Source organism: Manis pentadactyla, chromosome 19 (assembly GCF_030020395.1).
Source record: "Manis pentadactyla isolate mManPen7 chromosome 19, mManPen7.hap1, whole genome shotgun sequence".
Classification (NCBI taxonomy): domain Eukaryota; kingdom Metazoa; phylum Chordata; class Mammalia; order Pholidota; family Manidae; genus Manis; species Manis pentadactyla.
Genome location: NC_080037.1, coordinates 3624449 through 3850402, shown reverse-complemented (window position 1 = coordinate 3850402; position 225954 = coordinate 3624449). Strand labels below are relative to the sequence as shown.

At 49.5% G+C, this 225954-nt stretch overlaps 4 protein-coding genes, 3 long non-coding RNA genes and 1 pseudogene across 11 annotated transcripts; 3 read left to right on the top strand and 5 right to left on the bottom strand.

Moving 5' to 3' along the window:
* Positions 1-1231: 1231 nt before the first annotated feature.
* Positions 1232-104997, bottom strand: RXRG (retinoid X receptor gamma). 3 transcript variants are annotated; one of them, XM_036922878.2, is made up of 11 exons: positions 104888-104997; positions 51761-51891; positions 23479-23726; positions 14902-15046; positions 12002-12181; positions 9857-10017; positions 9611-9740; positions 8441-8573; positions 7167-7258; positions 5877-5978; positions 1232-1688 (listed from the first exon to the last, which is right to left on the bottom strand). In XM_036922878.2, exons 3-11 carry the CDS (start codon positions 23695-23697, stop codon positions 1387-1389), a joined length of 1464 nt encoding a protein of 487 aa, XP_036778773.2. In that variant the 5' UTR covers positions 23698-23726; positions 51761-51891; positions 104888-104997; the 3' UTR covers positions 1232-1386. The 3 variants fall into 3 exon arrangements, with proteins under 3 accessions (XP_036778773.2, XP_036778772.2, XP_036778775.2); XM_036922877.2 differs by lacking the exons at positions 51761-51891; positions 104888-104997 and adding an exon at positions 39053-39363; XM_036922880.2 differs by lacking the exons at positions 51761-51891; positions 104888-104997 and adding an exon at positions 39053-39363 and having other exon boundaries at positions 1401-1688; positions 5873-5978.
* On the top strand, positions 39381-41565 carry LOC118930859 (uncharacterized). Its single transcript, XR_005032194.2, has 3 exons — positions 39381-39501; positions 40424-40503; positions 41256-41565. It is a non-coding gene; the product is annotated as an uncharacterized LOC118930859 (long non-coding RNA).
* Positions 104998-109471: 4474 nt separating the features above from the next.
* LRRC52 (leucine rich repeat containing 52) lies at positions 109472-122839 on the top strand. Its single transcript, XM_036922882.2, has 2 exons — positions 109472-110293; positions 122514-122839. The coding sequence occupies exons 1-2, from the start codon at positions 109672-109674 to the stop codon at positions 122837-122839; spliced, it is 948 nt and encodes a 315-aa protein (XP_036778777.2). The 5' UTR covers positions 109472-109671.
* Positions 122840-149728: 26889 nt separating this feature from the next.
* Positions 149729-167207, bottom strand: LOC118930860 (uncharacterized). The gene is made up of 3 exons (XR_008994875.1): positions 167108-167207; positions 150890-150991; positions 149729-150256 (listed from the first exon to the last, which is right to left on the bottom strand). It is a non-coding gene; the product is annotated as an uncharacterized LOC118930860 (long non-coding RNA).
* LOC130678879 (cytochrome c oxidase subunit 7C, mitochondrial-like) lies at positions 162033-167101 on the bottom strand (annotated as a pseudogene).
* A 261-nt stretch (positions 167208-167468) lies between the features above and the next one.
* On the top strand, positions 167469-188012 carry MGST3 (microsomal glutathione S-transferase 3). 2 transcript variants are annotated; one of them, XM_036922885.2, is made up of 6 exons: positions 167469-167622; positions 181823-181946; positions 184190-184263; positions 184815-184872; positions 187006-187078; positions 187764-188012. In XM_036922885.2, the coding sequence occupies exons 2-6, from the start codon at positions 181830-181832 to the stop codon at positions 187898-187900; spliced, it is 459 nt and encodes a 152-aa protein (XP_036778780.1). In that variant the 5' UTR covers positions 167469-167622; positions 181823-181829; the 3' UTR covers positions 187901-188012. The 2 variants fall into 2 exon arrangements, with proteins under 2 accessions (XP_036778780.1, XP_036778779.1); XM_036922884.2 differs by having other exon boundaries at positions 167518-167631.
* Positions 188013-193270: 5258 nt separating this feature from the next.
* ALDH9A1 (aldehyde dehydrogenase 9 family member A1) lies at positions 193271-213367 on the bottom strand. 2 transcript variants are annotated; one of them, XM_036922886.2, is made up of 11 exons: positions 213167-213367; positions 211451-211596; positions 205091-205220; positions 204186-204320; positions 202772-202968; positions 202003-202143; positions 200928-201116; positions 200628-200715; positions 197854-197995; positions 195862-195974; positions 193271-193987 (listed from the first exon to the last, which is right to left on the bottom strand). In XM_036922886.2, exons 1-11 carry the CDS (start codon positions 213345-213347, stop codon positions 193893-193895), a joined length of 1557 nt encoding a protein of 518 aa, XP_036778781.2. In that variant the 5' UTR covers positions 213348-213367; the 3' UTR covers positions 193271-193892. The 2 variants fall into 2 exon arrangements, with proteins under 2 accessions (XP_036778781.2, XP_036778782.2); XM_036922887.2 differs by lacking the exon at positions 213167-213367 and adding an exon at positions 212846-213045.
* Positions 213368-213553: 186 nt separating this feature from the next.
* LOC118930863 (uncharacterized) lies at positions 213554-218817 on the bottom strand. Its single transcript, XR_005032195.2, has 4 exons — positions 218704-218817; positions 218511-218570; positions 217059-217204; positions 213554-215868 (listed from the first exon to the last, which is right to left on the bottom strand). It is a non-coding gene; the product is annotated as an uncharacterized LOC118930863 (long non-coding RNA).
* Positions 218818-225954: the final 7137 nt, after the last annotated feature.

Sequence of the window (225954 nt, the reverse complement as noted above, 5' to 3'; positions counted from 1 at the left end):
GCTTCTCTGAGGCAGGGATCAAAGGCTGCGGTGGCACTTGGTTACCACGAATGGGAATCTGCAAGCTACATGTCACCTGCAGGGCAGTTGAATATGTCCAGTGAGTTATGTTAGTGGAGGGAAAAGATCAGTGGGGGAGAGGCACAATTAAATTTTAGTCTCTTCCTGCACCAATCATTTTCATCATAGTCCGCAATAAATGCAGATTAAAGGGAAAAAATCAAACTTAAGGTTTTAATTCCATTGTTTCATGTTCAAAGCTAAGGGCTCCCTTAACTTTTCCCAGGAATAAAATCATTTTAATTTCTCCAAAACTGTATGATCACTGGCGGATATATTTGGACTGGAGAGTTAGACCTGGGATTTTCTGAAAGGATAAGCTGTTGATGAGGGATGAGGCAACTGCCATCCACAATGCACTTTAGGGGATTATTTCCAGTTATGTAGAACCCAATTCAACACACACATTTACTGTGTGCCTACTGCATGCCAGACCCTGCCTGGGTCAGTTCTGGTGGCAGAGAAGGTAAGCTGGACTGCCACGTGCGGTTGTTCAGGTTGTACACTCTACAACCCTAGCAGGCACCTCGTAAGTCATAGCACAGATTTGTGTATCTGCCGATGGCAGGAAGGTGACTTGAAGAAGAGGGGCTGTACGGGCTGGCTGTGTCATCAGTTAGACACAGTTCCTACCCTCGAGGAGCTCTCTGTTCCAGCAGACAGCAGGGTTCCCAGACCACTAGGTCATCGGCTAGAAGCTGGGGGAGGCGTTCTCTCTTTCCCTTTTAAGAACAGGCTCCGTAGGGTTAGGTAATGATGAAAAACAAATTTGGTGTCCTCTGGTCTTTTTGCTGTTGTCGCTGCTCAATGAAAGAAAAATCCATTTCTTTGTTACTACCTCCCACCAATTCCCAGGATCCAAGAATCTTCCCCCATCAAGAGAACATCTTCCCTTGGTCTTACACTGAAATTCTTCCAGTCCGGACAAGGTGATCTGTACTCATTATTCTTAGGAAGAAACACAAAACGAGGAGCCCAGGCTGACTGCGTGTCTGTCCCCAGTCTCTCCAGGGGCTGCTCTGGGGCAAAGCCGGCTGTGCCCCACTTGGACTCGGGTATCTAACTGTAGGACTCATTGTTTCAGGGCACCAGCCCCCACCTCTGGGGTAACTCCCCTGCAGCACAAAACACACCCCATGCTCCAAGCAGTGCCAGCATCATATATATTTATTATTCATTCCTTTGCTTTCCATGGCAAGTGAAAAAATAATTTAAACCAATTATATGTACAGAGGCTTGGTTAGTTTTCCCAAGAACTCCCAGAAAGATCCCTGGCCCCTTAAATAGCAAAGAAAGGTTACCTTAAATGTCTATACAAAACTCCACCTATAAAATTCTCATGTGTAGAAAGGTTTCTTTATTGTAAGCATGACATTTGGGGAACAGGAAGGGGTCGGGGTGGGGGGTGGAGGAACGTGTGCGGGGCGGGGGTCCACCCGCACCGGCCCAGGGCTCCTCCTGGCGGAGGCCGGCTGCGGGCTCAGGTGATCTGCAGCGGGGTCTCCAGCATCTCCATGAGGAAGGTGTCGATGGGCGTGTCCCCGATGAGCTTGAAGAAGAACAGGTGCTCCAGGCACTTGAGGCCGATGGAGCGCAGGGCCGGGAGGCGCAGCAGCAGCTTGGCGAACCTGCGGGAAGCCGAGGGCCGTTGGCAGCGGGGCTGGCAGCTCGTTTGCTCTCCAGCGCCCCGCGATGGAAGGGAGGCCCCGGGAGGGAGGCGGGGGCAGCGGGAGAGACCGAGCCGCGCGCTCCGCAGCGGGTGGAGGGCAGGTTGGGCTTCTCGCGGGCGCAGGCCGGCCCTGCGACTGGAGGATCTTCACCCCGGGACCACGTGCAGGCAGTCCCCGCAGCGCCGCCTCCAGCCGGGCTCCTTCCACCCTCCGCGCCCGGCTTCCGCGGACCCCGACGGGGCGCCTGGACGGTGGGCCGCGCCGTCTGAGCCCCCTTGGCGCCGGATGCGTGCGCTCCGCAGCTGCTGAGCCTGTGCTTGGGGCTGGCAAGGAGTAGCTGCACACAGCAGCCTCCGCCCCGCGAGGCCCCGCTGCGTGGGAGACGGTGCACGCGAGCGCGCTCGCACGCACACAGCCTCACGTGTGTGCGCATGCCCTCGGCACGGTCACTCACCTGCACAGTCTCACCCATGTATGCACACGCATACACGTGCTTCACACATATGCACACACCCTCACCCGGTCACACACAGCCTCATGTGTATGTGCACACTGACTACTGTCATGTGCCCTCGCACGTGTGTGTGCACACACCACGATCACTCATGCATACACACTCAGCCTCACACGTATGCACAGTCCTCACCACGGCCACACACACATGCCTCACACATGTGCATACATCCTCACCATAGCACATGCCCCACACATGCACATGCATACCCACTGCTCTTACAGTACACACTGTATGCACACGCATGCTCATGCACACCCTCACACACAGCCTCATGCACACACACACGGTGCCTATACACTCACACATTCTCCTGAGCTCTCAGATGCACTCACACACATGCATGTGCCCACACACCCTCACACACACATATACACACACACATTCTTCTATAACTAAGGACCTTGATTGTAAGGTTCACCAAGGAAGAGGCCAGCGCATGAAGACTCACCTCACATCAGCACAGCCTTCCCAGGCCCCACAATCTGCCGCATTTCCCTGCCTGCTTTCTGGCCCCTCTCCGACCCTCAAAAATCTTTTTGCCAATGTAAATTTCATACATAATGTTATTCTAGGTAACTGGAAATCAAGTAACCCCACTCACCACTCCCAATAAGAAGTTCAGGAACCCAAACTGCATCAGACACTATGGCCTTAAATCAGAGACGCCTGGTCAGGCTGGACCTTCAGTAGGAGTCACAGCATAATTTTACACGAGGGTTTCAAATTGTAATTGTAATACTCCTTGAAAATGCATGTTATTCTATATTTATGCCACAGGAAGTTTTAAGGAAATGGGATAATGTCAGAAAATAAAGTGGCACCATCTAAAAAGGTAGGAGTTACTTCTCTCTGTGGAAAAATTAAAGACCTACACATAGACCAACACAAATCTTCGAAAACCCTTTGGTTGTAAGGCCTGGGTGCCCCTGAATGGTGTCGCCAAACAGGAAGAGGCGGTTACTAAAGAGTGAGGAGGCTGAGCCTCTAGCCGTGGCTCTGCCATGAAAGAGAAGCATGGACATTAGGCAAAAGAAATGGCTTCTCTAGAAAGTGCAAAGTTGGGCTGAGATTCACTCTGAACATGTATTCTGTTCACTCCCAAAACGCCCAAGTTTTACAATATGTGAAATGCTACACACGCCATAATTCCGCTTTCTTTAAGGAACTGAGATGGGGACCACAGAAACAGACACGCTGCTCTCCTCGCCGGGGGTGTGGCGGCCCCAGGCTGGGAAGGCACCTGCTGTGTGTGTTAGAGGGAGAGAAGTGCCCCAAGCGCTTCCCCTCCTGCCTTCTCTGCTTTCGGGCTGCAGCCCGCGCCACTGGCCCCGAGGTGTACTTCTAAGAGTCTCCACAGGGTGGCAGCGCCCACCGCCAAGAAAACGGCCCTGGCCTGGCCCTGCCAGGGTCCCTTCCAACCAGTTCCTGCAAACCAGGGGGAACCGGCTCTCAGCACGCTTACCTACCTGGGTGGGCCACGTGGCATCCCTGATGGAGTGCTCAGCCTCAGGGTGGTCACCCTCCGTCCAGGCTGCGCTGGACACACCCAAGGGACACACAGGCGGCAGCCTCCACCCCGTCCCTGACCTCCCAGGCTCTGCGTCATCCAGGCCACAAGCTTGGCATGGCTCCCCAGTGCCTGGAGGCAGCCCCCTCCCCAGGACACTGGGAAAGTCCTAAAGATTTTCAAGTGACAGACAGCAGAAGCAGCCTGAATGTCAGTGACGGGGCAGCCACCACATGAGGATATTCCCACCCTGTGAGGTATCGTGCCATCACGCAAACTGATCAGTTTTACTTTTCGGTATCTGGTAAAGTGCCTAAGTGGCTAAGGGAGGAAACTAATATGCCGATCTGTACGACTTCATACCTGTAGCACACCTTGCTGTGATACATACGCCGATACACATGGTACTGGAAAGAAATGTATTCCCCCAGAATGTACAACTTTCATTACCTGCTTTATTTTTTTTTAAATATTTTCCTACCAAAGCATGCTCTGCTTTTATAATGAGGAAGGAAGAGTTTTTGTGTTTGTTTTTAGACAGATGAACCGTACAACCTGGAGCCAATTCCAGGAAGAGGATGGGTGTGAGCCTCCTTAGGCCTGAGGCCCTGCACACTGTATGCTCCCAAGGAGCACGTGTCTAACACCGTCTTGGAGCTGGCAGGTTTGGTAGGAATGGCCCAAAGTGGGGTTCTCAGTTAGCTGCCGTGGGCCAGAGGTGAGCTGAGGCCGGTGGCCAGGCCTCCCCCCGGGTGGGTAGGGCTCTTTCCACCTCATCTGCGCAGGAGTGGAGGAGACGGCCCGGCGTGGAGGCCACAGCCCGTTCTCCCTTCTCCCTCGGCGCCCAGCTCTCACGGTCCCATCTCCCTGTGCCAGTGGGCCACACGACTGAGCTTAGCCAAGAGGAGCCGGTGACAGGCTGAGGGACCTTTCCTGTCCAGGCCTGGCCCACAGAGCCCCAGCCCAGGGCCCCTCCACCACCTCCCCTTCCACTACCGGGATGCAAGAGACCCTGTGACTCTGGGACACGTGGGGCCCCAGGAAGGAGGGAGGCTGGGCCCCTGAGGGTGTGGAAGAGAGCCCCTCTCTGAACTGACTGTCCACCTATGGTTGATCGGTGAGCAAGACATGAATTTCTACTGTGTGCACCTTCCACGCTTTGGGAGGCCCGTTACCCCAGCCTGCTCTCCCCAATACACAAGGCCCGCACGTTTACTGCACCCAAGGGCGAAACCCTCCCCTTGGAGTTATTCACAGCCTCCGCTAAATACAAAGCTCAGCCTCTTCTGGGCAATTGCTAGATGCCGGCTTATTACCCAGAAAAGGCAGCCTCACGGAGGACTAGAAGTCATTAGGGAGAATGGGGAGCATGAAAAATTAATCATAAAAACAAAACCAATGTCTTGAAGGCAGCTTTTTCAAGTTTCATTTTCCATTTTCTGTGAGACCTGAGGATTATATCCTCCCTTTTTAACCAGAGTTAGCAAAGAGGATTTGGGGGGACACCTGAGGAAAGTATCTTCTTAAGACTCAGGAATATCCGCCCTGGCAGATGGCCTCAGAGACCTTCTCACCAGCATCTTCCCCTTCAGGTGAGGAGCCCACAGCCAGACCCACAACCTTGCCAGGGGCCACGGGGTGGGCATCCTGGGGCCCAGGGGCTGCCTCTCGTGGCCACACAGCCTGTGGCTCCTACAGCACGATTTCCTCGGGGGCAGAGCGGAAAGCGCCATCGCACAGGAAAGCACGAGCTCTCTGAAATCAGACAGACCTGGGCTCACGCCCCAGCCCCACCACGCGGCAGCCCGGAGACCTTCCCCTTTCTGAACCCCGCTGCCTCGTTAGAAGGTGGACAGGTAACGAGACCCACGTTCGTTTGGTCATCTGCTCATTCGTTCGGCATTTAGAGCTGTATCCTACTTGTCAGGCGCCACTCTGGGCCTCGGTGCTCGAGTGGTGAACGGCGAACAAGATGGACAAGACCTCTGGCTTCGTGGTGCCAGCATTTCAGTGGCTTTCCGCTTGTTGTGGAGATTAACTAACACTTGAAAAATTCTAGACAGTGCGCAGTGGTGAGAAAACGGCGGCCCTTCACTGCCGTTCTCCGCACCCCCTCACCTGCCTGGCTGCTCCGGATACTTCTGCTTGGTGTAGGCCTCCAGGGTGGCGTAGACCTTCTCTCGCAGCGTCTCCACCTCAGCGGGGTTGGATAGACCCTTGGCATCTGAGAAAGGAGCCTGGTTTAGTGTCTGGTGACAAACCTCAGGTGGACACCTTAAACAGAGTCTGTCCCCACTCACTGCCCCAAAAGTCACCAGACACACGTCAGAAGGGGAACACTGTGAAACACACGAAGCCAGTCCTTTGTGCTTCCCTGTCTGTGCCCAGTCCTCCCAGTAAACTGTAGGAGCAAATGCTCAAAGCTCCAGTAAAGACCAAGGGGACCTGGGTCAGCACTACTGACTCGGGAAGAGAGTCTTGTGTTATACGGGCTGTTCTAGAAGTAATACATCCACACATCACTGCGCGCCTACCATGGGCTAGACGTGGTCTGGATGGCAAGATGGATATGAAAAACGGATTGACCCATGACCCGCAGCCACTAACTAACCACCTGATTCTGGAGAGGAAGCGCACGCACACATGTGACTCTGACTGCCCGTCTTCCCAGGCCTCCGGGGCACCCCTTCTGGGTCTCTGCCTGCTGCCCACTGCCCTTCCTCAGGCCCCTTTCCTGGCTCTTCCTTTTCTTTCCCACTGCTCCGTGTTGGCATGGCCCCCTGCTCAGCCCTCTGCCCTCCTCTCCACCTCCCTGTGCACCTCCCAGGTGAGCTCACACCTGCCTTAGAGCCGTGCATGCCAGGGATAGGCGGGCAGCGCTCAGATGTACATCTCTGGCCCTGACTCTGAACTCCAGACTCACATAAACAATTGCTTCCTAGGCAGCTACTCGTGAATGTCTAATTATCCAGCTCAGATTTTAATGTCTAAAGACAAAGTCCTGATTTCTATCCCCCCACCCTTAGAACCCCCATCTCAGTTAAGTGAAAATTCCATTTTTCCAATTGTTCAGGAAAACAGAACAAAACCCCCTGAGAATTATATTTAACACCTCTCTTTCTTTTACACCCTATATATATCCACCAGCAAATCCCACTAGCTTTACCTAAAAATACATGCAGAATCTGACCCTCCTTTGCCACCTCCTTCACCACCACCCTAGGTGATTGGCATCTGCACCACCTGCCCCCAGCAAGTACCCTCTACACCCACAAGACTTCTCAAGATGGCCCGAGGAGCAGGGGCTGAGGAATGACTCCGCCTCCCACCTCCTCTGCCTCCGCAGGCGAGAGCACCTGAGATCACTGGCACCCTGGAGGCCACCATGGAAGCGGCCTCACTGTGTGGTCACCTGGGTTAAACAGCACGATGGCCCGCAGGCAGCCCAGCTCCGACTTGTCCATCTGCATGTCTTTCATTTTGGAGACCAGCTCAGTCAGGACTCTGTCCAAGTAAACAGGGGCAGGTGATGGGAACATCGTGAGCAGCAGGCCAAGGGCTGATGAAATGAATACAACCGATACTGATCACGTACCCACCCCATTTCCCAGATGATGCACCAGGTACTAGGGACACAGAGACGAACAGGATGCAGGCCCTCATCTCAAGGAGCTTACAGTTTAATTGAAGGAATGGATATGGAAACAGCACAGGCAACACAAAGCCAGTAAGCGCCGTGAGCCCAGGGCACAGCAATGCCGAGCGGGGAGCAGGGAGCTCTAAGTGGAGGGGTCTGGAAGGGCCACCTAGGGGATCTGGAAATTAGCAGAAATGCAACAGCAAAGCAAGGTGTGTTGCACATCTAGCAGGACACAGCAGGGCCAGCGTTCAGTGACAGGGAGAAATCTCCAGGCACCATGGGAAGGGCTGAGCCCACAGAAGCCGTGTCTGCATGGAAAACACGGGGAAGGGCAGGGAAGGAGTGGAGACGTCCTGGGTGCATGTGCACATGGCCTGGAGGCCCATCTGTGACGGGGCTGGGAAGGGGTTGTGGGTCCCTGGCCTGGGACAGAGACACCATTTCAACTTTGGGCTCCTCTTTAGCGGTTCTCCATCCTCCCCAAGTCACGCGTTCTATTCGCTTCTTGCGTCTCTGCACATCGCAGAGCTCACCCTCCCTTGGGCATCACTTCAGGGGCAGAATCCCAGGCTGAGGCTGTCGCTGCCTGACCGAGGTGGCCCTGCTCCTGCTGCAAACCTCCCCCAGAGATCCTGCTGCAAAGTCCAGCTGGACCTGGACTCCTCGAGTCAGACCCTGACCCCCTGTCCCCACCCCGGCCCTGGAGGACAAGCAGGTCAACCTCCCCAGCTGCTCTTACTGGGTAATATCACTGATCCAGGATTTTCTCTGGAAACCCTAAGGACACCAGGCTCTCCGTCTGCCCAGCAACTGCGCTGGGTCTCTGACTGGCTCCAGCTCACGGTATCAATCTTTCTTTTAATCCCTCTCTCATTTCCCAGGTTCATGTCCTCTTATGCTGAATGGTCTCTGCTTCCCGCCGCGTGCAGCTGTTTGGGCCACCCAGCCTGCGTCCCAGCACCCCCCAGGTGCACACGCATACGTGCACGCATGCGCACACACATGTCCACACATGCGCACACGCGCTGGGAGCAGATGAAAGCCACCTGTCAAAGATGGAGCCGACCCCAGCACTGTGGGCACTGCTCCGGTGGACGTGCAAACCCGTGGCCAGGAGGATGCCGTCCTGCACGGAAACCGAGCGGTGGGAGAAGGAGGCAATCAGCAGTTCGTTCCACCCTGCGAGGGCAAGAAGGCGGCTTTGAGGGAAGACTGGCCACATTCCAGCTTCACTGATAATCGTCCGAAGCAGGTCTGATAATTCCCAGGCAAAAAAACAGAATCAGAAATCCAGAGAGGGTGAAGCTGATTTCCAGGCAGCACAGCTCCTTCGTGAAGAGACAAAGGACAAGACTGGGACCCCCTTACAGCAGCTCTGCACCCCCAGACTCCTCTGTGCAGCCGGCAGGGCAGCTTGAGCATAGGATGCTTTCCCCCCACCCATCAATCAACAAATATGCCGGCGTCACGGTCACCACGTGAGCCGCGCGGGGGCCAAGGTGAGCACAGCCCGTCTGCCCCCAGGGCCTGAGACCTAGTCTGGTTCCACTGGCGCCGCCCAGCAGCCCAGCGCGGAGCCTTCCTCCGCTCACTGCTCGTTCATCGGCTGACAAGGAGGAAGGGAGGGGACCGGCTCCCGGTCTCAGCCCGTCTTCCCCACCTTTTCCTGCTGGCTCAGGACAGAGAACACGGGGCCCGAGTCCGCCGCACGTGTTCCAGAAATGGGAGGCAGGAGCGCGCACAGCACATACGCTCTCAAAACGCAAGGGACCCTGGCGTCCATCTAGGGTGAGCCTGAGCAAAAGTCTCCGGCTTCTCTTGTCTCCCCTGTGAAATGGGAAGATCTGTTTTCCCAATTTCCTAACAATAATGAAACACAGCTTCAGACTGGCCTAGGTAAAGATGATTTAGCGTCTTTGGGATGTGCACACAGATGACCAAGCCATGGTAAAATGTCACGGAGAAAGAGTCTCCCTCCTCCGTTAACAAACGGTGTTTCATTCGGGAATGAGAGGTTTGTGGACGGCCACCCAAACTCAAGAACCTACAAATATTAGAAAAAAGAGCAAGTTTGAAAGGGTTATCCTGTCACCGAAATGGTTCACAGCCTGGGTGGCTGACGGCCCCATCAGGTTACCCATTGAGGATCCCAAGAGTACTTCCAGATGGCAGCCCGCATGGTTGTGCCAAGAAGAAGGAAACCCTGATACCCTTACCTGCCCGGAGCAGAATGACCTGGTCCTCCAGGGTGAGGTCAGAGAAGTGGGGGATGCGCTTGGCCCATTCAACAAGAGTGAAAAGCTGCTTATCAGCTGCGTGGCATATGTTGGTGACAGGGTCGTTTGTCTAAAAAAGGAACAAGGTAACGTGAGGGGCAGGTTCTGGGACTCTGATTCACCCCCCATCCCCAGCCTCAGCCCATCCAGGAAGTGGGGGGCGGATGGAGATCCAAGATCACATACCGAGTTGTCCATGTTCATGTCACCGTAGGATTCCGTCTTCGGTTCAACAGCAAGTTCCGCTTCCAGAATCCTCTCCACAGGCATGTCTTCGTGGCCACTGATGGCACATTCCACCTCACTCTCGGCGCGCTCCCGGCTCCTCTGCCTTTCTTCTTGCACAGCTGGTATGCGGAAGGACATGCAGATGTTATCTTACACCAGGGACAACTGTGGGGAAGTTAGTTACCCACCTAAGCCTCATTTTCCTCATCTGTAAAATGGGCATCCCTGGGCACTGAACAGAGACGTTGTGACGTTGACAGATGAAGCTTAACCCTCTGCAGAACTGTGGGTCCCCCAGTCCGCATCCGCCCCCATTTATGACGGTGACCTCTCTGAGGAGTCTGCACGTTAAGGGTCAGTGACCTCTGCCCTCTCCTTTAATGAGCCTCGCTCTCTGGGCAGTTTCCCATGCCCTTCCTCCACCTGCCAGCTCTAACCAACTGTGAGCGTGGAGGAGTTAAATAGCAAGGACATCCCGTAAGAACCCCTCTGTCAGATCCTGCGCATCATCCTTGACATTCACGTCCCATTAGGTCTGCCCCTAGTGCGCCAGGCTGAACACATCACCTGATCGGACCCGTCAGGGAAGAGCTTCAGGAAGCCATGTGGGCACTTAGTAAGCGAAGGGGTGGAGGAATGTCACCTAGATGACACTGCAGAGTCAGCAGCTGACTTTGGGGCTGGGGAAGGGTGCACAGGCAGAGGTGTAGGCTGGGATTATCTCAGCCTGCCAAACTGAGGTTTCTTCAGAGTTCATTCCAACCCTCAGAGCCTTCTGTACATTAGGGTATCAGGCAGACCCTCTCCCCACTTCCACCGTCTTCACTGAGAGAACAGTCTCTGTTGGGTTAGTTTCCATGATCTAGAAAGTGATGGTTTCCATCTTATTCTCAGTAGCAATAAGTGCAATTCAATATTAGCACACATTTTTTTTTCAATCCTGAGAATCAAGAAAATTATACTCTACGCAGGTGGCTGAGCTGGGTCTCGGGACAGCTGCTCCACCCGCACCTTCCCTGCCAGCGTCTCGCCCTCGTCCCCACAGTCTGCTCCCCAAAGCTCTACTCTCCGAGGGGCTGATGAGCCGCGAGGCTGCAGAGGCACGGGACCTGCGTGCTGGCCACCTCGTCTGTCGCCCCAGAGGCATCGGGGACCTCTCGGGGCAGGACGGGGGACGGTGTGACTGCCAAGACACGAACCACACTCCGCAGTCTCAGGTAGAGGTACACGGGGAGGCCTCCAGACCACAGTGGTATTCAGGGGTTGGGGGTCGGGGGGAAGAGGGTAAAGCAGGCAGAGAGAAATAGAGGGGACAGAGGGGAAGGGCACAGAGGGGGGGAAGCACAAGAGAAGCAGAAGTCCTGTGCCCTGGAGTCAGGAAATCTTTTCCAAAACGGATTCTACCGCTTCCTGCCTACATGACACCAGACACGTGACTCAGCCTGCTAAGCCTCCATTCCCTATATGTGAGGCGGGCATTACAGTGCTTGACTGAGGTGGTTCTGTCACAGTTATATGAAATAATGATTAAAAGTTCAGAAAAGCGTGGCTGTTTCCCCTTCCTGTTTCTCTCCATGCTCCTGAGCATCTTCCTCTCTCAGCCCTTCTTTCTGTCCTTCTGTTAGTCTTTGTTCACTGACCGCATACTGAAACTGCCACACGTATTTTTATTATCAGCTGGATTTACGGCTAAAGTTGGATGCGTCTTGTATTAAATTTTTAAAGGTAGGTTAATCGGCTCCTATTTGTCTTGATTTTAAAAGATGGGGAAAAGCAAACTAAGTTAAGCCCCTTTTGAGGCCCTCAATTGATTTCTCCCACAGACTTGTAACACTCGAGAAAAATACCCTTCAACTTGAAGAAAATAATCTTGACTTCAGGGAATTCGATTCTAATTCCAACTTTGTCATAATTAAATGATCCTGTGCTATTCACTTCTCTTTTTGCCATAAATCTGACTGTCATAAATGAAGAGTTGTGCACCTGTGGTTGGAGGAAGTCTAGGTGGCAGACATTCTGAGCTACGACACGCCCCAGGGCACATCCAGGGGACGCCGCTGCCCATGAGCAAGCGCCCTCCGGGGTGCGGGGTGGGGGCCTCACCTTCGCGCTTCATGCCCACCACCAGGCACTTCTGGTAGCGGCAGTGCTGGCAGCGGTTGCGCTGGCGCTTGTCGATGCGGCAGTCCTTGTTGTCCCGGCACGTGTACACAAGGTCCTTCCGGATGGTCCTCTTGAAGAAGCCCTTGCAGCCTTCACAGCTGTACACGCCGTAGTGCTTGCCTGGCCACAGGAAGGAGCACCCCATGGCGGTCTCTGTGTTAGGGGGCTCTTCCCTTCCCAACTACCCCATGCTCTCCCCGGGCAGGTGGGCACATGCTGGGCCCTGGGACAGAGAGTGGAGCACGGCCCACAGAGAACGCAGGCTTGAGCGCCAAGCCCGCCCAGGCAGAGTAGATCCGCCTTCCTGTCTCCCCTTGGAGGCGACCCCTGGAATTGCCAATTCTAGACCCCAGTATTAGGAAAGTCCTGGCCTAAGGTCGTGTTTATGTTGACTTTATCAAAGCAACCCGTGTGTTTAGTTAAGCAAAATGTTCTGCCTCCATTCAAGGCACTAGTGTACATAAGAAATTATAAAAATGTTTATGCATGTTTTCTGTCATCTAGCATGGAAAAAAATCCCACCTTCACTATTTCCCCATAACTGAGACCCAAAGACTTAGGAAACCCCACTTAAAAGTATTATCCTTCATCCCAAACTATGAATAAGAACCTGAATTAGGAATTTTTTTACTGCTATTGCCTGGGGAAATTAATTGGCACATGACCTTTATAGCATAATATGACAGGCCATCTTGAGCTATGACAAGGATCTGATAGAAAGTGGTTTTGCTTGATCCAGTAACCTGTTACTTATTTCATAACCCTTATTACCTGTGACACAAATTCAGCTTTCAGTGACCCTCTCTATGGAGGTTCGTTTGTGTCAGGAGAGCCACCACACCCATTCCCAAACAGACATCAAGAATCAATACCATGTGACCCAGAAATTCCACTTCTGGGAATTTACCTGAAGAAAACAAAACCTCTGACTTGAAGAGATATGGGCACCCTATGTTTACTGCAGCATTATTTACAATAGCCAAAATATGGAAACACCCAAGTGTCCATCAACAGATGAATGAATGGGTAAAGAAGATGTGGTGCATATATACAGTGGAATATTACTCAGCCATAAAAAAGGAGGAAACCTTGCCATTTGTGACAACATGGATGGACCTAGAGGGTAGTATGCTAAGTGAAATTAGTCAGACAGATAAATAGCATATGATTTCACTGATACGTGGAATCTAAAAACAAAACAAATGAACAAACAAATAAGCAAAACAGACTCACAGCCACAGAGAACAGACTGCTGGTTGCCATAAGGGAGTGGGTGGTGGAGGGGATGGGTAAAATAGGTGAAGGGGAAAAAAATTAGTGGGAATGTTTGATATCTTGATGGGGGTGATGCTTACATGAGTGTATACACATGTCAAAATTCATTGAGGTGTACACTAAGATTGAGCAGTTTATTGTATGTACCTTAATTGAAAAAAGAATCACAATATTCACTCTAAGTAGAAGTCTTTTCAATACTAAATGCCAGGCACCTATGATTAATTGGTTGGCGTTATGGGACTTGAGAATAGATAAGGAAATAGATCATTCAAAACATATATATGTGTCTGACTCTTGAGTGTTAATATGTGGTGTTTAGCTATAGAGCTGACATGATTTTCCAGTTCAGTTGTATTTAGGTTGATAGTAAAGTGAATCTGAAGTCCCTGAGAATTAGCAAATGTAAATATCTGCCTCCCAGGGGCTTATATTTCAGAAGAAGCCACCCTAAGATGAACTAGTGGCTGGAGGTCGTTGCCAGATGAAAAGTCAGTTGGGGCCTAATCAGCCAACTATACTAATTTACTGAACTCACGGCAATAATAAATACAGGATTTTGTCTTGGGCCAAGGAGCCTAATGCTCTCAGCTCTGGAGTATTTGTCTTTGAGAAACATGGGACTAATCTGTCATTCCCCTGGCTCTTCAGCTCATGAGTGAATCTTCCAGACTTTCAACTAAACCACAGGCAGAGAAAATGCTCCATGGGGGTACGGCTGGCATTCTGTTGCTATGGCAATGGCTAAGTCTGCATAATTCGGCAACACTTTTTGAGAGCAAGCCAGCATCAGTCACGTAGCTAAGTCAGGTTCAGGCACTGGGGAATTTCAATGGGGTGACATTTTGTGGCACTTTGGTGACAGTGAGAAGACGAGGAACTATGTAGTTGGCCATTGTGCACAGCTGCAGAAAAGAACTGTCCCCATCTTCTCACTCATCAAATGAGAGATTCAAATGTCATCAAAACTGAAGGGATGGGGTGTGGGGGCGGGAATGATGGGAAGGAAGAGAAGGAAGTGGGAAAATGAGAATGCAGATAAACGGGGCAGAAGGTCAGAGAAGATGAGATCGGTGAAAACATTGATTTCCATCCAGGAAGACATGTTAAAAACCTAGACTGTTGTAGAAAGGAATGCACTGAATTATCTGTTGGGGACATTATAGATACGATGTGTAGTTTTCTTTTGCACTTTTCTCGTTCTTCACATTTCCTAACAGGGGACATTATTTTTAGAGTTACAAAAAATAATTTTTTAAAAATTAAAGAGACTTCAGCTTGAGATACTTGTTGATTACAACCATGTATCTATGTCAGATGTACACACAACACAGTAACTCCAGGAGGGCTTTGCAAAAATGTCCTAAAAAATGAAATCGTACTTTAAATTCACCAAGAATGCAGTCTGTGCACCCAGTGACAGAGGTGGGCCCCAAGCTGGACATCCCAAAGGGCCTTTCTCTTTCACTGGGCACAAAGTAGCCGGCAGGGCAGCAGAGCAGCCACCTTCCCTGGGAACCCTGTTGCATGGGGCACTTAGGAAGGGCATCGGCTTCTGCACGTACCTGAGGATCGGTCCCCACAGATGGCACAGATGTGCTTAACCAGCGATCCAGGACTGGCGGATGGGTAGTTCATGTTTCCAATCCCAGGAAGCCCTGGTAAGGGCTTGATGTCCTCTGAAATGCTGACGCTGTTGACCACATTTAGCTGCAAGAGAAAAAAATACAAAGAAGCACAGAACAGGGGTAAACCAATCCCTGAGCCCGGCAGGAGCAAGGGCGTGTTCGAGGAAAAGCAAACGGTATTTCAAGCAGTTTCCAAGTACAGAGTATCTGAAACTACCCAGGGGCATATGAATTTCAGAGGGAAAAAAAAAGTGGCACAGAGAAATTCATTTCTAGACCCCAAAACCTAAACTGAAAATCATGACACGTCTCCATCAGAGCGCTCTGCTTTTTCTCATTTTGCTCATGTGTTCTCTCTGAGCTGGAAGTCCACACTGGACACACTTAGGACACACAGGAGACAAGTCAGCTGTGTGCTTTACATTTGCTATTAACTGCTGACTGCCTATTGAGCAGTGCCTCAGGCAGAAGACTCAGACTACAAGGGTACCAAGCAAAAACATGCAAAACCATTCATTTAGCCAATCAACAGACATTCACCAAGTACTCCCCATGGAGGCAGCATGGCCAGCCCTGCAGTGCAAGATAAATAAGAACACCTCGCCTTAAAACGAGTTCAGGGTGAAGTGGAAAAGGAAATAGGTGTAACGATCACCTCAATGAGCCCACCAGAGATGCTAAACCAAATGCCCAAATTCTTGCACCATAAAGTGGGTTGGAAGCCCCAGATTATGTTTTTGAACTTGACTGTCGGAACAAGTCACCTTCCCGGGAAACTGCGTAGAGCCAGAGCCTGCCCACTTCGCCTTCCCTGCGCGCTGCGGTCCCAGCGTGCGGTGGGGGCCGGCGGTGTGCGCCGTGCGTGCATCCCCTCCTCAGCCCTCGTCACCAGGTAACGGCAGCTCCCCGCCACCGCCACCCCCGTGTCACCCACTGCTCTAGGGAAGGTCGCTGGAAGCTGCTGCTAAGTGTTTCATATTCATCAAAGGAAAGGTAAATAAGTATGAGCCAGTCTTCCAATCAGCAGCATTTTGGAGCGTCCATGGGTACAAGTCAACATTCTAGGGACTGTGAAGGGAGCTATAAAATCGAGATCTGCCTCTCATTCCCCAAAAGTGCACAGTCTCACTGAGGAGTCACAACATGCACAGGGATCAAGAACACTTATAAGGAAATTCGAACAAAGGTGGTGTAGAGTCTGCATGTGTTTAAGTGTCCAGTAGAGGCACCTAGTGCGTACCTGGGAGTTGACGAGACGGTCCACTGACTGCTGATCATCTATGTGAATTCTGAATCATACTGCCTAACCCAAGTGACCGTGATTCGCAAACCAAAAAAAAGGTAAGATTTTTTTTTTTTTCTCTGCTCAAGACCTTTGGGACAGAAAGGCTGATCAATAAAACATAAAATACAACAGAGCCTGAGTTTTTAAATTTAAATTCTAAATTTACTAGCTTTTCAATTCACTGAGCAAATATTTCTTGAGCCCAAGAGGTGGGGCAGAGGCTCTGTGTTAAATGCTGTGAGGGCTGCAAAAAAGAAAAGCCTCGGCCTTCAGCTCCTGGCTTTGAAATCAAAGTCACCAGGAAATTTTACGACTTATTTTGTATTGAGGGATGAAAGCGCGTGTGTGATGAGAGGATTCTCTCCACCCCCTCCTTTTCATACAAGGCTGAGACAAGGCCTCTAGAGCTTGCATCTAACATTTGGTGCCGCGTTGGGGTAATACAGTGGTTCTCAACCCTGGATATACAACTGGAAGCTTTGAAAAACACTGATGCTGGGGCTATGGCCACAGGAATTCTAATTCCGTGGGTCTGAGGGCCACGGGCACTAGCATTTCGCAAAGTTTACCAGGAAATGCTGATGTGCAGCCAAAACTAACGATCACTGGCAGAGTGAAGAAGAGTCCCTCGGGAATCACACAGAGCTGGACGGACTCCTCGTCCGCCCTTGGCTGCAAGACGTCAAAGAAGCTACTTTCCTTCTTTGAGCTTCACTTCCCTTGTCTGTCAAAAGAGCATAGTAACACCTAATTTGTGAGTCACTGGGAGGATGGGATGAGATAATGCAGTAAAATCCCATCGCAGTGCCTGGCACACAGTAGGAACTCCATAAATTGGAACTATTATCATTCCAATAAAATGTGGTTAATTCAAACAATAGTTGTGTTTCTTTTAAGTTTTGAGTGCTACATACTCTGCTGTGTGCTGAGAATTCACAGTAAATGAGGCCAAATTCACCAAGAGGGGAAGAGATTGCATTTCTTGGTGGAGGGTGTCAGAAAATTATTTGATGTTGCCATAATACTAGGTCATTATCACTTCAAGATATGTGACATATTTAGATGCACATCTTTTATTGATATTTATGAAACAGGTTAAGGGAGTTTCTGTCAGTGGGAACCCCATCCAAGAACTTCTCCTGAGTGCCTCAAGGAAACAGACGCTAGCTCTCTGATCCACCCATGAAACGCAGCACGGCCCCGGGGCAGGAGGCCTCCAGCTGACTGCGGCACTGTCCCCATATCCTCAGACGGACAAGAAGGGTGAGGGGAGTCTGGAGGCCACCATCCCTGGCCCACGAGGCCCCCTCCCTCCCGGCCCCTGCACGTGCATCCCCTGCAGGTCCAGCCCCATGGCCACCCCTGCGCTAATCATGGAAAGGCAGCCGGCCAGCTACTGCGGGCATCACCATCCAGAGCTTGCTCTGTGCTAAATGCCCTTCCAAACCTTGTAACAACCCTAGGAGGGCTTCCTAGGGCTCAGATGAGGAAACTGAGCCTAAAGTGGTTTATTCATTTGTTCATTCAGAAATAGCATGGGGCACAAAAAGGGAAGAGTACAGGCACCGCCTCAGGGAACCAGCCCTTAATGGGATTAAAAATCGGGTGGGATAGTTTAGGAAGGAAAGACACAAGCAACTGAGATTAGGGAAGACTTCCTGGAGGAGGCAGCATTTGGGCTGGGACTTGACAGCCTTCAAATGTGGGTACAATTAGGAGAGGCTGGTAATGAGCAAAAGGCTATGAGAGAAAAGGCCGGAGGGGAGCCCTGGGGTCTGTGTCCCTCAGTCCATCAGGGGGACAGACAGGAGACGAGGCCTGGGCAGAGCTGAGGCCCCACTGCCTGTGGGGAGGCCTTTCCTCCAAGAGGAGATGAGGAGGGATGCTGCCCTCCACGAGGGTGATGGGACGGCAGCTGGAGGGGGCCTGGAGGAGAGACACCCAGGCTGCTGCCCCCGCCCCGCCGCCAGGTGAGTACTTCCCGTGGCTAACGGGTGGGAGGCGGCACCCGGCTCCGGGACCCCACAGCTAACAGGTGGGAGGTGGCACCCGGCTTCAGGACCCCACAGCTAACAGGTGGGAGCTGGCACCCCGCTCCGGGACCCTGCGGCTAACAGGTGGCAGGTGGCACCCAGCTCTGCAACCCCACAGCTAACAGGTGGGAGGTGGCACCTGGCTCTGGGACCCCAGGTCCTCTTTCCACCTGGGCCACCCTGTCTGTCTTGGGGGAGCAGGAGACCCCAGACCACCCCTGCCCAAGCAGCTTCCTGCCCCACCAACCTGGTGAGGAGCCCCTGCAGGAGCTGCTGCCTGGGGGCCTCTCCCAGGTCTGAGCCCGCAGCCCCCTTCATCTCTCTCCTCTTCCTGAGGCTGGAAGACAGTGGGAGGGAGCAGGCCAGGTGGGCCTCGGCTGCCTTGGGCTCCTGTGGGCTCCAGGCAAGGGCAGATGCCACCTCAGGCAGCCCTGGGAGCTGCCTGGCCCCCGAGGCCCCCGGCCCTGGCTGTCTGGCTGCATTAGAAGCATCTCTGCTGAAGTGAGCACGTCAGGCGGGGGCTCTTGGGCGGCTAGCTGCTCCCTGAGAACACACAGAAACACGCTCGCTGGCCTGCCTTCCACCCATGGACTCTCAGCCTGGACGGGATGCGCCCTGGGGGCCCTTGAGCCACCACGGAACATCAGGTCCCACATTTCTGAGCTCTCAACCCCAATCATTCCACTGAAGGCAGCTCCGTGCGTGGTCGGCCAGGCCTCCTTCCCAGGGGCGGGCTCCTTAGACTGGCACTCCCTTCACCCCATGAGGGTCTTGGCCATGAGGAGTAAGGCGCCTGGCCCTCCACGGGCAGGAGAAGAGCGCTGGCCTCCTGTCTGGGCCTGACACCTCCCCGCCGAGGGGTCTGTCTGGGTTACTTCAGTGAGACTCCCTCTCCTCGTCCACAGACCAGCCCAGTGGTTTTCAGACTCTGAGAGTGTCGGGGGCAGGGCAGTGGGGGGCTTGAATAAAGCCTTACATCTCTCGCCCCTACTTCAACCAGACCTGTTGTCATCGACCAGTATATTAGGCTCCCAAACACACTTTCGCTCAAAGTAAAGACTTTATGGATTAATTTTTTTTAATTATTAATCAAGATGATCTTTAAAGTATGTTCTAGCTGTAACATTTGCAACTTTTATAATCTAAGTAGTCTCTATAAAAGTGCAAACACCTAACAGGATAATAACTCGGTTACCCGTCACGACCTGGGCAGGAATTATCAGGGACAGAGCCCAGTCGGCAGCAGTGTTCAGGAGGGAGAGAGAGGTGGGGAACCAAAGGCATTAGGGCCTGCGGCGGAGTCCAGCAGCGGTCACCATTCTTACAGCGTGCAGCTTTACAACACACATGCACACACAGATACACACATGCTCACACGCACGCACACACATACACACAAACACACATGTGCACAGGAAAATGTCACCTACATCATTTTGTTTGAATGACAAATACCTTCCCAATTATGTATTTGCTGTTTTTGGAAATTGCCCATTCTGCTTAGATATTCCCCAGAGCAAGAACTGAGTCTTACACATTTCTTTTTATCTCCTGTGCCTAGTTCAATGAATGCTTATTGAAATGAACTTTTCTAGAATCTTTCAGCGGCGCAGCATAGCTGAATCATATACCTGATCGTGTAGGTGTGTAATATATTTCACCTAGGTGTGTCATCTAGCATCTAGGTATAATAATTAATAATAATAATATCACCTACCGCCAGAAAGCATTGCAAACACTGAATAAGTGCTTTTTCATGCCCATGTCTCCTTTGATATTTGTAAAAACCTCATAAGGCAATTGGGACAAAATTTGTTACCCCAGAATATACAAAGGAACTGAGCTGGACATAGTTAAAGCGGTCTGGGAAAGGTTGCACGTGCTCCATGTACCAGTTCAGTTCTTTTTATTCCCCAAGACTGGAATTCCAACAGGAGCCAAAAGGGAAGCCCAAACACTGGAATGACTGCACCTGGGACAGGAGCCCCGCTGCCCTCACGCCAGAGCACCACTCTCCCCCCTCACCCCCCAACTGTACTTACCCTAGACCAGGTCACTGAAGGAGCATGTTTCCCATACCAGCACCCCCCAGACATGATCCTGGGCAACGCCTAAGAATAGTCAGGCAGGATGCATAGGAATAGCCCGTCCAGGTTGGGCAGAGCCCATCTCCCCGCGGCTCGCACCAAGGGCACTAGACGTCCCGTGGCATCTGGTTAACTGGGTGAAATGCTGCTACGAGGTGTTCCAGAGCCCAAGCCAACAGGCTGCTCTGTGTCTGGGCTGCTGAGCTTCCCTGGCGCTTGGCAAGCTTAATATAGCTCCCACGGCCAGGCTTGGCGTGGCCTCTGCATGCAGCCCAGCTGGCCAGGACCAAAGCTTTCAGCTGACCTTTCAACCTCAATCCCTCTGTGCAGACATGCGGTCCAGGGACAGCGGCCCTGCCACTCACACAGCTACGAGGCTGAATGACTGGCCGGTTTGGCCCAGATTGGAGGATGGCTGCTGAAAGGCTTGGAGGGACGGTGCACCGCCTGCTCCCACCCAGGAGCCCTGGCACTGTCTAGCACCTCACCTCCTTTTATTTCTTCAGAGGTAGAGTGATTGCCTTTGAAACTATCTTGTTCATTCGTATGGTTTTGTCCGTTTTGCCTGCTACACTGTAATTACCATCCAAGTAAAGACTTCACCCACCATTTCCAGTGCTTATGCCCAGAACCTAGGACAAGTGTCAGAAACTGCCAGGTACATAGTAGGTCCTCATCAATAGGTATTTGAGTGAATGTGAATGCCCTTGCAAAATTTTACTTTCATCCCAGAACTTCAACATATCTTTTTTCTCCCTAAACTACTGGCTTTGGCCTGCCTTTCTAGAATTGGTTCACCTGAAAGCAATGGGTGGGCAAACCTCTTCCCCACGTTCCAAATGGCGGGGCACCACCGCTTTGCTGATTTGGGTGGGTGGCAGTGGTGTACACACCTGTCCCTGCCCACCGCCGTCTGGCCCCTGCTCCTCTGAGTGCTCACACACCCTCCTGGAACACGTGACTGAACAGGTCGCCTCTCTGCGTTCCCTTCGGTCCTGCCTAACCTGTGACAGCATGTAAAGCACAGAATTGTGGTTTATCTGCTTGATGTGCCTCGTCCCCCACAAGGCTCCTTAGGACACTGATTATTCATCTTTTAGTCCTGGGCAGCCCTGGGGAGATCCCACGGGCCCTGATTATGTCAGCAGGCACCACAGTAGCAGATGAGTGCAGGCTTTGAGCACAGGGGGTGGTCAGGAGACCCAGGGTCTCAGCCCAGCTCTGCTGACTGGCTGGGTGAGGCTGCGCACACCAACCGGCCTACTGGGCCAAGCTACTGCATTTGTGGGGCACAGGTCTTGGACGGAATGCTTGGTTCTCAGCTGGGCAGGGGTGGAGCAAGTAGAACTGGGGGCTTTTACAACCTGCATGGGGGCCAAACTATGGGCTAGGGGAGAAATGTATACTTGGAAAAAGGTCCTACAGGTGAGAACCAGCATGTTACAAACTTGTGCTAAAGGGCAGGCCGAACGTGACCTACAGAAGTACTTTGCTTGGCCTGTGAGGTGCTGAAAGTGTTTGAATTTGAATGGCTCCAAGGGAAGCAGCAGCCCCCAAGAGCCCCGTAACCCTACTGGCCTGTAAGCACCCTCATTCCGTATGACTTCCCTTGGCTCCTAGAGCCCATAAGCCCTGCATGGCATGCTCTCTACAGCCTCCCCTGCTCCTCTAGTCCTGGACGGATACTTGCTGAAGTCCCTACTGACTCTGAAATTCCATGACCCCACACGGCTTTGCTTCCAGACCCTGAGCACATGAGTCATCTCGGGAGGGTCTCTAGGGATGTTCTCTGAAGTTCTCCGTAGTAGCCAGAAATATGGACACGATGGGAGTCGTGCCTCTTCTCCAAAATGGTAAATTCAAAGGAGGCTTCAGGACCTACGAATTCTGCCTCTAGGTATGCTGGTGGTTGGGGCAGGAGGGGGCCGTGCCCAGTACTGAGACACCCGTACGGCAACAGAGGAGAGTGTGGTAGGTGGTGGGGATTACTGTTCCTCGTTCTAACGCTCCATATCCCCTGCACCGTGTCTTTGCATCCCTCCCACTAGAACAGGCACTGCCTATTTCCCCACCCCAGCAATGTCAGGGTTGGCCATCTGGTTTTCTTGTGCCAATGGGATATCAGTGGGCATGATGTGAGCAGAGGCTTCACTGTACTTTCCCGATCTGGTTTAGACTGTTGCACGCCTTATCAGATGCCCTGTGAAAAGCATGCCCCAAGCAGCTGCCACTCCTTTAGTCTGGGACACGAGGAGTAGACTTGCACCCAGCCTGTAACAACCTTGCCCAGCTCAGCCACCATCTGAAGCACAGCCATCCTAGCCAACACTTAAATGTGTGTGTGTTTTTGTAAGCCATGACAATTTGGGGTTGTTTGTTACACAGCATCATTACAGCAATAGCTGATCACTACAAGAGGGAAGGTGGAGGCTCCGTGTGTGACATTGCTGGGAGGAAGTAAAAGGCAGCTGGCCATCCTGTAAAGTCCCTGGAGTAGCAATGCAGTGTTCACCACGCACACGCTTCCTCTCCTCTTCTGTGCCGAAAGGCACTAGGATTACAGTGAGGTTTTCTTCCTGAGTTTTCCCAGGCTTCGCCTCTACCTCAGAGACACCATATATACGACACAGTCGACCCTGTTCTAGATTTGCCTACATGCCATACCTGTCTATTTCCCCTTCTCAACTTTAAGCCCCTGGAGAGCAAAGCCCATGTTCTGATCATATCAGTGTTCCCTGGAGCGTGCAGCACAGCACCAAGCACTTCACTGACTTGACACACACTCTTTATGGACTTGAAAACAAAGGGTGTGTGCTCCATGGACAGAAACCAGCCCTCAGACATGAGATCCCTGCCAGGACTAAACCATTACAGCCACAGAGGTTTTTGGCCACAGTCTCTTGGACCACGAGGTGTCGTCCCTTCTCTGGGGCATCCCTGCCTGAGGACACCCTGCAGGAAGGCTCTGTAGGAGGGAAGACTGCAGAGACAGCCCACACCCTGCAGCAGGCACCCAGCAAGCACCTGCTATGAGCTGGCTCAGCCCCAGGTGCAGCCTGGGAGACTGTTCCGATGGCTGGAGAGTCCTGGGAGAGGACGGGGCACCCACCTGAGAGCTGGGCGGGGCGACCAAGTTGATTCCTGGGGGGGCCGCCAGCGCTCCCGAGGGTGGGCCCACGGCAGGAGTGATGACTCGGTACGTGGAGCCCAGGGTACTGAGGGGTGTCCCCACCGCACTCAGAGTCCGCGGGGCGCTCACTGGGCTGTCCGTGTAGCCGGGGCGGCTGTCCGTAGGCTTCCCCGTGGACAGGGCTGCCGACGGGCTCATGGACGTGGAGCTGGAGTGGCCGGGAGAGCCTGTGAGGACAAGGAGAGTGTAGGTGATGGGAAGCCGGGGGCCACAGAGGTGGCATCCGTCTCCTGTCCCCTCCCCTCCTTCCAGCCCACTGCATGCCTGTGAACCCACGGTGCTTACATGGCACTGAGCTGTGGAATAAAGGCAGGCAGAGGGCAGGGAGGAGGGAAGGCCTGCTCTAGGATGGAAACACTCACTGACGTAATTCTCTGGTGCCCGACCTCGCATCCACCTCAGACTGCATCTGGTCAGCAGGCAGGGCCGCAGGGGCACGGCCGACAAGGCCCTGGCCTGTGTGAATGCAGCCTGCGCCAGCCAGGGAGGGAAGGTAAATCAATGCCAAACCCCCATTTGGGGGTGAAGTGAGGAGGTGTCGAGGCTGCTTCAGAATCCCCGGCCTCAACCCCACATTGCTCCCAGAAATGGGGCAGGGCTGAGCCTGCAGGTCAGGAGAAACGCACTCACCCAACACGACGAGCATTCATTGAGGCACAGGCGCTATGCCAGTGCCGGGGGTTCAGAGCCCAAGAAAACGTGGTCCCTGCCGTCAGGGGTCACGCTCCGCAATGACACTGCAGGAGGCAGAGGCTGCTCTTGTGCCCTGTGCTGTCTGTCTCTTGCAGCCTTGTGCCCACAGGGTCCTTGTCCTGCCTGCCTCTGCAGCACAGAGTTTATCGGCGCTCAGGGAAGAAGAGTCAGGACAGCTGGGCATGGCCACAGAGGCCGAGGAAGGCAGGTGCATGCAGGCCTGCCAACACCACACCTACCCCCAGGGAGAGGGTGTGGTGGCCACATGTGGCACAGAATGGGCTCGGGGGGTCGTCCTTTGCTACCATTTTTCCAGGTACGTTGAGCCAATTTCCCTTATTGTCAGTCTCTACTCAAGATGAAACAGAAGGTGCCGCCTGCCCCCTCAGGAGCCCGGCGTGGGACAGTCTCCAGAAGAGAGGAGCTGGAAGCTCAGGGTCAGCAGCAGCAAAGCAGAGGCTAGGCACACAAGAGGGCAGCCCACCCTGTACCACAGCCTCGGCTCCGCAGCGACCTGCTGCTCATTTAGGACTTCCCGAGTACCTGCCACATGCAGGGGGCTGCCCGAAGCCTTTGGAAGATACCAGTGAGCACTAACTGTAGTGTTAGGACTAGGGCACGGGGAGGAGACGCTCCCTTCAGTTCTGGAGGGGAGCAGGGAACACTGGACGTGTCACTGTGGAACTGTGCTTTTATTCTCATCAGGATATGATTGGCATCGAGCATTATACCAGTTTCAGTGTAAAACATGATTTGGTATGTGTACATATTGCAAAACGACGACCAAGATACCAGTTAACAACCATCGCCAAACATAGTCACACGTTTTCTTTTCTTGTGATGGGAGCTTCTAAGATCTACTCTTCTAGCAACGATCAAAATGCAACACAGGATTACGAATTATAGTCGCCATGCTTCCCATCACAGCCCCAGGACTCGGTTTGTTTTATAACTAGAAGTTTGTACCTTTTGACCCCCTTACCCTGTTTCTCCCATGCCCAGCCCCTGCCTCTGGCAACCACCAATCTTTTCTCTGTATGAGACCAATTTCGGGGTTGGTTGCTTGCTTGTTTTTCAGATTTCACATGTATGTGAGATCATAAGGTATTTGTCTTTCTCTGTTGGACTTATTTTACTAAGCTTGAACCCCTCAGGTCCCTCCGGGTTGTCATGAAGGTCAAGCTTTCCTCCCTTTTTGTGACTGAATAGGATTCTGTCATGTACACTCACTGCATCTTTTTTATGCCTTTGTCAATGGACACGTAGGTTGCTCCCCTATCCTGGCTGCTGTAAACAATGCTACGGGGAACATGGAGGTGCACATATCTTATTGAATTAGTGTTTTCACTGTGGAACTACTCATACACATAAATATCCCACTGGAAAAGTGCCCACCTGGAGTTTCTCTTGAGATTCTGCTAGCTTCGTGGACATCTTCCTCTGGAGAGAAAGTCGCTCCCACACCTGAGGAAGCCGTGAGCCCCGACTCATCCCCCCTAGGGAGCGTCAGCTACCCAGGCCGACTGTCGCACACACAGATAAACCCCAATCTCCATGTTCTAAGAAGCGCGACTGAGGCTGAAGCACAGACTGGGTCCACAGAGGAGCGGCACAGGGGTTCAAAGGAACAGGCCCAACACTTATATGCATCCTGAACAGCATCAGGCAATTTCTGTACGTTAACTCACTTTATCCCGACAACAAGCCTGTGAGGATCATTTCGGCCTTTTACAAAAGAGAATACCTAGGCTCACTCTCATCCCCATGCGGCTCCCGGTTCCAGGATAACTCGCTCCCTCCTCATTGTCTAGCAAGTTCTTATTCATCCTTCAAGGTCTAACTCAAGCGTCGCCTCCTGCAGGAAGCCTGCCCTGATACTCCTGGTCTCACTTGATGCCCTTTTCTGTCTTCTATTAACAGCTTGAGATTACTCTTATCTCAGCACTTACTAAGTGTTACCGTATGTGTTCATTTCCCGCTTCCACCAAACTGAGAAGGGCAGACAGTGTCCGTTTTGGTTTCCACACCCCTAGCACAGTACCTGGCTCTCCCTGGTAAGTGGCACGGCCTAGATTCACCCTGTCGGTCTGAAGCCCACACCGCCTCCTGCGTGTGCTGCCATGGACAACGAATGTGACCAGGGAGCCGTCACCCTGCCAAGGACCAGACGACTCGATCGTGAAGTGACCTCAAGCTGAAAGTTCATCCGAAGGAGAGAGAAAAGAGTGGCTTCTCAGAACTCGAGCCAGAAAAATTAGACATCTTCCCAGACAGCCACTGACGGGAAAGAACAATCTTACTCTTCCGAGGCCCTGGAAAGCTGTGACACTTAAAGTGCCTACGTATACCTTGAGCCTGTTACTAAGACGCCATGTGGCAGGGGAGTCAGGGGCCGGCCCGATCTGATGGGCCAGGAGCCTGGGCCCCACTGGGCAGCATCCCCCCAACGAACACACCGGCGGGGGGGAACCACCTCGCCCTTCAGGCTTCAGGTCCCAAACACAAGCCGCAAGGCCCTGCCACCCTCCTTTTCATTCTGCTTTACATGGACCTCAGAGAGACTCTGCCTTTCATTTCTGTACCCCAGGGTCAAGCCCAGTGCCTGACACCTGGCCCAGAGCTACGGGACAGACAGACACCAGATGCTGCCTCACATGTTCAGCGACCCAAGAGTCCCAAGGTGTAGACCCTGTAACGTGATGATAACGGACATTTGGGACAGCATTTTAAGTGGTATATAGGCAAACTTGAAAAATATTAATAGTTTTATATTTATTTTTACTGTTTCTTCTGTCCTGTGACTGGGCTGCCATTTTTATATGAAATTATTCTCTTAAAAATAGCTATTTAATGGCTAAAACTTTAAAAAGAATGATGAGAATGCTGCTTCTAGAAGAACGGAGCTGTCACAAATTTTATTTCAGCCATTATGATAGGTGTGTACTAATATCTCATTGTGGTTTTAATCTGCATTTCTCTAATAGCTAATGATGTTGAATATTTAAAAAATAGCTATTTAGGTTTTCAAAAAGTGAGCAAATTGACATAGGAAAACATTCAAGTCCAAGGACATTTGATATGTAGAATATCATGAAAATCGTATGCAAAAGAATGATGTTTAAGAGAAACACTGACCTGCACAAAAATATGTATATATGGACTTTGGAGAATTCACAGATTGTCTCAAGAATAAAATGAGATGATGTGAGAGAGATCTGAGATTAAAAGTACACTGCTTTTATTAATAATAATAAGTATTATTAATAATTATTTGTAATACATAATTCTATTGATAAATAATTATTAATAATAATAAAAACTAAGACAATCAAAATACACCCTGACTATTCAGTGATGAGAATGGTACATAGCTGAGACAGAATAAATCAGCAAGTTAAAGTTCAGTTTGCGGTGGCCTTAAAAATGTGGCTTCATTCTGCTGAGCCAGTGACCCAGCAGAGGTGGGCTGCTTTATAACCACATTTTTAAAAAGTAAAATTCAAAAAGCCAAGTACATCTTACATGAAGGCATTTTGCTTCTTTGCCTCCCACAACAACCCAGTGGTTCTTAGAAATCAATAACTTTGCTTTTAGAAAAAGTGGAAACAATGCCTTTAATGACAAAAGTGCTTCTCAGTGGCCCATGAACCCGTCCTTGTGGACAGGAAAGCGAACCTGTCGGCAGCATTTTTACCAGCCATTTGCCTTCTTGCTCCTGTTTTTCAGAGCCACACGGGAACCACAGCCAGTATCAGAAGGCACCCCAAGTTTTCCAGAGACCTGGTTTCTAGTCCAAATCCAGGGCCAGGTTTTCCCCTAATGCTCCCCTCTGGCCCCTTCTGCCCAGTGTCCCTTGGCCCCCGCGTCTGGTCAGCCTTGCTAGTCCCTGACCCTCCCACCTCTCCCTCCTCTTTAGCTGCACACACTGTGCCCACTGCCAAGCACCAGGGAAATGCACAAATTCTGTCCTCACAGAGTCTATGCTCTCTGCTCAGACAACGATCTATATAAAAACCAATTTTTCTGGTTGGAAAGAGCCAGTGGAGCTCTCTTGTCTCAGGCACATCTCTTCTGTCCATGCCTAAGAAAAGCCTTTCATGTTGCTGGGCCTCTCCCAGCAAGGAGCCGCTGCTGGGGGGCCTCTCAGATCTCTCCCATGCTGTTCTATGAGCACGGAGGAAGGATATGGGCCACTGGCGTCACAGGGAAGGAAGTGCAGGGGGCAGTGGTCTGGAATGGTCTGAGTCTGGACCACTTGCCTAGCGGCCCCTGCATCACCACCTGGACCATGCTCGACCTGCAGACTGCTTGGGATTCCAGACTGCAGTTGGTGTGGCTGCAGCCAAAGCTGTTAGGGAATGTGCAGGGTACGTGCACTGTGATGAAAGAGTCCCTGTGTGCATTTGGCATGACCATGTCAGGGGTGCAACCTGTGTGGCACAGAACACTCTGAAGCCAAAAAAGTACGTTGGATTTGAGGCTCCACCACTTACCCGGCATGTAAACCTGAGCAAGAACCCTGACCTCTGAGCCCAGGTCCTGGAGATACACATGCCTACCTCGGGGGGCCTGCTGAGAGTGCCTGAGAACACCCACCCCAGGTAGCAGCGGCAATTATTCACTATATTGTAATAGTCATGAGGGAGGGGCTGTGTCTGGCTTGAAGGCCACCGTAGAAGATTATGTGCGTAAAAGATTTAGCCCAAGTGAGGCCACCATAAATGCTCTGTGAAGGACAGCCATTGTCATACACTGGTAAGGACATACCAGTTGTTTATAACTAAATTTTCTGAATTGGTTAAATAGCCAGTGCTTTGAGCCCAGGGTACCCCTCTATCGTCCCAGCCACCCCCCCTTCATCCAGGATCCCCCAGGTCTCCCCGTACTCCAGCCTGGCACAAGGATGTCCTCTGGCTGACTTCCACCCTGAGACCCCGGTGCCTTCCTGGTTGCCACATGCTTTTAATTTCACTCCCTTGCTGTTAACAGCGATCATTGGGGTGCCCAGCACTGGGCCTGGAACATGGTAGATGTTAAAAAAAATTTGTTGACTAATCAATGAATGAGATAATTAATGTATATGACTATATAAAGAGTTCATCAACAGAAATCATTTTCATAAGAATCTATATATCCCTGATGTTCACCAAAACCAAAATCTGAAAACTGAATAACAAGTTGCATGTGTGTGTTGAGGAGGCCTTTCTGAGAAAAAGAAGCCTGGGTACCTAGAGCTGCAGAATTCTTACCAAGGTGAGGAAGTTGCTTGGCAACCTCAGCCTCAGCCAATAGAAGGCATATGTCAAGCGTGAGTCCGTGACGCGAGACAAGAGAGCAAATACTGTGGTGATTCCCCCTCTGGGCTGCTCTGCAGAGTAGTTCGCTGTCCCATCAGCAGCCTGCTTCAGGATGGAATGGAAACTTGTGAATAAACCACTGATCGTGGCTAATACCCACCCGCAGGGAAGGCAGGGACCTGCGATTTCTAAGATCAGGACTCTGTCAGAATCAAGGAGTGTCACAGGGCCCAAGCCCACTTACCCCCTTCCACGCTGGGCACGGTCACACACCTGCCTGCCCCCCCCTCTCCGGGGGAGAGATGTGGTGCCAAAGAACCAGACTGTTCAGACACCTGGCTTGCTCCCCCTCGTCTAAGGGACACTCACAGGTGCTCCCTCTCGGCTCCGAGGGGCAGAGAGCTGCCAGGCCAGGGAGGCAGGGGCCTGCCGCGTGAAGGCACGTGAGTCCACACTTCGGTGTCGTGTCCTCTGCTGAGTGACAACAGAAACAGATCATCTCTATTGAGCAATGGCCGTGAGCCAGACATGGTTCTAAACACTTCACATACATGGTCCATTTCATCTCCACAGACCTCTTTGAGGCTGGTACCCTTCCTCCTCTTGTAGGAATGCAAAAGCTGGAAGACGGAGAAATGGAAGAATGTGCCCAGGGGAGCAGGGCTCGGAGGCCAGAGCAGGGCCCGAGAACCCAGCGGAAAGCGGCAGGGTGGGGCATCTCCTCCCAGCCCTCCTGCGACTGCGCATCCTTCCGCCTCCCAGCCCAGGTACTGTCCCCACCCCCGCCCTTCCCAGCCCAGTTCGTGGCCTCTCAGGACTTGGGCCTCTGCACTTCCTGCCCAGGACACCGGTCATCCAGCCACAGCGCCAAGCCCAGCCCTGGCTCCCTCAGTGGGCGCCCTGCCGGCCAGGTGGCCTCCCTCTGTCTCCCGTTGAAGGGCACTCGGATGCAGGGGGTTGCTGATGGCACTGCTTATGTTTGCACTCGGCATTTCCAAAAGCACTTTCATACAGAGCCCTGAGCTGCACAGCCACCCAGAGACTGGGCAGGGAGGCACCTCACAGACACAGGCTCTGCATGTTCACTCGCGTAGACACCGCGGTACCAGGCGCAGAGTTCCCAGGCAGCCAGGAGCAGTAGGGGACGCGTCTCTTAATGGGAAGCCTGATGGGCTAGCAAAGCCCTCGCTGGCCTTCTCAGTGGGGAGGAGTAAGGAACCGGTGGAGGTGGGGGGCAGCGCATGGAGAGACCCCTGCGCCCCCTGGGCCTCCCGCAGGTATATGGGGACATGGAGACGACGGGCTGAGGCTGCCCCCCGGACTGTGCCCCTCCTGACTACTGTGCCCTGGAAGGAGGGCTGGCTGGCAGATCAGGGGGGTGCGGGCTGCTTTTCCTAGTGCTCTGGCAGTGGGGAGGGAGGGAGTGGCACCCCTTCCGCACCCCCTCCTGCATTCCCGCTCCATCCCATCCCCTTCCACCCGGCTCCCTCCCCTAAAATCTGTAATGATGGAGATAGTGAAAGGCAGGCAAAGATTGATAATAAGCCTCATTATCACCAGCATTATATATAATTATAGCAAAACCTCACTCATTTGGATCAATTGAGAGAAAAATCGGTTTAAATTCCTGACAAGTTGGCAGATTACTTTTAAATTACAGTTTTATTACTTCTAAGTAACACACGTGGAGAGCGTGTGTTTCAAGTACCACAGCTAATGGTTATTAAGTGGGGATTTTATAAAATCTGCTTTCAAAGATTCCTTTGTAATTAACGCCCCGTTAATATGCTAACGATGCTCCCGCTATGCTTTTTAAATTGCTTGAAAACAGATGAAACTTAAAATAGGCTCAACATTTCCACAATCTTATTTGCCTCACAAACCTGTTTTTTTTTGGTTGTTTTTTGGTGAGTGAGCAAATTCAAACTAGTTTTGACCAATTTAATCACCATTCCAAACTAATTATGTCATAAACTCCTAAGGCCATCTTGTTTTCGGTTAGAAAGCAGACTTTCAGGACTTAAAGAAACACCTCATTTTTACAGCAGAGAAAAACTGAGAGGCTTCCTGACTTACTCTAGGCCACACAGAACAGAAGCACGGGGTCTTCTGGCCCCAGGTCCAAGCTTATTTCACCCACCACTTCCTGCCTTACATTCACAGAACTGTTTATGATTACATGCTCTTTTTTTTCCATTGACTGAGCCATTGATATCACTGACTCAGACAAAAAAATATGTTGAGCGCCTGCTATGTGCCAGGCCCCATGTTGGGCACTTAGATACAGTGGTCCCTCCCGGAGGCCACCGTCCAGTTATTCAAGCTTCAAACTGACTCCGAAGAGCCGGCAGGGCAGGAATTTTCCCCATTGGACAGGTTAGGAAACTGATAAACTATAAGATAACTTTCCCAAGGGCTTACTGGGAATGATTATAGACCTGGAATCTGAGTTTAGCACAATTTCTGTCAACCTTTCTGCATGTAATTAATGGCATTTTGCTTGCAAACCTTTCCCACCCAGGACCAGATTATGAACCTTGCTGGGAAACACAAGAGGCGGCAGAAGGTCCTGAAGCAGGAGCCCCACTGACAAGGAATGGCTCATCTGTCCCCTGAGTCAGTTTCACATGCCAGTAGGTACACCATGTGCCAGCTGGTCCGTGGAGACTAATGCCAATGAGGGTTTCAAGCATCTGCTGAGGGTGCCCCCACCTCGCCATTTGTTCCAAAGTCCTTGAATGCCAATTCTGCCCCCACCCAGCTCTTGAACCCATGACCTCAATCCCTCTTTCTGTCTCTCTGGACTTCTTGTTCACGTAAGCTCTCCCTAGCCTCTAAATACGGACTGGCTTCTAAAGATCACGGTCACCTTAAATACAGTGAACTATACACTCGGTGCCATGTTACCACTCGGTGTGCACATAGCATTCGTGTTCTCATCCTAAACACCTAAGTTCCTTGGGTCCATTTACTTAACCTCAGCCCAAGAAACATTTCCAGAAATAATTCATCTCCAAATGCTCTGCAGACTTCAGAGGCTTATACATCCTTTCAGGGCAGGGGACGGCTCTGGTTCTTAGTGTCCCACACACCCCTTGCACAAACCAGATGCTTAGCCAATGTGTGCTCTGAATGACTGACAGGCATTCCTGGAGCAGTCTAGAATATTCTTTCCTCACTGGTGATCTCCAACCTTTGCTCTGCTTCCCATGTAGCAGGGCCTGAGAAAATATAGATTCCATGAACCCCAAACACTTCAAGAGACTGTTTCCCCACGACACTAGAGAACCCCAAAAGGGGGTGCAGAGGAGATGCTGACTCACAGAAATGAAACCCACATGACCAGCCTAGGAGGCATGTCTGACACATTTATTAAGCACTTGCTTTGCTGCTCCTCTGACTTATTGTAAATGCTTTTTGAATTAAAGATCACAAGCCTTTCCATTTTTTAAGTTCAGACTTTGAATTCTGAAATCCCATCAGAATTCTGAGATCAGTCCTGAACCTAGAAGCTCTCCTGCTCTCCTCCCCCTTTCTCAGTCACCGTACCTAAGGGAGCAAAGTGCCCCAGGTTGTCCAACTTGCAGCTGGGGATGCTCAGGAGGTCATGACTCGGGGAGGTCACTGGGCCAGAGCCAGGCCCTCCTGAAGACTACGGGGGCTGCAGGCCCAAGGTCTCAGCACTCCTTCCACCGGATGTCATGAACACCTGCTCCAGAATATTCGTTAAAACATCGTCTTCTGTAACTTGAGCAGAATCCGTCTTATTTATCTCTCTTTGTCAGCATCTCCTAGTGCACCATCCTACCTCTTCTAAGAAAAATCTACATACAAAATTCTAGCTGAATTTAGTACCAGTTTCCTAATTATCTGAAATGGGAAAGGAAAACCAATTTTCACTATGTGTTTACAATCTTCCAGGCTTTATTTCACTGAATCCACAGTAGAAGGTTAACTCTGACCCTATGTGGTTGGCAGTATTGGGTCACATTACCAAAGGGTGGGGAGGCCTCCTTGTGGCTTAACCTCCCTCTCCTCTCCCTGTCACCCCAGGTGGCTCCCGAGGGGGCCAGGGGAACCCAGTTTGGAGACCACAAACAGCTAGAGGTCCAGTTGAGCCACACCTGCTTTCCCAGGCATCCTTATTTGTGACTCAGGTCAGACCAGATGACCCACAGCCCCTCGGTCCAGCTTTGAAGATTCGCCTCTGCGACAAGGAAGCCAGGAAGCACTGTTTAGAGCTGGTGCTGGGAATCATTGCTAACTGGGTAGGAATCGGAAACGGCAATCCTGTGTCTCCAGAACATTGTCCTGGGGCCAGCACACCCCCTGAGACCAGCGGGTCCCCACACATCGCCCCAGGGCCAGCACACCCCCTGAGACCAGCAGTCCCATGCATCGCCCCAGGGCCAGCATGCCCCCTGAGACCAAAGGATCCCTGTGCATCACCCCAGGGCCAGTATGGCCCCTGAGACCAGAGGGTCCCCACACATTGCCCCAGAGCCAGCACACCCCCTGAGACCAGCGGTCCCGGGCATCGCCCCAGGGCCAGCACACCCCCTGAGACCAGCGGGTCTCTGTGGGGTAGGCTGTACATTGACTCTGGCTGCTTTCACATTACAACAGAAGGTCTGAGCCGGCGGACAGAGGGACCCTGTAACCAGCAAAGACTAAAACGTTTACTATCTGGCTCTTTAGAGGAAAAGTTTGCCAATCCCTGGCCCACAGGTAAAACTGGGTTCCATGTATTATGATCAAGTGGGACCCGCCTGAGGAATTTCTGACTTCTGTTTCATTAGCGCCCTCAAGTGCCCAGTCCCCCGCTCCCACCTCAGACTTTTTATTTCAGTGCTGCGATTACACACATTTAAAAGGAAACAATGTGGTATGGCTCTAAAGTAAGTCCCAAAGAGTTCAGAGTAGGGGCTGAATATGTCAACTGTCGTTCTTACACATAACCGCTCAGGTGGGGCAGGTCTGGGACTGAACCTGCTCAGCCCCAACTGCCCTCCACCCTGTGCCCCAGTGGGCAAGCGCAGGGTGAGCAGAGCAGCCCTGGCATCTGCCTGGAGTCGGATCCCCTCCAGCTGGCTGATCTTGGGCAGATCACTAAACCTCTCTGTGGCTCTGTTCCTGTCAGTAAAATGGGGGGGTGGCAATGGTAGTACCTTGCCTCTCAGGGTCGCTGAGAACACTGAATGCGACGGTGCATGCCCCTTCCTTGCAAGAGGCACATAGTAGGTTCCTAAAAAACATTTGCTATTATTTTCACTGAACTAGAACCTGAGTCCATCTCATGAGAGCCACCGAAACCCAGACATTCTAGAAAATAAATCTGTTACATCCTGAGCCTCTGTGCCCTCTACTTTCAAATAAGAAGAGATGAGAGCAGTTCCCCCTGGTAGCCCTTGGCATCTGAGCCACCCAGTTCTGGAGGCTGAGCTCCCTGTAGATGCAAAAGCCACATAATGAGGGGAAGGAAGAGGTGGAGAATTTAGATCACTCTTTGCACAATTCCTTCCCCCGGTTGCTATTCAGCTCTCTATCTCTTGGTAAGATTGTAAATGTTTCAGAAAATAGTTTATATTAAATATGTTCCTTCCTAAATCTCATAAACAGTTTCTCCTTCCCACATAAACCCCAACCACTTATGCCCTCACTGGGTCCCAATTAGCCACCCACACATTTGTGGAAGGGAAAAATATGTTCTGGTGCACACACACACACACAACCTTCCCCTCATATCCACAGTCATCCTTATCTTGCCCCCCGTACATGAACACATGCCCAAGCGCGCATGTGCACACACATGCACACACGTGTATGCACACGAGCATCTCCAGTCCAACCTTCCCTCCACGGCTGTCCCCAGGGGAAAGCTGCATATTCTACACAGATGGCCAGGGGCAGCTGGGCAGGACTTGCAGATTAGTGGCCCCCAAAAGAAGCCACTAATTAATTCTCCAGCAGTCCCATGGCTCCTGACAGCTAAGCTATCCTGTGATTTATTCCCCAATGGTCAGACCATTTTGTTTGCAACCACTGGGCAGTGCTGAGGCTGGGTCAGGGCTCTGCACCCCTCAGAGGGTGTGCCACTCCCCACAGCTTCCTGGCGCAGTCTGTAGCCCACAAAAGCATGAGAGGCAGCACCACAGAGCATGGCCTCTGCATCCAGACTGCCTGCATCAAATCGTTGGCGGTGCCATTTTCTAGCTATGGGAGCTGAACCGAGTTGCTTCACCTCAGTGCCTCAGTTTTCTCGTCCATAAAAGGACTATGATAATGAAGGTACCAGTATGCACTTGGGGTAGCCGTGAGGACTACACAGGTTGTTCCTGGGAAAGGGCTTACACCGGCAGCTAGCAGGCGTGCTTGTTAAATGAAACGGAGACCCCTCTCCTGATGCCTTCTCGCCCGGAGGATCGCTGTGCAACCGGATGGGGGAATCACAGGCTTCGCTTTCCTGTGTTCTGAGAGGCAGCAACTGTCTCATCCACGCAAACGAATCTCTTACTGAGCAGCCGGCCAAGCCAGGACACAGCGATGAAGGAGAGAAGGCTTCTCTCCTCGGTGCCCGGCAGGGCTCTGAGCTGAGACAGTGGGCACCTTGGTGGGACCACCACAGCCCAGGTAGTCCTCCCTGCAGCCACCAGGACCTGCCTCTGGTGCACTGATAGGATGGTGGTCTGACATCTGGTAGGCAGAGCCCCAGACGCAAATCCCAGGGTTATTTCCCAAGGGTGTCGTGGCTTCCCCAGTGGGCCTCACACAAATCCCAGGAGCTCCTGCAGTGCCATTTGCTAATATATGAAGAGCAGGGCGCATGCACCTGATCATCTAATCTGTGCAGAGCAGCTCAGAGTGGCGCCGGGACACAGGCGGTTGCAGGCGGCAGCTGACATCCATGCCAATCCTCAGGTTTCCCCTGTCCCTGACGACGTGGCCTCTTGCCCCTCCACAGCCGCCCCTGCAAGGTCTCAGGCAGCCCTGCCACAGAGGGGGCTGCAGCCTCGGGCTCTGTGCCTCAGGCAGCCTCTCAAGGGGCGTGTGCAAACGCAACAGAGAACATCAACAGAACGAAACAAAATAATGATTCTCTTCCCTCAGGAATGACAAGGAAAAGTGGCATTAGAGGGGGACATTTAAACAACCTAAATGACCCGCCCCCCACTGCTGCTCCCTGTGCCATATCAACCTATTTTCTTCCATGGCTGCACCATTTCCTTTTATCTGAAACCTAATCACACTAAATACGAGAGCTCCCACAATTATGAAAATTTAAAGTAGCAAAGTATGTGGGTCTTTGTGGATTTAATTTTATTTCCCCAGGTTCCTGATTCATTATTCTACAGTAATGTTTAGTTTTTTAATTAATTTGCATGTTAGTACTTGAGCAAAATGGAGGGGATGAAAATACTGACTTTTATTAAGTATGGAATAAACGGGCAACACTATAGCTGCTTCTGTGGGCACCAGGGCATTTAATTCTCACCGCAGTACCCTGAGGGTGGGATGATCAAGTCCATCTGAGAGGTGGAGACGCTGAGGCGCAGGTCAGTATCTTGCCTAAGGTCACACAGCTGGCAAATGAGAAACTCGGAACCCAGCGCAGTTCTCTCTCACTCCCTGGCTCGCCCTGTCTGTCCGTCTGTCTGCCTGCCTGCCTTTCATGATCTTTTCGCTGTATCAGAACTGAAGGGATAGGATGTTAAGTTTGAGTTCAGGCCTTTGCTGGAAGACTGTCCCACTAACCGCACATGGCCGCGGGCCAGATGGCCCCTGCCCTCCTGAGCGCTCAGTTGGCACATGCCCAGCGAGAGGTCTAAGGCGCTCTCCGAGGCCCCTCGGCATGCTGGCACGCCAAGGTTCGAGAGGCCGTCCCCACTGAATCTGGGACCAGACCTTCTTTCCCCACCCTCATCATAGCTCTCCCCCCAAATCTTTCCACCTTCAGCCTCCGTATTCTCCCCAGCTGACACAGAGGGAAGACACGAAGTCTCCTTGATACTCATGAAGCCATAACCTCATAGACCTCGGGGGCCCCAAACATCTTGTGGATATGCATGTTCCTCAGACACCCGAGCTCAGAGGGAAAAGTAATAGGACCCATACGAAAGCCGAGAAGGTTTTTCACACCCAGGACCCAACTATAAACTGGAGGTCACATGTCCAGGTCCCAGCCTCGGTCACAGCTCTCGCCGGGCCGGGCCACAAGACTGGCCCCAATAACTACTTATCTCTTCCAGGAGCCCATCCACGGCCCCCACCCCGTGTGTCCAGAACGGTGCACACCACACAGATTGCAGCGTGTCTCTGGGACAGCCCACCTGGGGCGAGCACAGCGCCTCTGTCTCCTTCCCATCTGCATTCCCAGCGCCCAGTACCAGCTGTGGCTCCAAAACTACTCAATGCCCGAGGGATTGAGCAAGCCCTCAGGCCCTCCTCTCCCGGACAGGCACCCACAAGCCCCTTGCTCTGTCCCTCCACTGCTCGCAAAGGGTCCTGCCAGCGAAGTAGGCGAGCCTGACCCCCGAGCCTTGAGATGAGTTGCCTGTCTGTCCACACAGCAGGTCGGGAGAACAGGACAGACTTTCTGTTCTCAAGACCTCACGAGACTTCTGCTTTGTCCTGCCTGCCAGCCTCCACAGAGCAAAAGCTCCTCTTTGGCTCCCAAGAACATGATCTCCGTGCCAGCAGCCAGCCGGTCAGCTGTTGGTACCGTTTATCCGAAGCCGGTGACTGTGCTGCGTCCATCCCTGCGTCGCGGGAGCCCTGGGACAAGCATGCCAGGGCGCTAAGGCAGACCCTGGGATGTGCGGCCGGGCTGCCCCCCTGGCCTCACGACCTGGGTCTTCAGCCTGGCAGTCCTCCTTACAAGAGCCAGGTCCCCCGCCCCAGGTCCAGCTCTCAGACCGAAGTGACAGCAGAGACCCTTGCGGTGGAACCGGGAGCAGCAGCAGGGCAGGGGACCGAGGCTATTAGCAAATCAAAAAGGAAGCAAACAGAGGAAGGAAAGCAGGATGGCAAGTTGAAGTGCTGCGTTTTCTGTTTAAAAACCCAGTTACAGGGAAATCTGTATTTCGAGAAAACGATCACGCCCTTGTTCTGAAGTATCCCAGGGACGCTTACTCTACACGCAAAGCCTTTCTGATCACTTTTTTTCTCATTACAAGTTGGCTAATAGGCACCTCGTAGCGATTCCCCTTCTACTCTTCCGCTTTTCCCACCTCACAAGCACTAGGTCATAACAATGCTCTTCTCTTATCTCTGTCTCAGTCACATTCACAAGCACGCTGCTTGCACGCTCCCTCCACTGTGCCCCTGTGCCCCTGGCTCACCCGTGCTGACACCCACCCGTCCTCACCTGCCGGCCGCTCGGCGCCTCTGTCCGTCTCATGCCTGCACCCCCGCTGGGCACAGAACCACACCGCCTCCCCAGCTTCCACACTGCCCCTCTCCTCTCCAGACAGGTCCGCGCAGGGGAGCCCACGTGAGACTCTTACCGCCAAAGCCTGCGGGAAACTTCATGAAGTGGGAATAATTTCCATACATGTTTCCTGTTCAGTTCATATTCCTCTCCGGGTGTCTGCTGAGGATCCTGGCCTCTCGGGCTCCCAAGCGCAGCCGGGCTGCCTTCAACGTGGGCGATCAGGAGCGGTCATTGCTTCCTAGCAGCCGGGGAGCTGGGGCCGGGCCAGCCCCGGATTAGCCAGGAGCCTGCCCCAGGGTCTGCGAGCCCGGCCGGCGGAGCAGCGCTGGCAGCTGGTGCCTGTCAGTAACCACGCAGAATGCTGCGCGGCGGCTGCCGCGTGCGATCCTGTTGCTGGTTTGATTAACTCAGGGCTGGGCTGCTGCCTGTGACTCTCCCAGCTCCCTGCTCGTCCCCAGAGGTCCCTTCCGGGCACAATCTATTATCTAGGAAGCCGATCGATGTGTGACGGCCCCAGAGCAGGTCAGGAGAAAGGGGGCAGGTGGCAGGGGGTGTAAGGCTCTTTAGGTGCCTCTCCTTGACTTGCACCCACAGAAATCAATGGGGTTTATTAAAATGCATTTTCTCACTCCCGCTTCTCTGTATCCAATGCACTTGGCATTTGGTCTGTGGAAGGAGGTGGGGGTGGGGGCTAAGAGAGAACAGAGCCCTTTCATATGCACAAGACTAGGAAAGTGTGAGGCCGGATCCCCAGCTCCAGAGAACCAAAGCAGAGCAGCCCTGAGATCTGGGGTGGCCCCCCCCACCCCGCCCCAGTGGCCGGAAGCAGATGGCTGTGCTCTCACAGGGAAAGTTTGACAAGTGCAGCCGGAGCCGGGGCTGGCTCACGTGGGGACCATACAGGCTGGGAGGGCATGCTGGCTTGACGCAGTGGCCATCCTCTGCTGTTTGACTGGACGCATGCGGCACCTGAGGACCACTGTCATCGTGCTACCTGTTCACGGGGGCAGCTGAGGCCTCGCTGACACAGAGACTCCCTGGGGTGGGACCAGCCCGCAGATCAGAATCTAAGTGTCTCTTTGAGGCTTGAATCTCTTATATAGCTTTCCTGACAAGGCACTGCCCAGCCTGTACTTGAACACCTCCTATAATGGGGAGCTCACTACTATCTCATTCCAATTCTGGACAGTTCTTTCCAGGACAACGTTTTTTACTGAGGTATTTTTATCTGCCTCCCCTGCGGCTTCTGCCCGTGGGTGCCAGGCTACCTCCGGAGACCACCCAGGAGAAGCCTGTGGCATCTTCTGCAAATGCGGAGATAAATCTCCCGAGCCCTTAGAGCTCCTTCCCTGCACACCGCCACCTCCTTCACTCATTCCACGCATCTCCGGGTGTTCAAGCTTCAAGACCTATCCTCTTCCTGTGCATGTACTTCCCTTTACAGAGACGCCCTGATGGTGGCGAGGGGGGCGGCCAGAACTGGTTACAATGCTCCAGACACGGTCCAGATCTTCCCCTCGTGGGGTAAGTGCTGGGAGGGTAATGGGGGTCCTGCCAGCCAGCACACCCACCGAGGGTCGGTGTCACCGGCTCGGCTCTGAGGGCCTGGAACAGGGGAGAGGTCTGCCCTGACCCGCCATGGCGCCCAGAGAGCCCGGAAGGCAAGTCGCCAGGGGAGAAAAATTAAGATTCAGATGCTAGGAGAACCCAGAACAAAGCCTGAGAATAAAGGACAGAGACGGGATCCAAGTCAGGGTGACAAAGGAGGAGGAGGCTGACATGGGGGCTGGGGCAAAAGCAGGTGAGGAAGGAGGAGGGAAGGTCTCCTGGCACCCCACCCGGAAGTCTGCCCACCAGCGCCATCGACGCTGCTCCGCCACTTAGCGGCTGTAAGACCTGAGGAGGCTGTATGTGCAGGAAAGCGCCGACTCGGAAGCCAGCCTCCCTGGTACAGATCCCAGCCCCACTGTTCACAGCCTCCCTGTAGTGGTGAGTTACGGAGTCTCCCGGGGCCTCAGTTCCCACATCGGTTTGCAGGGCATCCAGTGAGTCAACACTTGGAATGCGCCAGATACACAGTAGATGTTGAGGCTCATAAGCTACCTGGAGGTCGGCGCCAGGACGACCGCACACACGCAAGCCACCTTCCCCTTGTCTCCTTTTTCCCGTTTGTAAAATGGTGGAACAGGGCTAGATGACTTCTCAAATCCCTTCAACTTTAAATTCCATGCAGATCAATCCACTACCCATTCCACAGCTGTCCGTTCTCTCCACAGGGGCATCTGAAGCAAGTGTCTCAATGAAGTACTAACTACAATTTTCCACCTTACGTCCATCCGAGAAGGAAACGAGTTATTCCAGCGCAACTGGTTTTGTGGGGGACCAGTTCTGGCAAGGGTTCTTCCAAGCACTCAGAAACCATCCTCTAAAAAGCCCTCTTTAGAGCCCTGTCCAAGGTCAATGTCAAGATGATCTGTTGGCAGTGTGTACCTTTCTTCCCATTTTACTAAGCTGGGGACACTGTCTACTTCTTTTCCGTACTGAGTAAAGATCGAATTCCTCAGCCTGGCCGAAAGGCCTCGCCTTTGCATTTCAGCCTTCCGTTTAAGCTGTCTGTGGGGAAAGTGCCTGACCACAAGGCCCAGGGGCCTCACAGCACCACCACCCTCCAGCTGGTGACCCTGGGCGAGGTCTGGGGAACACGCCCACGCTACCGGCCTCGCGGAGGTTTCTGCATTTTGTTTATGTTTGTTGGGTCAAATGCAATGAGAGCTGTGCGAGTGTTTCATTGTGGTTTGGTTTTGGATGTGTGTTTGCTGCTTTTACACTGTAAAATCCTATACAAGCACAAGGAAGTACTATTTTCTTGTTTTGCCTTCTTCCCTTTCTCTGTGGTCCCTACTGGTCCAGCTATTTTACTCACTGTGGAACACAAGATGTTCGTTCCAACATCTGGTTCACTGTTCATGCCATCTACCTTCTCCACATAGATCATTTCCCCCCACAAATGCCAGAACACACAGTAGGTACTCAATAAATATTTTTGCATTAAAATATGTTTGATGTGCTCATACCAAAAACATCCCAGTATGCTCTCCTTGTGAGGCTTAACATCCAAAACAAGCCATAAACTTTGCCTAACGTACAAGAAATATGAATGTGGCTTCTCTTTTCAATCCACGTTTTTTGCTTGGCACCATCACGTCATGTCTAAGACCATCACTGACAGAGCAACAGCGCCCTAACCTGAGCCCCTCCCAGACAACCCCCCGGATGTAGTCACTCCAGTGTCTCCAGCTGTTACTAATTCTCATTAGGATATCAAATGAAAGACCGAATGCTCAATGTCTACAGTGGGAATTGACTAATTTATTCCTAAGAATTCTGAGCTTGCTTCTTGTCAAGGCTAATTATCTATTCTGCTTAAGTGATATGCTCTGCTTTTATTAAAGCCATTAGTGCCTTTGAGTAAATGAAAGGGCATATGTTTTCATTAGTCTGTTTGACACAGACTCAGCATAATATCCTATATTCGCCCTGGTAATGAAAGGATATAGCTTTACCACTGGTCTTATTTATTTATTTATGCTTTTGACCAATGGCAATAGAAAATAATATTTTGCAGCCAACACAAATGAAAAACCAAAGCCATTTATTTGACAATGGCCAATAAACATTGGACATAAAATTTATATGCAAATACCTCTACTGTGATGATAGATTAATATTTCTATATTTGCATAGTACTTTACCTATACAATAGTAAATAAAGTTTCCCCAAAGATTAGAGGGAAATAGGGCAGACTGCATCATCCCAGTTTTATAAGCGAGAAATTTGAGACAAGGCCATGAAGTCAGGGGAGGAGAGAGAGCTGCTCTAACAAACTGGGTTTCGGATACTGTCACACAACTAGGAAGTGATGGAAATGGGTATGAAAACCAGGCCCCCAGTTCTGACTCCTAGCCACGTGTCTTTCACTAGACCACAGTCCTTCCCTTATTAATGATGTGTTTCTTTATATGTGTGCATGCATGGTGGTGGTAGTGGGGTTCCTGTGCATTTTTTTCTCAGCTGTCATTTATTCATTCAATTATCATTCAGCCAACACGTATTATAACTTTTTGTCTGTCAGTCACTGGGGATACACTAAGGAACAAAACCTATAAAGTCCCTGACCTCATGGAGCTTATGCAGTCTGACAGAGGAGACAGATACCAAACAGATAGTCACAGACATAAATCTATCATTATAAGCCATGATAAGTGCTATGAAGGAAAAATAATTGGATGAGATGACAGACTATAGTAGGAGAATCTAATTTAAATTGAAAGGTCAGGACTGACTTCTTTGAGGAAATGACAGTTATGCTCAGATCTAAAAGGTGAGTAGGATTCAGCCTGGGAGAAAAAGGAGGAAGCAGGGGTGGGTCTAGCAGGCGGAGGGGCACTAGGTCAGAGAGCCCTGGGCGGGGACTGAGCTGAGACCCCGGCACAGACGTGTGGGGGTCTCCCTTCAGGTGACCAGCCCTCAGGGCTCTCTGGCTCCACCGCCTTACCCATGCTGCTGTGGCTGACATGCCGTGCTGACAGCGTTCCGCTGGAACCCTCCCTTCCTGGCTCTGTCTCCCCTTCACATGCTGGTCAAGTTCAGATGGCGCATCGTTTTCCAGTTACAGGTGCCATCCCAGTAACCCACGGCCACGCGTGTGGTCACGCCACCACTCTGCTCAGAATAGCCTTCCTGCTCTGTGTCCAAGAGCTGCCCGTCCCCCAGGGCCCTTCTTCTGAGATGGCTCTCTGGTTGAACCACTCTGTCTCTTTCCTAGACTCCCATAGTCTGTGGTTGGGACCACTCCTGGGTCACTCACCTCGACGTGACACTCTTGTATGGCTCAGCAGCTTTTCATTACCACGAATGCATCTGAATTTCACTCCTATTAGACCGCAAACCCTGAATAACTGGCAGTGGGGTCTGAATCATTTCTGTAGCTCCAACAGCCTTTACAACAGACTCTAACACATAATAGAAACCCAGCGAATACATAACTGGATTGAATGAGCATTGATTGTGCTGAGCTCTGATGTCAACTCCAGGGCAGTGGACATGAGGAGGTGAGTATTCGTAGGTCCCAACCGTTTCTACAAACCAATTCTCATTCAGTGGGCCCTTCCTGGAGTCACAGGTTCACATGTGAATAGGCTCAATTCTGGCATTAGCACAGTACATCAGTCTTGGTGACTAAGGTGCTCTGAGGACAGAAACGAAGTGCCTAGTTCAGGAGGAATACTGATTAGCTTTAAATTAGAACTGTCTCAGCTGTCACCAAAAACTGGGCCATTTCTGTAAGGCCTGAAATGTGTCCAAAGGCACGTGTCATATCTACCGGGTGTCATCCAGGACTCGGCAACCAGCCAGGTTTGTATCAGCGAATCGCTCCAGTCACTGACAAGACCAGCTGACCTGAGGAGATTTGCCTCAAACTTGTCTGCGCATCAGAATCACCCAGGAAGCTTAAAAAACTAGCCGTCTCCAGGGATTATTCGATTGGTCTGGGTTTGGGCTGTTAAAAGAACCCCAGTTGATTCCAAGGTGTAGATGAGTTTGGGAACTGTTGACTTAAGGAAAGAGAAACTTAAACTTCCTCTAACAAGAAGCTAAGGAGGCCCATCAGTAGGAAATGAGTAACCGCTTCCCAGGATGATTCTAAGGAACCAGGAAGATCCATGTTTGCCCATCTTCCAGACACACACCTGGGGGCTTCTGAACCCAAGCAGCTCTTGCTTAGCAGGAGATGAGGTGGCTGAAGCCATCTGCTGTGTAGACTTGGCAGGCACGTGCTGACTGGAGGTCTGCTGGAGCTCTGCTCTCAGCAGGACGTGCTCATACCCTGCCCCCTCTGCCGTGGAAACCGTCCTCATTAAAGGCACCACCTAAAGGCCGTTTCCTCTGTCAGCCTTCCTTACAGATAGTTAGCACTTGCAACTACTCCCCAAAGCAACTAGCTTAAAAATTTGTTACAGTACTAGTTTAATTTCCCTTTGTATCATAACTAGTTAAACGGAAGTCCTCCTCGAGTGTAGGGACAACCTCTTATTCATCCATCCGTTATCAAGTAATCTCAGCATTTTGCTTTGTACACAGTAAGTGCTCAATAAATGCTTATTGCACAGGTGCTGAGATTACAGCTCTGAATAGGACAGGCCTTTTTCCCTGCTTGCATGGAGCTAAGCTACCAGTTTAAGGGTACCTTGTAACTACCCTTCATGCCAAACGAAACAACGTTGTCATAAAATTTTCCAGGTAGAAGAACAGTTACAGAGATGCCTACCATCTCTTCTTTCCCAGCCAAGCACTGATCATAAAACCCTCCCCATCATAAACAACTCAACCACAGCTGCAAGGCCCAAGGGAGCTCTCAGGATACAGAACAACTGTGATATCACCGAGAGAAGAGGAGGGCTGAAACCAGAGGGAAACATCTGCTCCCTTCCAGAGAGAGGCCAGTGGTGCAAATATGGGACACTGTAATCCAGACTGGGTCCAGATCCAAGGAGTCCCAGCCAAAGAGGTGGGTGTCAGCCTGAGCCCTCAGGACGGCCTGTCCAAGGCCCTTAGAGGGAGGAGGAAACACCAGGCTCCTAGACCGGGCCACTGTCCCTTGGATTCTATTGAACAGACATGTTTTGGGCTGGCTACTGGCTACACGGACTCAGGTAGATTTGGAGGCTGCAGCCCAATCGCACACAGGCCAAGCCATCTATTTTCAGACCCCTCTCCCTCTCAGAGAAGAGACTCTAAATATACCCTCCAGTGACTGCAGGAGGCAGATTATGGTTGCTGGCAGCTGAGCTGGGTGGGGCAGACAGGGCCATGAGGAACCACACCATTCACCTCAGTGCAGCCCGAAGGCCCCACCACTTGTAGAGCTATATTTACATAAGGGCAAGTGTCTGTTATATTTGACTGGGTTTTCAAGAAGAGCTCCTGGGCATGGGCTTCGTAGGGCAGTAAAAGCCACTGTTTCGTCCCCTCCAAAGATGCACTGACTGAAGCGTGTCGATGCCATGGAAGAGGCCCCAGGCTGAACTGACCTTGCTTTGTTCTCAGGCACTTGTGTCAGAGGGAAGTCTTGCCATTCTCTAAGCAACTGTAATGACATTTCCCATGTGTGTAACACCTGATAGTCTACAGCATACTTTTGTAGCTTATTTATAAACAGATGTGAAATATTGTAAAAGCAAAAATCCAAAAGGGCTGCAGGCTGAAGGGACGTTGGATGTTAGGAAATGAGGATTTACCTTGCTGTAATGATTTTCTCCGTAACGGGGAAGGCCTATTGAGTTAGTGTTCAGCCGAGACATAGTTCTCTTACTGCCAAAAGTCAAACGCTGCATGATCGCCTCTATTTCCAGGCAGCTAATCCCAAAAGGCCAAAAGCATTTAGTTTCCAAAGGAATCCAGTTGAAAGCTGAATTAACCGTCGGCATTTAGGCAGCTCTACCCAACAGCAAAAAAGGACTAGAAATAGCTAAAAGTGGAGAAATAGTAATCAAGGGCACGGGACAAGGCAGGGGTGTGGCACAAGGAAGGTCTTTAACTCAGAATGTTTAGCAGTATCAGACAGAGTTGGAGAAGACTGTGTTAGCGTGCTCCAGCCTGAGAAGAGACGCCAGGGCCCGTTCAGCTGGGATCAGTCACTGGGCAGCAAAGAGAGTCAGGAAAGGACCGAGCTCTGAAACGTCCCCCGCAGCAGGCTTGCTCACGGGGTCCAGGCCCCATCTGCACCCCACTCATCTGGAAGGCTTGTTAACATGAGATTCCTGGGCCCCACCTGGACCCTTAGTCAGCATCCCAGGGGCTGGAGAGGGCCTGGACATGTGTATCCTTAACGAGCCCCATGCGTGATTCCTATGAGCTGTGAAATTTGAGTCAAGCCTCACAGAACAGTATCGAAGGCGGCCAGATCTTCACTGGTAAGCATGCCGTGTTACAGTGTCGAGATGACCTGCTGGTGCCTCCTGGTTACTCCGTAAGGCCAGCATTAATGCCTTCTTACAGCCTAACTGCTTTCCCAAAGTCCCAACTATTCAGAGGCGGAGTCAAGCTTAGGAAACAATTCTTTAGACTCTAGTCTGGCTCTGTCCACCATTCTTTCCTTCACCTTGGAGATGCAATCCTTGGACTGTCCAAACCTCTGTTCCTGGCAAGCAGGAGGCCCAGGCTCTGTCAGGGGAAGGTTCTGGAAAAAGGGTTGAGTGGGGGTTGAGGTGAGAGGGAGGTGGGGCCAGCCTGTAGCCACAGGTTCTAGAAAGACCTACTTGGGAGGAAGGAGGCCCAGGAGACAAGAAATAGTTGAAAGCATTTAGTATTCAGAGGACCAGGAGAAGAGACACACTGGCAAAAGCAGTCGCAGAAGAGCCAGTGAGAAACCCCGAGCTGGAGGAGTGGAAGGGCTGGTGGGGGAGAGGGGCCAGCTCTGGAAGCCATTTCCAGACGCAGTGCCTGCCGAGAGGAAGGCCGTCCGCCTGCCTGTGACTTTGCCCAGGAGCAGCTGTTAAGAATGCAATGCTATTTCTGAAATTGCCTGAACACCACTGACTCTTAAGGTGGAATTTCGGACACATGAGCAGGCTGAGTGCGGATATTTAGGGGCTGCAGCCTTTCTGATGCCAAATCAAAGCCTCTGTGTGAGGCTGCCCCGGCCCCCTCTCGCCCTGGCCCAGCACTGATGCACCGCCTGGACTCCTTGCAGACCCCAGCCAGTCAAGATCAGCAGATCTGTGAAATCAGAGATGGAGACAGGCAGGACTTCCCTTTGACCTCCTGGCAGATGAAAATAGCTTCCAAGGCCTTAAGGCCACCAAACGCTAAAGCAAAATGGGAGGAAACTTGATTAATCCAACACGTAGTTTTGGAATATCCATTATTTCCTCGACTGTTTGAGGGACAGAGATAGGCCCTGTCTACACGTGATGAGGGATCAGTCATGCCTGGCAGTTAAGAAAAGGTAACCATGAGGAGCACAAAAGCAGTCACCCAACTTCCACCAGAGGGCGGGCAGAGGACTATGTCACAGCTTCCCTTTACTGACCAGTCGGCCGCTGGCAGCCGCGGAGGACACTGTGCCTGAGGTGGAGGGCAGCTGCCACCCGGCCCCTCCTTAGCCCCCTTTCCTGTGCCCTCCTGGTAGATCGATCCTCCTCATGCAGAGCTCCGGTGTCACTCCTTGGACTGAATACTCCTCCTGCTGCCCCTCTGCCCACAGAGGGACCCACGCTGGGCCCCACTCACTCCTCCCCGCCCATCAGCCCTTCCCCACACCGAGCACATTCTAGTCTCCAGAAAGTGCACAGCCTGCTCCTCCCCCAAATATTCCTGGCCTGGCCCTTTGTCCCTCACTTTTGCCCAAGCTGCTTCACCCCTCTGGACCCCATCTTCCCCACTACCCACACCCTTTGGCGAATCCCAGCTCATGCTTCTCCAGGCATCCTACGTACCACCCCTCCCTGGTGCTCCCCAGCTGGAGGAGTCTCTCTCTATCTCACGCTCCCCCCTTCTCTGTGTGTCTGTATCCCTCTCTCTCTCCCCCTGCTCTGGAGACCCCCACCCCACTGGCCAGCACTGAGTAGCTCTCTGTTCTGGTCCACACCAGCCTGGCCATGTGCCCTTAGAATTTTCTCACCCGGGCGCATAACATACCACTGAACTTGCTGCTCTAAAGCCCGTCCCTCACACCCTTTCTGATTCAAGCTGTCTCCTCCTGTGGCCTTGCTGTGACAGGCTGGGATCTCAGGTTCCTTTCTGGGGGTGGAGCTGAGGAATGGCATCACACCCCTTTGAATCAAAGTCTCTTCCCGAGGAAGCTTCCGCACGGAGCCCCCACCCTTCGCCCCAGCCATGGTCGGAGCCTCCGTTTCTGTGCTCTGATCGCCCACCCTCTCTTCCTCTCCAGCACACACCACAAGCGTGATTAAAAGGCCGCTGGACTACTTAACGCCTGCCTCCCTCCACGGAAGGAAAGCTGCCTAAGGGCAAGCCCATATGGCTTGCTCGGCACTGAATCCTGGGACGCGGCTGACAGGCGTCAAAGAGCCAACGGATGAAGGGCCTTTATTATGCTCTGAGCTGGGTGATGGCTCCACGTGCGTGATACATGCGTCCTCTGCCCCTCACTGTCGGGGAGCACAGCTGGTGTGGGGCACACTTCGCACCCCAGCACTTTCAGAATGGCTTCTGCATGGTAGGGCCTCAAAAGAAAAAGTTGTGGAATCTATTCCTCTACTGGGGAAGTAACACAAAGCCAGTGATGGTTAGTCAGTAACATACATTCAATCCCAAAGCAGACACATTTAGCCCAATAAATCAACACATAATTATGGAGCACCCTCTGCAAAAAGGCTTAGAATTATTTGTCCATCTACCTATGTGTCTAAGATAAGAAGAGAAGTGGGTGTAGGGACAGCAGAGGGTCTGGTTTTGAGTCCTAGCTTTCCCCGAGTGTCTGTATGACCTTGAACTGTCAGGACCCCTCTGAACGTCAGTTTCCGGCTTCCTCAGCCTTTAAAATGAGCACAGAATTCTTAGTTCACAAGGACACTGTGAGGATTGAAGGAAGCGATGAATTTGAAAGCCTTTTGTAAAACGTGAAGCGTGATAACATGTATAATTATCATGGAAGCGTGATGAAAAGAAAAGGCGACAATGAAACACGGCTGTGAGAGTCTCAGGCGCTCTCCAAGCAGGGAGGTGGATCAGCGAGAGGGCGTGATGTCCAAGCTCTCTGGGCCTGTCCGTCCCGACCCCCCAGCAGATCCCTAAGCCTCCTGAGACTCGGGTTCATCATTTTGTCAAATGGGCTCTGAGTCGCCTGGCTTCCGTGGAGGAGCAGCCTTACTAATAAAGAGATTGTCTTGATGATGTGAAGTACCCAGGTGCTATGGTAACGGCATTACTCGATCTGGAGAAGAGCTGCCTTGGATAAGAATAGGGAGTCTGCAGATGGGGAAGGGGGCAGGGAAGCACACAGGATGGGCGTCGGGGAGAAGGCGACACGGACAGACAGGACAGACACCAACGGGGCAGAGGGGCTGCCCAAGAGGGGGAGCAAACAGCACTGGTGTCCCGGCCTCTCTGGGGAGCTGCTCCTGCTAGCGGGACAGTATCACAGGCATCCCAGGATTTTCTGCTGCTAGTGCAATTTGGGACCCCCTGCATATTTAGGCTTGTAGCCCTGATGTTTTTTAAAGATATAAGCATGTGCAAAAATATGAGTAAAACCAGGTTATGCATTTATAAAAATCTTAGAAACGTGAGTCTCTTGGTACTCACCGATGGCTGACTTCAAAGAGTTCTCTTGTAACTCAGTTTGGCACGGCCCCTTACTGATGATATTCTCCGTGAGTCCTGCCGAAGTGGAGAACAAGAACGTTTGTACCCTGTGGATAGAAGGCCAGTGCCAACGCTGATCTCCAGGCCGTCAGCCTTCGTCACCCTACAAAGCATCACCTGTCCCCGAGACACACGGTGTGGCACAGCACAGCCGGCGGCCGGGGCAACGGAGAGCACAGTCTATGCGCAGGAAAGGGGATTCATGCCCAGGGGTCCTTCAAGGCTCCAGACCCTGGACTGGGCACTTTACCCACATTAGCTTCTGCCAGGGCACCTGCTGTCATGGGTTCTGGGCCCAGCTCGCCACCAGTCAGCTGTGAGGTCCCTGGGTTTTCTCAGAAAGAACATGTGCTCACAGGCATTTGTTATGATTCTGTTATTAAAAGACTTTCCTCATCTGTGGCCCCTAAATGCTCCTAGTTTTAATCTCGGTTTTCCTTTCTGCCTCCTTTATCTCCTCGGTGATGGCCGAGCTCCTGAGACGCGGTGATGATGAGGACAGCTCCGCCCTTCTTGGTTCTGTCTTGTTTATTGGCAGAGGCTCCTTCGGGAAAACATAAGGTGCCTCAAAGGCAAATTGAGGGGAGCTATTTTTGTGATTATTGAATACATAGATGTTTCTACTGCTGCCAGGACCAAAGGAGGTGGGCATTAAAAAAAGGGTTTTAGAATCAGAAACTGACAGAGCTCCCCGCTCCCAGGACGTAGGGCCCGCTGGAATGTACCACCATGGACAGCTAAGAACATTCCTTTTCTATGCACTTTTAAGAAAAAATAGACTCTTCCCTTCTTCCATTAGTGTAAGATCAAAGATGCCTGCAGGGAAAAGGAAGACTTGCCTATGACTCCTTTAAATATTTTATGTGAATTTAAAGGAGCTTTGGATTTTTCAAGAACCTTCTTTAGACTAAGAGACTGCAGAATTCGAACGATGATTAACTCCAGGTCACGGGAATTTAAGGTGATTTCTACTTTCTTCCGCAAATCTCTCAATATTTTATACTTTCTCTATTACTTTTTCTTACTATTACACTTAAAATGAGAAAAAGTTAAAAATTCTTTAATTTTTAAACAAAAATATTCTTTAGTCTTCTGAATTATGTGTTCTGGCCATTGGTATAGCAACAAATCACAACCCCCTCCCTCCATGCACTTTTTTTTCATAAGGCAAATAGCTGAGGAACAATAAAACAAACAAAAAACCAGAATCCCCTCCTTCTCTGAAAAGCCATAAGGTTGGAGGTTAAAACCCCCGTTTTATGAGCGTCCCCCCGGCGCAGGCCCTCAGGGGCCCACTCACCTGAATTGCATTAGGCTGTCCCATTCCGTTGATGAATCCCTCCTGACTGCTGCCCCGCCCCCACCTCTTCCCACCCGGGATCATTCAATTACCATCTGCTCTTCATGTCCCTCAAAGTGACTGAAGAGACACGCCATCAAGACTCTCGGACCATTAAAGCCCATCTCATTCCCCTGCTACCCCATAGATCTTCCATATGCCTTTGTAGAGGGGAGCGTGTGTCCTGTGAAAACAGAAGACCTGGGTTCAAATCCAGACTCTGCTGTTTACGACACATGGGACCTTAGAAAATACACTGGCTTCCTCGGAGCGTTCATGCTGTCTGTCATCTAGGAAATGTAAATGACAGTGGTGAATATGAGATATTGTTAAATAATGAGAAAATGTGGGAAACACTTGGTACAGTGATCAACGCATAGTAGGTAGTCAGTCAAAGTAAGACGAGGTCTACAGCTGTTCTTACTCTGAGAGGCCCATTCGACTCTAAAACCAGTACCTGGGGGTACCGAGCAGGCCCACTGGGTCCTTTCAGTCTTCCCCAGGTAGACCCTTCAGCAGCTTAACCCCCAGGAGGCCAGCTGACAAGGACAACTTACACGAGCCATGACCGTCAGCAGCGCAGCCTGTAGTTCCCCGGGCCGGTGACCGACCCCAGCCGAAGGACTGGAGGCTAAACGCCGAGCGGCTCCACCTGCCACGGAACCGTAGGACACCTCTCTTTGCTAAGGTTCTGTACATTCCAACAGATTCAGTAAACACAGTTTGATCAGCCAGCACATTCCAGCTACCGTGCTGGCCCAGAGGACAGAAAGAAGTGTAAGAAATGGTTCCTGCCCTTCCGGAGCTCACAGTCGGCAGAATAATTTTGATGTAGAAACCCGTGTCGCGATACACTTCCCTTTGGCTGCTGCCTTCTCTTCCCCTTCACAGCCGATGCTTCTTGAAGGCGCTAAGCAGCCCCTCCCACCGCACCCCCATGCGGCTGCTCACCCTTCCCTTACCCCTCGGTCTACATGCTCTGGCCTCCACAGACACCCTATGAAAAGACCCCTCCTTCCCAGGTCATCAAAACTCTCTTTGATTCAAATCTGACTCCCGCCATTTCAGCTACTGTTCATTTGTCAGAGGGACAGCATTTGGCACTACTGACTCATCCCTCCCCTTCCTGAAACGTGATCCTTTGGCCTCCTTGGTGCAATTCTTTCCAGACCCAAGTACTCAGGGGCCTACTAGACACCTACATCTGGATGTCCCACAACCACTTCACACCTGACATAACCCAACTGACACAGGGTAGCCACTTCTCTACCCTAAAGCGACGGACACGTGCCCTTGATCACTGGTCGTAGCTACACAGGTCTCCTTTCAGTGCCTGAAATACCCCACACCCTTTCCTGCCACAGTGCCTTTAAACATGCTGTTCCCTCTACTTGAAAGGTCCTTATGCCAACTGTTCCCAGCAACCCCAACCCATATTTCAGGACTCAGTATGAATGTCACCTCCTCAGACATGCCCTTCCGAAAACTCCAGTCTAACTCAGATCTCTCAGCTACACCCACTCATAAAGCCCTATTATTTCTCATCAATGTTATCGAAATTTTCTATTTCTCCCACTATGTATATGATATTTACATCCCTAAGACTAGAGCTAGCATGAGGGCAGGCACTTTGTCTAGGACCTCATTGCCTTCCACTTAGGAAAGAGGCCTGGCACACAAACAGGACTCTGCACCTACAGAGAAATGCATGCTGGCTTCAGAAGTTAATAAACTTTCCCTTTCACTCAGAAAACATGAGTGGACTTCCAAGGGTCACTAGGTATTTGAGAGAAATCAACATGGCAACAAAACCTGGACGAATGAGTGCAGCTCTGAACCCAGAGGAGAACAAACGGAAGAGAACTTTTAAAATCACTACTTTGTGCACTCAGAGACATCCAGGGAGATTCATACCTACCAAACAAAAGCTGTTGCTGTAAACAGAACATACTCCTAGAGCAAGAAAGAATTACTGGAAAGTAAAGACACAGTTGCTGTCAAGAAAAGGTCAGTAGATCCACTGGAAGACAAATTCAAAGAAATCCTCCAGACCATAGATAAAAAAGCCAAAGAGGTAGAAAATTTCAGAGAAAAGTTAGAGACTTAGAGGATCAGTCCCTTGAGTGGACCATCCATTTCATGAGCACTCCAGAAAATGGGTGAAGAGAAAATGGAGGGGAGAAAGTTACAAAAGAAAGAAAAGAGAGAGAGATGTCTGGGGCTTATTACAAAAAATACAAACTAGGTCCACCACCCAAATATATCCCAGTTGAAGTTTAGAAATGCCACAGATGAAATGATCATACATATTTAGGAAAAAATAAAACAGGTTACCTAAAAAGCAATGCATCTCAAATTGTCATCACTAAAACTCTATGCTAGAGGTCAAAGAAGAGAGGGAAAATGATCTTAAACCTATAATTCAAACCAAATCAATCAAAGGGATGAGGTAGAAGAGATTTTGAGACATTCAAACACCCAGAAAGCTGGCCTCCAACGCACCCTTGTGTCACGATAATTTGAAAGCATAAGCCAGCCAAGCAAAACAGAAATCGGAGAGGAGGGCATGGGGCCCAGAAGGAGTGGAAGTGACACAGAAGTAGAATTAATTGAAATACAAGAGTGACAGTCTCTCTGGAGTGACTAGAAAGAAACCAAGTACATTAGGAAAGGGGGACAGGGTTATTTGAGAAGAATATCTTCAAGAGTCAAGGACCCTCCCTCCCTCAAAACTCAAGGCTCTGAAGGTATCAGGACTTAGTAGAATAAAAGGCTCACAGAATCACTGGATGTATTGGGAAAGGGAGTGGAGAAATTCTTTAGTAGAAATAATATAATGTAGCTGAGAAGAATGTGGATTTTGGCGTCTGGCCACTTGGGTTCAATTCTTGGCTCTGCTACTCACCTCCTTGAGCAAATTACCTAGTTTTGTTAAACCTTAGTTGGTTGTGTCTAAAATTGTGATGATGATTGGACCTAGCTCACGGAGTTATTTTGGAGATGGCCCAAAGTAATGTGTGTAAAGTGCTTAGAATGCTGTGTTTAGCATGCAATTGATGCTCAATAAATGGTAACTATCAATGTTTCACGGAGGCCAATGCTGAGGTGCAGAGAAATCAAGCAGTTTCTGCAAATAAGAACCTGAACCCAGATCCAATCCTTTCCCCAGGAGACTACATAGGAAGAACATCTTTGGCTGGCTTCCTGGACGTCCTCATGTGTCACTGGGAATGTTCATAACTTCCATGTTCAGTAATGTTTCAGCTCAGGTTCAGGGCTAAAAAAAAAATTAAATTAAATGTTTTCAAAAAGTCAAGGAAATTTCCTGTAACATGTAATTGAAATTAGAAGCTGGATGGTCTTACTGACAAGGTAAAAGAAGAGCACTGGTTTGTGAACAAGAAGAAAGGAAGGTGGTTAAGAATATCAGGAAAAGTAAATTAACAAAGAGCTTTACAAGAAAGTCACAGTCCAAATAAATGCAAATGAAAACAGGTCATGATTATGAGCATGGATAAATGTATGAAAATAGAATCCATCTGAAGCAAGAATCCCATTGATCTGGGAGCATTTCCCTTTGAATGGAGGAGTTTTAGCAACATAGTGATAAAAAAGATAAACTGAGGCACGTTACATTTTTGAAGAGTACTTGAGCAAGCACTGGTTAGAATCCACCTGCAACAAACCAAAAGTGTTTAGGGTACGGGGTGGACAGGAACTAGGAGGAAGGCTTTTAGAGAGCAGATGTGGACGCAAAGCAAGGAATGATTCAATGGGCTACGTGGTTGCCTTATTTAGGCAAGTCCAGTGGGCTGTTGTGATTGGTTGTTTTTAAATTCTGTTCTCTCCGATGCAAGTGCATATATAGGACTTGACTCCGGCTGAGGTTTCGGATGGCGCAGGCAGGCCGCCAAGCATCAGGCCGTCTCCGTCTAACGGCCTCCCCGTTTAACTACTTCAACAACAGAATTGCATCTTTCTCTGGGTCTAATCCCCCTACTTGCTTCTGAAGAGAATAATAATTACATAATCATGACATAAATACTCACTGATTTTCAATCTATAAAATCAACATATAAAGAAAACACAGAGGACCTAATGGTAGTTATGGAACAGAATGTAAATATTTTAAACGGGCAACATAAACATGATAAAGCAACTGACAAGTGAGAATGCATAGGGAGGTAAATTTCTTATTTCATAGTAAAGAATCAGAAAGTACTGTTTGAAGTTAAGATATCAAGAAAGATAAACTTTTAAAAATATTAATGTAAATATACTATTTAAAATCACACAGGCAAACAACAACAAAAGTGAAATTAGAATGGATAGTTACTGCAAATGAGTTTTATCCTTCGTCTTTTACAGTAAGAAATGAATAAAGACTATTTGAAGCTGAGAAACCAAGAAAAAGACATAAAGGCATTCAGACATTAAAGTCTGGAAATAACCACCAAAAGAACAAGAAACAAAAATAATTAAACACAGGCATAGGTAAGGGGGGAAATATTCCTACTTTTCAATTTCTATTATTCTATATTGCTTAAGTATTTATTGCTGTGTGCATATATTACTTTAATAAATTAGTGAGTGAAGAACATACGAAACTAAACAAACAGAACTTGCGGGCTAAGGGACCCGACCGCAGGGTCTGAGGGGAGGCATGTTTGAACGGAGCAGTCATGAGTACCGACCGCCCCGCGGGTTCTTACAAGCTGAGCACCCCTCCAAGTGCGCCCTTTTCAGATCTGAGACACAAACGTCCTGCAGATCTGAGAAGATGGCTGACACAGCAGGAGGAAGCAATCTAAGGATCCTAGATGCCTGCAGCTAAGGAGGAACCAGTCATTTAGCGGGGCTCTAAGCCAGAGGTTCTGAAGCAATGGTGGGCTGGGTGTCGGCCATGTGACTTAGTGGTCAAAACCAGAGACTCGAACAAATGGCATAACTGGACTGTCACTAGCTGTGTGACTTCATGCAAGTGATTAAAATAATTATACCGTTCCCTAGGGTTTTGCGTGACTTAAATGTGCTCAGTTGTGCTACAATGAGAGTTAGCTGTTAGTGTAAAGAGAAACAGGTCCCAGGTTCAGGGAGAGCTCATGCCCACTGTGAATGGCTGGGAGATTTTCTAGGTGATGGTCCCCTATAGCTTCATCTCTTCCTAACTAACAAGGAGACAACTTTGCCAGCTGGAGGAAAGACAATGCCAGTTTGGGGAACAACAACCTATTCATCCTAATGCTACTAGTCAAAGCTAAGGTTTATTGGGCTGAGAGTTCACCACGTGCCAGGTAAACACGACTTGTACAAAGCATTTCACCTATCACCTTAGTCCATCATGACCACCACCAGGTGAGACAGATCATATTATCACCACCTTTTTAAGTGGTGGTAAAACACACATAACAAAATTTACCACCTTAACCATCAGGTGAGAAATTGAGGATCAACAGAGGTGAGGCTTAGAACCCCACTCCCCCTGTTTTGAGAGAAATCTTCTGCATCCGTGGATGTTTTGTTGCCCTTGTCTAGCTTGGATTAACACTTAGTCTACAGGCACACACCTGATCATCTACATTTGCTCTCTTACAACACTAAACTATGTTTTCTACCTTTGTCTCGCATCTACCTACCACTTCAGCATTTTATTAAAAATAATAATAATAATAATAATAACAATAATAAGGGAGAAATGTGGGATTCACATATAAATCAAGTATAAAAATCAAATGAATATTCATATTTGACCTGATTGTTTATAGTTCATGATGCGTGATCAAAACCGAAAGTTTCTGTGATGACTGCCCTTGTGCTGTTCACCATGTAAGGACTTGTTCACCATGTAAGAACTTGTTCGTTATGCTTCAGAAGATTGGAGACTGTTGAGAATTAGGCTTGGGGTTGATTAATGATTGTGCATTGAGTCCCCTATACAGAATTTTATTGTTGTTAACAACCATTTGATCAATAAATATGAGAGATGCCCTCTAAAAAAAAAAAAATTTACCACCTTAAGCATTCTCAAGTGTACACTTCAGTAGTGTTAACAACTGTTAAAAACAAGACAACAGGCCCAAAATGGAGTCACTCATGCTAAGCCCCACGTCACCAAACCCAGACTTAACTAATCACAGTTGCAGCTCTCCCAGAAATGGAATCGCACGGCGGCCAATCAGGAACCGCCTGATCAGCATTCGGGAGGGCACCTGCCAGATGGACCCCTGCCAATCCCTGAAGGAAAGTAACTTTGCAGCTTTTTGTCCAGTATAACTTCCTTGTTCCTGCCCCCATCTGCCCATAAGTTTGGCATTTTGCACAGCTCCTCCAAGCTCCTCCTATCTGCTAGATTGGGTGCTGCCCAATTCGTGAGCTGCTGAACAAAGCCAGTAAGATCTTTAAAATTTACTGTTGAATTTTTGTTTTACAACAAACAGTACATTCACATTGGGTGCAATCAATCTCCAGAACTCTTGCAAAACTGAGACACTATATCCATTGAACGAAAACTCCTTTATTACCTCCATTTTGCAGAAGAGGAAACTCAGAGGAATCATGACATCAAACCATGTAAAAACACTATTATTCAATCATTTTTGCCTATGAACAAATGGCAAGTTGGAATAATGCCACTGAAGAACCCAGGCCAGTTATTTCAAAAGCCAAGTTTCAAGCCTCACCACAAAGCCCTGATGGCCTGCAGGCCATGAGGACACCCTGCAGGGACACCTGGGGAGGGCACCCAGGACAGCGGATGACGTCATATGGGAGAAGAGCAGATGCCAGAAATGAGGAAAGTGACTTGGACTTTTTCATGCCCCAGAAAAGGGGCATTTAAATCATTCTGAATTATTCTAGGACAGAGCTACAGGGGTGAATCCAGGCTTGTAGGACCTGATGCTGACTCATTGTGGAGGATCATCTTTTTTTTTAATTAAAATGCCCTAATAGAGTATTTCCCATTTCTTCTCTACTTCAGACTCATCTCTTCACGTGACTTTATAGATCCTTGGTCACCAGGGGTGCATTCCTAACACTGCCAGGCTGGGGATTTATGAGGCAGAAGGGAGGCAGAAGAGTGAAGCGACGAGGAGCAGCACCCCTGTCAGAGCTGCGGGGAGCAGGCACGCGTCACCCTGGGCAGAGACAGGTGCCAGCTCCCACACCCGGTGGGCCTGGCCCCCCTGCAGCGGAAGCGCTGGCCCTGCAGGAGCTCTATGGTTTTACAGCCCAGCCCGCGCGCTCCCTGAGGAACGTCCCTTTACGCACCGTGTGCTGGACCAGCGGTTCTGACCTAACCCCTCACCTTACCTGCCTGCCCCCCCATTCCCCATGCCCTCCCTCTTCTCTCAGCACCTCTCAACCCATCTCTGCTCCCTGAACACTGTGATGCACACTCAGGCTTCCTCTCTTATTACTTTCAGAAAATTCTGTAGGTGGAAAGAAATTTAATCGGTAACAAAAAGGCTTTCTATTTTTAGAGCATCTGCCTTCTGAGCAATCCAAAGAATGCCACAGCTATAAGGGAGACAGTTAAAGGGTTGAAAAGGTCTTCTAAAGGTCTTCTAGGGAAGCCCCTGTCATGAGGCAAACCTTTCCTGAAACCTGCCTCAGATGGCCACTGGCCTCCCCTAATCTGACCCTGTAGTCAAAGCCCCCTCCTGCTGGTAGTCTCACCCTCCAGAACCTCTCCCAGCCCCAGCCAGAACTTTCTTTCCATCCCCTGCTCTGGTTCCTTTCTCCCTGGAATGATTGTCACAGACTCCTAAAGTTCTCCCAGCCCTTACGCTCTCATGCAAGCAACGTCCATGCCACCAATGCAGTGGTCTTTCTAGAACACAGCTCTGAGCATGCTTGGAGTGCAGGTTAGATGTGCAAAGAGTACAGAAAGACAGAGGGACTGGGGGTTAGGAGAAGTGTCACAGTGAGGGCTCAGAAGATCACAGGGGGTCACCAAAAAGAGCGGGAGGGAGGAGCCGTGCAGCACACGCAGAGGCCAGGGGCTCTGAGCGCAGGGATGATTGCAGCATGATGGGCGAGCCACGGAGAACAGCCTGACAAGAGGGAAGCAGAGAGGAACTCCCAGAGGCAGAAACGGCACAGGGCCCTGCGGCCCGACTGGGAGCAGGATTTCCTCGATGCAGAAGGGTCACGGGGTGATGGGAGCCACAGTGGGGGCCCTGGGCAGAATTCAGCTGAAAGACAAGGCAAGAAGAAGAGATGTGTACCGAGAGGGTGGTGCTGAAGGAAAGCGCGTGCATGTCACCCTCCCCACCCACATCCAGGCCTTCAGAGCCCTTAAATTGTCGACCCGCCCCTGCCACACACACGTATCTGCACACATCTTCCCTTCTGGAGGGTAAATCACCGGTTACCTGTGCCGGTTTCTAAGCTGTGGGACAGCACAGAGAGTCTCAGACTGGGAGTTCAAGGCCTGGTTTCAGATCTGCCATGTAAGTGTTTGACCTGACCTCTGTCCCTCAGTGTCTTCAGGGCTAAAATGCAACCGAAACACCTCCTTCCTGGAGTGGATGATAATATCAGAGTAAACAATGTATACAGAATACTTAGGACACATAGACGGTGCTCAGCAAAGGCACTTTAAACATAAATTCTGCTGTCTGTAGAATCCTCTCTACATTCCCCCAGAGCACCTATAAGTTGTGTGTTCCCAGACTCTCAGAGAGATGCGTGTAGGCTCCAGCTAACGGTGCTCTGACGCCTCTCCGGAGGGACTCTCCGTGGCTCCTCAAGCCTGAGTCATATGAGGCTGACACCTCCGGGGTGGGTAATGGGGATGGCCAGGGTGTGTGGGGGGCTATGTGCCTGTATGTCAGTTCTGCTGATGGTAAAAAGGGAGAGTGAAAGGGATCAAAAAGGCAAATGAATGCAAGGAAGAAATGGAGCAAAACCCAGCTGTGCACGGAGACAGAAGAGAGAGTTCAGAAGAGAGGCCACAGATCTGAGAGGAGGGGTCAGGGTCCAGCCTGCTCAGCCCTCCCCTGTCTGGCTGGGCACACATGGAGAGCAGAGATGGGGACAGAAGGTCCCCACCCTTCAGGGGACTCTCCCATACAGGCCACTCAGGCACCAGAGTCTGGCCCCCGGCGCGCTACCTTCAAGCTGGAGAGATCCTTCAGGACTAGGGGCTGGGGGTTGGGCGAAAGGGGGGCAACTCCACCAGCTTGCAAGGCTCTGCCAAGTTTCCAGAGCTTCTTCCGAGGACAAGCTCTCTGACCACATGCTTTTCCGTGACATCACTGTCAGTGACCTTTGGGGGCCAGCAGGGTGGAGTCTGGGGGGACAGTACAGGCCCCCAATTCTTTGGTGGTCACAAAGCTTGGGATTGTGGGCTGCCCCGAGCTGGAGAGCAGCCTCATTGGGCCCAGTGTCCCTGTTGGACTGGGAACAGCTCCCCTGCCCTGGGATATTGCAGGACTACAGTGGGCCTGTTGTCTTTGCTCTTTTTCTGTATTAAAAAGCACATTATTGAGCACAGAGGCTGTGTGTGTGTGTGTGTGTGTGTGTGTGTGTGTGTGGACAGAAGTGTAAAAAGACTTGCAGAAAACTGCATTTTGCTTTTAGAACAAATGAGGATGATGTGGAGTGGAAAACTTGCAGCCCAGCCAGCAGAGAGAAGAGGGTTTTGCTTTTCAGAAGGCTTGGAAAGGGGAGCAGTTGGGGGAGAGGACCCGGAGAACACGTCCGCTGAGATTTCAGGAACCCTGAATAGCACCGGAGGAGATCAATACACCCCACGGGTCCAGGGCTGATACCGCAAACCAGCCAACTGCCCTGTGCCCACTCAAAGTGACAGCCTTAAGCACTTGACGAAAATAACTCAATTACCTTATTGATTTGGGGTTCAGCCACCCCCCACTCAATAACACACACATGACCACTACTACAGACCCATAGGCACCATTTTTATTTGTTTGTCTTGCTTTTTTTTTTCAAACTCATATAATTGGCATGGTCTGCTCCGCCAGTTTGGGGAATAAATAAAGTTAGACCTCTTTTCTTTTTTATGTGCATTAATCACTCAGATCCCCACCTGCCCAAACTGAAGGAAGGCCCATAGCATCTCTCGTAGGCCCTCCTTCCACGGAAACCGAAGGGCCCCAGGTGCTCATTCAGCCCAAACTGGTTAGTGTAAAGAAATAGCTGAGATACCTGAGCAGTTCTCCATCCCTGCCCCCACGCCCCACCCCCACCTCCCGCTCTCCTTGCTTCTGGCTCCTGCCGTGGGCGCTGCGGATGGGACCCCGTAGCTTCTCATAGGTGGACGTGTTCCACACGCACGGCGCCTGGCCAGCCCAGACCCCACTTAGGCGGCATGGCTCCCTGAGGGAGGACAAGCCTGAACACAGCCACGTACTCACCCATCTGCCCCTGCACACATACCCACTGTCCCAAAGCCATGCCCTCCACAGGGGCCTTGATGAGAGGCGTCCCGTGACAACTGACAACCAGAAGCAGCCTGGCCTGCAGGCTTTCCCCGGAGCCCCGGACGCCTCCGCCGCCAGCAGACCTCATCCGGGACCGGTAACCATCCCGCGTGCACCGCTGACGCCTAAGGGCTGAGCAGGGGCTGGAAGGACGCTGAGACATCCCCCACCCCGCCGTCCGTGGTTTGCAGCTGAGGGAGGTGAGGCCTGGCGAGACTAGGCCTGCCCGGCCGCACGCTGCTGGCCTGGCGAAGGCGCTCTGCAGGGCTGCAGGGCTGCAGGGCTGCAGGGGAGGGGAGGGCCCTGGCCTCAGCGCCCAGAGAGCCTCGCACGCACCTGACGGTGGCCCTCTAGTCACCTGTCCCCACCCTCCAACAAAGCCATGCTGTGTCCGGGCCTGGCCAGCGCCCACCGTGGCCTGGAGAAGCCCACGTGTGCTCCTCCCACACCCCGGGGAACCCGCAGTCCTGGGCAAACCAGGAAGGTTGGTCACCCTCGACTCTGCGCCAGTTGTTAGCCTTGCTTTATCCTGTGCTCCTGTTTTTCCAAACACGCCCTCTCAGCTGGCTCCTTTCTCCCGTTTCAATCCTTTCTCAGATCAAATCATTCCTCTCCCACCCCCGCCTCCCCTGCATCTCCCCCCCTTCCCTCCCTCTCTGCACCTGCCCTCCCACACTCGCCTTCTCTCTTCACAAACCGTTTTGATGAGCTAAGTGCCCCCCTCACATGCACCTTCCTCTCCTCACCGGGTCAGGGGCAGCCGCAGCCCTCACAGCCCCCTAAGGGGCCCAGGGCGGTGCTGGCCCTGACCGGGACAAACCCAGGTGTGCAGAAGCCTGCGCTCACTGCGTCCCAGGCAGGAGGGGGTCAAGCCCAGGCTGCGTCCCCGAAACGCTCACTGTCCACAGCTCTCCCCGTTGTCGGGAGCTTCTGTAGGGCTCGCACAGAACTTCTATCTTCCTGGCACTGAGACTGGCCACATGCTATTTACCAGGAAGGAAAGAAAGGGAACCAAAGTTTACTACACACAGTAGGTGCCAGGCATTGTTCTAGAGGGCGGGGATACCACAGTGCACAAGACTGACATGTTCCCTGCCCCCAGGGGCCTTCCATCCTAGAAGGGATGTCAGCAGTGCGACACAGGAATAAAATGCTTCTAGATGGTAAGAAGTGTGAGGAAGGGAATGCACAGGGTGCTGTGGCCCGTGACAACACCAGGGACGTCACTGGGGCAGCGGGAGGTCTACGAAGGGGCCGTCTAAGCTGAGACCTGAACGATGGGCCTGAAGATGGAATTCAAGGTGGAATTCCAAGCCACGTTCACAACAACGCTGCAGTGTCTGCGTTTATTGTCATCCTCAGCTTACACTTGAAGACACTGAGGCCCGAGCTGAGGTGACCTGCCGGGGGTGGTGCTTCCTCTGGCCCCTCCCCTTCCTTGGGGTACCCGTGCCTTTGTTCTGAATAATGAAAAGCAGCTGGGGAGCTTTGGGATGGGGCATGAGGACGTTACCTGACCCGCCTTTGACAGGGCGGCCAGTCCTGGGAACGTGTAAGTACTGGCGCCCCATGTGTCCAAAGCTCAAGACGGCCCTCCTTTCTCGTGGCTCTTGGGGACAAGCCAGGACACACAACCCAGCGCCCAGAAACAGTGTTTGAAAGGACTGCAGAGTAGGGAAATGACAGGTCAGAGCCCCTGGATAAGGGACTCTGCTGTGAGCTGGTCCGGCAAGGACAGAGGGGTCTGGCCGGGCAGAAAGGAGGGGACAGAAGTTCAAACCAGACACAGGGTGAGCCCAGGCAGAAGAGAGCTGGGGGCTGCAGGAGCCTGACGGGAAAAGCTGCCAGACCTTCCCGTGGCCATAACATCAGAAAGTAGAGGCATGGGGCCAAACCCTGCTCGCCCATGGGTTGACATTTTCTGAGTGTTTAGCCTGCAGGACCTAAGTGCTGCATGGTGTGCTGTGAGGACGTGATCTCAAGGAGCACAGAGCCACAACCTCAACCTTGCAGGACTCAGAAACCTCCTTGGAGAGAAGTGCCTAAGCATAGGAAACAGCCGAAGAGCACTTGCACCCAGCAGCCAGGCAGCACGTGGCAAGCCATGTGGCACAGCCAGGAGAGGCTGTGATGGAGGGCTTCCTGGAAGAGGTGGACCCTACATGCGTCAGGAGTCACAGGCAGAGAGAGCCATACTGGCAGAGAGGCAGCAGGGGGGATGTTTCAGGTAACGGACACGCCATTTACGAGAACACAGAGAAAGACAAGCTGGAGAGGAGGCCGCGAGAGCACGCGGGAGGGAGCTGGAGAGGCCAGACCCTCCGGAAGAGTGACTCACTGAAGGTTCTTGAGCAAGGGAGTCACAGGGCAAAAGCAATACTCACAATAACAAAACATCACCTGCATGCGGTATTTTGTCATATTCAGATCTCTCCACATACAGTATTTCACTTGATTCTCACAACCACCCAAGGAGGAACAGAGTCATCACTGCCTTTTGTAGCTACAGGAATGGAAGGGGAAAGGTCAAAACGCTTGCTAAGATCACACATCTAAGGGAAGGAGCCCAAACTGGGGCCCCACCCATCACTCTGGAAGGGGGAGCATAGTGACACGGAAAGGGTGTGGCTCCTGAAGCCACACAGATCTGAGTTCCAGCACCAGCTCTGTCCATTTCTAGTGAGCTGTGTGGCCTAGGACAGGTTATGAACCTCTCTGAGCCTCAGTTTTCTCATTTTTAAAATAAGAATACTAGTACTTAGAGAGACGCAGGTGTGTTGTAAGGCATAAAGTAATGATGGTTCCTAGCATTGCAGAGACGTCCCATAAATCGAGTTTCTCTCCTCTCTTCCGTAGCCCCCACTGAAGTCCTGAGCAGATCTAATCATTACCCCAGCTTCTCTCTGCCCTCGGTGGTGCCCATGAAGTTCTGGAGGCACCTGATCTCTCTCTGATGAGCAAGCAGCTTTCCCCAGGCCACAGCCCCTTCCCCGGCCAGTCAGGGGGTCGGTCGTGCCAGCTGGGAGGCGACCCCCACCTGAGAGAAAGCCGCCATGGGAGGGGACGGCGGGGCCACGGCGGGGCCACAGCGGGGCGGTATGTGAAGCTGTGTGGCACACTTCCACTCCTGACAGGGCAGACTGGATTTGTTTTTGTTTTTAAACAAACAGGATTTAAAAACAACAGCCCACAGAAATGACTTCTGAGAAATCTCACTCTTGACTTATTGTTTGGAAAAAAAGCAATTTGCATCCTGGCAAAGCTCTTTCTTCTTCTGGAACATTTTCATATACATTATTCCACTTGATCCCCACAACACTGAAAGGGAGACAGGCAGGCTTTACTGTTCCCTTTAAACAAATGAAAAACCCACGGCTTAGAGGTGGGGGGGAGCCCGGAGCTCCCAAGCCCCGGCCGCTGGGCTCTCGCCTTCCTCTCCGCCTGATTCAGGGTGCAGACCCATCCATGACAAGCTCAGCCACACGGCCTGGAGCCCCCTCCCTGAACCACCAGCCACTGAATCATCAGAGACGCCCACTGAGCTTCACAGGCTGGCGGGCGGGGGCGGGGGTGGGGGTAACAGCTCTGCAGGGACGCAGCTACCCAGAGCTCAGCCTGTGGGCGTGCTGACTTCCCGCTCGCACACACAGGGGCCCCTAAGCCACCACCAGCCCAGGACACCTTCCTTGCTGCTCCAGCCCTCCCTCAACCTGGGCCCCTCAGAAAAGCAGGAGACTCGTCGGGAGTCAGCTCGCCAGAGGTCGGCCCTAGGCTGAGCCTCCAACTTCGGCTGGAGAGTTCAGGTAAGCCGGTGCCCTCCCGGAAGCTGGCGATCCCAGAGGGAAGCTGGGGGGCTAACCCGGGCCACCTGGGTCCTGTGTGCAGCAGATCTGGCCCATCTGGCAGCAGAGAGCAGCTAAGGACAAGAACGGCAGAGGACCATTCAGCAGCGACCGCTGTGTGTTCCGGGCACTCAGGGCGCCTCAGTGAACCTGATGACAAAGTCCCCTGCCTTTGTTTGGTTTACACTCCAGTGAGGGCAGACAGAAAACAAAAATGACCATAGTCCATTACGAGGTAAGCTAAGTGCTAAGCACACGGTGAGAAGAGGTCACTGCAGGGTAGTGGGGGGGCACGGGGGGAGGACAGGCGCGCCCCCGCTATCTTACCTGGGGCTGTCATAAGCTTCCTTGAGAAGCTGACATTTGAGCAGAGATTTGGAGGAATGAGGGAATTAGCGGATGGCTATCTGGAGGAAAAGCTTCCCAAGCGGTGGGGACAGCGGGCACGAGGGACGGGAGCCAGGTCTTGTGGTCACAAAGGTTTTGTAGGAGTCTACCTTTATTCTGAGTGAAATGGGGGCATCTGACGGGTTTTAAGCAGAGGCCTGGGATGATGTGTTAGCAGTGTCCGTCGGCTTCCCTACTGGGGACAGACCGTGTGGGGGTGGGGACAAGGGCCGAGGCTGGGAGACCAGTCAGGAGGCCGCTGCAGTGATCTGGGCGAAGGAGGATGCGTTTCAAGCCGGGGCAGCCGTGGAGACGGTCAGAAGTGGTTGACCCGGCTGCCTGTAAAGGGAGAGCCGGCAGGATTTCCTGAGAGGTTGGCGCACAGTGGGCCAGCAAGGCCAACGCCCAGGATGTAGGCCTGAGCAACCGGAAGGATGGAGATGCCATCGACGGAGAGGTGCAGGCTGAAGGTGGAGCAGGTGGGCGCTGGAGACCAGGAGCTCAGGTCGGGATGTGCTGCGTTAGATCCCCAAGTGGAGAAGATGAGATAGAAGCCACTCACGCCAGCTCGGTACCCCGGCTGGTACCTGCCAGGCCACAGGAGCAGAGCCGACATCCATTGCCCAGTGCCCAGAGGGGATAGCCCGTGAGGGGCTTACACACCGGCCTCATGCTGTGGCCACTGGGGGTCCAGCTGTCCAGGCCCTGATGCACAGGCCACTCCCTATGCACGAGGTGGCTCTGAAGGCTCAAGGCACATGGCACAAAACGCAGCCTCTGGGGAACCTTTTCAGACCAAGGTACTGGTGTCTAGGAAATCAGCTGGGGGTGCTCAGGTTCAGATCCAGTCCCTGCCTAACCTGGTCCGGGCCTTATGACAATGAATACTTGAGACTCAGCCAACACTAGCCGCGCACCTACCATGTGTCAGTCACTCTCTGCAGCACCTGCCCTTATATTTTCCGTCTGACTCTCATCACAACCGTAGACTTTACTATCGCCTTCATGGGGAGGAGGCCACTAAGATTCAGAAAGGCCCAAACTCGCCCATGGTCACAGAACCAGTAAGTGTGGACACTAGTATTTGAATCACTAGTCCTCTAATTCCAAATCCGTGTAACATTTGATAATTACTTGGCTTCAGGGCCCAGAGCTAATCAACCCTCTTCCAGGGAACATCAACCCCCGGGGCGTCTTCCCGTCACTCTGGTGTGTGCCCCCCACGGAACCCCTAACAATGCTGGCCCTGCTGTCTCTGCATGTCGGTCATCCCTATGCAACGGTGTCACCGTGTGGGCCCTGTTTCCCCCCCACCCCACTGCCACCCAGCTGCACAATACCCAGTCAATGCCCATTGCCTAGCTGGGCAGTCAGCACCGGCCTGACGCCCCTTGAGCCCATCCTGCACCTTTGGTGGGGCCCTAGAAGTGTCTCATCTCCTTTGCCTCTTCCTCTGGCTTCTCTCTGTTTATCTCCTCATCGCCATGTTCCTCTTCATCATCGCTGTTTTCACCACGTTGTCCTCTCCCAGCCCAGATCTCCTCACCCTGAATGGAGAGATAAGCTCCCCTGCAGCACAACTGGGACCCAGGGTGACACATTAGCCATCTTGTTTTAATCACATTTTCATTCCTCCTATTTATCACCTCCTGTGGTGCATTCCGACCCCAGGCTATAGGGCTGAGCAGCCGTAACCCCTGACCCCAGACAGATGTGAGAAATAGCTTATGAGTCACATATACTGGTAGTCTGGGTGAGGGGGACACCGCGTGCCACACAGGACCACACAGGGGTGCACTCGGGAACAGCATGAACAGCCAGGGGCTGTGAGAATGCAGATTCGTAGTCCCAGGAGGGGGTGGCGACCCTCGGCTCCTATGGGAGGACTGTTGAATTGGCTCGTTTGAATAATTCCTCAGGCTGACAGGAACTAGAACCTGCTCCTCAGGGACAAGCAGGATTCGTACCTGGTCCTTTTGGTAGGGAGGGCTGTGTGGCTAGGGGACCTGTCTGCAGGAGCAGAGTGCCGAGGGAACTTGCTGTTTGGTCATTTGAGACCCTACCAGTTTCACCCGATGTCAAGGTAGCTCATCAGATGGGGCCTGACAGCACGCATCCCCACCAAGCTATCTTTATTTCTTTTAAATTAATTTTTACTTTGGAATAACTTTAGACTTCCAAAAAATTACAAAGGTAGGACAGAGAATTCCCATATGCCCTTTGCTCAGCTTCCCATATTGTTAACATCTTACATAACCTGGTACATTTATTAAAACCAAGAAATTAGTATGATCCAACACTATTCTCAAAGTAAAGATCTTATTTGGATTTCAACAGTTTTTCTACCTATGTTCTTCTATTCCAGGGTCCAACCCAGGGCACCACACTGCATTTGGCCACAATGTCTCCTTAGTCTCCTTTGGTCTGTGACAGTTTCTCAGTCTTTCCTTGTTGCACATGACCTGGGCACTTTTGAGGAACACTGGCCAGATATTTTATAGAACATCCACCAGTGTGGGTCTGTTTGCCTGATAGATTTTTGTGTTCAGACTGGATTTCTGGAAATAATACCACAAAGGCGTGGCACCTTCCCATCATTGTATCGGGGGCACCTGATGCAAATGTGACATTACTGGTGATGATAAACCCTCATCACTTGGTTAAGGTGGAGGTCTGACAGATTTCTCCATAAAGTTATGTTCAGTCCCTTTCCATACTTTATTCTTGGGAAACGAACCACTAAATCCAGTCCACATTCAAGGGAAAGGGATTTAATCTCCACCCCCTGATAGGGGAAGTGTCTACATATATGATTTAGAATTCTTCTGTAAGGAATATTTGTCCCTTCCCCTCTATTTATTTATTCAATTATTTATTTAGATCAGCATGGACTCATGGACATTAATTTTATCCTTTGGGTTATAACCCAATTCTATTGTTATTTATTTTGTTGCTAAAATGCTTCCAGATCTGGCCATTGGAGCCTCTCTTGGGTGGACTCCTATGTTTTCTTGACATACCCTTCTTTTTTCCTTAACATTTCTTTGGTTTCTAAAACTACAAGAAGCTTGAGGCTTTTCTTGCATTTGTTCCTAACCAATCTAGAATCTATCATTCCCCAAAGGGCCCTAAATTCCTTTTATTGGAGAATGGTAATTAGAGACCAAAATCTGGCTGCCAGTTGTGCTTATTGCTAATAAGGTGTCACTGAATCTGGGCCCTTTCAGTCAACTGAGCTAGGAAGTATATTTATGTATACTAACCCATATATATACAAATCTGTAATTAGTTCTATATCTGCACATACATATACTAAAATTAATTCATACTGATATCTTTAACTAATCTAGTTCCATAGCATTTATTCTAGCTTTCCTTTATTTTTGTAACTTCTTTCCATTTTTTAATCCTTTTTATCATTAATCTTCTCTTAATGTTAATTTTACATGATTTCAACTGTAAAAATATACAGCAGTGAGTCTCAAGTTTCAGAACACATCAGATCACCCAGAAGCCTTGTTAAACACAGATGGCTGGGCCTAGCCCCAGAGCCTCTGATTCAGTAGGTCTAGGCTGATGCCAAGCAGTTTGCATTTCTAACAAGTTCCCAGGTGCTGCTGTTAGTCTAGGGACAACACTTGGAGAACTCCTGATTTACAGAAACCCTGGACTCTCTAGGCAAGAGGTATGTACATTTAGAAGAGAGGTGGCTTGGCTCTCCACTGAGAGTTCTGGGGAAGGGAGGTCAGCCCGTGCTGGCAGGTGACCAGGGTAAAAGCTGTGCCATTATTGTACTCTCCAGAGCTGTAGGTATGGCTATTCTATTGCCCTGAGACCATCTGCGGGAAAGAGCACAAATTCTGGAACTGGGAGACCCAGTTTCCAATTATTACTCTACTGCTATGAACCACGGGGCCTTGGCAGGTCACTTACTGTCTCTGAGTTATCTTCTCATCTATTAAATAGTGAAAGTAACAATATCTGCCTCACAGATTGTGCTTGGAGGATTAAATACACACTTACATTTTCAAACTTCTAAGGGGAAGTTCTTTCTTCCCTTTAACTCAAGCACCTATAAAGCTACGGGTTTCTCATAAGTCACCATCAGCTACTAAGAGAAGGGCTAGAGGTAGGCCACTGTATTGAACTTTCCCAGAATATCCAACAAACTTGCTGCTATCTGTCACCCTTACTGGGAAGGACAAAATCTTTCTTTTTTTTTTTTAATAAAGCTCAATGTTGATGCCTTCTGATTACTAGATTCCCACTGTTCCCTGAGGATGACATGGATTCTCATGTCCTGGACCTCTGGATTATGCTGCTCCCTCTGTCTAAAACATCTCCGACCAACAGAACTTTCTGCAATGATGGCAATGTTCTATGCACTGTCTGCACTGTCCAGTGCCATAGACACTAGCCCTATGTGACTTTTGAACACTTGAAATAAGATCAGAACAACTGAAAAGCTAAATTTTTAATTGTATTCAATTTTAATTATGTTCAAACTAAACAGCCACACATAGACAGAGGCCACCATACTGGGTCCCAAGCTCTAGGTGCCTTATCACACTTCCCCACCCAGCAAAACTGCTCACTCCTCAAGGGTCAGCTCCTGTGTCTCTGACCTTCCTTCTCTCTGCAGGGAGAGAGCCCCTCCTCAGGGCTCGTGGCCTTTATCCATCTTCTATCTCAGTAATAGGAACGATTTGGTTCATTTCTACTCTCCAGCAGACAGTGAGCTTCTTGCAGGCAGGGTCTGTGGCTTGCTCATCTCTGCAGTGCCTGGACCTGGCAAAATGTCTGGCACATGCCTAATAACTAACTGTTGAATGAATGGATGAATGAACAAGTTTCACACTTGCATCCAATCTTTATTTCTTATTTCTGAGTGACAGGAATATAGCAAAGGTCAGAGATGGGAAACCAAGATCCCTCGTCTTCCTCTGATGGTAGACAGAGGGAGAGAAAGGGAGCAAATGAAAGTAAGGTGGCATCGGAGCCCACTGCTCCCATCAGTTTAAGAAAGCTTGGAGGTATTGACCTCAGTGACACTTCAGGGACTTCAATATCAGAGCAAGTAGCTTTCACGGAATTACTAACTTCAAAGCCAAAAGAGGGGAAAACATATATTTCAAACAGATAAATATGACAATCATATTTAGTTAATAAGGCTCTGCATTTTACCTAAGCATTTATGTCTATGAAAATTACTTTATATGATTATCTGCTTTGTATTTTAATGTCAAAGGAGGTCGTATGTGTTTGCTTGTTAAATAAGCTACACCTTTGGCTAAGCACAGTGGTATAAACTGCATCACCAGGTCATACCTCCTGTCCTAGCAGCAGGCCCCAACCCTATGGTCAGGCCACTGTGGCTTACCAAATTTCTTTAAAGCTAACTGCCAAACCTAAACCTCTCAGAGAGCAATATTATTCTTAAAAGTTTCATTGCTTTCTACAAAAAGTGTTTGAGTATCACAATGTGTAAGGCATTGTCCTGAGGGTCATGCAGAGTACAAGATAATCTCCATTCATGAGAAACTAATCATCTAGCTAAGAATTCCAACAAGGAAAATGATGCGCTTAAGGAAGAAACACAGCGTAAGGGCTTTGATAGAAGGTTAGCTTGATAAGTACTAATCTTTTGCTCCATCGGACACTGGCGACAAAGGTGCAGTATCTGCAGATGCCCAAACTAAGCCTTGAAAGAGATAAGGAGGGAAGGGGGGCAGAAAGAGGTGACGTGGGGAATGGAGACAGAGAGAGAGAATATGAGAACGTGAGCCAAAATGCCTCTGGCTGTGCTTGTGTTCCAAACAGCCGTCTGGGGGCGTGGGGCTTTAGATGACTCACCGTGCAGGAGGGATGCTGAGGGCAGAGGGAGAAAGCCACAGAAGATGGGAACCCCCGAGTGCCTTGGGGTGCGCTCCGGCATTCCGTCTCACGGCCTCACACAGGCAGCTGACAGCACAGCCTTCTGGGCTCAGAAGCTATTTTATGTGGTCATTTTAAGGGTCCCCAAATGCCCAGGGCCTCGCTCAAGAACCCTGGGGCTTCAGGGTCCTTGTTTGGAAACCTGAACAACCACACGTGAAGAATCTCTGAGAAGGAGAGGAATTCACTTGTCCAAGTGGAGGTGTGAGCTGGAGTCTTCCTCCCAGAAGAAGGTCGAGGGAAGGGAGGAGGGCGGGCTGACCTGGAGCACGGACTCTCAGCTGGGAGCTGGGCTGCAAAGACCCAGCGGCCGTGTGAGCTTAGCTCCTCTGGCAGGCTCAGTGAGGTCCCGGGCAGCGGGGACCAGACTTGGTCTCTCTCCCCAAAAGTTCCAATGTCGAAGTCCTAACTCCAGAACCCAAGAATGTGACCGTGCTGATAAAGCCTTCAGAGAGATGATTAAAGAGACTGTGAGGGCAGGTCACAATCCAACATGACCAGTTTCCATAAGAAGAGCGTGGGATTCACGAGAGATGCCAGGGGCACCCGTACACAGCGAGAGGACCACACGCAGGGGCAGAGGAGGGCAGCCCTCCGCAAGTGGGCAGAGGCCTCAGGGAGACCAACCTGCTCGCACCCTCCTCTCGGACTTCCAGCCTCCAGAACGGCGGGAAAGCGGCTCTCTGCGGTGAGAGCCCCCCCACCCGTCTGTGGGATCTTGTCACGGCAGCCCTAGCAAACACGGGCGGAGGTGGGGGGGACACTGGTCACGTGATCTGGAGGAGGCGTCCTGAGAGGTTCTCGGGGGCAGAACAGCCCAGACGTCATGACCTTTTGGTCCTGCATCGGTCCTGACCCCAGTCCTGACCCCAGTCGTCACATAAACTGGCCTGGGGGTTTTTCCCATAAGCCGCACTGTGCTAGGTTATGTTCTCAGCTATCAGCTCACTTCATTGGCAATACAGTCCTGAGGTTTAGCGGAGTTCATTGGCTTCCCCAAGGTCACCCAGGCAGGACATGCTGGACTGAAGGAGGAAACCCAGCCCTCTGATTCCAGGTCCAGGGTCCCCTCTGCCACACCCCTAAGGGGCCCCCCTGGAGCTTTTGAGGGCCACAGACATTAGGGACCACATGCCACACTCTCTTTGGAAAGTGAGCTTGGTCTTCCCCAAAACACTCACCCCTAACCCTTCACTAGGGTTTCTAAGTCCTGTGACATAAAGAAGAAAAATATGTATTAAGTGCTAATTCTATTTTTACTGGACTTTCATATCAAATCCTCCTGTGAGTTAGTAGCTAACTAAGAGCCATACACAACCCCAGAGACATTAGTAAGGAATCATAAGTATTACTGCTTTCGGATAACAGGCTACTTTCTTCTCAGCTCAGTTAGCCAAGCCCAGCTCTGTGGCGCTCCTTGTCAATATCTATTTTTATGGGATGTATTTATAATTGGCTGTATTTATAACCTCTTCCTCATGGGCACTTGTGTTTTTTCTGGAATCACAGAGGCATTTTAATAGGTTGGCTAGGACAGCAAAGAAGTGGCTAGCAACAGTCTGGCCTGGCGGTTTGTGGAGCCTGAGAATCCCGACTCCTCCTCTGTGGGGTACCCGCCGCCCTTCCCAAAGGAAGCCACTTCCCTGCACACCTCCAGAAGTGATACATCCCTCCTGGAAGGACAGAGGGCTTCAAGGTGAAGGAGAGGTTTAGCAAATGCTGAGAGAAGCCTTCAGGGGAAATCTCTGTAACTGAATCCTGTTTGACAAATATTTATTATGTATCTGTTATGTGCAAAAGATTCAGTATTCAAGACATGGTGTTTTAACAAAATTGTTGAACACAATCAGAGCTGGAAGAAATCTTAAGAGACCGTGTGGTCTGAGTCCTTCACTTTACAAACAAAGAACACAAGGCCCAGATGGGGAGAGTGACTTGTCCAAGGTCAAACAATGCATTCCGGGCAGACAGGGGCCTAGCAAGCTTCCAGCTCCTAGTTCAATGGTTCCAGCATCCTGTGTGTCAGCCAGACCCTCATGAGAGCATCGTGTCCAAGTTGGTTCACCCCACTGTGAGAACCATTGCACATCTGGAAAGGATCCATTAAAAAAAAAAAAACGAAGTTGACAAGGGATGGAAAATAGATTTTTAAATTAAAGAGCAAAGATGCCAGCAGGACATCAGGAAGCACTTTTTAGCTGCCAGGGTAATAAAATATCAAAATGAGCAAATGAAAGGAAAGCACGCTGAGAAAGTCTCAAGAGGGCAGGAGATGGGCATCTGTCTTTGGCTGCTGGAGGGCCACCTGCCCAAGAACTGGGAGCCGCAGCAGGGAATTGCTCCATGTCAAGCAGCGCCGTGAGAACTGAGCCGTGGGCCGGCCGCCCCTCCCTGACACCCGGCCAAACAGACCACGGTTCCCAAGTCCTCCTAACCGAGGCCATAATCTGTTCCAATTTCTTCTTAAAACCACTACTTTGCCCCTGTTTTTTTTTCAATTTTAAAAAGCCTTCATATTAAATGCCTTTGGAAGGGGCCAGAGCAGAAACTGGAATGTCTGAGTCTCGGGCTTCTTGGATTCCTTTCTCGCCAGCAGCGACATGCTGAGGGATTAGAGTCTTGGCTGTAACCACAGGTCCAGGCAAGCAAAAGGGCCAAGTTAGCTGACAGACACCACAGATCCCGACAAGCAAAGGCCTGGACATCGGAGCGGCATTACTGATCACAGCTGAACTCTGCCCTGAGAGCAGAGGCTGTTCGCTTTCTTTCCTTTTTACATAATCTAAATATCGGTCACCTGAAGTTCAGAACACACATCAGAACCAGAAAGAGGTCAGAGGCTTAACAACAATAGGGTTAGAGAAGCCAGGATGTCCTTGGAGTGGGTGTCACTGCTCATCTCCCCTTGCCTGTGGGGCCACGTTAACACCACAGTGTCAGCCTGGGCCCACTCAGAAAGAAAGGTCTCGGCATGTAAGTGGCAACCTCCCACAATAACATCACACCTTGCGTGTAGAGGAAATGAACACCAGTCCCCTAGGTTATAAAGCAATCTGTCCCGCTCCTTCCCAGCGTCTTTCAAGTATCTCTGCCCAAGGCAGCTCCACAACAACCCTGAATGCCAGGGATGCCTCGGTCTCTCTGCCCTGCTCCTCCCTGTGGGACCCCGCTCAGCTCGGGCTCCCACGAGGTTGGAAGGCACCCCCGTCTGGAGCACTTCCCTGCCATGGCACTGTCCCCCTCATTAAACTAGTGTTGGCCAACCAGCCTGCCCCTCGGAACTCTAACCGTGGCTCTGGGGAGAACGAATCTCCGCAGCTGTCAAGCAGAAGAGTGACAGGCCCTCGCATCTCAGCTTAAGGTCACCTACTGGAAGTCAGGACCAAACATGCACATCAGGACAGAGACAGGAGCACATCAGCCTCTAAGGCGCCTGTATGTTCTTGGACACTTGCCTCCTTCTGGACTTTGGTTTAACTGTTCAAAGATTTCAGCAAAAATCCCGGATGTTAACAACGCAAGGTCAACCCAACAAGAAAGCCAAGATGCTGACCCCACTTGTTTCAAGGCCCCCCAAAGATGCTGGGGGGCTCACGTGGAGACAGGTCCCTGCTGCAAGGAATCATGAGGTATAATCCATTTCCCTGGACCCTAAGACTCGTCCTGAAACTCCACGTCCTGCTGGTGTCCCTCAGTCTTGAGCCAAAAGAGAGCAGAGTTTAGACCGGAATGTTCTTTCCTTCACAGCCTGTGCAGTGTTGGGTTCTGCTTACATTTCCACCAGAAAAACATCAAGAGAAAAAAGCAGTCAGTTCTCCCTCCTTCCTCCCCACCTCATCCCAGGAAAACATTCTTTCTATATGAAGAAGTGTGCAGGCTTGCACGTGTGTGCACACATGAACAAAGCACACACGTCACACATATTCAGGCCAGAATTTGGGGGGCAGTCCAGTCCCTCTTTAAAATAACTGAGCCACCTTCCAGAATTCCAAAAGTCGCTCTTACTCACTCCTCTGGGCTCCCTTGAATCTCCATGAAACGCAGGCTCCTTGAGAACAAGGACTCTGTCACTCTCTGGGGCTCCGGTGACACAGCTCTCTGTCTGCACGAGAGTCCTCCAATAAATGTATTTGTGAATGAATCAAAACCTCCCCCTCGTTCGGGAGACCACCCCTAGCCACGGGGAAAGGCCTCTCTCCTAAGCTTCTTCAGTAACAGCTTCCCACCCAGCCCACCCCCACGTCCAAGTCACCCCTCTACGGCTTGGAAAACGAAAACAGAAATTTCCAAAATAACCTTAGGCTACTACGTGGCCAGAGAGTATGAAAGCCAAACTCTTATCTAGTGCTGTTATTCCACACTAAATTTCTGCTCCTTATGGTAGTTTCACCATGAGTTAAAAGCGTAAGTCCTTTAAGACATACCTTTAAGAAAAGGAGGTAAGGCCAGGACCTCAGCTCATCACCAAGGGGCTGATGCTTTTCTGCGTGACCTTCTGGCAGGTGTTGGTGGTCACCGTGTTTGGGGCCTGCTGAGCCACACACGGATCCTGTGCTGTTTCTCCATTGCTGCTCTAGCTCCTGTTGCAAGGAGCCAACCTCCAAGATCCTAGAACAGTGCCTGGCATCTAGTAGCCATTCAGTATTTCTTGATTTACTACAACTAATAAATGTATACATGAATGGGTGATGTCCTGACATTTGCTAAGCTGCTGCTAGACGCTCCAGTCCAGGTAAGCCTTGTGGGCTGAGTGCCATGAGACAGAGGCAGGAGTCATTACACTATTGAATTACCAGCTTTCCAAGCCAGGGGGGCTCCTCACTGGGCCCTCCTCCATCTGTCCAGTCCCAGGGCACAGGCTGTGTCCTTGTACCCCTCCCCCCACCCTGGCACCAGTTTCTATATTGCTTAGACTGCAGGAGACAGGAACCCAACTAGAATTATCTTTACAGAAAGTGTTCCTCTGAGACTTGCCGCATAGTCTGGAGAAGTTCACTGCTTCTGCCAGGCAGCCCTCCCAGGAAGCCAGTCTGATGGGCCCCTTCAGCCCAGGAATGCTGATGCTCCCACTGGGGCTGCACCTTGCCTTGCTGGTTTCCCTGAGCCCTGCCCACATCAGGAGAAACAGTCCCTTTATTACCTCCTTCCCAGCCAGTTTGAGCTTGCCATCTCTCTCCTGTGGGACGCAGACTCACACATCCACCCAGGACTCCTGTCCAACCCAAGTAAACAAAAAGTCCCCAGATGGTGATTTTACTCATAGTGCCCCTGCATATAGTAGTTGCTCAATAAGAACAGATTAGATTAAATCATAAAATCATATCATTGATAATAAAACTAAGCTCCATCTCTCCCAAATACAGGTAAGTAGATTAATTTCCCTGCATTTCAAAATTTTAGCTTAGAGTATACCAGATTTTCAGAAGTAAGAATCTCATTTTAAGTTGACAAGCCACCCCTTTCTCACTAGATTCATCATTCTCAACCTTGGCTGCACAACAAAAAAGTATTATGCTTGGAGTACTTTTCTAGTAATCCCTGGGCACATCCCCCCAAATTGGGATTTAATTAGTCTGGAATGGATCCCAGGCACCAGAAATGTTTTAAAGCTTCCCAGGTGGTTACAAAGGGCATCTAGGGTTGCAAATCACTGTCGTTGGCAGTAGCCACTGTCTCCTTCCTGGTGGGGGGGGATAAATCTCTGCTTTAGCCACAGCGAGGTTGCAAAGGTGGAGAAAAAAGTGTATGGTCAATTGGAGGAAAAGACGCCCTAGAGAAGTATTTCAAAAATATTTTCCCGCTTAACATAAATTTGTTGAATAAATAAAATGAAGTGAAATTGCTGCATCACTGTCTTGGCAGTGAGTTTCAGCCCCGGGCAAGTTCACTGTGGATTCAATGAGGCTGAAAATGACAACGGAACGTTCTTGGGGTGAAAGGGTTTTATACCAAACTTTATTCCCACGGTGGCAGGTCAGTCACTAGAATCCCATCCACTCAGAGCGAGTCTGCAGGCAGCAGGCCGGGCTCTGCCTCTGGGCCCCTCCGCCCCGCAGCTGTCTCAGTCTCCGTCCTTGGCGCTGCCACCGCTCCAGCCTCTGCTCTCCTGCAGCCCTGCAGCTGTGCAGCCCTGCAGCAGCCATGCCAGGGTGTCGCCCAAAGCACTGGGCGGGGCTCTTCATATAGAGTCTATAACGACGTATCGCCCACACCTGTGTAGTGGTCTAGCAGGCCAGGGCCAGGTGAGAATCCTGGCTACAGGAACCTTCACTTATCCACAAGCACTATGGACACGGAGAAAAATCCAGAGCTCAGAGCCTTGTTTTATAGTCAGGTGCCAAAGCTTTCAAGCCAGGCTGCACAGGAGAAGCAGCTGAGGAGCATTTGAAAATGCTCAGGCCTTGGCCACAGCCCAGACCAACCACATCAGAATCTCTGGGGTGGGGCCCAAGCAACAGTGTTTTCTTTAACCCCCCAGGAGAATCTAATGTTGCCTGAGCTTGACATTTACATCAGAGATTGTTCCGTTTTTTTCAATACAAGAAGAAATTCGAATATTCCATAGTGATCAGAATACCTTGGAATCTTCGTGAATGGTGATTCAATGGTATTGGTGATAAGCCCAGCCATGAATTTTAGTTGCACTGTGGCAAGTATGGGAGGCTGGACAAAAAATAGGAAGTTTCTGTGGCTGGCTGCTGATGTACAAGGCAGTCCCTTCGTCGGTGACCGGATGTCTTGCTGGGGAATGCTGGCATGTCTGGATGTGCCCTTTGCCAAAAGGGACGGCTTTCCCGGACACATGGTCCCCAGATGAAGTGAGTTCTCTGAAAAATGTTTCTCTGGTCAATGTGTATCAACAGCTAGAGGTTTGTGGAGAGTGTTTTCCATCAGCAAAGTGAATCCAAGGAGTGCAAAGGGTTTCCAGAGGAGAAACACTGCCAGCGCCCTGGGCTGGCACCGGGAGGCAGGGGAGGAGGGGATCGACTCGGCAGGCCCTGGACACGGAAACAGTCACACCTGTCAGAAGACCACAGGGAAAAGCCTCAGCATGGTGGCAATTAAATTACTGCTTGCTTTAGAAAGAAACCCATTTCTTAAGGATATTTGGTAAACTTACATTTGAAGTGTGCTTTTAATTTATGGCAAAACCACAATAAAGAGAAGCAACTTCATGTGCCATAAGAGGGCCAAAGAAGAATCTGTTTTGAAGCCAAGTGGCTACAGGATTCATGCACGGTATCCCATCTGGCCTTGCCTCACTTTCTTCATATGTGACATCAGTCTGGCGTGATGCTTCTCAGCCTTAGCTGCGTAGCAGAATCCCGAGAGAGGTGTCAAACATGTCGAGGTCTGAGCAGCTCCCCAAGATGTTCTGATTTAATTGGTCTGGAATGCAGCCCGGGCCTCAGTGGTCCCACGACAGGACCACTGAGAAGCCTGCAGTGGCTGAGCCAGTGTTTCCCGTGGGCCTAGGACGCTTAGCTTCCAAGAGGTCTGCACTATTAGAAGAGCCAGTAACTGATGACCCCACAAGCCCACCCAGAGCTAGTTACCTGGCCCCATAAAAGGGCCACCATTCTTTTTGCAAAAAACTAATATATCTGCCAATCAAGCAAAAAGCCTAAAACAGTTTTGAAAATAGGTTCCTAGACATACTGTCTCTGACATATTTTCTGGCCTCAAGGAGCTATTTGGTGGCCCTCCCAAGTCGGACCTGAGTGCACGTGAAGAACTATCAGGACCGATAAGAGGTGTGTTCAGCAGGTCGCTGCAAGCTTTCTTGATTCCACGTCTACCCTTCCCAGTGTCCTTCTGGCATTTGGGCTGTGGGCCCATGACCTTCTCAAAGTGGGCCTGAAAGGGCTGATTCCTATTTCAGTTTGGATTTATTGCCAGGTGGCCCCACCCAAGTCCCATTACGGCCCCCACCATGTGCCGGCTGACCCACCGGCGTGGAAGGACATGATAAAATCCCAGGCTTGTGTTATGTCAGGAGAACTGAGCCGGTCTCAGCTGCACGGTGTCACTGCCCTCTCAGCCAGGACGCCACCCTGGGAGCCCACGATGGGCGGCTCTGGCATTTCATCCCCGCTCTCCGGTCCCTGATTCCCGCTCTGGAGAACAAACCACCAGGAGAAGAAGAAAATCTAAGGAGGCACTAACCCAAGGCCAGATTCAAAAGGCAAGTCGTTAAATAGAAGTTCTGAACTCAAGCAAACTTCTGGATACTGATAAACTTCAAAATTAAAACCAGGACGAGAGCAGTTATGTCTAGACACTCTGGTCAGTGAGTCTCCAGGTCTGTGACTGAATTACCCAGTTAAATGCTCTGACCTGCATCTCCTTTTGGCTATGGAGACATAGCTTCTCAATGAAAACCTACGAACAAGTGTCTTCCCACCTGAAGGCTGAAATGACAGTGGAAAACCAGATGCGACAAAGAGTCTGATCATGGGCTCAGGGATTAGATGGTTTAGTGGGGTAAACCGTAGCCCTAGGGGATTACTTCCAGTTGCTCCAGCTTGTAACACTGCAGTCTGCATTCAGGCTCTCTCAGTGTGCAAAACAGCAAGGAGGGCCACCCGGGTCTTTCTATGGGATCCGCCCGGGACATGTGCTTGCCCACGAACTCCCCATTTCAAGACAAAAATCCTACTCAATGACAACATTTCTTGTTTTTTGCCATTATTCATGATTAAATTGATCTAGATGCTTCATACAAGCAGCAGAAACAAGGTGAAGACAGAGTGCCTGGAGAGAGGTCAGGGACAGGTTCAAACACGTCCCACTAAGCAGGTCAGTCCTGTCCCTGCTGTCACCCCACTGTGCCAGCTGTCACCTGCTTTATCTTCACCCTGGCCCCTGCCCTCCTGTGCCCAGGGAGAAGATCCAAAGAGATCACCAACACTCCATGACAGTGAGCAAGTGTCACCTCCAGGACAGGCCTACCCCAGAGCCATGGGATGCACTGACCCCTAGAAATACCGAGGCCAAGAACTGGCCCGAAGTTACAGGTGGGGATGGCACACTGGTAATTTCATGGGTAGCATCAGCAGGTCAGGGGCCTGCAGACACTGCCCAGTTGGCACCCTGGGCTCTGTAGTCCCCTGGTGAGGAGAATGGAATCTGATGTAAGACCACCTTGGCTCAGGGCCCAATCCTGTTCTCTCACGAGGAGACCTTGAGCAAGTCAGGCAGTTTTCTGTGTGGGATGGAGAGATGTGCCGCCCTTGTAGGGCCCTGTGAGGGTGAAGGCAGTACCGGTGCTGAGCCCCAAGAGGCTCCCCAGGAATTGCAGCTGTTTTCCGTATCCCTCCTAGCTACCTAGAACAATGCAACTATATGTGAATCTGGCCCTATAATAGAAGTTCTCTCAGAACCTATTTTGTTGATGGGCTTCATTTTTTCCCGCCAAGTGGCTTTCGCACTTCAAATTGTTCACCAAAGCAGGCGGCAGCCCACAGCAGAGGCATCTGCTGAAGCTGACGTGGAGACTGCCTAGGACACAAGCAGGAGACACAGCCTCGAATGGCTCTCCCGCCTGAGTCCTACTAGCTAGGGCAAGGCCGGTGGTGCCCTGCTGAACATCCTAAGGGGGTTTGAGAAGAAGAACAGTTCATTTGATTTCTTTCAGATAGAAACTAAAAGTGACATCAGGCTAAGGAAATGTCACATAATGGTATTTTGGGGGTTGCCTTAGGAGTTATATTGAACTTGTGATTAGCACACAAATTCCTAATACATGAGAGCTTCCGACATATTAGAATGGCCTGAGAAAAGTTGCATTCAAGTATTTTAAAGTCTTTAAACAACATTCTGTTGATGTTATGTCTGAGCCTCTGAAGCTTTTTCTATACAGACAAAACAAAGGTGAACCCCTCATCCTGCCCAAATCAACACTTACCCTCACTGTAAAATGGGGACAGTAATATCACTTCCCTTAAAGGACTGAGATGAGGATGACAGGAGACGAGGCTTGAAAAGCAGCTAGCGGGGCACTCAGCACTGAGCAGACGCTCCCGACCAAGTTAACTGTTGGGGGCGGTAGGCGGTGCAGGGGGTGCAGGGGGCTTGTGGCTTTGTTGCCGCTGTTATTCAGTCATTCAACTGACTGTACGTCACATCTGTGCCAAACACAATGTCCAGTTTTTCAAGATGCTCAAAGATGCCAGAGAGATGGAAGTGTAAACACGTTCTCATGCAAAGAGGCGACTTCTCTAACTAAGGTCTCAACAGAATGTTACTAAGGTCTGGGAGCCCAGGAAGGCTTCACAGAGGAGCAAATCTTTCATATGTGTTTTGGGAAATGAGTAGGAATTTGTCTGAAAAGGGGGAAGGGGATGCAAGGCAGAGAAAATAGCATGTGCAGAAGCCTGAATTAATGAAAAGGTGTTATAGGCCTGAATGCATTCTGTCCCTGCCTCCCCTCCACTGCCACCCAGTTCATATACTGAAGCCCCATCTCGCAAAGTGATGGTACGTGGAGAGAGGGCCTTTGGAGGCAGTTAGGTATGGATGAGAGCATGAGGGTGAAGCCCTCACGGTGGGATGAGTGCCCTATAAAGGAAAGGAAGAGATACCATGTGTCTGTTGCAATCATGTGCGGGCACAGCTTGAGAAGGTGGCTGTCACAAGCCAGGAAGAGAGCCCTCACCCAAAATCAAACTGGCCTTGATCTTGGGCTTGCAGCCTGCAGAGCTCTGAGGAATAAAGGTCTACATGCTTTGTTCCAGCAGCCTGAGCTGACCACGAAAGGCAGGTGGTCTCCGAGGGGCGGCAGTGAGCTCTGCGTTGCCCAGGGAGCAGAGCAGAAGGGTGCACGGGTAGCTGAGGGGGCCTGCAAGGGGAGACTTAGAAGAGCAAGCCAAGGACTTGGAACTGATCCCACGGAGCTCCGGAACCAACAGACTTGGGTGGAGAAACAACGTGAATTGATTTTATTTCTATGAAGATAAATCTGGTGCTACTGGGGTAAGATAGAGACTAGAGTTTAAAAACACAGGAGGAGAGGCCCTGGCAGTAGAGCAGGGAAGAGCCGTCCGTTCCTTGGCAGGGAGTACTAGCCGCATTCACATCACTACAAAAGGGACCTTGGATGCAATGGCTGTGCTCAGGGCTGGTCGGCTGCCACCAGGGCGCCGTGCACTCCTGCAGCCCATCTGGGGAGGAGAAAGCTCAGGGGCTGAGGCCCAGGGAAGAGCAACTTGCTCTTCAGCGCCGAGACAAAGCTGAGGAGCTGCATGTTCAAGAACAGAGCTGGGGCTCAGAAGTCATTCTTTTCACCAGTAAGAAAGAGCCTTGCTTTGTCCCCGAAATCCCCAGGCCATGGCCATTTTGAAGGATGAGAACAGAAGATGGCATATGAAGGCTCCCAAGTTGCACTCCCAAGCTCATATTCAAGTCTGTCGCCCTGACTTCAGCACTGTGTTTTCATCTGTGAAGTGTACCCCGGGAATTCATTTGGAAGCTGTTTCAGAAGAGGAGCTCTCTTCGAGGAAAAGACCAGGCTGGCCAACTGCCTGGTTCAGCCACAACTGTCCTAGTTGTAGCACTAAAAGTCTCCCATCCTGGAAAGACCCTCAGTCCTGAGCAAATAGTACCACTGGTCACCCTAAAGGACTGTTATAAAATGATACAAAAAGACTGTGTTTCAGTATCTATGAATTTCATAGCAGATAGATGATTTGTACTTGGGAAAAATGAGGTGCTCTCCCTCCGTGTAATTTTAGGGTGCCATACAGAGAACTCAAATATTGCACATTTCTCTGAGACAGTCCAACATGCTGATCTACGAAAGGCAGGAGGCAGGGAACTTATAGAGATTATAGTGGTAACAGCTAACACATGGGGCACTTCCTGCATGCTCAGCACTGTTCTGAAAGCTTTACCCAACTTAAATTATTTCATCCTCACAACAGCCTTATTATAATCATCTGCATTTTACAGAATATGGATGGAAAAATGGATACACAGAGGTCATCTACCCAAGAAGTATATATGGTGAAACTGGGATTTGAGCCTCAGTCCAAAGTCCATGCTTCCAAATAATTCCTACATATATAATTCATATTTACTGGGCTCCTACCATGTGTCCATCATGGTGCCATCTCATGCCACCCCCACAATGGTCTGTCTGGGTTTAACTAGGTTATCCATTCATTCATTCTTTAAACTAATATTGGTTGAATTTACACTTACTGATATTGTATTTTTACAGGTAAAGGAGGATTAGGGTTTGGACCAAAGCAGTAGCAGTGAACGTGGAAAATGGAAATGAGAGGCAGGAGTCAAGAAAAATTTCTGAAGCGAAAACATCAGAATGTGTGATTGGTTTAAGACGGAACATGGAAAAAACAGTCAAGGATGAGTCTGAGATATTTTACCCAAGGGGCTATGTGGGTGGTAATCCAAAGTAAGATTACAAGATCTACTTTGAGAGGGAAGATAACAAGTAGATAAGGCCACAGAGTCTGGGAACATTCCTGAAGCTGACTGGCAGCAGGTGGGAGCTGGTGGCCTGGACCTGGAGATCAAGGTCACAGGTGTAAATGAGATTATCCAGAGAGGAGGGAATGACAGATGACAGAGCCCTAAGGAAGGTCCGCATTTCAGGGGAGAGCACAGGAGAGCCTGGCACCTGAGGAGGTGGGCAGAGGACCAGGAGACAGGCGGTTGCCTGGAAACCACGGGAGGGCCAGGTGATGACCAGGAGGGTTGTTGCTACAGAGACAGACAGGAAGGGGACTGAGATGGATCGTTAGGACCGGCGCTCGGTTCGGGACTGAAGGCACAGGATGCGATGTGATCAGAGCGCGTCAAAGGATCCTGGATTCCCAGGCCGCCTGCCCCCGACTGTGGTCTCCTTACGTCCCTCGGCCAGGAATAAAGTCAACCTCAGAGCTTAGGGTGAGGCTAGGTGGGCGCTGGGGCTTCAGGGGCTCCGGGTGCCGGATGCGCAGGTTACCGGACCAGGGAGGGCAGGGGGCAGGCGGATGGGCTGTTGCTGTCGACAGTTCATTTCCGGGGCTCCTTGAGGCCGGAAGTCTAGCTCTAAAGAGCCACAGAAACAAAACACATGGCAAATGCAAACATTTTTTTAAAACATTCTTCCCCAAAAGAAAAAGCAGTTTGGCCCTAATGAAATGCCCTGCGCAGCTTATGGCTGCTGGCCCTCTGACCCCTGACCTCTGACTCTCATTAAACAAAATATGAGTAGGAAAAGGGACAGCTTTCCAAGGGTCTCATTTCATCTCCAAACCCAAATAGCTTGCAATTGACCTTAAAACTAGAGATGATATTTTTCCCTCCAAGATGATGGAGCAAAGACAGGGTCCGCGTACGGCAGCTCTGTTACTAATAGACGCTCAGGAGAAAACACGGAAGCAGTGAGGGGAGCCGAGGGGCGTGCGTGCGGCCTCGCCCTCCGCCGACTCCAGGCGGCCCAGCGCAGAAGGGGAGCACGTGACCGGAAGTCCGCTGCTTGGTCCGTCGCGGAGGTCGCCCGCTGTGTCTCATGCCCCGTCTCTGGTCGTGCCTGGGCACCTCTTAGGCTCTGAAACCAGGCCCCTGCCTAACTGGCCGTCCGCGCCTTGTCGGGTCTCCCTACGAGCCCTCCGCGGCCCGAGGATGGGGCAGAGCATTCCTGGGGGGAGAGGGCCGCCCAGACCCCCCTCACTGCTGCCCCCGTCGGGCTGTGAATCCTGCCGCCACCCAAGGCTTTGACCTGCTGCCCTCGGTGCACTTTCCTCTTGGCGGGACACCAGCCCTGTCCGCGGAGAGAAATCCATTCTTCTCAGGTCCTGAAGGCTCCCAGGGGCAGGTGAAGGAGAGGCGAGCCCCTCCCGCAGGATAAATCACCCGGGCTGCGCCATCCTCCAGCGCATGCGGCCCCGCTGTGCTCCTTTCCGGGCCTCGGCCCCAGCTCTGCCGCCGAGCAACGTGGTACCGTCCAGACCTCTGCATCCCCAGTCCCCCAGCCCCTCTTCTCCAGCTGTTGTCAAAGCAACAGGCTGACTCGCTGGAAGTTCCATGATGGGAGACGGTGAGGTGCGAGGGGTGGGCTGGGACAAAAATGTACGGAGATGAGGAGAGCGCTTGGTCCTCATCCCGGAACGCGGGGCTGCTCTCCAGGCACGTGCTTGTACTCTGGCTCCGGGACCTCGGACGGGCTCTAGAACTCACTCCCCTCGGCCCCACAAGGCTCTCAGGTCTGCAGCCTTGTGGGGCACTACAGCCTCAAGCTGGTGGCTCTGCACATCCACCCACAGATACAAAGGAACACCAAAAACCGTGTCCAGCTAGGTCTGGTGCATCTCCTCCTCTTCAGTCATCCAGCTGAGAATAGGAAGAGAGACTGCCTAAACCCTCGGCTGCTGGGGCATAGCATGGACCTCCGAGCTCCTGAGCTTAATCCCAGCTCTTTCCAATTCCCACCATGTTTCCCATACAAATCACTTTTTCTGGTCATGGCAGCAACTACTTGTACATGATGGAGTGGGTCAGCCATACAGACGGGCCAGCCTGGCTGGCGCGGCTGCCAAAAGAAAAACCCCAATTGAGCTGGTGTTTTTCATCTTAAATGACAACAGTCTATTTCAGTCAAGCTGCAACTCACCTTGGGAAAGTTCCAAACCTTGGAAGAAGGGGAATCACAGTGCTACCCAATCTCAACTGGCAACTGTTGATGTGTGTGTCTGTAGCAACTTTGGGAAAAATAATCCATTTAAAAGTTGCAACAATGCTCCCCAAACTTTGGAGGGGCTTATAACACCCACAAATGCACAATTTTAGAAAACCTAGTGAAGCTAGAATTTCTTTTAAAATATTAAAGTTGATTTTAGATGGTTTTATTCTGAGATTTTTATGTGAATTTCACAATACCTTTGTGTTCCCTTAGACACTAACGGTTTCTCCCAGGAAACCAGTCAAGGAATCAATTCTCTGACCCAAAGCTCAGGGATTAGTCTTACCAATGCTAAGAAGAACTAAGTTTTATGTGATTCAGGGCGATCTCTAGACCAACATATATGACACACATAGGGCTTGAAAGCATCCTCTGTTCTTCCCACCCCAACAACTCCAGCCTGTAGCTGTTCCTTAGAGATGCTGCAGCATTAGAGATTCATAGGGTTCTTAAGCAAAGAGGGGCTAGAGAAAGCCCCGTTCTTCCACACATCTGCCGATGATAATGGCTAACATTCACTGAGCTCTTTGTATGTGCCAGGGACTGCTCTAAGTATGTTCGCAAATTTAATCCTTATAACAACTTGCTGAAGGTGACACTATAATTATCTCCAGATAATTACAGATGGGGAACTAAGAAGAGATCAAGCAATTCACCCAGAGTCACATGATCAAAAAGTGGTAGGACCAGGATTCTGGGAAAGGATGTCTGACTCCAGAGTTGATGTTCTTTGCCTCAGAATCCGAGCAGCTCTTAGACCTGAGCATGAACCATCAACTGGTGAGCTGGTGAAAATACACAGGGAAGGAAGTACAGCATAGGGAATATAACCAACAATATTGTAATTTCTTTGTATGTCAACAGATGGACTTAATGGTGAACATTTAGCAATGTATATAATTGTGGAATCGCTGCTATACATCTGAAACCAATATAATATTATGGATCAACTATACTTCAATTAAAAAATAAAATGAAATATGGATTGCTAGGCCACACACCCAGAGCCTCCGATTCAGTAGCTCTGGGTGGGACTGAGGACTTACATTCCAGCACATTCCCGATGGTGGTGATTGAGACCACACATTGCACATCACTGGGCTGTGTCTTCTGGCCTCTGAAGGACATGTTGATAGAATCCTTTCTTCTTCCCCACACACTCTTCCAATCCAGGAAAGCAGCTCAATGAAAGCATTAGTTATGCTGAGTAAGCTCATGAGGTCAATCAGCTGGGCAGCCTTCTGGGAGTCCTCCACTTCTCAGACAGCACTGTGCTTGGGAAGGTCCGGCGGGCTTCTGGGAGCAAAATCACAGCCACTGCCAGCCTACCTACCCACCTGCCTGCCAGCCTCCAGCACACTGGAGGCATAGTTCCCGGGGGTGAGTGCATTCTCAAACGTGAGCATTTTATGTCCTGTTTTTAGCGACCCTTTTTCCCCTTGCTGAGCTCTGGCCCGTGTTACCCCTGTCACTCCCCCAGTTCTTGCGGCCCCTCCTCCTACCCCCTGGGCTGCTAAGTGTTCAGGCCCCAGGGAAAGGCAGCCAAGTCAGTCTTCCCGGGCCGCCCCGCCCATGAGCGCCCTACCGTCTCAGAATACTGCTTTCTAAAGTTTGAGAGCACTCGAAGAGGGGTCTGGGACAGGTCTGGAGAGGTGCCCTAAAGAAGCCACAGGGGCATCGTCGCTATGGCTACCGGGTGCTGGGAGGTCTAGCTACCTCCTCCTAACAAGGCAATCCTCAAAGATGCTCCGGCGCTCAAGCCCGGTTCACCCCAAGAGCTGGGAGAGCAGCAACAGTCCCAGCCTGTGTCACAATGCCAACAGCAAAGTGGGGGTCAGCAGGGCTGCCAGGGGAACACATGTGGAAAGCTACTGTGTGAATATTTGTTAACATTAGAATCAAAGTAACCAGTGAAGTCAAATCCAATGTTCTCTGCACTGTTTCATTCTGTTTTACTTTGCTTCTGTTGAGCAAGTTCTCTTGAACCAGAACTAACATCACCTCTGTCTCTGTGGCTCTTGTGTGCCCAGCAGCCAAGTGCTTGGATGTAAACAGGGCTGGGGCAATGGAGAAATAAAAGGGCTGGGACCCAGATGGGACAGCCTCCTCTTCCTACCTGAGCCCCCAGCTATGGGTTTTCAGGCTCCAGATGGTGATGAGGACTATTAAAAAGCAAGCATTATCCCTGTTAATGAGGATGATAAAACTGAACAATTCGTGAGCACCAACTGCAAGCATATGGAGCACCCTACAAACAGATTCACCCCGCAGTAGCAGGAAATGAAGTTTTCCACATCAGTGAATTTCCTGGAAAATTAGCACTTATCTCTTTAGCTTCCATATCTTTTCTGAAGATATTAACCATTTGGGATGGAGATAGATGTCAAATGTGGAATATACTCCATGTCTTGCTAAACAGTTCATCAAACACTGCACACGCCACCTTTTCCTGGATGTCTCCTCATGAATATGCCGTGAGGCCCACAGCGGGAGGGGTGATATCTCCACCTATACCACATTTGGGTCTCTACTGGGGCAGTGAGCCCACTTCACTCTGACTCGGTCCACTGCACGCAGTCTCCGCACTCGGCAGTAAGCTCCCCAAGCTGACCCAAGGGGTTCTGTCCTTCACCTTGTATGCCCTACAGCCTTGTCACTCCAAAGGTGGTCCCCAGAATATGTATCAGCACCAATTGGGAAGTTATTAGAAATGCAGGCTCTCTGGCCCCATCCCAGACCTGCTGAATGAGATTCTGAATCTTAACAAGGTCTTCAGAGGATTCATAGGCACATTGAAAGTTGAGAGAGATTATCCTCCATCTGTGCTTTGCCAACTTGTCTCTGACCGACGACATCAGCATCTCCTAAGGATGCCTGCTAGAGTCACAGGACACGGGGCCCTGTTCACACCCCAGAATCAGTCTCCCAGGAGTGAGAAATCTATTTTCATCACACTCTAGCTAGGAGTGACTCTCATAGGCACCGATACAGAGTATCCAGCCCTAGGCTTTGCTCACAGGAGCTACTCAGGGAGTCTTTTTTTTAAAAACTCACTTTATTTCAACTTCCAGTAAACAAGCCAAATCCATGAACTTTTGAAATGCCTTGTAGACAGTGACCTCACAACTGAACCATCACTTTGGTGGGGAAGAAACTGTGGCCTCGGGCACGTACCTGAAGTTTGGCCGTGTCCCTATCAGTGCGCCAACATCATCAGGGACAGAGACCTCAGCCGGGCACTTCTGCCCAAGCCTCCTGGTGAAGGGTGCTGCTCTGGCTCCCTGAGACCCTGGGGCCCAGGGAACTTGAGCCTGAGTGGGCCCTTCCCAGTCTGGCCTGGATGCAGGGCCAGGCTCAGACACCCTGTGCCCGCTCCATGCCCCCCACAGGGACCCCAACCAGGAACCGACCCGCCACTGGGGGCCAGACAGGGAGAAGAGGCCAGTGAGTGGTCCTGGCAGAGGACGCCCGCTCCGACCTGCAGCCGGGCCTCTGTGCCCCCTGACATGGCTCCCCAAGCCCAGAACGGGCTGGGGTGCCCACGTGGTCTTCAATCGTTGCTGTTACACGGAGTGTTATTCCTGTCCTTGTTCCCCATGGTTATCCTGTCTCCTCCTGCACTGGCAAGGTGGCAGGCAGGTGTTGGTCCTTTGTGTCTAAGCAGATACAATTCCATTTCTGACTTTCTGACATAATGCTTATCTCTGACTTTGCCATGTGAGAGAAGCCAGACACAACAGGCCACATACTGTATGGTTGCATTTACATAAAATGTCTGGAACAGACAAATCTGCAGAGGCAATATCTGTGTGACAGACTGCTGTAATTTCACCAATTATTTTCCCTTGCCTGCTAAGTTTATACCTTCAAAGTGTATAACTCTACACCCTTTCCCTGCTGACTTGGCAGTCCCTCCGACAAAGGGAATGGAGCACATTTCCCCACACCTTGACACCAAGCTCAGCCCTGTGACAGTCCCTAGCCAGCACAGGAGGCTTTGCTGTCACTCTCTTGTGCCTCTTCTATCACCTCTTCCATCACAGTGACAACATGCCTGGGTTAGCGTGATGGAAGACAGGAGACATGGACCAGGGCTGAGTCACCCAAGTCCTCTCAGCTGAGACCATCTCAGATCAAGTGACAGCCAGTGACCTCCGGCTACATGAGCAGGCTGAGCCAGGACCGGCAGAGCCACCTAGCAAACCTCCAGACATGTGCACAACAAACACTTACCGTTGTAGGCCACTGAGATTCCATGGGGGCTTGTTACATGGCATCGCCGTGGCAACAGAGAACCAATAGTCTATGAGATGAAGCCCCCACAGACTGTAAGGGACTATGAAACAAACTACTGAAGCTCATGAAAATTTTATGTATGTATAAATTTATATATATAAAGCAAATATAGTATTAAGCTACAATTCAGTTTTATATAGAACTATATATATATATATATATATGTAAAACCATCCATATATTTATTTTTTTAACATATATCCAAGTACTCCCTTGATCTATGAGATAATAGAGGCTGAAAAAGAATCTCATTAAGTCCCTATTCAGAGAATCATGGGATCAAAGGTTAAGTTGGACAGGATCTTGGAGATGGTCAAACCTACCGTGTGTGTGGAGCCCCTTCTCTCAGCCACCCTGATTCTCTTTTGTGTGTACCAGCAGATTCGTTCCCCCAGCACCTCTGTGCTCCACCAGTTACAACAACTTCATCCTTGAATCCGGCCCTCTCTCTAGCCACCCCTGAATGGACGACCCAAGAGGTTGGGTCCACTTCCATCCTTCTCAACTGGCCACTTCTCTGCCTCGGCATCTGTCACTAATGCTCTGATCATGCTGTGCTTTATGATTTTCCCAGATGCCTTCAACATGTGGCCACTTTACAAACTAAAAGGTGCTAATGCTGTATCATTTAACACACTTTCTCACATACTGCATTAATTTTAAGACCCAGCTGAATGTACACAAGGACACCGTCTCTGAATATAGAAGGGCCAGTGTACAAAAGCTCATAAAATAAGCACCCTCCTGGACTTCCAAAGGAACGGAAAGCCGCAGGATAAATTGGAAGAGAAACCAAGCAAGCTGTTTTTTATTTTCTAGAGGAAGGACGGAATTATTCAGCCTAATTCAGGGCTCTTTCGGGCACTTCACACATTATTGTCACCGAACAAATGCTGATAATTCTTCTTAACGATGAGGTAACCCAAAATGGACCTTTTCTTCCCTAAAAGGAATAAGGAATACTTCCAAGTCCCGTCTCTGCATCCTAAATGGTACCTTCACCTTAGCAGCTGGAGGATCTTTTTTTCTCCAGCCGAGGAGGCAGGAGGCAGAGTGCCTGTCTAGAGAATGACAGATCAGACGTGACGCACAGACAGGCCCGTTACTTCTGTTGTATTTCTCCTCTTAACTTTTCTCAGCAATTAAGGTTCCCGTGAGCCTCCCACTCCTTTTTAAATCCTGCTCGTGAGGCGGTTGTAATTAAATCCCCTTGACTTCCCAGTGCTTCCTCTTTGTAAAACAACTTTCTTTTACAAAAGTTCCCTTTTAAAATCCCCCCAAGCACCCTTTCCTGACTCAGATTATGATGGTCAACAAAGTCTTTTCCTCCCTGCCTCTGCGTCTAAATTCAGGGGAAGCACTACCTCCTCCAAGAAGTCTTCCCTGACCACCCAAGCCAGCCTCATTCACATGCCCTTTCTCTGGGCTCCCGTAGCCCCGTATACATTCCTCCATGATAGTATTTACCATGCTGTCTTGTAGTCGTCAGTGTCCTTGTCTCACACACTTAGCCTGCACAGAGAGGACAGGGTCAGGCCTCAGTGGACTCTGCATCCAGTAGAGCTCTGGAGGGACCACTGGCCGGTTGGTGACCCACCCTCAGAGCAACCACTTTGTTCCCCTTACCAGGAGGTAAGTACTAAGCCTAAACTGAGCATTGCCTCAGCTCCTGCCTTGTTAGCATCACAAAGAGAATAAAATTCCAAGATTCAGCTTGAGATGAGCTTCACGGAATGTTCTGAAATCATCAAATCACCAAGTAACCTTTGGGTACCTGGTATGGGGACAGATCTGTACCAAGCTCTGTGGTTGGGGGTGGGGGGAGTGGGGTGGAGACAATAAATACAAAACTAGGCCTCAGACAATAAGAAATATACTATTCTAGCTGAAGATTTAAATGCCTAGATATAAAACACTAACTGTACATCAGAGTATATGAGTGCCAATCAGTCAGGTACTAACAGCTAATGGAGAATCAGATTCGGAGAGATTACTGGGAAAAGAGGGAAGGTGGAAGGGCTTTTCAAGGCAGCTTTACAAAAGAAGCTAGACTTGGGTCTGGAAGAGAAGAGGATCTCATCGGAGGGGAGAGGAGCGGGTATAGCCCTTGGCAAGGAGCAGCAAGAACCAGGGCACAGAGAGGGACCTGCAGGATCTGCTCAGCCTCAGAGAATCAGCAGTCGGCCTGCCCGGCGAGGAGGAAGACCCTCTGGTGAGGAATGATGGGAAAGTAGGCTCCAAAGCCACAGAAAATGTGCTTCACTTGTCCCCTAACGAAAAGAACTGTCCAGGTCCCCGGCTTTTAAGAGGCCACATCAAATCCATGTCCTGACCAGGAAAGGGGCCTCACCAGGGCGTGCCCACTCTTCACGTGACTCAATCGCCACCAGTTACCCTGCAGAGCACCCCCTTAACTCCTGATGCACCGAGGCTGTTTCCTAGGCTGCGCTCCGCTATGCCCGACCCCCTGCACTAAGCTCCCTAACTCACTCAAAAATGAAGGAGACAGAATTCCTAACTTCAGAGAACATATTTCTATCCTATTTTTCTTCTCCCAGGCTTCCCTGCTACCATTTCTGAGGGGAGGCCTTCTCTTAGGGGTCCCATCAAACTGCGGACCTTCTGTAGCCCTTCCTTGTTAGACATATTTTAATCACATAGATAGACTGAAAGAGAGGAAGAAAAGAAGTCAGTAAATAATTTGGCTTTGAAGGTGAAATGGTCACATCTGAAGAGCCTTCTTTATAACGTTAGGTGTTCAGCTGGTCTCATGGTGGTGCAGAGCAGCTCTGTCTACCTGAGGACTTTTGCACATCCTTCTGATGAGAAACAAGACATCTCTCTTCTTGCCTAAAGGAAGGGTTGAACCCTTAGCCGCGCCAAGATAGCACAGTCCAACTCAGCCGTCTGAGCCCGGCTTGCACCAGCCCGCAAGCCGGCTCCACAGCGGCCCCCGCGTGCCTGGACGCCCTCCTTCTCACCCTGCCAAGCCATGTGTCTCCTGTCATTTAAATGATTCCCGAATCCCACCTTCTCTGCGGCTCTTTGGGGCTTCAGAGAAGAATAGCTAAGTGCTGCCCCTCATCAGATACTGTCTACTTACGGACAGCTTTGGTCACTTTCCAGTCGACCCCCCACCCTGACGCAGGCTGGCGTTCTCCCTCACTCATTGCCCCTAAACATATGTGCCCTTGGACTGTACTCACTAGAAACAGTCAACATTTGAAATCATCTCTGACGTCATAAAACCTTTCTGTGGGTCCGAGTAGTCCCGGTTTGCTGGGATCCAGGGAGCCAGGCCTGTCTGGGCCGGTTTTCATCAGGGGACTGGGCCAGGACCACACCACACGAGGACTCATTCAAACATTATTTTCTCACTTGATATCAACTGTAAAAGCCAACATTTTTATAACACTTATAAAATGCTTTCGTGTCCATGACCTCAGTTTTTCCCTCAGCCTAACCCTGTGAAGCAGGATTTACTTTCTCTCTAAACAGGGAAATGAAAGTAAAAAGGGGGTTGAGTAACTTGCCTTTGGTCGAGCAATTAATGGTGGTAGGATAATTATTCGGGAATAACTCCATCTAGAGCCTTTACCTGCCGTCAAAACACAAAATAAATCTCAGATGGATTAAAAAGCTAAATATAAAAAAATGAAACTATTAGCAAAAGGAGAAAATGCAGTTGAAGATTTGCCCAATCTCTGGATGAAGAAAGATTTTTCAGACATAAAAACACTGGAAGACACCACAAAGGAAAAAATTTAATACATCTGTCTACATGGAAATATAAAGCTTTTACGTGTTCCAAAGCCAAATAAAAAGCAACCAGCAATGTGAGGGGAGACTGCCTGGGAAATGGCCTTGCTCAGTCCCTCCTGGGGAGTTGCTCGAGCTCGGAGGCCAGTCCAGAAGGAGCTGACGGCGGGAGGAAGGTCTTCCACGAAGGGCCATCTGAGTGGCACATATCCAGACCGACACAGAGAGCAGACTGGAAATGCACCAAAATGTGACTACTGGTTATGGAATTCTGCATTACGGTATTTTCATTTCCTTCTTTCTACTTCTATAACTTCTATATTTTTCCATGTTTTTGTAAAAAGCCTAATAATCAAGAAAAAAGGGTGTTATACTAAAAAAACTGGGTTTTTATTTTTACAGGATTCCTGTCCTCCTTAATCTGTCTGGCTCTTGTCATCACCCATCTCTGAAAGTGACAGCTCTAACACATTCAGACTTGGTTTAGCGACATTTGTGTTAGGACATTATTTTCAGAACAAGGAAAAGCTTTAATTTACACAGAGACTACTGTCTTTGGTTCATTTTCTGAGGTCTTTGCTCCCTTCGAGGTTTGTGAGGAAGTGTCTAATTTCTTGTAACAACTGCACAGAAAGGAAGAAAAAGAAGAGGGGTGGGGGGAGAGGGAGTTCCAGCTGTGTGCTCCCGGTGGGGTACAGGCGTCACCACGTCACATCGCCTGTGACGGGAGATCATCGGTGCAAAAACACAGTTGGGACTGCAGAGCACTGATCCATCTAGGAAATCCGGAGCCCGAATTCACTCCAGGTTGGCCCCAAATCTCTGCTCGTGCACCTGTTCCTCGCTGCCTTCATCAAGACATAGCCACAGCCTGAGGGAGTGATCCCTGGGAATCCTTGGCGTGCCACGGGGAGTTCTGCAGAGGGTGGGCACCCAGTCGAGTGGCTGTGTCCCAGGTGCCTTTGTTTCTTGCCCGTGACGCAGTGGCGGGGACTAGGGGTCTCCAGAGCCTCTGCTGCTCCCAGCAGCTGGGCCCTGCAGCAGCCCTCCCGTGCGCGGACACGGCGCTCTCGCACGCCAGGGCCCCCGGCTCTGCCCCACGGAGGGCAGCTCTCTGACCAGCCCCTCACCTGCCTGGCCCGGCTCGCCTGAAGAGCACAGCTACATTCACTACCTGCTGTTACCCAGCAGAAGCCTGGTAAACAGTGCAAACGCCAGTGCACAGAGGACTAGTTAAGCAAGCTATGGTGCACCCGTACACGGAATGTAGCGCAGACTCGAAAAAGAGGAGGGATTATCCAACAACCCACCAGGCAGCCCCCAGGAGACGGCACCCTGACGTCCTCCCCCTCCCTCGCTGTCCGTCTTGCTCAGTCTCCTCACTGGCCCTTCCTCCCCCTCCTGACCTCTGAATGCTGGAGGGCGGGAGTCAGGGCCAGCCTGTCTCCACATTCTCTCTCTGCACTGGCTCTCTGGTGCTCATCAGGGCCAGGGTTTAAACCATCGTCTGAGGACACCCACATTTCTATCGCCATCCCTAACCTAAGCTGTGCCTGACAGACTCATGCATCCAGTGCCTTCTGAGTGTGGACACTGGCATGAAATGGGCACCCGAGTCTAACACGCTGAGCCGGAAGCGGCCCCCCACACCCGGCGCTCCTCCCACGGGCTCCGCATTTCAGTGAATGAACATCATCCACTGGTCACTCAGGCCACAGGTCTTGGGTCCCTGATTCCTTTGCCTAGTACCCTGCATTCTGTGGCCCTGCTCCCCAAATATAAGTCTTCCACCAGGCCAAGACGCTGTCCCCTGCTCCCCGAGCACAGCCACACGCACCCGGAATCCCTCAGTCCCACTCATATACCCCTCGACAGCCTGTCACCACACAGCAGCCAGAGGATCTTTTAAAAACATCGATCAGCTACAATCCCCCTGCCTAAGCCATCCCATGGCTTCATATGTCACTGGGAATAAACGCCGAACTCCTTACCAGAGCCTCAGGGCCTCAGCGGCCGTGCCCACCGCCCTCCTCTGTGACTTCCTCTCCCACCCCACACCTGCTCTGCCCAGCCGTGCCTTCCTGCTCCTCTGCCTCACCAGGCACATCCCCACCCTGGAGCCTTTGTCCGTGTTGTCCCCTCTGCCTGGGAGTTCATGTCCCCACCCGGGCATGGGTCACTCTTCGCTGTAATGTCATCTTCCCCAACTGGCCCTCCCTGGTCATCCAATCTAAAAAAGCCCACTGTTTTTATTTTTCTTCACAATATTTATCCCTGACATTATGTTACATAATCTTTATGTACTTATTTTCTGGTATTGTCACTAGAATGTTCCAGAATGCAGAAATCCTGTCCTGCTTTTCTACTGCCATATTTGCAGTTCCTGCACAGTAACTGGCCCTTAGTAGGCACTCAAATATTTCTCTAAATGATTAATGAATATATGTGCTGTTTTGGACAATATCCAAGACACATGGCTGGTGAGAAAGCAGAGTGCAGACGACGGCTAGAAGGCCTCTGGAGGGCCCCTCACGGTACCACAGGGGGCTACCTCTGGAGGGACCCCCACGGACCCACAGGCTGCCTCTGGAGGGGCCCCCACGGTACCACAGGGGGCTGCCTCTGGAGGGACCCCCACGGACCCACAGGCTGCCTCTGGAGGGACCCCCACAGTACCACAGGGGGCTGCCTCTGGAGGGACCCCCACGGACCCACAGGCTGCCTCTGGAGGGCCCCCCACAGTACCACAGGGGGCTGCCTCTGGAGGGGCCCCCACAGTACCACAGGGGGCTGCCTCTGGAGGGGCCCCCACGGTACCACAGGGGGCTGCCTCTGGAGGGGCTCCCACAGACCCACAGGGGGCTGCCTCTGTGATACAGACCAAAGGCTGAGAGCAGGATGTAAGGGAACTTTTCAGAGATACTTTTTTGAGCTGTTTGAATTCCTTCCCATGGGCATGAACTACCTTTTCAAGTAACAAGAGAAAATCCTCTCTGTCTTGCCACTTGCGTTGTTCTAACTAGACATGCTTTGCCTTACTGATGAAGCCCTTCAGCCTCCCCTGCTGCCCTCCCAGGTCCTCAGACTCGTCCAGTCCACCTCGATTTCTCCAAAAGGAGACCACTACATCCTCTAAGTGTGGTTTTTCTACTTTGTTTTACCGGGAGACATTCCTTGCTACCCAGACCAAAGCCCAGAGCTTGATTTCATGCAAACACACCATTCCGACGGGCTGCAGGGAGGTGGCAGGACGCCTCTCCCGTCCCCTCCCAAGGGAGCTCAGAGCGCCGCCGTCTCCCTGTGCCTCCTGCCCACTGCAGATCTCCAGGCTGCCAATTCCACGCTGCACCAGCCTCGGGATCGTGCATCGTTAGCCTGGGCACTGCCATTCATAAAGGACAGCTGGAACGTGCCTTTCGTAGGAGGTCAAGGGGCTATTTCCCACCCCACCGCTTGGCCCTGGCCTGGCTCCAAAGAACCTGAGACCCAAAGACAGAGCTCCCTGGCGTCACAAATGATGAAACAGAAGCCTCAGGGGTGAAGAACTTGTTCACGGTTGCACAGTGAGTTGAGGGAAGCACCAGGAACAAACTTCAGGCCCCCAAACTCCCAGTTCCAGGCTCTTCCCAGCAGCTCTCCCTCCGAGTCCACCCAGGTAGCCTGCCCCTCTGCTCCTGCTTTGTTTTCAGGGGAGCTGACGCAAGAGGAAGGAGGAGGAGAAGGGTTTACGACCAGAGACGCTTCTGGAGGCTGCGCAGGCGCACTGGCTTCTCGTGGACTTCCTGAGGGCCTCAGGCCACCCACGAGCCCTGCCGGGGCCTTTAGGGATATCCCTCGGGCCTCGGCCTCCTCTGCAGACCCCAGCGCACACAATTTCCTTCCCATGCTCTAGAAGTAGGTGTACCATAATTGACTCAGACCTCTCACCTTTGAAAAAGAGAACAAAGTACTGTAAAAGCAATGTACATTAAATAAAGCAACTGTACTTGGGAACGCACGGTGACAGAGAAGCATGTTTGAAAAAACACCAAGGAGATGGGATTCGATTTCTAATGGATCTATTCACAAACATTACCTCCTCGTGCGTACTCGCAGTCAAACTGACCCGTCAGCTTTGGGGATGACAGGCCTGAGGGGCTCAGGAGTAGCTTCAGATGGGGGCTTCATATAAGGCTCCCAAAAAGGTCATCGCCAAGAGTTTCCCACGCAGGGCAGGGGAGAAGGTCTCACACGATCCGGTGCTGTGGGCAAGGCTGCCTGCACTGCGGGTCTGTATTGGCATAGCTGGGTCCCCTACACAAACACAGGCCAGATGGTTTGGTCCGGTATGGTCACCCACTGATGCCTCAGGGCTCTGAACCACAGGTTTCTGAGCATCTTCCCTCTGGCAGCCTTAGCAAAGCAGTTCTGGAATCTTCCCTGACTGGCTCTAACCTCTGCCGGTACCTCAGACAGCTGCTGGTAACAAAGCATATTCTAACTCACCAGCAAATTACTAATTATTTCTGCCATTGCTGTTTCTTTGGGGGAACTCACATTATTATATTACTAGAACCTGCTATTACACATTTCATTAGTAACTCACAACCACTATAAAATCTACAATAATAGCTACTACTTTTTGTTAAACACTTGCCCGTGTACCTTGTTAATCATATGGCCTGAGTACTTCATTTATGCTGAAAACCACCTTAGGAATCAAACACAGTCTCCATTTTACAGATAAGAGACAGGAAGAGAAGCCCAGCAGGTCACGTCACACGGCTGGCGAGTCAGGCCTGCTGGACCCCCAGGCGCGTGTTTAGCCCCCAAGTTATAAGACCCCCCAATTCTGAGTGTTCAGAACAGTTCTACGATGCTAATGGCATCATGAGGGATTATTCTGTGGCCTCTAACTTTGACCTTTCTGCCAGCTAACAGAGGCAGGAGCCGTCAGGCCTGGGCTGAGCTTCGTGCCAGGGCTCCCAGGAGCACAAGGACAGTCCCGCCACAGGGCACCGTGGAGCTTCCAGACGCAGCACTGAAGTGAAGGGCAGGGCCAGATAACTCACTCCTTTAAAAAAATCTCTGACAACATCATAGCACATACTGTTCACAGTCAAAGTAATGCATTTAACTAATTTCCTTCAGAAACAAGAGCGAGTCAGGACCTACTATGAACTAAGCATTATATGAATATAAAGCATTCATAGAACAAATAGATCCCTGGGCCCCAGGAGCTCACAGTCTAGTATAGGGAAAATGTACAATTATGATACATATGAGGAGAACTGTCATAAAATTTCAAAGTCCAAGAAAGCCTAGGGTCATTGTCTAAAGGAATTCACAAAGGCCTAGCATTGAACTGGGTGCAGAACTTGAACTGGTCTCGAAGGGTGAGCAGCAGCTTGCAATGCCAACAGAGAATGAGAAAGAGAGCCACGGGGTGAATGCGGGAGAGAAGCCGGGTGCCCTGGAAGGGCCAGTGGGCACCCGCAGACACCTCTGCAGCTGGGCGGCAACACACACAAGCTTGGAAGGAAGGTTGGTCAGATGCTAAAAGGCCTGGAGCATCACATGTTAAGAAGATTGCACTTCATCTGTGCACAGGACAGCAATGAACCATTAAAGGTTTCTGAGGAGAGTGGAGCAATGAGAAAGCTTTCCTGACAGAGAAAGGTCGCTCCAGAGGCTGGGTGGGCAGCAGATTAATAGGTATCTGGGTCTGGGTACATTTGATGGCCCTGAACAGTTAACTGCACAGATTTCCTAAACATGAGAAGTGTGATACATTTTAATGCGTTCCTGTCTCTCTATGGCAACTAATCTTCATATCTCAGAACTCGAAGCTCAAGAAGATATCTCACCTGTTTATCTTCAGAGGGAATGAGTCAAGGGTTTACTCTGAGTATTAAATGGGCATTTTTATAGGTTTAGGGCTTAATTAAATAGCATTAAATCCATATCCAGTTTATTGAAAGTGTAAATACCCAGAATGATAGGGGGGAAAATATATTTAACAGTTGCCATGTTGAAGCACTGTTATCGGAAGAACAGAAAACTGTTAAAAACCAACTCATCGTTCCCTGTGCCTCGGTCTGCTTGGGCTGCTGCACCAGACTGGGTGGGTTACAAACAACACAAATGTTTTTCTCGCAGCTCTGAGTCTGGGAAGATGGAGAACAGGGCGCTAGCGTGGTTGGCTGAGGCCCTCTTCCAGCAAACCCCGAGTCACTGTCTGTCCTCACTGTCTTCCCTCCTCCGGACCTCAGGCTCGTGTGTCCTCGCATGGCAGAGGGGGCTGGGGAGCTCTTGGGGGCCCGTTGTAAGAGCGCTCATCCGGGTCATGAGGCCCCACCCTCACGCCCCACTCGCCTGCCGAAGGCCCGCCTCCGCACCTCAGCGCACTGGTCTCCAGGACTTCCCCACAGCGCCTGGGTTCCACATGTGCGGCAGGTCAATTCATGTCCTTTGGGTTCTTAGAGCATCTTTGCCATCATAAAGCAAGTCTGCAGGGGAAACATGATGCTACCTGCACCCCTGTCCCTCCACACCTGCCACCTCCATCTGCTCTTCATCACCCCCCCCACCTATACGGGCACACACCCAACACCCAGCACCAGTGTTCTATCCCAAATCTACCACTGTGGTTGAGCTGACGCCAAAAGTTTAAAGAAAGTCATCCCCAAAGCACAATAAATCGGGGTAACCACCCAGGACAGCAGGGTCAGACGAAAAGACAGCAGTCTCAGTTGAGTTGAACAAAAGGGGTGAACCCGGCATCACACACATCAGCATATGTCAATATGCCCCAGCTGGTCTTTTATCCATTTAGGGACTGGAGCGCCTGCCTGGTGTGTGCCCAGCACTGGCCGGGCACTGGGAATGCTAAGAGAAACCAGAAGTGGCCGAGCTCCTCAAGGAACATCTATCTTAGATGCTCACTGCAATTCCGTAATGCTTAAGTTGTGCAGAGGAAGCAACTGAGGCTCAGAGATGCTAATGCACTTCAAAACCAAGGATCCCCTGTGGGGGTGGTGGGGAGGTGGGTATTGGAATGAGGCACTGAGACCAAGGTGAGCAGTGAGCCCGGAGTCACCGACCCTGAGCATGAGCTGGAGAGAGCACGTCACAAAATAAGTCCCTAAGCCCAGGGGCCAAATTTACCCGCAGGGACCCCTGATGAGGGGACAAGAAGGCGTGCAGACCATCATGGTCCCCAAAGACCACTCAGCCCTAAAAGCACCCACCTACAGTAAAGACACTCGGTGTTTAGGAGACAGTGTCTGCAGTGGCGAAGTGTGCAGCCTTGGAGACACAAACACGGGATTCGAATCGCAGCTCTGCCACTTAATAACTGTGGGTAAGTTCCTTAACCTCATGTGTTACTAATACTTATTTATTAATAATTATTATATTTATTTATTAATAATACTTGTAATAAACACAAGGGGTTGTTGTGAGAATTATGTAGGAGAGAAGGCATGCAATATGCTTAGCGTAGTGCGGGCACTCGGTGAGAATTCACAGAAGTGAGCTGGGACTTCAACCTCAACAAGCCCCGAGTGAAAGCACTGTCTGTCCCCACAAACCTGCTGCTTCTGCACCTGGACTGTCTGCACCACTTCCAGCCACTCATCAAAATCAGGAGGCATTCTCAATTCTATTTCTCATTCCACCTGGGGGGAAGTTGGGGCTGCTATGACCAGGATCCTCAGTGAACTTAACCCACCTGATGATGTAACTGGCCTGTTGCTAGGCTACCGCTTCCACACCTTTAGGCAATGAGCTATTATTACGCTATCTAGGGAGCCCCGCCCACTGCTCTGGGCGGGGGCAGAGACGCTAGTGCTCCACCTACCGCCGGAGAACGAGCGGGTAATAAACCCTTTCACCCCAAAGAACGTTTGCTGTCATTTTCTTTGGTCACACTGAATCCACAGTGAACTTGCCCGGGGCTGAAACCCATCGGCAAGACACACCACCCTCCCCCCTTTCTCCGCCACCTTCACCGTCACAGCCAACATTCTTGGGGTATCTCCACATTCAAAGATGATAAGCTAAGGAGACCTTTAATTGGGCAGAAAAGCCCTTAGGAGGGAAATACTACCATTACCTCCCCTTGCATTATGGAAATGGGCACCTAGGCTAAGTAGGTCACAGCCATCTAGCGAGAGCTAAAATCTTACGGACAGTCTATTCCCACTCGCATATGCTTGAACATCGCACTGTACGGCCGGGCCTCCCAAGCAGCCAGTCACTACCTGCGCCCCATGGGTTTTCTTGCCAGCTCCCCTCAGGTCCGTTCCCTGCTGCTGCCTGGCCACGGCCTGCTCCGCTAAAGCCCGGACAGCACTGCGGGTTTCAGGAATGGTGGTGCGGCCATCGCAGGGGGCTTTGAATGCCAGGCTGATGGCAAATTTGGCCGGCAACTCACAGGAATCTGGTTTCTGAGCCTGCAGAAGGGTGTTGCTGAGCCGGGAGCAGCCCCGGCAGGAGGCACTGGGGCCAGGGAGGGAAATGCATCGGCCTAGGTGTGAGGTGCAGGGGGGCCTGAAGCCAGTGGCGGGAGCGGGAGGGAGAAGAAAGGCTGGGTGCGACAGACATTACCTCACCAGGCACAAAAACTCCCAACGCTGGAAGTTGGTTTAATAGTTCTGTTACTAGGGCAACAGCAAAAAGAATCTACCTCAGAGAGAAGCCAGCGTGGCCCGTCCCTGCGCCGCGTGGCAGCTGTCAGCGGGGAGCGGGGAGAAGGCGAGGGGCCAGACACAGCGGACCGGCCAGCCAGGACCCAGGATTTCCTCACAGGCGTTTTTCTGACCTTTCACCCTCTGCAGTTTGGGGAGTGGAGAGGCCTTTGAAGCAAGGTCTCCAGGAAGGAAGACGGCGAGACCCATGAAGCAGAGGCCGTTGAAGCCTGTGACCAATTGGCGATCCTGCCCGGCACTTAGACTGACCTGAGGACACCCAGGGGGAGGCAGCTGCCTTCCCGCCCTCCCAGGGCTCCTGCGGAGAGGAGCTCGGACAGAGGGCACACCTGGGGACGGAGCAAAAGCCCTGATCACAGCCTGCGTGGAGACGTGCCCTCCCCCAGCTCGGCATTCCCGGGCCAGGGCCGGGCCTCACAGGGACCCTTTCCAGTCTGTCCCGGGAGTGAGGTTCCGGGAAGATCCTGCCCGTGGGAGGGGGTTGTGAGCTCTCATGGGAGGTGCTGAGACGCTCCTTGCAAGGCCCCTGGTAGACAGAGCTTTCTTCTCTGAGCTCCTGGCTTCTCCCCACCCCCCTACCCGTTTTCCCTGTCCTTTCAGGAATGTCAGATGGGGTGCCTCTATCGTTCCACTTATCTCTGACAGCCCGGCCTTCCGAACAATGAACTGCCTTTGGGAGACACCAGGAAGCCTTTGAAACTTAGACACATTGTCTCCAGCCTCACTCAGGATGAATTTCCAAATCAAGTGCCAAGTTAGCCCCTCTGCACAGCAGCAGATAGAGAACCCTCTAACACCTGCCTGTAGAACTCAAAGGTTTTACCTCCCACATTACATGTTCTCTTGAAAATCTGTCCACAAGGAACGCTGAAGGAGAGACAAGACTCAACTTCCTTCCATCCTCCTCCTGCCCACCATGAGCCTCTGTGAGGCACAGAACCCCCAAGCCCACCCAGAGATCGCGGCTTTGACTTTCAGTATCGAACATTGCACTGAAGAGCAGGCCAGGGGGATGGGAACTTGATTATGGAGAGATTTCCTCCGGAAGGGTTCTGTGCCGTCGGGGGCATTGATAAGCCAGCAACGGTTTGCCCAGTGGATACGGTACGTTTCGGATTATCCGGGAAGGAAGTCCTACCTGGGGAATCTGAGCCACCTCGGGCATCAGTGAGCCAACTGCTGCTGGCGCACCCACTGGTCCTTTGGATGAGCCTAGGCACGCTGCTTTTCCTTTTAGCTTCCTTGCCTGCAAAAGGAAGAAAATTATACAAAACGATCTCAAAGGTGAATTTAAGAATTTAAAGCTGAAAAGTGTCACATGCCTTCTGAAAGACAAGGAACCCCAAAGCGTAAAAAGATCACGTAATAGCAGTGGTTTGATCTGGTCTGAGTCAAAGTACCATTTCGTGCTAGAAGGGGACAACTTACTGCACGTGGCCTGTAAAAAGAAAAAAGAGCCTTCTGAGGCATTCACACATGTGGTGGGACCACTTAACATTAAGGGCTTGTACTCAGGAGGGAACCTTTCTGGACCAAAAGTGACGTCATCACTCACCTGCCCTGCGACCTTGGGCAGAGGCCCCCCTTAGGGCTTTTCCTTCCTCTGAGATGGGGCCATGCTCTGTGCCTCGCTGGGTTGCTGCATCGCATGCCTGGCACAGGGTGGGTGGTGAACGGTAGATGTTGTGTAATAATAAATCAAACCCTATCTTTATAACCCTGGAAAGGTGGCATTTGTCAGCCCTATTTTATCAAAAGGAAATTAAAGCCTGCAGAAGATAAAGCACTTGCCCAAAGCCACCCGGTGAGGGCTTCTCATTTCAACCCTCACATCCAGCAGCACAGTCGTCAGTCCTACGCTGAAACCTACAGAGTCCGTGTCTCCTTCCCAACCAACGGGCGCGGCAAAGTCACCTTGTGCATTTCAGGCATTGTGTCCACTGCCCATAAGCCCAGCCATGGGGAATAGTACATAGACCTGTGATGAGCTGAAAATGTGCTCCAATCCCCTCAAATGGTACACAATTTCAAGGCTCCCCCTTGGAGACCTGGGAATGAAAACTGCACAAATGTATAATGTGGGCCCCAGGAGACAGAGACTGGAGTGACTCCCTCTGGCCCACCTCTTAAGGGCCAGTCTCCTGAGCAGGGACTCAGGCAGCCTGAGGGAAAAGACAAAAAACAGCTCCTGCCGGCTCTAAAAACAGGCCCAAGGCTCATGTATAGACGGCTTCGTATGTGTATTTGGCCCTTAAGCCCCAACCTTCCTGGCAAGTTTTAGGACTCTTTTTCTCTTCCAGGCTGATGACCTCGTTCATTTCACCTGCTTTCCATGGTCCTTGCCCCGAGCCCCGCACCCACTGAGAGGACCTTGCTGAACATGGCTCAGGCAGTGCCAAAACTCGGGAGTGAACTGAATACCATAAGAGGCTCCTACACCAAAGGCCTTGAAATTTGACATTCTTTAGACTCAAGTCCACTAAATTCCCTGCTTGGGGAGCAAAGTACTGACTTAGGTGCCCCTAGGTTGCTGACTCCATTTAAGTCCTGAGTTTAACCCACTAGCAGCTTTAACTTGATAAAATGGCACATGCATTTTGTTCTGCTGTTTTCCTCATGAACAAATTAAATTATGCCTGAATTACTCTGCCCTTAGCACTGGTACCTATGCATGTGGGTGGACTATTTGCTGGCTAAGGTGTACGGGTCACTTACACTGCACCAAGCACTATGTACTTGCTCAAATCTCTGTCCACTAGGACTTGAGTCTTAAAGCTTCCAAACATCTGTCCTCTCCCTGCATAGTCTGGGTCTTGAGGGCACTTCAACCTGGGGAGAGCCCTTAGAGAGCATCTGTCTTGTTTTACAGAAAGGAAATCAAGGCCTTGGGAGTCCAAAGTCACACTGCTTCCTAGTGAGAAACCGAGCGTCCCCGCTGTGTCCACTTTGCTCTGTGTCACCCTGCCCTCTCCTTTTACACTGTCGGGGGCATGCCCCTCTGTCTTCCGGATCACAAGAGCTATTTGGAGGCACGCTGGTACCTGAGAGGGCTCATTAAACTGGAAGGCAGTGTCTTTATCAGATGCAGCTAAAAATAGAAGCCTGCTCCAGACCAGACTCAGCTGAAGAGGCTGGACTGATCCCAGGGGCTTCTCAGTGTGCTCGCTGGATACCCATCTGCGCTCCCGGGTGGGTGGGCACACTGGCCACCTAAGGGGCAGAGGTGGGCTCAGAAAACAGATGGCACACTGAGGGCAATCTGCTGCTGCTGAAGCTGCACGGGCAGCTCGCTGGGGAACGCAAAGCCCGTTTCTGCAGCCACCGGACAGCTGGGCTGCATGGTGTGATCAGGACTAGGAAGGCTCTCCTCTGAGCCCTCCCCTTGGGGCTCGCTGTGGGGTGCCTGAACCCTTCCTGCTGGGTAGGAACTCGGAAGGCCTAAGGAGAGTTGGAGATTATCTAGTCCACCTCCCCCAATGTATAGATGAGAAAAATAAAGCCCAGAGGCTGTAAACAACTCCACTAAAGAAAAACGGCCTAGTACAGAACTTTTTCCCAAAGCAGTGTCTTTATCAGATACAGCTAAAAATGCACATGCATTTTGTTCTGCTGTTTTCCTGAAATAATGATATTCCTTGGAAAAAAATGTTTTCTGTTTCTGAGATCAGGTAATTTGGGAATGGCTACATCCCCTATTTTCCTTTGTCTAGTCTACTCACCCTAAAAAATACTTACTCATCTCAAAATGAGGAACAGATTCCAGGGATCTAGTCTAACCTGGCAGAGCTGAAACCAGCGTGTGGTATTCAGACTTCAGGACCAAAAAATACACAACTGCCATAAGCGAAAGGACTGCTCCTCGAGGGGAACCGTTCATGATGCTTTGTTGAAACGGTGACGCTCCAGAGAGCCGCGCAGCCAATGACCGTCAGGGCGCTTTGTTTATCTACAGCTTTTCTAAGTGAGAGCACGTGCAGTCATGTGGCCAAACAAGTGAATCTGGGCCTGAGGCTACTGTCCTGAGAAAGTTCTCCTGCATAAGGAGGCTGGAAGTTAAATGGAGCAACCTGGAGACCCAGGTGCCACGAGGGAAGGAAGAGTGGGAGGGGGAACGGCGTACAAGACAAGGCGGAATGTCAGTAAAATTGCCCCACAAGGCTTGGCAGGCCCGTCAGCCATCAGCTCTCCTCAAAAGGAAACAGACAACACCCACAGGCCGCTCCAAATAAAGCGCGCTTGCCACCCTTGACCCAGCCCCCAGAGCAACGACCTTCTCGGAAATTTATTCTTCTCCGTGGATTTCATGTACCAAATTCCTCTCCTGGGCAATCATGTAAGATCTAGGCAGGAGCTTTTTAATTATAAGGAAAGGGGGGCTCCCCTATCAATAAAATCCTGCTTCTATTAGTACAACTACCATTCAGGTCATTATTCTAAGTGTCTGAAATTTCTACTTAAATAAGGTCACTTCCAATTTGGTAAACACTCCTCAGTCATCACCTTAATTCACAGCTGGTCACCCCAGGAAGGCTGAGCCAGCAAACACCACTGAGCATTAGCTGACCGGCCGCAGATCCACTCTAGTTTATTAATTTCTCTCTTGGCAGAGAGGCAAGCCACCAGAGACATTCACGCATCACTCATTCGATAAATATTTATTATATACCAGGTGCCAGGCACTGTGCTAAGCTAAATATAGAATTTTGTATTTTATTAATATTCACAGCTGAGTTATATATGAATGTTTTAAGGAATGAATTCCCATTCCCCCCCCCCAATATGAATTTTAACTCCTGAGATGTTTTTTCTTCATCTCTGCTCGTTTTGCCTTCCTCCAGGGAGTGGGCAATACGTCTTAGCTCTTAAGCTTCCGGCCTCTCCACCCCTCCCTCCAGATGATCACCCCCCATCACCCCTCAAGCCACTGATAAATATAAACTCATACTGGAAGCACTAGAGAGGCACTCACCATTTTTAAAGTTCTAGGAGAAAAGAAATGTTAAGAGTTCATACTGCATTCAGATATTTTTATACATTTGGGTTTTAAGGGAAGTAGCATATACTTGTTCAAAAGAATTTTTGAATATTAATAGTACACATATGTATTCCAAATGCAGACAGGATCATATGCAAAGTAGGAAAATAGTCTTCAGAGTAATACCTTATCAGAGGAATTCGCCGGGCCTCACTTCAAAGGAGGTTCCCCTTTTCCCATCTTCTCCCAACACCACTAGAAAATGGCACCCATTCAATTCCCAAGGAAAAGACCCACTCAGAACTGACTTTAAGCGAATGCTTTGCTCATCGGAGGAAAAAGGAACTGGGCTGGAGACTTCCATGTTCCTCTGTGGCCTGTGGATTAGGGGCTCCAATGTAACCTAATCCTCTACCACACCTCCATCGGGATCTGGTACACACACACACACACACACACACACACACACCCCACCCCACCCCACCCCTCACCCCACACCGCAGACTGGCCCAGGGTCCCTAGGTTAGCTGGCTTACAGAGGTGCACAAAAAACCCTACACCACCCCGGAGGAGGGGCAGAGCTCTCCCGTCCTCACCAGGCAGTGTCCTGAGCCTGCTGACATCACAAAGGTGTCAACTGGCAACCTCGTAGTCATGCGGCTCCCCCCTGGCTCCCCTTCACTCGCACACGCAGTGGAAGGGTGAGACCTTTCAGAGCCGCCAAGCAGCAGTCCGGGAGGGAGCAAACGGCAGAGCCACCAAGCCAGCGGCAGGGCGTCGGGCCTCGCGTTTCAACTTCTGTTCGGTTCTCCTGTAATGGAAAATTGCTTTGCACAAAGCTAGAGGGTTACAGTTCTTTCCAGCGCCCCTCCCCCGCCCCTCCCTGGCCTCCTGGTCAGAGGGACAGCGCCTGCAGGACGCGAAGGAGGGTATCACGGCTTCTTACTATGTCCCTTGCTGCAGGCCCTGGGCCCGGGTGGTTACTCTTTTCCTTTGGAATGGGACTGGTGTCAGGGTCAAAGTGTCCAAAGAATTGTCAGTGTCAAGCCCAAGAAGTGGCCTGCACAGGGATGCAGTTAACTGCTTACCCCTCCGACGTACCCCTGAGCACCCGGAGGCTGTACCTGAATGACAACGCCATCACTTTTTTGCCAGCGATGAATCTAGGACTCCTCAGTGACCTTGTTTACCTGGACTGTCAGAACAACCTCATTCGGGAGGTGATGGATTACACCTTCATCGGGGTCTTCAGGCTCATCTACCTCCGTCTCAGCTCCAACAACCTCATGCTGGTCTCCCCACACAGCTTCTCTGTGCTGAGCAGCCTGGTCCACCTGGACATCTCCAACAACCCTCACCTGTTCTCTCTGAGCAAGTACACCTTTGCCAACACCAGCTCTCTGAGGCACCTGGACCTCAGAAACACCGGCTTGCAGACCTTGGACCCCACTGCCTTCCACAGCCTCGTAACCCTGCAGACCCTGTATCTGAGCGGAAACCCCTGGAAGTGCAACTGCTCTTTCCTGGACTTCACCGTCTACCTGCTAGTGTCCCATCTGAACCATCCAGGTGAGGGCTTCTTTGGGGGTGGGGAGGAGGAGGTGCTGGAAGGAGGACTTGGTGCCAGAAAAGTGACGTTGAAACATGGTCAGGGTGGGAGGAAAATGTGGGGTGAGCTGATTGGAAGCATTCTTATTGCTCAGCTGGAGCCATTCCGGGGCTGACTAGACAGACAGCAAGGACCAGTAGAAAAAGTCCAGGCTAGAAATCCAAAGAGCTGAGTTCTGGTCCCAAACTCAGCACTTGCTAGTTGGCTGCCCTTGGAAATGTCCCAATTTCTCTGAACCTCAGTTTCCTGATCCATAAAGTGGGGACAATAACATTACCAAGCATGCAGAGTCGTTGTGTCAACATAAAATGACGTGTGGAAATGATAAAGTTACTACGTGTCCCCGGGGCAGGCAAAGCAGAGCCAGCCCCCCGACGGAGCTGACCGAAGGGGCCAGCATGTGCCTGCAGGGGTAGAGCAGGCACCTGGGGCGGCCCCAGCTGCCGGTACAAACGGACAGCCACCATGCAGGCAGAAGAGCCCGGTGCTCAGAGCTCAGGTTCTAGAGTGAAACAGACCTGGATTAAATGGCCCTGCCATTTACTAGCTATAGGATATCAGGGAATTTACTTAAACTCTCTGAAATTTAATTTCCTCTTCTTTCAGACAGATGTAATAGAACCAACCTATCTCAGGCTGCTGCAAGGATAAAGTGAGAATATTTTTGAACTGCCATTAGCATTAAGGCTGGCACAACATAGACATTCAATAAATGAATGGTTGGCAGGTGACAGAAGGTACAGGGTACTAAGAGAGCCACCAGCATCAATCAGTGGGCATCAGGAAGGTGCAGCACATGTGACATTAGATGGCATGTGCCTTGCGCAAGAGACATGGCTGTAGAGAACTGTGCAGTTCAGGTAGGATGTGGGAAGGTGGGCAGTGGTCCCCAGGGTGCTGATCTCTGAGAAAGCAGGACAAAGGGATCCTGGATGGCATTGGGTACTGGATGTGTTGTGAACACAAGAGTTCAGACCCTAGGGAACAATGCCAGAAGCCCAAATCAAGGTTCAGCCTCAGCCCAGGCCCCGAGACTCCTCCTGAGACACCTGGACCTGGAACCAAAGTACCTGAAGACAAGCCCCACTTCCAGAAGCAGGTGTGGACCTGCAGCCAGCTTTTCAAGGGATGGGGGTCAGGGGCCAGACATGGCCTTGGGAGAAGAAAGTCACCTGCATGGTATAACTTGGTGATCTGAAGAGTACTGGGCAATGCTTTTGTCCCCAAATGTCCCCACCCACTGCCTACCAATTCTAATGGAATTAGCGGCTAAAGATTCATTCCTCTGTGTCCCAAAAAGTGCCCCAATCTGGAAAAGGACCCTGCAAAATACATAGACTCATAGGCTGAATCATACAAGTGTCCCAGATCTCATACAGATCTCAGATCAGAAGGAGGAGTGAATTCTTGGGAAACAAAATTAGTTAAGATGAGTTCTGTATCAGTGTGGGACCTTGAAGGAAGTCAAGGTCCAGGAAAGAAATGAGAGATCTTAAACAAGACATGAAGGCAGTAATACGTCTTCCCCCTATGTCACATTCTGGCTTAGTTTAGGGGAGGGGGCCAAATGTTTGTTTACCTCATTTCATCGTAAGTCCACACTGAAAAGGAGTATCAAGACTTCCCCACACTGGCAAGAGATTTGGTGCTCTGATCAAAGGCCTTCCTCAACAGAAATCCTCAACACCACACTCCCCAAATGCCCTGAAAACTGACTAGTCAGTCCTCAAAGACTTCACATACTCACTTTCCAAACATGAAAATCCCCGCAGAAATGTCGGGGAGTTGTAGTGCGCTGGTTGTCAGACGCTCTGGTCAACAGTTAAAACAGGCCCACAGATGCCATTTCCTTTGTGGCCCAGGTCGGCCAAGGGGAAGGCTGATTCCTGGCCGGAACTCTCGTTTGCCCATCATCATGCTCTTTGAAGGTGAGAGTCGCACTTGAGCCCTTCCCAGGACAGAGCTGCCTGGCAGGACAGGGTCCGATGCCTCTGCAGACGCTCTTAAGGACATGAGGAACCTGGCCTCCTACGTCCCCTCCCCCCAGGCCGGCCCAGCGCTGTCCCACAGACGTCTCTGCAGCAGGGGAGACGTTACGTATCTGTGCTGGCCGGTGCAGCAGCCACGAGCTGCCTGCTGTTAAGCTCTTGAAGGTAGGCCGCTGCAGCTGAGGAACTGAATTTTTAATTTTGTGTCATTTCATTTCACTTAAATAGCCACATGAATGGCTAGTGGTCACCATATTGGTCAGGGCAGAATTCAATATAGGAACCTTAAGTGGAACTTCAGAATCCAGCCTCCTCAGAGGTAAGTGGCTATAGAGCCAAGCTCGGCATGGAAGTCTCCTGACATCCAAGTTTGCGTTTCCCCCTATGCCGTGATATTTCTTACGAGGCACATCACGGTCCACTCAACTTGGAGACATAGATGGTATGTTCGTTACATGCCCAACACTGTATTGCAATCTAGGGTACATTTATCACAAAGAAGTCACAACCTAGGAATACAAGAGAGAGAAAATACAGTTGGAAGCCAGGAAACCCTGTCCTAAACCCAAGAAACGCTACTGTGTGGCTGGGGCAAGTCATTTCCCCTCTCAGTCTCACTTGTCTTTGAAATAAGGGAGTAGGATTGGGTACTCTCTAAGACCCCTTCTAGCCGGCCATCTATGGACCTAAACAGTAGATAAGACACACAAGAGCAGGGTCAGCAGACAGGGTCCTGGGTCAGCGCATGGGCCAGCGCTGGGGTGGAGCTGTCCCTAGACCAGGGCTACGGTCACATAATTAGAAATGCAACCGAGAAGCAGGCAGCCTCCGACTCCTGAACTCTCCCACCTCCTGTGTTAGGTACACTTTACTTGACCAGAACATGGCTGTGTTCCCAAAGGACTCAGTGCCCCAGATTTTCCCTCCATGCCCGGCCTGCTCAACCAGCAGCGCTCAAAGCCTAATGAGCACAAGAACCCCAGGCCCCACACCCAGAGATTCCGACTCAGTGAGCTCTCGGTGCGGGGGCTCCTTGGGTCCCATTTTGAGGAAGCCTATGATGATGGCCTTTGCCGTAGGTCTGCAGTGGCTGCTCCAACTGGTGAATCAACTGATTGGCGTTGAGATGTTAGTGGTTAACAGTGTTTGGCTACGGCTCACCCAAGGGGCACTTGCAATGTGATGGGGAACATCCAGAAACAGTGAGAATTCAGGAAGTAACAGGCTACCAGGGGTAGAAGTGGGGTAATTTCAGGACAGATGGTCCCTCTTGTTGGCTCTTAAATTACAGTCCCTGGCAGGCCTGCTTGAGCCCAAGGGCGGGGCCCACAAATCGAAGAGGAGTCGGGCAAAGCCAGTCAGGGACATGGGCAGGGAGCAGATGGGTCGGAGCATGAGCTGTTTCAGGTCCAGGTCATTCTGAGGGCTTTTTGAGCAGAGAACATCTTAGTTCCAATCTGAGGCTATTTCATCCTGTATTCAAGCCTGCTGTGATAGGATAATGGCCCCATTTCAACCCACCAAGTACAGAGTCATCTACAGCTGTGCCAAACCTTAGATTTCCAGAATGAATTCAGGTCCTCAGACTCTCCCACTGTGACTGATAACCCATCTCCTCCACCAGGGAAATTGCTGTAAAGACCAGACGCCAAATCAGGGAACATCTGGGCAGCGCGCATCTCCGAGGCCGGCAGCTGCTCTGCCAATACGTCTCTCCTACCTTACCCTGAGCACCCTGAGCACCCCGGCCTTGCGGCGCCCTCCTGAGAGCCAGGGGGGCAGCCTCATGAGGTCACTGAGGGGGCTGAGCGGGCGTGACCAGACCAGTGATCTCCAGACCACACAAAAAACTCAAGAAGGGCTGGGGGGTGGCAAGCCGGTGCAGTTTAGGAAGGATCCGGCGATTCTCGGTCACTCTCTCCCTCAGCCTGCTTGAGGCCCCTGAGAGTTAGGTGACCTAAAGTCCCTTCAAGCCCAGAAACACCAGGCCTCCAGCAACGGCCCCTCTGGTCACCCAGCACCGTCAGGCCCCTGGAAGGCAGCAGCTAGAGGCTGACCAAGCAGCCAATGCTGGTGTCCTCATCTCTAAAGAGCAGCGCAGCACCCCAGCATCAGAGGCACCCCAGCAGAGTTGCGGATGCCGCTACAAAGAGAAACAGGTCCAGCCACGAAGAGCCTTTGCATGATTTTCCAGGAAACGAGCCAGCTACCCTGGGAAGCTCCGGGAGACAGGCGAGCCTGGGTGCAGGGCCAGGAGTCTCCTGTAAGCATCCAGACAAGAGGGGATGGCAGCTCGCAGCAGCAGTGTGGGCCGGAGGCACCCGCAGGTCAGAGGGAGCCCTCAGAGGCCGAGGCGACAGGCTGGGACTGACCTAGATGCTTCTGCAGCTCCTCGTATCCCCTCATGACTCGCGCACAATTCTAACAGATCACATGTAACATCTGACTGGCGGGAAGGCCTGCGAGAACAGTGTCTGCTTCTTCAGAGACTAGCTCAAGGCCCGGCACAGACAGAATGCCTAATAAATATTTGTCGAGCTGAATGAGTGAATAAACAAGACATAGAAAATAAACGAATGGAAAAAATCAAGGGGGCCTCCCAAGGCTCTGGCCTTGGTCACCTGGACAGACGCCCTTGGAGGAGGGGCCGGGGCAGGAGAGGGGAGAAGCCCAGGCCCACCTTGAGCATGGCGGGCAGGGCAGGAGGTCCCTGAAAGCCAGGAGGCATTTGGATGTTCCGACCTGAAATTCAGGGTAGAGAACAGGGTGAGTATTTGGGAATCACCAGCTCACTGGTGGTCACTGGAACCGAACAGAGGATGAGATGCTCTGGCCATAGGATTTGGCTGCGGTGACGTTAACTAGGCCTGTCAACCCTACTGGACACTCACTCAGGTGAGAAGCCTGGCCTGGAGCCTGGGTGCACCCACTCCATGGTTGTTACTAAGCACCTACTAGGTGCCTGGGCCTGAGCCAGGGACGCGCAAACAGCTATGACCAGAAACAAGCAGGCTGCCATGCCACAGAGCTTACATTCCAGTGGGAGAGGAATAAACAAATATATGAGATAATGCCAAGTGATGATAAATGCTGTAGAGGAAAACACAGCAAGGGAAGGGGGGTGCCTGGGATTAAGGACAAGGCAGACACTTCAGACTGGGGGGTGCTGAGGAGGTGATATTTGAGCCAAGAACTGAGAAAAGTGAGGGGACAAGCCTTGGAAACAGACGCAGGGTGGAGAGGGTTTTCTAGACGGAGGCAAGAGCAAGCACAAAGGCCCTGGGGTAGAACACGCTTGGTGTATTAGAAGATGAGTACAGGAGAAGCAGAGTGAAGAAGGAGAAAGGCAAGAAATGAGGCAGAACACTAGTGAGAGGCCAGACCATACAGGACCTCTAGGCCACAGGGTGGCTTTCGATTTTATTCTAAGTGTGACAGGGGGTCATGAAACGGTTTTGGGCAGAGAACTGACCCGACCTGTGGTTCGCAGATGGCTCCTCCTGCTGGCTGGAGAGCCTGAGGGGAGAGCAAGGCGTGGGCTAGAGGGCTTTCCCAGCTGAAGGAGGAGGACGGCGGCCTGGGCCGGAGTAGTGGCTCAGATGGTGAGAAGAGGCGAGAACCAGGATCTGTCCTGAAGGCAGCACTAGCAGGACTGGCTCAGGGTTTGGTGATGGGATGTGGGAGGAGGAGGAGGACCCCCAGGTCTGCCTAGGTGACTGTTGAATGCAGGTGCCCTTCCACTGCTGCGCTTCCCTAAATCACGTGTTAGCCAGGAGGACAACTGTCCACTACCTGGATTTTTCTAAGCAGATGGGTGGTTATTAAGCAGGTCCAGCTCTAGGCCAAGAAGAACCCAGTTTGCCTTTAGCTTCCCGGAACCGACTGGTACCATCCCCCAGCCCTGTCATGCAGCTGGTTCCCCTTGCTGCATAAAAACCTTCTCAAGAAAGGTGGAGGCCAGGGCTTCCCCCGGGTAGGGCTTATATGATCTGCTTCGTTTGCAGAGGACTTTTTACACTTTAAGCCCCATTTTGTTGGTGGAATGAAAGGTTTTATCTCCTGCTGGTAGAATTCTGAATACTGACAAGCACGTGAGAAGGTATTACGAGTGAAAGGGGTCTTCCTGCCTCCAAATCATGTCCACATACAACCACTGAGCCAAAAGACCAGTCCTGCAGCCTACAGCACCTTTAAGGCACCAGAATGATCAAGTTGAACTTGTTGGATTTCAAGGTCTTTTCTGCAATGTTCCAACAGTCTATGGATCACATTTAACCCTTACCACATGTGGACTCTTTATACAAGGAAAAAAACTGTACCAGAAAATAGCTGTGCTGCCCAAGCCCAAACACCCAGATCTGTCAAGTTGCAAGGTGCAGGAGCGGCCGGCACCAGGGGTCCACACATGCTCCCTATGAAGGGCCAGATAGTAAATATTTTAGGCTTTGTGGGCCTCTGTTGCAACTCCTCAACTCTGTCATTTGTAGTGAGAGCAACCACAGAAAATATGTAAAAGACTGGACACGGCTGTATTCTGATAAAACCTTATTTACAAAAACAAGCAGCAGGCTGGATTTGGCCCACGAGTTGCAGCTTGCTGAACCCTAGCTTATGCCGTCAAGGGCAGACAGCTGGGTGGCGAGGCGAAAAGGAGTCCTACAGGTAGGCTGACACGGGCCAGCGCCAGGACCAGACATGCTCAGAGGGCCATGCCGAGGGGTCTGAGAAGGGGGCTTGCTGGCCAGCTGGCTCTGGTGTCCCTGGCCCGCTCTAAGGCCCAGTCAAGGCTCGGCTCCAGGGAGTCACCTCCCCTGGGCCATCCACAGTACAGAACATTCCAGATCCCTTCAAAGGGCAATGGGGAACTGGCCCTACACAGCAAGGCCAAAGGCACTAGAGTTTAAGAACGACTACATGAGATAAGACCAAAAATCCACCCACTCTCTCCTGTACAGAGTCAACAGGCATTTACTGAGCATCTACTGTGTGCCAGGCAGGAGAGGTACAAAGGTGGACAACAGGGTCTCTGCTTTCAGGTAGTTTCCAAACAGTAACAACTGCCTGTGACAGCATGTCTGCAGCACTTCAGTCCTCACACTCATCCCCATCTGCATCCACCTTCACTTCCTTCTCTGCAGTCTCAGGACAGAAGAGGGGCCCCTTCCCAGTTCAAGGCTTACCCCTCCATTCGGTCCTGGAGACCATCCTTCCTGCCTCCTCCAGGACCTCATGCCCCTTAGGTCACTGAATCCTCCCCAGACTCTCACGAGATAAGCAGGGGCTGATACTGGCCTACTGTAGAGCAGTCCAAGGAAGCTAGAGGTTAGCCGGCCCACCTGAGGTCTTCTACCTCCCAGGTTCCCTTCCCTCTAGCCAAGCATTATGTCAGTGCCATTGATCCCAAGGGGCAATAATAACAAATAACATACTTTGAGCTCTAGTGTGTGTTCAGCACTGTTCTAGGTGTTGGAGATACAACAGTGAACAAAATAGACAGAAATCTATGTCTTCGTGGAGTTCGAAGGCAGCCTAATGTAAGGATGGCAAATCCACTTTCTTGACAAATAGTGCAACTGGAGAAAACAAATAAGAAAGATGAGGTACAGTACATCTAGTGCTCTCTGGGCAAGCGAGGACCTAAGGAGGAGAAATGGGGGAATTAAGTCTTCCGGATTTTCGGGGAAGTTTTGGAATGAAATGTTGAAGCTGACAGAGCTGGTACTGCTCTCCCAGGTGGCTGCAGGTTAACAGAGAGGCTCCAAATTCCACCCTTCACCCTATGTTACTGCAACGTGGCAACCTGGCCCTGCACTCAGCCCCAGGGGCTTCCTGAGCCAGCACACCAGGAAGGGGGACCTCAGAGCAGCCTGCACATGGCTCCTCTGGGGCACCAAACCCTGGAAACCTACAGGGCACATCTGTGACCCCTTCTACAGGCCAAGAAAAGGAGCAGCTTCTCTTCTAATCAGTGGATTCAAGCTAGTTTGCTGAAAGGGAGGCTTCCTAGGTTCCCATACCAGGAGGTGTAAGCCTGGGTCACAGAAACTCTCGGTCCTGCCATGCATGTGATTCTAGCAGACACACTGTCTGCCTGTAAGCAATGCGCTATGCATGGAAATAAACAAGGGAGCAGTATGTTTCCTTAGGAACTATTTTCAGGAAGAATTTAAACATTAATGACACCTGTAATTGTACCTGAGCACTTTAACTGGAACAAACACCCTGGGCCCATGGAATGGAGCTGAGGAGGGATAACACTGGCCTTGTTGCCTGTTTGTAATATGAATGAAGGTCCCGGAGTTGCACTGTGCACAGCATACACAACAATGCCTGGTAGCCTTTTGTCAGAGGCAAAGAGACCAAGAAAATCAGAAAGGGAATAATTGATGAACAGTTTGTCCATTCGGTAACGTGGGAATAACTAAAACTACCCAGTGGGGTGGAGAAGAACAGAACTTACTTTCGTAAAGCATCTTATATGGTGCCTCGCAGATACCAGGCACTCCAGGACCAGTAGGTAGGTCTCTAATCTCTACAGTGATCATACCCAAATAGGAAAAGAACGTGTGACCAACAAGCTAGAGAAAAGGAAATGAAATAATAAAATATAAGGCAACAAAGTAGAGGGAAAGGGACATAAAACAAGTGAAGCAAGTGGAAAACAAACAGTTGATCCAAACAGGGACGTCAATCTAACATTAAATGTTAATGGGCTGATTAAAATACAAAGTGTGCTAGATTGGATGAAAAACAAAACCCAGCTACACACTGCTTGCAAAACAGTGCTTTAAATATAGGGACACAGAAAGATTCGAAGTAAAAGGATGGGAAAAGGCATTCAATGCAAACACAAGCCGAAAGAAATTCAACACAGACAAAATATATCAAAGAAAGTAGACTTCAAGGCAAGAAGCATTCCTGGAGGTAACCATAGACACTGCCCAACGAGGGGAGTGTAAATCTACCAGGAGGAGGTGACAGCTTAGCTTTCTGTACATCTTATAACATAGCTTCAAAATACATAAAGCAAAACTTGAAAAACTATAAGGAGACAAATACACAATCAAGCTGGTGACTTCAACATACTTATTGTAGTAACTAATGGACAACTAATAGACCGATAGTAAGAGACAATAGCTTTTACAGAGGAAAGCCAATAAAGATACAAATAAAAGTCAATAATAGAGAAGCTCTGTTATGAAACCACAATCTAATTGACATAATAGAACAATGTACGCAACAAAGACGGAATACCCAAATTCTTTCAGCACATGTGCCAAGTGGAAGAAAAGGGGAATGTGGGAGGCATGGTAGGAACAATGGGAAACGCCACGGATGGTTCCAGGAGTGGGGACAGCTATGTGTCCTCTGCACCCTGAGGAGGAGGGGGGGGGCTCCCACAAGCTCCCGCATTGACAGTAGACCTGCAAGGACAGAAAGGACTTAATGGTGCAGAACCTGGAGGAAGAGGCATTAGATGCAGCAGCGCAGCAGAGCAGAGCCAGCTGCAGTGGGGACGAGATGTAACCAAGGATCAGTAGTTCCACTGGACAGGAACAAAGGGCTGGTTGCGGGAGTCCTGAGAAGTAAGAGAAAGGTAGAAGGGGGCAGACCCTCGGCTCTGAAGGCCAGGCCAGGAGGCCTGGGTGTTATCCCGAGGCCCCACAAGGGAGGTGGAGGTGAGTGTCGAGCCTGAGTGTGCCTGGGAGGAGCTGTGCTTGAGGAGGGGAGATTGGGCAGGGGTGTGTGAAATCTCAGGGAGAGTGCCAGGGGGCAGGAGGGCCCCACGTTGTTGGCAGTGGCGGTGACAGGCTGGGGAGGGGAGAGCAGGCAGCGGCAGAAAACCCCAGGCCTCCCTCCCCACAAAGCCACCCACATCCCTGACCTGAGAGCTCTAACAATGCACCAGAATCACTGCCCAATAGCTCCTTTCAAGGTAATGCTCCAAAATGGGAAAATGTGTGTTTGACGTTCAGTCTCCTCTCTTCCACCCAAGCTCCAATTTGAAAGCCAAATCTTTTTAAAAACAGAATGAGATTAAGCCCCCTGGACACAGCCCAGACCCCCAGAATCCCATGTTTCCCTCCTCGAGAACATCTTGCTTTGTGCATTCCCGTGTCATCTCTCTGGCAGTGCGGGGAGGCCACCGGAGCCCTCTCCTGATGGGATGCCTGAGGGCTGCCGGGAGCCTGCCTGCTCCTCAGCAGCCCCTCTCGGGCCTCCTGGGCAAAAGCCCCAAGGTCCTCCAGCCAGGCGGACCAGAGAGGCCTAGAGGCATAATCGTGCTCCTGCCCCTTGTGAGGCCCAAGGCCCCGACGCCTCAGGGTCACCCCGAGGGCCACCATCCCAGGCTCATTCTGGAGGGGGGTTTCTTCCCCTCCTTTCCTCTGTAATCACTGCAAACAGCAGGCATTGCAGCCCCGGCACCCACCTCCCTCCTGCATTGACAACCTCCTCCCAGACACGTCCTCCCCAGCATCTTCTCAGAGGACCACACGACTTGACGGTAGGAGCCCTGACACAGAAGCAAGGCCCAGGGGACGGTGTGCGGCTTGCAGAGGACCCCGAGGCCTCTCAGCCTAGACAGCTCCTTCCAGCACCCAAGCCAAAGCGCCTCCACCCGAGTCAACCCACTTCCGTAGCCCTTTCTCCAAATCCCCTGCTTTAGCTCCAGTCCAGACCCAAGCCCTCCTTGGTCACCAGGCAGATGCACGCCTTCATGAACTTTCTTCCTAAGTTCAGGGAAAGCTTTTTGCCACACTCGCTTCTGTTCGCGTCTCCCACTTCTGCAAAACAGGTGGAGATGGCTCAGTTTCAGTTTTCTCTGTGTTGCTTCCTGCCTCCAACCTGCCAGGTTATCCACAACCTTCAAGCTAAGAGACATCTCTGAGTCTCTATTTCCTTATGTGAAAACAAGAATGAGAATGTTATGTGTGTCAAAGTTGTTAGAGGAATTAAGTGAGATAACACGAAATGAGATCACGTTATAACAATTAAGGGAGATGTGCCTTAGCAGCAGTCAGAGCTGGGCAAATATTAGCCACTGTTGTGATTTTGATCAGTGGTCGTCTCAAGCCCTGGTCTCAGCCCTGACCTTCAGCTCCTCTACCTGCTGCCGGCTGGATACATTCCCCTGGGCACTGCACCCAGGTGCCTCCGCACAGCCCAGCACACGGGGTCAGAACAAGACAGGGCTGAGGACCCCAAGCAACTGCTGGGCTCCGGGCGCCCCGGCTGCCTCCTCACCCGCGACAATGAAATAAATCCCCTCACTGCTCAGAGAACAGGTATCATCTTTGCACTTGTGAGGTGAGGGCATGGATTGAGAGAGTCAGATATCCCACCACAGTTTACAGAATTAGTGAGTGACCGTCTGGATTTGAACTCCGGTCTGCCGCTCCAGAGCACGCTTTTCTTTCTGTTTTACCCTGAAGCCCGCGCTGCTTGCTTTGGGGAGCTCAGGGGTGTAGCCAGGCAGCTGAGTCAGCTGCTAAAAAGGCGGGAGGACTCATGTAGCTCATCGCCACAGAGAGGAGCTGCTCCCCTGCGGTGCATCTCTTTCCCCTGAGCTCCCCCTCCCCTGTTCCTCCTGGTGGGGGTGGGGTGCACAGAGAACACAGCGTAGGTGCTTCCAGGGGATCTTGACCCTCCTGAGAGTTGAGCCACATGGTGTGTGATGGTCCCAGACAGGCCTGGGCCCAGGCGAAGGGGAAGGGCAAGGTGGAGGGGAGTCTGGGAGTCAAGAAGAGGGAGAGGGGGAGGGAGACAGTGGCCACCGGTGGCGGTCCCTGAAGCGTCACTGCTCCGTGGCACCTTGCTTAAGCTTCTCACCTCCCAGGCCCTGTTACGGTCTCTTGTTCTTTAAGGATCCTTAAGAAGCCCATTTCAGGAGGTGACCTGAATGCTACTAAACTTGGGGCAAGAAGCCTACAGGCGCACTACTCCTCAAACCTCAGTGGGCCCAGAGACCACCTGTGCATCTTATTAAGATGGAGTTTCTGACTCAGGACGCCCAGGTGGCGCCTGAGACTCTGCGTTTCTAGCGAGGCCCAGGTGGCGCCACGCTGTGGGCCCACAGACCACACCTTGAGCGGTGAGGTTCCAGCCAGCCTCTGCAGCTCCCTTCTGGCCCTAGGACCCTGAAGGTTCCTCTGCTGTTTCAGCCCTCTGCTTGCTGTGTTCTTCCTCACAGATGATGACAATGCCACGTGCGTGGAGCCCACAGAGCTGGCAGGATGGCCCGTCACGCGGGCGGGGAACCCGCTCCGGTACATGTGCATCACGCACCTGGACCGCCAAGACTACATCTTCCTGCTGCTCGTTGGCTTCTGCATCTTCTCCGCAGGCACTGTGGCTGCCTGGCTCACGGGCATGTGTGCCGTGCTCTACCAGAACGCCCGCCGCAAGGCCAGCGAGGACAAGGCCGAGGACGAGCACGGGCAGAGGCCGGAGGTCAGCAGGCCCATTTTCCAAAGCAGAGCTGACTCGGCCCAGGATGGGCTCCCTCGGCAGATCTAGTCACCAGCGGGGCTGCCTGCTCTGCCCCTTCCCCCTCCCTTGAGGCTATCTATCTTAGACACTGAAGTTCATTAGCAAAATAAAGAAAATGTGCGGTGGCCATTTCACAGGGTGGTCCTTTCCCACTCTGCCACTCAGGGGCATCTCCCTGGGCTCAACAGGATGGTGCAGAACGCAGTCTAGAAAGGTCTAGAAGAGCTGTGGCATGCGTCTAAGTGCTGAGGAAGCCCACCCCAAAGGCAGGCCAGCTCAGGATTAATGAGCACCTACTGTGCCCCTAAACTACATGCTGGAGGAGGGAATGGGAAAAACAAGATTTTAGATCTGTCCTCAAAGAGGAAACAGTTTGGGGGGAAATCAAGATTAAAATGAATTAAATGGAGAGAAATACAAGACATGATGACCAGAACCTACATTAATGGAACACGTGCTTGACCGACTTCACATTCCATCTCAAAATTATCACAACAGTCCTACAATATGGATATTAGTTTACAGTGAAAAATTGATGCCTGGCCAGGTTAAACAACTGCCCAAAGTCACCCAAATAATGGGTAGCCTAGCTTCCCAAAGTCCACATTCTTTCCTTACACAAAGCTGCCTGTCCAGGAAATGTTTAGCAACATAACCAAGGATCCTCATGTCAGCCATGGACAAAGCAAAGGAGCAGTACACACAGAGATGGCCACCCCTTACTGAGGCCTTAGCAGTGCCTACATCATGTCCGGCTTCATATGCGTTTGTTCACCAAGTCAACCCACATAACAATCAGGACAGGTGACTGGTGTCACCCTTATTTTCCTGATGCTCAGAGAGGCAAAGTAACCAGGTCAAGATCACACAGTTGATAAGAAATACAACAATTGCTGACCCCATACTACATGACTTCAAAGCCTAGGCTCCGTGCACCGTGAGCTGCTGTCTTTTCTGGAGTGCTAAACAGCCCGGTGTATGCCAGTGGGTTCCCCTCCAGGGTGGCAGGGTGGTCAGAAGGGAAAGGGGGCAAGAGACGAGGTGGCTCTATCCAAAAACCCTTCCCAGGTTTTCCTTTTCTCTCCACCCAGATCAAATTCTGTTCATGGCCAAGACTCAGATCAGAGCCCCACCCAGGAAGCCAGCTGTCCCTAAGCCCCCAACCAGATCTGTTTTTCTCTCTATACTGCCACTGTGAATTGCACAAGATTCCCGCACATTTCTTTTGAACAATGGTTAAGAGCATGGGCTCCTTAATCAGGCCTGAATCCCTATCTCCTTTTGTCCTTACACCTGTGGGAACGTGAGCTTCCTCTTTGCAATGACCTTGAGAATAGAGAGCACCTGTATTCTCTACTGACGTAGCACATAGGGTGGTGTCTCACACAAAGTAAGGGCTCAACAAATGTTTATTATTGTATTCTATTAAATCCTAGCCCACTGATCACTCCTATTCTGTAATCCTGATTGTGAGGGGTGACCATGGGCAAATTATTTAACCCCTCTGTGGCTCAGTTTCTTCATCTATAATGGCACTCATTACCATGCTCACATCATATAGAGATACGGCAAGAAAAAAAAAATTAATGCAATTATAATAATGTCTTGCCACTGGGTTTCAGACCCAGGCAAGTTCACTATGGATACAATGAGACTGAAAAATGACAATGGAACATTCTTGGGGTGAAAGAGTTTATACTCAACTTTATTCCTACAGTGGCAGTCAGTCACTAGAATCCTGTTCACTCAGAGCGAGTCTGCACGTAGCAAGCCAGTCTTTGCCTCTGGGCCTCTCTGACCCCACAGCCGCCTCAGTCTCTGTCCCTGGCACTGCCACCGCTCCAGCCTCTGCTCTCCTGCAGCCGTGCAGCCCAGAGCCCTGGGCAGAGCTCTTTATAGAGTCAACAGCAAGTATTGCCCACACGTGTGTAGCAGGGCCAGGTGAGACTCCTGGCCGTAGGAACCTTCACTTTATCCACAAATAATATATCCTGGAACCATTTCAGATGTCGGGAGAAGTTACAAAGATTGCACAGAGAGTCCCCACATGTCCCTGGTGCCATTTCCCCTGAAGTTACCTCCCACCGCAGTGGTACAGCTACAAAGCTGAGAAACCGACACAGAACACACGAGTCACGCTTCGGACTCCGTATGGATTTCACCAGTCTTCCCCCAGTGCCCTTTCAGGATCTGACCCAGGGTACCACATCTGCATTTAGGATAGTCTTTAGAATAATGACATAGCTAACATTTCGGGAGCTGCTCTGTATGCCAAGCACGGATCTAAGAGCTTGTGTATTTCAACTCATATAATTGTCACAATAACCCTGTGAGGTGGGTATTATTATTATTATTATTATTCCCACCAGATAATGAAATTGAGACTTTAGAGGCTAACAGCCTGCTCACCATTATGCAGCAAGTAAGACCAGAGCCAAACCAGCTCTAACTCTAGACTGGTTTTCCCAAACACAAATCAACACCCTCTCTCAGGAATTTAAACTTTCCACAGTCTTGGCAAAAGAAATCTGAATTTCAGCTTTCCACGTAACTTCTCATCTAAGATCTTCTGGACCTTTCCACAAAAAATGGACTCGGACCTACTCTGACTGGCCCAGAGAAGACCACCAGGAATGAGCAGAATAGATGTGCAGGGGGCTCCACTAGTTTGGGGGAGATACAAGTAAACAAGCAACTGGAAGACAGTGGTAGGTGAAGGGTAGGCCCTGGTCCCCAGGGGCACACCCCATTGGCACAGGGAGTCCTGAATGTCTCTCCAGAGGGAGAGACATTTAGGCTAGGTCTTGAAGTTTGAGATGGGATAGCTCAGCACAGCAGCAGAGGGGGCGGGTGACAAGAAGACATTCTAAGCAACACGAACCGGCCACACAAAAGTCTGGAAGTGGGAGGGCTCAGCCCCTGTCATTACAGCCGGAACACTGTCTATGGGAAGGAAAAGAAGAGAAAATATTAGGGAAGTAAGGCCAGACCCCAAAGAGCCTCAGATATACCGGTGTCACCTCAGGGTTCTGGTGGGCTGGGCTGCAGTACAGTTAAACCCCGAAGTTTCATTGGCTTCACACAAGCAGATGCTGCTGACTCGTGTAAAGGCTGATGTGGGTGAGGCACCGCTCGCCCATCCTGTAGCCACAGCATCCAGAACATGAGCCCAGGAGGTCCGCTGCAGAAGCCAGCAGAGATGTAATAGGCACAAAGCTAAGTGCCTGGGCCTGGACAGGACACACGTCACTTGACTCACATTTCACACGGCCCAGCCTTATGGCAAGCAGATGGAGTACGTGTAGCAGAAAGACAGAATGCTTGGGAAACAGCGCGCGGTGTCTCCCCCACCACGGTATGGAATTTGGATGTTCCCTGTGGAACTTGAGGTACACTGAGAATCGCACGTCTAGTTTGTGTTTGAGAAAGCCCACTCTGGCTGGGGGGAAGGAAACAAGGAGGTTAGCACCACCGCAGCTTTCTGGAGGAGGCGGGAGGTGACCGAGCAAGCCCACCGCCGTGGGTGAATCTATGAGTTGTTGGAGGTAAGGTTGACAGTGCCCTGGTGATGGGAGGGGGCAGGAGGGAGGAGAAGGTGGAAGAGGAAGGAACTGAGAGGGTGCCCACTTTTCAGGCCTCAGCCAGGTGGCCGGTGGCACCAGTCAGCAAAGCAGGAGAACCACAGTGGATACTGGATGTAAACACTGGGCAAGCAGCAGAACTGGATAGGAAGGGGCACATGTGGAAGGCACAGGACAAGGACGGAAGGCTAAACTCTTATTCTCTTCAATGGAAAGTCAACAGCATCCAAAGCTGGAAAATCAAATAGGAGTAAGATAAGCATATTCTTTAGAGATGTCAAGAGAATATCAAAAGTCAGCCAAAAGAGTTCCAAGTGTCTGCCCAACTCCTTAGATAAACTGTGTGTGTGTGTGTATGTGTGTATTTGATAAAAATGAGTCTTTTTCTTAAAAAAAGGAAAGACTGCCTAGCCTAGAGTGTTACTACCTTGAAGAGTAACCCCCTTAACACAGACGGGTGTCCACCAAAACCCCCAAGGGCAGCATGCCGGCAAGGGGTGCTCCCTGTCCCTGCCGTGTGTCTTCATTTGCACTGTGCCCCTGAGCTTGACTCCCAGAAAAATCTTAGAGGGCCTGCTAGTGGAGCCCACGTCTGCCTGGCTCTTGAGAAGCCACAGAATCTCAAAGAGGAGGAGCACACCAGGCGGACGGGAAGGGCGAGAGCGCCGAGGTCTGACAAGGAGGGATGTGTTCAGGGAATGACTGTAGCTCTGGGTGGCAGCCTGGAAGACAAATTGAAGTGACTCCAGGTCGGAGACAGAGATCAGTCAGGGAGCTAATGGAACTGCTTGCTGCAGTGTTTTGCAAAATTAGGCCCAAGAGCCACCTGCATCAGGGTCCTAAGGCTCACGCGGAGCTTCTCGGTCCTCAGGAAGGGGGGGAGCAGGAACCTGCATTGTAATGTGTGCTCTGGGAGAATCTTAGCCACACTAAAATTTGAGAAACGCTGGTCGCGTGGGAGGAGACAAGTCCTGGAATGAAGTAGCCACAGTTCATAATGGAAGGGAGGGAACGGTCATCAGACCTAGGTCCTCATAGACTGACAGGGCCTCTGAGGTCCAGCGCTGACCCCATCAACAGGTCAGGGAAAGTGGCCCAGTTGCCTGCAAAGAAATGTAGATGATGGGGGACCAGCAACTCCCAACAGCTCCTGCTGACCACCCGCCTCATTCCTGCCTTGCTACAAGGACCCCCACTTCCCTGGATGTGGTGGGGAAAGCACTTCCTTCTAGTCTCAGTTTGTCCACTACGTGTGTGGTCTTAAGAAGTCACTTCACTGCTTGGGTCTCCATTTCTCCAACCAAAAAATGGGGTGGTTAGACTCGATTACCTCAAAGGCTACCTCAGATCTAACCTCGTGAAAACAACTATGGATAAGACCCAGAATATACGAGAAACTCCCGCAAATCAAAAAGGAAAATATACAAGAACCCTAACAGAAAAATTCTCCAAGGATATGAACAGGCAGTTTATAAAGGAGAAACCAAAAAATTCACAAGCATATAAATAGGTGCTCACACTCATTAGGAATCAGCAAAATGCGGCTAAACAATAGACACCACTGTGTACGCTTCATACTGGCAGAAAACTGAAAGCTGATGAAGTCTCCCATTGGCTGGGATGTGGGGTGAGGGGGGCCCTCGGGCACCGCTGGAGGGAGCAGAGTCGGTACTGCGGCCCGGAGAGAGCAGTCGGCGACTTAGACCAAATAAGTGTGCGCCTGCGTTATGACGCAGCCAGTCCCCTCCCTCCTGGTGTGTCCCCCACAGAAGTGATCACACAGTCCTAACGGAACCACGTGAGGACATCGCGGCAGTACTGTCCCTAGTGGCAGGAAGTCGGGAGAGACATTAGGTCAAATGTGTAGAGTGCTCAGAATAGCCACAAGCCACTGACCAGACGTACACATACCACTGCGGCTGGATCTTCACAACAATGCTGAGAGAAGGATGGGGAACATGATGAGAAGCTGTATAACCCTCAAAACCCCGACACCACACAGGGGGCCGAAGTCCTTACACGCCCCCCACGCCCATCCCCCACCCCCTAGACCTGACACCCTCTTACCCCACTGTCCCCTCGCTCACGCTGCCCAGCCTCACTGGCCGCCCCGCTGTTTCTCACATGTGCCCAGCGCTGGTGCTGCAAACAGCCTTTGCACTGGCTGTTCCCTCTGCCTGGAATTATGAGCCTCAAAATTCTCTCCACACACGCACACAAACACACAGACCCCGTTGCCCTGCTCTATTGTTGCCTTGGACAATAATCAAATGTAATAAATAAAAAAACTTATTTAGTCTGAAAGGTAATAATAGTCTGAAAGGTAGTACTATCTCCGCACCCCACCTTCTAGAATGTGGGCTCCCTGAGGGCAAGAATTGCACCCGTCTTGTTCACTGCTGCCTCCCAAGGCCTAGAACAAAGCCTACCAACAGAGGCACTTAATAAAATTGTGTTGACTTGATGAATGATTACAACACCATACCACTCACACATTCTAAACGCTTTTGTGAACACATTAACTGGGTGTCACTGAAGGAATGGTGAGTGGAATGCAGGTGGGACATAAAATGGGAGGAGCCTAGCACAGGGATGGCGACAGGAGCCCCACGCAGGAGCACGGAGTCCCTGAGACCAGCCAAGGGAAGTGAGAGCGTGCGCGCCTGCTCAGCCTCTCCTCCCCTCCTCTTGCCCTTCCAGCCCATCTGCCGGTGCCTGGTGCTCCCGTCCTGCCAAGGCTCTGCCTGAACACGCAGCAGAGCGCAGGCTGCAGGAAGGACTCGCTGCTCCGTCCCCACAGCTGTCGCCTCTCAGATGCCAAGGTCACAAGAGAGCTGAGGACTCCTGATGGGTGACACATGCGACGTCCCCCAGCCCCTCTCTTTCCTCAGCACAGGGCCCACCTGGGGAAGAGAGGGCCGCTCCTCACAGAGCAGGGCCGCGGATCGCTAGTGAACCGCCATCACCAAGCCCTTCCATGGCTCCGAAGGCTCTTCCGGCCCCGCTGATGCCCAAGAACCCTAAGCTTCAGAGCACAGCAACTGCCCTCCTTCACTGGGCTGGTACCTGGCAGAACCGAGATGGGCAGCAACCAGGTCCTCCCAGTGCCGTTCCACGTTTTCTCTACCAACTCTCTCTCCCTCTCTGTACAAAGAAGGCTTCCGTGTTAGGGAAAATAACAAAACTAACTTTTCCCGAATTTCATTTTGCATGACCCTGCCATCAGCTCTTTCCTGTTACTAATTACTCTTTGCCTTTAGGATTCAAATTTAAAATCTGCGGACTTGATACGGGCTGCCTACAAGCTAATGTTAGAAAATAAAGCCAAACAAATCAGCTATTACTTTTAAGACTTTAAAAAGACGATTTTAAACCTTAAGACTTTAAGTGGCTTACCCGCTCTTTGCAAACAGCCGGACGGTGGAGACGGTACCCTGGCAAAATCAGCTCTGGCAGTCATGGTTCTGTAGAGCTGAGGGGCGTGGGGGATCTGCTGGGAATATGGGGCAAGCTGAAGTCAAGGCTAAGCATCTGACAAGGATCAGCTTAGGAGAAGGTGCAGGCTCATTGATTTCTTAAGCAGGCCAATTATTTAGGCCAAGAGATTAACATTTAAGAACAGTACAGACCAGTAGATGGCGTGGGGTCTACTTGGACGTCAATCCCTGTAATCATTTAAATACTGTGGCTCATTCCCAATCAGCAAAGTGGATCAGAACTGGCCTGATCCTTTGATCTGGTCTCCCTCAGAAGTAGCCCACGGCTGGTATCTCTTCTTTACCACTCCCCACCCCCAGCTTGACCAGTGCAATACCCAGTAGGAGCTCCATAAAGCTCCCTGAACTGCAGTCTTACCGAAGCCCCAGCTGCTACACTTCACAGCAAAGCTCAGAGACCTGCAAGTCTCCTACTGGGAAGCTTCTCAGCGATTACCAGGTTTCAGTGGAAATCTTCTTGGGTTGATCTAGACTTAACCCCTCATCCCCACCCAAAAAAACAAGTAAAAAGATGAAAATGGTAACTTCAGGTAGAGAAGAGACAATTAGCACCCCACGTGCAGGAACCTCCCTTTTAGATGGGACTCAGAAGACTAGTGTTACTTGATACCTACCAGCTGCATGACCTTAAACAAGTCATTTCATCTCTCTAGGCTTCGATTCCTTCATTAACAAAAATAAAGAGTTCTGATATCCCTTCCACCTCCAAATGTTTGGTGTGATTATGGGGTTTAGTCCAAAAGAGCTCTGCAAGCAAGATTTCTCTAAACCTTACAGAGGGCTTTTGCACCGTTTTATTTAAGAGGAAGGAAGGGAGGGAGGGAAGGAGGAGAAAATAAAGAAAAGACAAGACTGGAGAATGAGAACCCTGCAGCCCAGGCAAAGAGACACATAAGCAAACAATAACATTACAAGACACGGTATACACACGTGAAGATTTGCATCAACTGTTTCAGATCACAGAAAACACCTCTCAGCTGGGAGAGGCTGGGGCTGCATGAGCAAAGTAGAAACATCAGAGCTGGGATTTCAGGGATAGACTTCAGGGTAAGAACATTCCAGACAGAGGGAAGGATGAGCAAAGTCCCCAAGGTAGATGAGGGCATGGCCCATTCAAGGATCTGAAAAGGAACAACATTGTAGCCACAATACAGATGATAAGAAAAGTGAAGCAAAACAAATGGGAGAGGCAGAAAAAAAATCGAGATCACGCAGGACCCTGAGGGCCATCCTGGGGACTTTGGTCTTTATGCTGAAAACTATGGAAAGTCATTAAAGGGTTTTAAGCCATTGGCAGGGATGATCAAGTTTGAATTTTTTGAAAAGGGACTCTGGCTGTAGCTGTGATGCAGAAACAAATTAGAATGTGAAATAAAGACTAAGGGATTTAGCTGGAGGATGTCACAAGAGTCCAGGTGAAAGAGGATCATGTTTTGGTGGTGGCGGTGGGGATAAAGGAAGTACCTGGTCAGAGAGGCCCTTAGGAGGTAAAAGCAGGGGACCCTGCAAATGGATTGGATACAAGGTGAGGGAGAAGGATGGCAAGGATAAATTCCAGCGTCCGAGGTTACAACTGGCTGGGTGGTCTGGTCCTAGAGGGACATTTAGAGCAACCAGAGTTAGGTTTTATGTTGAAATGCATATGACATCACAGAGATGTCAGGTGGGCAACTGGTGGTGTGGGTCTGGGGCTCTAAGGCACCCGAGCTGGGAATGTTGGAATAAGATTCCTCAGGGTAGTCAGCAGAGCCACAGGGGACCTCTTTGTGTATGAGAGCACCCAGAGAAAATAGCCCAGAAGGAGCAGAGAAAGAGGCCCAGGAAAGCCCACACTTCAAGCACAGAAGGGCAAAGCTCCAAGTGGCTGAGAAGACCAAGAGGGAGGAAGAAAAACAGGAAAATCTCTTCTCAGACACTGACAAACTGCCTTTCACCAGCTCTGCTTTTAAAAGGAAAACTGAAAAAAAGCAGACAGACTGCCACAGTGTAAGGGAAAGATAAAAATGAAGTTCAAATATTCCACATATGTAACTCTTAATCCTTAGATTACCAAGAGTGGCCTCTATCAAAATTCTTACTTGTTAAGGTAGATTTTTTTTTTTTTCACGAAGCCCATATTACACTTCCCTTTAGGTAGAGTATACTCCCCCACCAGGTGACTCTGGGCTCACATATATAACAATGGATATGAACAGGTATGACCGACACCATGTCCAAATGGAAACCTCAGGTACGTTTGTATGGCCTGGCTCCAGCTCTCCTGGGCTTCTGCCCTCTGCCATGAGAATACATGCTTCTTCAATCAGGATCCTGAAACGAGAAGCCACAAACAGCAAAACTCAACCCAGTGAAACCAAGTAACGGCACACAGTTCATTCAGCCCACCCGTGATAATGACCAAGAAATAAATGCTTGTGATTCTTAACCACTGAGCTTTGGGACTATTTGTTACTACAACAAAAGCTGACTGATATACTCTGTCCACAGTGAGATTTCTTTAAAACCAAATCTAGTCACACTCCAGTAGAAAGAAACAATGGTACTCTTTGTCTAGAACATATTATACACCTGGCACTAAGAAGCTATTTACAGACAGTGTCTCATTTTAATCTTCATGACAGTTCTTTGTACCACTTTACATGAACAAACTGAGACGCAGATAAGTTAAATACATTTCCCGGGATCCCCAGACTAGTAAGTAGTGGACATGGAACAAAAATTCATCTGATTCCAAAGCCACACTGCAGTATTAAAGGACTGGCTAGAAGTCAGACGTCGCTCTCCTGCCTGGGAAGCAGGCACAAACTGGCCATCAGGGCGGGCTCAGCGCAGGCTCCACTCGCACACGCGGGCATCATGCCGCTGCCGCGCAAGCCCAGAGGGAGCAGGAGGAGGCCGGGCACAGCCCCGGATCTGACACCTCCCACTGCCACAAGCTCCACTTCTCTCTTGCCAGCATTACCACTCTTGAGAAAACAGAAACTGTAGGGTGCAATTTAATGCTCAAGCCAGGTCACACTAAAAATCTGAAACAAAGGTTACCTGTTACTTCAATCTCTACAGCCAAGAAAACCAGATGACGTTTTGCAATGGCTCAAGGTCACCCTTGAGGAGCTCAGCTTGGTTTGCAACCTGTGGGAATGGGAATCACATGTACCTGCCTGAACCCTGAGGCAGAATCAAACCTTTAACATGTTAGGTAAGAAAGGTAAGCGAGATATATTAACCACTTATCATTGTCCACTTGTCCACTGAGGAGTTATGTGCTCTGCCCAGAATTTATTGCTGTTGTTGTTTTTTTGCCCAGAATTTATTATTGTTTTGTAGATGCCCAGATGAGACTGGGTGGAGGTGTGCAAGTGCTGAGGAGAAGCAGAGAAGTGAAGTTTTGACAGAGTCTGGGTTTAAATCTTGCTCTGCCTCTTAATAGCTCTGCGACCTTGACAACTTCACTTTGCCTCTCAGACGTCATTTTCCTTGGTGCAGTATGGGAGTGAGAATAGCCAATTCAATGAGTAAGATGGAATGTTCACTTCTCCATGCAGGTCACTGGCCTCTGCCTTGAGCTGCAGAGAGATTCCGTGGTCAGGTGCGGGGCCTGGGAGCAACGGCTCCCCTCCGTGCTCCTTCCCCCTTAAATGGCACACATGGCCCCCGGTAATCGTCAGCACCACCACAGGCCCCAGCAGGGTCTGGCACCCAATAGTGAACACCACTCTACCCCGACATTTTTCTAAGTCCTTTCCATACATTACCCCTAACTTACACCTCAAAGCAGAATATATCATGCCTATTTCAGAGGGCAGCACACAGAGAGGTAAAGCAGCTTGCTGCAGATAGAGTTGGTCCTCCTGACCCCCAGCCCAGTGCCTGCCCCTCACTACACTGCCGCAGCACACCGTGCATCCTTCTCCATTGTTCTCAGTGACACTCCAAGGGAAGAGAAACAAATTCCCCTAGCAGGACCACACAAACGCTCAAAAAAGTTAATTGTAAGACTTGCATGCCAGCATCACTGCTGAGAGAAACTGAGGGAGATCTAGATAAGTGAGATTCCATATTCATAGGTTGGAGCACTCAGTGTTGTCGAGGTGGCACCTGTCCTCCAAATTGATCTATAAGATCAGAACACACAAAAAAAAATCCCAACAGGCTTTTCTTCAGAAATTGACAAGCTGATACTAATATTTACAGAGAAATGCCAAGAATCCAGAACAGCCACAACAATTTGGAAGAAGAATAGCAAAGTTGGAGGACTTATATTCCTTAATGGCAAACTCGCCATTAAGCTGTAGAAATCAAGACAGTGTGGTACAGACAGACCATAAAGAAAAACATGTAAATCAATGGAACAAAATTGAGAGACCAGAAATAATCCCTTATATTTATGGTCAACTGATTTTCAACAAAGGTGTCAAAACAACTCAAAAGAGAGAGGATAATCTTTTCAAGAAATGGTAAAAATTGGATATCCACATCCAAAAAGATTTAGATGCCTACACACAACATACCTAAAAATCAGCTCAAAATTAGTCAAATGCCTAAATATAAGAGCTAAACCTATAAAAGATTTAGAAGAAAATCCAAAACTCCTCAAATCTGTGAGAAAACCTTCCTAACTTTGACTGGGCAAAGAGTTCTTAGATAAGACACGAAATGTGCAACTCAAAAAAGAAAAAATTGTAAAGTGGACTTCGTCAAAATTAAACACTTTTTGAGCTTCAAAAGACCCCAGTAGGAAAGTGAATAGACAAGCCATAGAATTGGAGAAGATATTTGCACATCACCTATCCATAAGGAACTTGTATCTTGTATATACAAAGAACTCTCCAAACCAAATAAGAAAACCTATTTGAAAATGGGCAAAAGATTTGAAGAGACATTTAGCCAAAGAAAATATTATGAGTGGCAAAAAAGCACTTGAAAAGATGCTCAACATCATTAATCATTAGGGAAATGCAAATTAAAACTCCAATGAGATACCACATCACACCCATTAAAATCAAAGTAACATAATAACAAGCAGTGGTGAAGAAGTAGAAAAATTATAACCTTCAAGAATTTCTGGTGGAAGTATAAAATGGTACAGACACTTTAGAAAGCAACTCATGTTTCTTAAAGCGCTAAACATATATTTACCATACAACCCAAGTCCACTTGCAGAGTAATGACAGCATATGTCCACACAAAAACTTGTATATGAATGAGCATAGTGGCATTATTCATAATAGCCAAAAAGTGGGAACAGTCCAAATGTCCATCAGCCTAAGAATGAATAAATAAAATGTAGCATATCCACACAATGTCATACCACTAGCAATAAAAAGGAAAAAATGCTGATACATGTTACCGCTTAGATGAACCTCAGAAATATTATGCTAAATGAAAAAATCCAGAAACAAAAGACTATACAGTGTATGACTCCATTTATATAAAATGCCCAGAAAAGGCAAAACTATAGAGATGGAACACAAATCTGTGGTTGCTCGGATTTGAGCTGGGAGCAGGAACTGGCTGCAAATAGGCATGAAAAGATCTTTTGGGGTGACAGAAATATTCTTAAACTGGATTGTGGTTTGGTTGTACAGCCTTGTAAATTTACTGCTAAAATTCATCGAATTGTATACTGAAACAGATGAAGTTTATGGAATGTAAATTCTACTTCCATAAATCTGTTTCTTAAAAGCCTTAATCGATTCCTCTGCAAAAGATCTCAGACAAGGTGGAAGAGGATGCTGGGTGAGTCTGCTCCCAGCCTCCCTTTTTTCTCCTCTCCGGGAAGGACCCCTGAGTCCCTTTACTTCAACACTAAGAGCTATTTCCTCAGGAGGCTGCCACAGCTGTGGCCAGCTCTCCTACCTTCGTGACTCTTGACAGCCCCCCGAGATTCAGGCCTCCGATAGCACAGCTCACCTTGCAGAAATACTGTAAGAGTTATAAATACTTCAGGTCCTCAGGGAGGCTGGTCAGTTCTCTGCTCTGGCACCAGTGACCCAGGACAAGGAAAATGCTATTCCTAGGCATACTGAGTGTCTGTGAGCAGCCTGGCTGGAAGGCATTCTCAGATAATAAACTGTCTCTTTCATTGCATGGTTTGGACCCTTAAGATACCCACACTCTCTTAAAAGCTCATTTCTGCAAGCTAATTGCAGCCAACACCCCAGAAATGAATGTGTGTTGTTCAAAGTAAAGCCCATTTACTAGATGGAGGAGCTGGGGAACCTGATTTTAGAGCAATGCAACTTCTCGCCCTGGACTTCCTAATAAAACCACCTGGTAAGCTTTTTAAAGATACCACACCTGGTGCCCCCCAGAAATGTTGGCTTAATGTGGCCTGGGCATCAGTAATTTTTTTAAAGCTCCCAAGTGATTCTGTGTGTCCAGGGCTGAGAAGTGCAAGCTTTAGAAGGGGGTATGAGGACAAGGTCTTCCCCCACTGACTCACTTGAGCCTTGAAATGCCCTTCTCCCCGAACGAGGACCTTCTCTCCACTAGAAACAGCACCAACTGGACAAAGCCGGCTGAATGCTGGGCCCCAAGATCTTGTCATCAGGGTGTAGATGCTGCCAGTTCATCTCAATTTATCCCAAATGGGTTCATGTTGAGGGTAGTGACCAGTACATCTTTAATCATAACACTCAAAACAAGAGCTAATGCTAAAAACATAACTGGTAGTGGAGAGGCAAAAAGAAAAAGATAGTCTTTATTATCAGTTTTCAGGGACTCTTCTCTGTACCAGGGACCAAGAATAAAGCCAGTTAGGACCTAGTATAATAGTAGCACGATATTAAACAGTAAAAGCAATCAAGCATCAATCTCAGACATGAGTGATCATGAGCATTTAGGGCCGAGTTTACTGCTGGTTTGAGGGGACAAAAGACCTGTGGATGAGGCAGAGTTCTAGCTGGGCCTTGCAAGACTGACAGAATTTGAATCAGGGGAGTGGAGGGCAAGAAAGATCATCACCGATAGCGCTTACAGTAGCATTCACTGTAAAGCAGGCACCCTCACTTCAAGCATCATTTCATTTAAACCTCAAACCACCTTACGGTCCTCGTTCTATAGATAGGAAATGGGGGCTTAGAGAGGTTAAAAAATGTACCCTAGCTCACAGTCAGCAGGCAGGATTTGAACCCATTAACCTGACTCCAGAATCCAGGTACCCAGGCCAAGGCAGAGACGGAAAGGGATCCATCACTTGGGTGATGTCGTGCAAGGAATCCAGTATGCAGGAAGGCCGGGCCTCGTCACCAGGGCCCAGGAGAGGAGACTGCCCGACTGGGACGAGGCCAGATGGTCCACGTGGCTCTGACGTGCGGTGACCAGGAAGGGGGAAGCCCCAAGCAATAAGCTAGGTACTGGGAGAGCTGGGTAACAAGCAAACTAAAACGGGATTTCCTTTTTTAGAAGGGCAAGGTAAGAAAAGCGCCCGAATAGGCGAGCGTGACCAGGAAGCACGTCTGGGGATTCCCGCGGGGGGACGTTTCACCAGAGGCTGTGAGACGTGCGGAGAGCTGGGGCCGGAAAGGACGCTCTGAGCATGAACCCGGGTTCTACGGTCAAGGGCGCCCCGAGATTCCGGGAGGGCAGAAGAGCCGGCAAGACAGACACTATGGGTGCAGGTAACTGGGGGCTCCCCGAGAGACGGGGACAGGACTGGGGGGTGGGGTGGAGGAGGGAGACCCAAATTCGTGTAAGAAATGCGTCAGGGTGACGTCAGAGCGGGGCCCCCAGGCCGCCCGCCTCAGTCACCCACGGAGCTCGGGCACGAGGCTGACTCTGACCTGGGGCCTGGGGACGGAGCCGTCACGAGCCCCCGGGGAGCCTTGGGCATCGAGTCTGAGAACGACTCCCTGGCGTTGCCCGTGGTCAGCCCCGGGCTCGCCCCTGCACCGGCCTCTTCCCCTCCCGCCGCCACACTGCGCAGGACGGTCTTGCGCTCGGAATGGTGGCCCCGAGGCAGCGCGAAGACCTGAGCCATCAGGTAGAGGCGGCTCGGTCCTCACAGCAACGCCGGCTGTGCAAGGAGGCGGATTCCGGGGCGAATCCCGGTTCCACTTCTTCCCAGACGTGAGATTTTAGGCAAATTGCTTAAACCCATGGACTGTTATTCCTCGTCGTAAAATCTCACACCACCGTGGGGAGGGATGATCAGGCAGGACCCGCGAGCTTCTCACCTCTGCCTTTCATTTGCTAACTTGCAAGACTGGACATCTTAGACGGATTCTAACCCTAGTCAGACATCAAAAACGGAATGTCTCTCCTGGCCTCAACTACGTGGAGAAAATGCCCTTAAGCATTTCATGTTTGATCTTCCTCACTCCTCAGAACCTTCTCCTGACATCCATGGCCTCCGAGCTTTGGCACGTGTATTTCTGGCTGAAATACACACACACACACAGCTCCAACCCTCTTCTTTCCTATGAATTCATTCTCATCCTTCTACACCCTGCTTAAGCATCACTTCTACTCTATAACCTTCCCCGGCCCCAATGCCCGCCCCCACCCACCCACCCACACCCACACCCACACCCACACCCACACCCACACCCACCCACCCCCACACCCACCCCCACTGCCTGGGCCCGCTCACAGGGCCTGAACCAGCTCCGCAAGTCTGACGTCACCACGTAATGACGACTGACCTCCTGGTCTCTCTCCCTAACAGGCAATGGGTTCCCCAAGGAAAAATACTTATTCATCTTTATAAGCCAAGCACTTAATACCATGCTTAATATGTAGCAAGTACTCGATAATTGTTGACTTAACATACTCCATAAGTAAAATGACATTATGAAACTGATTTTTCAAAGTGTTACAGCTCACTCTTACCATTGTTTTCGAAAGCCAGTTTGACTCAGGAAAAAAACACAGTCTCACTGTGTTTGTTGGTTTTTTAAAAATCTGAATCAGAGTTACTCAGCTTGGTCCCCCACCTTCTGCATTAGATTTGGCTCTGAATTAGAGCATCTACTCTCACAGAAGGAGGACTTGGCACCCTCGAGGGTATAAGAAGACCATCTCTGACTTCAGAGGCAATTCAGGTCCGTGCAAGAAGCACCCCCACAAGGATGGAGCCCTGAGCTGGGCCCTGGAAGTTCACCAGAAGAGCTCTCCCTGAGCCACAGCGTTCCTGGTGGGGCTCCCAGGGTGCCCGTCCCTGGGCTGGCTGGCAGGCTCCTCCCAGACCACCGCTTGGCAGCTTCATATAACAATTCTGATGGAAGGAGCAAGAGCCGCACTCCTGCACCAGGGCGCTGTCCAAGCTTGCCTTGCCATCCCAGCCCCAAACTGCCCCCTTTATGAATCACTGTCCAGGCCCCTTTCCTGCCATTTCCCAGGCCTGAGTTTACCTTTTCAATCAAACCATTTACAGTCCTTTTTCAAAACAGCTACCATTTATTGAGTGGATCTATGTGTCCAGCACCCCGTTTGAGGCCTTAGGATTTGAAAGTCTCCACTGTAGGTCTTACACTATGATTTGAGATCCTGACAACACCATGATACAGGTACTCAAAGATCCTCATTTTATGCAAGTAACATAATAAGTGGTGGAGCTAAATGTGACCTTCATGGAAATTATCCTCAAAGGGTAGAAAATCCCCTCAAAGGCCAGAGAAAGCCAGAGACCCGTGCAGGGGAAGCAGGATAGAAGGCTCGGCCATGGAGGCTCCACACTCGGGTTGAATTTCACAAGCAGGACAGACAGGCACCACCAAACCAAAGGCGTCCCAGCTCTGGCTTCCGGTTCTCCAGTCTGGTTCTACCTATGAGTCAAGGGAAGACCTGGGAATGTCACAGTCACCAAACAGGAAGATATTTCCAAGGGACCCAGTATGCCAACCCCAAGATGACACCTTTTCCTTTTCCCTTAATAGCTACCCACCATCAAGGCACATTCTAGATGCTGCCTCGCAGAGGGTGACTACAGTTAACAGCCCAAGAATAACTGGACTGGACGGTGAGATGCTCCAGAGAACTGTAGATTTTTTTCCCAAGTAGGAACATTTTGTTCTTTAGAGCATATCTCAAGAATCAAGTATCTACCTGAGCCTTCTCCTACAGACACCGACACTACTCAAAGCTAACTCTTCTCAAACTTATGTGAAGGGACCTCACCATCCAGCTGAGAGTTCAGGGCACACTGGGAAGCCCCAATGTAAAGGGTTGATTAAGAAGGAAGTATGTAGAGATTGCACAGATCTGAACCATAATGTCAGCTCCCCATCCATCCATTTAGGATTGAAAAGTAAACAAAAAACCGATATATAAAAAAAACACCCATGTGACAAGCAAAAATGAAGAACAGAAAAATAGTTAAGAAATAGAACTTATTTTCAAAAACTATCAAAACACACATACAAAAATAAAAACAAAAATATAACAGAAGATGTTAATTGCCCTGAAAAGGCCACAGATAAAGTGCCATACTCAGGTGAATTCAAAGAAGGCTGAAATTATTCCTTGTGGAAGAAATCAAGAAAAGCTTTATGGAGAAAATAGCATTTCAGATGACCTTTAAAGAACGGGCAGGATTTGGACCTAAAAGATGAAAGGAAAGTGCATCTAGTTGGGAAGATCAGTCCAAGCAATGATCTGAGGCAGCAAACACATGAAAAAAAGTTTTCAGTCTGGCTAGAAAATAGGATGCAAGACACATAATGTGGAGGGGGTCGGGGGAGGCGAGTTCGAAAAATAAGCTACAACTATTTCAGATAGTCTTCAGCAATAATTTGGAATTTATAAGAAATAATGAAGACCCCCTAATGGTTTCTGAGCCCAGGATCGGCAGGGTAAGGCTTCAGAAGAATTAATGGACAAGGTAGATTTTTGGAGAATGCTGCCAGGAGCAAGAAGACAAATCAAGATAGAAATACAATGGTGTAGGTAAATAAAGCAAGGAATCGGGGCATTGGCGAGGGCATGAAGAGGAAGCCGTACACAAGAGGAATGCTGCTGAGCTAAGGTCTACAGGCTTGGTCACTGGCAGTCGTGCAACAAGGACATCAGAGGTCATCCCAAAGCACGTCTTCTGGATGCCCGAGATGGTGGTAATAGTATTAACAGAAACAGACCCCAGAAGGTGACAAAGCCTGTGGGACACCTAAGCGCCCATGTCTGACCATCAGCTGCAAGTGTGGGGCTGAGGCAAGGAAGGCACAGAGGGGCAAACAGGGCGGTTCAGTCCTCACTCTCGGCAGCCCTGTGATAGCTGCCGTCGTTGACCCCTCCCTTCTTGAGATTCTCCTCCTGGGTCTCTGGACAAGGCCCTTTCCTCGCCTCCTCCCTCCGCTGCGGCAGCTCTGTCCTGGACTCCGTGAGCTCCTCCTCCTCGGCTGCCCGTCCCGTGTGGCTAAGCTCCCCAGGGCTCCCGCCGTAGTCCTGTTCCCAGTCTACACCCTGTCCCTGGAAGGCTTGTCCTTGCCTATCGCCTCACTGCTCCTCCGCACAGATGGTTCCTGGGGAAGGCAGTGGTTCAAACCGCAGGCTCTGGAATCAGCCGAGGCTCAAATCCCAGCTCCACCCTTCGCTGGACAGGTGATATTGGACAAGTCATGTACTTTGATCCTCCCCATCTGTAAAACGCGGTTGTGGGGTGAAGAGGATCTGATAGGAGGACTAACACAGAATGTGGCACACAGTAAGTCATCAGTGAATGGTGGTTATTATTAGCCAAAATTTGTAACTGGAAATCTAGGTCTCTCTCCTGGTGGCCAGATCCAGCTAATCAATGTCACGTGGGCAGGACCCCCTAAAGTCTCAAAATGAACTTGCCATCTTTCTCACCTGCCACAACCCTGCCCCTCCTCTGCGCTACGATCATCCATCCAGTCGTCAGATCGGAAGCCTGGGAATCACCGCACTTTTCTCCCTTCCCCCCCCCACACTTCCGCCTCTCATCAAGTCCTGCGAGATGAAGTTCTCAAGTGACTCAGCATGGCCTAAAATGCCCATCGTCACGGGGCTCCCACGCCCCTGTCCAAACTCATCCCACCTCTTCCTCTCTGGCCCTATATACTCTCCTCTTCTGCTCCAGCTTCATGCCGAGGTAGATGCTATTCCTCAAGAACGGCAGGCAGTCTAATACGCATGTCTTCACACAGCCCTTTCCTCTGCCCTGAATGTCCTCCCAGCTCCCTGTACCCAATCTGGATGCTTCCTATGCGCCTTTAAAGACTCGGCTTGCGTCAGCTCGCTGTGAAGCCTTCCCTGGCTGCCACCGGGCAGTCAGAGGCCCTTCCCTCTGCTTCTTCGACACCGCGGGATCCCCCGTTGCGGTGCGTACCACTGCGGGATTATTGACCTGCCTTTCTCTCCTTTATAGCAAACCATCAGGGGCTTATAGACAAGAGCTGTGCCCTATTCATTGCTCCACTCCCTCCTCCACAGTCTAGCACATTATATGCCATGTAACAGGCTCTTCAGTGTTTCAACATATGAATGAATAACTAAATACCCAAACCAAGAAAAATAATCCCCTTCATGTACCCCCCCTTTTTTTGTCAGCGTTGCTAATCATAAAACTCATATAGTTCAAAAGGTTTTCTGGTTTAGTCCATGTCTCTGTAACAATAACCGATCGTTTTTCTACCCTATTTTGAAAGATAAAGATCTTTTCAAGCTAATGAGCACGTTTTATTTTCTCCTTGTTGCTTTTCTGCATTCTCAAAATGTTCTCTAGTTAATCTCTTGATCCATACCAAGTCAGTCACCTGATAAAAATCAGGAAATTCACAGGAAAGCCCACAAAAGTTTAAATCTGCAAATACAATTAGACTCTGTAATTCAAACAGTTGAGTAATGAATGTGGTGCCTCCAGATTATCAGAGTGACAAACTGTCGCTGGATTGGGTGTCAGGTGAGGGTGGGGAGGGTGTATAGTAAACTTCAAGTGACAAGATGTTTTTTAAAAATTTTTGTAAGCATACCTTCTAATTCAAACATGACAGGCCCTGCCAAAAGGGGATGAGATTAGGAAAGTCCCTTCCCAGTGATTGAAGTGACCCTACAAGGCCACTCATCGATGCCCGTCAGCAGCCTCTGTAGAGAGTTCTTGCTGTTTTCATGCAGCCTCTTAGGGTCAGCCTCTCCTTCCCCACACCTTGACCTTTGGGTGTCACCTGCTAGGAAACATTTTATCCTGCCATCACCCTCCCAGGCCCCTGCCCAGGACCCACCCCCAGGGCCTGTCTCTGGGCCTAAGCAATCTCCCCGCGTGTCTGCATGGACAGCAACTGCAGGCCCCTGGTTTCCTCCAGCACCACAGAGGCTGGCATCATACTGCAGTGCCTTAGGCTTTTCCATGAAAAATAGTCTTCAGGTTGCAAGAATGAACCATAGATCATTACAAGGCCCAAAAAAGGAAACTAACGCTGAGGGACCTGCAGTGACTTAGACAAGGCTGCCACCCATTGGTCCAAAATCAAAGTACTGCTAATCTTTTCGTGGAGTTTGATTTAATGGAACGTCTGCCCTGGATTTGGAATGAGCAGTAGCTGAATTGTTATTTTTTAAAAAATGAAAGCTTTTTATATTTATAACACAATCACAATTACAGCAGGCCTATAATCCGGGACTGCATCAGAAACTGAGGTTCTGAGAACGTAGAGTAGGAAATCAGTTCAAGGACTGATTCAGACTTCAAAGAGGGACTGAACAGGGAGAAAGTTTGGGCAAAAATGCCCTGTGAGAAAAGTAGATAAAGAGGAAGATGACACCAACAGACTGAGTGCCTCCCATACTCGGCCCACAGACTGAATGAGGTCTTCCACATAAGGAATCTAGTTTAATCTCCACTGCAACACTGCAACTCTGCAAAACTAGTATTTTTGTGCCCAGTACAGTGGTCAGAGCCAAAGAAGCTACAGATTTGCACAGAGCTCAGATGGAGCAGGGCTGGTCTGAACTCAGGTCTGTCCCGTTCCCCAAATCCATTCTGATTCCACCAGACCAAAGCCACCTCTTCTCACTTCTTAAATTGTTTAGGACAGACACTGAGTCTGTAAAATTGTTTATTTTCTTGTTTTGATCACAATTACCTGCTGGGATATCAAATAAAGGAAGTCAGTGCTTTCGGTTTAAAGTTTAAATGTTGAGCAGGAAGAGACATAGTCTGGGAAGTCTGGGGCCAAGGATACTCTGCACCTAGCAGAGGCTTCTCCCCACCCCCCAACCCCTTTCCTGCCCATCTCTCTCTCCCCAGTCTAACATCCTCTGCCTAACCAGATGCAGTAACAGTTTACAGCTGTGCTGTCCAATTCAACAGCCTCTAGCTACACGGGGTGACTGAGCACTTGAAATGTGGCTGGTCCAAAAAGGATATGTGCCAGATCTCTAAGACTACATACAAAAATAAATATGTAGAATATCGTACTAATTATTTTTATACTGATTACATGGTGACATGCTACCATTTTGGATATATGAGGTTAAGATCTATTGTTAAAATTAATTTCACCTCTTTCTTTTTATACCAGAAAATGTCAAATTGCCTATGCAGATAGCACTCTATTCTCTATTGAATAGCACTGGTTTAAAGACATGCAAACCTACTTTTATTTTAAAAAGGCATTTCATACCCTAGTTAGTGCAAGATCATGGGCATGGAACCAAATGTTTTTCTTCCTCAGATGATGGACAGAACACTGCACACTGCCACCTGACATTCAGTTAAGATAGCTATAATTATTAACCAAGAGTTTCAAATTGTGAGGAAACTAATGCAGCCTGATTTTCTCTGGGTGTGTGACTTACTGTGACAGACTTGTCCATTAATCACCCCAAAGTTTTCATCCTGAAAATTACATTAATAGTAGTGTAATAAACCAGAAGCATGTGGCCTATAAGGCTCAACAAAGAATTTCACATTTCTTACATTAAAGGAAGTTGAGGCATTACGGCTCCACTCAGAAGTGTTCCTAAAGCCTGGAATCTTCTCACTCCTATCTAGTTCAACACCCTTAAACTAGATGGAAATCTTATTGTGAGCTAAACTGGTCACACCCGAAAATTAAAGCAATTCATCCTTCAAGGCTCATTTCCAGGATAACCAGGTTTTCTTGGCAGGTTTTTCTTATTTCATCAATAACAACACTGGGGAAAAAAAATGGCCTTAGAGAAATCTACAAGCCAGTGAACTCCTAAAGATAAGATATATTCAAAATTCTTAACCAAAGATTTAAAGGACAGGTTTAGTCAATGGCTCCCAGGGTGACAACACATTCATTGGTCCAAACCACATGGAGTCCCCAGCTCCGAAGGCCCTCAGACCAACGTCAGCTGGGATGAAAATGCATCAGCAAGGATGAGTGCCAACAGGAAAGCCCCTGCCTACCCAAGAATTTTGAAGAGCCTCCCTTTGTCTTGGAGTCAGGCTCTGTGTCCGTCATGATGCTGAGTTTCCAGATGGAAGGAGGATGGACTAACTGGTTTTTGAAGTTCACCGTTAAAAAACAGACTCTGCTCTTCAGCTCTCTACAGAAAGGAACACACCCAATGAGCTAAACTGAAATAAAAAATAACCTTGGTCTGAGGGCTCCTAGAAACCCATTTGAACAGTGCACAGTGCAAACTCAGCAGTTATCTTCTGCCAGCTCTTCTCAATTTTCTCTACTATTTTCCATGGATGAGACCAGAGATGCTCACTGTAAATGATAGTCAGATGTTTAAACAGTTTTGTTGCTGAAACATGATAATTTCCAGAAGCCCCTTTTCTGTATGTACACAGTATCTTTTGGTGAGACCCACCACAAAGAAAATGAGTTGTACAAGAAGAATGGCAGAAGATCTGGAAATTCACCAAGAAAATGGACCATCACATGCCTCAAACAAAACAAAAAGTCATTAATAGGAAACAGGCCAGTTCTCAAGGGTCATGGAAAGAATATACACTGGGTTCTTTGCAACTGGCTCTGTTTCAAAGTCAGTAACCTCCAACTTGTCAGGGAGAATTGTGGTTAATGCTGCAAAAGACATGTGCTGAAAGGTTTCTCATTGCCCTTAAATTCCTGAATTTCTAGTCAGGACGTCATCACACCACACATGTGCAAAACAGAAAAGTCTGGGAAATTTTAAATGGATCCTGCTGCAAGTAAATCCAATGTGTAAAATATTAACTTATAAAATCAATACATTAGGGGGTGATCATTTATCTCAAATATGGATTAACTTCAAAATATTTTTTAGTAAAAATTTTCCTATTCAGATACTAGGTTGAATCATATTTGAAATTGCCATTTTTTGACTGTTTTGGTCAAATAAAACCCAAATCCTGGCAATCCTATGCAGTTCAACTCTGTACATTTTAGTAACAACATAGGTGCCAGAAAAATTTAAAGAGAGAATTAGGAATCCTTACTAATTTCAAGGTGGCAGAAATAAAGGTTTTTTTTAAAAAAAGTACTTCCTAAATAACAATGGAAGTCAACAGGGAAATGTTTGGTTCAACATTTTCTATTTTGATGTACATAATTTTGAATAATATACCTATAGCCTGTTTTAATCTGAGTAGTACAGGTTGTAGCCAGTGATGACTACAAATTTTGGTAATAAATTTGAAAACACCTAATATAAGAGTAATAAATTCCACGTTTACATATTTCCATTTCAAAGCAGTTTTAAATGAATCTATTAAGCCCACGTTCCCAAATCCTTTGTGGAAACTAGACAAGGGGTGGGGGATAATAAAAGGAATAATAAAAGGAAAAATGGACTAATTTTGGTTGTCAGAATTTACTCATTCAAATGAGGATTGCTTTTCAAAGGAGCCCCGGTGGGAAGCTACGTATCTACCTCCAGGTAACACTGCCCTACTGCTCAGAACGTTTATGGAATTACTCTTGGAGCTTCCTTCAAAGCTACATAAGAAAAACAGTGTATTACTTAAAAGTCACATTTCTCCGTCTCCTTCCTTTTAAATCCCAAAGAGGGATCAACCAGCTATTGCCGATTTCACAAACCTGGATAAAAATGCTTTGGAGTTGCTTGCTAACATACGTACATAATTTGTCCAAACCCACAGAACGTACACCACCGAGAGTGAACCCTAAATTAAACTATGGACTTGGGGTGGTGGTGATGTGTCAGTGGGGGTTCATAGTTTAAAACACATGTCCCACTGGTGCGCGATGTGGATTGGATAACGGGGAGCTGTCCGTGGGGGCGTGGCGCAAGGAGTATATGGGCAATCTCTGCCCTTCAACTGTGCTGTGAACCTAAAACCGCTCTAAAAACATAAAATCTTAATAGAAAGAGAAAAAACGACATACATAAAAATAAAACTTAAAACCACTCGTGGAAGAGGGAAATTTGTCCTCGGGGAGGATCCCCGAGGGGGCCGGGTACCCGCCCGCACCTGGCCCCCTGTCCAGGCCCCTGTCCTCCGGGAAGAGACACCGGGTCTGCCATCCTCAAGGCAGGCGACGAGCGAGGGTGGCGCAGGGACCCCACCTGAGTGGCTGCCGTGGACCCCTTACTCTTTCTGCACCTGCCAACGTACCTGGCCGTTCAGGGCGGAGGGGGCTCTGGTTTCTGACCTGGGCAGAGCACCGCGGGCCCCCGGGGCGCGAACAGGTTGCCGGGCGGGGCCGCGCTTTGCCCAGGCAGAGGGGCAGCGAGGGACGGCCGCGGCCGGCGTCCCCAGCTTGCTCCCATCCCACCGGCCCGTCGGACACAGGGTCTCTGTGCTCCTGTCAGGACAAGCGGAGTTCTACGTGATGGGCAACCTAAGTAAGCGCCTTGGGGATAAAAGCTGGGCTCCGCTCGCTGACAGCAGCGGGGCCACCGGGGCCACCGGCCTCTCGCGCCCGTGTGGAAGGAGCCGGAGGATCCCGGGTGGCTACTGGCAGGCGGCGGCGCGGCGGCGGGGCTCGGAGGGGCGGGGCCCGCGGGAGGGTCCGCGGGAGGGTCCGCGGTTGCTAAGGCAACAGCCGCCACCGAGCCCGCCCCCGCGTCGCGGGCCCTCCTGGCGCCTGCGCTTCCAGCAGACTCTGGCCGAGAGCCTATCCAATGAACTCAACCCTCTCTAACAGGCTCCCCTTGGCGCACCAATCAGGAGCTTCCACTCAAAGCCCCTGAGTGGTCAGATTCCCCGAGAGGGCGGGGCCGGGAAACGGGCTGGCCGGGACTGGAGGTGCTTTTCCCCAGCCTGGACCTGGGCGGGAATAACCGATGCCCAGGGACCCGGTCGGCGTCCGGAGTCGGGGGGCGCCGGGACTCTCAATCAAGGGCCCCTATGAGGCGCGGAGGGCCATTTAAGAGGACCCCAAGGAAGTGAGGGTCCCCTGGACGCGTGCTGGGATGAGGAGGGCCCGCGGAGCGACCCCGGCCAGGTCACACGACGGGCTCCTAGGGACCCTCGCCGGCATCTCGTCAACCCGCTGGGGGACATGACTAACCATCACCTCCAGGGTTTGCCCCCGAAATAGGAAACAAAAAAACCTTATAATTAACAAGAGTAATCGTCGCTGGGAGGGGACAATTAGTTGCACCAGTCATACTAAAGCCTGTAATTATGGAGGCGCAGAGATTTGGACATGTTGAATGAAGTAAGGTTCTGAGTTGAAGAAAATTGTTTTTTTCAAAGGGGGAGAATACTGTCAGCAAAAATAATGCGGCGAGGGGCTTGGTTTTCACTGGCCTCATTCTGCAGACCAGTGAGACCTCCTAACAGGAGTTAGGGCTCCAGGAGGAAAGGACAAAGACAACGGAAGAAAGAGTGGGAAGAGAGAAAAATTTGATGTGTGAAAGAAAGAAAGGGAAGAACAGCTGAGTCAGTGAGAAAATACAGGGGAAAATTCTCCAAGTTTCTACTCTGTGGGTGGAATGGCAGTATTTTCTGGCCCACCATCAGGATACATTTTTAAAAAGCTGCTGTACTTGTGGAGAAAGTTAAGGCTGATTTAAATTAGTCCTGCCTCTGAAAATCCAGGAGGTGTATTTGTAAGTCTTAGAGTTGATTCAACTCAGGTGCAGAGACTTGACTCAGTCGAGGATGTGGACAGAAGGATGCTTGATTGACTAGGGGAGAATTCTCACCCTATGTATGGTACTGTCATCGAGAAGCTCAGAACGTTTTTTTCATCAACTGCACATAAAACATGAAATTGTGCTCTCAGCTGTGCAGACTTGCCTTTTTTAAAGCATGCCTGTCCCCAGAGAAATAGCAATGATGATCATTGTCATTGTTAACAATGATGGTCATCACTGGGTGAGTCTAGACCAGTTACTCAGCCTCAAATCTTACCTGTAAAAGGTCCAACCTCACAGGGCTGTTGTGAAGACTACTTGGGTTAATAACATGAAGTGCTGACAGTAGGGACCTGGCATTGGGAAGGGCTAAATACCTATTAACTGCTGTTGTTATAAAGCCATAATCCCAAACCTGCAACAGTGTGCCACCACGTGAGTGTCTGATAGAATCATTATTTGGGAAAGGAGAGTGGAGTTTAATTTCCCCTGCTTACTTGTTCCCTTCTTGCCATAGGGCTATGCTCTGTGTCCAGGATATTAATTAAGCAAACAAGCTTTGCTACAAAGTCAAAGCATCAGAGTCTGTTTTCATTCCTGTGACAGTACAAGGACGAATATGAATCCTCAGTCCAGTGATGATGGAATTTACCATCTGTTCCTCTGCGGCTGTATTAGTGGCAGCCTGCCGCTGAGGAGGAATACACGGGAACCTGTGCTCCCCATCTCTCTCCTATTACTCTAGTACCCCACAATCCGATCCTTCAGTGCCACCAAGGGGAAGCCGAAGAAATGAGCACCCTGAGACCCACCACGGAAGTGAAGCATCCCTTGTGGGCACAATTCAGGTGACTTTATGGAAAATACAGTAATAGAGCACAAGAAGACAGCATGTTTGGTGGGAAGTGACAAGGTGACCACAGGGTGAGTGGCATAAGGTGACAAGCAGAGGGGAGCCCTTTCTCCCAGGGGACTCCTCTTGCATATTTCTGCTGCCCCAGCTCTCTGACATCATCATGCCCTTAAGTGCTCTCTTTTCAAACACCTTTCTTCCACACCCCACCACCTGTGGTCTTTTCTCTTGCACTGGTCCCCCCCCTTCTTTTTTTTTCCCCTCAAAATCTCAGTGTTCATTTTTACAACCACGGGCCCCCTCTGGCCCTGATTGCTGGTCCTGTATGCATCTCCTGCTTCCAGAAAGTGGCTTCTCCAGCGCATCCCTAGGTGATACGTCCAGTGGGATGTGAGCCAGCCTCGCACAGCGCTCTACTGGGTTTGACAGATCATCAGTCAAGTTGAGGTCCAACGGGGCTGCATCATGAAAGGCTGTTGGTTTGCCTCTGACCTTCAAAGCCTTCCTGAGCCAGTGTCGGTCTGCGTTTCTCAGATGATAGGATCTTCTACAGAAGACGCAGATCGGGGCATTAGAATCGGGCGTGAGTTAGAGTTACCACCCAAAGATGAGTGCCTGGGATCAGGAAACCTGGTTCTAGTCCAGTTTACCTTGAGTCTTTAGGCCAGACATTTAGTTTTTCTAAGGGGCATCTTCTTATCTACAAAATGGGAATAGTAACCATCTTGTAGGATTTATAACATATATAAAAACATCTACGTAAATGTTCTCCTCTCATCTAAAATGAAAGACTGACTGGATCTTTATTTTAAGCCCTTTGCAACGTAAATATTCTGAGGTCTAAGTCTTATTATTGTGAAGACTCATATAAACTAGTGGAAGACAAGCAGCGCGTGAATAATAAAGTGTCTCCTGATTTGAGGGGCGGGAGCCATCAAAAACTGAAACAGGATTATTTATGCTTCTTGGAGCATTTCCACCTCTCCCTTCCTCTCCAAACCTTTGCAGGTCTTCGAAGAGGTAAACAAGTTCCCTGCCCCTCAGCCAAGAGCTGCATGTGGGTAGGCACTGGCCCCAGCCTCAGACAGGTCCACCTCAGAGAGGGAAGGCTCAGAGACCTTTCAAAGCATGGAGTCCCCCAGAGAGGCTCACAGGGACAAAGGTCTTGGAAGAAACCCACCCTGCCAACACCTCAATCTGGGACATCTAGTCTCTAGCACTGTGGGAAAACACATTTCTGTTGTTTGGGCCACCCAGTCCATGGTGCTTCGATATGGTAGCCCTAGAAAACAAACACAGGAAGAGTTACAGAGACCTGCCCCATATTTCTGCCCTTTCCTGATGCCTCTTGCCAGGTGGATTGGTTTGCGTGTGTCTACTTGCTGGCCTGCAATGGCCACTTACTAAGATTGGCTCTTTCCGGGCAGAGGTTTGCTGGTGGGGCAGAAGGGCACTCAGAATCCAAGCTGTTGGTCCCTGGGATCGCTCTTGCTGCTGCCATACTTAACTCGGGTACTCATTGGGTGTCTGTCATGTCCTGGAGCTAGGTGATCACCCAGGAAGGGCCTCTAAGACTAGGGAAGAAAGCGTCCCTGGAGATGGTAATTTAGACCATTTTTTAAAGGCTGAGCAGGAATTGTCAGAATGGGAACTGTGAGAGAAGCTTGGGGCAGAAGAGAATTCAAACAGGTGCAAACGAAGTGCACTATGGTGCATTACAATGGTGCAAAGATGTGAAACACAGTGACCTGCTGGAGGGACTAGAAGAATCCTCAGTGGCCAGAGTGGGGTGTCCACGTGGGCCTGTGGCACAGGGCAGGCGGGAGCCCAAATGCTTGGCTCTCGTGTTCTAAGCTACGGGGTCTTTGGTAGGACTGGCAGTTTCAGTGCTGACCCTGGGACAGTTAAGCTTAGGGCAGGCACAGGGTGCACTGGAGAGGATGAAGTAGGGATCCCACAGCTGAGGAGACATGGTTAAGGACCTCCCCGAGGAGGAAGGACAGGGCCTAGACAGAGCAAAGGCAAGGGGAAGTGAAGGAGCGCTGTGGAGTGTTGCATGGAGAGCCCTCCACATGTGTCAGTACCGGTGGGAATGAGCCGGTAAAGGAGCTAAGGACCAGAGAGGAGGTGGCTTTGGGGGTCTTAGGGCTCTGAGGAGGCGAGAGCGGGGGAGCCCAGAGGAGCAGTCAGACCTAGACAGGAAGAGGGACACCCCTTCTGCTGCGAAGTGGGGGGCCCCAGGGTAGAGACAGCTGAAGGCCAAACGTTGAGCAGAAAAATGGGAAGAGGAAAAGACAGAAGAATTCTTTCCTTCACTTTCTCTGAAGTAGAAGGGAAATCATCTATTTGGTGTGAAAGACAAGGTGGAGGGGAAGGGTCTAGAAGAATGGGGTGTGTTTTAAAGCCCCATTTCAGGGAATTGTAAGTAATAATTAACTAGGGACGCTTAAAACATCCAGACTACAAAGAAATGCCTGAGATTGGAAACATTGCAATTTGGATTCCCTCAGAACCAGACCCTGAGTGGGGTGTGATGAGCAGTAAAAAATATCAAATTGGAAAGAACCGAAAAGAAAATTTAGTCCATCCACACAATTAGAGGAAGTACACTTTTATGAAAGTTTATTTCCTATATATCTGTGTGTGTGATTTTGTATGAAAGTACTGAACTGCAAAGTAAAATCTATTTCTTACTATGAGAAATTGGTCAAAAAGATTGGAAAGCACAGCCTAGATGTTTTCCCAGATGGAATATCATTGGTCTTGATCACTCGTATGACTGCTAAGTTGGGATCAGGAGCACACAGACCCGGGCTGCCTTCAGAGTGCGTGGACCTGCAGGGCTGCAGACCACTTGCCTTGAAAAACAGCCCATCATGCCTTCCCAACCTGTCTACCTCGCTGTGAAGAATTTCAAGTGTGAAAGCGATGTGGGTAACTGCCACTGGGTGAGAAGACTTTCAAGTGTCTAAATCTGCTCTCAGAGGGGGAGTCCCGTGGACCTGCAATGTCTATGTGCAAACAGCATGACTTTCTTTAATCTGGCTGTTTTCACGCCAGGACGGGTGCCTGCAGCTACGGGCTCCCCTTGATAACCCTTCAAGGGCACCCAGGCTCCGCACCTCCCCATTCAGCTCCTCCTCTATGCAACGCCGCCTCTCCCTCTCCCTCCCCTCCCAGCCTCCAGCCGCCAGTTTCCTCCCCAGAGGCCATAAATGTTATTCTTTTTTTTTTTTGCTGAGTATCAGCCACTCCCACATATTGAAGCTGGCCTGGATAAGGGGTTCCTGAAAACTGGTGCAACCCTTGAGCTTTCACCACTGGTGGGATGAAATAGTCGGGAGAGGGAGTCGGAGGTTCCTAGATTAGGAGGGAGCAGCTAGGGTGCCCTGAGCCCCACGCCTGCACCCTGAAAGCACCTGTGGAGAGCCTGTCACACCTGTGCTGTTATTACCTGCTTACAGGTCTCTTGCCTCCTGAACTGTGAGCACCTTGGAGGCGGTGTCGGGCCCCCTCTGGCCCCGCAGCAGCACCACCTTCTGATCCTCCCATCCTGAGAATGGACGGCCAGGCCTTTACATCATGCATGCTGGCCCCTAGAAGGGAGGCGTGCCCCGGGAGCCCCACTTGGCGCCCCTCCCGTGCTGCACTTGGGGTGACACACCATTCATCCCTGAAGGGACAGCAGCGTGGTCTGAGCGCTGGTCACCTGCCCAGTGGGCCGCTCCCCACAACACCCCCCTCCCCCCCTCCCACTGGTGTTTCCACAAGGTTGATGGACAGTCTGGTGTCACCAGGATCACCTGGGTTCTGCCCTTCGTCACACCTCACACCCACGGGCATGGTGCTCAGGGAGCAGAACGGAGGCCTTCTGAGAAGAGATCACTGCCCAGGCTCTGAGCACCAGAAGGCCCCGCGCGTGGCCAGAATGGGCCTTAAGGCCAAGGGCAGAGCCTTGGAGACAGAAGTTAGAAAAAGTATCAACGGCCCAGAGTCTGAGCAAGTGGCTGATGACGCAAGGGCGCCAGCAATTGGGAGGGAAAGAAGTAGCAGCCGGCTCAGGCCCCAGAGCTGGGGGGGGGGGGGCTCCCAGCAGGGTGTGCGGGGGGCACGGCTGGATTTCCAGGAATTCCCTAGCACCAGCCGGGGGGCTCAGAGGCGTGACAGCAAAGGCCCATGGAGTCCTGAAGCCGGGGGTGGGGGGCAGAGACAGAGCTCCCTGCTGGGAGCGCATCAGCAGAGAACCATCTCCCTGCGCCTGAGAGGCGATCGTCGGTCACCGGATGCCCTGAGGCTGCGGCACTGGCCCCTCTGATGCCCAGGCGAGGACGGAAGTCTTCATAAGGCTTCCCAGGACTCCCACGCACAGCCCTGGCCCATCTGGCTTCGAGCAGAAATAAGGATCACCTGCGGGAGTGTCTTCAGTCCCAGCCTCTCCTTACACCCCGGGGCGGTGGAGGAATTCACGGAGAGGCCGAGCCTGTGCGGGGCCCACCACGGCAGGAGGGTGAACGGAGCCAGGCACCTTGGCCCGCAGAGCCGCTCTCCCCGGGAACGCAGGGTTGCCCGGGGCCCACGGTGACTGCCTCTCAGCAGAGAGATAACTCAGTCGCGCGGACACACCGCGCACGAGTAAGGAAGACGGGGAAGCGTGGTCCGTGGAGCACTGGGGACTGAACGTGTCCCCACGAATGTCCGCTGAGGCCGAAAACCCAGGGTGATGGCATTCGGAGGTGGGCTTTGGGGTGGTAGTTAGGGTTAGATGGGGGCATGAGGGTGAGGCACCCATGATGGGGATTAGTGTTTATAAGGATGTACAAGGTCCTCATGAGAAGAGCAAGAGACCAGAGTGTTCGCTCCCTCCCTCTCTCCGCCACGTGACACCCAAGGAGGTGGCCAAGAGGCCTCACCAGACTGCGTCTGCGGGCACCTCCATCCCAGACGGCCAGCCTGCAGGGCGGGAGAAATCAGTGTCTGTCGTCTGTGCCACCCAGTCTGCGGCACTTAGTTCTCGCTGCCCAGGTAAGACATGAAGTGACCGAAGCGGAGGCTGCATCGTGGTGTACACTTAAGTCTCTTTCATGCTACAGAAAGTCACACCAGGTTCACCACGCCCCCGTTTAAAAAGACAGGGCAATTCCATGTGAACTCGATCATCAGCAATGTTCTCTATTTAGTGGCACAGAGAGCATAACATTAGACACAAAATAAAGGAAATAAAGGAAAAGAAGAACACAGTACTTGGCTGTGCAGTGAACAACATCCGCAAAGTCGTCGTCATGGGCACACTGATTATTTGGTTTTCAACCGTTAGGCTCAAACTAACAACAGATCATCGCGGGAGATAACCATGCCTCTAGAACAGAGGGTAGGTGTCAACGATCTCGACTGTGTGGAAGTAAAAGCACACGTGTAGAGACGTGGACGTGAACAGGGTGGGGAGGGCAAAGTGTACGTGCAAAGGTCAAAAGGGAGGCGCCAAGAGACGCTGCCTCTGGGCAACGGGAAAGAACGAGACACGAGTCAGTGCTGATCGTGGAAGAAGAGAGGACGGGGGAAGGTCATGTAACTGTAGGGGAGGCGGGGTGGGCCTGGGTGATGGGAGACCCCGCCATAGTGTGCAGCCAGGAAGCAGGCCTGTGATGGGCGGATCAGGAGGTAGCACACAGAGACGAGGAAGGCACCACTGGAAAGAGCAAATACAGAGAGTTCAAAAGGAATTGCTCCCAGAGAGAAGAATGAGGTGGGACCGAGGACTCTTGCTTTCCTGCGTTACCTGATTTATTTAACAATTGTGCCTGGACCCCTCAACGAAAATTTAAAAAATAAGAGAGGGATGGTCATGGTGCATTTGAGGGAGCTATCCATTCAGAATAGTAAAGATGAAGTATATTTTGTTATTTAAGGGACTTTAGCTTTCAGAAAACTGAGCCCATGTTGTGAGGGTGTAAGACAGCTGAAGTTTTTCTAGGCCATTTCCAATTCTCTCAGAAGTCAGTCACCGTCCACCTCCTTCCTACAGCCAGGAAAAACTAGACGTGTACAGATTGGTTGCACTGTTACCTACTTATTTAAAGAATAATTAACTAACTAATCACTAGCTACATTACTTTTCTGAATGAAATCAGACTTTGCCCCAAGATATCGGCCCTATAATATACTCCTTGCCTACCTTGCAGTTTTACGTATATACAGAGCATTTCTTCCCCATGAGAATCCACAGAACACCCTAGCTCTGTTACCTTGGCACCCGTAGCCCAGTGTCCTCTGTGCCAGGTGCGTAATCCTTCTCCCACGGAACCCTGTTCAGAGGGGCTCCAGGTGCCTGTGTTCTCTGGGCTTATGTATGGCTTTGATTTCTCAGTGAAGGACAAACATGTTTTTGCTTGGTAAAACCCAGGCAGTGAGCAAAGTTTAAAACTGTTTTGACACTGGGGAGGAAAACAGACATTGGTGAAACAAAATGGAGATCGAAAAACAGACCCAAATACATATGGCATTTTAGTTCATGATAAAGCAAGCATTTTAAACAAGCAGGAAAAAAATGGATCCACTGACAAATTGTTAATGGAGAATTCTTGCCACATTCCTTCATTTTGATGCCTCAAAGATTTAAACCTAAATTATCAAGAGATTTAACATGTATCGAGGAGTCAAACATAAAATAAACCATAAAACTTCAAAAAGTAAGTATGAATGAAGTTGGGAAAGATTTCCAAGAAGAATATAAAACCTAGAGGTCATAAAGGAAAAAATTAGTAGATTTAAACATAGTTTTTTTTCCTCTATGGAATAAAAGTAGTCTAAACAAAGTCAAATGAAAAATTATATATACAACATACATGACCGCAAAGGGCCAATTTCCTTAATTTATGAATGCTTATATACATTTATATGATATGGCAGACTTATATAATAATAATGGCAATCCAGTATGCAAATGGAAAAGAGATAAGAAGTGGTAGTTTTCAAAGAGAAAAAGTTTCAGCCATTAAATACAAGTAAATAAATAGAAAAAGTTACTAATATTTAGACAAGTGCAACTCAAAACAGAGATGAAATAATGACAAACACAAGTTGGATAATAGCCAGTGTTGCTGAAGATGTGGGCAAAGAGGTTCTCACGTGCTGCCATGGGAATATAAACCAAGGGACTCTCGGGGAAGCGGAGCCCTCTCAGGCAGAGCTATCAATATTTACAGTACCCCCAACTTAGAGTTTCCACTAATAAGGAGAGATATATTATGCACTTATTTACAAAACCCTGCCCAGATAGTCTATGAAGTTGGGTTCCTAACAGTGTTTGTAATAGCAGAATTTTTTAAAGGAGGGAGATAAAGAAAGAGAAACAACTAAGTTAACCATGAGCAGGAAACCTGTAAAATATAATTTAAAAGTCAGACACCACCAAGTGTAGACAAGGTTGCTGAACGAGGAGTGGTTTCTGCCTGAGGGTGTGGGAAGGGATGGGTGCTAACATTTAGAAGCAGTTTGGCTACCTAATGAAGTTGACACCCACGCCCTCGAAATTCCAGTCCTAGAAATGTATCTTTAATAATGGGTCTGCATGAGCATCAAAATACATCTATAAGGATGATCATAAGAGCATTTTCTACGAGGCCCAAACTGGAAACAACCCAAATGTGCACTATCATCAGAACTGGTATTTTTAAGGGGAGGTTTAGTTATATAATGGACTACTACTGTAATGTCAGTGAATGAACTTAGCTGCATGCATGAAAGCATCTCACAAATACATCATGTGCAAAAGAAGCAAGAAATGACAAAATTCCTAAAGTATGGTTCCATCCAAATAGAGTTCATTAACAGAAAAAAACATCTATCCTTGGAAATGCAATCACAGATGGTAAAGTTTCTTAAATGCAAGGAAATTATAATCGCAATAGTCAGGGTAGATGATTTCTAGGAGACAGAAGGCTCTAACTGAGTAGCAGTCCACTGGGGGGCTTTAGGGCGTAGTGCTGTTTCACTTTGTGACCTTGGAGGTATCTAACTGGTATGCCTGCATATATGTACATTATATAGCACAGTAAAATTAAAGACAAAAGAAATTCTAAATGCATTGTTGGGCCATCATCATCAAAGAAGAGAACTAGATAGTTCTTAAAGTGCTCAGGTAGAAGGTCTCTAAGATGCGTTAAGTGAAAGTAACAGGGTGTCCAAGTATGCAGGGCAGGTCCTTTGTGTAAATAAAAATGAAAGATACAGAAATAAGTAACAGTTACATGAATACATACATGTAGACGAATATATATTCATATATACATAGATGGATGATGGCTAGATATATAGGTAGAATACAAAGATAGGTTGATAAATGTATAGGTAAAGTGGTAGATAAATATTACACAGATACATGATAGATGCATAAACAGAAAGACACATAGCCAGACACCTACATAGAAACCAGGGTAATAAATGCATAGAGAAAGAGACCTATACATAAATGAATGATGGATAAATAGAAGGATTACATAGATACATAGATTACATAGAAAGACTGATACAAAGGTATATAGATAATAAATTAACTGACAGATGCAAGGGCAGATAAGTGGATGGGTATATAGACGATAGATGAGATGCATGTGTGTACATTGTGCTTGTTTTGTTTTTGGAGGGAATTAGAAGAAAATTAATAGACGTTGCCACTATACAATGTGAAATATCCATAAAATAAGATATGGCATTTACTTGTGAGTAGATGCCATTCTGATACATCATTTAATATGATGCCATTCAAAAATATTTTTTTATTGCAAAGGGAAAAATGGTAAGAATGTACACCAAACATTCAAAGTAATACTGTGTAGTAACAGAATTGTGGATGATCTTATTTCATTTTTACCCTTGTTCAGATTTCCCAAAACTCCAACACTAAGTATCTACTTTTGACTTAAAAATATCTGTCTCATAAATTAGAATATAAATAACACAGACATATTTTGACTTAAAAAAAATGAAAGAACATAGGCAGTCATTACTCTGCAATCACAACGTTTCACCTGAGTCTGACTAGGGCAGGGTGACTCCAGCCCAAGTCGGGGCAAGCAGCAAGCACTTCATCTGAGAAACTGCGTGAAGTGGGCGGAGGGCCTCCCACTTCCCTGAATGGGTGTCTGTTGCTCCAGGGCCAGGGACTTACAGAGAATGTGCCAGAGCCTGGGCAGGCTCAGAGCTGGGGAAGGCAGACACGGCCTTCAGGGGAGCTAAGGCTCCACTCATCCGCAACTTGAAGCCAAATCACACAGCTCGGCACACCACGACTGCATTGCTCAGATATTCATTGCACTTGCTAAACAATAGTCATCGGACACCTACCAGATGCTGAAAAGGCCCTGGATCCTGGGAACATAAAGAAGAAGTGCCTTTCTGCAGTGACATTACATTTTAATGGGGGAGAGACACAGGAAGTGAATACATTATAATAAAAGGTGAGGTATCAAGTGCCCTGCAGAGAAATAAAGCAAGCAGAGGAGAGAGTGACCAGAGATCTGCCTATCGTAGGTGGGCCAGTCAGGAAAGGCCTCTCTGAGAGGGTGACATTTGGGCAGAGACTCAAATGAGTAGAGGAAACAGTGATGCAAGGATTTGGGGGAAGAGTGTGCCAGGTGGTGGGGGAGGGAGCAAGTGCAAAGGCCCTGAGATCAGTGCCAGCTCGGTGTGCTTGAAGAAAACCCTGAGGTCCTCTGTGGCTTGGACAAAATAATAATGAGAAAATGAAGATATAGAGGTCAGCAGGGGCCATATCAGGTAGGATCATGTGAGCTCTGGGTTTTACATGCTATGTGCCATTTAAGTGTCAGCCAAGCTCTTACTTGACTACTAACGTTGTCATAAGCTCACTAGGCTTTCCAGGTGTTTGACACAGATGCATTCTGTGAATGCCTGACATTTAGGAGGTACTCAGTTAATAAAAGCTATTGTTATTAGGAGAAAACCCCCAGTGTACCTCCGTAAAACCTATGGACACCACTAGATCATAGCAAGCAAAATATCTGGGGTTCACAATTATGATCCTGAGTCATAAAGGAACATTAATTTATGTTCATTATATTTCTTTTCAGCACCATTATCCAGTAAGAGGTAAGGAGTCATGATAGGAAATAAGGAAAGGAAGCCTGATACAGTATTTCGTTCTATCACAAACAATATTTACACCATCATAATAATAACACTGGTTTATTGGCTTCCAATTTGTAGAACTGAACTATAGACAAATTATGAGAAAATTAACCATAGTTTCAGAACAAAGTTTCAATGTTATTAATCTGGATATTGTTAAAGTAGATATATAGATATCGAAAGTAGGGGATCAGAAATGGCATAAAGAGGGGGCAATAGGCAGCAGAAGCATCAAGGTCCAAAGTGGGAAGGGAAATACTCTCCCTTGCTTGTGGAATAAGAGCAGAGGCTTAAACGTTTTGCTTAAAGATGCCTGATTACACGCAGGGGAACCGAGCATAGTGACAGAACCATTAACCATTTTGGAAGGTGGGGAAATTGGATTTGATGGAAGAAAACTAAATCCTATCATGGAATGGCAAGGTGTAAAGTTGGTAGTTAAAAAAATGGTGTAAGGTTATTGTTGAGAAATACAGAGATAGGCAGCATGGAAGAAAAAAACAGAAATGATTGAAGGAGTGTGTGGGAACAGGATTGGAGCTGGGGCAGGGGACAGCCTCATAGAGAATACATGAATCATATCTTCATGATAATTCTCTCTATATATATTATCTGATTTTAACAATTTGCATTAATTATATTTATGAAAGTTTAAAAATAAAGGGAGGAACAATGTAAAAATGGCTGCCCTTTCAAAATAGTTTTTTCAAGGACATTTGCATGCTTAAAGTTTTTCAGAAAACTGTGCTATTTGGAATGACTCATTTTTTGAGAATGTTAGAAAACCAAAATCTTACTCCACCCAGTTACTCTTTCATTCTGAAGCTGGACCACTGTCTATACAGCCACTGAAAACTGGACTTTCATACCCCGATTGCACTTTATTTAGAGAAAACTGACTAACCAACTAGTCAGTGGGTGCAGCGCTGTATCAGTGTGCTCAGCCTGGCATGACAGGGTACCATGGGCTGGGGGGCAGTGGGGGCATGAACGACAGGAACTTGTTTTCTCACAGATCTGGATGCCAGAAGTCCAAAGATCGAGGTGCCGTCACAGCTGGTCCCTGGCGAGCCCTCTCTCCCTGGCTTGCTGACAGCCACCTTCTGAGCCCTCACATGGCCTCTTCTCTGCACACACGTGGGCAGGGAGATCTCCAGTGCCTCTCTCTTTCTATAAGGACACCAACCCTATTGGATCAGGCCCACATCCTTAGGACCTCATTGATTTAACCTTACTTACCTCCCTAATAACCTCAATTGATCTCCCAATACAGTCATATTAGAGGTTAGAACCTCAACAAATGAATGGGGCACACAATTCAATCCATAGCAGCCACCATTTGTAATGAAATCAAACCTGCCCCAGGATAACAGCTCTAAAATACTGGTGGTCTAGCTTTTGATGTTGTGCATTGTCTTGCCAATGGGTTTCAGCCCCGGGCAAGTTCACTATGGATTCAGTGAGACCAAAGAATGACAGTGGAACATACTTGGGGTGAAAGGGTTATACCTAACTTTATTCCCACGGTGGCAGGTCAATCACTAGAATCCCGTCCACTCAGAGTGAGTCTGCATACAGCAAGCTGTTTCTGCCTCTGGGCCTCTCTGCCCCCATCGCCGTCTCAAAGTCTGTCCTCCACTCCAGTCTCATCTCTGCTCTCCTGCAGTCTTGCAGTCACGCCACCATGTTGCCCAGAGCACTGGGCGGAGCTCTTTATATAGTTAATAATGACATATTGCCCACACATGTGTAGTGAGCTAGCCAACCAGGGCCAGGTGAGAATCCTGGCCATAGAAACCTTCATTTTATCAACATGCATTATCCTGTATGCAGGATGTTCCTGTCCAATTTGGATTCTGCAAAACCATCACAATACACCTGGAAATGTAGCACCGTCTATACCAGGTTTCAGAGGGTTAATATATCTCCCACTGGCCAAGAAATTTTCCCAGCAGCTCATTTGCATTCTGAGTAACTGTTTTTGTTTTCCTTTGCTATGTAACAAAGTATCACAAATTAACAGCTTAAAACAACACCCATGTACTATCTCACAGTTCCTTTAGGATGAGCACAGGTCCCTTGGTTCTCCTGGTGCCAGGCAGCTGTGTCGGGGCCATCCGAAACGACGGCATAGCACCACAGCACCTTCTGTGCTTTTATTCACATCTTCGCTTCAGAGCTGGGTTTTTTGACTGAGAAGCTTTAATGGGAGGTCTGTGAACGAGTTTTCTCCCTCGCAGTTTGAGGTATAATCCAGGGGTACCTCAAATTCTGGACTGTCTACTCATTTTGGTCCTTTTCTGCTTGAAAACAGGTCAGTTCTTGCCTGGGCTCCTGTCTCTTTTATAATCCAGGTCCACAACCCCTTATCCGTAATTCTGAAACCCAGAAAGCTCTGACAAAGCAAAAGCTCTTCTAGCTCATTTCTGTAACTCTGCGATGGTAAAATTTGACCTAAATTGATGTGGGCTATTTTTAGTCTTTATTGATCCTGCTTGGTATGAATAATCATAGATGTCACTGCAGAAATAGGAATATTTGATTATGGGTGTTAATTCAGTGTTTGATTAGGGGGTGCTCCCCAGACTGCAGGGGCGTTTTGTACTATACTATACAGTATGTGCATTGTTAACTTTCTAAATTTCAAAAAATTCTGAATTCTCAAACACATCTGGCTCCAAGGTTTTGAACCTGAACCTTGCTAAAACCAGCCAGCAGCTGCCAACTCACCATACAGTTCTGGCTCCTTCCATCTGCCTCTCCCATACTCACAGGCTCCGGGGGAATCTGTGTCTTCCTTGTGTGTGGTATCACCCGGCATTTCCCCAGAAAAACAAGGATCTAAAACGCTCCATTTCTCCACTGCCTGATGTCCAACAAAGTCGATGCTACATATTTTGGACTTGTATTAAGACAGCACACCACACCTGGTTTTCATTTCTGTACATTTGAAAGTCTAAGCTGCTCTAATAAATAGAACACCAAATGAAATGGCTCCAGCAAAATGAACCTTTTTTTTCTCACACATATAACATTCTGGGGAAGCCACCCCAGGTTGGCAAGCATCTCTCCTCCATATAGTCACGCAGGGACCCAAGCAATAGAAGCCCTGCCTCGCAAGGTCACTCTGGTCATCACCGTTCTAGCACGAGAGCAGGGGAAAGACAAGTACAGGCAGTCTTCTGGGTCAGGTCCAGACATAGCACACCTCACTTTTGTTTACACTCCGTTAGGGAAGACTTGCCCAATCACACCTGACTACACGGAAGTTAAGGATTGTAGTGTAACTGGATAATCCTTGCCAGCTGCCATTAATGAAGAGCCAGCTACTCCCATTCTAGCCAGGGATGAGTCTGGCTAGATGGTTCTTTGGGATTTTTAGGGTATAAATATGGCAGAAGTGGAAAGGGAGGGGACCATGGTCGTCTGTTAAGGCCAGAGGACGAATTCACAGAAAATCTGGAAGACAGAGAATTGAGAGCAGCCATGGTGGGTGAGGAATATAAACAGAAGTGGAAAATGAAGATTTTAGAAATATTACTGTAATCTGTAAGTCCCCCTCATGGTGTTTGGGGGAAATGCATGGAAAGCATTTGAATTATTTTGAATTTTTTTCCGAGTGATGATTTTTTTCCTATCTGATAGCAATATATTTTAGAGCCACCGTGGGTCACAGATTAACATGTACGACAAGATGTTAAACTGGGGGTTTTGACTGAGGCACTAAAATCTAACATGTATCACTAACAGAGCAAATGGAGAGACAGATGACCATGCAGAGAACTATGAGCAAGTTTCCAAGAACCATGAGTAATGCACACCAAGGGTGTCAAAAGGGCTGAGAGGCTGCAGATAGGAAAGGATTTGGGAAAAGGATTCTGCACAGAGTTCCCACCCACACTGAGGGGTACAGGTGAGTGGTGCTTCCCTCTCCCAAGCATGATGGGAGGGCCTTCGGGGAGACCACGTTAAGAGCTTAACATGTGTTCCATGGACTGGAGGGTATGCTCCTTGGTTGGGAAATGATCGACGAAGTGGGTGAAAGAGTGGACTGTACCAGTAGCCAGCTCCCATTCCCAGCAGGGGGAAGCGATGTGTGAGCGTTGCCACCCGTGGGTCACAGAAGGCCTGGAGCCCGTCTAAATTCTGACCAAAGAGGATCTCCTCGCAGCAATGATGGCTCCTGAAAATCTGACCAGAAGACAACACAGGAAAGCCAGAAGCTGAGAAAATAAAATAAATTACCTGCATCTTGAGAGGGGCTAGCAGAGGAGGCTCTGAAGAAGCCAGAACGCCCAGAGAAAGTCAGCCATAACCACCTCCACGCCCAGAAAGTTCTAACTCACTCATTCATTCAACGACAAATATTTATTGAGCACCTGCTATGGACCAGACACTGTTCTAGGCCCACAGCCTAGTGAATGAGTGTGGAGCAGGTACAATGGGAGTTGTATCTACTTAAATGTGTACATATATAAATTTTATGTATATATATTTGTTTTTCTTTTTAAACAGGGTAAAAGTAATGGGGGTTGTGATATTTTTTAGCTTTGTGTAATAATTTCAAACTTACAGAAAGTTCTAAGAACAGAGGACTCCTGTATACTATTTACATACAAATTTATATTATGTACACATTCATGCATTATTGATCTATTTGTTATCAGTATGGCTCATGGATTTTCCCTCATGCCACAAGTTTATTTACAGATGCATCTAGTATGTTGAATTCAAGAGTGAGTCATTTTCATAAAGACTGCACCTCTTAAAATGCTCCTCTTCATACATTAAATTGTTTAATAAATTAAACAAAACATCCTTATTTCTTAAGCAGCCTGGTGTCTTACTATAAAGAAAGGTGCAGCAAATCTAGGCCCAAGGTACAGACTCATCATAATTAGTAACCAACACTTATTTTCTACTGAAAACGCCAAGAATTCTTCCCTGCATCCTCCTCACAGTGGCTCCTACGAACCACAGAGGCTGTGAACCTCCAGATGCTCGGTCCCAACATGGAGCTGTTGGAAGCTCTGCAAAAAAGGCACAGAGACTGAGGCAGAAGAAATCACAGATTTTTACTTTACCTAATCAATTATAAGTCATTACCATCCTTCATTATATTGAGTATCAAATTTTTCTTAGCACGTCTTTACTTTTTTTGTTGTTGTTGTTATCATTAATCTACAATTACATGAAGAACATTATGTTTCACATCTTTACTTTTTAGCACAGCAAAATTTTCCAGGGCTACCGTGGGAATCAGCCCCAATCCTTTGTGGTGGGGAATGGTATTTAGAAATCAAGATACTCAAGATATGGGTCCTACATGTGTTCTTTGCTCCTGGGGTGTCAGTACCCTTTTAGCAGACAAAGCTAAAATATATGTGTGTTATGGTCTCAATATTTGTGCCCCTCCATTAAATTTATATGTTGAAATGTTGACTACAAGATGAAGGTTATCAATGGTGAGTGAACTAGGGACACAGTAATCTCTGAGCCAAAGAGATCCACAACATAATTCATTTTGTCGTAAAGTTGTAAAAACTTGGGAAATGTGTTATCCTGTGGCAAAACTAACATAGGAGTGTCCTCACTTCATCTGAACTTCAGAATAATCTCGTGAGAAAGATCTTATCCCCACTGGAGATGCAGGAAAATGATACCCAGTAGCCAGTGTTGGAGAGCATTATAAATTTTTTCCTGGAGTGCCTCTTGTTGATAATATCTAAACACTTTTAAGTAAGTATTCTCTGACCCAGAAATTCCTCTTTAAAGGAATTTAGCCAAAAGAAATAACATGAGCATGCACACTGACTTATCTACAAGGTTGTACATTGTCCCAAAAAGTAAAGAACTGAAAATAAACTAACTCCAAGAGAGGAGTGGTATGTCCATGCTATGAAATTATGTGCAAACATTATCAAGTAATGTTACAGAATGAACTGTTCAGGACACAGCAAGGGAAATGGCTTACAATTTATGAAATGGGAAGAGCAGAGAAAAAGTATACAACATGATTCCATTTTTACATATATATGTAATTTTTCTGGAGTTTTTTCCCCTGTATTTTCCAAAATATCTGTAACAAACGAACATCGCTTTTATGAGAGGTCCTGAGTGGCCAAGTACTTGTCTGCAGTCAGAGATAACTGGGAAAGGAGAGACCAGAACTATGCTCCTGATCCACCCCAAGTTGCCTTTTTTCTTATCTACAACAGTCAGCAAGTGTCTTACTCCCTTCTAGCTGCTGTAACAAATATACCACAGGCTGCAGTGGCTTAGGTAGTAAACATTCATTTCTCAAAATTCTAGAGGCTGACAAGGCCAAGATCAAGATGCGGGTAGATTCAATGTCTGGTGACAGCCTGCTTCCTGGTTCATGTACGGTGGTCTTTTTGCCAGGTCCTCTCAAACGGCAGAAGGGCTCTCTGGGGTGTCTTTTATGAGGGCACTAATCCCATCCATGAAGACTCCACGCTCATGACCTAATCACCTCCCAACGGCCCTCACCTCCAAAGAGCATCACACTGGAGATTAGGTTTCAACACATGAATGGGGGTACACCAACATTCAGCCTATAGCGGCAAAGGTGAAAAAAAACTCTCAATAATGCAGAAATGCTTTCCTACTTTCTTCATTTCCATGTTCAATCAAAACAAGCCCTTCACACCCACAGTGCCTGGAACTTTAAAACGTAGGCCCTCTTGTACCTAGTAAGTTTGAAGAGTGGTTATGGTTGGTTGCAAGCTGGGGAGTTGGAACATTTTAAGAGGTGCAGTCTCTTCGAAAATGGATCAGACTCTTGAATTCAACATATTAGATGGGTCTGTAAATAAAAACAGCAGTAGTATCGACTTTAGGAGCCCTTGAATACTTCTAGATGCGTGGATGTGACAACGCAATACAATGGAACGCCCGGCCTGGCGCCTTAGGTCTGGACTCCAGTCTTCCACAATCACTCGGGCCCTAAACGCTCTCGCAAACGGGATGCCCAGGTGGACGATCCCTGGAGGATGTGGGGCGTCCAGAGTAGGCGTGGGGCGAAACTGAGTCTGACGTCCACAATCAAAGGTCTACGGCCCCTTTCTGGGGAAAGCCTGCACGGGGCTGAGCCGCTGGGCGCGGGCGGGGCTCACTTCCGGTCCTCGGCAAGGCTGGCTAACAATAGTTAACAGGGATGCAACATTATTGACATACTAACGATAATATTAGGGACAGGGCAGCCCTAACATGCCTGAACCCTCTCACTTACGAGCTCCCAGCGCACTGCAGCAGAAAGCACACATCCTACCCTTCCGCCGCGGCGTTGGGGCGGGCGAACGGGGCAGCTTCCGCGCACGCGCAGTCCAGGCCTGTACCCCACTGCCGCGAGCACCCAGAGCAAGCTACGGTGGCCCTGCTGGGAATAACTTAGTAACAGGCTAAGGTTCCGCAGAACCAATCCGAGAAGTATGACTTGCTGGGACAGTTTAGGAAGGCGGCCACCAAGGAATCTGCGGAAGGGAGTAGATAAATGGTTTGGGAGCGGGAGGGGTAAATCCGTGGACAAGCGTGAGGAGGCGGAAAGTGCAGGCTTCGCCTCCCAACCAGGGAATGGGGATCAGCACTCTGAAGGCCGGCCCGGGGACCGGGTCCCCGCTCTGGGGGCGTGGCCTCGCGCTGCCCAGGGGGCGGGGCCTGATTCGAGCTCCACCCGCGCCGCCGGAGGCGAAGGGCGAGACCGCCACTCCGCGCTGCGCAGCTGCACCGCGAAGGGGCCGAGAGAAGGTGAGCCGGGTGAGTGTTCGCACCTGCGGGCTGCGGCGAGCGCGGGCCCTCGGGGGCACCTGAGCCCCTGCGCTGGGCACCGCCCGTATATTCCTGCCTTCCCAGCTGAATAGACTCGCTTTCTCTCTCCCTTCTTGTCTATTTTCTTTCTACCTTTCCATCTCTTTTGCCCTCCGCCTGCCCTGCATCCTCCGTTCACCCCCCGGATGGAGTGGGTCTGGGGTATCCAAGCGGGCCCGGCCACGGTATCTGTAACTCAGGGGAGATTCTCAAGGTCACCCCTCGTTCAGTTCCTTCCTTCCCTCCCCTCCTCTCCAGGCTGTGCAGACCCGGGCCCCTTCCTGCCTCTCGGAGCCCACCCGGCCGTGCCAAGTGCAGCCCTGGTGCAGATGGCGGGCGGGCGGGAGGGGCGGGCACTGCAGCGGCGCTTGCGGGGCTGGCCTGATGGCAACGCTGGTTTTTAAGGTGGCCTCCGGGCGCCGCGCCTGCTGCGGATGTGATGCGTTGCCAGGAACCTTCGCGGACAGCCTCCCAGGGAATTGTGTTTGTTTTCCTCCTGCCTCATGGAAATGTTGGTCCGTTTGTATCGAGACCTTTAAACCGTCGTTTCCTACCGCTGTCTGCGAGCGGGCGACGCCGCAGGGGAGGAGGCCGAATCCTGGTTCTGCTTCAGGTTTCAGAGAATTTCCTTACCTAGGGTGCCTGCAGTGAGCCCGAGGGTCACAGCGACGGGGCGCTGCAGGGCGGGGAAGGGGCTGGAGACTCCTCGGTGAGTCATCCCCCTAAGCCGGGGCTCTCTTACTACTTTCCTTGGGAGCCAGGAGTTTACGAGCCACATTGTAGCGTAGGGGACAAGTGGGTGTGGGAAAGGAGGGAAGGGAGAAGCAGACCGGAGGGTGGGTAGGAACGCGGCGACGGGGTGGGGCCTTAACCCCATCCCTGGACAAAGGGAGTCGTGGAGGGAAGGACGCAGGCTCTGCAGAGGTCTTGCTCCTCGCAGGTGCTTGTGGACCTAGGCGTGTCGGGTGGAACTGCGGCGGGGTTTGGAGCGTGGGGGCTGGAGCAGGGGCTTCTCTTGGGAAATCTGTAGACCAGGAGCCCCGCAGTTCCTGGGACGCACCCAAGGTTATTGGTCAGAGTTACAGGCTATACTTCAGTTCAGTGAATTCCGTAACGAGGGCATAGTATCCGACTCAGGAGGTCAAGAGTGTTTATTCTCCCAGGAGTTAAATTTAATCGAATTAAATAAAACTAACATCTAAAATCCGTTGATACACTTCCACTCACACTTGCAGGCAGCCCTGGAAGAGGTTCCCTTCAGCCACCCTCCTGACACAATGTTACAGAAATAGAACACTTTGTAAAGCCAGGTTGTTTTCTGAGAAAACTTTGTCAAGTGTTTTTTTTATACTCCTGACCCAATGTCACTATATATGAAACAGATACATTGGGAGCAATGTGGTGGCCAGCCACAGAAACTGCCCTCCAGGGGCTTCCTTGGATTAAGGAACGAAGCTGGGGAAGGGCAGTCTTCTCCCTTTGTACACGGGCCTACTGGCCTGGAGTCCTGGGAGACACAGGCCGGAAAGGGAACCTCCTAACCTGGAGGACAGCAAGAGACCCAACATACTGGAGGAAGGGCTTTTCCCCATTAGCCTGAGAAAGGCTGAAAACCCTGGGACAGTCAGGAATGAGGTGGATGCCAATCATTCTGTCAAGAAGTAATTTAGTGCCTCCTGCTATATTTAAACTCTTCCCTTTAAACGTTCTCAATCTATATTAGAACAACACTGCCAGCCACAACTGACTAGGAATCATTTAGCATTTTCAAGCAATATTTGTTTAAAAGAATTTACTGCTGCAGTGTATGCAAACAAATTCAATACTACTTATGAATACACAGTTCTCCTGAAAAGGGAGAATTTGGAATTTGGCAATTATCAGGTAGGATACCGCTATGTAAAATGGAATTCCTAAGTTTCCCTCACCGTCTCTCACAATGTCAACCTACCCATCTTCCTGGGGAGAAAAACAGCACCGAGGAGACAGGAAAATTGTGCTACCTTCCAAGTACATTTGCAAAGACTTTTACGGATTTCAGCATTTTGGATCACAGGGCCCCCTGCTCCCCACTGAGTTCCTTCTAGAGGTGCCTTGTTCATACACTGGAACTTGGCTTCTAACATTTTGGTGCTTTATAGTTCGCTAATTTTCTAATCAGTGCTATTTTATTTCTCCAGCTCAAGAAATGTGAATGATTGTAGCACGACTTCATTTTAAGTATTGACTGGCATGAAGAATTTGCCTCCTGTTCAGGAAGGAGCCTGCAGCCCTAGGCAGTCGGTTCATTCAGGGTGGTTGGTATCCCAGGGGATACTCAGCAGTTGCTAAGAATTAATGACAGTCTGCCCACACTTCTTATGCTGGAAAATCCAAGTGGTATCAGTGTGACTCCGTTGGCTTTTTTTTTTTTTTTTTTTTGCTCTTCTAGAAGTCAGGGCTTAGGTTCCCTATGACCTTTGGTTCCTATGAAATGCAAGTGAAGGCACAGGCTACGTGGAAATCACCATGTAAAAATGAAGTGGCAGTTTCTGTGTTGTTTTGCTCCTTGCAAAGCAGTGTGCCTGAAAGATTAGAGGAAGTTTTTTTCTTCCTATAATCTCTCCTCTTTTGTCATACTGCAGTGCTGACACTCATTTAAAAAAAAAGTTCTTTTGGACCTTTTCCAACTTTTTTTTCCTTCCATTTAGAAAGATCTCAGGCTTTAATTAGTCACAGACTTGGAGTTAATTATTAGCTTTCTGTTCTTGTTAATATATTTTACTCTCAGAAGAGGGTCTGGGGAAGTAGAAAAGTTTCAAAAGAGGTTGTAGTCAAACCTGCCCTTCATCGTCTTCAAGAGGCCATTAGCTGGAGGCTGACAGCATCCCTCCAGCCTGACTGCCTGGCTGCATGTGAATCCACGCTTTCTGTGTGACAGCTGGGTCACCTCTGATATTCAGTGCCCTCATCTGCAAAGTGGAAGCAATATAGGAATCCTGTGAGGATTTAAACAAGTTCATACTGGTGAACTACTTAAGCAGTGTTTGACACATAGTAAATAACATACCTGCTAATAATCAGTATTATTAATAATAATAGACTACTCCTATCCCTCTTTCTCTAATCACTGCCCTTCAGACACACTGGTCTCCTTTCTCTGCCTCACATGAGTAAAGCCCTCTCCTGTCTCCATGCTGTGAATTTGCTATTTTCCCCACCCGTGTTTTTCTCTCCCATCACTGTCTGTGTCCTTCGGAACCCTAATCGCAGTCTGTGACGCTCTGTGTCCTGCTCCTCCTCTGCTGTCTCCCCCCACTTGACGTGGCCTCTGGAGGGCCAGGCCCCTCCTCCCCAGGCTTGATCGCCATGGTAACCCTGCGCCCCATGTGGTGCACGGCATTCAGTAGGGGATAAATCGGAACGGATCATTCTGAAGCAGTACTGAGTATGGTGGTGGTAGATACGGATTTAAGGCAAGAATTGCATGTAGGTAAAATGGCTTGTCCTGCATTGACTTGATTGAATCACCTCCATGCAAGATCATTTATTTTCCTCTGCGTCCTGTGGCTCCTCCCTGTTCTCTCGCCTGCTCTCTGGGGTTGGTGCCTGGAGACCAAGGGAAACATCCCGTCCCCAGGGTCAGGTCTCCCGGGAGCCTTAGCTCCAGATGGTCCAGCCTGGCCCAAGGCATCTGGGTGAGATGCCAGCACCCCAAGGAGCTCCTGCTGGCAGAGCCTTTTGTGTTTAGGATCTGTTGGGGGAGAGTTTGTCATCACACGCAGGGGAGCCTAGGTTTTATTCTCTCTTGTTACAAATCTGCTAATCTTAGATTCCTGAAGCACTGAATTAACAGTTTTCCCAGGGGAGACTGAGTTCCATTCAGGCAAGTGTGTTCAGTGTCTTCGCACACAGAAGTCAGACTCCAGAGAAGCGAGCACAGAATTTGCTTATTTGGCCTCAGCAGAGTTTGTTTGCGTCAGCGCCGGCTCATCCCACATAACCAGGAGCTCCAACCGTAGCATCACGCTGACGCCCCCTCCCCGGCTCCCAGCCTGCTCAGTCATGTGTTCATTGTTTTCAGCACTGACAGTCGCCAAAGGGTGATGATTAAAACATGTGCAACTTGAATATTTTATACAACCAAGTTGTGGCTGTTTAACTATACAGCTGAATATATTTGGATTATAGCACATTCATCTTAAAGGGACAGCTCTTCCGTCCTCCTAGCAGTTAGCTTCCACTTTCCAATGTTCTGTCAGCAGCATTGACGGGGAATTGAAGACTGTGCGGCCCTGGGGGGCAGACCCAGGTGACCCCTCTGCTGTTTGCCCCAGTTGGCCTAATGACCAAGTGCCGGATAAATACTGGTGTGCCCAACTTTTCATTTTTAGCCCTGGAGAAATGTCTACTGAATATGCAGTGTGATGGTGGGGAAGAGTTATTTTTCCTCCCCTGGGTTATTATTCCTTTTCTCACATATCCATGTACTCTTTTTAAATCTGTCATTTGACACTTTAACAAGTTTACCATCTGTTTAATGTAGAAGTACTGGAACTGGCGTCCTGAAGACGTGGGAGGGGCCCACAGGACCCCGGCTCGCCGTTTCCCTCTCCCGTCTGGGGATTCCTCTTGGGCTGCTTCCCTTCAGGCCCCTAAGTTTCTTCATCGAGCTTTACATGGGCCCAGAGGGTCAGCTGCCCTTCCTGGAGACAGTCTTGAGGACTGTTCTTTGTAGAAACATCTGAAGGCAGAAACGAGGCTGGACAACTCCCCAGGGTGCTTAAAGCCAGCTAAGTGGAGCCCCGGGGAGCCTTTGCTCTGAACCCCCACCCAGCGTGGGGTCTCACGGAGGTCCACTTAGAACGATCGTACCAGCCCTTCAAGTGACCATCCCTGTGGTACTGTCATGAAAATGTTGACTTTTGCCATGTAAAATAAGGGATAGTCTATAAGGAAGATTGGATTAATTGCACAGGCAGCCAAATAAAGATTTTAATGAAACATTGGGGGATGACTCCAACTCTGCTTTATCACTGTCCCGTTCCTGGCTGCCAAAAACAGACACTGCTGGGAAAATGCAGTGCGGGTTGAGAAGAGTCTTACCGATGGAAGCAGGGGTTGCCATTGTCCAAGCTGGCTTTTATTTGTTCGTTTGAGGACAAAGAGAGAACTGAAAGGTGAAATCTCTTCTCCTTTAAAAAATCAAATTAATTTCATTCATAAAAGATAAGTTGTTTTCACTTAATGGCTCAGAAGGAATGAATTATTTGAGGCAAGTGCCCAGATCCATAAAGCCTGCCTTTTGCTCCGTTTCTGCAGCCTTGGTTGTGCCTTGGGGATTTCTGTTGGCAGCCGAGAGAGCCTGGAGTAAACAGTGAGGGGGAGCGTTACCCCGGGAGTATTCTCATGGATCAAATTCAGGAGGTTTTCTGGGTAATCCTTGCTGTAACTGAAGGAACCCCTGGCCTACTGAGACAAGGCAAGTGGGGGCAGAAACAGGAATTGGAGGAAAGGTTGAGCCACTGTGAGCGCTGGAGTGGCTATGCATCCAGGACGGAGAGGAGACTCCCTGAGCCCAAACAGCATCCTGAAGCTCCGTGTTGCCAACGCAGGGGGCAAGACCAGCACTGCCTCGTTTTAGGTCCAAGCTTGAGCCCTTCGACACGGGACTTCACAGCGATGCCTTGTAGCTTTTTTAAAACTCGTGTGTGTCTGCTCACTGACAGCACCACAGTTGTTGTTCCGCATGCTGTTCCTCCCACCCACACCTTCCCATACACCCCGAGGCCCCCACTGGTGACCAGGGCTCTGTTCTCTGATCTGCCCCTCGAAACCCACTGTGGCCTAGGGCTTTTCTGCTGCCCCCATGTACCATAACCCACTTACTTCAAAACACTCTTCCTGGTTTTCTTCCCCCAACCTGCTATGTCCTCAAAAAACCATGTTTGGATAGTAATAAATAATTTGATAAGTAAAAAGTTATAAGTAGAGGTGCTACTGGGTTTTTTTTTTAATTATACAAATAATAGGTTTCTAACATATTCTCCAAAGGTGAATCTGTGAAAACCCACAGCTAACATCATACTTAATGATGAAAGACTGAATGCTTCCCCACAAGATGGGAACAAGATGAGGATGTCTGTCCTTACTGCGTCTTCCAGGACTGTATCGGCTCTGGCCTAGGCAATCGAGCAAGACAAAGAAATGAAAGGCACCCACATTGGAAAGGAAGAAGTAAAACTGTCCTCACAAATGGCATGATGCTGTATGTGAAGTACTCCCAGGATCATGGGTCTAGCTCCACCCTCCCCTGGGCTCTGTGCCAAGGCTTGGTTCCTCCCCTTTGCTCCCAGAAGCCCGGCATGGAGCTCCTGTACCGCCCCTGGGTGGGAGTCTGTGGAGGTATTTCTCCTCATTGTCCCCCACGCTGGGAGGGGTAACCTAACTCCAGACCCAGCTGTGCACGGTGGCAGTCTGCCTGCGTTCAGACCCAGCTCTGCGCTCAGAAGCTGAGGACCTTATCCAAGTCGCTGAACTCCTCTCTGCCTCAGCTTCCTCATCTATAAAATGGGAAAGAAACAGTAACTACCACACAGATTGACGTGGGGATTAAGTGTTAATTATGCAAACTCTGTTATGTGCCTGACATAGAAGCGCTCTGCAGTAGGCCTTAGAGCAGGTGTTTGGTATGCAGTGGTGGTACTTGCGCCCATTTTGCTATTTCTGCTATGTGGGGTGAGAGGTTCCATGAGGAGCTCGAGGTCCCACTGGATCCCTAAGTGGCCCTTCTGTGTGAAGTTCACGTGCCGATTGCTCAGAATTTAGGTTCGCCTGATACCGTGGTATTGGGAGTCTGCAGAGGTCATCCTGCAGCATGGTGACCATAGCTTGTGGAGGATGAAAAGCCTCAAACCCTGACTCGTCTGGCTGGTGGGGAGCCTGCTCTGGGGAGTGACCAGGAGCACGAAGAGAGAACTGGGGGCCAGCGGCCGTCAGAGGTTACGCTCACAAGATAAAGGCTCAGAGGGCGCTGAGCTGTCTTAGCTGTGAATTCGGTTCTGCTTCGAGCCCTCTGATAAAGCTGCAGGAAGAAACCAGTCTTCTGGTAGGCACACGTTAGTGGGACTGTGAAGGGCTCTGCTGGAGCTTGCTGTACAGGACTCCCTCTGGCGCCCCAGCCCCCCGAGTCCCAGGAATGCCTCAGGAGCAGGCCCTTCAGCGGCCCCCAGGGATGTTGGTAGAACCGCCAAGACAGGACTATGCCAGTGCCTTTGGAATTGGATAAAATCAACACCTAAAGTTTTTCTCTTTGCTTTAGACCCGTGGTTCTGACATGTGGTCCTTGACCAGCAGGATCACCTGGGAACTTGTGAGAGGTGCAGGTTCTCAGGCCCCACTTAAGACCCACTGGATCAGAAGCTCTGGTGGGCAGGGCGTGTTTTAACAAACCCTCTAGGGGACTTTAAGCTTGAGAACCACTGGCCTAGAAAACAGAACAGCTCTGGATTGGGTTTGTCTTCAGGGAAGTTATTATAAAAAATGTAAGTGGAAGACATATTCTCTGACCTCACGGAGCACATAGCCGGTTTGGAAACACGTGCTGTTCTCACTGCCCAGTGTCAGGTACCTGTTACAACAGCTAACGGAGCAGTGTGCAGCCTGCAGGCAGAGCCGGCGGCCCAGGAGGGCCCGTCAGGAGTACAGGCTCCTGGGGGAAGGGGGGCGACCTGCCCTGGACCACAGCGCAGGGTCGGACAAGGTGAGCCAGCGCAGGAGGTGGGACTGCCTCACGAGCCCGCACGTGGGCCTCTGCCTTCCGCCATTCCCCCGAGGCTGGCTTGCCAAAGGGTCCCCCTCACCAAAGCCCAGAGCACCTCTTAGTCATTCATGCGTCTCGGCAGAGGGCTCCCCTGCCTCCTTTCCAGAAGCTAACCTTCCTTCCCACCTTCTTCCTCCCTCTGTTCTTCCCTCCGTCCGGCAGGGTCTGTACTGACCCTGGTCCTTCCCACCTTGAAAGCCCTGCCCTCGTGTAGGAGTGGAGTCTGCACGCAGGGCCCTCCTGGAACGGCGGTGCGTGGGGCTTGGCCACAGACCTTCCTCGGCCAGCACTTCACCTCACCCCTTCTGCTCCCGTGTCTCGTCTCAGTCCCTGGAGGGAGAAGCAGGAAGCATCAGCTGCCAGGTGGCCTGTGAAGTCCCTCTCCCAATCTGATGTGTCCTCCCCTGTTCCCACGGTCCTCTGGGGACCGGCCACACCAGCCGCCTGTCTGTCCTTCACATGTGCCAGGCTTCTCCTCGCCTGGGACCTTGGCACTTGCGGTTCCCTCTGATTTTAATGTTCTTTTCCCCAGAATGTGGCTGTGGCTGTTTCTTCCTCATTCATGTGTCCGTCAAATGTTGCCTCAGCAAGAGGCCTTCCCGGTGACCCTGATGAGTGGCCGCCGGCCCTCCCACCCATGCCCCTAGGCCACCGTCCACTCTCCCTCATAGCTGTCACTCTCTCAGGCTGCTTTGGGTTTGCGTGTTTGGTGTCAGTCTCCCGTCATCATTAGGATGTCAGTGCTGGGAGGTCAGGGACCCCATCCTGCCCACTGCTGACTCCCCCACGCCTAAGCAATGCCTGGCACATAGTAAGCACTTTATATACTGTGACTGAGAAAGCAAATTAAGTGTTCTTAGATTCATGCGCTCCACGCTAGGAATCTAAGACCAGCCTTTTACCAAACTGCAATGTATTATCAAATAGGATCAGAACTAATTTCTAAGAGCACATTACTCATTTATAGAAAAACTGATGTCTCCTTATTAAGAATTACACATGCAGACTGACATATACACCTACCAGGATTACAATATGTCTTTGTATCTGGATCATTTATTAAGTGTTCATACCAGATACTTACCTAGTTTATTTCATTTACTTACCCAAACCTCCTGCAGAGCAAGTAGTCTTCTCCATTCTGTAGAGAAGTCAGGTCCCATTCACACGCTCACAGCGGCAGTGTCTAAACACAGGTCTGTCTGACCCCAGAACGCCCTCTGTGTCTACTCCCATGGATTTTCCCAGAGCAAAAGGAATCATAAAATAGTGTTCAAGTCTTGTAGGAGTGGAAACATTTGAAAAAGAATCTCTACTCTTAAATAAGTGACCAAGAATTTCTAATTGAAAAGAAAACCTTCAAAAGCTAGTTTCAGTTAAACCTCTCAACTGAACTACGCTGACTCATCTCAAGACTGCAAGAAAGTCAAGGCAGGCAGACGCCTCTGCAATTACTAATAAGGAAGGAGAGGTTGGAACGCTTTAGTCCTTTCTGCCTTTACCCCACCATTAGTTTCACTTTTATGCGGGGGTGCCCAGGTGCTGCCCCCTGCTGTGAGGGGGGATATCTGAAGATGGGGATTTATTCACTTGCCTGCCTCACCCGGTGGAGCATGAGGTTCTTGAGGGCAGGGGCAAGTTCCCGCTCATTCACCTCTTCATCTGCAGCCCTTGGCTCCGAGGGGCACACGGCAGGCCCTCGGGGCACGGCAGTGAGCGGTGCACGCTCGCCCTTACTCACAGATGAGCACCTCTGTCCCAGCAAGGGTTTGAGTGACTGCAGTTCACTCACTGCCATGGTCCGCGCTGGGACCTGCTGCCTCCTGAGCACTTCCGCTTTACCGATGATGGATTTTAACATGGCTCAGGAGGTGAATAGATGTGGCTCCCAGCTTTGCTTGCTATTTTAGCAGTTCTACGAATTCTTAATTTTGTATGCATTATCATTCAGCTGAATCAGGGCAAAAACAGTTCACATTAACGTAGACATTTACTGAGTACTTTAGGTGTCAGGCATCGTGATGGCTGTTAGTAGACCGTGTCTCCATTGATTCCTCACAACAGCCACACGGGTAGAGTCAGTACCATTATTATATCCACCTAACAGGTAAGGAGACCGAGGTTCCCAGGGACACATGGCTGGGAAGGCTGAGCCCCAGGTTCTGCAGTCAGTCTGATCCCCAAACCGCGCTCTTCCCTGCACAGGCTTCGTGTGCGCTGCCCAGAGCAGGAAGGGGCCAGGATTCCAGTGGGGAGTTGGGTCCGATTCTTTGCTTCCATCACTGTACCTCTGTCTTCTCAACTACTAATTATTGTCAGGCCTTTGCATACCTTTTGGGTGTATCTGCTTGTTTGGGGGATCATAGAAAAGTACAAAGCAAAAATTTACAATTTAGCCGCCTAGACCTAACCATGCTTATGATTTTGACATTTCCTTCTTTAATTCTCTGTTATTGAGAAGACTAAGATTACCTCATACACACTTTCTGTGGGATAGATTCCCAGTAGAATCAATGCACCAAAAGGTGCACACAATGTAATATTCCCTGTCACCGGGCTGTTTCCAGATGGTTCTATTTTACACTTCCCCACCAATGTGTAATAGTGCCAATTAGGTACCTAATATGTACCTAAATAAGTTTTAGTCATATGAATCATAAATTTTGTACAGCTGGTATGAGACTAACCTTGGAAACCGCTTGCTGATTAGCAAATGCTATTATACAACAAGTGACTGCAGAGTAATCTACAGCTCTGTTGAACGTTCAGCTCTGAAGGGACTGCTGGACTGTGTGCCAGGTCTAGTACCATCTAGAAGGCAAAGTCTAGGGCAGAATTCCCACCCCCAGAGCCTTACACTGTTGGTTCGATAAAGGGGTTGCTGGTGCCCCAGAGCAGGTGTATAATCAACCAAATATGATGCGCAGCCCAAGTGGGCGCAGATGCCAGGGAGGTTATGTGCCAGTTATCGGCTGCTCAAGGCTGTGCCCAGGAGGCTATCTGCTAGCTCCGGGCTTGGCCTCGGGTGTGGCGCTGCTGCCTGGGGTGTGGCCGCTGAACCGAGCTGCCTCCCCTTACCCCGTGGCACACCTGCACGGGGTGCAATCAGGTCAGCAAGGAGTCAGCAAATGGTAGGTCGTTTTGTTTTTTTTTAACTGAGTGAATTCAGCTGGTTCTTTCCATAAACGGCCTCAACCATTTTCCAGTTCCTCTTGGATTTATGTTTTCAGCAGTTACAGAGACAGATTTTCTCTCTGTTCTGACCACCTCTTCCTCAGAAATCCATACACCCAGTTGCTTCCATTGTTTCAGGAGATCCTTTTGAGGAGAAAAAAGGAGACATGAATTGAGTGGGTGCATACTGTAGGCCAGGCACCGTGCTAGGTGACAGACGTCAGCTGTTGGAGGGGCCGTTCCCGGAAGCCCCCTGGTTGCAGCGTGCTTCATTTATCCCGCAAGCGCCTGCAGGCACACACTCATGTGGCATTGAGGACGCCACACGATCACAGCCCCTGCCTCCTAGGAGCTTGGCTGCTGAGATTGGCTGCTCCCTGTTACGGCGCTGACCGCACGTGCTGCTGTGGGTGTGAATCCGACTCCACACTGTGGGGGCGGTGAGTGGGTGTCCGAGAGGGCTGTACCCAACCTGCAGGTGGCTTTCTGGGCTTTGCTCTCGCACCTGTGCAGGAGTGTCCACAGCACCTGCAGAGAAGCCTCAGGGAGGGTCACTCTTAGGCCTCGAGCACTCTCCCTGTCCCACAACTGGCTACGTGGTCTTTTGCAGACCACCCACTCTGACATGTACTGTGGGTCCCTCTTACTATAAATTCTCTGCCCTTCAAAGACATTTACTGTTCCTGGCTCTGCCTGCCCCCACCCAGATTCCTTTTCCCTCAATACCATTCACTTTAGCAAAGTGCGAGGAGAGTCGCTCTCACTAGAGTGTGAATGCCTAACAGGTTTCACCTCCCAGGTTCCATTTATACTTTGGAAACAGAGCTCAGTCATAAATATTAATTTCTAATTGTGGATTTTTAGCAGTTGCTTTTCTGAATGTTCGTTGCCTACAACAGAAACATCCACTGTAGAGGCACTTCTGTGTCTTGCCTCTTGCTCCTCCAACCCCTGGCCTGTACAAACCAGGACAGGGGTCAGTGACCGAGCCATCAAGTCCTGGTGTTCTGCCTGGGCTAGTTGGCGTACCTGGGGAGGAATTCTAACCTGCCCTGGCCTGAGCTCTGCCCTCATCTGTCTGGGCCTCCATTTCCTTTTCTGTAAAATGCAGCTAGTGAGATTCTTGTGAAGACGAGGGAGCCACAAAGGGCCACACAAACCCAGGGTGACCGCGTGCTGCCAGGGAGCTGCCGCCCTGTCCAAAGGTTGGGGCCGGAAGCAGCCTCCACTTGCGAACTTTGACCTACACCAAATGTACTTAGTGTGACTGTCCTTAAGCAGGTGGCCTGTGACCAAGTCAGAGACTTCATTTTAAACAGCCTGTTTGGCCCTGATGAGTTGAACTCCAAGGATATTGCGTAGATGAAAAGTTCAAAGTCATTTTTATTTGTTTTCAGAGGTGTTCAGAAATCACCCTGTATTTTATTTTTGTTTTAATAACTACTACTGAAGCTTGTGGCCCAAGCTGACTTTCTCAATTTTGGAAATTCTAGACGAGAATGAAGGCAGGGAAGCTCAGAGGTCGGCCACCCAGGTAGCCCAGGGGATGCAGACCAGAGGCCATTCCTGTGCTGAGTCACGGAGCTGGCCCAGCCAGTGTGTGTCCCCCATCCAGCAGGGGTCAGGGGGCGCCCCTGGGCTGGCAGCTCCAGGTGAAGAAGGTAGAAGGGGAAACTGATGAGGATTCCTGTGAGCCATGGCAGGGGGCGGGGGTGGGGGTGGTGCGGATTTTTAGAACTTCAGCCCCAAATGGTATTTTAGGGACCTAAGGGAAGAACTGGGCTGCTTGCCGGCCCCAAACCCCTCAGGGAGAAAGATGCCGGGACACCAGGGTCAGCTCGGCTCTGATTTTCCACGAGGGATTGAAAGGGGACATTGGAACCAAACTGGAACCCCAGCTCTGTGATGCTTTCTGTTTTGGACACTGGGACATTACTTAACCTCTGGGCCCTCTTTGGGAAACAGGCCTGTTACCGTCTTGTTGAGCTGTTCGTGAGGATGGTGGGGAGCATCCTGAGCAGGTAACTCCCGGCCTTTACCGGAGGACTGCAGCCAGACTGCTGTCAAGGGTGGGAATTCCAAGCTGAACGCCGCGCACAGGCACAGGCTGGGCCGGCAGCTGACCATCTCTGGAAGCACTGTAACTATTGCTCTGTTTCTGCCACGCCCCGACCCGCTTCCCTCTGGCGTCAAAGCTCAGAGAGAGGCTGAGGGGCAGCGCCAAGTTACCTTGAGATTTTTAGGGCTTCCTCCCACCTGCCAGGTTTTCTTCTCCCTGATGGCCAGTCTGTTTCTTTTCTCTTCTTTTCCTCTGGTGCAGACCAATAGCTAGAACAGCTGAAATTGCTGAGCCCTGAAAAATGTTGAGATTAGTGTTTTCTCCAAACATTTTATTATGAAAATTTTCACATACAGAAAAGCTGAAAGAAGTGTACATTGAACATCCGTACAGCATCCACCCAGATTCTGTAATTAGCATTTTTGTTCTATTGGTTTATGTTGTCATTTTTCATTGCATTACACATTCAGCTGTAGGCATCAGAACGGCCAGGGGGCGAGCTTGGAGGTGATGATCTGAGGTGCAGCCGGGCTCCCCAGAGCGGCCCGGGGCTGGGCATCCTGGCAGCGTTTGGTTCAGGAGCCGTGCTCTGCTTTCACTGGGACGGGTTCCCTGCCTGTGACCAAGGTCCCTGCCCTCCCAGCATCCCCTGTGCCAATGGACACTTACACTCCAACCATAACCTTGGAACTGTTGTGCACCATTTCCTTCCTTCTGTATTTATAGTTTAACGTATTCTTTAGCATTTTGCCATGTTAAACATTTTTTCAAAAATGTGGTTTTTAGTGGCTGTACCATTCTATAGTAACAACTACTCCCAAGGTAGAGGTAAACCTCATAAATGTAACATTGATCAGAGGAACCCAAGCGCACGATATGTACCATGTACTTTTCTGTGTGTATGTTGCATACTGGAACCATTTGTAAATTCTGTTGTATGATGGACCGTGGTATCTCCGACCGCCCCTTGGAAACATCAGATGTACTCGTACGCTTTTGCTCCGTAGGTCCACCTTTGCCCGTAGTGAAGGCCCGCGCTCCGTAAGGCCGCCTACTGCGCGGCGCCCTCGTGCTGGGCGACACCTAATGTGGTCTCTCACCCACAGAGCCGACATGGCCGTCCTCTCCAAGGAATACGGTTTCGTGGTTCTGACGGGCGCGGCCAGCTTCATACTGGTGGCTCACCTGGCCATCAACGTCGCCAAGGCCCGCAAGAAGTATAAAGTGGAGGTAAGGGGGACCCGGCCCGTGCTTGTCAGGGCGACAGTTTGTTCTGTCTTGGAGGGAGAGGGAAGGAGCCTGCTGCGCAGTGAGGACAGTGTCAGCGCTGCACCTGGTAGAAATTCTGCCCCTTCCTGGCAGGAAGAAGGCAAGAAATGTGGGGCCTTGTGGGGGAGCAGGCCCACCTTGTTTTTACTTTGTCTCTTCTGTAGAAGAGCAGGTGTGCTGGGGACAGAACCGTAGGCTTCTGGCTGGAGCTATCTGCTAGGATGAGTGTTATTTTCTAAAGAGGGTTAAATAAGGGGACTAGAAACTTTCAAACTAGAAAGCTGCTGCACAGTGAAGAAAATCATCAAGAAAAGACAAAGGCAACCTACTGTATGGGAGAATATATCCACAAATGATGTATCTGATAAGGGGTTAATATCTAAAATACATAAAGAACTCACACAAGTCAGTAACAACAACAACAAAATTCTATTGAAAATGGCCAAAGACATACAGATGGCCAACAGGCACATGACAAGATGCTCAACATCATGAATCATCAGGGAAGTGGCACATCGAAACCACAGTGAGACACCACCTCACCCCTGTGAGAATGACTTTTATCAAAAAGACAAGAAATAACACATGTTGACAAAGATCTGGAGAAAAGAGAACCCTTGTGCACTGTTGGTGGAAATGTAAATTGGTGCAGCCACTATGGAAAACAGTATGGAGGTTCCTTAAAAATTACAAATAGAAACACCATACAATCCCATAATTCCACTTCTGGGTACTTATCTGAAGAAAATGAAAACACTAACTCGAAAAGATATATGATCCTCATATTCACTGCATCATTTTGTGTGTGTGTATAATGTATGTGTGTATAATGTATATGTGTACACACATATGTATAGGTATATAATGGGGTGTTACTCATAAAAAAGAAATCTTTGCACCCCTTGCATGTTCACCGCAGAAGGTAGGTGTGTGTGTGTGTGTGTGTGTGTGTGCACGCGCGCGTGCGTGCACACGCATGGCATAAAAAAAGACTGAAATCTTGTCATTTCATGATGTGGATACATCTTGAGAGTGTTGTGCTATGTGAAATAAGTGAGAAAAAGACATATACTGTGTGATGCACTTGTATGTGGGATCTTAGGAGAAAAAACAAGCTCATAGATACAGAGAACAAACAGAACAAATCAGTGGCTGCAGGAGGTGGGGGGTGGGAGGCAGGCAAAATGGGTGAAGGGGTCAGAAGGATTGAACGCCCAGTTAGTTAGGAGTGAGCCCCGGGGGTGGAATGCACAGCGCGGCAGCTGTAGGAAATGCTACTTTATTGCATATTTGAAAGTTGTTAAGATGAGCACATCATAAAAGTTTTCGTCATAAGCAAAAACTGTGCGGTGTGTTTGGTGGTGATGGGTGGGCACTAGACTTAGTGTAGTGATCATTTTTCAATATATATACATATCGAATCATTATGTTTTATACCAGAAATGAATGTAATGTTGTATGTCATTATACCTCAGTTTAAAAACCAAATGACAAATAAAATAAAAAATTAAAAGGGTTAACTGGCAACAGTGTTTCCTGGTCTACCACTTTAAAGATGATGTCTTAAGGTGATTTTCCTGTTTTTCATTTTGAAAAGAAATAAGTGGTCCTGCAGTTACCCTGGGCTTAGACATTAGACTATTAAATCGCTTCCTTTAGTTCTAGTTGATCTAAAAGGGGCAGTTACGGAATTTATCCCCAGTGAGCAATTTAAGTGTCTATTTCTGTTTGACAACTTATAATTAGATTCCCTAACTGGAGCTTATTTTTAATTTTTCATATTTAGCTCCTTTTTTTAATGGACACATTCATTAAAATTCTCACATGCTCAATTTCTGTTCCCACATTAAGGGAACTCGTGAAAGGACGCGGTGCCGGGTGGCTCCCGGGAAGGCGCAGTTGCCCTGCTGCGTCCTAGCGGTGCGCCTGGGGTCCCTGGTGGTGGCGGCTCAGCACAAGCTGCCTCCATCCCTGTGCGGCTGTGGCACAGACACCCACTCTCATTACCAGATATTGATAGAAATAGACTGAGTCTGCTTCTGAGAACTGAGACCCTGGGCACTGCAAACAGTTAAGCAGAAGTGATCATCTTTCGGGGGTATGACAGAAAGCGCTTTGCAGCACCTTGCCTTTAAAGGGGATTTAACTCTCAACGCCGAATTGTACTCTTGACCCCTTGACCAACATGCCCTTTGCTTTAACAGTATCCTACCATGTACAGCACAGACCCCGAAAATGGGCACCTCTTCAACTGCATTCAGCGAGCCCACCAGAACACGTGAGTGTGGGCGCTGGACTTCTGCAGGGGGAGGGAGGGGCGCACGCTGTCCCACACCCCGGCCGCTAGGACTCCGTGTGCCGAGCAGTAGTGATGGTGACCACGGGCACCTCGTCAGAAGTGCTGTAAAAAAATATGTATGTGAACACATTGAATATCAAGCAAAATTAAGAGTTGTTAGAATGGTGGGATTCTGGATAATCTTGTCAGAAATGTCTTTAATGTTCCATTACCCTTCTCAGGTTTGCGTTTGTCCAGTCTAAACTGACAGTGAACCTCCCAGCCCTGGGGTGTGGGAGGCTTTGAGCTTTGGGTGGAAATTAATTTGCAAGCCCTTCCTCAGCAGCTGGTTGGCTCTGGGCCTCTCACCTCTGATCCCAGCCTGCACAAGAGGGCAGGTCCCAGCGGCCGGGTCTCCTCCCTCCGGTCAATGTTTATTCCTACCCTCCGGTTTCTACCTTAGCAAGTAACTGGGTAAAGGCCTCTTAGCTTTATATAGACAGACTTAAATGGGGTACTTTTTAAAAAAAATTCCTTTCTGTCTATTCCAGGTTGGAAGTATATCCCCCCTTCTTATTTTTTCTAGCTATTGGAGGTGTTTACCACCCGGTAAGTTTTTCCAGGGGTTTTCATCTATTTGGATTTAGTTCACTGACCTATCAGGGAAGGAAGAAGGAAGTGAACATTTAACGAACATCTTTAGTGTCTAGGCACCAAGATAATTTCATTCAATTACTTCTTACAATGTTCTTTAAAGTAGATAGAATTTTCCTCATTTTTTTTACAGATAAAGGAGAAACCTCTTGGATACTATGTGACTTCTACAGGGTCAAATAGCTACAGAGTAGAATCAGAGTTTGAGCCCAAGGGTCTGATTCTGGAAGGTTCATGCCCATTGAATTTTTTCATTTTCCATATCATTCATTCCTGCAGCAGACATGTACTGACACCTGAGGTCATAACAGTGAACTAAACAAAGATAACTGGTTCCCTGGAGCTTACTTTCAGCTGGGGTCACAGGCAAAAAGCAGCTTAAGTACACCATGTAGTACGCAGAAGGTGACGTGTACAGAAGAAAACCAAGCAGGGAAGGTGGACAGGGAGACAGTTCTGAGTGGGGTGGCCAAGAGCGGGGCCTTGCTGAGATGACAATTAAGCAAAACTTTGAAAGGTAAGGGAGCAGGTGCCACAGACGTCCCCAGGCATCTTCCAGGTAGAAGGGCAGCGCTGAGGCCGAGGTGGGAGCCTGCCTGGTGCATCTGGCAGACCGTGGGCAGGTGGTGAGGGCAGAGCGCAGGGGGCAGGCCCCAGGGGCTGGGGAGCCACCGGGCTGGTCTGTGCTACACCTCTGCCAAATAAAACAAGCTTATCAAATCCTCGTGAGTTGCCATTTGGGTCTTGCCTTAGGCAGAAAGCGTTTCTTGTTCAGGGGCCAGATTTCTCCTTAACTGAGCTCTGACCAGAGTTCTGGCACTTACGTTTCTGGTTCGCACCCTCTTAAGCCTCTGGTCTGACCTCAGTGGCTCTGTGCTTTTGTTATCAGCTGCCAGCATGGTACGTTTATAGTTCATGACCCTGAACTCTTATTTTTTCAAAGAAACATCTGCTGATCTTTTAGAGAAGGTATTACTTTCTTGTGCCTGCAGTGAGGCCCCATGCCAGCTTGTCTAAATAGACGAGTTGGTGTCTCTTGATCAGGCATCACCTGATGTCCACCCCATCCCCTTTCCTGTCCCATTCCCCTAGGTCCCATTCCTTGTGCTGAGTTCTTAAAAATACTCTCAGAGCTACTCTGAGGACTACAGTGCAAATGCTAACGGAGCCCTCCCATATAATTGTGTTCCTAGGCTGGGAATTATGCATCAGTAAACAATAGAGCTTGTAGGTGAAGTTTATGGGCCAGGGTTTTTACTTCTAGCTGTTCATGCACCTACTGATAAGTAACTTTACCCAAAATCAACTAAAAAGAAACAAAAATCCTAATGTAGTAACCTTAGCCCACCAATGGCACTAATTGTTACTTGGGACAGGGACATGCAGTGTGTCATGTTCTCACACACCCTCCCTCCCTCTTACTCTCTCCTGACTCCTTTTGACCACATGGGTCACCCAGAGTGGCACCCAAATAGAAGGATTTTTCATCTTGCATAAATTTTTCACTCTGTCTTCTCAAGGGTGTTGGGAATGGGGAGACTTCCCCCTCCAGAACCATGTTCTGGGGTCCACAACTGACTCTCCCCACTTTTTATGGGGGGAGCCCCACACCTGTGTGTGGGCCACAGCACAGCCTGCTGGAGCTCCTCCTGGGGGCCTCACTGAGCCCACGCAGCCCGTGGCTGCCCAAGCCGGCCTCCGGCTCCCGCTCCAGGCCCATCTGAGACAACAGGGCGTCCCCAGTCCTGACTCTTGGTGGGGTTCCTCTGCGGGCTTAGGCTCCGGCCGGCCTGTCCTCTTGTGCTCTAGCAAATGGAGTTCCCCAGGGCACGGCAGGAGGTCCAGCCAGGCCGCATGCCCACCCAGGCCTGTCCTCCTGTCCCAGATCCATGGGCAGCTCAAGGAATCACACATCCTTGAATGTCCCAACTGGAACAAATAATGTAATCCAACCTAACCTGGTGGGGAGTATTTTACTATCTCCATGACATAACTTTTTGCTGAAACACTGTGTCATCAACCCAGAAGTTTAAAGAAAGATGTGCTTATTTCTTTACCGCAAATGCTAACGTCACCCTTTTATTTTAGCGTATAGCTTCTGGCTTGGGCATGGCCTGGATTGTGGGAAGAGCCCTTTATGCGTACGGCTACTACACAGGAGGTGAGCCACCCACACCTGCCCAGGAAACGAATTCCAAATCTCAGGCTGCTCTGCACTCCTCCTCAGCAGGGCTTTCAGAGAAAGTAACTTGATATTTAGGCGAAAGGTCTGTCATTTTTTATGAACATTTGAAGAGTGACAAACCTTAATTTTATTGAGCATTTTTTAATGTCAACTGCTGTTTTAAGAACTTTGCACATGCTCTTTAACTTTACAATTCTGTAACACAGATAATACCGTGCTGTTTTATAGATAAAGAAACTGAGGCTTAGAAAGAGGAATGCGCTAGGTCACGGAGCTACTGGGTGTAAACTAGTGAGGATTCGAACCAGGCGGCCTGCCAGACACGGGCATCTGCTGCTGTAAATGGCGCGCCTGAGGGAGGGAGACGGAGGAGATGGCTCTTGGCTGTACTTACCTCTTGGGCGGGGGAAACACTCCCAAAGGCTCCGGAGCACAGCTGCTCTCATTACCCCAGAACTTAGGGTCCAAGCAACACTACTGAGGTGCATTACTTTGCCGGCAGTGTCCGGCATACTTGCAGCTCCAGGCCAACGAGCTGGGTGACTGCCCCGGACCGGATGGTCTAACGCACAGCCCCAGCTGCCGCGGCAGAACGGCCAGCAGACACTGACGGCCTTGTCGTTCCGGAGCATCGGTCACATCTACTCTTTCTTTTTTTCAGAACCCAGCAAGCGGAGTCGTGGAGCGCTGGGCTCCATCGCCCTCATTGGCCTGATGGGCACAACTGTGTGCTCTGCCTTCCAGCATCTCGGTTGGGTCAAAACTGGCTTGGGCAGCGGGTCCAAATGTTGCCATTAAATAATTATAGGGTGTTTAAAACCTCTCATTCATTTTGAGTGGCTTACTTTTATTTCAAGTTACCTTTTTTTTCTAAATATAATAAAACTTACTGGCATCAGCCTCATCCTAACCCCGATTCCATCACCTCTTTATTTTTGAGTGTTCGTCTAAAGTCAGTAACCTGTTCCTCCTAGCTGAGCAAGGGGCCGCGGGTACTGACGCCCCTCCTCACCCTGCCAGAGGGTGTGTAGTTAGTACGTGAGGTTGAGAAGATGCCCCACTATGTTCATAATCAGGCCACAGCGGTGAAAAATAGGGGCTCTAAGCAGGAAAGACTTTTAGCTCTAGTTAGGACTTAAGACTATTTCATCTTACCACCGCTACAATACATAGAATGACAGTAGGGTTTCTAAAACCTCTACTGAAGATTGCTTCTGTGGTTAAAAACTGAAGCTACAGACTAAATTCAAGATTATGGAACTTAATGGAGATAAATATAACCCCTACATTTGGATACAGAGATCTGACTGCAAAGGTACAAATGGGGAAAGATACCACCAGCAACAAAATACGTAAGACTTACAAGGTTTCAGTGGACTTGGAGAACAAGGCAAGTGGCGGGACAGGATGGTGCTCCAGAAATCAAAGCGGCCATGAACTCCGTTAGTGGAGACATGGCGTCTAGACCTGTGCTGGCCGGTGCAGTAAGCACACGACAAATCAGTTCTTTAGCTGCTCGAGCCACATTTCGAGTGCTCAAGAGCCTGCAAGGACTAGAGATTGAATTTGAGCCGAGGCCCGACTCTAAAATCCATGCTTTTTCCATTTGCACTCCACAATTGCTCAGAACGCTCGAGGTGGCCACTGAAGACGGTGAGCCTTGCCCAGTGACCACCTGGCTCCCTCCGGACATTTGACATGGAGGCTGGGCTACATCAGTCTACGCTCTTTGGTTTGGGAGAAATTTCCAGCAGTGTAGAGGAAAATCAGGACTGTTCTCATCAAGCTTTAACTTGTATCCTTTTTTGCATTAAAATGTCCCTTTATGAAATGATGGTTGTGATGAATGGCAGGGTATTACTGGTCCTGACTTGAAAAAATGTTTAATTTGTAATAAGCTAGGGTTATGGTGGTGGTTGGGGGGTGGGGGTGGGGTAAGAGATCTCTGAAGACACTGGTGGACGGGGTCCCTACAGGCAGCAGCAGCGAAGTGGGGCAGGAGGGCTGGGGACAAAGGCGGGTTTTCACCTTTGAGGTCTTAAACAGGAGGAGCTCCCCAAAGTGACATGGCCCATCTCTGCCATTGTGCTGTCATACAATAGGCCCGAATGGAGTTTTATGAGGATCCCCAACACATAGAAGTGTGCTGATGGAAATGGGGAGCCCAGAGCTCTGCCTGTGTGTTTCCCTGCTTCCCCCACAAACAGCTCTTTGCAGGCACCCTAGGGCTCATTAGAATCCACTTGTAGATCGCTGCGATTGAGAATCACCCAGTCCGACAAGCTAGTTTCTGTTAAATTCTCTCGTGGAGAACACGTGGCGTAAGTACAGCCACCACTCACGGCAGCGCGCGCTCCGGGGCCGGTTTGCTTCTACACAGAACGCACTCCGGGTTTTGTTACAGATGGAAATGGGAGAATCATGCAGTCCTTCACTGCACCACACCATACCTCAAGTATGCCCCCTGCAGGTAGCTGTGTGCCTGGGGCAAGTTTATTAGCCCCCGAGCCTCTGCTTGCCCAGCTGTGAGTTGGGGACAATGACCACACTTACTGTGTAAGGTTCCTGAGGCTCCAACGACAGGTCCTGCACGACCGTGCCCCGTGGCCGCGGGCCAGCCCGGGTTCCAGCACTAGAGGGAGCAGGGGAGCCACCTGCTGGGGAGACGTTCATCAGAAGTCAGCAACCAGCCTAGCCTTGTTCTAAAGACAGCCCCCCTTTTTCCTCCCTAAGGGCACTTGCCCCCGAAGGTCCTCTCCTCACTCACTGGAAGACCGAGCAGCCTCCCGGTTCCCTCTTACACGGCCCCGTCCAGCAGCACCTCCTGACACGGTGGACAGATTCTACCTCCGTGCTGTCCCGTACAGTAGCCACGCCCCACATGTGGCCCCGAGTACTTGCAGTGTGGCAAGAGCAACTAAAAAGCCGAATTTTTATGTGTGCCTAGTGGCTACTGTGCTGGGATAGCAAAGCGGTAAAGCAGTGGTTCTCAGTCTTTTCTGTCCACTAAATCCTGATGTGCGGCCAAAGCTGAGAACCACTGCCCTAAGAGCAGCGCTTGCCGACTTGTGCCCAGGAATCCCCTGGGGACCTTGTAAAAGGCAGGCTCTGCTTCCAAGGCCAGAGGTGGGAACTGAGGCTCTGTACGCCTGATGAGCAAGACGCTAGCCCGGCCTTCTGACCCGTCACTCACCCAGAGTGCTCTGGGAGCCCAGGGCAGGGCACTTCTGGCTTTTACAGTTTACACTCTAGTTGGAGAAGATGTAAGAAGCACACAATTTCAAATAGCAATAAATGCTTGGAAATAAATAAAACAGGTTACTGGAATAAGGGGTGTGTGACCGCTTCAGCTTTAGGGAGAACTTGTAGCTTTTGGCTTTAAGGAGCCCACAGGTGAAGATTTGGACAAAAGTGCCCCAAGACAGAGGGAACAGAACGGGAGTTTCCTGAGGCTGGGACAGCCCAGCAGAGTGAGAGAAGACGAAGTTAGAGAACAGAGGCCGCAGTGAGGGGCTGACGTTTTATTCTCACTGCAGTCAAAAGCCACAGTGGGATCTAGATCGAGCACAAGCATCTTGAATTCTGATTTACTTTAAAAAGATAATTGCTGATCTGAGTTCTGTATTTTTCACTTCATTTAACTGCTAAGGCTTAGTCGCATTTTCCCCTTTAGACCCTGAAAACAAAGATAAAGATGTAGATGTCTTTAAGTGTAAGAAAAACCAAGGAATCATTTTTATATCAGAGGAAAGCCAAACTTGGAACTGAGGCATGTCCGAGATGCTGGCATGGAGACCCTGCCCCTGGGAGAGGCGGGCAAGCGCCCAGCAATGCTCCTGCCCCCAGGTGCTCCTCAGGAGGGCTTCAAGGGGTGGTGTCAGTGAACTTCAACCAACTTTCTTCCTGCCAGATTCCCGCCATAGGCAGCAAGAGGATCTTGTGGAGTAAGAAAAAAGGGGAGCTGGAAGAAATATAGGGCTCAGTGGCTGCCTGTTATAGGCAAAAGACCTGCCCAAGAGACTGCTTCTGTATGGGTCACCGAAAAGCCAAGTGGGAGATGAGGATTCTGGGTGATTTACTGCAAAGGAATGAGCTGGTGTGAGACTTTCTTCTTTCCTTGCAGTAATACAATTCCAAAAAGCTTCTAGCAACACCTTTAGCACAGCAATCTGTCGACCAAAGAAATCTTCAATGTGAAAAGGGCACGAGTTCAATCTGCCTATATGTGGCCTCATCAGGATACTGGGTTAGCAGTTAATCCCTTCAAGAAAATCCCAGGGAAGATGTGTGCCCAAATGTTAACAGTAGTTACCTCTGGGGGTAAGAGTCAATGGGGGAAGGAGAAAGAAGGGCGCTTTCTGCTTAACTTTCCAAAGAATCAGAATAGCAGGAAAGAAAAAAGAAGATTCCAGAATTTAGCTAAGTGACACTTCTTCCAAATTACAGTGAGGCCTGGCCTCTTGGCTAAGTCACATTTCCTTAAGTGTGTTTAGTACCTATTATTACTCTCATAAGATGCTTCGTTAAAAAAACAAGGTTCTGGGTCCAGGTAAATTTTGAAATACAACAGCTCATCTCCTGGAACTCACCTTGGACCATGCTGGCTGCGGCAGGCTGACTTCCCCCACCCCCAAAAATATGTCCATGTCCTAATTCCTGGAACCTGTGAATGTTCCTTATGTGACAGACTTGGCAGATATAAGATAATTATGGACCATCCTATGGACCCTAAATACAATCACAAGTGTCCTTATAAGAGGGAAGCAGAGGGAGATTTGACGACCCAGAGAGAAAGGTGGCAATGGAAGAGACAGATTTAAAGAAGCTGATCTGCTGGCTTTAACAACAGAGGAAGGGGTCAGGAGCCACGGGACGTAAGGGATGCCGCTCTAGAAGCTGGAAAAGGCAGGGGAGAGGATCCCCTCCTACAGCCTCAGGAGGGAGCAGGGCCTTGGGGCACCTTGGTGCCCAGTGAAACCACGTCAGACTTCTGACCCCCGGAACTGTAAGACGATATGCCTGTTGCTTTCAAGTCCCTAATCGTGGGCAGCTGGTTACAGCAGTCACAGAAGACTATACACTGAGTTAAGTTGTGGGAATCAAGGAAGGACAACAAAACCTTAAGAAGCGAGGTCCCACATACCTGGATTCGAATCCTGCTGCTCAGCTGATGACCGAGCTGGGACAGAGGCATCCCCAATCCTATTCCTTCACCCGACGATCAGGGCGACTGTCTCCCTTGGGCTTGGCGTACTAGCTGAGAAGGGATGAGCAGCAGCATCGCAGTGGGTCCAATGCTGGTCCTCTTCCCCCTGCTGTTTTCTCTTTGGAGGAACTGCCAGAACACGTCTTCCTCCAGCAGCTCCCACCGGTAGGTCATACAAGGACCCCTGAGGCAGGGCCATTATGGGCCTTGCTCAGTCTCACATACATGACCTCTGTGCAAATCGGCAGCACCACGAGTGGGGGGCAGGACGAGGATCCCTGCAAGTTTCCCAAGTCCCCCGTGATGCAGCAGCTGGTCCAGGGCAGGTGCTGCCACCAGGGTGGGGGCCCACGGAACCCTCTGGTTCACCAGGCCATGGAACGCTCATCACAGCAGCTTAAGAACACCCTTGTGCACTACTGCAAAGAAGCGCAAAGCCTCTCCCTTACACATTTACCTTGCTATAAAAAACAAAATTCAACAAAATTCGATTTGAAGATCCAATTTACTTTAGGAAGCAATTCATGAATGGGGCAACATCCCCTCTAGCAAGCAGAGAACTGCTCCACTGAGTTGCACAGAATGGAAGGTTTCTACTGGCAGGAATGGGGGGTGGGGAGGGAGGGGCAAGAAGTTATTTGCAAAAGAAAGGAAGGGGCTGGTCAGGCCAGGTCACCCTCCCCTGGGGGCAGAGCAGGGGGCTGCAGCATGCAGATTGCCTCATCCATCTTCTTTGGGGATGGGAAGGCTCAGGGACAGATGACCACTCGGGTGGCCAGAACATTCCTGACTGACCACATTCCTGGGGGAGGCTGCAGGTGCAGCCAGGTGAGGCGTTGGCTCAGGCTTGGTGACTCGGCCGCACAGAACCAACCCCGCTTTGGGCCTGGTTTTAGCGATCTTCAGCCCTAGCCTGTGTCCAACTATAACCCTGAAATTTTAGTTTCAAAACATCAAACTGAAAAGATTAACAGTGTGATTTATTTCATTTCAGTGCACTACAGTAGCATGCAATTTGTACATTTAAAAGGTAATTCTCCTCACATAAAGAGCTCGCTGCACGTCAAGGACTGGAGAAGGGGTGCTGGGGTCCTTTGCTTCCTCACCACAGCCCAAGGGGAAACAGTACCTGGTCTGGCACATTGACATTCATGCAGAATCTGTCCCTGTCTGTTACCTAATCCCCTTCCCTAAGCCAACTGTCAGCTTTTCCAATGGAATGACAAGTCCCACCAGGAACAAGCTGTTTACCGTAAGCCAGACAAGGAGCACTGGCCCTGGGTCCAGTCTGGAAGAAGTACAAGCCGGGCCCCTCTCTGTTCTCGAGTGTGTTACTAGCTTGTAAAGATTTCACAGAAATTTGCTTTGAGGAAAACACAACTTTCTTGATTGGCAGGTAAAAGGCACTTATGCACATCCTGAATTAGTAAGATTACTGAGAGACGAAGAGTAACACTGAACCCTTCTCTTATCCTGACTGATCAAAATTCTGGAATTAAATGGTATGTAGTTGAACTGCCTCTATGCAGAAAGCAGACTCATTATTCCACAGCCTGCCGTGCTGACTGGCTTCGCTGCACGTTTTTAAAACACAGATTCCACATCACCCATCTCCACGCATACAGTCTTCAGTTGTGAGTAATATTCAATTGTCACACGGCCATTCTCTCTGCCAAACCCTGAAAGGAAGAGAAGGGGGGTATGACAAGCCATCAGTGCAACAGTCTCAAGTCAGTGACCCTCAAACACAAGCACCACTTGGCACAGCTGGGGAAGAACCCAGAGCCAAAAGGTTCCGGGATGAAGTCCCAGCTGTAATTACCAGCTGCAGAGCTGGGCGGGGGTCGGGGGAGGGAGCAACTGCCCCTCGGGATGGAGACAGGAAATCCAGGTCTCACTTCTTGCCGGTCTGAATCTTAACTCAGGTATCTACTATTCTGGGTGGAGATCTGAGAGTGTTGACTTTCTTATCAGTTAAGGCAGTTATTTAACTTACTGAACTCTTACCAAGAGTTAAAGTCTCTACAACCAACACTGAGACCTTTGAAGGCTGGTGTTAACTTAAAACCTAACTGTCCGTAACGGGCTTATTAACCTCTTACACTGTCTGTAGGAGCGGCCTGCTATTCACGCCCCGCCCACTGGGGGGCAGGAGACCCGAGGCCCCTCAGCTTACCCAAAGCCCAGGACACTGCCCAACTACCAGGTTACGGACAGCATCCCACACTTGGCCTTTCTTGCCACCCTGCCCCAGACTTAGGTAGGCTCCACCTCCAAAGAGCAGAGCCAAGTCCCCAAAAACATACACCTCCAGCAGGTACCACTCAAAGGTGACACATACACAGGCCCTGGCAGGGCTTCGCCCCGCCTTTTGTTCCTCTGGGTACCTCTGAGCACAGAGCCGCGTGGGCCGTGAGATCTGGTGCTGCTCCGCAGGCCTGCCATCTTTCTGTCCCTCATCCCCCGTGAGCACGCCCAGGACAATGAGCCAAAGGCTGGGGTGAGGAACGGAAAGACAGCCTACGGGGCCCCGCGAGGCCCAAGCCACAGATGCCTAACAAGGGACCCCCTGCTCTGTGGCTTCTGCACCAGTGACACAGCACCTGGGCCCACTCTGCACTGGTGCCTGTGAGGGCAGTTCCTGTGGGCACCTCACGGAGAGGAATGTAGGAGTGTGCCTAGGGAACGCCGGACACTAAATGCCAAACCACACTGTGAAATTATCCCCCATGTCATCGGCACCCGTCAGGGTTTGTTTGCCAACACTGTGACAGCCATAAAGTCACCAAGAAACGAAGGGTCCGGTGCTTAGAATGGTGCCTTGACAAAGGCCAAACCACTTTCCACGCAGAAGAGCCGGGGACTTTGGTGGATGTTCACGGGCCACAGACTCCAACAAGCCTCAAGGCGTTGGCCGTACGTCTGGCGCCCCACACCCCGACACCCTGGATGCATAGATCCGTCATGTCAAGGTAGCGCACGTGTGAGTGCTGCAAAGAGGAGAGGAACTCCTCCACTTAGGAGCGTCCCGTACGCCACCCAGTGTGAGGCTAACAACTGTGGTTCACTGAAAGGTCACAGGAAGGGATTTTATCAGTTTGGCATAATTAGGAAAACTAATTAATACATCACATGCTTTCTGAAATACTACTTTCCAAACTTTACATGAACTGAATTTAAAATCCCCACTGTCGATGATGGCCAACATCCCTAGAGTGGACCCTTGGGGGGGACTGGATGCTTACAGTGATCACAGAGTGAAGAAAAGTAAGTCTACCCACGAGACAAATCTTTCTGAGGTATCTGTCAGGAGGTCACAAGCCGGGATACATATGTCACAACCTCCTGGAGAGCTTTTTAAAAAAGAAGATGCCTGGCCTCCATTCCCAGAGACTCTGCAGTGGGTCTGGGGAAGACCAGAAATCTACTTACCTTTCCAGGTGATTCTGATACAAGACAGGTTTAGGAATCTGGTCTATAAGGACTGAACCATGACCAATACCCCTGGAGACCTCTCTCACAGGGTCTGCTCCCACCCCGCGCCGCACCTCACCTGACTTCTTATATCCACCAAAGGGCAGCTCCACCGGGCTGACATTATAGTTGTTAATGAAGCACATCCCTGCCTGAAGCTCAGCCACCACTCTGTGAGCACGCTGGATGTCCCTGCAAAAAAAACACTGTGGTTATTCAGTTTCCTTGGCTACTACTATTAACAGAAGTTAGACTGATAGTTCTAAGGGTCTCAAAAACATTGATAAATTCTTGTTTCTTCAAAATGTGTTTTAAAATCTTGAGTCATCCAGGCAAAATAGGCAAGGATTTAAGTTTTACAGATGGCTGCATCCAAGCATCTAAAAAACAAGGAGTGGCAACAGGATGTCAAAACGCTGCACTGGGGAAAAAGTCTTTTCAACAGTATTGGACAACTGGATATCCACGTGCCGAAGAATGAAGGTAGGTCCCTTTCTTATACCACATACAAAAATTCGCTCAACTAGATCACAGACTTAAATAAATGTTTCCAGAGAAAACCACAGAACGTGTAACTCTTCAAAGAAAACAGGAATAAATCTTTATGACCCTGTGTTAGACAAAGCCTTCTTAGACATGACACCAAAAGTAAATGACAAAAAATAAATAAAAGATTATTTAAAAAATTTTGTACTGCAAATGACACTATCAAAACAATGAAAAAGACAGCTCACCTGAAAACAAAATCCCTGATTCAAAAAGACATATGCACCCCTATGTTTACTGCCACATTATTTACACTAGCCAAGATACGGAAGCAACCTAAGTCTCCATCAATAAATGAATGGATGAAGATGTGGTACATATACATGATGGAATATTATACAGCCATGAAAAAGAAAGAAATTCTCCCTTTGGGACAACATGGATAGAGCTAGAGGGTATTATGCTCAGTGAAATAAGCCAGGTGGAGAAAGACAAATACCATATGATTTCACTTATATGTGGAACCTAAAAACAAAACAGAACAGAATGAACAAAACAGCAGTAGACTCAGAGACACTGAGAAGTGACTGATGGTTACCATGGGGAGGGGGTTGGGGTGGTGGGCGGGGGAGGGTGAAGGACATAAAGGGGCACAAAAATTTTTAATCATAATATAAGTTGGTGTTGGTCACAGGGACGGTAGTATAGCATGGAAAATATAGCCAGTGATTCTGTAATATCTTCCTATGCGGGCAGACAGTAACTGTTCTAGTGGGCGTGAGGTTTAATAATGTGGCAACTGGTAAAGCACTGTGTTGTATACTTGAAACCAATATAATACTGTGTATCAACTATACTTGAATTTTAAAAAGGGGAAAAAAATTTAGAAATAAATTTAATAATCCAAATTCATCAAAAAAAAAAAACCCCACAATTTAACCTTGCACATTAAAAAAGCATAATGGCAAGAGTAAAGCAGTCTTAGAAAACTGCCTGCTCTGCCAGCACTCATCAGTCTGTGCACCATCAGCAATATGCAGTCGTTTTCAAAGAAATTTTGCTCCCCAGTTACTTTTTACATTTATTATAGGGGCTCAGTTTATGTACAAAGATATTAACCACAACATTACTTAACAATAATTAAAAGTGAAAAGACCCTAAAAAATGCCTACATGGGTTACAATCCATTCCAATTAGGAACTTGTACAAAACCACTAAAAATCATGTTTTTGAAGAATACTGCCAGTATTTATATGCCTAGAGGGTTCTGAATTCCTTGACACATATGTTTTCAATAAGCAACTAACCCATCACTTGACAGAAATCAGACCTTTAAATATTTATTTACTATATGAATGAAAAAAGGGAATTTTCATTAACCATGTTTATAGGTCAAATTAAACTCAATAGAAGGCATTCAGAGCTAACTATGAGATGGTACTTCGGCATCTTTGGACTTTATCTGAAGAAAACAGAAAATGCAGTGAGGGCAGACTCTAGTGAGGGAATCCGAGCAATTAAGAATCTAACAGACACAGCAGTCCCATACCCTCAAAGCCGCCTGGGGTGTCCCTTCCCCACGCACCTGGTAAAAACACCAGAAGCCAGGCCAAAGGTGGTATCATTGGCTCTTTCCAGAACCTCGGCTTCAGTGTCAAACGATAAAATGGACATGACTGGTCCGAAGATCTCTTCTTTCACACAGGTCATGTCATCTCTGCAATTGGCTGCAAACATTGTAACAAAATCAAGCATCAGCGAAGGACTTACTCCTGGCACTTGAAAATGTCTTCTTGTTCACAGTAAACTGAAATACACAGCTTTAAAGAAATTTCAATGACATTGCCAATGTGGATATAAACTGGAACATCCTTTCTGCATGGCAACTTAATATGTACTGAAGAGCCATAGCCTTTGTGTAATTCTAAAGCCACTTTTTAAAATTCATGGTAAGGAAACAGCTAATGAGGAAAACAGGGACGTACGTACAAGGCCTTTCATCACAACCTGTAACGAAAAACTGGAAGCAACAAACTCAACATCCAAAACAGACGGAGAATCACATGAATTACACACACCCCAATGACGAACTTTTATGAAGCGTCCAGAAGTAATACTTTTGAAGAAAACTGAAGTAAATGCTCATGATAAAACACTGACTGAAAAAGCTACAAACTGTATATATTGTCCCAATATCTGTTAAAATGTTACACATATAAATATTTCATTATTTTCCACATTTTCTTAATGACTCTGTGATATTAGAATTAGAAACAGTCTTGTAAAAGAAAGAAAATCCTATATAAAAACATAAACGTAGAAATAATTGAGGGGATGTTCATATGAAAAAGGATTTAAGTTCTAAATGACTGAATTCTCACTTGGCATTTTAAAATATGCATATCCAAAGAAGCTCATATATTTGGATGTGCAACATTGAACCCCAGCAAATCTCAAGAGTGGTACATTTATCTGCACAGAACCTGAGGACACATGTCAGTGCTGGAGTGGGATATGTCGCTCACAGGGTTGTGCTGTACATGTGAACAAGAGGACAGAAAAACAGCCGGAGGACCCTACTGTGAACGCCAGCTTCGCACAGACGAAGTCTGAAAATGGACTATTCACATATCTACAGAGACGACAACTCTAAAATCTCTTCAGATGGATTAGAGCTGTGTACGCACAGTGGGAACAGCACTCTGCTCAGCCAGACGTGACACTGCACTTAGGGAACACCTAAGCTATCTCCAAAGATATACAAAATAATTGTTTAAGGATAGATTAGGTTCTAATTCTCTGAAAACTAGTAATCTACATACAACTTTTAGGGAAACTGTTGGCCAGAATATTAAGTTACTCAAGACAATTCATTACCTAGTCCTAGACAGTGTTTCATTATCATAGGCTGGTTGATAATGCCGTCCACACATGACAGTGCACACAGGCTCTGTGTGCACGGAGTCCTGTGCTGGAGCCAGAGAGATGGGGGATCAGGCAACAGCTGACATACAGGGAAAGGAAAGGTTCTTGCGGAAACATAACACTCACTCTACTTTAGTCCCCAAGTCTTATGCAAATGAACCTGGAGATCTAGATCATTCTCAAACTTCAAAGTGCATAAATTTGAATTGGGGGCTTATTAAAAGGCAGGTCCCTAAGCCAGGCTTCTGCAAATTGCACAGCACAGGGACCAGGAATCTGCTTTTTTAACAAGTTTTCCAAGTGATATTGATGTCAGAGATCACAAACCAGGCTTCTGGAATCCCTAGAATAAAGTTAAGGTAGTTAGCTCCTTGTTCTTTACCTCGGTGCACAGCCTGGTTAAAAAACAACCTTTTTTTCTGACTGTAAATTACATGTTCTGTGTGAAAATCTGTAATGTTCAGAAAACCACAAAGTATCATAAAGATCCTCTTTAATCCCAGCATCCAGAAGTCCACTATTACTATTCCTTGTTTTTCTTATGCACCCATTTGGTGTTTAATAGATTTAGGTTAATACCTGCACAACAGGTTTTTTAACCGGTATCTTTTATTTAAAAATGTAAGCTTTTCCTAATTATTTGATAACTACAAGTTAATCCATGGTATGGATGTTCAGTTCACAGCTTTTAAGCCTCAGTGGCTCTTTAGCAAAGGCTAAAGGTTAAACTGCATCCAATGACTCAGTGTTGAAAACTGATACCATTATCACCCTAGAGACAAAAATCAGTTCAATCTACCTTCAGATAAGGTCTAAGGAATCATACAATGTAACTCAATCTATATATAGTCTCTAAGGCCCCCAAAACTAACAATATTTTCATAGGCGCTACTAACACATACAGTGACAAAGGAGAGCGTAGGAATGGCAACAGGGTCTGGAACACTGTCGCCCCCAAGGCAGGAGGGAAGTAAGTGGGTTGGCGGATGGCAGGGTGACCACATTCTTGGCTGTCCAAAACAGGAGATTTTTCAGACTGAAAGGAAGTGCTAAAAATGATTAAATTACCTAGCTTTCTACCATATTAACATACTGACAAACTGGTTTTATTATATTGATGACATATAGTTAAAAACAAAACACATTTTCCACCAACTTTCTTGAGAAATGACATTCATTATTTAATTTTTTATCAAACATGGGCTTTCATTTTTTTGAGCTTCCTGCTTCCCAAGCAGGTGTTCCAGTCCCAGGCAAACACACACATGTGGTCACCCAAGAGGAGGGGCACCCAGGGGGCTTCAGAGGTCACAGGGAACTTGCAGTGGAGACACACAATTTGCCAACCCTTGCCTTACACCATGTACAGATTTAATGAGTTCTTTTCTATCAGATATTTAATTCAAACTGTTTAAAACAAACAAGAGGACATACTTAGTACACAAGGTCTCATGTAATATCCACCCTTTAATTTGGGGTCTTCCGGTACATACGGGTCTCCACCACATAACACTTTAGCACCCTGCCAAAGGAAAAGAGAATGCATATGTTAGTTAAACACAGAACTCTGACACGCATGCCTGAAACGTTAAGTGTGTCAGTCTGTGCTGCAAGCACAAAGCAGAACACCGTTCCGGACACATGAAGAACCAAGAGGACGTCAACATGGGAAAAGGCCCACAGCATGTAACCTAATTAGCCCTCCCCTGGCCATCCCGTCTCCCTATTTCTCACCTGCTCCTTTGCCAGCTTAACAAACCCGAGGACTCGGTCCAGGTGTGGCCGGTTGATGAGGGGACCCATCCTTGTATCTTCCAGAAGGGGATCTCCAATTTTTATCCTTTGGGTCTGTTTCACTACTTCCTCTGTAAATTTATCAAGAATTTCCTTTTGTACAAACACCCTTGTGCCATTACAACAAACCTGAAGGAGAGACACAAATTTATATGTTTAAGGAGGAAGAAAATCCAACAGCTTCAAAGTTGAAAGAGACAGTATACTATTTTTTAAAAGGTTAATTACATTTGTAAAAATTATTCCCATACTGAATAGGATCACATGTAAATGTGGGCAAGTCACCCTATAAGTACACTGTCTGCCATTTCAGATAAAAGTCTGATCTTTTTATTTGTTTAAATTTTCTTAAGGCCTTTAGTAGATCCATACACCCACAGGACTTCTACTTTCTCGTATCAGCTGCTCACACTGGTTGTGTTAAAAGGAAGAAGTGGGAGGGGCTGAAGAGTAAAAATAGATGAAGAACTGAGGGCTTGAGCGTAATTCAAACTCGGAGCATGTCACAGTCACTATCTCCAAAACCACTAATTATGACTATTTAGACCCTCCCACAGACATGAACATAAATACTATTCAAATGTTATCAGAACAGAAAACTGGTATGACAGTGGAAGGCAGCACACCTCCCAGGACCGGAGCCCCGAACAGGAAAAGCTGTGGGGTTATGTTTTTTTTTTGCTAGAAGGGAATGAGTCAAACAAACGTCAAATACTGAAGAAGGGCTGCAGACTGCAAACAGTACATCAGGCTCCTGTTTCCACTGAGTGCACTGTGTCTGTGCAAGAAAAGACACTTGCTGTTGGGGAACACACAGCTGCACACAGGTTAGGGGTCTACGTCTGCAACTTTCACACAGTTCAGAAGAGGCTGAGTAACACGCATGTGCACACAGACAAACACTGATTAAGGCGACAATGTTAACATGTGAGGAACACGGCTCAAGGGCCCGGGATTCCTGACATTACTTCACAGCAAGAAGCTTTAGAGCTGTTGGATGCGCCCGGGCACCCACCTCGCCCTGCGTGAGGAAGTTGGCCATCAGCGCCCCTTTCACGGCATTCCCCAGGTCGCAGTCTGAGAAGATGATCAGCGGAGATTTGCCTCCCAGCTCCAAGGTGACAGGCTTGATTCCTTTGGCCGACATCTCCATGATCTTACAGAAAAGCACAAACACTCAGAAGTCTGGCACACGAGACCGCCTGCGAGGTCAGCTAGACCCTGAGCCTTGTATGACTACACAAGTCGCCCTTATATGACTATACGTATGACCGGCGGCCTGCCGCCCCGTAACTCTGCCCTCCGCCTACGGGCAGTTCTCTCCTAGAGCTCTGAAGGCGGTCGGCAGAGCTGCACTGGACACTGGGCACAGGGAGCCCACTTCTGTACCACGGCTACTGTGCTCAGGCCGAGGGAGCTCAGAGCACAGGTCAGGGTCAAACGACGCATCTGAAACACGCTGAGGAAACACCCTTCCTTCTGAGGCGGCCGCTACAGATGAGTGAAGACGCAAAGAGCGCGGTGGCCGCCGGGGCCGGCACACCCACGCGCAGGGAGTGACAACGTCTTTGCCCCGCACCGGGCCTGCACCCAGCTGCTGTGCCCGCCGCCCCAGTGGCTCCCTGCCCCCCGCACACTCCCGACCTTTGCCCATAGTACCTACGGCCCCCCTCCAGGTACAGGTGGGTGAGCTCAGGAGGTCGGCCTCCCACGCCTACTCTGGGCAGGCCTAAGCTGCCGCCTCTAGATGCCGTCCGCGTGAACCCGCCCGGCTGAACGTTCACCTTCCTGCCGGTGGGCACGCTGCCAGTGAAGGAGACTTTGGCCACGTCGTGGTGCTGACACAGGCCCTGGCCCGTGGCGGCGCCCCCCTGCACCACGTTGAAGAGCCCGGGCGGCACGCCGGCCTCCGTGTAGATCTCCGCCAGCAGCACGGCAGACACGGGCGTGAAGGGAGACGGCTTGAAGACCATGGCGTTACCTGCACGACCGGGACAGACAGACTGCAAGACCGGCCGCCCTCTGAGGACAGACGAGAGGGGGAGCCGAGAGCAGCCGCAGCTGCCTCCTGGGCCGGAAATGCTACTCCTAAGTAAACACATCTTGTTCTTCCCACCTGGGTTTTTTTCATTAAACAAACTCAACTAGTAGTACCTGCATATCTAGGCTTTTCACACTCACCACCTCCTGTAACACTTGCAGCACTGACACGAATGAGGTGTGATTAGTCCGTTTTCTAAAACTGAAACTGAAGACCAGGCGAATTACTTGAAGAGAATCTCCAGAGCTGGTGCACCGCTCAGTCCTGTTTCTCCATCACAGGGCCTCCCACGCAGGAACACGCAAAAGGAACACAAGGAGGCACAAGCCATCCTGTCTACACTTCAGACCCGTGTTCATTCAGCTTAATGTAATCCTTTAAAAATCTACAATCTAATTCTCTAAAAATTAAAGCATCTAACAGAAGAGCTAGATGAAATGAAATGGAGATGAGGGATCGAGACACAGCAGCAGGGGAAGGGCCTGAGGACCCCAACCTCGGACTTCCGGCTCCCCACAGCCCTCCTGGGCCCTGCCGAGCCATCCAACATAAACTGGCGTAAACTTCATAAATAGTCAAAGAAAATATTTTTGCTAAATAGGTAAATAAAACTAATAAATATGAAACGCTCAGTGACTCCGGCAAGAACTGTTTTTTAATACAAATCCTACTAGTAACACTTTTTAACTGTGTGTTTTTTTCCTAAGATAGACCAAGTCTTCTTTTCCCCAGATTCTTCTCCTTAAATAGTAAGTGAAAACTTAAGTCAAGCAGCCAGTTACTCTGACGGAAGCCTTGTCATTTCACTTAAGGTGCAACTGAAGAAGGAAGTTTATCTTCTGCTGCCGGGATGGAGTCCTTAGTACCGCTCCCCACACAGGGATTCCCGCCCACAGTTCTTGTCCAGACAGGGACAGGACCTCCAGGTAGCAGAAATCTAATTCAATATGGCAGTAAAAATAAGACCTCTATGACCAAAATTGTTTCTTCCATTATAGAATGAAAAATAAATAAAAATGGGAATAAAACAAACACAATCTGCCTGCACAGCCTGCACAACCCTCTGACGTGTGTGTGTGTGTGTGTGTGTACACAGACACGGGGGGAACGGCGGGGAGACAGAAGGGCTCTCAAGCGGAGGCCCCAGTCATTCTCACCACACGCTAAAGCCGGCGCAGACTTCCAGCAGGTGATCTGAAAGGGGTAGTTCCACGCTCCTATGCCCACACAGACACCAAGGGGCTCCCTTCTGGTATAACCGAAGGATCCGCCTGGGAGCTGGATGTGTTCGCCTAAGGGGAGAACGGAGGAGGAGGGGAGAATGCAGCACGCTCTGCGCGAGACTCCCAGCACCCGCCCCCAGGGCAGCCCGACCGGCCTCCCGCGGTCCCCAGCACGCCCAGCGCCGTCGCGGCACCCGGCTCCCTGGCCGTTCACAGGCCACAGCCGCATATCCCTCCACACAAGCCATCCTGTCCACACTTTAGACCCATGTTCATTCAGCTTAATGTAATTCTTTAAAAATCTACAATCTAATTCTCTAAAAATTAAAGCATCTAACAGAAGAGCTAGATGAAATGAAATGGAGATGAGGGATCGAGACACAGCAGCAGGGGAAGGGCCTGAGGACCCCAACCTCGGACTTGCGGCTCCCCACAGCCCTCCTGGGCCCTGCCGAGCCATCCAACATAAACTGGCGTAAACTTCATAAATAGTCAAAGAAAATTTTTTTGCTAAATAGGTAAATAAAACTAATAAATATGAAACGCTCAGTGACTCTGGTAAGAACTGTTTTTTCAACAAGTTGGCCTAAGGCCCAGATATGGTTCTAGGTGCTTTATATATATTATCTCATCTAATCCTTGTAACAACTCAGGAGAATAAGAACCATTATCTCCAGTTTAAATAGGGAAGATAAAGCAATCCTCAGGGTCACCCAAGCAGAGTGATAAACCCAGAACCCAGGCCCTTCTTAATCCCCAAACCTTTCCTCTTCCCCACTAGGACCCGGGTGCTCCTTGGCCCCCGTTAGCTGGTCACAAACGGCCAGGCACGGGCTTACCAGCCATGGACCCAGCCAAGCCTGCGTGGTACTCCAGGCACTGCCAGGAGGAGTCAATGTCCAAGCGGGCCTCAAAGATGGACTTGCCGTTGTTGATGGTCTCTATGACAGCGAGTTCATCCCTCCGCTCCTGCGGGTGAAAGAGAAGACGGGATCCCGGACAGGTCACCACGTACCCCAACACACTCAACAAACAGAACACGCTGCCCAATTTTTAAAAACAGAAATAGGTGACACTTTAAATGAAAATAAAAGGAATGACACTGTTACATTTGGAAGACAGATAAAACCTTGCTGCTCATTCGAAGTCCTACTCTCCCCTCCAGTTAACTGTCATGGGTTTAAACACTAATTCCTCATTTCAAGGTCAGTTAGGAAAGGAATGTTCTGAGGAGTGAGTGTTACAATGTATACATGTATAAATGTGTGTGTGTGTGTGTGTACACGTATGTCTGCATGTATACAGTAAGAGAAAATTCTCCTTAGGGAAATTATACAAAATAGCCCCACAACTGGCATTTAATGCATGGCTTTAACTCACCCAGAGAAATGCAGCACGTTAAAATCTAAGATTATTATTTTCTAATGCTCTGTACTCATCAATTCTCTTCTTAGGTACTGTTTTCTGTTGTAGCCTATACAACTTAGAGATGCAAGAGATGGTCAGGGATGAACAGAAAGGTTTGGGGAATTACACCTAAAAAGAAAAGCTAAATAATTTTTTGTCCCAAAGATGAAAGAATTAAATTAATAGATATTTCTATTATGGATCCAATTTAAAATAAACAACAGAGTATCTGAACATACATAACAGACAAATCAAACAACTGACAAGATGCAGCATTCTTATTGAAACTGATGAGCATGAGGCTGACCAGAAGCAAAATGAAACAGAAATTAACACAAGCATCTATTTACAGAACAAATGTCAGAAAAGATGGAAGCAGGGATATAAAGACCAATAAGAAACACAGGAATGAGTCTGACAGTGCGATTTGGACATGTTGTATTTCTACAAAGACCACAGGTACAAAGTGTTTTGATTCATTCATTCCATATTCATTACTATGAAAAGAGTACAGATCCATTCTCTGCCTTCAAGGAGCTTATTTGTAAGTTCTAAATAAATTACTGAATAGAAATATTCCTTCAGAAGATAATTTGTTCACATTCAAACATGGTCTAAATTAAATGCCTTTTGAACCAACAACTCACCTTCTCCTTCCCTGATTCCATCCTCACCAAACTACCTCGTAACAATTCCCTTGTCTTCCCAGTTACACTGCTCCTGGAAAGAGGGAAACCAGAACAAGCCTAACTTCTAAACCAGGTATAAATTCACTCCCATTCGTGGATTTGTTGAGTACTATTAACATGAAACAATTTACCAAAGGTGTGACGGACTGTTAGGTGGTCTGACCTTTATTTCTAGAGTGCAAAAGGGAACCAAGGTCCTAAAAAGTAAGGACCTGCTCACAAGCAGCGGGGACAAACGGATGAATCAGTACATTACATTTCAAATACACAGTAAAGCATTAAACTGGCAAAGTCCAACGCCGTTGGCTTCCAAGTTAGCAGAGAGAGGACACATAGGAAGTAATTGCTCATGGTCACCGCAAAGCCTTGGAATGGTTACTAAGAATACGAAGTCTTAGTCTCTTGAGGCTTTCTTTTTTGTAAACAATAGAGACAATTAGTTTTCAGGACTGTTACAAGGTTTCAACTTTTGGCAGAAATTCAATTCACTGGCTGGCCTTTTGAGATGCCTCCTGTCTTATTCCATCATTCTCTACCCTCACAAAAAAGGCTATTTCTCGAAGATCGTTATGAGACCTTTTGTTATACCATACAAGGATCATCAGAACACTCCCCTGATGACAAGCGACCAAGGAGTCCATCCTGAGAGCTAATAGTCTTTAGGGAGATGGGATCTTGCCTTCCTGGAGGAGGAGGCAGCGGGAGGAGGGGAAGACAGCCCCTACTGCTGCCAAGAGAATCCCTACATCAAGTCGCCCGGCACAACAGCTACTGCAACGAGCACCTCTGGGGACAAGCACACTTTGGACCTGACCCTGTCCTCCCCCACGCCACCCCGCCTCTCACTTGACCAGGGACCAAGCAGCAAAGGGCAGGCGCCTCGCCTCTCCTTCGCTTCATCGTCCCCAGCAGGTCCCAGCGTCTGGCTTTCCTAAGACAGCCCTGTGAGCAAAGGCCACCCACTGAAGTCCTCGCAAGCCCTGAGCTTCGCGAGGCAGAGGTGAGGAAAGAAGTCGCCGGCTGTGAGGCTCCTATGCTCACTAGTGATACGACCTTAGACCAGTTGTGTCACATTCCCAAGTCTGTTTCCTCATTTGTCCATCAAGTCAAATAGCAGCTACATTTCAAGATTTTTTCTGATAATTAAATTAGATTGTGTATGGAAAGCACCCTGCATGTCCTACAAATTGTTCTTAAAAGCTAACCCATTCTAACTCAGCCGCTAACTGAACGAGGCCTTTACCTGCTTACAGGCAACACACGGGCCTTTGTTTCACCTTTAATGGCCTCACACCCCGTTCGGGCATCCCTCACTCTGCTCTCCGCCCGTTCGGCAGCTTCTATACACTGTCCTCCTAGGCCACCCGCCTTCCCCTTCTCCCTGGGGGGGTGGGGGGTGCTAACCGGAGGCGACAGGAATTGTCCCAGCAGAGCAATGCTAAGTTTCAACAAAGGTGGAAGGTTATCAATTACAGTCTAAGGTTCACACCCAACACAACAGATGGCGATTTCAGAAAGGAAGAAAGGCAGAGAGCCGAGGGAAGAAGGAAGGAAGGAGAGAGGGACGAGGGCCACTGGAAGTCTCACCCAGGGGAGCGTTCTGACCTAACGTACATCCAGAAGGTCACTCGCAGCAGTGCAGGGGACCCGCTGAGCTAGGCAGGCTGACAGCAAGGGGTAACCTCCAGGTACAGTCTGTTCTTTATTTAAATAGTTTTACCATAGCTTTAAATTACATTTCTCTCTCCTTGTAAGCCAAAGGACAGCGGCTTTCATAAGGACACTCCCACTGAGCAATGACCAGAGCTGACCAATGAGACCTTATAATCTGGTAAAAGAAACAGAGGATTCAAGGGAAAAAGGAGAGCATCAGATTACAAAACATACAAAAAGCATGTTCATTTTCCCTGGGAATCAGCAGGCTTCCAGCTAAGGTAACAGGGACCAGATCTACCCTCTCTTAAGCAAATGAAACACCAGATAATATCCACGGAACAACAATTTTCAGACACTGGGCGTCAGGCAGCTCAGGACAGTGGTCCCTGAGGGGGCAGCAAACAAGAGGAGCCCTGCGGCCGCTGCAGCCCACTGCGTTCACGGGGCGGTGGGGGGGCTCCGTGGGGCCCCACAGATACTGTGAGCGGAGGAGACAGGAGTGTATGAGGGCTACAGTCTGCAAGGCTGGGTGGGAGGGAGGAGAGAGCTGCAGGGTCAGAAGCCCAGGGGTCCGAGTACTGCTCAGCAGGACACCACCCAGACCAAGGACAGAACCAGAACTCACATGGCCAGAAGCAGTTCATGTGCCCCCAGCCAAGTGAGGAAAAGCTCACCAGGACGCAGAGCATCAGGTTAGGTGATCGGCAGGTATTCAGCAGCCGGCAGACTTAGCTGCTCTGGTGCCCTAACAAAGCATAAAAGCAAGCCTCACAGGATCAGATTCCAAGCAACTTCACTGTGTCCCAGAAGTAGCTCAAGAATATTTTTTAAAGTATAAAAATGCTCAGTATCCAACACATAAAATTCACAATGTCCAGTGCTAAAAGATTCCCAGGCATGCAAAAAGGAGAAAAATTATATCACACTTCATCAGGAGGAAAAACCAATCAACAGAAACAGATCCAGAAATGACAGAAATAGAATTGGTAGACAAAGATATTAAGTGTTATGATAACTATATTTTGAAGAAGACAGAGGAAACCAGACCATGTGAAGGAGAGACGTGGATGATATACTGAGAAACCAGAAGAACCAAGCTGAACTTCTGGAGATGAAAACCACCCTGGATGGGTTAACAGCAGATGAGACTAAGGAAAAGAGTTTGGTGAACCTTTGGATGGAAATTATCCAAAATAAAGCACACAGAGGAAAAAACTGGGGAGAAAATGAACAGAGCATCAGTAAGCTGCAGGAGGGCTGAAGCACCGCAGCACGCGTGTCATTAGAGGCCTAGGAAGATAGACCGGGGCGCAGAGAAAACACCTGAAGGAACAATGGTCGAGATTTTCCCAAATTTAATGGAACCATACATTTGCAGATTCAGGAAGATCAATAAACCCCAAGCAAGACAAATATGAAGAAAACTGCCTCAAAAGATACCACAATGAAACTGCTTAAAACCAGGGCTGAGAAAAATCGTAAAGCAGCTGGAGGAGGAAGAAATGCCTCACATACAAGGGAACAAACAGTAAGAATGGCAGCAGACTTCTCTTCTGAAACAACACAACCAGGAGACAGTGTTGCAACGAACATACTGGGAGAGAAAAAGTCAGCCTAGAATTACATACCTCTAATTCTTTCAAAACTGAAAGTAAAATTCTTTTCAGACAAATGCTGAGAAAACCTCACCAGCAAACCTGCACTATTACAGACGCTAAAAGGTTTCTTCTAGCAGAAAAAAAATGATACTAGATAGAAAGGTGGACCTATACAAAGGAATGAACATGAGAAATGGTTTAAAAAAAATGTGGCTAAATATGGAATATTTCTACCTTATTCTAAAATTCTTTAAAAAGGTAACTGCATGTAGTATAAAATGAAAGGGCAAAAAACTGCAGTTCTTGAGTAACTGGAAAAATCCTAAAAAGAATAGCTGAGAGCCATGAGTGAAGGCTGGGGTCAGATGGGATTTGTTCAGTTATGAAATAATTTCAGATAAAGGCAGGCCAAGGGCATGAAGGTAGTAATATATTTTTGACTAATACAATAATACATAAATATGGAAGGAAATGGGGTGGGGTTAAAAGGAAAAGAAAATTATTATCAGAGTGCATTTCAGAGTGAAAAAATATTATGAGGTATTATTCAAGGTAAAAAGTTAATTTCATAATGATAAAGGGGACAATTCTTAAGACAACATACCTACCCTAAATGCTTATGCACTAGGACAAAGTGATAAATTAAAATAATAAATTACAAGCTTTGAGTTTTCACTTTTGTACATAGTAATCTAATCACAAATACATTTTTAACAATAGGAGGAAATATTTTGTTGGGAGAAAATTCTCCATGAGTGTTTTGACATTTCCGTGTGGTGTGGGCTTTCTGGGTGAAAGGCAAAGCCCTTGGAGGGCAGAGTGTCTTCCTGAAGACAGAGGTCTCTGGAGAGAAGTGGAGCCATGAAGGTTCCTACCTCCTGTCCCTGGAGACCTGTGCTTAGTAAGTTGCGGGGTAATAAACCAAGTGACACCTCCCCCCTCAACCCTGGAGGAGTCTTTGCAGGGTTGAGCAATCTCCCTCTGCAGAGGGAGAATGGCAGATGTGCCCGTACTCCTTACAGAAGCAGGGATCCCCATTTTCAGGTTCCTCCCCTGTGCTGAGATCCACTGCAGGCAACAGGATAACTGGCTCTCACTGCGTCACCCCGTGGGGAATGGGGTACAGAAAACTAGTGCCGAGGTACTGAGCAGGCTGCTGCATTTTGCTGGGAGTCACACACCATCTCTTGCTCAAATCCAGAGAGCCTCGTGTCTCCTGTGGGAGCACGCACATACCCCTGCAAATAGGGGGACTCTCAGACCTTACAGCCTCTGACTTAACACACTTCTGAGATATAATCACCACAGTCCTGCCAGAGAGAAATCCAGAGACATATCCACGATTCATATTTGGGTGTGTATTCTATGAGTCTTCTAATTTTCAGTAATGAGCATTGACTATTTTTGCTCTTTGACACTGTAAAAAACTTAACTTTTTTTTAAAGAGGGGAACATCTATGAATCTGTGAAATCTTACCAGGCAATTCAAGTAGAAAATAAAGCTAAAAAAGAAAAGTAGACTTAGAAGAGTCATCAAGAGGAAAAAGGCAGGAAGGAAACAAGTTTAAAAAAGAAAAAAAAAAATGGAGACCGCTACACAGGATCCATTTAACTCAAATGAAGATGGAAAAGAAGACCGGTCAAGAGAGATGCCACAAAACCGAGGTCCAAAAGGGGATCACAGATGAAAGCTTGTTTCATATGTCAACATGAGCATACAGAAATATTTTTCAATTTCATAAAAAAGATATAACCGAACAGTGCATCAAACTGCAGCTGCAAATCGTCACAAAGAACCCTCAGAGCAATGCAAGAGTACTCTTCCAGAAAGGAATAAATTAAAGCATACCCTTATTATCCTGGCAGCCTCCAAAAGGATTCGACCACGCTCCATGCCAGATTTTTTACTCCATATTTTAAAGGCAGCCTTTGCATCTTGAACAGCCAAATTTACTTCTTTTTCTCCTGAACATGTGAAAGTAGCTATCACTCTGCCTATAAAGACAAGGAAAGTCAGTGGTATCTCAAACCGGTGTCACACATTTAAATAAGCTATTGTGTATTTAAATTTCCTTTTCATGATCCCCTTTGATTTAGTGACCACCCTTATCCCAGCAGTTATTAACTGTATTTTGGGGTCACTGACCCCTTTAAGAATCTAATTCAAGTTGCAGACTTCTCTCCAGGAAAATGTGCTTAACTGTATCACACAATTAGAGAGATCCTGTCCTTTGCCCAAAGCACACCATGACCTTCACGTTATGAACCCCTGCCTCTCCTCTATGTCTAGTTGGCTTTACTAATATTAACTCTACCAATTATTTTGCAACACTCCTTAACAATGTCTGAGAATCTCAGGGGTATAGCAAAACCAAAGTTCAAAGTACTCAGTTTCCTGGGTTATGAACTCTGATTTTAAACCACTGGTCTATGTTCTATGTATGTGAAATCATACTATTGATAGTTGATAAATATGGTTAATAAACAGCAATATCAAGAAAAGATCTGAAAAGTATTTTCTCAAATATAAAAAAAATCCAGTCTCTTCTTACTCCAGCCTTATTTGCTACCCTTATTCTGGGGGTGATAAGTAAGAAATGCTCAGTTTTGCTAGACCTGTATCTCAAGAGTTGTGACTGTACCACGAATTCTTTAAGTATGTCAAGCCAGCGGATCTTGTCCCTACACGTGAACTCTAGGACTCCTGTTTTTTCCAGAGATTTCAGGCAGTTTCCACTACAAACTTGAATAGCCAGTTGGTAAAGACAGTGGCTAATGATCCCACACACTGTAGGTAATTAAAGATCAATTTTTCCCTCTTTTGTATCAATCTGGGGTGGGGGCAGAGAGGTGTTTCCTCCGAAAGGCCTCTGATCATCTCTGTCCCCTTCCAGCTCTGACAAGTTGCTCTGCGGTTTAGTGTGACTGGTCAGTTCTAAATTCTCCAGTCCCTCAAAAATCCAGTTTCACTGCGGTGGCTACAAGGCATTCTGGTTTGTACAGAAGTTAGTTTTCTCCCCACAAATATTCCACAAAACCCCGCAAAACAAACACAAAATCAACCAAAAATGTCTTCCTCGTTAGCTCGCGATCTTCAGAGTTACCAGGGCAAGTCCACGGCCTAGCACAACGCCTGGCATCTCATCAAACCCTGGGTGAGTGCCAATTCTGATTCAAGTACAGAAATAACACGAAGGGACCGCAACGAAGCGCTCCCTCGCGCTCATCAGAAGCACCCGCGCACCTCCGGAGACAGCACAGCGCGCAGCTGGCAGTCAAGCCTCCCCGGCGGCGAGACCTCCGCACCCGGCTCCGAGCTGCCCTTCGGGCCTGACATCACCCGGGCCCCTCCATGCAGCCCGGCGCTCCAGCTGTCCGCGGCGCCCTCCGCGTGCCTGCGCCGCGGCTCCGGGTGCGCACAGGTGTGAGCGTCCGGCGCCCGCCCGTATCCCGGCTCCCCCGCCGCAGCTCTGGCGCGGGGCGGTGGATACGAGCGCCCCCGGCCCCGCCCCGCCCCGCCCCGCCCCCAGCCCCCAGCCCCCAGCCCCCCGGCCCGGCCCGTTACCCGTGGCCGGCTCGAACGCCTTCTCGGTGCCGGAGGAGTCCGCCGGTTCCACGCGGGCCCCGCCGCGGTAATTAAGCGACTGAGACACGACGAAAGTGCCCGTGCTCATGGCGGCGGCAGAACCAGGCCGAAGAGTGCGGAGGACCGGGCCGAGCGCCGCCAAGCCCGCGAGCCGAGACATGGGGGCGGAGCCGCGAGGGGCAAGCGCCGCGGGGCGGGGCGTCTGGAGGGCGGGGCCGCGAGACGGGTCAAGGGGGGAAAAAGGCCTGGAGGCGGGGCCGCGGGAGGGCGGGCCGAGGGGGAGGGAGAAGGGCACTGGGGGGCGAGGCCTCCAGGCGGGGCGGGGCCTTCGGGGAGGGTGGGGCCTGGGAGAGCTCCGAGGGCTGCGCTCGGCCCCGCCGCGGTGCAGGCCAGGCCCTAGCTTAGCCGGAAGCGCGGCACAGCCCCACGCGGGCACGGACACACACCCGCTGTCAGCGGAGCGGGATCCGGGAGGAGGACCTCCTTCCAGATCAATATTTGCTTTGCACTTTACTGGAGTTTTCGGACACGTGGCTGCGCGTCATCGTCCTAAAAGCCCACACTGATCCCACCGCCTAAAGAGGGTGGAGGACTGGCGTTCCTGGAATGTTATTTTGGGGGTTACTCCACTGCTAAGCCACCATTTCTTCATCTGTATAGTAATACTTTAAAACGGTGATTGTAAAGACCCAGGGAAGAACTACCAAGGAGACCCGATATTGTGATGTGAAACTGCTTTTTAAATTCTAAAAGAGCTGTGTGAATCCCATTAATGACAAACGGTGGCACGAGCCGAAGCCTAAGGTCCTGGTAAAGCAAAGGCCTCAGGAAAAGTTGCGAGGGAAGCCTCAGTATGGCCACTTGGCGCCCCCAAGGTCCCGGACGTCAGCTAAGGAGACTGACTTACACAAGGGCAGCTTGTTTCCTCTGACTGGATTCCCATGCCTCTGCAGCAGGGGCTTTAGGAACGGAAATTAATTGGCAATTGGAACATTCCATTAGTTCCTGCAGGCTTGTTTCTCTTCCAGGGGCTACAGTCTTTTCTCAGTGTTCTTTCCTTTACCAACCAGCCCATTAGGGACGGTGATTTTCAGGTATAGAGTAGAAATAAACTACTGGTCCACTTTCCCAGAACTCTGATTTCTTCCCAGTGCTACAGAGATTTGTAGGTCAGTCCTCGAGAGAGAAGCAAGATGGTCATTTATGTGTACAGAGACCGTATATTTCGAATTTGGGCCGGGGGAGCAATTCCTATTTATAACTGTGTCCCAACAAATGCATTTTGACTTGTCAAATCATGATTCCTGATGTTTGTTTTAGAAATGTGGTCATGATGTCTGTTGATATAATTCATAGATTATAAAAATGACAAACCTCCAAAATATCTAGCTGTTCCTCCTCCCATCTATACTTTTACTATCAGTGGTATTACTATATGATTATTAACAAAACCTACCATGTAGTGAGAACTTATAGATTGCAAAGCCCTTTCACACTTATTTTCTCACTTAAAGCTCATTAATAACCCTGTGAAAGAAAAGTAATGAGCTAGGAACTAGTACGTGGCACTTTCATAAATATCTCAGTGGAAATTCTGCAAGATCAGTTTTATCATCCTTGGTGCAGAAGAGTAAATTATCTCAGAAAAGTTTTAGGACTCCCCCAGAGAGGGGCTGGGATTGGAGTCCAGCTCTGTGCAAATCCAAAGCAAACCTGTTACTACCCCAGGGCCAGATGTTGTCCCCACGAAGGTTACCATCAAAATTCACTCTTATTTCGGTGGTTGTTTATGAAAGATAAGGGGGATTTTGAAACCCAGAAACCTGGCCCTGGGGAGAGGATATAAAGGACATGTCAGTTTCCCAGGCAGAGTTTGTTGGCAATATTCCCAATGCAGCTGAGAAGCCATAGAGGACGTTGGCCACCTGTAAACGTTCAGGATGACAATTCAGAGAGACAGGAGGGCCACAAGGAGCTGAAGAAAGGCCAAAAGAGGAGCACACCCTTGGAGGGTACCTGTCAGAGCAGGGAGGTGGAGGGACGGGTGGGAATACAGAAAGAAGGAGCAGGATTATTGTAAAGGAAGAGAAGCTGAGGAGTAACGCCTGCCTCACTCTTTGCTTACAGCTCCCGGCATATCCACATTTCCTTCCCGTGAGAACTGGAGGTGATGAGGAAAGGAAATGGGACCCTCTCCCCCCAGCCCCAGGCCTCCCAACAGGAGCCACTGAGAACCAGCCAGCGCCCTTCGCTCCACCTTGCCCCAAGTCATCCAGCTGCCAGGCTGTCGTTTTGGTTTAGGTTTATCAGTTGTGGTACTTGCTGCTTGGACGTGTCCTTCAGAGTGCGTTTAGGGGGTACCCAGCTCTCAGCCCATCTTCTAGAACTACTCAACACACACATGCACACTTGCTGACCCAGTAATATGTCTATTACTCTTGTAATTCCTTCAATAAGGACCAGAAAACCATCCACACAGAATGGTAGAAAGCAAAAGTCAGAATCCTGTCCCCTGCCCATATTTACAGGGACTTTCTCTTAAAATAGTTTACAGATGGAATCCCATTTTGAGCCTTGAGTATCCACACAGTCTTCATATAGAGTATAATTTTCTCACTCAAGATTTAACAGGTTTCCTGATCTAGGCACCCTGAGACCAGGATTAGGTCCTTAATGAATATCTGTCGAATGAGCAAATGAACAGAAATTTGGTCAGAGAAAACAGACTGGGAAACACGAAGAGCAGAGCAGAGTGGGCTGTGGGGCAATCTCTGACACCCTGACATCCCCTACATAACTGGAATCTCAGAAGAGGGGGACTGGGTGGTGGAAAGGAAAAAATCCTTGAAGAAATAATGGTCAACATTTTCCCAAATTTCATGAAAACCATAAATTTACCAATCCAAGAAGTTCCATGAACTTCAAACAGAAGCATTACAAAAACCACACCAAAACACATCCTAATCAAAATACTAAAAACCTGTGATAAATAGAAATTCTAAAGTAAGTGCTAAGAAGTGTACCCTCTTTGAGGACTATTCAGCTTTTGCAGCCTGATGTCTGGAGGTTTGGAGCCCAAGATTTGTTGTATTTTTAACAAAGGCTTTTTTATGCCAGGCTTCCTATGGTTTCTTCAGGAATATTTTCACTTCAAGAATTTACAAGGCATCTAATTTGCTTCAATCCAGTTCCATGTGCCAGAGGCCACACCCAGTGTTCTTTGCTAGACAGAATCCTTAATCTGTTTCATTACTGGGCTTCCTTGCTGCTTAGCTTCTCTTTCTCAATTTAGTGGCAGTTGCCTTGAAACCATCTGAAACAACTGGGCAAGATGGAGATGAGATCTTTGCCCGACAGAAGCCCTGATGAGAGGCCTCTGAGCAAGCCTTGTGTCTTGCTATTCATGCTATTGAATCAGTTGGCTCTTCAGTATCTACAAGGTCCCAATTTTCTGGATTCTTTTTTCCCCTCTTCTGTGAGTAAACCAGTACATTCTGGTCTGAGCTCATCTCTTTCTAGTAATATCTAGACACAAAGCAGCAGGCAGCTCTGACCTGGCTCATTCCAGCCACCTTCCCAGGAAGTACTGGCACAACAGGGAGCCTGTTGGCCTCTACAAGTTACCACAGCAACAGTTCTACCAAAGGTTCGCCAGGACAGAGGAGGAGATGCCACCTTTTCATCCAGTGACTTCTCGGTTCTCCTCCTGCTGTGCATCTGCTAAGCCAATACCTTTATTTTAGGTGTTCGTTTTAATCAGCACTCTACTTCTGGGTACCGATTTCTGTATTAGTCAGGGTATGCTAAGCTAGTTTGTTAAACAAATCCAAATGTAATAGCTTGAACACAATAGAAATTATTTACAACTTACCTAAGAAGGCAAAGGCGACAGCATCTAGGTGAGGATGTTCAAGATCTGGCGGGCCAGGGGCAGGGAGGAGGGGCTTCTTACAGTTCCTGAAGGACCCAGGATGCCGCCATCAACACGTGGTTTCCAGGGATGCTCTCAGGGTCACCCTGGCAGTCAACCAGAGAAGAAAAAGAGCAAGAGAGTGTAATGGATCAGGCATGGAAGTGACTTGTATCACTTCTCTTCCCGTAACAGTGGTGGGCACTTAGTCGCACACTGAAGGACAAGTCATAGCTAACTAGGAGAGCAAAGTATGGATTTTGGGGGACAGCTACCCATCTCCACCACAGACAGTCTCTCAGTCAGGGCCCTCCGGAGAAACAGAATAAACCAGATGAATTTACATAGGCACAGAGTGTGAGCAAGCGATTTTAAGGGACTGGCTTATGTGATTGTGGGGGTGGCAAGCCTGAAGTCCTCGGGGCAGCTGGCAGACTGGGAATCCAGGGGAGAGGTGATGTGGCACTCTTGAGTCCAAATGCCACAGAGCAGCAAGCTGGAAACTTGGTTTTTTATGTGGTGGCCTTGAGGAAACTTCCACCTTATTTGGGGAACCTCAGTGTTTGCTTTTAAGGCCTTCAACTGCTTGGAGGAGGCTCCGGGGACATTGTGGAGAACCACCTGCTTTACTCAAAGCCTACCGAGTGCCCGTGTTTATCACATTCAAACACCACCTGCCTGGCAATGCCATAGGGTGGTGTCTGACCCAACAAGGCGCAGCAGAGCCTAGCGAAACTGACACATAAAATAAGCCATCAGGCACCCAGGTATTAACAGTGGTTATGCTGGACTGGAGAATAAAGGGGGGTTGGGGGCAACATAGGGGAGAGAGGCAGAGATTTTTGCTATTTTTATATCTTAATAAATATTTGAGTTGCTTTTTTTTTTTTTAAACCATGTGCATTGTTAAAAAGACACAGGCCCCAGATGGTGTCACTTCTGCTCGGCCAACTCACCAAAATGGGCTTCATACCTCACCTAATTGCACTTCGCCCTCTCCCAGAAATGCAGTCCATCGGGGACTTTCTGGTCAGTACCAATGAGACAATGTCCCATGTGCCCTCTCCATCCCCAAAGGAAGATGAGTCACCCACCTAAGGAGGCCTGTGTCCGGGGCCCCCCTCACACACACATACACAGTACGGGGACATGTATACGTGCTCTTTTAGGACACTAACCCGATGTGTCCACGCAGCACTGCTGGATGCACTGATAAATGTAGCCTCCTTCCCGCTCGGATCCTGATCCCCGGCTGTGGGAAAGTAGTTAAGGTAACTCCAAACAAAGGGGCTCTGGAGCAGTTTATCAGAGCACACAGCTCCCCCCACGGGCCTCAGTAAGGTTGTGAATGAACTCTACCTTTATTAAATAGAACAGTCGTGTTGATTACAGCCAGCACTCTATATTACTTACTTTTTAAAAACTGTCATTTCTCAGAGAGGAGATAAGATGCTATAGACAGATGATGTAAGTCTGAAAAGAAGAGAGGCTTTCTGGAAAATCGGGCATGGTGCACTGGGCCGCTCAGCCCTCAGATGGGAGAGCGATGGGGGCAGCAGCCTCTGCCCAGGGGCGGCAGCGTGAACTCCCAGGTGTTAAGAGATACCTCGACGTAACCGAACTTTCTCTCATGAGGATGCCAGGTTTTTAGTTCGTGCAGCTGGGCATCCGGTGGTAAAGCTGGGGATGAAGCAAAGTCTCAGCGTGCGGCAGGGGCTGCAGAGGAGGAAGCGGAGAGAATGAAGACAACGGGTCAGGGGACAGGGAGGGTAAGGGCTGGGCTGGATGGGGACGCGCAGGAGGAAGGACAGCGGGGAGGCGGCCAGCAGGAGAAGGGGGACTCAACCCACCGTCTCGCTCTCCTGTTTTTACGGCTGGTTGCCAAACTTTTCAAGAAGTAAACAAGCCTTTTTTATTCTTTCTGTTGTATTTTCCCTGGAGGGACATGGAGAGGCTGGAGGAGGGGCGGCCGGAGAGCACAGGGGTGGAGATTTGGAGGGGCGCCTGCCCTGCATTTACGAGGCCTGCGTCTCCTCGCTCGCCGGCGGGGGCCGCCCGTCGGCCGCGCCGCACCCGCTCGGGGCTCCTCCCAGCGCGGGGCGCCCTCTGCCTGCCTGCCTGGCCCGCACAGTGGCGGGGGCTCCAAGGGCACAGCACTTCATCGCCACAGAGCAGGGGGGCGTGACCAGCACCGGGTGGCCCCTGCACAGAAGCAGTGCGCCGAGCGGGCCGAAGAATAAAAAAGCGAGAAAACTAGAAGCAACAAACCATGCAACCAAGAAGGAATTCAGGAATGACGTCCGCTGATCCAAACGTCTGTCTTACTTTTTAAATCTTTACCTACAAGTTACTTTTCCTGGTGCCCCCAAGTTGCGGCTGGATATTTATTTGGTCACTATAGAAATATCCTTGCACCAGGGGGCAGCAACTAGCAAGAGACAGGCCAGAGAGGCTGCCGCCTCCCCGCAGGGCCTGATCCACCTCGAATGGCCTCTCTAAATCACTGTCCATGCCCTCCACACTGTAGCCCACCCAGAAGCCATCTGCCGCCCTCCCAGACGGGCAGACCATTCTGCTCCAGTGTCTTAACACCCCCCACACGGGTACACCGAACCGTCCAGGGCTCTTTTATGCACCTGGCATTGAGGGTTTGGGGATGGGCATGAGGCCCAGAGCTGGCCAAGGAGCACTGGAAGGCTGGGCATCTTCTGGGAAAAGATTTCCTAGTTCTTAAAAAACAAGCCCCAATAAAACAGGGACGTTCATTCTTTTCCCCAGCCAGATTTGCCTAAGCTAGGAAGACATTTCTCAGAAAGTTAGGGAGAATGAAAAGAGGGTCTTCTTTTCTCAGCGGGTGGGGTGGGGGACGCAGGGAAATAGGAGGCCTCCTCGAGTGTGATAAGCTGCTGTGAGGTGCCATACGGTCCCGAACCAAGTCTGAGAGGGGCCTCTTCTCCGCCTTCCTCCTCCATTTCCCGTCCTTGCCCAAGGTAGGAGGTGGGTGGGGGCAGGGTGCTGCGAGGCTCCCTGCAGCCCCGGTGCTGATTCAGAGGGTGGGCCAGGCCCCCCGGCTTTTCTCGGCCCTCCCCTCTCCAGTCTCTTCTGAGGTGCTCTGTGCAGAGAGCCCGCTGTGGAGTCCCCGTAGCCCAGGGGCCCAGACACCCCACATAAGCCCAGTAACTTGCTTAAGTGACTTCCACCTTTAAATAAATCTGAGTTCCTGTCGTCTAGAAATACCAGTCCCTTTCTGCCCTACCTACATCTCCCTTTAGGTACAGACCCATATCCCTCCTTCCTCCAAAGGCAGGCTGTTAGGAAAAGAGTATACCCACTGTCTCCACTGTCATCTTCACTCCTTCAACCCAAATTCCCTCCCCTGCCGCTGTCATCTCTCTACCATGCTGCTGAAACTGCCCTGGGCAGGGGCATCAATAAGCCCCACACTACCACATCCAGCAGAGGCTTTACTGACTCCATCATTTTGACATTTGGGGGCACTTATTTGTTTAACAAATATCTAGTAAGCCTCTACTATTGTTCTAGGTACCAAAGATACATTCAAGAATAAAACAGCCATAAATCCTGTGTTCATGAAGCATACAGTCTAGTGAATAAAGTAAATTACAAGGAAATTATATGGTACATCAGGTGTTATGAAGAAAAGTAAAACAACAAAAAGGAGAGCATGCTAGAATGATCTGAATAAAGGTGCCAGATGACCTCTGGGCCAAGACCTGAAGGACATGAGGGAGAGATCCATGCAGAAATCTACAGGGGAGACTTGCTCAGGCAGAGGGGAAAGTACGTGCAAAGGCCCTGAGGTGGAATGTACTGGGTGTACTGAGCCTGGGAGTCCCTGTGTCAGGATCAGAGTGAAACGACATACAATAGTAGGGAATGCTGTCAGAGATGAGGAGGCGTGAGGGGAGGAAGAAGAGTAGGGAATGGACACATCTTATAGGGTCTTGTGAAATCTTTGAAAAAACTTAGAATTTTACTCTGAGTTGGAAAGTACTGAATTGGGTCCCCCTGAAAAAACACACGTTGGATCCCTAACTCCTAACACCTCAATGTGACCTTATTTCAAGAGGGTCTTTACAGAGATAATCTAGTTAAACTGAGGTCATCAGGGTACGCCATCATCAATACCACTGTGTCCTTACAAAGGAAAAATTTGGACACCAAAGCGGACAGGCACACAGGGAAACCCCAAGTGAACGCGTCATATGGTACATGCCAAGAAACTGCCGGAAGCCAGGAGAAAGTCACACACCAGAGCCTCCCCTAGGAGGGAGGGAGGCACAGCCCTGCTGACCCTGACCTCAGATTTCTGACCTCCTGAACTGTATGTTTCTGTTGTTTGAGCCACACAGTTCGTACTTCATTCCGGCACCTCCAGCAAACTAGGGGAGGGCGCCAGTGGGGTTTTGAGCAGAAGTGACATGACTGGGCTTAACCTCCATCATTGCAGAGCCAAATGCCGCAGTCAGGACGCTGATGCAGTGACTGGGTGAGAGGCAGCGGCAGAGCATGGCGGCAGTCTAGGAAAGGTGATAAAGTAAAGCGACGGATGCGCTGGGTGTGGGGAGCATGTGATAAGGACCAGGGGTGCCCGTGTCCTGAAGCATCTTTGGCTCACAGGGTCTCCTTTCCTCCTGGGTTTTCTCATTCATGTAGGCATCTTGCCTCTCTTTCCTTTATGTGACAATGGTCCCCAGGATTTGGTCTTCTTCCTTCACAGAGGTTCTCCTCATAGTTCAGAACAAAACCTATGACATCAAGTCTCACTTGCATTCTGATGACCCCCGAATACCAAGTCCATCTTTGGCTTCTCTTCTGAGCTCCAGAAGCAATTATCCAGACACCATTAGCCATTCCCTCCTAGCTCTCCCACAAGCTCCTCACATTCACTGTCTAAAATGGGATGTGCTTTGTCCCCAGAACATGCTCCTCCTCCTCCTTTATGCCCTTCAGTGTACCTGGAAGTTCAAAGGTGACTTCAGCTTTCGGCACAGGTCAAAACCTCCCACCCCCAACCCAGTTCTGCTTCCGGGTAGCTACTGGATTCACTCTCTGGTTCTCTGCACTTATCAGGAAAGATGGTGAGTGGTTCAAGCCCATATGCTTATGGCTCCTAATCCAAAGGATGCAAGGCCCTCTCTTTCCAAGCATCAAAGCAGTTCCTGACTGGTTTTGTTTGGCCCCCAGGCCCAACCCAGAGTCCAGTCACCGGGGCCCGGATGAGAGAATGCTCCAATCAGCCAGCCTCACTTGGACATGCAGCTCTCAGGAAGCAGGGACAATGTGAGTGACACGACATACCACTGATGTACCACCAGGAGTGAGGGAGGTATGGTTCCCATGGGAAACCGTTCCCGGAAAGAAGGAATGTTGGGCTGCACCAGCAGAGATGCCTCAGTCTGTGTCACAGTCTCTCACAGGGATCACTTAGGTCACCTAAGTTTTGTAATTGTACGGTTTGTCTGACACCTTGACATCTACTTCCCCACCAGACCAGAACTTGGAACTCCATGAAAGTGTAATCACGTGTTTTTTGGAGACCACATTACCCCCAGGTACACAGTAGGCGCTTAGCATTTATTTGATAAGTGGGTGGCCTCCTAACCTGTCCGAAGGCTTTTCTTTTCTCATCTATATTCGCCCTGTCACCAGTGATCTTAAAATGTAAATCTGACCATGCCACTTCTCTGCGTGGAATCAATGGCTTCCTGGAGATTTCAAACTAACCCCCTAGCTTATCATGAAGAGGCCTCATCACCTGCCAGTTCTCCATGGGTCCCAAAATGCTCCAGTCATTCTAAACTACCTGTTTCTTGCCTCCTTACTTTTTTGAACATTATTCTGTCTTCAGTGCTTTTCTTTCAACTGTGTCTCAGCCAACCCCAGTTAGCCCTTTATAATTCAGCCGCCACCTTTTGCAGAAACCCTTTTTGGATCTGTTGGGTATCTTCCTCTATGCTCCATAAACATACTGTGTCCGTCTCTACTTACCATACGTTGATTTGCTCAGATGCTGAGCCATCAATACTCTCGGCTCCTTCAAGACAAGGGTTTCTCCCCAGAAGAACAAATGGTTTCTCTCTGCAATCGCCTCTATTGCAGTGCACACCATAACCATTCTTGCTGCTCATCCTTCTTCTGGAGGATACGTATTATCAATCCCTGCACCTCACCTGGTGCTGAGTTGCTCTGACATGTCTAAGAATCAGGATGGGGAGGTGATACTGATGTTAGAACCTCTAAGGTTTGAGTCCTATCAAAGTTACAGAGATTATGACCTTCATGTCTGAAGTTATATAATTTTTTGAGCAGACATAATAGTATTTCATATTATTTTGGTATCTTCTGGGTGTTTTGATCTTCATTGTGCATCAATAAATCCTATCTACTGAGATAAGCAGGAAATAGGTTTACTATTTATTTTTTATTGGAAGAGATTTCTAATTAAATTACCCAGTGGACTTTGGGCACAACCAGGACTGGAAGGAAATTAGATCTGTGCATGTGTAAGTCTAGCACTTCATCAGCAAGATTTTACTAGATACAGCTAAAGCTTTCAGACAAATGAACTTAAGAAAAATAATCTAGTTACAACCTAGTGACTGTAACTGTTGAGTAAAAGGGAAAAAAGAAAAACAATTTTTTAAGTGATTGCTTAGTATATGTAGAAACAAAACAACTGAACATTTTACTGTTCAACTGTTTTTTTGGAATGTCTCCTTACCAAGTATCTTTATATACAGTATTCTCACTTATAACAATTTTATGACTATGCAGATCACTGCAGGAACTATCACCCTCCTTTGCTAGATAAGGAAACTGATGCTCCGAGTAGACTAGATGTCAGATTTTTGAGCATAGAATCCTACTCACCTCACCTTTGGGTCCACACGCCCCAGGCATCGGGTCTTGCACAAAGCAGTGCTCTGTATGGGGTTGGTGGGAGGGTGAATGAATGTTTGCAGTTTTATTCTGGTACTAATGTCAGGTTCTCGGTGCTTTCTGGTCTTCCAAAAAGTATCATTCCAGCACATCTAAGAAGTCACACTCCTGGCTAATGCCTTCCTAGCCAACTGGTGGTCCTCCAGTTTTAAAACTGAATTACCCATCGATTAACATACTATAATAAAAATTCTAGATCTAAGCTAAATTTGAGCTTATTTTTTAATTCTTATTTTCTAACATCAAGGTCTAATTTGAGCAGTATTTTCTATTGACCCAAATTTGACTTCAGCTAGATTTTCTAATTCAAGTTCCAAAGAGTATCTGTCTAGATAGCCCCCATCCCCCTCCAACCTACCTGGCACTACCCATTAGGGGGCAGCAAAATTAGTGGGTTGTGACCTCTTTTTTGAAAAACGAAGTGTAATATCAGAGTGCAGATAGTCAGGAGGGTGAGTGCCCTCAGACTCCACCTGAGCCAGCCGGCAGCGTTTTAGTAATAAGCCTTCTAGGTGATTCTGAGGCACTCTGGTTTGTAACCAAAACAAGAGATTAGAGATTGACAAGGCCTGTCAATCAATCACAATATCGTTATTGTTTGGATCCTGTTTTTAAAAAAATGTAAAAAATCTTGACATCTATAGACAATTTATCAAGGAATTACTCATTTTTTAGGTGTGAATGGCAGTGGGATTTTATCTAAAAGCCCTGAAATATTTATGAATGAAAGACATGATGCCTAGGTTCTGCTTCAAATAGAGGAGTGGGAGCAGGCAGGCGTAGACGTAGGACTGGCCGTAAGTCAGTAACGGTCGAGGATGAGTAAAGGGGTATGTACAGAATACGTATTCCACAGGAAAACACTTTATGACAATCTGGCCCATAAGAAATCTGATTAGAAAGCACTAGCTTCAAACCGGTCAGGATGGGCTCCACGCCTCACTTTGCAAAGGCAACGGGCGGCATCTGGAGTGTGGCACCTTTTCATTTTTGTCACCATTGTTATGTCATTTTCTTCATAGTCTCTTATTATTTTGCCTAGCATAGCCGATGACATGAAGAAATGACCATTAGAAATCATCAGCATCTATTAGCAGGCATCCTTTCTGATAAAAGTCACTCTGAAATAGATTTCTCTTCCGTTTCTGTCTGCTTGGTACGTTCCCACCTCCAACGGCTCTGAGGAAAGAGGAGCACGGGACGAGTCCCCCACTGCGGAGCCCACGCTCTCCAGCTGCGGAGGGGGGGGAGGGGTGGCGCGGGGAGGGCTCACATCGCGCCTGCGCGGAGGCTCCCAGCCAACAAAGCCCGGAGCGCCTGGACTCAGGCTGCCACTCAGCAGCTGAGCGAGACTGAACGAATCAACTGCCCCTCTTGCCCGTTTCTTCTTCTGTTAAATGAGGGTAAGAACAGAAATTACCTCATGGGGTTCTCTTGAAATAATCCTTAAACTAGATAATCCACAAAACACTCAAATTTATCTGTGTATCTTATCAATTTCTGTATCAACAATTCTTTTATCATACACCTTTCTTCCCGGTATTTTTGTCGTTGAAATATATCCATGAAATGTATGGATTTCGTAGCTCTGAAAATACTGTCCCAGTTTTGCCCCTTAACTTATGGACTAGCTGTGCAAGAAATCCTAGGTTGGTAATGATTTTCCTCAGCTTGGAAGATATTCCCCCACCGTCTTCCGAACTTGCTGCTGTTGAGAAGTCTGCTGTCGGTTTATCCGTTGGTACTTTGCAAATAATGTGTCTTTTCTCACTGGCAAATACATGCATCTCAGCAGACTCTGGATAGATGTACGCACTCATTACCAGCGCTGTCCCTCCACACAGCACTTCGCGTCGCGGACCGCAGGGCGAGGGAGACCATGGTGGAAGCAGCC

What these genes read in the sequence shown, in the direction of transcription:
- ALDH9A1 (XM_036922886.2), bottom strand. Translation starts at nt 213,347, where the DNA reads ATGTCTCGGCTCGCGGGCTTGGCGGCGCTCGGCCCGGTCCTCCGCACT. An exon ending in AGGCTGCCAGGATAATAAGG is followed by an intron (nt 205,221 to 211,450) that starts GTATGCTTTAAT and finishes TTTCACCCGCAG; the next exon opens with GAGCGGAGGGATGAACTCGC. An exon ending in GCTTCTGGTGTTTTTACCAG is followed by an intron (nt 195,975 to 197,853) that starts GTGCGTGGGGAA and finishes TTTTTTTTGCAG; the next exon opens with GGACATCCAGCGTGCTCACA.
- RXRG (XM_036922877.2), bottom strand. Translation starts at nt 39,101, where the DNA reads ATGTATGGAAATTATTCCCACTTCATGAAGTTTCCCGCAGGCTTTGGC. An exon ending in CTGTGGGGACCGATCCTCAG is followed by an intron (nt 12,182 to 14,901) that starts GTACGTGCAGAA and finishes TCCTGTGGCCAG; the next exon opens with GCAAGCACTACGGCGTGTAC. An exon ending in GTCGGCTCCATCTTTGACAG is followed by an intron (nt 7,259 to 8,440) that starts GTGGCTTTCATC and finishes TTACTTGGACAG; the next exon opens with AGTCCTGACTGAGCTGGTCT.
- LRRC52 (XM_036922882.2), top strand. Translation starts at nt 109,672, where the DNA reads ATGTCCCTTGCTGCAGGCCCTGGGCCCGGGTGGTTACTCTTTTCCTTT. An exon ending in GTCCCATCTGAACCATCCAG is followed by an intron (nt 110,294 to 122,513) that starts GTGAGGGCTTCT and finishes TCTTCCTCACAG; the next exon opens with ATGATGACAATGCCACGTGC.
- MGST3 (XM_036922885.2), top strand. Translation starts at nt 181,830, where the DNA reads ATGGCCGTCCTCTCCAAGGAATACGGTTTCGTGGTTCTGACGGGCGCG. An exon ending in CAGCGAGCCCACCAGAACAC is followed by an intron (nt 184,264 to 184,814) that starts GTGAGTGTGGGC and finishes TGTCTATTCCAG; the next exon opens with GTTGGAAGTATATCCCCCCT. An exon ending in GTACGGCTACTACACAGGAG is followed by an intron (nt 187,079 to 187,763) that starts GTGAGCCACCCA and finishes TCTTTTTTTCAG; the next exon opens with AACCCAGCAAGCGGAGTCGT.